Here is a 283443-nt window from a genome sequence, read left to right as displayed (position 1 = left end):
AGCTACCCTAAGAAAAGAAATCCACAGTAAATCCCAAGGGCATCTTCTTTTATCAAGAGGGTGGATACGTCGGTATTCAATGTTCCGTTCAAAAGCGTTAATGTATCTCTTGACAAACCCTAAGTACTTTCAAGAGGATATAGAAAGGAGTAGATTGCTTTCAATTTGTTATGCGTGAATATAAAAGTCTTTCATTGCTTCCATCCATTATTGTGATGGGAGAAGAAGACGCCAAGGGCATTATACACTTATAGACGAACTTTTGTACTATAGAAAGCAGACAAATCATTCAACTCGATTTCTTTAAATCGAGGAACCTTTCGGTTCTTTACGTCTTTATATATGTTTTTTCACGGATCATTTCCTTGACAGCAAAAAGATAAAAAGAAAATGATCTAGACATATTACATTAGAAAAAAGTTTTCCTCGTTCTGAAATCGATGAATTGAGTTGGCGCTTCCGATATCATATCTGCCTACGCAAGTAATTATGCGTATTGTCACAAAAATGTTGATATTTCAAACTTCAGGTCTTTTATTTATTGTTCCATATTCCCCATTTCATACAATACCTTACATTAAATTTTAATTTCTAGGAAGAAATATAACGCAATTAGTCAATTTGAGAAGGAAAAAATACACAAATGCATGTAATATGAGGGACCTGCTAAAAAGTTGGAGCTTATGGAATGTAAGCTCCGAAGAATTCGTTTTGAAGAGCTTGCTAGAGCATATCAACAACGAAAATTTACGAGCATATACGAGAAACAGTTGATATTGTAATAATAATAATAATAATAATAATAATAATAATAATAAAAAGACATTTATATTGCGCAGCTACTATAATGATATACTCTACTGCGCATTACAAAATGACATGCATACAAGAAATTCAAACAGAAAATACACTACTTCAAGAGATGACTTTTTAACCTGGTCTTAAACTCATCAATTGTAACTGCTTGTCTTACAAACAAAGGGAGTTTATTCCATAATTTTGGTGCAGCGTACAAAAATGCCCTGTCACCAAGAGTAACTTTTGATTTCCCCGATGGATATTTCAATAATGTTTGATCCCGTGAACTTCGAAGATGATAAAATGTTTGAAATGATGTTTTTAACTCTACAAGTTCCTGTATGTACACTGGTGCTGTACCATGAATAGCTCTATATACAATTAGCAGAGTTTTAAATATGATTCTCTGCTTTACAGGCAACCAATGTAATGCACGCAGTAATGGACGACAATGAGAAAAACGAGGAGAATTACAAACTAATCTAGCACATGCATTTTGCACCCTTTGTAGTTTACCTAACTGATTATGAGGTAAACCATAAAATAAACTGTTACAATAATCCAATCTGCTTGTGACAAACGCATGGATGATTTTTTCAGTACTTTCCCGTGTCAAATGCTTCCGAATATGTACCATATTAAACAAATGATAACATGAATTTTTACATACTTCAGAGATATGTCTGTCAAAAGCTAGGCGTGAATCAAACCACACTCCCAGATTCCGTGCAGAATCAACAGGATAAATATCAACATCAATCACTTTCAGGCTTTCAGTGCGTAATTTTGAAACTTGCTGTTGAGTGCCACATATTACAAATTCGGTTTTCTTATCATTGAGTAGAAGATTGTTGGATAATAACCAATTGTGAAGATGCACAATACATCGCTCTATAATAGACATTCAGTCAAAAAGAGCAAAAATGAACTAACGTAGTGCACAAAACAATGCAAAAAATATCACAGTCTTCATGACGAAACCTATGGTAACATAGCTCAGCAACTATTTTGGTCAAACAAATTGTTAAGGGTACAAGAGTAACAGCTGTAAAAGTTAATCAAATATCTTTACACGTGTTTGCCTAACAAAAATAAAATCTTCGGTATTTTGGATTAAAACTTTGAACTAAACAGGAAAAATGTTCACGCGAAATTTGTTTTTTTTTTCATAAATCACATACGCCCATTATTCATATTCTAATGTTGATGAGAGGTACTAATACCACGAATATGAAAACATATCTCCCGATTCTTGGAATTCTTCAGACTACGTATTGTTCTGTTCAACTCATTCCTGTATTAGACAGTCAGTTTGTCTGTATATTGGGTGAATTAGTGATTTCCCTTTAATGTTTCACATTTTTCCACTTGTAAAGTTAGTTTATATCCATTCATACTTTAAATTCTGTTGTTAACATTTCAGGGTAATTAACATTTTAAATTTTCTACTTATATGAAATATCCTGAACACTCTAGGAATCGTTCAATTTGATGGAATCTATGGCAAGTATAAAAGCAGACATTCTAGTTTGCGACCAAAATGTGAATTTAGATGTCAGTGTCTTGACCGAACTACTGGGTTTGTGCTGATTTATTGATATAAATTCATTTCCCCTAGTGTTTACAAAAACAAAGAGACGTTCATAAGGTCAATTATTACTGTTAGTCTGTTACAATACAATGACATTTTGTTTTCCATGACGTAAATGATAGTCAAAACATATCCATCGTAGAAAGAAAAAAAAAAGCTAATGCAAAACAAAAATTATTTAGAACGAAAGTAAGGGTACCTAAATTGAAAGCACAGCTATTTTTTCTTCGTCCCCCAAATATAGGCCTACATGACGTGTAGTTACATTAACTAGTGTTTCAGTTTTTCACACTATCAATCTAGGAAAAATAGGTTCAGCTTTGCACCTTTCAGACCAGTGTCGCAATGGGAGCAAGGTGCATTGTGCCCACTTTCTGGTTTGAAAAGTGCGCAGGTGCACCCGTAAAGGTGCTCCCAGTGTGCCAGTGGTAAAGATTCAAACTTGAACCTATTTTTTTTTTTTTTTCTATAGAGGGTACTTTTTCTGTTTGTTAAAGGGATGGTGCAGTTTCGGTTGAGATTAGGCTTCTGGTTCAAACTTTTTTGATGATTCTTTGAGATAATGCGAAACCTCCTATAAAGTATGAATGAACATACCTATGAAAAAATCAAAGTTTATTACTTAATGGAAATTGGGTTTGGAATGACAGAGATATCCAAATCAATGCAATCCTAATAAAAGGTGGTACCCACCTTTTATTAGGGTGGTTTTGTCTTATCTTGTTTTGTTTTGTGGTGTGTTTTTTTTTTTTGGATATCTCAGCCCTTTTAAGGCAGATGTTTCATCAAACATGTCAAATAAACTGTGAATTCCTCTTGAATAAGACTGTATGCTTCTTAATTTTTCAGAAAGGGATATGTAATTATTTTACAAAAAAAAGTTAAAAGCTGAATCCTCACCTCAACCATGGACCTACAACAAATAGGAGTGTTTACGTCCCCATGCAAAGTGTATGTGTGTGTGTGTGTGGATGTGTGTGTGCGTGCGTGTGTTCTGTCACTCAACGTCTCTGCGCATGCGGAGTTGCGTGTGTGTGTGTGTGTGTGTGTGTGTGTGTATGTGTGTGTGTGTGAGAGAGAGAGAGAGAGAGAGAGTCCGTATTCGCAAGAGTTTGTAAAGTACACCTGTTTGCTGTTCAACGTTTAAGGGCTTTTTACACTTGTAAATTTTCGCTTAGTCCCGTACCAACGGTGGGGCTAAGGGGGGGGGGGGGGGGCCTTAGCCCACTTTCTGTTTACACTCGTTTTTGCCAAAGTGGGCTAGCCCCACCGATAGTCCGGTACTATCTGGCCCTGCAAAATAGCAGGGTTAGCACCGCAATTGCGGTGCCAAGCAAGTGAGTGTAAACAGAACGAAAAAATAATCCTGGGCTAAGCGACGGAGACGAAGTCCGACCCTCACTGACCAATCAGAAACGAGGTAATCAAGTGCTGCCGGTGCGTGCGTGTACGTGTACAGTACACAGCGTAATCATGAATATTCATGTGGCTCGGAAAGTACCGGACTAAGAAATACGAGTGTAAAAAGGTCAATTTTTCCTTAGCCCCGGACAAGAGCTTAGTACGGGACTAATTGGCGAGTGTAAAAAGCTGAAAAAATTGGTACGGGACTAACGATAGTCCTGGGTCAGAGAAAGTCCGGGGTTAAGAAACACAAGTGTAAAAAGGGCTTTACATAATAGTGTCACTGTGCGCGCGCGCGTGTGTGTGTAGGTGTGTGCGTGTGTGTGTGTGTGTGTGTGTGTGTGGTGAGAGAGTGTGTGTGTACATGCTATATACCTGTTAGAGGCTTTTCACCAGGTTAGTTATGTGTGATCATGTGGTTCGTTTTGTTCAACCAGAATATGCTATAAAACATTAGAATTATTCAATTTTGATATCAAGTAATGTTGAGATCGCCATTGGGAATAAAGCCTGTCGATCTGACTCTTGCACGGAAACTTCTATCGGTAAGAATATTGTGTTCCTAATTGCATGGCGCACATCAAAAATTAATTCTCTTTTCCTGCGAGTGTTTGCTTCGTCCCGTTGTTTTATTGAACAAATCTCTCTCAGACTGCCAGCCCACAATTCAATGGATCGTTATCCTGTAGATCTTTAACTATAACAGAGTGGGTTTTTTTTTTCGCCCTTTTAGTTCGGTCAAAGAAATAGCATCCAAGAGTAAGCTCTTCTTTCTTTAGTTTGTTAAGAGTAGAAATCTCCATTAAAGAGAAAATAGCTTGATCTTTTTTTTATACTATCACAACCTCTATTTAGGGAATTTTTTTTCAGCATAAAGGAATCAATTCCATCAAATTAACCGGCATTCAGCGCCACCGTACAAAGAAAAATCGTCGACTTTTCCCCCACAGTAAATCATGGTCTGCTTCAGTTTCTATGATCATAAGATGTATTATCATGCAACAAATTATTCAAACCATCAGAACCATGGAAGCACCAGTACTCACCACGCTCGCAAGACAATCAGACATCCTCTTTGAGAACCTTACTACCACAGTGTTTCCTCCCGAGTCAAGCGTCCCCACGCTATTCTCCACATCAGAGCTGAGTTTTGTGATCTTCACGTTAGCAGCGATCTCGCTCTGCGGCATCGTGGGGAACGTCTGTACAGTTCTTGCCGTCCTCGTATCCCCTCAACTCCAGACGACCACGAATGTGTTCGTTGTCAGCCTCAGTATCAATGACTTTCTTTCGTGCCTGACCCTACCGTTCCAGATCCTAACCATTGTGAGAGGTAAGGTTCTCCCGGATTGGTTCTGTCAGATACTTGGAGCAGTGCTGATGTCTTCGATTGGAACGAGTGCTCTCACTTTGTCTATGATTGCTATTAATCGTTGGTTCCTGATCACCAAAGGTCGACATGTGTATGCCAGAGTGTACAACAAGAAAAATACAAGCCTGATGATTGTCTTTGTCTGGTCTTACAGCTTCTTCATGTGTGCTGGTGTTTCTTATTTCGGACCTGGAAGGATGGGATATTCTAGAGTCGGATGGCCACATCTGTGTACATATTACGAAGACGGTGCTGATTCTTATTCCACGGTGATGGCAACCACCACCTTGTTCCCAGCGTTCATAATCACATCTGGATTTTATGTCGACATCTTGCGTTACGTTCGATATCATCATCGACAGCTATTGTCGATTACGAAAGACAAGTCGCCTCAGTCGGCAGCTGTTTCGGGATGCAGGGATGGACAAGTCAACACTATCTGCCGAGGTGACGGCAGTACGGCAGCTGAAAGAATGCGGGCCCAAATCAACAAGAGGGAAATTGAAGTCACCAAAAATCTCTTCATCATTTTCTGCGCCTTCTTTTGCTGTCTCATGCCAAGTTGTATCGCCTTCAGCATACAAGGTGTTCATAAGGAAGCTTTTTACATTGGCATATTTCTCTTGATAAATGGCTGCGTGAATCCGTTCATATATGCTTTCAAACATCCACAGTATAAAGCAGCCTTCAAAGCCATTATCAACTGTCGCATAAAACAACTGCAGAAAGATGGAAAATAGCCTACACTACTAATGTAGTTTAACTGGAAGGTAACATTTGCGATTGCATTTGATCTCAGATAGCAGTTGCTTGGAAGATAAATAAGTTTTTCACTATAGGTAGGCATATAGGGGTCGTTTTACAGATGAGATTCTGGTCACCTTTTGTCGGTCAAGTAACTCGTAAAATACACCAATCATCTTGTTTCATAAAACTCAATCATTTTGATTTCTCATTCTGCTGCACCCGTAAGTGTTTACATTGAATCAATTGACTTTTTTTGTTTTTGGTTCCATGTATTTTGATTTTATTTTGCTCAAAACTAGAATGCTATGAAGATTATGATGATATCCCACGAAAACATGTATCGCTCCCAACATTCCTAACAACCGATCTTATGCTAAATCTGAAATATCCATAACTTTGCTGTTTTGAAGGAGGAAAGGTACACATTCGTACCCCTTCGTTAGTTGGCTTTTAGTTCTTTTGATATCTTAGCGTACAAACGTCACGTAGGCCCGTATATAGGAGAGGTTCATCAGTGAATTTTCTGAAAACACTTCAAAGAGATCGAGAAAATGTATGTACACCCGCAGTTAATGAGTGTCCAACAAAAAGGATCAGCAGTGCAGATGAAAATGTTCGAGACTTTTCCTTTACATCAGGTGATGTTCAAAATAATTATGAATACTGCGAATTGAATTGAAAGTATAATGCTTTGGCGTTTAAAACATCAGCCAACAAAAGCAAAATAACGGGAGAGCTACAAGTATCATAAACAAGACAAAGAACTATTCTAGCTTCAGCTTCACCCATGTCACCTGTATCTATAAGGACCCGTGATTGAGTTGTGTTTGGAAATGTTTCTATCAGCAGAGAGATGCAATTGACATTACTGTCGTATAAAGTTCCAGAGCAAATATCCAAGACAGCATTCTTGACTTCTCGAAATCCAACTACATGTAATTCTTTTTTAATGCTATAAAGAAACAGGCCTTAGAGAAATGCAGGTAGACGCATTTATGATCATGTGATGCACCAGTTTTGCAAGTTTATGATTATTTCAACGTCAATTTGCAATTTGACAACTTTCACAATCCTATTTCTACTTGAAAAACTCTAATTAACAAGATGTTAACATCTATACTGATTGATAAAACTGTAACCAAACTTTGCATGTATGAACTTTAAAAATGTGAAGTCATGTCTTTTAGTATTTCAGGTAGTAAACATGGCAACTTTCATTTCACAAGGACTCATCGTAACCTTTATCAACCCGATGCGTTAGGCTGTTTTCCGAGACCAGCCATAGCTTTCAGCATGTAAATATAGACATTTGAAAGGTTTCATGGACCAATTTCCCTATCAACTGCAAAACCACCAATACTTAATTCCAAACTTAAACGGCTAACAAACACAAAAGACTCTTTTACAACATTGGAAAAATCTAATTTAACATAATTATTCTCAAGTGCAAAAATGTCAGGCAAAAATATGGTTATGGTTATGTTATAGTACAAACGCATTCACATACACACACGCACTCATAAATAAATAAATAAATAAATAAATGTATATATGTATACATACATATGTATTATATGCATGTCCCTATACATAAATATATGTGTGTATATATATATATATATATATATACATATATACATATATATATATTAATTTGTGTTCATATGTGTGTTTGATAAATAAATACATGCATACATATGACCGTATGTTGTTTAGTGGTATCTTTTTTTCGTGTGTTAAGTCTCTGAATCACATTCGGAAAAGTTGTGAGGAAAAACTGACGCGCACACCTATCCCTCGCAGCAGTTGTACACCAAACATGTGTTGTCAATTGACATTTAAATATAGGATCAGGCAAGATATAGCAATGATATATATTTGCACTTTGTGTCTGTGATGTGTTACCCTTTGTTTATTTCATAAACGTCGTAATATCGATATTCTGATAAAAACCCTAAGGATTAGAGTGTCCTATTTATCAGATATTTCGATTCATAATTCATGAAACTTTTTCACAAAGTGTGTTTTTCTAAAAAATAAACTATGATTTACTAAGCTCATAAGTCACTTTTTAAACCATACATTTTTAGTGTCATTGATAAAAATTGATGTATGTTTCCTGCGAATATGCTGAATGGTGGTAACGAAGCCTGTCTCCATTCGATGTCATATGTAGTGTAATTTGTTTTATATGTTGTTAAGATGTGTCCATAGTGCACGTGTGTTTTATGCATAACTCGGACAAATAAAGAAATGAAATGAAGGGAAAGAAAATGTATGTGAAAGGCTTGACTTGAGAAGTTATTTCTCTAAAGAAAACAGAAATAAAAATCCAGAGAACGTATTCTGCACTAGTGGCCAAACATTCGACAGTGGAGGAAAATTAACAACTTGTGCCTAATATGCCGTGAAATAGAGAAAATCAAAAAGTAATTGCTGAGATAATAATTATTACAACTTGTAGTTGAAATTCATCTAGTCATACAGTCGGGTTAGTGACAAGACCTATGAAAGTACTGTTTCCACTCGTGACAAGAAAATGATATTCATCGATTGTTATAGTGTTATTAAGCGTTTCTGGGTAATTTCAATGCACATTACTTTATCTTTCCAAGATCACAAAGCGTGTCTTGCCAGTAGCAAGCTTGCATGCCTGTTTCAAATCATGGCCAGAACTGATAGCCATGACATCATTGAAGACTTATATCAACCGTAAAATTCCATCTTACGATATGGCCGTTTATGTCTTTCATTTGTTTTTTGGTTTAATTGTACTATGTTTGTTTTTGTCTTGTGCGATTCATCCAAAGCGAACAAGTCACGCGATAATCACATGCTCAGGCTTTCTTTGTATTGGAAGGATATGGTAATATGGCATTTTATTCTCATATGTTGTGCATTGGTAAGATGCTCTGAACAGAGGTTTATCTCCAGAGAAGAGTGAAAATTCCAGAAATGTGTTTTCATTTAAAAAAAAGACAAGTAAAATACCATTCATTGCACTACCCGTACATATTTAAATTTGGGGTGTTTTTTCCGAATGCAGAGAAATCTCCAAGTGTCAATGTTACAATGACATGAAACAGATTTGTATGGACAGTGAGTGACATGAATTATTTAGATTCCTGGAGGAAAGGAAAGATATCTTTGGGGTCTACTTTTACAGTACTTCATAGAATTTCAGTTGTAAATATAATGTTGAATTGTTATGACTATTAAAGGCCTGATTAGTTTGATTTCTTCCATTGTCTACCTCGGAACCTTACGAATTCATCATAAACAAAGAAATATTTTTTTCGTTTAGAACCGATACACCTTAATATATAGATTTAATATGTAGATCAAATGCCCGGTCTTGCTCTTTTTGTCGCATTTGAATAGTCGAACTCAATGAAGACTTGTAAGCACTAATGTTTGATGTACATATTTTCATGGTATTTTCACGAGTATTGTGCAAGATGTATACAGTGTCACCGTTACTCCAAGTCGAGTTCTCCTGTACAAAGTTTGTTGGCATGATAATGTGAAACGTGAAAGCCCATAAAAAAGTTGCAGCCCTGCTTAACGTAGTGCTAAGACTGAAGTGTGTGAAAGAACATGAGAACTTATTTTTGCTTGTGGTGCTAATGATTGCTGCCTTGTATTAATCGTGCTCTATAGCATGCATTGACTTTTTTTTTGAGATGGATAACACCATGTGTTGATGACATGAGACAGTCTTTATTTGACATAGATGAGCCTTTTGAAAATACATGTAAATGTATGACGTGATTTTAAGTGTTGTAGATGTAGAATATTGGTCCTGAAGGAGGGAGCTGAGACCCATGGGAGTTTTGATACCGTTGAACTCGTAATACCTCACTGTGAGTCGTGTTGATCATCAACTTGTGAATATTATGCGTAATGGGGTTTGATAATATAAAATATTTTACTGTTTGCAGAAAATTTGGGATATTAGAATTTCATTCTGTAAAAAAAAAAAAAAAAAAAAAAATCACCAAGCAGAATGATGTTTGAAAAGAGTAACAAAAAAGCCAAACTGTTAGTACTTTGAATAGGTCAACCGTGAAAATTTTCGTTTTGCCTTTCTCTTTCTATCACAGCAAATGCGTCTTGTACAAGGCAATAAGCCACGTCTATAGGAGAAAGATCATCAATTTTTCACAATACATTATACAGTTTTGAAATGTTTTCATCACCACAAAAGTAAATTTGTTTCGAATACTAGCGCTTTAAGGAAAACGTATCTGAGAAAAGAGAAAGGTGGTATGCTTTTGTTTTAGTATCTTAGAATATTCTCTTTGATGCGAAATATTTCACAATTCTAGTTCACTTCGCTCCAGGATTACTCAAACTATGTTAAATCAGAGGTGATTCGCTTTTCTTGTAAGTAAAATAACAACTAGCAGACAGAAAGACGTTTCTGCCAAACATTGAAAGCGTGCAGAGTAAAATGAGAACCCATGACATAAATTTGACATAATTTTCACCGCAATGACATATTAAGGCAATTATATTGGGCAATGCCTTACAAATAATACTGGTTTGTAATTACGGATGATGTATTTTGATCGATGATGTGCACCTTCAGTGCAAAAGTTAGCATTACTGAATTCTGCAACGATTTGACGCTACGGGAATTAGATAATGCTGATTATTTGGGGTGCTGTTCGTTATTCCGAAGGTTAGCTATTCCGAAGGTTCGTTATTCCGAAGGTTCGTTAATCCGAAACACGCAAATTCCCTATACCTAGAGGTTCGTTAATCCGAAAATGAAAAAGGGTTCGTTAATCCGAACATTTGTGGCGTTATTCTGAAGGTTCGTTATTCCGGAGATTCCTTAATCCGAAAATGAAATTCGAAATAACGAACCTTCGGAATAACAAGCTGTAACCATTATTTCACTATGAAGAACTAACCTAATCAATATTTTCGTGTATATCTGGGGAACATTAATTTTTAAGAGATGAAATCATACCCTCGATTATGCTTTTATGACCAATATTTTCAGTGTAAGTTCAGCTCTTAGTTCAACTTCAAATGGCAGAAACATTATGGACCTTTTTCCCTATTGAGATGTAAACGCGCGGAGTGATGTACCTGTAACACTTCAACATCTCTGTCACATGAAGACAGCGTGTGTAGACGTGTACTGGGCGAACTGTCGTTGACTGTCAATGCGTGTTTGATATACTCCTGGCTGCTGTTCAGGCTGTTGCAGGACGGTTCACATCGGAAACTGGCATAAGATATTTATATTTTAGTTGTGCCTCTGCCGCCATTCGTGATGATCCTCGAGAAGATGTTTAATTTTTAAGAACAGTGCGGTAGACTAATATGATTACATTGTATATATTATTACACGATACCTAGACTAGCATTCATGCGGAATTCTTCGATTTCCAGCTGTTATCGGAAATTAACTCATTGTACTGATATCAGTGTTTGAAAGACACAAGTACAGGTGTATTGAGTATTTCTGTTTCGCTACAACTGTACATAATTATTGCTTTCCTTTTCATGCTATAAAGCGCCATATAAATGCAATGACCACTCAATTACTGTTATTGTTATTTGTTATTATTATTATTATTATTATTATTATTATTATTATTATTATTATCATTAATGATAATAATAATAATAAAAATAATAATAATAATAATACAATAATTTCATTTTAGAAACAACTTCTGCATGGAAAAATATAATCTATCAACAATAAGGGAAAAAATTAAAACTTCAGTGAATTTTATGCACAAGGTAAATGGAAGGTGAGCTACCATGTTACATTGTGGAGTTGTCAATTTCTATTTGATTTGTCAAACCGTCAAAATTTAATAACTTTCTCGCATTTAATCGTAACTTGGTCAAACTTTTATCATCCAGTTCCAATATTCGATTCAAACTTATTCTTAAAGTGGACTCCCCCTTTAAGCATCATTAATCCATTCGGAATTAACCTGTATTCTATTCTATACATTTACTTGATTTACACAGAGTAGTAGTTGTATATAACATGCTCTATTTTCCAAAAAAGAGTAGATAAAGACCGTAGCTAACAAGCAAATTTCAAATCTGTGTATAAATAACGGTGAAACAGCAATGAATAACCTCGTGTACATACGATAAGAAATAAAAATGTACATAAATGCATTGCGCATAGATTGCTGTGGGTATTATAAGCTACACCAGTCCATCACAACGCGTACTAGGTGTTTCCGTGGTATAGTGTTAGCAAATAAAAGTTGATTACCATGCATATCATGAAAATAATTATCTAATTACTATATAATACATGTAACATCATCAATAACAATCACCACATTATCATTATTATTGTCGTTATTATGATCACGGTAATTCTTTAGAATCATCACTTTCAAAACGGACATGCTGGAAACACAATGTACGATTGTATGATATACAGTAGGTCCTACAATCTTAGTAACGTTACCTATGGTCTTCCCTATGACCAAGAAATAAAAAAAGGGAAAGATTATACTATATAGGTAAGAAAATCAAATAATATATATAGGCCCTAGCGATAATTGATATTGTTGACTTCTCGTTGGCGTAGACTAACACCTGCGTATACCCGGGGACTGCGATAAGCCGTTCTTGTTAAGGCCGCTAAAATATTAAATGCCGCTTTATACGTGCGTTTCTAAGCGCACTGGTGGTATTTACGTGAGAAAACTAGTAAACACGATAGCATGAGGACAATGCAAAACCAAAAAAAAAATAAAATAAAGAATACATAAAATTTGATACAATAATTAATAACTAACGGTGTGCGCCTCAAAAAAATACAACTGACTAAAAAGATAAGGTTTTGAGAAGAATTTGAATGATTCAATACTTGAGACGTTCTGAATATAAAGAGGGAGTTGTATTTCAAAGGGTGGGGCAATTAAAGGTACATGTATGATTGGAAATTTACTTGATGGGAAACTTTGTATATTTTTATAGTGAGGGCTTACAGAGCAAATAGGGAATGAGATCGCGTGTGACATCACGAAATTTCCAATTTTTATTTCATTGATCATAACTTGAAAAGATCATAACTTTCTTAGTTTAGATCAGAATTTGCTGAAAGTTTGACTGTCCAATTCCTGCGGTTTATTTTGTTTTGTTTTGTGTTTTGCTGCTATTCACACAAACTTATTTTCAGGGTGGACTTCCCCTGTAAGGACTTTATGAAGAAAGTCTCGAATGATTACCTGGAGCTGCAAATTACCTTTCACTGGTTATACCGGAAATAAATTCATTTTTCCCCTCTTGTGCAGAATATATTTGGCTGTCATTGAATGCGACTGTGACTCTTTGTGAATTGCGATTTTATTATTATTATTATTATTATTATCATTATTATCATCATTATTGTATACATGTAAGTTCAATTTGATGTTCGGCAGTCTGCTGTGTATTGTGGTGTTTTATTTTGTGTTTAGAAATAAAAGTGAATAGTTGTAATCTCTGAAAATAGAGAAAACAAGAGAGTTATCTTCTGGATTTTGTTTTCCAAACAAGACATGTTGTATTTGTGTATATGTGTTTACATTCTATGTTATGTTGGTATACATCTATATACATGTATATATATATATATATATATATATATATATATATATACATATATATAAATGTATGAATATATACATATATATACTAGTATTCAATTATTCATAAACGTGTGTGCGTGTGTGTGTGCGTGTAAAAACTGATACCGTAAGAATGGTCCGTTTCAGGCACGTTTGTTTACATTCGGGTTACATGCGCATAATATCTGTGTTGGCGTGAGTGGTGAGGAGTGTTTCTGTTCACCTTTTCTATCTGACCAAGGGGGTTTTATACATTGGAGTTCCAATTGGCTATGATTATTCAAACAGTTGTCATATTTCTATAGAAGTACAAAGGAATTCCACAGGTGCACTTGTGCCTTTGATAATCGATGTTCCTTGCCACCGTCTTGCTCAGCATTCTGAAGATTAATTTTGAACGTTATCATAATTTTGGCCATATTTTGCTTATATATTTATCAAATGAAATGAAAATTCAATTAATGATAAAGCATGTAAAACAAAAGACATTTCCGTCCAGAAATTTGCGCAAAAGTGTAAATCTGAGCTGTATCATGTGAAAATATTTAAAACTGTACCATCCTGGAAAGCTGGTTTTATCACTTTTCTGCTTAGTTTCCACAAACGAAACTAATATGGAATAATCTTCAAGTATAATTCTTTATTGATAGATATATCAGATTAGTGCCCGCATGTGCCCAGTCGAGTAATTTTCATCTTCATTTTATCATTTTTTGCTCAATTTCTATTCGCGCATCCTCATGTCTGTACCACCTACCTTTTATAAGAAGGGATAGCGAAAAGTAATTACCATCACAAAGAAATATCTTCCTTTGAAAGTGGCTAGTGATTATGCAATGACACACGAGTCAATTGTCTTCCTATCTGCGCGGCAGATCCTGTTTTGCACATGCTTTAAATATTTTTGAGCGGCGGCTTCAAGACGGTTGTGACTCCATTCTCTAGAACCTCCTTGATCGGACACTGCTCGAATGTGTGTGCGTAAATTTGAGCTGCGTGCCCCATCGGTCTTCAGAGCTAAACATAGCGATGGATAGAAAGTATACAAGCAGACAGGGCATCACATTCCACTACATGCAATGACATGTAACTACATTCACATTGGCGCAGAAGGTTGATGAATCTCGTACAGTGGACTCCCGTTATATTGAAGTCATCGGGACCAGCAGTTTTCATTCGTTATATCGAAATTTCGTTATAACCGAACAAATAAATAAGGAAAACACATACAGCGAATGATTTTGCGGCCTGAATATTTACTTCGTTTTAACCCGAATTTCGTTATAACCGTTTTCGTTATAATGGGAGTGCACTGTATATGACTAATTAAGATTGGACAATGTGAATTAGCACCCTTTGAAAACAAAGGCCCGCAGGGGTAATGCGATGATTCGTGTTAAAAATGCTTAGCGTACGATTGAAATCGATGAAAGGTTAAACTATATAAAGCGTAGAAATTCTTGATATTTTGGGTCTGTGAAAGAATATTCTTGAATGGAAAAAGACAAAACTAGATAGTTTGAGAATTTATGATCCTGGAAACGACGACGCAGCTATTTTCAACGAATATTAATCAAGATTGTTATATTAACTCATTGACTGACCTTGAGCGTATAGGCCTACTTCGGAAAGATATCCAATTTAATGCATCGAAAAGAGAACATTTACCGAAAATGTCATTTTACCTCTAGTTTTCATGAAATAAAGAAGACAAAGCGCCATATCAATGATTACTTTACCATGTCCCTCTGATAGCATAACATGAACATGTATTTTCTTCATTGTAAGTTTTCCCATAAGAAAATGTTCGACAATAGTCGTGTGTGTACATTTGTGTATAATGCTTTGTTTACATTTTGTGAAATACAATCTCGCCTAGGTCTTATCCAAAGAAAATCATTCGACTTACGTGAATTTCGACTTACACAATATAATTTACACAAACTAAGTATTTGTCTCTATTACACTTTGGATAGAATTTATCTTCGACTAAGCAAATTTTACGAATTATACGATCTCTCAGGCGAAGTTGACTAGATCTTTATATTTTACCCTGCATATCTTGTTCAGGTGAATGAGCCTAATGGATACTCTTATAAACACAGTTTTCCTTATTTCCATTCTTGTACAAGCTTTGCATTAACGGTACTGTTTACCTTTGGGAGCAGTGATTTAAGAAGTGTTCAAGAAATCACATTTGATACATGTGTGTAGGTCAGTTGTATCACAAAACATCCTACCATATAAAAATTTTGCAATAAAGCCTAAAATATAAGGAGATATCACTGTTTTTCTCAATAAACCATTACTGTAGACGGTTACTTTAGTCTGGAAACGTTTTTGTTATAACTATGGTTCACATTTTGTATATTCAACAATACTTAACATCGATTATACTGATTCAAATTTTTACATTGGTTGTTTCTATCCCTAACTCACACATAAGAACTATTTTGAAGCACTGACACTGGGTTTTTGTTTCATATGCAAATGATAAATTATGCCTTTAATGTCATGAATACTCCTATTTCATCATAATAACCACTTCTACCAAAGAATAAAAAGAAAACCCCTCTATTAGTATCCATCATCCTAACCCACACTATTTCCGCTTTCATCAGTCACCTCATTATCCCGACCTCCCTGATATTAATACGACAGTCCTCAATCCTCCACGGAGAATCGTAGTCATCTCTCGTCAGAAGTCATGTTTCAATATGAACTTGAAGCTGTACAGTCTGACACAAGAATAAGTCTTGAATATAAAAGGCAATTACATGTATTGATTTAACAAGTTTTGTTGGCAATACACAAGGTGACGGAGACTAAATTATATATACTGTCACTTCTCAGCGACTATGCTCTAACAAACGCCTTATATTCTGAGAAGTATGTTTTGTCACATGTATGTTTGCATGTATGCACGTATGTACACTCGAGAGGTCCATAATCAATTGATTTACTAATCATATTCTCGTGTTTGGATCACACAATGTCACATAGTTCTATAAGAGGAAAAAGTCACGAGTAATAATGCTACGTATTCAATCACTTTCAATTGCCCTTAAAAGTAAAGATTCTTTACAAAAGTGTATCCATGTGCTAATAAAATGTTACATAGGTTGTCGTGGTATAAACAAACAGAATGATGTACTCACACGCCATCACACAAAACAAATCACAAGCCCATACAAATTCATGAAAGCAACGTCATTCTTTGCGTAATGTTACCAGTCCATGTATAGCACAATAATTCCACGCCCAGACAACCTCCAACGTTTGGTCACGAGATCTTATCAAGTTACAAGACCACGTGGAAGCACAAAACATCATCAATGACGTCTGTCAACCTTAAAGAGGACTCGATAGCCAAGCGACGTATAGGTATGACAACTTAGATCTGTAAGATCCACGGTCAGCAGATATAGAGTACAGCCAACGTCATTTCTTGTCATCTCGCTTATGCCAACTTGAATCTATCGACAACACAAACAAACATTATAAAACACACTCAACACCAATGAACACAACAGGCGAGAGTGTGCACTAAATTTGCGTACTTGAAAAAGGTCATAAGCTAAGCCAGTAGTGTTATACTCCACCGTCTCACCAACTTTCAAAGAACTTTGCATTATTCCAAACGATTAGCTTTGTCTGTCTACCTGACTACCGGAGATGACCGTTTTTTCTTCTTCCTACAATTCAAGTCGATTTCTATGACAACCCAGTTGCTCATGATCTTTAGCAGAGGAAGGCCTTTCTATCATGAATCTCCGCCTTTTGAGCGACAATTTGAATAGACGTGGAGACATTGAAAACACGTCATTATGTAGGCATCACACGCTAAGAAAAGAAGTTCACATGAAATCGCAAGAGCACCTTTTTTTATCAAGAAGGTGGAGGTACTTAATGTGACATTCAAAAGTGTGAATGTATCTCTTTACAAACCTTAAGTGCTTTCAAGTCGATCATGGAAAGGAGTAGATTGCTTTCAAATGAAGTAATTGTGCGTGAATGCAAGTCTGTCAGTCAGTCCGTGCTTCCCTCTATTATTGTCAAGGGAGAAGAAGAGGCCGAGGTTATCACACTTTTAGACGATCTTCCGTATTATAGAAAGCAGACAAATCATTCGACTCGTTTTCTTTCAGTGATCGAGGAACCTCGCAGTTGTTTGCGTCTCTATTTTTTCATGTTTTTTATCATTTCCCTTAAAGCTAAAGAAGAAAATTGATCTAGACATAGTAAGAAAAGAGTTTTACTCCGTTTTGATATGGATTATTTGAGTCGGTGTTTCCGGTATTTCTCTACTTACGCAGGTAATCATTTGTTATTGTAATTTTGTCACAAGAATGTTGTTGATTCAAACTTCATATTCTTAAAGGGATCGTATAGTTTTGGTTGAGACCTAATTTCAGGTTTCTAAAATTGTTTTGGTGAGATAATGAAAAACGGTACCTCTTATGAAATATGAAAGAGCATGTAATTCTATGAGGAATTCAACGTTGGTTTTGAAATGGCTGAAATATCCAAGTAAGAGCGATTCTAATTAAGTGTGGGACCCACACTTTTTTTACGATCGCTTTGTTTTACTTTGTTTTTTTATGTCTCAGCCAATCCAAACCCGATTTTCATCAAATAAACTTTGGATTCCTCTTAAAATGGTATGCTCTGTACTATATCATAAGTGTTTTCTTGGTATCTCACAAAAAGTTAAAAGCCCAATTCTCACCTCCACCAATACTGTACCATCCCTTTAAAGTTTTGTTCCATACTTCACATTTTAAGTAATTTTGCATTACATTTGATTTCTAGGGAGAAATACAACACAAAATAGTCAATTTGAGAAGGAAAAACGCATAAGCATGAATATGAATAATGTGGAATATGAGGAGCCTACTATGAAGGAGAAACTTGTGGAATGTAGGCTCCAAGGTAGTGACTTTCAAGACTTTGCTACAACCTATTACTGACGGAAAGTGACAAAATAGAAGAGAAACAGAATGTCAGGAAAGTGATAAATTACGTACTGCACTAAAACACAGTTTTACAAAGTTATACTTCAAAGCGCTGTTGTCAATATTGCACAAAGTCATAGCATACTTTAATTCTCCATTTTATTTGATAAATCCCGAACACACTGTAAGAATCGTTCAATTTGACGGAATCAATTGCAAGTAAAGCAGACATTCTCATTAATTTGCAGCCAAAAAGTCAATTAAGATATTGCCAGGGTCTTGATGGAGGCGTTTGTACACTATGTATATACTGATTGATTGATTTTCAATGTTGTTCTTCTGTGTTCACAAAAACAAAAAGACAAATACAACTGAATTACACTAGCTGTTACAAAGGACATTCATGACGTACATGATACTAGTATAGTCAATATGAACACTATCGGAGAAACAAGAATAAAAATGGTAACATAAGACAGTAAAAGGAGCAAAAGCGGGGGTACCTACATTAAAAACACTGCTTGTATTACTGAGGCCCCACGAAGTATATAGCCCTTAATAATTGTTTACAAGTGCACAATAGTATTCGAATTTTTCACACTTTTTTACACTTTATTTCACACACTGTTGTGCATTGACATGGTTTTAAAGGCGGTGTCACACCATTCCGGGCAAGCTACGCGGGCTTGTGGCGAGGAGGTAGTTTCCAGCACGTAGAAGATTTTCAGCGGGCGAACAAGAATGTTTGCAATTTTCATTCATGCCTTGTCATACCGTAGGGGGGAACTTCTGCGGCTTGACTTGCGGGGAAACAAATTTACTCCCCGGAGCTCTCCGCAGTTGGTCCGCACCTGACAGTATCTAGCGCGTAGTTGCCCGGAGGTGCTCACGCAAGTCCGATTTAACCGCAGCCAAGTTTTGAGCATGACCAACACGTTTTCCGGGTGAGTCGCGGGAATGCCCGTAGAGGTCCACGCAGAACGCCAGTAGGAAACCCTTAGCGGCAGTACTTCCCAGGCAGTTCCCACGCAGGTACTTCGCAGTCCCGTATGCAGACAAGATAATGAAATTCTGTGAGATTTCAGCCATTCCATTAAAAGGAATTCCTTCACTGAGTTGTCAGCCCCCACGCGACTGGTACAAAGGTCACACAGTATACTCGCAAGTATAACGCGTCCAGCAAGTAAGACACATGCGCTGACTCGCACAAATCCTTTTCCGCCCTCAGGAATGTCCGGTATGCTAGAAAATCCCTACACGTAACAAGCCCGAATAGTTTACCCGGAAAGGTGTGACAGGGCCTAAACACGGTTGCGGGTAAAAAAATATGCGTGCGCACCTCCGGGCGACTACTTTTGAGATACATGCTAGGTACTGTCATGTGCGGATCATCTACGGGGACCTCCGGGTAGTCAAAATTGTTCTTTGCAAGTCGCACGCAAGGCTGATGTGACACGGCCTTTAGTGGTCCTCCCGCAAAATATTTGTTTGTGTGTGCGTGCGTGTGTGTGCGTGTGTGCTTATTTTCTCGTACTCAATGTCTCTGCGCGTGCTGTTTTTTTTTTTGTTTTTTTTTTTGGGGGGGGGTATCTGTGTGTGCGTAGGTGTGTGTAAATGCATCTGTTCACTGTGCATCAGTGTTGCATATTACACAGTGTCACTGTGTGTATGTGTGTGTGTGTGTGTGTGTGTGTGTGTGTGTGTATGTACACTCTGGCTGTTAGAAGCTTTCATCAGATGAATTACATTTGGTCATGTGACTCGTTAATTGTTCAACCAGAATATGCTATAAAACGCTAAAATTATTCAATTATCAAGTAATATTGAGATCGCCATAGGAAAATAAGCGTGTCGGCCTGGTTCTTGCACGGAGATTGCAATCGGTGAGAATATTGTGTTCTTAATTTGGCGCTAATCAAAGTTTAATGTTCTTTTCTTTCACTGCTGTTGTTTGACTGAATAAAACTCTCCAAAAAGTTCCCGTCGATGATTACAAGATTCGTTAGCCACATTAGACATTTAACTATAGTCTTTTTGTCTTTAGTTCACTCAAAGAAATAGCATTCAATTGTAAACTCTCTTGGCTTTAGCTTAACGGAGAAGAACATCTCTTTTTGCTGTCACAACCTGTAGGTCCTATTTACGGGAAAACATTGCTTCCCAACTTTAGATATAAAAGGAATTAATTCCATCAAATAAGCCGACATTCAATAATTGAACGATTGTCATACCACCCTCAAAAAAAATCGTTGCTCTTTTTATTTTCAAAGTAAATCATGATCTGTTTCAATTTCCATGATCATGAGACGTATTCATATCATCGTATTTTTGTTTTGTTATATATTGTTTTTCTTTGGTTCTCAAACATGCGGAAGAACAGCTATGGTTGAAGCTTGTGCATTGATGAAATAAAAATAAATGAATGAATGAATAAATGAAGACGTATTTTCATGTAATATTCAAACCATCAGAAACATGGCAGCATCAGTATTCACCACACTCCAAGGAGAATATGATATCTTCTTCGAAAATCTTACAACCAGCGTGGTTCCTCTTGAGTCAAGCGTCCTAATACCATTCTCCCAATCAGAGCTGATATTTGTTTACTTCGCGTTCGCAGCGATCTCGCTCTGCGGCATCGTGGGGAACGTCCTCACAGCTCTCGCCGTCCTCGTTTCTCCCCTGCTCCAGACGACCACGAACGTGTTCGTTGTCAGCCTCAGCATCAATGACTTTCTTTCGTGCCTGACGCTACCGTTCCAGATAATAACCACAATGCGAGGCAAGGTTCTCCCGGATTGGTTCTGCCAGATACTCGGGGCGATGTTGATGTCTTCGGTTGGTACGAGTGCTCTCACTTTGTCTATGATCGCTATTAATCGTTGGTTCCTGATCACCAAAGGTCGACATGTGTATGCCAGAATATACAACAAGAAGAATACAAGCCTGATGATTGTCTTTGTCTGGTCTTACAGCTTCTTCATGTGTGCTGGTGTTTCTTATTTCGGACCTGGAAAGATCGGATATTCTCACTGGCCACATATGTGTGCATATTACGAAGACGGCACATCGGCTGATTCTTATTCCACAGTGATGGCAACCACGACCTTGTTTCCGGCGTTCATAATCACATCTGGATTTTATGTCGACATCTTGCGTTACGTTCGACATCATCATCGACAGCTATTGTCGATTACGAAAGACAAGTCGCCTCAGTCGGCAGCTGTTTCGGGATGCAGGGATGGACCAGTCAACACTATCAGCCAAGGTGACGGCAGCACGGCAGCTGAGAGAATGCGTGCCCAGATCAACAGGAGGGAAATTGAAGTCACCAAAAATCTCTTCATCATCTTCTGCGCCTTCTTTTGCTTCCTCATGCCAAGTTGTATCGCCTTCAGCATACAAGGTGTTCATAAGGAAGCGTTTTACTCCGGCATATTTCTCTTGATAAATGGCTGCGTGAATCCATTCATATATGCTTTCAAGCATCCACAATACAAGGCAGCCTTCAAAGCTATTATCAACTGTCGCATAAAACTACTACAGAAAGATGTAAAATAGCCTATAGAACTCCACAAAAGCAGTTTAACTGGAAGGTAACATTTGCGATTGCATTTGAATTCAAATAGCTTGGAAGATAAATAAGTTTTTCACTATAGGGAGGCCTATAGGGGTCGTTTTACAGATGAAATTCTGGTCACCTTTTGTTGGTCAAGTAACTCGTAAAATACACCAATCATCTTGTTTCATAAAACTCAATCATTTTGATTTCTCATTCTGCTGCACACGTAAGTGTTTACACTAAATCAATTGACTTTTTTAGTTTTGGTTTCATGTATTTTTATTTTATTTTGCTCAAAACTTAAATGCTATGAAGATTATGATGATAACCCACGAATACATATATCGCTCCCAATATTCCTAACAACCGATCTTATGTTAAAATCTGAAATATCCATAACTTTGCTGTCTTGAAGGAAATGTACACATTCGTACCTCTTACTTTTTTGGATTTTAGTTCTTTTGATATCTTAGCGTATAGACGTCACATATTATAGGCCCGTATATAGGAGAGGTTCATCAGTGGATTTTCTGAAAACATTTCAGAGAGTTTCGAGAAAATTAATGTACACCCGCAATTAATTAGTGTCCAAAAAAAAGGGTCAGCAGTGCAGATGAAAATGTTCGAGGCTTTTCCTTTACATCAGGTGATGTTCCAAATAATTATGAATACTGCAAATTGAATTGAAAGTATAATGCTTTGGCGTTTAAAACATCAGCCAACAAAAGCAAAAGAACGGGAGAGCTACAAGTATCATAAACAAGACAAAGAACTATTCTAGCTTCAGCTTGACCCATGTCACCTGTATCTATAAGTACCCGTGATTGAGTTGTGTTTGGAAATGTTTCTATCAGCAGAGAGATGCAACTGACATTACTGTCGTATAAAGCTCCAGAGCAAATATCCAAGAGAACATTCTTGACTTCTCGAAATCCAACTAATTTTTTTTTAATGCTATAAAGAAACAGGCTTTAGAGAAATGCAGGTAGACGCATTAATGATCATGTGATGCACCAGCTTTGCAAGTTTATGATTATGTCAACGTCAATTTGCAATTTGCAATTTGCAACTTTCACAATGCTATTTCTACTTGTCCTACTTGAAAAACTCTAATTAACAAGATGTTAACATCTATACTGATTGATAAAACCGTAACCAAACTTTGCATGTATGAACTTTAAAAATGTGAAGTCATGTCTTTTAGTATTTCAGGCGTTAAACATGGCAACTTTCATTTCACACAGACTCTTCGTAACCTTTATCAACCCGATGCGTGAGGCTGTTTTCCGAGACCAGCCATAGCTTTCAGCATGTAAATATAGACACTTGAAGGATTTCATGGACCAATTTCCCTATCAACTGCAAAACCACCAATACTTCATTCCAAACTTAAACGGCAAACAAATACGAAAGATTCTTTCAGAACATTGGAAAAATCCAATTTAGCATAATCATTCTCAAGTGCAAAAATGTCAGGCAAAAGTATGATTATGGTAATGTTATAGTACAAACGCACACACACAAACACACACACACATAAATAAATAAATATATATACTATGTATTATATACATGTCCCTATATACATAAATATATATATATATATATATATACATATATATATATATATATATATATTCATTTGTGTTCATATATATATATATGTGTGTGTGTTTGATGAATAAATACATGCATAAATATGACCGTATGTTGTTTAGTGGGTTTGTTTTTTTCGTGTGAAGTCTATAAATTTGGGAAAAGTCGTCAGGAAAAACTGACGCACACACCTATCCCTCGCAGCAGTTGTACACCAAATTTATCGGAAATTACACATGTGTTGTTAATTGACATTTAAATATAGGATCAGTTAAAGATATAGCAAGGATAAACTGCAGTGATGTGATGTGTTACCCTTTGTTTATTTCCTAAACGTCGTAATATCGATATTCTGATAAAAACCCTAAGGATTAGAGTGTCCTTTTTATCAGACATTTCGATTCATAAAACATGAAACATTTTCACAAAGTGTGTTTCTAAAAAATTAGATATGATTTACTATAGGCTCATAGGTCACTTAATAAACCATACATTTTCAGTGTCTTTAATGAAAATTAATGTATGTTTCCTGCGAATATGCTGAACGGTGATAACGCAGCCTGTATCCATTCGATGTCATAAGTAATGTAATTTGTTTTGCTTCATATGTTGTTATGATATGTCCATAGTGAACGTGTGACAAAACCAAATCTCCATACCATGTTTTTATACATAACTCGGACAAATAAATAAATGAAGTGAAAAGAAAGAAAATGCATGTGAAAGGCTTGACTTGAGAAGTTATTTCTCTGAGGAAAACAGAAATAAAAATCCAGAGAACGTATTCTGCACTAGTGGCCAAACATTCGACAGTGGTGGAAAATTAAAAACTTGTGCCTATATAAGATGCAGTGAAATGGAGAAAATCAAAAAGTAATTACTGAGAAATTATTACAACTTAATAGTTGAAATTCATCTAGTCATACAATAGGGTTAGTGACAAGACCTATGAAAGTACTGTGTCCACTCGTGACAAGAAAATGATATTCATCGATTGTAATAGTGTTATTAAGCGTTTCTGGGTAATTTTAATGCACATTACTCTATCTTTCCAAGATCACAGCGCGTGTCTTGCCAGTAGCAAGCTTGCATGCCTGTTTCAAATCATGGCCAGAACTGATATCCATTCATCATTGAACACTAACACATCAACCGTAAAATTCCATCTTACGATATGGCCATTTATGTTTTTCATTTGGTTTTTGGTTTAATTGTACAATATTTGTTTTTGTTTTGTGCGATTCATCCAAAGCGAACAAGTCACACGATAATCACGTGCTCAGGCTTTTTATAAAACAAAGCATTATACCATATTTGAATTTTCTGATGCCTCGCCATACAATGAAGGAGAATATAAAGTAAAAGAAACAAACAAACAAAACAAAACAAAACAAAACAAAACATATCCATTATCTTTTCAATATCCAATAAAATTCACGCGATTCGAATATTACATGCCACCACAATTATACTGTCAGAAAGGTGCCCAAGCTGCCTAGCTATTCAACTTTACTCAAAGAGTGTATTTCTCTGTAAAAAAAGAGAATGAAACACGAGGAGCGAATCTCTAGCACCACCATCGCTACTGAGACCATCTCCAACAATATCAGTTCTACCACGTGACCATCACTAACCAACATTAACATGATGCCATCAAAGATGACAATACCAAACTGGAAGCGTTATAAAAATATATGTATATATGTATATTTTTTGTAAATATATATTTCATTTCAAATCAATAGAAATGTTCTGATAAAAATAACAACCAATTCTGACAGTGCAAGGTATTTGTCATTGTCCTATTAATGTCACTTTTCATGATAACCGATGACGAATAGGAAACCTCATTTACAATTTGCGTTCACTCAAATATAAGGGACATCCTTAATATGCAAAAAAAAAAAAGGTCGTCATATTTTGTTTGCAGAAACGAAAATTGTGCTCCAGTCGAGTCTCACTTTATGACTGTGTTCGATATTTTGAGAAGTGAAAATTTCTTATGTTCTTATGTAATCTTTGTGCCGAAGAATGAAGGTACCAAAAATACAATTTATGCAAGAAGTAATGACTGTTAAAACAAGCCTCCTTCGCATTGTTTGTCCCTTGGCAATATAAGTAACTAATTTCCTTATCATTCCCTGCTTACACTTACGTTTCCCTTTTACCTGTTAGGAAGAATGACAATTATAACTCAACGCGTCACATAATCGCGATACTAAATAAACTTGCTGTTCATTCTTATGCAATGTATACGCCTACACCAAGAAGACAAACAAGTATTTCGTTGACACTGGATTAATATGTTTTTCCTAGGATTGTCCTCGCTCAAGAAGATTTCTTGACACGCTCTTTCTATGGTTTGGTTGTTTGGTTTTGCTTTGTCTCCCGTAGTTTAGTGCTAGCAGCGTGTAATGCCTCTATGCCGTGTTACGTTTGACATCATCATCGACATCTGCTGTTGATTGTGAATGTGAAGTTCCCCGAATTAACAATAATCATTGCTCTTAAAATTGATACGGAAGGCTATAAGGATCCGGTGCTGGCTGCTATAACAAAGGCCTCCAACCAGGGTGAGAACGATTCCGTCATTCTATGTAGAGCACCAGGGGACAGTGTCAAAAAAAAAAAGCAGAAAGAGAGTGAAAATTTACATGAAATACAAATGTGTACGGAAAAAACAAATCTTTATGGCCAATTCAAAACATTTATGTAATAGTAAAGATATTCATTATCTTTATGAAAGTTATATTGAGTATTTCTTACAAGAAATGCGTTTTTTTTAAATTGTATATGTGGTACTTCAAACTAGGTGAAATATGGCTAAATAAAGGCTGAATGAAATATATATATTTTTTCGCTTTGGAGGGAGGGGGCGCCCGGTTTGCCCCCTGGATCCGCCACTGGTAGTCAGGGGTGTCGGTTAATGTTCATGATTGGGGGAGGTATAGCCAGCGAGGGGGCGTCGAAGTGACCAAGCGGGAGAAGGATGTCCAAAATCTGCACTTTATGTAGAGCATCCCCTAATTGTCTGTGTTTGTGAGTGTGTGTGTTTCATATAGATGGAACAAGTTAGGAAATAGCCAAGGTCAAGTCTTATTATTGGCAATGCAAGGCATTTTAATATAGACTACTATGTAAAGCAACACTGCAAAATCAATGATCTAGCTTTGATAGCAAATGTGTACAACCTACATCACATTGCGCAACATTGCAGCGACTCTTTTTGCCGTTCCGATGTTCTGAGTACACTGCGCACATCCTGCTCATATTCAAAATGCCAACCAGGAATCAAGTTGAATCACAATCTTTTGTCGTCTCCGGGCTTTTTGAACAATGTTTCACTATAACCTCTTTAGTTATATGGTTAAAAGAAATCTTAGAAAAATATTTGTTTTCTTGATCGCCCTTTCATGTCGATTTCAAAAGCAGTTTATACTAACCCTTAAATTACCATTTTGGCACATAGGTTTTGTTTTTTGTTTTTGTTTTTGTTTTTGTTTTTTTTTTTTTTTTTTTACCAGCGGATGGGGGGGGGGGGGGGGGAACGTGCCCTCCCATGCCCCCCCCCCCCCCCCCCGTAGTTACGCCACTGACAGGAACCAATGATTGTGTATGTGAGTGTGTGCTTACAATGGCCCTGAACAATAGACATGAATACCACCCGTTCAGAGCTCTGCTGACTAGGCTTCTGGTCTTTTGCTCCAAGCCACATGAATGTTTTATTGATAATTCATGATGGATTGCCCTGGGCACTCATGGTAAAGGGTGAAATGCATGCACATGAAAAAAAGTAAGCACAGGTTTCCATGTGCTTGTATACACTACATTTCAGTATGAATAAAGACTAGCCATAAGAGTGGAATTCTTCATGAATAAATAATAAAGCATTCAAGCCTTGGCCATTGTCTGGGTGTTAACCACGCACTCCCATACACATCAATTGACCGCTGTGAAAAGTTTAAGTTTTGCACAGAGGGTTGAAAATAGAAGAAAATCTGAACCCTAATTTGAATATTAATATTGAATTTAATGAAACTGATTCATGCTTTCATTATTGAATTACCTTCAACAAAATTGTGCACTATTCACCTTTTGCTCATATTAATGTCGGTATTCTCTGATGTATACTTTTAGAACTATTAAGGATCAAAAGTAGGAAATGTATTTGCAACACCTAGTGCGTGTGTGTGTGTGTGTGTGTGTGTGTGTGTGTGTGTGTGTCTCGCAATTATAACCGGTCCAAGCACATTGATGATGTTTTGTGTTTAATAATAAACTGATGCGTTTGCGTGCGCATTGAAGGCGCATGTGTGATTGCGTAGGTGCGTGTGAGCGTATGTGTTTGTGCGTGTTAATATGTGTTCGTCTGTGTGTTTGTGATTGTGCGTGTCGGTATGTATGTCAGTGTGTGTGTGTGTGTGTGTTACGCCTTTACAGGAACTCGATAAAAGTATTGTTATGAGCAGGGTGTGAAGCATCTTGTAGTAAAGTCGCTGAAATCTGTTCACTTCAGAACCCCACACACTGTCCTCAGGTGAAGAAGGCTTAGGGTTGGTTACACGACTCGCTCTACGTTCAACCACAATCTGCTATAAAACGTACAAGATCGCAAATTCCACATCGATCAAGTAATTCTGGGATAGTAACCAAAGCTGGAAGAGTCGTTATACGCCTACCTGAGTTTTTGTCTCCGAAATTTGTATTTGGTAAGAATGATACATGTTTATTTTATTTGTATTACATGTATACTCTCATAAGTCGCGAGAGTGTAAGTTTGTCCAGGGAGGTGGAAAGAGACCTGGTTTGTCGTTTCAGTTATGTTTCATACACACACACACACACAACCACATACACGCACACACACACACACACATATATATATGTATTATATGTATTTATATATATGTATTAGCATCAGGATCTATATGATACAGACAAACAAAGTGAAAAATGTGTCATTTGTCATTTTGTTTGTCTGTATCATATAGATCCTGATGAAGGCCGACACGGCCGAAAGCTCGAACACAAAATAAAGGAAATAAGAAGAACAAGCTACGTCTCCCGTGGAATACTATAATATACTGTCTTACGCCTATATAATGTCTCCACGACCTCAAGTTTAAACGTTGGCACATTTCTTGCATCTATATATATATATATATATATATATATATATATATATATATGTATATATAAATCTGTTCTTACACTATTATAAGACTATAAGACTAGATCAAAATTCAATTCCAGATTTTTTTTTTCAAGAATGCGTGTCTTACCCCTATTTTTTTACACTTCCTACATATACTACGATAAGAAAAGAATAAGAAAACGTACACTCAATGTGTGTTCCATTTTCAAGCACACCCAAATACGCACATTAGTTTATTTGCATGGCTGCAAATATCCAGTTAACTGTATGAATAAGACAATGATAATCATATCGAAGAGATATACTGAGCAACCTAAGGATTATAGAGCCGTGCCGATCCAGCATGTAACAATGCTTGCTAAAAGCAGGGCGGTAGTCTCTCTTCCACCTCCCTGCTGAAAGTTCTACGTCATACACGATGGGAGAGTATTCAAGTTATGCAATATTTTCGCAAGGAATCTTAACGCTGATTCTGTCCCTTTTACCAGTTTTACTAGCATGTAGGCCTAATGACTACTGGTAGTTATTTGATAATTATGAACTTTACAGAATTCAGGAAAACTTGATGATCTGTTGTTATGAAATTGATGGTACTCACCATGTAAGTAACGGTTGGAATAAGTCTAGGACTACTAACCGTAAAGACATTTCTTTTAGTTTTATTTTATATCATCTAACCTTGCTTGGGTGCTATCAAAGTCATGTCAATCCTTAAAAAAAAGAAACATCTGTGTATACTTATAGGGCACTAAATGGGGACGCTCCAGAGTACCTGTCACTCTTGTTTCAGAGAGTTTGTAATACACACAACTACCAGACTAGATCAGCAGTCTCTGACGGGCTAATAGTAACTAGAGCTCGAACTAATACACCGGCGCACTCGAATGGAACAGTTTACCAATAAACTTAAGGCATGCTCCATCTAAACATTCTTTCTCAGCCCAATTTTGGAGGGCACTCCACTGTGCCCAAGTGTAGTTCAGTTGTTGTCGTTTTTTTTTTTGTCTGTTTGTTTTTTTCTTTCTGAGGTAGGGGAAATTTAAGGATATGAGGATGTAATGTGTTGCATAATATTTGTTAAATCTTGAGTTTAATATATATCAGTATACAGTATATTAAGATATATACAGATTTGATACTGCAAATTTGATTTTGATGTTGGTATTGTATGATTATCATACATTTTTGTGTTTATTTGTATGTATGTGTTCATGCAGGGCCTCCAAGAACAACAGTGTTTAACCCACTGACGGACCCACCCTGTGAAAATAAAACATATAAATAAATAGATAAATAAATAAATACTTAGAAAGCCGTCATCCACCTCAAGTTTAATGTTTATGAGATGTATTTTCATTTGATATTCAAACCACCAGAACCATGGCAGCATCAGCATTCACCACACTCCAAGGAGAATATGATATCTTCTGCGAAAATCTTACAACCAGCGTGTTTACTCTTGAGTCAAGCGTCTCCACGCTATTCTCCACGTCAGAGGTGATTTTTGTTATCTTCTCGCTTTCAGCGATCTCGTTCTGCGGCATCGTAGGAAACGTTCTCACAGTTCTTGCCGTCCTCGTTTCTCCCCAGCTCCAGACGTCCACGAACGTGTTCGTTGTCAGCCTCAGCATCAATGACTTTCTTTCGTGCTTGACCCTACCGTTCCAGATCCTAACCATTGTGAGAGGCAAGGTTCTCCGGGATTGGTTTTGCCAAATACTCGGGGCGATGCTGATGTCTTCGATTGGAACGAGTGCTCTTACTTTGTCAATGATAGCTATCAATCGCTGGTTCTTGATCACCAAAGGTCGACATGTATTTGCCAGAGTGTACAACAAGAAAAACATAAGCCTCATGATTTTCTTTGTCTGGTCTTACAGCTTGTTCATGTGTGCTGGTGTTTCTTATTTCGGACCTGGAAAGATCGGGTATTCCAGCTGGCCACATATGTGTGCATATTATGACGACGGTACAATAGCCGATTCTTATTCAACAGTGATGGCAACCACGACCTTATTACCAGCATTTACAGTCACATCTTTATTGTATGCCGACATCTTGCGTTACGTTCGACATCATCATCGACAGCTATTGTCGATTACGAAAGACAAGTCGCCTCAATCATCGACCGGTCATGCCGGTCGTGGACACAGGGATGGACCAGTCAACACTATCAACCAAGGTGACGGCAGCACGGCAGCTGAGAAAATTCGCGCCCAGATCAACAGGAGGGAAATTGAATTCACCAAAAATCTCTTCATCATTTTCTGCGCCTTCTTTTGCTGCTTCATACCAAGTTCTGTCGCTTTCAGTCTACAGAGTGGTCATAGAGCCGTTCTTTTCACCGGTATATTGCTCCTGGTGAATAGTTGTCTGAATCCATTCGTGTATGCTTTCAAGCATCCACAGTACAAGAGAGCCTTCAACGCCATAATTACATGTAGGGTTAATCAGTTACAGAAAGCAGTAAAATGCACCACGAAAACAACCTGATTATAAGAAGATTTGAGTGCTTGTATTTGCTTTCAAATGAAAGTTGCTCGATAAGTAAGTTTATTCGTTAAATGGGTTATAGATAGCTAGACTCTAGTCATTTATTTTGTTCTATAGAAAATATGTCATTAAAACTAGAGGAGTCATTTCTTTGCATTAACTTTAAGGAACCATTTGGGATGCCCATCCTGGTTTATACCCGTTAGTACTTAACATATCAAATGACTTTGTAAAGTTTCATAAAATTATTTCCATTGTATTTCTTCAAGAGAAAAATTATGACAATGGTAACGATATATAGTTTTTTTAATTCACATGCCCAGTGCATCCTAAGTTGGTTACTGCTTAAAATGATAATAATAATGATAATACAATGTACTTATAATAACAATAACAATAACATAACATAAAAGGTTCATTATGGGCTTAGCCTAACATAAAAAGCAACTGAAGTTTACTGCTTGCTGTCTTTTACAAGGTTTGTAGGACATCGTAACTTAACATTTTACATGGTAAACATATATATATATATATATATATATATATATATATAATGGTATTATGGTATTATTTCCGCGTGTTGGAATAAGAGCATGAAGACGATGAAGGCAAACAAGTTGACATAATGCATTAGATTCCAACTTCATTTATTTGTAAACCACATTTTCGACCCTTGCACGGATCTTCCTCAAGGTAACAGTGATATTTGTATTTGAAGCTCAGCACAGAGCTTCAAATACAAATATCACTGTTACCCTGAGGAAGACCCGTGCAAGGGTCGAAAATGTGGTTTACAAATAAATGAAGTTGGAATCTAATGCATTATGTCAACTTGTTTGCCTTCATCGTCTTATATATATATATATATATATATATATATACAGTATATATATATATATATATATATATATATATATATATATATACAGTATATATATATATATATATATATATATATATATAAAACCTGAATTCAATTTGACACTTTGCAGTGTTTAAATCAGCCTGTATTCTAGAATCAACCGAAGCTTTTACCATTCAAACAGACATTTAAAAAATGTCACAGAACACTTCAGTTATAAATTGCAACAAAGCGTTACCTTATCGAAATCTTTATAAAAAATTAAAACAATCATATTCTCTCCTTGAAAATATCACAAAGGGGTGGAGGACTGCAAATGAAACAAAAAACCCTCAGTGTCATGTTGGATTTATATTTCCGTGCTTATTTCAAAAGAGAAAAGTACTTCTTTGCTTTTTTGTTGTTGTGTTAGTAATAAACACTATATAGTGCTAACACGTCGCCCTGTTGTTGCCCGGTTTCACTTTTCTGAAGATGATATTTGTTGGGTTGTTTAAACAGGGAACAACATGTAGTTTGTCCGCGGCTGTCCGGGTTTTTATAACAGAAGAGAAAATTAGATTTACTTTACAGTAACATCCCAAGATGTCCTTCCTTTCAAACTATCAGGCATGTCAGGTGACTCAAATTAATATCCTGTTATATTACACGTGATTTCAGTTCTTCAACGAGAATCTCCACTAAGATATACAGTATGTCCCCCCCCCCCAAAAAAAAAAAAAACCACACAAACAAACAAACAAACAAACAAACAACAACAACAACAACAACAACAAGCAATCAAAAACCAAGAAAATGCAATCGGGTTTTCGCATTGATAACTTTCAAAATGATTAAAAGATCTGAATGCTTTATCAGGGCATTAACTATAACTTCCTACCTACATGTTGCAGAAAACCCCATTTAGTTTTAGTGGTCACAGAGAAATGTGGATCGTTGTAAAAGCACGTCATGGGTTTGTTTCTTCGAAGTTCAGCACTTGGATGCTCTTGGAACTGTGAACACAATAAACAAAACTTGAAGGGAAGGGATTTCTGACATGCTCCACAAAGATCCTAATTTCTTTTTGACCACTGAAGCAAATCGGAAGGGATATTCTGTAAGATGTGGGGAATAAGTTATAGTTTCATACCCTGAAATTGTATTTGAATTGATTCACTTTTTTAAGTTAGCGTTGTGGAGGGTACCGTTCTATTTTTTTTTTCCTGGGGGGGGGGGGGGACATACGGTATTTACTTGTGCATTTTATAGAAAATGCCTTCATATGGATCATTTCTTAGCTTTGATCGAACAAGTTCATCTCGGACACTTCGGACGTGCGAGTCTATCAAAGGAGTTTAATGCTTCCCAGGTTAGCGTGCCTGGTCAGTGACGGGGCATTAATCTGCACATTACTTAAATATGAGACCGTTCTGAAGCAAATAATTTTCACACAACAGTAGATATATAATGTACTCTTAAATGAATCCCACAAGGATTGGAACAATCATCCCTCAGCATTCCCACTGATTCCCACTGATCGGTTCCTAGCCATCTCCTTTAAAGAAATCCGCAGTATAAGAGGAAAAAATGAAAGCAATGGTATTTGTCACTACTTCCCGATGTATTACAATTGCATTTCCAACACTGAAGATGAGTGCTAAGCGCTACCTGTATACTCTTTGGAACTAATCATAAAAAACAACAACATCAAAACAGACAATTTCTGCAGCAACATGACAGTGTCAATGAGGCAGTGTTATAGTAAAGACGCATTAATGGTTCCCTGAAATACAAATGCATGTTGATTTGTATTGATTAATGATACCCTCAACATCACTTTTGCGGTGAAACAAATATCTAGAAACATTTAAAGGACAAGTCCACCTTCATATACATAAAGATTGAGAGAATGCAGCAAAATTAGTAGAACACATCAGTGAAAGTTTGAGGAAAATCGGACAATCCGTTCGAAAGTTATGATTTTTTTAAAAGTATCTGCGCACTCACTGATGGATGAGAAGACTACTACAGTGTGTGATGTCACATGCGCACAACGATATAACGAAAATAAAAAGAGAATCTCACAAAACTTTACTTTTTTGAATAAAGTGCACATTTCTTCACTTTGTTACTGACGTATGTTAAGGGTAATATTATTCGCCTTGCCTTCTGAAAGAGAGAAGTCGAGTGTTCTTTTGTTATGTGAGAAAAATGGAAATATGTTGAGTTTTCTTTATTCTTTCTATATATCGTTGTACACATGTGACATCACAAGCTACAGTAGTCTTTTCATCCAGCCGTGACTGAGCAGAAACTTCAAAAATTCATAACTTTTGAATGGATTGTCCGATTTTCCTCAAACTCTCACTGATGTCTTCTACTATTACTGCTGCATTCTCTCAACCCACATGTCTATGAAGGTGAACTTGTCCTTTAATATATTCTTAACTAAGTTTTCTACTATTTTTCTTCAGATTACTTGGATACGCCCACAAAAAAATCCTTCCAAACCAGTATTCCTGCTGTGACCCCATCTGTCTATCATTGCTAAAGTAATGATATGTTTAACAATAGACATTGGAATGCACCTTCCCCTCGACTCAGCATAACTTGCATGGTTCTGTGATATCAATGTGACTAACAAAAGACATGGCGAGACAACATGCAAGTTATGCTGATTGCGTTTAAAATGTATTTGTGGTACTATACAAATAGTCCATGGGCCAGGCCAGATATTGGTACCATCTGAGGTGGCAAAACCTTTTTGGTGTCATTTTGTTTGTCGGGCATAGATATGCTTATCAAGCTATGATAGCATTTCCAAATGAGTATATAGCTTAGTCATAGTAAATGAATTTTTAACCAATTTGGTCTCGTTGTTATATCCCTATACTTCTGAATCGAAACTAACCGCCATACAAAGAAGAGCGCTGTCTTCTGTATGTTCCATAGAGCTGTAAAATGCAGCTCTATGGTATGTTCACAGGTGTTCTGTTGTAAACGCGGTGCGCTTAGTCTTTATTCAAGGCAGCGAAGGGAATATCCAAAGGTTATGATGTCCACAGCGCTTAGTCTATATTCTAGACGGCGAAGGGAATATCCAAAGCGTATGATACAGTGTATATCCTTTTATCTAAAAACAACAACAGCAACAAAAGCAATTCCTAATGAATTTTACCGTATTTTTCAATCATTTATCATTTTCCGGTGAAAACGCTACGGTGGAAACGCTAATATCACGCCAATGTCGCTTTATTTCCCTCCAACAATATAAGATAATGCAAAAACAATGTACCGGTACACTACGATACATTATAATGAATGATATTGTAAATGAACAGAGTGATTTTTGTTTAAAACTGATGTATTTGTTGATAGGGTAGTATAAAAACAGTATAGATAATCCCTTTTATGAGGAACTTTAGATATGATAACGGTACATTGGTCTAGATAAAGAACTAAGCGCACCGCGTGACAGCTGTGGACATCATAACCCTTTGGATATTCCCTTCGCTGCCTTGAATAAAGAATAAGCGCACCGCGTTTACAACAGAACACCTGTGGACATACAGAAGGCAGTGCTCTTCTTTGTATAGCGGTTTAGTTTCGATTCAGAAGTATAGGAATATAAATACGAGACCAAATTGGTTAAAAATGTATTTATTATGACTAAGCTACTCATTTGGAAATGCTGTCATAGCTTGATAAGCATATCTATGCCCGACAAACAAAATGACACCAACAAGATTGTGCCACCTCAGATGGTACCAACAACCCATTTTTCGGGTCTTGGCCCATGGACTAAAATTTGGGGGAAACGATTATAGGCTGAATGAAAAAAAAAAAGAATTAAAGCTAAGGAAACCCCAGAAATTTGACGATGCGTGGTACTGAATTTTGACATTTTGAAATCCACGAGTGTTTTTGCATTTTTTTTTTTTTTTAGTTTCCTATAAAAATGAAATATCTACACGACAAGGCAGACGTTAGATACTAATTCATTGGTAAAAGAAATATATCCACTTTAGATTATTTTCTTTTACTTCACCAGCACCGGAAACACTGCGTGGTGTAAATTTAATTCAACAAATGGATTTAATCATCAGGCCCCGACGACAGAAAGTACACTTTTACTACTTGTACACAAATATTTTACCAAAAAACAAACAAACAAACAAACAAACACTTTATTGTCGCTAGTTAAACGACTTCTGTTCACAAGCGTCATTAGCTTAAGAGTATTTTTTACTGATCTCTGTGAAAATAATAATCTGATATTTTCATGATAGGGATAATTGGTATTTCTTGAATGTATTTGTGTGTTGCTTTGTGCGTGTGAGTTGCAATTAAAGGCATTAGTGCATTAAAATAGTTCTAAAATGTGAGTTAGGGATAAAAACAACCACTGTAAAAAGTGGAATCCGTATATTAAACACTCAAAATATGAATAGTTAAAAAAAAAAAAAATGTTTCCAGACTTAACCGTCAACAGTTACGGTTTATTGAGAAAAACGCTGATATATCCTTGTATTTTAGGCTGTATCGCAAAGATTGATATGGTAGGATGTTTTGTGATACAACAGACCTACACATATGCAAATGCAAATGTGATATCCTGAATATTTTTGAAATCACTGCTCCCATAGGTAAGCAGGACCTTTAAAACCACGGAGCGAGCACATTAATGATGTTTTGTGTTACGATGCGTTTGCGTGCGCATTGAAATCGTATGTTTGCTTGCGTGCGTGTGTGTGTGTGTTAGTATGTGTGTGTTTGTGTGTGTTTGTATGTGTGTGTTTGTGTGTGTTTTGTGAGCGTCAGTATGTGTGATATGTCTTTATTATAGGAACTCTTAATTGTTATGAGTAGGGTGTGAAGCATCTTGTAGTAAAGTCGCTGAAATCTGTTCACTTCAGAAATACACTGTCCTCAGGTGAAGAAGGCTGATGCTTGGTCGCTCGACTCGTTGGACGTTCAACCAATCTGCACTAATACGTATAATAAAGTCGAGAAGGTTACATCGATCACTGTTTTTTTGGATAGTAACCAAAGCTGGACGAGCCGTTATTATACCCGAATTTTGTCTACGAGGTTTGTATTTGGTAAGAATTCTTCAATTCTTAATACAGAAAGAACATGCACATGTGTATTCTATTTGTTTTTGATCATACTCTCAGGAGAATGTGAATTTGCTGTTTTAGTTATTTATCATGCACACACACATATACTAGGTGTTACAAAAACATTTTCCACTTTTTAGTTCAAAAACTATAATAATATATCAGATAACACTGACATTGATATGAACAATAGCTGAATAGCGTACAATTTTATTGGAGGTAATTTAAAAGTAATAGCATAAATCAGTTTCATTAAATTTAAGATTTATTTCTAAGTTAGGTTTCAGATTTTGCTCAGTTTTCAACCCTTTGTACAACATTTTAAATTTGCTCAGGGGTCATTGGTGTGTATGGGAGTGTGTGGTTAACACCCTGACAATGGTCCTGAACAGTGGCCAGAATTGGAATGCGCTATTACATATTCATGAGAAATTCCACTATCACAGCTAGTCTTTATTCATCCTGAAATAATGCGTATGCAAGCATATGCAAACATGGCTTATTATTTCATGTGCATGCATTTTACCTTTACCATGAATTCAGACTAGCAGTGCCCAGGGCAATTTATCTTGAATTACAATTGTATTAATAAAACATTCATTTGTCGCCTTGGAGCAAGAGTCCAAAAGCCTAGTCAGCAGAGCTCTGAAAAGGTGGTATTCGTGGTATTGATGTCTATTGATCAGGGTCATTGTAAGCACACACTCGCATACACATCAATGGTTCTTGTGCAAAGTTCAATTTTGTACAGAGGGTTAAATTTGACCAAAATCTGGAACTTAACTTTAAAATCAATCATGGATTTAACAAAACTGATTCATGCTCTGATATTCAAATCCCCTCGAACTAAATTGTACACTATTCAGCTATTACTCATATCAATGACAGTGTTATCTGATACATAGTTTTCGAACTATCACGGATCAAAAGTGGGAAATGTGTTTTTGTAACACCTAGTATATTATGCATTTATATAATCCTACGTATGATAACGATATATATATTATACATATTTCCAGTCTTGAGGGGAAATGCCTAAAAATAGTACAGCTTCAAGGAATTTCGACTGAAAAAGAAAAACATAACTTGGTCTGACATGTTCTTACATTAAGACTAGATCAATATCCAGTTCATTGCATGAATGAGACATTGATAATGATACTTCACACATTAAAGGATCAAATAAGGGGACCTCCGGATGATTTTCAGACTTACATTTGAACAACTATGAATTAGTTAAACTGAGAATGGAGTTTCAGAATTCATAGTGATTGGGATGAGGAATGAGAATGTTTTCAAAATTTCAAACAAATTGAAATGAACAAGGATGATGACATGGCAGCCTCGCCATGGTTTCAGTTCATTGGTTTCTCTGCTCAAGGACAACAATAGATTCCACGTCGATTTATGTACTACATGATATGAAATTATAAAAATCGTCTTGAATGCCTCTTTAAAGAGCCATGCTAATAAAAAATGTAACAATGCTTGCTGAAAGTTTGACGTCATATATGATGGGAGGATAAAGTTGTGTAATAGTTTCACAAGAAACCTTACCGCTGAACCTATCCCTTTTAGCAGGGGCTTTAGTCGATTGGTGATTATTCCACAATAAATGAACTTTACAGAATTTACGAAAATTTGATGATCTGCCGTAATTGGATTATATACTTATAAGTATGTAAATAAAACGGTGGCATGAATGACCATAAAGACACCGACATTCACCTAATTTTGCTGCGGTCACAACTCAGGGCGGCGTCCGACTGATTTGTAAAGCTGCTCGGTCGCCACTGGAATTTATGCATCGTCCAACGATTTTTGGAGAAGTCGAGCAGGCTGTAAAGCCCGAGCGATGCCCGAGGGATGTCCTGCCGATTTATCGTCGGTCACCCGTCGATTTCATGTCAAAACTTGGGGAAATAGGGGAATAGGGGGGCAGCCACCGATTGATGACCATATTGGTAACTTGGAAAATGTCCATATACTGCCACCGACTGATCATTAAAGGGGAAATCGAGTCCAAAAATAAAAAAGTAAAATCTTACGAATGCAATGATAAAAATTTGACAGAAATCGGATAAAAACTAAGGAAGTTATGAAATTTTGAAGTTTTGCTCATTTTTGCGAAACAGTTCTTGTACACTGGATGTGAATATGCAAATGAGTGAACTGACCATGTCATAACCTCACAATTTTCCATTGATCGTGTACAAAAAAAGATTATGAAAATTCAATATTTCTGTCATTGAAGTGTAACGCATGATGTTATTCCTGGTTCAATAACTTCAGAATAGTGGTATGTTAGATATATCAGGATTTGAGCCTCGGGCATAATTGCGTTTCAATGAAAAAAATGGAAATTCCAAAATTTAAAATTATGTACAAACTATATATGGCAAGTCGTGAGGGTATGACATGCTCACATTCCATTTGCATATTGATATTGGCCGTTCAAGAACTGTTTCCTGAAAAAATTAGCGAAGTACAAAATGCCAAAACTTCCTTATTTTTCACCCGATTTCTATCAAAACTGTACCGTTGAACTCGTAATATTTCGCTCTTTCTTATCAGACTAACTTATATTTGGACTGGAATTGCGGCGGTTGGCGGTGATGGTGGGAACATCCGCCGGTGTCCCTTAGGCGTACTGATGGCGGCCGGCCATGCCGACCGGTCTCTGCCGGCAATTTCTCACGAGCTACCTGGTTAGGGCCTATTAATTATGACTGTCCCTCGGCCATCATCATCACCAGCATCATCAACAACAATAGCAACAACAACAACAACAACAACAACAACAACAACAACAATTTTGGTTTCCATATTAGAAGACAACGGGGTCTATGATTTCCCTATTTCTACCTCAACGACTATGACAGTATAAAGGTTCATCAGCCCAACACTTTTGTGAAAACATGCTGAATACAATCATGAAAGCCTGTATGTGAATTAACAAATAGCTTTCCTTCTACCTGTTTCTTCTCAAATTTGAGTTTGATTCGTCATTTTTATAAAGATAAAATAGGAAGTAAAAAATAAAAAAACAATAAAATTAAAAATTAAATCATCAGCTATCAACCTCAGTTGTGAAACCAAAGATAAATAACAGACAGATAATGGGAAAGCAAACACAAAGAAAGGCGAAACAATGATGACAAATCCTACCACAAGATTCTAGTGTTCCAAAACATCTTTGCTTCCCGCTCTATTTTTACATCATTTTCCATTTTCTATTTGCTTTAATATTTTTTCCACATTTCTTTTCATTCAATAAGCTTAGATAGATAAAAAAAAAATCATACATAATTTCTATGTCAAAATAACAATCAAAGCTTTTAGTTTTCCTTTCTCCCGCTCCGAAATGGCTGTCCATGTCTTCCCTGTCCCAGATGTTGCTAGCCCAGTCCTCTTCTGCGTAGGCAACCTCTGAGTGTCTGGCATATTATGTTTCTTCTTTCAGGGGGAGAAGTTGGTGGGGTTTGGTGGGGGAGGCCCTCCCCTGTCGCTTTCCAGATAGCCCTGGCTCCTCTTCCACCTCCAGTCCATTGGTTTTCTTCTGTAACTTTGTAATTTTGACTTTAAAAAAAAAATCTTTATTCCCTAAATCGATTGAGACAGACCGCTCGATTAGGTCGGTGCCCAGGCGGTTGCCGTCCAGACACGGAACATATTTTGGGCGGCGAGTGAAAAGTGGGCAGTCGCCGCCGAAATTCTAACTCCGTTGTAAAACTTCAGCGGCGACCGACTGATGCCCTAAAAAATCATTACTGTCCGGTCGGTCGCTGGTCGGTGCCAAGATGAAAGTTGGTAGAAACTCTCCTCTCCTCCAACTCTCCTCTCCTCCAACTCTCCTCTCCTCCTCTCCTCCAAACCGAAAGTTGCTAGAAACTCTCCTTTCGGTAGCCGAACAGAGCGATATTTGGGGTTGTGACAGCAACCTTTGATCAGGGGAGCATTTCATGAAGCTTTTTGTCAGACATTTCACCCGAAAAACTGTTAAAAGCTACTGAATTCCTTGCATCTGATTGGCTGAGAGCAATTTTGTCCGACAAAGTTGTTGGATAAAATGCTTCATGAAATGCCCCCAGATTGTATCACATGCTAATCCTAAAAAAGGAATATTTGTGTGTATGGCTAGAAGGCCATCATCCACTCCAAGTTTCATGATTATGAGATTTTATTTTTTACGTAATATTCAAACCATCAGAACCATGGCAGCACCAGTATTCATCACAGTCCTAAGAGAATATGACATCTTCTTCGAAAATCTTACAACCACCTTGGTTCCTCTCGAGTCAAGCGTCTCCACGCTATTCTCCACATCAGAGGTGATTTTTGTTATCTTCGCGTTAGCAGCGATCTCGTTCTGCGGCATCGTGGGGAACGTCTGTACAGTTCTTGCCGTCCTCGTTTCTCCTCAGCTCCAGACGACCACGAACGTGTTCGTTGTCAGCCTCAGCATCAATGACTTTCTTTCGTGCCTGACCCTACCGTTCCAGATCCTAACCACTGTGAGAGGCAAGGTTCTCCCGGATTGGTTCTGTCAGATACTCGGGGCGATGCTGATGTCTTCGATTGGGACGAGTGCTCTAACTTTGTCAATGATAGCTATCAATCGCTGGTTCCTGATCACCAAAGGTCGACATGTGTATGCCAGAGTGTACAACAAGAAAAACGCAAGCCTAATGATTCTCTTCGTCTGGTCTTACAGCTACTTCATGTGTGCTGGTGTTTCTTATTTCGGACCTGGAAAGATCGGCTATTCTAACTGGCCATATGTGTGTACATACAACGACGACGGTACAATTGCCGATTCTTATTCCACAGTGATGGCAACCACGACCTTGTTTCCGGCGTTCATAATCACATCTGGATTTTATGTCGACATCTTGCGTTACGTTCGACATCATCATCGACAGCTATTGTCGATTACGAAAGACAAGTCGCCTCAGTCGGCAGCTGTTTCGGGATGCAGGGATGGACCAGTCAACACTATCAGCCAAGGTGACGGCAGCACGGCAGCTGAGAGAATGCGTGCCCAGATCAACAAGAGGGAAATTGAAGTCACCAAAAATCTCTTCATCATCTTCTGCGCTTTCTTTTGCTGCCTCATGCCAAGTTGTATTGCCTTCAGCATACAAAGTAGCCATAAAACAGATCTTTACACCGGTATAGTCATTTTAATAAATGGTTGCGTGAATCCATTCATATATGCTTTCAAGCATCCCCAGTACAAGACAGCCTTCAAAGCTATTATCAACTGTCGGATAAAACAACTACAGAAAGACGTGAAATACACCACAAAAACAGTGTGATTGTAACAAGAATTGAGTGATTGCACTAGTCGCAATATAGGCAGTGGTCAGAGGATATGTAGGTAATTTGTTGAAGGGTTTTAAAGTGATATTGTTGTCACCTGTTCAAACAAATATTAAAAAAAAAAGTTCAGGAATCATTTTGCTTCATAAAGTGTAAGGAATAATTTGGTATGTCCATCCAAATTGTTATAAATCATTATTTTTTTTTCATTTATTGTCTTCAGCTAATTTCATATCAGTTCCATTCTATTTTATTTAAGAGCAAAAAGATACTATACTATATTATATCCCTCATGTAAAGTCTTTTGCCATAGGATTACACAGAGCACGAACATGGTGTAGTTTTACTAGCTAGCTACGAGCAGCTGGATGCGGTGCAATTGGTTACTAGCCAGCGTGATATAGTACTTTTGGGAATCCACGATCTGCACCCATCGTGATCGTGTGATCGATATCTACATTTCTCACTTAAGAATGTACGCAGTGCGCGTAGTAGCGATACTTTTGAGCGACAGTCCTGTGGCTTGTAGCTAGTCTAGCGCTAGGAGCAGCGCGGTGCGCGACAGCATTACAGAAATCTGTGGTGCGATGGCGTGTGTGTGTGTGTAACGTTAATGTGATCAATGCATTCAGCTCAATTGACAAAGTGACTGCTTCAAGTAACGGAGGAATGATCGCAGGAGGACACCATATCAGGTGCGAATTAGGAATAAACTAAAACCGATTTTGGAGATGATCTGGGTAACGAAGCCGCTTTAGGCCTACTTCTAACGTAGTCCTGGACCTCCTCGATCTTTCGGAGTTTTGCACGCTGTAGTGTAGCTCGTGTGTAGGAATCAACGTTGTTTACTCGGTGGCCTATACAGTACAGCGCAGCGGTGTCGTTCGCTACGCGCTGCACGCACTGCTGCTGCACTGCTACGGCCAACAAATCGTTCAGGAAACCTGCACATTTTTCCAAAAGGGAACCGTCATCACTCTAGTAAAATGCTCGAGAGGGATATAAAACAAATATCGACTGCTTTCTTTCGGGCCATGGTAAAACTATTTGACCTCGGTGATTTCTCAACAGTGCTATGTCCCTCGACTTCGTCTCGGGACATAGCACTGTTGAGAAATCACCTCGGTGCAAATAGTTTTACCATCTCCCTCTGCAGCAGTCGATATTTGTATACTATACTTTACTATATTATACTATACTATAATAATGACAATTCCGTATCATTCCTCATACCGAGTGTAACCAACCTTGATGAACTTTTAACCATTGTTTTTTTACTCGGATGAAATTACACATTCACACTGTTCCATGTGTATTTTCAACTATTTTGATACGCTGGAGCAACTACTGCTTTAAATCACCAGTTATTTGTATTTTCTATGAAAGTGCAGGTTGAGAAAGCATTATCTCCACAGTCTCACTCTGAGGTATGCATGTGTCCAACTGAAAGAACACGATTTGTAGAGAACAACGAATTCACAAGATCGGGGAAATCCTCAGATAGACAGTATGTACTAATCTATTCATGTCTCTACAATATGTTCTCTCGGCCATTCTAGTGTTAGGAAATACGCTGTTACAATTTGTTATTCCCGAGGTTCGTTCATCCGAGTATGGAAATAAGAATCGTTATTTCGAAGGTTCGTTAATCCGAAAACGAAATAAAGTTCGTGAACTCGAAGGTTCGCTCGTGTGCACCTTCTTTTCATTTTCGCAGTAGCGAACTTCAGTTCATTTTGGGGATAATGAACCTTCAGAATAACGAACATCACCCCAAAATGCCAGTCTTTGTATTTAAGCTCTGAAATGATAGCCCTCACTTTCCTGAAGACATCTGTGATGTTATTCACGATTGGTTTTTTGTCCCGATAAAGTTGTTGTTTCCCATTTTTGTTATACGTCATGAGTAGCATAACACTCATCAAAACTCTTTTCGCGTAAGGTTATTAAGAAAATATTGTTCTATGTTATTATCTTACTCATTCACGAGGGATTCAACATTTGACAAGATGTCTTTACTTTAGGGATTGAGAAAAAGAATGGAATATAAGCTTCGTCAAAATATCAAATTTTAGAGTAAGACACCAAAGACTATAAATCTAAGACCATAAATTATTATGTATTATATGGAAATATCTCTTACAAGTTTAGCGATACAAATTACTATTCATTTGTCATAATGATTATTATGATATGTGCACATACTATGTAAAATCATCTGAAAATGAGTCACATTGAATGGATGTATGTAAATATCTTTCTGTGGTGTAAATCTGCAATTTGGTATTCTACTTAGGACCTATATATCAAATTCATTCAAAATTGATCTTTATTAGTTAAAATCTTGATATCAATATTCTAAATGAATTACGAATCTTCACCACCATCACCATTGCCCAGTCGACAATCGTCAAGATTACTTCTATCACACCATCATCCCTGCTAATTAACATCAACATCAACACAGTCCAGGATGATGATACCAACCTAGCTGTCTCCTATAGCATAAAGAAATGAAAGCGTAATAAGAAAGTGATTTTAAAGTGTTTTCTTTCAGATCAAGAGGAACATCCAGTGAAGGAGACAGTACTGTGACAATAAAATATATTGATTACCGTATCTGTGATGTGTCTGTCATGGTTCAATAATATTTCCTTTTGTGAGCTGCAAACGAAATAAATTGTCTCGTATGAGTCCATTGTGTAAAGAAATAAAGGGCCCCTTCTATCCTATAGACATGCGAAACCTACTTACCACCAGGGACGCATTGAGATCTGTCTCCATGGAAACCTGGAAAGCTGTTATCAAATCTTACTGGTAGTTCGTTCATGCCAGTCGCTGCTGCTTGTGATGGTATTTGGCTTATTTTTAATATGAAAAGAAATCAAAGTTATCTTTAATGGTGTATGTAGAACGATCCAAAAGAAAACCTCATTTACAATTTACATTGAATCAAAATATTGGCATCCGTGGTATGCAGAAACGTTTTGTTATTCTGTTTGTAGAAGCAATTATTGTGTTCTTGTTGAGTTTAAGGGCCTTTTTACACGTACCGAGTTGCTTATCACAAACTTTATTTGAGTTTGTTTAATTACAATTTTTTTTTTCAAATTAAGCAATCTAGATACGTGTGAATGCCCAGTGAGCATAATTATGACTGTATTTGGTATATTGAAAAGTGAGAATTTCTTTTGTTTTTATGTTGGCACGAGAGATTAAAAAGAGAACAATTAAAGAAAAAATGAATGTATATAAATACATAATACATATTGAATCCAGGATTCAGCTTTTAACTTTTTGAGATAACGAGATAATTAGAAAGCACTTATAAAATGTTAAGAGCATACAATTATAAGAATAATTCAAGATTCACTGGATGAAAATTGGTTTTGAAATGGTTTAGATATCCAAAAACAAAGTAAAACAAAGCGATCCTAACAAAAGGTGGGTCCCACATTCTATTACGATCATTTTGTTTGGATATCTCAGTAAAAAAAAAATATCAAAACCAATTTTTATCAAATAAACTTTGAATTCATCTTAAAATTATATCCTCTTTCATTTCATAAGAGGTTTCTTTTTACGCAATATAATATATATGTATATAATCATCCAACTCTTTTGCTAAAACAAAGGAAAACAAAAGAAATTGAAAAGTGAATAACGCTAGAACGCCCAACTCACACACGCACACACACACACACACACACACACACACACACACATATATATATATATATATATATATATATATATATATACACACACACACTATACAAAATGATCCGACCCCTGATTGCTATATGGCATTCACTTCAACATCGGAGGGTTTTATCAGACATTATCACCGACAACTGATGTAAAATCAAGAAAGAAAATTGGCTCTAGCTGTCGTGGTCCGTATTTAGGTCTATGCTTGAACATCGATGAGTGTGTGTGTGTGTGTGTGTATGTGTGCTCATTTTATGTCTTCTGTTCAAACACCTTAAGGCACATTGTCCTTTTTTCCTTTCTTTTTTAGAGGGAGGGATGGGGACATCTTTGGTGAATCAATCAGTCAATAATGTTCCATCTCTAACGGCATAATTTCCAGTGGATTGACATACTGTATTCACAAATGGCATCAATAACAACACACAACGATAGCTCGACTAATCATGATTGTATTCCAATAACAATGAAAACTAAAATATTACGTAGTATATATATATATATATATATATATATATATATATATATATATCACGAATCAACTTTAGCTGTAAACCGGGGGTGGGGGTTGAAGGGGGATGTGGGATCCAACGCAACTGATGGCTACAATATGGAAATACTTTAGAGCAATGTTTCACAGCGGTAAGTTATTCACTTAATCGCGTCATTATCGCCCGGCATCATACCTTTCGTTCTGATGATTGAATTCAAAATAACAATGATAGCAATATTATACTCTCTAAAGAAATCCAGTGAAAATATTCACTCTTGAAGGAGTGAATACAAAAAAAAGAGTGAATTTAGAGTGAAATTGGAGTGAATTTTGAGTGAAAATGTTCATTTTCACTCGTTTTAGAGTGACATCAGGGATCACTCCAAAATTTTCGAGTGATCCCTGAGGTCTCTCCAAAATGAGTGAAAATGAACATTTTCACTTAAAATTCACTCCAATTTCACTCTAAATTCACTCTTTTTTGTATTTACTCCTTCAAGAGTGAATATTTTCACTCGATTTTTTTAGAAAGATACTGATGATAATCACAATAACATTGATAATAATAACAATAATAATAATAATCATCATCATCATCATAATGGCAACAATAATAATGATACTAATGAAAGCAATTATAACAATAATAATTATAATAACGATAGTGATATTGATAATGATAATGATGATAATAATAATAATATTTGTAATCAAATCCAATCCATCAAGATAGTCATAAAATATTATGTTAATGGACCCTGAAGAGTCTCATACATTCATTAATCATTCTGGAGTCAAACTCTTGCCAGAGAACAGACCATGGTTCAGAAATTCTGGGCTCAGAAGATTTTGTGATGACAGTGATTATTTTTAGATGTGAAGATGCTTTATCTGCTAAGTTTCTGTACAGAAATCTGAAACACTATATAAGACACACGAAGACTCCAATGTCACGTTACTGTGCCATGTGCAATATACGATCATAGGAATGTAAATTTTAATGGTGAAAAGATCCGATTTTCTAAAATCTGTTTCACTGTATTTTATGTGCATTCAGGATAAATCAGAGCGCTTTCAAATTATCCAACTGAATGTGAAAGCCTACGCCTGAATGAGCCGATTGATCTATTGTGTAAAGTAGAGCGCATCAAGTCACATCAATGTATTTTGCATCAAGACGCCGATCGCGAGTGAATAAGTTTCCATGAAAACCAATTTCTTTATTCATACAATACCAAGACTTTTTGTACCAAACAGTTCCCTCTAAGTAAAATAATAAACAAGAAAAAAAATTGTATTCGAAGTTACTTCAATTGATAGAAAATAAGTGCTTGTAAGGGTTTGTAAGTGCATGCGTCTGGCTTTATTCACCATTAGACATTAGACGTCGTCTATCACTATGAATACGTCCTCAAATAACGATCTAAAAGAGATCGTTAGCGAACCATTCATCTAAAGCAAATTGATCTCATACCACATAGGGAAGTGCTTCTTATCAACTTTACAGTGATTCATACATTTTTTTTTTTTGGGGGGGGGCAGTTTTATTACAGCCTCTATCTTTTTGTTTGTCCTTACTATACCGCTTACCCAAATTTTCAAATCCTGGTAATCTGTGCATCTTAAAATCTCCACGAACTATCACTGACTGTTTCAAGAAAAGTTATGTCACGTGATTGATCAATGCAGCCTGTATCTACTATAAAAGCTGAGATGTTTCCCATTCCGCGGTGTAGCAGATTTGAAATCCAGAGTATTTTCTAATTTTTTCGTTTAGTTTCGTATAAAAATCAAGTATTTACACAACAAGGCAGATGTTAGATACGATACTAATCAATTGGTAAAAATCATCCACTTTAAATTATTTTCTTTTACTTTATAAGCACTGGAAACCCTGAGTGGTGTAAATTTAATATAACAAAATAATGGTTCTAATCGTCGGGCCCGATGACTGAAAGTACATTTCTAATACTCGCACACAAATATTTTACAAAAAAAAAGAGACCTTTATCGTAGCTGGTAAAACGACTTCTGTTTATAGGCGTCGTTAGCTTACGTATTTCTCTCTGATCTCTGTGGAAATGATCATCTTATATTTCCAGAGGGGTCAGTGGTATTTCTCGAATGTATTTGTGTGTTGCTTTGTGTGTGTGAGTTGCAATAGCCGCGGGCCGAGCACATTGATGATGTCTTGTGTTACGATGCGTTTGCGCGCGCATTGAATCCGTATGCTTGCCTCTGTGTGTGTGAGTGTGTGAGTGCGTGAGTGTGTTTGTGTGTGTGTGTGTGTGTGTGTGTGTGTGTGTGTTTGTGCGTGTGTGTGTTTGTGCCCGTCAGTGTGGGTGTTATGCCTTTATCTGTTTATATAGTATACAACGATATCGTTATAAGCAGGGTGTGAAGCATCTTGTAGTAAAGTCGCTGAAATCTGTTCACTTCAGAGCACATCACACTGTCCTCAGGTAAAGAAGGCTGATGGTTGGTCGCTCGACTCCCTGGACGTTCAACCGCAATCTGCAATAATACGTGTAGTAAAGTCAAGAAGCCCACATCAATCCAAGCAATTTTCGGATAGTAACCAAAGCTGTACGAGTCGTTATACCCGAATTTTGTCTCCGAGATTTGTATCTGGTAAGAATGCTACCGTTCTTAAAATACCAAAATTACATTTACTTGAGTATTTTTCAATTCAAATTCAATTCAATTCAAATTGAAAATTCAACATCACACACACACACACACACACACACACATATACATATATGTGTATATATATATATATATATGTATATGTATATGTATATGTATATGTATATGTATATGTATAATTATGTATTATCACATAACTTACACTCTTGTGATTTGTTAGTAGACTACAAATGACAATTTGAATTGAATTGAATTGAATTTGAATATATAATGTATATATATATATTGTAGACTTGTAGGCTTGTCCACGTCCGTGATTGGGGCTGCATTGTTTAAAGGGGATGGCGAGTAACTGATCAGTGGGAATTAGTGGAAATGTTGGGGGATGATTGTTCAAATCCTTGTGGGATTCATTTAAGAGTACATATCTATTGCTATGTGAAAATTATTTGCCACAGAATGGTCTCATATTCAAGTAATGTGCAGTAATGTTCCCCGTTACTGTTCAGGCACGCTAACCTGGAAACATTAAACTGCACATTACTTGAATATGAAACCCTTCTGAAGTAAATTATTTTCACACAACAATAGATATGTAATGTACTCTTAAATGAATCCCACTAGGATTGGAACAATCATCCCTCAGCATTCACACTGATTCCCACTGATCAGTTACTAGCCATCCCCTATAAGTATTGTAACGAAGGAAGAGCAAGCAGACGTTAACAGTATCACTACTTCACTTATTGCGTTTATTGATGCCATTCAAACTTTTCACCCTTTTGGAAGGTTTTCGTCAGGGGTTTGTGTACCTGTGTGGTATCCGGTGTCTGTGGAGTCTCACTCCACAGTGAAAAGTGGGCAGTCGCCGCCGAAAGTTTAACTCCGCTGTAAATCTTCAGCGGCGACCGAGTGATGTCCTAAAAATCAGTGGTGTGTCCAGTCGGTCGCCGGTCGGTACCAATCCGAAAATGGCTATAAGCAATCCACCCGGCCGCCGAGCAGGAAGATTTGGGGGTTGTAACTGTGGCCTTTAATAAAATGGTATCACATATCAATCCTAAAAAAGGAACATCTGTGTGTATACTTAGAAAGCCGTCATCCACCTCAAGTTTAATGATAATGATATGTATTTTCATTTAATATTCAAACCATCAGAACCATGGCAGCACCAACATTCACCACGCTCCAAGGAGAATATGATATCTTCTGTGAAAATCTTACAACCAGCGTGTTTCCTCTTGAGTCAAGCGTCTCCACGCTATTCTCCACGTCAGAGGTGATTTTTGTTATCTTCGCGTTTGCAGCGATCTCGCTCTGCGGCATCGTGGGGAACGTCCTCACAGTTCTCGCCGTCCTCGTTTCTCCCCTGCTCCAGACGTCCACGAACGTGTTCGTTATCAGCCTCAGCATCAATGACTTTCTTTCGTGCCTGACCCTACCGTTACAGAACCTTACCCTTGTGAAAGGTAAAGTTCTCCCGGATTGGTTCTGTCAGATACTCGGGGCGATGCTGATGTCTTAGATTGGGACGAGTGCTCTCACTTTGTCTATGATAGCTACAATCGCTGGTTCCTGATCACCAAAGGTCGACATGTGTATGAAAGAGTGTACAACAAGAAAAACGCAATCCCGATGATTCTCTTTGTCCGGTCTTACAGCTACTTCATGTGTGCTGGTGTTTCTTATTTCGGACCTGGAAAGATTGGGTATTCTAGCTGGCCACATCTATGTGCATATTACGAAGACGGTACAATAGCCGATTCTTATTCCACGGTGATGGCAACCACGACCTTGTTTCCGGCGTTCATAATCACATCTGGATTTTATGTCGACATCTTGCGTTACGTTCGACATCATCATCGACAGCTATTGTCGATTACGAAAGACAATTAAGTCGCCTCAGTCGGCAGCTGTTTCGGGATGCAGGGATGGATTAGTCAACACTATCAGCCAAGGTGACGGCAGCACGGCAGCTGAGAGAATGCGTGCCCAGATCAACAGGAGGGAAATTGAAGTCACCAAAAAGCTCTTCATCATCTTCTGCGCTTTCTTTTGCTGCCTCATGCCAAGTTGTATTGCCTTCAGCTTGCAAAGTGGTCATAAAGCAGATCTTTACACCGGTATAGTCATTTTAATGAATGGTTGCGTGAATCCATTCATATATGCTTTCAAGCATCCACAATACAAGGCAGCCTTCAAAGCTATTATCAACTGTTGAATAAAACAACTACAGAAAGACGTGAAATACACCACAAAAACAGTGTGATTGTAACAAGAATTGAGTGATTGCATTGCTCTCAAAATTGACAGTGGTCTGAGAATATGTAAATTTATTTGTTGAAGGGTTTTACAGCGATATTGTTGTCACCTCTTAATCCAAACTAAATATTTCGGGAAATAAACCTTGTTCCGGAATCATTTCGCTTCAGAAATTGTAAAGATGTTCCACTGTTCCATGTGGATTTTCAATGATTTTGATACGCTCGAGCAGCTACCACTTTACATCATCAGTTAGTCGTATTTTCTAAGAAACTACAGGTACTCTTAAGAAAGCATTGTCTCCACAATCTGAAGTATATGTATTTTGTCCAACTGAAATAACACGGGTTTGCAGAGAGTATTCACAAGATCAGTAAGACCTGTAGACAGACAGTATGTACAAATCTTATCATGTATGTACAATTTATTTTCTCAGCAATTTTTGCGGTTAAGGAAAAGCTGTTACAATAATTATTAGTTACTCCGGAGGTTCTTTCATCCGAGTATAGAAATAAGGTTCGTTATTTCAAAGGTTCGTTAATCTGAAAATGAAATAAAATTCGTAAATCCGAAGGTTTGCTCGTATGCACCTTCTGTTCATTTTCGGAGTAACGAACTTCAGTACGTTTTTAGGGTAACAAACCTTCAGAACAACAAATATCACCAAAAATGCCAGTCTTTGCATTGCCACTCTAAAATAGTTGTCCTCACTTTCTTGAAGACATCTGTGGTGTTATTCACGACTGTTTTTGTTTCCTATAAAGTTGATCATCATTGTGTAGCTTAACACTCAAAACTCTTTTCGCGTAAGGTTATGAAGAAAATATAGTTCTATACATTCACAAGGAAATCAAATAAACTAGCCTCCTTTACTGTAGGGATTGAGAAAAAGGATGGAATTATAAGATTCGTCGAAAATATCAAATTTAAAGTTAGACACCAAAGACTATAATATACACGACCATGAATTATTATATGCAGTAATTTGAGTATCGTTACAGGAGATCTTCGACATCGACCGTACCGGTAATACTGTAACATGGTAACGTATAGAATAGCAAAAACAATTTAGATGCATATGAGAAAAATACATTCACTTCTTGATATACACTTTTCACTGTTTGAACTAATAGAAATTTACCCGTATTCTAGAATCAGCTGACACAGTATGCAGGGCTCGACACTAACGGTGGCCCAGTAGCCCGGGGCCACCAAAAACGCACGTCGGGCCACCCAAATTTCAGAAATGAAGATTTTGGTGGCCCGATTGGGCCACCAAAAAAAAGTCGGATGTTTGCCTTTACTTTTGGAAATGGACAGCGGTAACAATCGGCTCCGTAAGATGGTAAAATAAATGTCAGATGTTTGCTTTTAGTTTTGGAAATGACTAATGGTAATATTCGACTCCATATGATACTAAAATAAATGTCGGATGATTGCTTATACTTTTGGAAATGAATAACGGTAAGATTCCGCTCCGTATGGTGCTAAAATTAATGTCAGATATTTGATTTTGTGTTCGGAAATGAATAAGAATAACATTCGGCTCCGGAAGATGCTGAAATAAATGTCGAATGTTTGCTTTGACGTTCGAAAATGAGTACTATTAATATTCAACTCCATACGATGATGAAATAAATGCCGGATGTTCGCTTTCACGTTCGAAAGTAAATAGCAATAACATTCAGCTCCGGAAGATACTAAAATAAATGTGGAATGGTCCCTTTGACGTTCGGAAATGTACAGTATGTCCCAAAAAAAAAAATTACAACGGGGCCCTCCGCAATGATATCTTTAAAAACAGTGAATCAATCTAAATACAAATTCAGGGTATGAAACTATAACTCATTGCCCACATCTTACAGAAAACCCCATTCGATTTGCTTCAGTGGTCAAAGAGAAATACGGAATTTTTGTAGAGGATGTCGGGAATCTCTTCTGTCCAAGTTCTGTCTATTGTTCACACACAAGATCATCGAAATGCTAAACTCGGAAGAATCTGATTCATGACATGCTTTACAACAATCCACATTTCTCTGTGACCGCTTAACCAAATCGAATGGGGATTTCTGTAAAATAGAGCTAAAATGTTATATTTCAAGACCCTGAAGTAGCATAATTTTTTGGGGGACATACTGCAGTAAGTCGCCCCAAAAATTACAATCAGATTTTCGAATTGATAACACCTATTATGATCAACCTGTGTACGTGCTACTTCAGACTCTTAAGGTATAACATCTTAGCTCTATTTTGCAGAAAACCCCATTCAATTTGGTTAAGCGGTCACAGAGAAATGTGGATTGTTGTAAAGCATGTCATGAATCGGATTCTTCCGAGTTTAGCATTTCGATGATCTTGTGTGTGAACAATAGACAGAACTTGGACAGAAGAGATTCCCGATATCCTCTACAAAATTCCGTATTTCTCTTTGACCACTGAAGCAAATCGAATGGGGTTTTCTGTAAGATGTGGGCAATGAGTTATAGTCTCATACCCTGAATTTTTATTAAGATTCATTCACTATTTTTAAAGATATCATTGCGGAAGGCCGCGTTGTAATTTTTTTCGGGACATACTGTATAACAATAATATTCAACTCCGTACGATGATCAAATAAATGTCGGATGTTTGCTATTACATTTCGAAATGAATTACAGTAACATTCAGCTGCGTTTGATGGTAAAGTAAATGTCTGATGTCTACCTTGACGTTCAAAAATGAAAAACAGTAACATTCGGCTCCGTGCGATGCTAAAATAATTGTCAGATGATTCTTTTCACTTTCGGATGTGGACAGCAATAACATTCGGCTCCGTACGATAATAAAATAAATGTCGGTTGTTTGCTTTTAAATTTGAATTTGAATAACGGTAATATTCTTGTCCGTAAGATGCTAGAATAGATATCAGATTGTTGCTTTTACATTTGAAAATGATTTACAGTATCAATCGGCTCAGTTAGATACTAAAATAATTAGCGGATGTTTGCTTTCACGTTCGGAAATGAATGAGGATAACATTCAGCTCCGTAAGAAGCTAAAATGAATGTCAGTTGTTCGCTTTTACATTTGAAAATGATTAACGGTAACATTCGGCTCCGCAAGGTTTTAAAATACTAGTAAATGTTGGATGATTGCTTCTACAATTAGAAATGAATAACAGTAACTTTCGGCTCTTTGCAATTCCAAAACAAATGTCGGATGTTTATAAATGTCTGCAAATGATCCCACTTTATCATTTCAAATGTAAGTTTTTGACCACCTAAATAGGCATCAACTTTTATAATAATCTATAAACCTATTTGCTAAATCTTAGAACTCAGAATAGCGGTAAGATGATTGAATTTTCTATTCATTTATTTTAGACATGGGTATCTGTATCTCTTCAGTAATACTTAATATTTATATTTTTCTATGTTTAGTAGGAATGATTTAGTCTTTCTTATGTTTTTCTTCATTTTTTTCGGGCCACCAAAAAATAAAAATCAATGATTTTGGTGGCCCGATCGGCCCACCAAAAATTAAAGTTAGTGTGGAGCCCTGCTTTAAGGCCATGAATGGCCTTTATCCGGTGGAACAAACACCTTTGCTGAAACAATAAAGGAAAAACAAACGAAATCGAAAAATGAATACCACTAGAACGCCCAACACACACACACACACACACATACACACACATACACACACGCACACTATACAAAACGCTCCGCGGCCCCTGATTACTAATAGCAATCACTTCAATTCAATTCACTTCAGGGTTTTATCCGACACTATACATCACCGACAACTGATGAAGAATCAAGGAAGAAAATTGCCTCTCACGGTCGTGGTCCGCATGTAGGTCTATGCTGGAACACGTGTGTGTGTGTGTGTGTGTGTGTGTGTGTGCTCATTTTATGTCTTTTGTTAAAGTACCTTAAGGCACATTCTCCTTTTTTCCCCTTTCTTTTTTTATGGGGGAGGGGGTGGGGACACCTCAGGTGAATTAATGTTCCGTCTCTGACGGCACAATTTCCAGTGGAATGTATCATCAAATTACAAATAGCACCACCAACAACAAACAATGATAGCCCGACTAATCAGGATAGTATTCCGATAACGATGAAAAAAACACACACACACGAATCAACTTTAGCTGTCAGCGGGGGGGGGGGGGGGGGGGGGGTGAAGGAGGATGGGGAGAATGTGGAATCCAACGCAACCGATGGCTATGAATGGAAATGCTATGGATCAATGTCTCACAACGGTAAGTTATTCACTTGATCGCATCATCATCTCCTGGCATCATCCCTTTCGTTCTGGTGATTAAATGCAAAATGATGATGATGATGATGATAATGATAATAATGATAATGATAATAATAATGATAATAATGATAATAATAATGATAATAATGATACTACTACTAATAATGATAATAATAATGAGAATAATGATACTACTACTAATAATGATAATAATAATAATAATGATAATAATGATATACTACTACTAATAATGATAATAATAATAATAATGATAATGATAGCAACAACAATGATAACAATACAAATAATAATGATATTGATAATGGTAATGATGATGGCATAGCAATAATATTTGTAATCAAATCCAATCCATCAAGATAGTCATAAGAGATTATCTTAATGAACCCTGAGGAGTCTCATGCATCCATTACGTTCTTGAGTCAAACTCTTGCCAGAGAACAGAATGGATCATGGTTTAGAAATTCTGAGCTCAGAAGATTTGGTGATATAAATGATCATTACATTTTAGATGTAAAGATACTTTATCTGCTAAGTTTGTGTATAGAAATCTGAAACAATAAGACACACGAAGACTGCAATGTCACGTTACTGTGCCATGTACAATTCGTTCATATAGGAACGTGCATTTTAATAGTGACAATATTTGATGTTTTTTGGTAATTTGTTTCACCGCATTTTATGTGCATTCGGGGTAGATCAAAGCGCTTTCAAATTATCCAACTGAATGTGAAAGCATACGCTTGAATAAGCTAATTGATCTTTTGTGTAGAGTACAGCGCATCAAGTCACATCAATATATTTTGCATCAAGACGCCGATCGCGAGTGAATAAGTTTCCATGAAAACCAATTTCTTTATTCATACAATACCAAGACTTTTTGTACCAAACAGTTTCCCTCTAAGTAAATGAAAAAACAAGACAAAAACAATTGTATTCGAGTTACTTCTGATAGAAAATAAGTGCTTGTAAGGGTTTGTAAGTGCATGCGTCTGGCTTTATTCACCATTAGACATTAGACGTCAGCTATCACTATGAATACGTCTTCAAATAATGATCTAAAAGAAATAGTTAGCGAACCATTCATCTAAAGCAAATTGATCTCATACCACACAGGGAAGTGCTTCTGATCAACTTTACAATGATTTATACATTCTTTGCAGTTTTATTACAGCCTCTATCTTTTTTGCTTGTTCGTACTATACCGCTTGCCAGAATTTTCAAATCCTGGTAATCTGTGCATCTCAAAATCCCCACAAAATGTCACTGACTGTTTCAAGAAAAGTTATATCACGTGATTGATCAACGGAGCCTGTATCTACTATAAAAGCGGAGATGCTTCCAATTTCGCGGTGTAGCAGAGTTAGTCACCTTATACCAGGGTACCATAATTATACTCACTAACAAGGAGCCAATGTGTTGTATACGTGGTGCTGAAACTCGAAATTTTCATTCGGTAAGCACATTCTTATTTGTAGCACATTGTATCTAGATTGTACTTCGTCATTTCTAGACCTTTCTTCTTGTTTTCCATGTGGTAATCGAGAATAGTTGTAGACGACGAAAAACGGCTCGTGTCTTTTGGTGAACACAAGCATTAGAACGAATGTTATGATTGCAGTAAAAGGTAACTTTAGATATACTCGAGTGATGTTTAGCAATCTAACAAATCGTTGTATTGAAAGGCATATCTTTACAGTTTAAAACCTAAAACTCTTTACTGTTAAAGTTGCATATAGTATCCTATTGTATTAATTCATCATTCAATTCTTTTCATTTCTTCGGCGAATAGGGACATACATAATAATATGCGTGGTGTGCTCTGAGCGTCATTGTAATTCATCAGCAATATTTTTCTTAAGTATAAGAGGTTTTGTGTGAATGTGTATAGTTTCTCGCTCCTTTGAAAACGTGTAAATGCATAATTGTAAAGTGTAAAAAATATATATCAAAGAACATGTCGGGATATAAAGATATACGCTTGTTCGAGTAAGTCATTCTTGAATATTTAGTCAATACAAATAAACTTAAGAGAAAAAATACTTGTAGAATGATGTTAGCAACATTCCGCAGGTCTTCTCTGCTTCGTTAGATTAGGGATGGAATGATATTGATCACCACTGATGCTCAAATCTTGCGTTTATTTTCTCGAAGATAATCATTCCACTTTGTAAATCCATCTAGATTCAACAGAACCTTGGAAGTGACAGAATTCATCATGGTCGACAGAAGATCGAACACCATTTTTGAAAACATTTCAACCACGGCTGTGCTCTTATTTGAGCCAGCATTCCCCAAGTTGTTTTCCTCCAACGAGCTCCTGTTCGTGTCAGCCGCGTTCTCCACAATATCTCTCTGCGGCATCGTGGGAAACTTTCTTGTTGCACTTGCCGTGGTCGTTTCTCCCCAACTGAAGACGAAAACGAATGTTTTCGTTGTCAGCCTCAGCATCAACGACCTACTGTCATGTTCGACACTACCGTTCCAGGCCCTCGTAACGCTGAGAGGTAAAGTTCTCCCGAATTGGGTTTGCCAGATAATTGGGGGTACAATGATGTCTTCGATAGGAACAAGCGCTCTTACTCTGTCGATGATCGCGATCAATCGCTGGTTTCTGATCACGAAAGCTCGGCATGTGTATGCTAGAGTGTACAGCAGAGAAAACGTCTTTGTGATGATTCTCGTCGTTTGGTTCTACAGCATCTTTACGTGTGTGGCTGTGCCTTACTTCGGGCCTGGAAAGATTGGATACACTACTCCACCACTTCTATGTGCATTTTACGAAGATGGTACACTTCCTGATTCTTATTCTACGGTGATGTCAACCACGACCTTACTGCCAGCCTTCACTGTAACATCAGCATGTTATATCGACATCTTTCGTTACGTCCGACAGCATCATAGACAACTCTTGTTGATCACGAAAGATAAATCGCCCGCATTAGCAACTACCGATCCTCCTAAGCGGGGTAAACAGGAGCAAGGGTCCAGTGCACTGACGATTACATCTTTCCGCCAGGGTGATACCGCTGCTGAGAGAATGCGTGTTAAGATCAACAGGCGGGAAATTAAGGTCACCAAAAATCTCTTCGTCATTTTTTGCGCCTTCTTTTGTTGCGTTCTGCCAGCTGCGATTGCCTTCAGCCTGCAGACTGACATAAAGGCTGCCTTCTACTCGGGTGTTCTACTCCTGGTGAATGGATGTGTGAATCCTCTCGTTTATGCCTTCAAACACCCGCAATATAAAACAGCATTCAAAGCCATACTTTCGTGTAAGTTAGCACGACTTCAAAGAGATTCAAAGTCGTCTACAAAACAGTCTTAAAGTCATATAAATGTTACAGAAATATGAATTCAAGTATTGATGATTTCTGGTACATTCTATTCAGGATAATATAATTAAGAATGGAAAATTCACTGCTATACTGATAGGGAACCCGGTTGGTTGATTATGTTGTTTTCTCGATGTAAGTATGGTTAGTGAAACATCTTTGAGACAGAGTACAAGTCATGATTTCAGTTCATTTATAAAACATTTACCGTTATAGGATATACTCAAACTGATACTATGTATAGTCAATGGGGTACATCTCTGTTTCACCAGACATATACACATGTTTACACCTGTAAACTGAGTTATCACAAAGATTGAAGGCAGTTCACGAAGTTATGCAATATTTCTGGAATTAAATATATTGCATATGATATTGATATACCTCGATCTATATTCATATTTACAGTCTAACAAGAATGTAACCAAGAAATTACTTGATTAGAGTAAGATGAACGGAAGTCCACTTGCCTCCTGAAGAAGGCAGGGATCTTTGATGTCTATAAACATGTCAAGTGTTCTGTATAGTGTGCTAGAAAATTATAATAACGTTGGATCCTCTCTGTTGTACAATTTGTTATAGGCATATCGTTGCTTATACTGTGACATAACGAATCTTCTTATAGCGACAAAATTAATAACTTTAAACCTATTGTCCGATTTCACTCAAACATTATACTGCTGTATACAATAGTAATTATTATTGCTTTCACTGAATCCACATACTGTAAAACAAAACAAAAACAGAAAACAAAACCAAAAACAAAACAAAGCATGCAATTTATGCGCATTGGAGCCGACGACCTTTTCGGGGCATGAAATTTTCGCAAATTGCCACCGGCATTCGTACTATTATGCATGTGTAGTGTAGACGAGAGCTTTCGTGTGCATTTTAATTTCGAGAACCTTGGCTCAGCGAAAATTTCGTGCATGCGATAATTTCTGGTTTTGCAGCATATAACACGTTCATATTTGGGCGTAAATTTCCCTTTTATGGAATCAGTAATGATTGGAATGATCATGAACACTGTCGGTGATCGCATCATTCTCTGGTTTCTAACTCTTGACATGAAACCGGTATGTTAACCACTTCATGTAAACCATCTCTCATGATGTGTTACATTTTGCATAATATTCAAAATTCAAAACCATGCACCGATCATGAAAGATAATTTTCGTCACTTCTGCCTGTGTAGTTATGTTGTGATATTTGCAGCCTAGATGATTAAAGGCAGAACGTTTCGTTTATTTTTTTTTAATTCTAATAGAATAGGTAGGCCCTATACTTAGAAACATTTATTTTGTAAAAGCAGACGGAGATCATTTAACTTTGTAGTGTATTGTGCATCTTTGTCCGTTGTGAGTACGTGATGTGTGAATGTGTGCGTGTGTGTGTGTACTTGTGTGCGACTACTTAATATATAATTATGTGTGTGTGTGTAAGTGCATTACAAAATTGATATTATATAGGCCCTTTGTATTTGGAGGCCTATGATATAAACCATTCAATGATTTGAATGAAATCAAATAAAAATCACGGGAAGTGTGTTTGTGCTATATTGAATAGTGTTGTATTACACCATGTGACCTGTTACAATCCAATCTAGCCAGCAGCTATTATTTTGGTAGGCCCTAGTTCAAAAGTTCAAATACATTTATTCCATTCAGATCATATCAATCGCAAAGACAAATTCTATATGGAATACAATAGCTATATACGGAGATCTGATGATGAGAACATGACCCGAGAAGTTGCACTATATACCAGGTAAGATGCAGTAAAACAATTTGAATTCAATTGATTACACAAAAATATTATTTACAAACACACACAAACACGCAAAAAGAAGAATAAGCATGGTACAGGTTCACAGACATTACAATGTAAGAAAACAACAATAATAATATACATGTATGCTCGTTCACCAACTCTGGGCACTGTTTTGTGAATTGATTTATAAAGTTGATTAATCTATTTTTAGATAAGTTTGTTTATGGCAGCCTGTGTGGTAAGGAAGTTTCTAATCGATTTTATCTTGAGATAAAACGGGACCCTGGACCAACAATTCTGTCAGATCTTACTTTCTACAGTGTATTGAATACTATTGATAACAGATATTTCTTGAATCTGCTTTTAAATACATTCATAGATGAGGCACTGGTGATATGCAAGTGAGTTCTTCAGTTTTTGGTCCAGTAAAACGAATGTTTGTACTATGACATTGATCTATATCTTGCAGTGTATAGACATGCCGATGCTTGTGTGCTGTAGTTATGGAAACTCTTTACTGAGGGGAAAAGGTCTCTAAAACAGGATGCCATGGTTTTGTTAATAGTTTTGAACACGAAAGCACCCTGTTGAAAAAGTAATATTGTATCATGGGTTGTCATAAATTTCATTTCATGATGATATTTTTCAGAATTAAGGGGATGCATCAACTATTATTCAGACAAACTTATTTTGAAGACTTTTTTGTTTTGTTTTGATTTGCTTTGTTTTGTTTGTTTGTTTGTTGTTTTTTTTTAGGTGCGACTGGCATGTTTTTGTCCATACCAAATTGCAGTAAGAGAAATAGCGAGGATGAATGTAGAATACAACATTCGCAAGATACTTTCACACAAAATGTGCCGGAGTCTCAAAAAGAAAAAGAAGAAAATATGTAGGCCCACCAATGTTTTTCGATACCTTTTCTCAACTTCCCTCACGTGATACACAACCCCAAGAAACTCGGTGTTGGTCTATATTCGGCTATTTACTCTCTACATACTAGTACAACTAATTTCCTTTTTATTTCGAAACTCCGCACTCTACATGAACGTAAACCTTGAATGAAACTCTAGCGTCATAGCATGGCTCAAAACGAGTCATCATTTTCACTAACAACCTTTTTTTTTTCTTCTAAAGCCACCAAAAATAAAAGAAATTAAACAACAACAACAGTATTCCCGAAGCCTCGGGTTTTTTTTTCGCTGTTCTCCATTCTCTCTGCACTATAACGTAGTGCCTACGTAAAACTGAGGCAAAGTGCAATCATCTCATAAACCCTTGCGACCCAGTAAACATGGCTTCCGACACTGAGGTAAAGTAATTTTCCGTGAAATTTCATAATTTTCAGTTGATTTGTGAAAAATATTAGAATTCAGTTATTGTTGTACATTAAGATATTACGTCTGCTATTATTGTGATTGTTTTCCATCGTTTATTCGAGATTAGGCTACTTTCAGCTCAGCAAACTGCCGTACACGGCACCGCTGTCCCTCGTTGCCGCTGCTATGTAGTCCTGCTGCAGTGTGCTGCAGCGGCAACTGTGCAGTTGTGACGCCGTAGATCTCGGCTCAGTGAGGGCACAAAAGCCACACTAACACCTGTCCTGTACTGTGCCTGCGATATGGATTTGCATGCAATAGCCAATGTGTGTAGGATTTTATAGTGCAAGTTACGCGTTAATACAGACTGTAGTGTAGCTGTGGCAGGCAGGCTATTTCCACATTTTAGTCGGTGATATTCAGCATTATTTTCATTTGTGTCTTTATTCTGCTTGCCAGCGCCAGCAATTGTTGTCTCTTGCCTTGACCATTGCCATTGGCATTGCGCATTGTTGACAAATGCAAATCACATTCACAATCAACACGATCAAGCCACTCGCACTCAAGGTCCAAAACTCAGTCTGATTCTGTTCCTCCCCCCTTTTTTTTGTTACCAATCAAGTGCCAAGTGGTCTTGCGGTCTACATGTTGTGGTCTGGTCTACATGTTGTCTGAACTTAAACGTCTTTACCTTTAAGTTAGATTGTTTTTAGAATTTAAAATTCATGTTCTGTTAAAAAAAGGGATCGTACAGTTTTGGTTGAGACCTAATTTCAGTTTTCTAACATTTTTGGTGAGATAATGAGAAACCTCTTATGAAATATGAAAGAGCATGTAATTTCATGAGGAATTCAACGTTAATTTGATGAAAATTTGTTTTGAAATGGCTGAGATATGGAAAACAGAGCGATTCTAAAAAGTGTGGGACCCACATTTTATTACGATCGCTTTGTTTTACTTTGTTTTTGAATATTTCAGTCATTCCAAACCCGATTTTCATCAAATAAACTTTGAATTCCTCTTCAAATGGCATGCTCTGTACTACTATTTCATAAGTGTTTTCTTGGTATCTCGTAAAAAGTTAAAAGCCCAATTCTTATCTCCACCAATACTGTACTATCCCGTACTGTACTATCCATTGCGTTAAGAATGGACTGATTTTGTTTGCTACAGTCACAGACACCTGCTGAGTATTCTCAGGACTTGTCTTGAACGGGTTTGATACTAGGATTGAAGGAAAAATGCCTAGAAACCTATTTTGAATACAATTAAATGCTCTAGTATCTAGGTGACTGGTTCAGTTGATATCTAGTACTACTTTTCACTGTTCTATGTGTATGCTGATCATTTTTCATAAATTTGTGTGATTAACTAAATTTCAACAGCAAAAATCCCAAAATATATTTGTTCTTCCTGCTGTCAGATGTGATGGCAACTCTTTGCCAGTCTTAAGTACCTTTAATCAGGCAGTGTTTAACATGTCTAATTTCCCATAATTACACTCCCGAATGCCATATATCAAAAGCAATTTAAGTTCATACTTTCTCAAAAAAGGTACTGGTATAGTGGTACTGTAAACTTACTTGAAATATAAATTAACCTTCGCATTTGCTTCTCCAAATCTCTGGAATGAAATCAAGTCATACAGTTTTCATTCTGGTATGTTCCTTTTCCACTACAACATTTATATTTGAATTAAACCTGTCTTCAAGACAGACTTCTGATAATAGTATTAAAGTTCTATCTACCATACTCGTATCTATATGTAGAACTCTGAAGAAGTGCTGAAGCATCTACACCAACCTTATTTGTTCTTGTGTTCTTCATAGGACAGTACTCTCCGCGTAATTGGGTATCGCATAAACGGGTACTCCGTTTAATTGGGTAGTAATGTCAAAATCAGTTCCAATGCACATTAAAATTACCTGATAATCGGGTTACCTCTCCGCATAAATGGGTAAATAATTTTTCTTATCTAATTTCTACCCACATTTTATCGCAGATACAACACTTTAAGAAAACGTGAATGTCAAATTTTTCACGGCTAATCGCATCCTCTGCTTAATTTGCAAAGAAGACTGATCATTTGGGGAGTGATTAAACATGAAAACACATGTATAGGCCTATACCAATACCGACTTGCCACAAGTAAACAAACATTACACATGTAGCTGGCACTCACAACTGCATAGGCAGACACGAGTTGAACACGCTTGCGCTCCTCCCTTGCTCCACAACAACATTCACAATACGAGAAGTTTACAACGAAAATTGGGCCATTCACCGGCTCCATAATTTTACTTTTCCCCAGTCATATCTCGAAAAGTAACCTGACGTTCTACGTGACTAATGCACGCAAAGAGAAGTGGTCATTTCGGAAAACGCCTGCCTGTTAATAGCGAGGAGTCAAGTCAAATGACAAAGTTTTCTGAAGACATATTTGTCCATAAAAAAGAGTGTAAATTATTGCTCCTGACTGAGCAAGTGTAAGGTATATGTGCCGTGCAAGCAGACGTGTTATTGGCATACAGTGTAGGTGTTTTGTGCATTGTACAATGCATGTACATACACAATGTGTGTGTCAATTGTGAATGAGACGTGTTCTTCTGTTAATCGGGTACTCCGCTTAATCGGGTAAGAAATACCCTGTCCGAGCCTACCCGATTATGCGGAGAGTACTGTACAACATTTAAGGCATAGTAATTGTGCAAAGTAATTGACTGTAAATATATTGTGAGTAATTGCAGCTTTCCCATTGCTTGTGCTATTACTTCTTCATTCATGATTAATGTCATTTGTTTCATTGTATAGGATCTTGAACTGGAATCCCTGAGATCTGCTGTATTGGCATCTTTGAAATCGGTAAGTGTTTTTAAAACATCAATGTAGTGCTGACTGCATTACATAAAATGCCTAGGATATGCATTCAAATGTGCAGCAGAAACAAGTGTGTTATTTTTATTCTATTTCATTTATTCTTCATGCAGTTGTGTAAACTGTATGCTGATTTAGTGCCCAGTATCACTAATCAGTTGAAAATACCCTGTTGGTGTATACCAAAAATGTGTCCATATCATTGAGCAATGTCATATTGGAATATATTTGTGTGGTTCACATGTCCTGATGGGCCAACTCATTTTCATTACAAGACTACCCAAATGTATCAATTTGTACTGTTTGTAGAACTTGCTGTACTTTGTTATAAAGATTTTCATTTTTTCAAACCAGAGGGGCAAGAGTTCTATTGCCAACAAGATGTTGGTTTCTCATGTAAAGTGAGAGCCGTGCATGTACATGTGTATACTCATTTTACCAGTGGATTTGTGCTAGGAGGATCTCCTACAATTGTATGTATCCGGCATGTTTTTACAAGCATGGCAGTGATGTACATCCAAGGCCCTACGGTGGAAAATTGAAGATTGAGAGAATTTTGCTACCATTATGTGTCAAAAGCATGAAGTGTGCCACCCAAGTGTGCTTACACTTGAAATTCCCAGTAACTTTGCATTTGTGCAAATTATTCCAAATAATACATGTCTGTTCGGTTGTGCTGATTGTCGAACAAAGCATCTTGCTTAATGACCTTCTTTACTTATCTAATTTTTAAGGACTCCGAGTCACATGTACTTATTTTTGTTTCTTTTTGTAACTCATACAAGTAGATAGTATATTCGTCTTTTGGCACAAACTAGTGAATTATCGTTCATTTGAGATCACAGGGTGTTTACAACTTCGCTGCACTCAAATTATCAGACAATTTTATCATGTTTGTATTGTGTTTGATGAAAGTATGCAGTAATCTTACATTTGGTACATGCAAGTCAAGTATACATGAAGAGTTTGTTCGCAAAAACCGATAAGTCCATTTTTGAAGATTTTGAAGTATGGTCTCTGTCATAAAGTACAAAATGATACCTTTTAAATGATATATTGGTCACTACATGTAAAGGTACATTTTTGAAGTTATGGTCAAAAGAAGCAAAAAATGTCTTATTATTCTCTTTATTTTTGTTGACCTTTAATCGCAAATATCTCCATTTGGCAAATATGGACTTATCGGTTTTTGCAAACAAACTCTTCACATATTCTCCATGTTATGTTGTGTGTTTGATAGGGACGATCTACACAGAATCAATCATTCTAAAATGCACTGAGTGTACAAGTGCTTCCTGTGGTTTGTTGTTGGTATGTTGTTTCTATATGTATCAGCCCCAAACTGGCTTTGATTGATTGATTGATTGACCGAGAGCATTGGACTCTCTTTTATTTCTTTCTACCTTTACAGTATATACAGTTAAAAAAGACGAAATATAACATAGTTCACAATACAATTCACAAAGGGATGACATAGGTCATCATGCAATAAACTGTAGTACCAAGTCAGACTTTTGAAAAGGTCAGACTTAAAAAAAAGAAGAACAAGAACAAGAGGGGAGAAGTGAAGTAAAGTGAAAGAAAAAGGTGTCCCGTAAAAGCCTCAAGGGCTTGCAGTGATGGGATCACCTGACTATAAGGATATATATTCGCTAACTTTCAAAGACCCTTGTCAATCATCCAATTCTAAGTTTAACTTCTTGTTTTGTGCACATTGCAAATAATTGTTAGTGTACAGTTGTACCTTCCAAGAAAGGAAAGATGTTGGACATTCAACAAGTTAGCGATTATACATGGAATCTTCCATTGTCAGATTTGTTCTTACTACATATTCAATCATGGTAAACTTTGGTTTTCATACATGCGAGGATTGAAGATTTCAAAGAGCCTGACAAGACATTGCCACATGACTGATGAGTATTTGAATGTGTTAACCCGTCTAATGTGTTAACCCATCCTTTCAATTTGCCGATGCGATCTTAGAAACCCAGCGGTGCGGGTGATAAAGCAGACTCTACAGCATCTCCCAAGGTGGAGGATGAGGAAGAAGAGGAGGAGGACTTGCTTGCTCTCCGTCTGGCCGCCCTGAAGAGTAAACGAGAGGGTGGCTCCACCAGTGTGAGTCATGTACGTCCTGTCCAAAATTCTTGACAGGTTTCAGAAACATTAAAGAAGGAAGAAAGGGAATCTCTGCAGCACAGTTTTATACCCCATCTTACCTGTACTGTATGTTCCCCAAAAAATTACAACGGGACCCTCCACAACGATAACTTTAAAGCTATTGAATCAATCCAAATACAAGGATATGAAACTAGATAACTTATTACCCACATCTTAGAGAAAACACCATCCGATTTGGTTCAGTGGTCAAAGAGATTTGAGGATTTTTGTAGAGCATGTCAGGAATCCCTTCCCTCCAAGTTCTCTCCATTGTGATCACACATTAATATGAAGTTCCAAGAGCATCCAGTTGCTAGACTTGGAAGAATAAGACCCATGACATGCTATACAACAATCCACATTTCTCTGTGACCACTTAACCAAATTGAATGGGGTTTTCTGTGAAAGATAGCTAAGATGTTACTTACCTTAAGATGCTGAAATACCATTCAGACAGTTTAATCATATTGGAAGTTATCAATGTACAAATCTGATTGTATTTTTTTTTTTTTGTGGGGGGGGGGGGGGGGTGGGGGGACATACTGTATGTAGCAAATCAAGTGAAGTGATTTCAGTTGTTGTGTATTGTAGTGAATCCTGGCTTTTTAAGAGTAATGATGCTGACCTCAACCCATCCAAACAGAAAATCCATCACCTTGTACTTACATCATTGGCCGTATTCTTGTTACAATTAGCACATCATATTGCGTGCTAGACAGTAAGTAGCAGTAATTGTGATCTAATCACACAACCAAGATAGCCTGTTGAATGACACGCCTTGTATTCTGATACCCAATCATTCTTTCTATTTTCTTTTGTTTTGATTGTGCTAGAAATTTCTCTAATGTGTTACCCACATTTTACTGCCTTTTTGCAAAGAACATATCTTTCAGTAATTTTTCTCAGTGTTATACAACAAAGTCACAGCATCATTATCAAGATTTTAGTACACAATTAGTTTAGTCAGTTATACTGGAGTATTTTCTCAAAATTGAAGGTGAAAAAGCACTGTCTGCCCAGAAATTTTAGCTACTGTGTATACAGGCACGTTTTGATTCTTTTCTTTGAATTGGATAAGTTTACAGTAAGTCATTCAAGGTGTTGTTAGTATGGTGTGATGCAGAGTGCGATATTACTCTGTAGGTTCACTCCATCTTGTCAAATAACATTGGCAACAATAAAATATCTGGTAGACTGTAGGTGTGAACGTTGGGTTACCACAACCATTCCTATCTAGATCTCCCACAGTGCAAGTACCGTCAAACTCTTTTATGTGGCCATGTATTTGTAATGGTCAATTGCTTCATGTACGCACCACAATCTACCCCAGAGAGGTTGTACTCAGTAGCTCATATTCAGTGGCTACCTAAAACTTGTCTCCCATAAACAATATTCTGATCTGATTTGTAGCCACAGACTCCAGACAAAGTCCAGCGCATTGGTGTATATGAATTACTTTTCTGTCTGCAATATTTTCTGCTTCTCACAAAGTGGCCAAATTTGTGGTCACCCAAATTGTAAGATGGTAGTAAAGAACATCTACAGCACTATATTTTTTTTATATCACTTATTTGTGTCAGATATTAATCAATATGGTAAGTAATACCTCTGTTGTTTTGCCTTCATTTGTAAAGGAGACACAGCTGTATGATGTCTTTATAATCTTGATATCATTCAACTACCGTGATATAGTGTGTTTTCCCAGCTGTAGTATCCCAGCAATGATGGCACATAGTTTTGACCAAAACTGTGAAAAATCGTAACTTCGTAACATATTGTCTGATTTTCCTCAACTGCCACTGATATATTTGACTAAAATTTCTGCAGTCACTAAACCCACATATATGTTTGAAGCAGAATATCCTTTAACATAAAGTGTAAATGAAGGGCCATTACTTGTGGCAGATACAATGATGGCATGAGAAGTGGAGACATCCCAGTGCACTTAATAGTCGGTATGCTCTGGTAATGCTTCCCTTGAGTGGTGGCTGTGGGCAGGCTTTAGAAATTCCATGCAATATTGCACCAGTACTTTGTGGTAGACAGGGGATGGATAGATAGATATCTACATGTTCATCTGCCTGTCCCTGTATTTTGTTCCAGGTATCAACTCCAGTTTCCGGTTCTCCAGCTCACCAACCTAATCCACAAGTCCAACTTCTACCACAACCCCAACCACCACCATTACCACAACCCCTTCCCAGAAACCGGGTTGAGACTCATGGAAATCTGATCACAATACCACTGCAAGACTTTTCCCAACCTCCCAAGCCACCTGTTAACACTACAACCCGTCTTGGTACTGGGAATAATTCTGATACTGGTGATGTTGCAAAGGAAGAGCGAAGCACGAAGTTTAGCCGCTTTGAGAGCTCAGACTCTGAATCAGATGGTGACTTGGACGATTTCCTTCCAGAATCCGTCAAGAGCGATTCCAGGCACAATTCGGATGATTCTGAAGCAAGTGACAGTGAACGTTCGGCTAGTGCAAACTCAGACAGTGCTGATGAGAACGATAATTCTTCTGAATCAGAAGCAGAAAGTGAGAAGCAGTCTTCTGCAAGTGAAGAGAGTGAAGGAGGAGATGATGACAAAAGCGCCAAAAGTCTTGCTGAGAATCGTGGGGATGTGCCAAGTGAGAGAGGAGATAATGTAAAACAGAGTTCTGGTGAAGAAAACCGGAAGGTGTCTGAAAGAACGGATAAACGAGGTGATGCTAATGAAAGCCATAGGCAGAGGACATCAGACAGTAGGAGACATGATAGGAAGCAAAGATCAGAAGCATCACATCACAGAAGTGATGACAGTTACCATGGAGACAGGAGGCGGGAGAGAAACATGCATGGGATGAGGGACAGGCGAGATGATGGGTACAGGAGAGACCGTGTTAGGGAAAGACAGAGGCATGACCTCCGCAGAGAACTCGAGATGGGCCGCAAAGAGAGACTGCCGTCTCCAGAGTACCGTTCCAAAGATAAGTCTGACCGGCGGAAGAGAGATGAGAGGGAGAAGCCAAGTGTTGATAGCAAGACTTTTGAAGCAAGGCAGCGTAAATTTGCCTCTGGAGCTAGCCTAAACATCAAAGATAGGACCTTAACATTGAAAGCTAGCCAGGACATCAAAGATAGGACCTTAACACCGAAAGATGTCAAGAGGTCAGAAGTAGACAATGGCAGTAGGAGCAAAGATCACGCAGTGTCAGACACCAAGCGAGACAGTGAGCCTAATGGGGAAATAGAGAAAAGTGCACCTGCTCCAGATAGTGAAAGTGATATCTCGCTATCTAGTGAGGAAACTGAGGACGAGACAGACAAGTCTGATCAGGTTGAGGAAGACGAAAAGGTTGAGACTTCCCACGCCATGGAAAGTGACTCTGACTCTGAGAGTGAAACATCTCGCTTTAAACACAACTCCACTAGTGACACCAAACCTACCGTAACCCTCCCCGAGTCGCGCCTCATCACTTCCATGAAATTCCCCAAGGAGGGGTATTCAGATGGCCCACCACGGCGGAGACCTAATGGGGGTGACCGCACACGAGAACTAAGAGTGCCATCCAACAGAGACTCACATAGAGGTCGGGATGATCGTGGTTTGGAACGTGAGCGACCACGCCGCGCCCATCTGCCTAGACATCTTGATCGGCAGGAGCGCAGCTCCAGTCGAGATAGACCAAGACTTAGCGAACGTGAACCCCGGAGACATCCGAGAGATGCTGCTGCAAACGATCGTCCAGAGAGGAAGCCTGGAACCGATGTAGATAATCCTGCTGTTGAAAGAAAGCTGCCTTCCAAACATGATTTTGTGTCTGAAAGTTCCGAGTCTGAAAGTGAAGGTGTCAATCAGGGTTTGCGCAGCATTGTTCAGACGGATAAACACAAGGAGCAAAGGGATAGTAAACGCTCTCGCGATAAAAGAAATCGATCACAAAAAGAGCAAACTGTGGACTCTGACCGGAGGGACAGGGATCAGAAAAGGGAAAAGAAGTCAAAGCATAGGAGAGACTTGAAGGAGAGGATAGGGAGGAAGAGGGATGAAGAGGACAGGATGGTGTCGGATGATGGCACTGAAGAGACTGTTCCAGAGGTACGCAGAGTGACCCTTGCTGAAGGTAAGCTGTGTCAATGATCTTTCATCCGTTGAGGACAGTCTGATTTTGCTAAAACACGCATTTCCCATAGACACCTGCCCGAGTATACTCGGGACTTGTCTTCAACGTTAAACTTTTGCTCTCTTGTATATTGCAAACGGAACTACATGTACATTTGTATTATGTTTTTGGTGTACACTCATTTCTACTTGCCTGTTTGTATGTGTATGTGGATTACTTGTGTATATCAGACTTCACTGAGATGAGATTGACTGCCAGCAGAGTGAACTGTCATTTAAAGAAAAGTGTTAAATACCTGTTTGTGTTAGTTTTGGGAAGTATAGTTCAAATACATAAGTTTTTTACCACTTAATCAGTGCTAAAATTCATCTTACTACTTTCATAGACAGTAGCATGTGACAATAATATTCTTGTTTGTAACTGATACATGTAGCTGGATAGTTTTATTCTTGAGACCTCTTTGGAGTTTGGTAAGAAAGAGCATAAGTGATATTTCAAATGATACTTAAAACTTTTATTCATGTTATGAGTACATTTCCATTGATTTCCTGAGTATATGAATATTCTGTGTATACATGCGTAGTTCACCAAGTATATTTTTTAATTTGCTGAAGGAAATGTAATTAAATGCAAATGCAACGACATTGCAAATACTGAAAAAAGTATCATCTTCAACATACTTTAGTTCAGAATTTATGGGAGTGATGATTTTTAAAATTTTGAATTTGCCATACTTTTGGAGAAATCCTCAGGAAAACTTATCCACTGATGCTAAAGAGGAGCAAAATCAGGCAGGATGACTGTGTAGTACATTAGATTGTGATAAAAATCATCAGTAGTCATCCAATTTGTTTCTTCAAGTCGTCAGTCGTCACTGACCTACATGTGTATTGACATAAACTTATCTGTTTGTCACACCTCTGACATTTTGCCAGAATTTATCGCAACTGATTGACAAATTCCCTACATCGATGTTCATTAATACATCCTTTGGCAGGATTCAAATCTACAGCCGGTGCTGATTTTAATCCTTAAAGCTTAATTTGAATATATACACAGTCCTGCTCCATGCTATAAGGATTCTAAAAAACCAGCACTGGCCGTTGGGTGGAAGCTTGGTGGTCGAGTGGATAAGATGCCTGTCCAGTGATCAGGAGGTCGTAGGTTAAAATCCTGACCGAGTGTGTATGCCATGGTATTTATCGTGGCTACAACACTGATTAATTTGGTGCTTATTTACAATGTGTGTCGATGTAGGGCAATTTGTCATTCAATGGAGATTAAAAAAACAACTCCATGCAAGAGTTTCATTAATCTACCAGAATTTGTTCAACAATAATGGTTCTATGTCTGAATTAATGACTGCAATGGCTTGTTTTCCCCTGTCGTGTTAGATGACGCCCAGCAGAAGAAAATTTCTGTGATGGACAGACTCGGTGCTACCACATCCCCAGAACGCCTGCGTGGGTCTGTGAAGTCGCGCCTTGGGCCCGTGAAGGTCGACGCATCCAAACCGTCCATGGAACTCGACGCCATCGATCCTGTCGACGACTTTCCGCACCATGACCAGCTTGGCCCCCACGGTGACAACTTGAAAAGGAGACACATTGAGATACATGATGGTGGCGATGAGAGAACCAGAAAGCGCACAAGGCTAAAACACGGTGATGGGAGAGAAAGAGATGCAGGTGAGATGGAGAAGGAAGCGAGAAGCGAGATATTCACCGCTGCTGAGCCCCCGGTGAAGCGCAAACAGCTGAGTAAGTCGTTGCTGAGTCGGCTGAGTGACAGGCCGTCCACTCCCGTAGAGTTGGAGACCCTGGCGGGACGGCTCAGCCCGAGCCTGGAAGAAGAGCAGGAGCGGCGGCGCGTCAAGTCCAGAGATGCGGATCGGCCATCAGCGAGGGACAAGGAGCGTGAACGCAAGACTCGGATGAGGGATGTGTGGTCATCTTCTAAGAGGAAAACGGTTGCCCTGGAGAGGTCAGAGAGGTCACCGGAGCCTGAGCACAGAGGGTCACGGGACAAGGCTTTGGATGAGAAAATCAAGAAGATCATGAAGCAAAATGCAGCCATCCTTCAGAGGCAGCAGGAAATAGAGGAGGAGAAAAAATTATTTTGTAGTGGGAGATAGCCTCTCGAGAGTCTAGTGTACCAAATAAACCCAGAATATTAAGGATAATCATTTTGTGATTGCAGTGATACTGAATTACAAACACTTGAAGGCACCTTTGACACAGGGATCCTGTGTAATGAGGGTGGTTGAACATCAAATTTTTCCACTGCTGACAATTAAAAAAAAAAATCCAAAGTGCTAATCAGTGTGATGTAGAATTGTGTTAAAACAGCTTACATTGTTTTTATGCATACCAGTCCAAAGCATGTGCACAGATACAGTTACATCCATTAAACAAAGCAATCCTGTGCAACTTGTCTATTTCATAAAGAGTCATGAAATGAGTGATACTAATTCAGAGATTACCATAATTTCGAACTTATTCCAAACCCAAACAGATGAAAAGGATAATTTTCATTCCAACATTGTAGGCAATAAATTAAAGTTTCTCTTAAAATCAGTTTCATTTTCAAATTTACTCACAGCTGATGATTGGAAAAATCCAGAAAAGAGAACAGAAATCTGCTTCTTACATTTACACATCACTTTCGAATTATGACTTATTAACCAAATTCTACTTTAAGCTGTTAATAGGATGATGAAAGTACAGACTTGCGCATACTGAGCATCCTCCAGGCACTCGGCTGGTCAGCAAAATAGATTTTACCCCATTCAGGACGAGCTGATTTTCCTTTTTCATCGACACCTGCTCGAATATACTCGGGACTGGTCTTCAACAGGTTAAAGTTGTCACTTGATATTAGAATAAAAAGCTGAGAAAGTGAAGTTAAACTACCCAATCATCACCTTGAAAGCTCTAATACATTATTGTCCTCTTTTTCTGTGAATGCTTTGCTGTCATCCCTTTTTAATCAGCTCTTGTCACTTTATAGAATGATGCATTGCAATGGCCTTATTTCAAGATGGGCCCATCTTTATGTATAGGAATCCTCACAATACATATTCAGTATATGCTATTGTACTACCTTTCAGCCAGTTACTGCTAAATTAAGAAGTTGCAATCTACCTATTCTACAAATCAGGGGAATACATAATGGTAGGAAAATGTTTGTATACAACTGTGTTTAGATAAATTGATGTACAGTGTATTTGCCAATGTGCAATACAGTGAAACAACTTTGTGGCTTGCTAACCTACAGGTTTGGTTGATTACAGATGTGTGAACTGCCTTATAACAAGACAACACACACACACACACACACACACACACACACACACACACACACACACACACACACACATACTTAGTGGCGGATCCAGAGGGGGGCACAACTGGCGCATGCACCCCTTTATTTTTCGTTAAAAACAAAAGAAATAAAAAGAAAAAAAATGAAATGAAACCTGGAAGTGGCACCAGAAATATTAGTTGCAATGCACAGACTCACATAAAATCTGATAAGATGTACTGAATGCTGTTTAGGGGACCAAGCAGTGACTGAACTGATCTACATGTGTAACAATGAGAAAGAATACAGGCTGCATTTCACCACAGTCCCTCTCTTATACTTTGATGTTTGCTAAGTTACCCACAGTAATGCAATGACATTCAGTGTAAGTGCACATGGATTTATGGAACTGCCTCTTTTGGATGCCATCTTTGCCCCATTGCTGCAAAAACTAATAATGATAATCAAGCTTGTAAAATGGAATTCTGATACTAGTGTACAGGAAATTAAACGGGATTGATTATGGTGAAATGGCACAGGGGATATCAAAACTTACCCTCTTGAACATCAGTATAATTATGTGTGGCATTCCTTTGCTGAAGATTAGAGAGGTTTTAGTATATATCGTTATTTTTGACTCATCGTTATTCGTATTTGTTTTGTCATTTTAGTATATATTCAATGTGACACAAGTGTGAGACATGAATGACATTCCAGTAATATTGCACATGGATTTGTTGCATGTAAGTGGCACATGCTGTATAATATATGTACTTATTATACCCCAGCCAAACAGAGTTTGAAGGGTTTCTTTTAGGAATCAGAATATGGTAAGTCGGGCGTCCTTGAAACGCTGCTGCTACGATGTTTCTGATTTAAACCGATCCCTCTCTGGTTTTGCCGTTCTCCGCCGCTGTCCGCCGATCTGATAGATTGAGATAGATTGGGGTCCAGATGGTTATACTAGTGGAACAGGGGCTTAAAGTTGAGACGCATACCCTGGTATTTCAATGGTAGGAGAATTGTGTTGCCATGGTAACATCACATCATGGCCCCAAAATGAGGTACATGAAAAAGGCTTGTTATTACTTGTACTTCTTCAGTTTTTCAGCAATTCACAAGAAATTTGGCACACATGAAAAACTCAAAGTAAAGTTGTGCAAAACATATTTTTCTTGAGGACATGTACACGTATTTGAAATTGCCTTGACATGCTAACAATGCATTTTTACCCCCAAATCAGGAAAAAGCCTTACAGATTGAAATTATTCTTCAGTTTTTTTTACACAGGTCAAAAGAAATTTGGGGCATTAATCATCTTCAGTGATATTTCAAATTTTGATATGGTTCACATATCAAATTAAAACAAGAGGAAACTTCTCTAGGTCGAAATTTCCTTTGATCCTGAAGAAGAAAATATTCAAGAAAACTTATTACAAAAAGAAGAAGATAATTTTGCTTGTAAATTCTATGTTGTTCTCCTTGCTGAGTGTTCCTCTCTTATATATATGTGGCACACTGGAATTCCTGATTGTACATTGTGTGTGAGTATGTCAAGTGTTGGCTGATTTAAAAGGAGACAATTAAAGCAACAGTTCAATATGATATTATTGATGCTAGGCATTTTGCAGACTACTTGGTCATGTGTGAGTCAACTTCTCATCTGGGGTTTTGAAGCCGTACTTCACTGATGATAAACCTTACATGAATTAGAGACATTTCCTTGCCCAAATGAGGATACACTTGTAGTTCATGCAAAGTTTGCTGCAGCTGAACCATCAGGAAACATTCATAATGCAAGAGAATAGCATTGGTATGATGATATTTTAATGACGCTGTGATGTGAACCTAGCTCAGTTTCATTATTGGGTCTGTACCTATAGTAGTGTACATTTCACAAGTCTAGAATTGGATGATTGTGTGTACTCATTTCATTATGTTTCATAATTTTTGTTATTTCTTAAAACAGAGGCCAAGTAATCCATGTAAAAAATTGGAATTTTAGAGTAAGAATGATATACTGTATACGCCATATATTTCGCGAGTCTAAATTTTCGCGAATCGGGAATTCCCGACGACATCACGAGTGGTTAAATTCGCGATCGTGGAGTCCCGTACTGAACGGAGTAGAGTACGTCACATTTACATCGGGATCAGAGTCAATATTTTCGCATGTCTTTAATTTCGCGAAAAAAACCCAACTCGTGAAATTCGCGAAAATAAAAACCTTGCAAAATATTTGGCGTATACAGTACATTGTGTAAAGATTTTGGAAAAGAAAACCAGCAACAGTGAGTGATGTTGTATTGTATACAGTATATTAGCGACCCTAAGTTTTCATGAAATGGAACTTCCCGACAATCTTGCGAGTATTTAAATTTACAATCAAGGAGACAGTACAGAAATGAAGGGAAAGTGTTTGCTTCCGTGTCATATTTGTGTCGGGATCAGAATTAATATTTTTTGCGTGTTTTTAAATCAAAAAACACCTCCTGACTCGCAAAATTTGCTAATAAAAAAAACTAGCAAAATATGGTGTACATACAGTATATTGCAGAGCAAGTTAGCACAGGTTTTGAACAAACAGTTCCTCCTGTTTTTTGTTTTCTTTCTTTATTTTTTATTCTTTATTAATTTATTCTTTTTTATGGGTGGGGAGATACAAATGTGGCAAAGCATATCTTTTCAATCATGGCAGTTGTGACATTCTATCTTGAGTGAAATGACTGTAACTCATCCATTGTCCCTCTTGATGCTGTGTAGGTGTTAATGTATGGCTGCTCAAAGTGGAACTGAGCTTCAGTGCTATGAACAAACAGAGTACAGCTGTACGTGGGTATTTCACTCAGTTTTTAAGAAAACGAAAATGTTTTTTGTTTAATCCATTTCAAACCAACCTTGCTTTTCTTATCCTATTCCCCCTCTCCCCTCCTTGATATGAATACTTAGAATGTAAAAGGAAAGAAAATTGTGACACTCGTACTGATTTTTGTTGTTCTAATTCAAATTCTTTTGTACAGTAATTCACTTTTTTTGTGAAAGAAAATTGTCGTGACATGAAGTGCAGGGTGCGAGGACCAACCTTTGTCTGTTGTCATATGCGTGTCATTAATGCCTTCGAATTGTCAAAGGTTTTTCTTGCACATACATTGATTCATTAGAACTTCACTAGAAGTGTGACTCAGATTTTTTTTTTGTTGACACACGTCACAGTGCGTGCAAAAAATTACACTTTATGACTGTCACTTGGTAGTATTTTTGTGATATTCATTCTGTATGTTGTCGAATCTTCGTTGGTATGATATATGCCAGATATTATTGTCTGTATGTTATTTAAATCTTTTGTGGTACGACATATGGCATATTTTTTTTTATTGTAAAATGATACACGATGAAAGGAACATGTATTGTATAACATGTAAAGATTTCTATTGCCATGTTGTCATGTTTCCATTTCACAGGTGTACAGTGTTTCTCCAGTCTGAATATGAGCTGGTGAGGATGTGTGAATGCAAGTTTGTTGTTTGAATTATTGATGTGTATCAGGGATGGATCACGCCATGTGGATATTTTTGTAAGGTTATCAGAGTGTTCTATTCATGATTACACAAATAAATGTACATATAATTTGATTTGTGGTACAGAGTACCGTTGGAAAGTGAATTCTCTCTCTTCATTTGTTCATGTGTATGTTCGCTTGCCCAGTAGTTCTGTAGCCTTGTAACAAGACACCTCTACACCTTTCTGCATGACACTCTTGCTTACAAGATGATTTATGGGATCTCTGCATCATCAAACCTTACACCCTTCAGGCATTTGATAAGGACTTGTCCTGTTGCTTTTATCCTGTTGCTCTTCTTTTTCAATTTTATTACATCCTTAAAAAAATGAAGTGATGTTATTTTCAGACAAATATTACGTCACATGCATTTCTTCTTATTGAATCATATATAGTGTACAAATTAATGAATTAGTAATATTATCAACTACTTCCTCACAAACATATCATCTCCTCCATGTCTTATGCATGGCAGCAATAAAGAAACTGAACATACAATGATTCATATTTGTATACGACTATCTCCATATATTTCATCAATAGTAAACAATTCATTGACATGACAACATCAAACAGTTGCTCTTCGAGTTAAGTATCTTGTGATTGTTTTAAGACACTCCAAAAGCTACCGATCAGGATACAGTGTAAAATGGAACAGACCAAGCACAAAAAAAAAAAAGCTTTTGGAAATGACCCTCGGAGCAGCACAAAATATCCTACTCGTACATGACAAAGTAACGACGTGAAAGAGAACAGAAAGATGAACAATTTACTGTTTCATCAGTACGTCAACAAAATTTCACAACATACAGTGGTTTAAGCCACCACGATATGACTATAAAAGAAAAGCATTTTCAGAACACCCACTACACAATTTATGTCTCCCTGCCTACAGATCTTGCAAAGCAACTAAAATCCTCATTCTGCTCTTCCTGCGTTGTTTTTGGGTAATGAAAGTGACGGAAGGTTTAGGTAACTTCCTCACTATCCAGTCAAATATATTTAAAAAAAAAATATTTCAGAGCGAAGTTATAATAGCGGTGCTCATTAATGCATGATAATGTCCAGTTGTGTCTTTTTAAATACAAATACAGTATGCGTGAACGGTAAGGATCATACAGGGAAACCCCCATTAAACACGTAATGAGCTCACTTACGACAAGGTACTGCTTCTAGTGAGGTGAATTTGGCAGTCCCGATTTTCCATTACCGATACAGTGCACTCCCGTTACAACGAACATGGTTATAATGAAATTCCGGTTACAACGAAATAAAAATCCAGGGGCCCGTTGCATAAAAGTTATATTATGGTTACTTTGCCATCCAATGGTAACTTTCACGGAATTCTTGATTTTGATTGGCTGTTTGTTGCCATGGTAGTTACCATCGGATGGCAAAGTTACCATAATAGTACCTTTTATGCAACAGGCCCCTGGTCGCAAAATTATCAGCTCAATGTTATTTATTGTTTATTTGTTCAGTAATAACAAAATTTCGATGTAATGAAAGAAAACCGCCAGTCCCGAAGGACTTGGTTATAACGGGAGTCAACTGTACTCTTATTAGCTGGTCTTTTTAGTACGGTCACGAGGAGGTACAGGTTATAACAAGGTAAAATCGCCAATCCCGGTTCTCCTGTATTTGTGAACATGTGCATCCAAACCTCAAGGAATGTAGGGATCAGCAGATTCTTAACTGGCATGTCTATTCTGAGGATTTCTTGATACCTGCAGCAAATAAACCCTTTAAGACAAATGCTTGCCAATTTCATCAGTGTTATGTGATGCTCAGTGAACAATAAAAGCTGACGGATTGAATAACAGACACCATTCCCTTCGTTTGTCGGCAGTGCTGTAACCAGTGGGTGATTACAATCTTTCACTCAAAGTCCATGGTATCTAAAAAGCATCAAGCTAGCATGGTACAGTTCAATATCACAGCATGTCATGTTGTCCAGTCTGTTAAATATAGTGTGGCTACCTGAGGCAAACAAAATGCATACAAGATATATTTTCCCTACTTATCTGTGTCTGAGAGTGAACTACTACGTGTACAAACTTATTTCTCTATGCTGATCTCAATGTTTCTGACTAAAGCTGTAAGAGACTCCACAACAACCTCTATGAAGTGGCTCCAAGTATTTGGAATGTTTAAAAAAGAAAAGAAAACAAACACAAAATCAGCTCATTTTGTACACCGTCATGTAATGGCTGTGACGGAAGATTAAAATCTTCAGAGAACGGATATGAAACAAACAAGTCATCCTCGAGAGACAGAGCTAGTATGATGAGAAGGAATCATTTCCCTTCAATACTGGATTCAAGCTTCTTCTTTTTTTATGACCGTGCATGTACAAAACAAAGTACCACATACTGTACACACTGAAAACTTTGTATGGCGAATTCCAAATAGGCCACCGATTGTGAAAATAACAACACACAAAAATATTGACCAAAGTGAAAACAAAAATTTGCCCCGCATGTAAGTTACACTGGCCATGGCAAGTCTCGTCTTGTGCTGGCATGCATGCACATGCTGAAGCTGAATGCTAATTGTTGTCGGGTCTCCCTGCTTAAATCCTTGGAATACTAGTACTTTTGTTTCTGAGAGATTTGATCTCATTTCAAACAATGCTTTAACAAAATGGTTTGTTTGAGAAGTGACACTTTCTTCTGAACATTGAGTCTTGATTTGTTTTTTGTTTTTTAGCAATCTCAGAATGAGACGACCACAAAGAACAAAATTAACTTGAGAAAATGTCTGATGAAATGCCATGCACAAAAATATCTGAATGCGAAAATATCAGCGGATACACTGCCCTAAAAGTATGAGAGCTGCATTGTCCGTCGATTCTTTTTTTTTTCTTTTATATGTTCTAACGTAAAGGTCAAAATTGAGAAAAAGCATAGAAGTTGATTCTAAACATGGTGCCTTGTGCCTCCTACATGTACACAGGATTTTACTTTCATTTATAATTCCCTTGGCAAGTGGAAATATCACACCATATGTCGCAGAGAGGGTAAGAATTAAAAGAATAGCAAGCTTACACATCATTGTGTACAAGTCTGTTTCACTGGTGGCACTTTCAATCCCTCTCTTAGAACCATCAACATGTATCATGACTTTGACATCAACTTTCAATCTTGCATTGGCTTGAATTAGGTTTTGGCAAACTGACTCTCTCATCAATGACCCCTTGGCCTGTAAGGAGTGATGTCTGAATTAGTGTTGCATGCTAAACAATGAGTATGTTTTTTTTTCAAAAATTTGTCATTGTCCCTTTCCATACAATAGAAATGTGTTAGAATGATAAGCAAACAATAAATAACTTTAATATGCACTAAAATCATAATTAATGATGCATTCAGTCAATGGCTTATTTTCCTTCCTGTGACTGCTTCAGCTTTGAAGCTAAACATTCCTACATTGCAACATTAGAGGCAGTCTGAGGAAGGTATGTAATTTCTGATGCTCGTTTTCCTACAACAGGACATTCTTGGACTTGGCTTGCAATCACTTGTCAAAGACATCACAAAGATCAAGCTGAATTGTGAACACTGTCGTTAAATGCCTATAATCTCCTGCCATTAGCCAGACGCAACACACAACAATATTCAGATTGGATTGCACTGCGGAATACAAGATGAGAGTCATCTACACTCTTTGAGTGGTGCATGGTGAAGATGTGTCTTCATCATTTCCTGTGATCTGTGGTAACAGTAGGGAAAAAGCTCGAACAACACAAGTGTGCTTCGTTCTTTTCTGTACACTTTCCAACAAATATATCGGTCTAAAACGTACAGCAATAAATAGCATACCCTCACCTGATCAAACCAAATTTAGGTAACTTTGGTTTATCAGCTGTAACAAGAACTTTTCATCATCATGCCGTGATTGTGAGCTGCAGACGGCCTTACACACTGCAGCACGAGCTCTGAGTGCTGCAATGGTCGTGGCATGTAGCAAGCATATCATCCTTCTTTCTTGTTTTGTGTGATCCAAACTAAACTTGTCTTCACTGGCGCCTGCACGTCCCAATGATCTCGACACATTACACATGTGAATGACTCGTGTAGAATCCATGCAGAGTGGGCCACAACCGCATGGACTTCAAGGTCAATTTATTCCTCACATGAATGGCTGCTCAGCCTGAACTCACTGATCACAAGACAACATGAGGTATTACAACAGAGCGTTAAATTTTTTTTTTTTTAGTCTAACTGATGTTACACATTTGTGAAGACAAAACAAAGTACCGGGTAACCACACATCTTGTGACGGGAAGGGAAACTCTCATTCATATATCATGCAGTCTGTTCATGTAAGAAACAATGTAAAAATACTGTGATGCAAATTCGATTGAAAATAAGAATGGCAGTCTAATGTATTCCACATCATTCCAATATCTATTTTGTTTTAAAAAAAAGAAGAAGGAGGAAACTGGTATGCTTGGATATCGTTGAACAAAAAAATACTAAAATATTCTACAGTATTAGTCTGTCTTTAATACATCTGAAAAAAATATTCTTAATCACTATGATTGCAAGTTCCATCTACTCTCTTTGTCCCACGCAAATGATCTCAAATATCATCACAAGTCCATTTGAATGAATGCAGTTGCAGAATTCATCACATATCTCCACTATCATAGATAGGTGTCTTCGTTGAGTTGGTGCAGATTTTTTTTTTCCTATCATGCCTCCCCTTCCTCCTCGTCATCATCCTCGTAGTCCTCATCATCGTCGTCATCATCCTCTGCACCATCTAGCTCGTTATCAGAGACCTGGACAAAAAAAAAGTAGCACATTGGTACAAAAATCCCATGTATGAAATTATAGGGAATAAGCGTAGCATTTCCTGTGAGTCAATCATTTATTGGTTTTTAACTGGGTGCAATCATGTGTTTACACATTCAAATATTATCAAATGATAGAAACATTAACAACAAGGAAAAGTAGAAATTACGCGGTGCGTAATATATGTCCCCGCCGGAAGTAGCATTTAGTAGCAAAATGTACAATATAGGTAAAAAGATGAAGGTCAAAGGTCAAAGAAGTCAAAGGTCAAAATTCTATGTAGAAGTTTTGAAGCCCTCACCTAGTGCCATCACATAAAGCATACGGAATCAAAATCGGGTTAGAAATGGCGAAGGAGTAGCATTTTGTAGCCAATGTACAATATAGGTTAAAAAATCAAGGTCAAAGGTCAAAGAAGTCAAAGGTCAAAATTCTGTGTAGAAGTTTTGAAGCCCTCACCTAGTGCCATCACATAAAGCAAACGGAATCAAAATCGGGTTAGAAATGGCGAAGGAGTAGCATTTTGTAGCAAAATGTACAATATAGGTCAAAAATCAAGGTCAAAGGTCAAAGAAGTCAAAGGTCAAAATTCTGTGTAGAAGTTTTGAAGCCCTCACCTAGTGCCATCATATAAAGCAAACGGAATCAAAATCGGGTTAGAAATGGCGAAGGAGTAGCATTTTGAAGCAAAATGTACAATATAGGTCAAAGGTCAAGGTCAAAGGTCACAACTGAAATTCTGTATAGAAGTTTCAAAGCTCCCATGTAGTGCTATCATATAAAGCAAACAGAGTCAAAATCGGGTTAGAAATGGCGAAGGAGTAGCATTTTGAACATTTTGATCACACACGGACGCACACACGGACGGACACACGGACACACGGACACACGGACGGACGGACACACGGACACACACACGTACGGAGCCCGTTTCATAGTCCCCTGCTCGAACTCGTTCGGCGGGGACAAAAAATACTTCACAGTTGTCATGGCTACCCTAGACAATTTTAGACCATATCCTTTATGACTTCATAGTTGCCACGGTAACTGCATGGCTCACCTCTTGCTGGAGGTCCTTGAGTCGCTGCTTGTAGGTAGACTTCTTCTCGTCTGTCTCAGTTAGGAGCACTAGGAGGTCTTCCTGCTCCTTCTGGACCCGCTCCATCTCTCCCTTTAACCTCTTCACCTCCACACTCAGCTCATCTTTCTCTTGCTGTGTGTCGAGAGTTTCAATAAGGAATACAGAGTGATGGAGACTGGTCCTAAAAAACTTTGGATCTATTTCCACAACATTTGATGTCAAATTCTGAGAGTATATGTGAACAACTGGTATTCTTGGGAAATGTTACACACTAGACAATGAAACCACAAACCTACATTTCATACCACAGAAAAAATTCAACATTTTGGTTACATTTACTTCAGAAGCAAGAGTTGTCTCAGAAAGCAACAAATCTGAGAACTTTCTTCCTTCTCATTTCTTTTCTGGCGAGTGTTCTGATTTCGATCACTTGACTTGATCCAACTCACACAACATCAATGGTTAGTACATAAATGCATGTTTGTTTCCTACTACAAGTGCACATGTTCACTTCATTTTTTATGTTTGCACACCGTGACATACTCATGACATGGCTCCGGCATATGGCTCATAGTAACTCCTGCTGAAAAACCAGTTTCAGTTACTCACTATCCACTAAACCATCTTGTGCACACTGTACACTAATCAATCTAGCCTGAAACAATTAAATTTCAGTAATTTGTACCTTACGAGTGAAAATGTAATTTAGTGAGATATTTAACTGAAACTGTCACGTACATGACTATGCTACATTATTATCAAAATTTGACCAAAACTTTTGACTCTTACCCTTGTGCATTTTGCCAGAAACAGCTGTGGTATTTAAAACTGTCCTCTAAAAGTTTTCAATGAAAAGATGGCTTTAATGATTTTTTTGTTTTGAAGATTCTCTACCACAGAGTGAAACTACGGACAAATAAACAAAGTGATGCACAGACTGAGAAAGTGAGGATACATACAAAAAATTCTGGAACCTATGACCACTGAACACAGTCAGAAATCCCCTGCCTTAATAACTTTACCTGAACCCTTTGTAGTGCTATTGCAATCTCTGGATTTGCTGCCTTCGCTGATGCCTCCCTCAGCTGAGATTCCAGTGTTTCTTTGGCAACAGAGAGTTCTCTGTTCTCGCCTGCCAGTTTCTCCCTGTCTCCCTCTGTCTTGGCTAGCCGCATCTCAAGCTCGGTCATCCTGGTAGACATGGCAGCTTTCTCAGCAAGGAGGGCGCTGTTGTCATTGGCACTGCCACCCTGTCGATGGACGCAAGAAGTGAGTACAACTATCACTGATGTACTTACCGCAAAAGCTTTCTGACAGAGCTTACATGATCTCCATATGGGATTCCTCACCATGTTTCTCATCAATGAACAAATACTGACAAACTCCACTACAAAAGTTTTCCTACAATACTTATTCAGTTTTCATATGGGACTCCTCAGCGTTGTTCTTACCAAACCAAAGTGAGCAATTGCATCAATGCGCATTACATTGCAGCATCACAGTAACTGTGAAATGCCTCTTGAGTCACAGGGATGCTTGAAGTCATTTCCGTTGTGGGCTGCATCTAGCACGTAGTATGACGTACTCATGTTGTACTCCATCACCCTGAATTAACACACCAGAAAGGAGGGCAAATTGGCAAGATATGTGACAACTTCTTTTTGGTGCACATTATGCCTCCTGAGCCATACCACTGTGAGCTTTCCATTTTGCTCATTTGTAAGACATTCCACTACAAATATCCACACAGTGGATTGCCATATGTGACCCGCTACAACAAAAGGATTCGAAAGTCGGTGGAAGTAGATCTTCTGAAAATGACATGACATTATTCCCTTACTCTTCCGCTTTAATTTCATATATAACATGACTCATAAAGTACTCGGATGCGGAGATATCAATGATTTTATGTGAGTATGTCCAGTGGTCTAGGAAATCAGCGTTTCGAGAAAACCGCCTTCTGAGTTTTCCTTCCGACGCAATTGTGATCACGGGGAGGTAAGACAGTTTTCACCTCTTGACAATAGAAGGTATACTCCTAGCAACCCTGTGATGTTCATTCAAGCTTAGCGCCAGCAGTCTACACACGACCAATCAGAAACCAGGATGCCACGCACTAACCAATAAGAGCACTCCCTCGTTGCTAGGGGCGGAGTCTGTCTGCGGCACTAAATCCAAATTTTCAGACATGTTTCTGTTCTGTTGAAAGTCGGAAAATCATGGCCCAGATGTTTGATCATTTAGCTTCAAAATTTCGGCAGATGATAGACGAAACATCAGACTACAAAATTATGTCAAAAACAGAAATTTGATGGTTTTGACCGATTTTGATGGCCTGACTTCAAACTTGCTTTTCTCGGCTCAGCCGTTCGTGACTTTTGGATCCTTTTGTCATGGCGGGTCACATATACACTAATACCCACACACTGTATCTACAGGCTTTGCTCACGCTACTCACCTGTTGTTGTTGCTGCTGTAAGAGTTTGTTCAGCTCTTCGTTCTGCAACCTGTACTTCTCAGCTAGTTCAGTCTGCTGTGTAACAGACCTCCTGAGGTCCTCCAACTCTGCAGTCTGCCTGGCCAGCTGGGACTGCATGCCACTCTGGGAATCCTGTGAGGTCTCCTCGGAGCCGAGAACAGCCTTGGCGTCTGCTATTGTCAGGTCGTTTCTCTGCGTGGATGGGTGAGGCAAGATACTGTGCAATCACACGTGACATGTAGACACCCTACAAGCAATCCATTTCTCCACAAATATTCATACAAAAACTTTGCTTGTCTCTAATATGTCAAGATGTACCAGAAATGTACCACTGTTTTCAAAACATACTACACCACACTAGTAAAGTACATGCTTTACGCAGATTCTTCATTACTTGCAATGAAACCCTTAATATTGCTTTCTACTGATTTCTGGTAGATTATAGAACAATCTGTAATGTTCCTGAAGGCATCCACAAAGATTACCAAAATACCACTGGTTACGCATAAGCAGCAACAGTAGATTTTGTAGAAGATTGTCACTGCAAGCCAGCAATTACTTTACAACCTTTTTATGAGCCCTGAGAACAAATACTACGCATATTCACGACAATCACTCACCACTTTCTCCAGCTCCCTGTCCTTATCTTGAAGCTGTTGTGTGAGTGTCTCCACCTGACGCTGGAGATCTACTGCAGCTTGCGATGACTCCCCGTCCAATGGGGCTTGGTTCTCCACCCCCTCTGCCCCTTCTCCCTGTCCACCCTGGGTGCCTACCATTCAGTTTGTTAGGCACAGAGTGGGCACAAAATAGGCAGATACTGTAAACAATGCCCACTGAACTAGAAGCTGTGTGCTGGATTTATGGTACATGGATGATATATATTTATTCTTTTTTTTTCCAACTCACATCACTAATATATTTTTCTTTTCTGATGATGTCCTTGTTGTTAAATGATATTAAAGTACAATGTATAGCAAATTTATCCTACCTCAACATGTTCTAGGCCTAGATACATGAGCTGTATCTGAGATCAACTACATGCCATCGTGCTTAACACTACTCTCCATCAAGAACCCAATTTCACTGTTCCATTTCTAAAGAGCCTCCAGCACATTAGGAACCCCTTGACACCCAGATACTTCTTCAATAAACAAATCAAATCAGAAGACCCTAAAACGGTAAGAAATTTGGATTCTACTTTATTCTTATTTGTTTCTGTGGTTGTTCAGAGAGTAAAGAATGCTTTTCAGCAAGTAACCAAAGAACAATCAGCTTTAAGTCCCCTACAAAGAATTATGGAAGGGAGATAAAATGCCCTGTGTAAGGTTAAACCCACTGCTGCATGGGGACTTGAACCAAGGACTTCAGGACTGACACTTCATAATCTTACCCACGGAGCCCAAAAATAACTTCACAAATTAATATATAAAACCATTTTTTCAGGCTATAATACAGGTAATTGTTGTTGCTGTCGTCATTTAAGTGCAAAAGAGAAGCATTACCAGTTCACTGTGCATTGCTGATAATGTACACAAACTTTGTTTTCTACATAGTGACTTTTTAGGGTCTTATGTATGATTAACTGTCACTGAGCTCAAGGTTACTTAACCCTCATCCCCACACCCCTCTCACCATGCTGGGCCTTGAGTACAATGTACTGATCCCTCAGCTGCTGGATCTGACAGGACTGCTCTGATAGCTGAGCCTCTGCCCTCTTGTATTCCCGTGTCAACTCTTCATGCTTCTTCCTCAGCTCTCCAAGTTGGTTGTCCTATGAATGATGTTGATGAAATGCCAGTTATATTGAAGAATAACTTAGGCAATGACCTTCACATACACTGGAAGTTTAACAGAAATTCTGTTCCATTTTCTGTTTAGAATGGCAATGTTGAAGTACAGTACAATCTAAACAACAGTATATGCAAATCTATTAGAGTGGTAGTGATGTGAAGATAACATGTATTTTCCTCTTGAAGCCCCATGATGAAACAACAACTCAGAACTGGAGAAGGACATACAAGTTTTTATTCTCAAATCTGTGTCAATGAGCTTCATAATGCAGTCATGCATACACCCAATTCTGCATACAAAATGCAACTTGCAAGCTAAATATGAAGTCAGCATGATTAAGAAGTGATTAGATTGTTGCGTTGAAGCAGAAGTTCCTGCATCCTTCACCCACCTTTACGTCATGATATCACATACAGTCTTACACCAACACACAGACACTCTTACAGTTGATTCTTCAAGAGATTGTTTGGAAAGGAGACCTGACTTCCTCACTCTATTTCATCTCACCTGATCTCTGATGATGTCTTTGTATTGGGTGACAATTGAATTGTGATCCTCCACTGTCTTCTTGGCATCAACGTCATCCCCTGCCTCGATGGCTTTGATGACTGTGCCTGAAAGGAAAGGTTTGGAGAAATCACAGTCTCAGTTTAAAAATAGTCCATATAAGTGATAAAACTGACTGAACCTGACACTAGACTTTTAACAAGAAATTCCTTGTAGCATGAATGGTGGGCATCAAAAGATATATGTACCAGTAAGTATGCACAGGAGTACATTGCTAGTAATCCATGGTTATATGGTAAAGAATCTTTCCAAGCAGAATACTTTTGTGTGAGTTCACACCTATTTTAATCAAGAAAATATGACTTAACAAACTGACATCTGAAAGTAATATCTTTGCTAAATAATAAAAAAAAAATAAAAATCAGGAGACCACTGCTACAAAGTGGCCCCGAGAGTAGGCTTCTTACTTTCTAGCTGCTTGAAGAGCGTCGTGAACTCGTAGTCAAAGAGGACCTTCTCCGGAGCATCAAATCTCAACTGTGGTTTCTGTGCTGCCAGGGTGTAACTCTCATGTTTGGACACGACCTCAAGCTTCTCGATGAAAGATTCAACCCCGATCCTCTTGGCAATGATTTGATGCAAACTCTCCCTGTAGGGACCATTACATGCAATGACAACCACAAGGTTTAGAGCTTGCATATTTGCAAAACATCTCATTATTCAGTCTCTTGGCAGCTTGGGAAGCATATGACAAATTAAGGTATGCTCTCACAAAAATGCTTTGCACTACCATTAAATATTCAACAGGTGTTTGTTTACCATGTCCTATCACCATTATCATTATCATCATCGTAACATCTGTCTGTGCAAGTTCTGTTTCGATCTTCATCATCATTGTCAAATCTAGTGATGATGAATGTCTTTCTAAAAACATCATAATCAGTACTGTCAATACAGCAATATAAATGGCGCAGTCACTGTAAAAGTGAAAACTTTCAGTGCGACTAACATTTTGCAATGGGCTAATTGCAGAAAATTTGATTGTGTATGATTTTATGAATGAGTACTTCCTTCACACAGTTCCAAAGATATTCACTTGCCCTTGTTTTTGCACTAATATAGTGGAACACTGAATACAGCAAAAAAAATCCACTTTTACAGTTCTCACATTAACACGGTCACCATCTCCTTCAAATAAACACTGGGCATCATGCTAATTGTTCGCATCCCAGCAAATAGGTCTTTGAATGACAATGAGTAAAGAATATTGTCTTTGCTCACTTTTATTCATATCAGATACAAGTATATTTCTGATTAGTTCCCCCATGTGTATGAATTTATCAAATAATTCTCTAGTAAGCAGGAAGGTGACTCACTTTGTGAAGCTGTTGTTCGAGTTGTCATTAAACTGGGTGCAGATACCAAGGAGGAATGCACAGAGGCCTTGGACAAGAGCCTCCTGCTCATCAGCATTCTCTGCTACTTGAGCTGTCAGCTGATGTAGACATGCAAGTCAAGAACCACACACTAAACTCCTGAATATACAAGACTATCATGTACCTACACTGCAAACAATAAAGCATATCTCTACAAACATACAATAGTAACATAAATTCCTAGTTTCCCTCCATATCTACACTTGTTCCAGACAAAAATTTACGGGCATTCACAAGAACACCGATGTGACAAAACCTTGACATCAAAACTCAAAATGATTTCTCATGTATCACTGCAGCTTACCCGGCACTAGGTCAAAAGTTATAAATGTCATGAAATGACAACAATTATGCAGAATGGTGAGAAGGAGTTTGGGGGTAAGAGTGATGTTGATGTGTTCTCTTCATTCTTGAATTCTACTCTCCAAGTAAACATCCTCTCTAGTAACCTTTTTAAGTTCATGATTTAGTGATTCTATACAACAGAGTCTTTGATGTATCGAAGGGGAGGGGAGGGACGGAAGGATTGGGCTTGTGGCAAATGAAGAGCACGTTACTTTTGCTTGAAAATAATTCTTTTCATTTCCAGTCTGCTTTCATAAAGAAATAGACATACAAGGTATTTCATGTCAATACTCTGCTAGTAGGTTTTGGTAAAATTTTTATCAAAACATCACATAAATATGATATACTGTATACTAAAATATTTCGCGAGCTTTTTATTTTCGTGAATTTCATGAGTCGGGTGCTATTCGCGAAATTGAAGACACATGAAAATATTGACTCTGATCCTGATGTGAATGCTACATACGCGTGTACATTTCTCCATTCAGTACAGGACTCTACGATCGCAAATCTAACCACTCGCGAAATCGTCGGTAATTCCCGATTCGCGAAAATTTAGACTCGCGAAATATATGGCGTATACAGTATATAAACATATGTCAATCTCCAATAAAAGGATACAAATGGGACGTTTCCAGGACTTCCCAGGAAGTGTGAGACGGCAAGAGATGACTGAGCCATCCAGGAGCTGAGTAGGATCAGTAATCCAAGTCTGGTCTGGAACTTTACTGATGGCTATTTGTGATATAGAGGAAACAGAATGGATAAGAAGGAATTGAGTCACATTATCATCTCCAATAAAATACCTTTCATTAGGATGTCAAACATAATTTTGAACAAGCATAAAACTGGCAAATTACAATATAAAATAAATCATTCAAAACATTGCATTATATTTGTCTATTTCTTTTGCTAAAAAGTGGCTTAACTTTGGTTCATTTGATTCAGATTTAAGCAACCTTATAATATTGAGAACTACTATGGAGTTATCATCGCAGAAAATAAGAAACTGACTTTCCACAAATAATGTTGCTTCCTTTGAGGATTCATGGGACAGGCATTGTCAACTTCCATTCATTAATGGTTACTTCTGTAGTTGAAAGAAGTCTTCAAAGTGTTGAATTGCATAGTGTACACATTCTACGACTATATGTGAACAAAAGTCAAGACACATCATAACTGATTTCCCTAATCTGGGCAATCACTTCTTATGCAAACTAACTTAAGAAATGGTTATCAGTTTAGAGAAGAGTTGATGCATATAGATCAGTTTGGTCATAATACTACACAGACTTTGACAGGAAAACTGTCAGCGCTGCTTTATACAACTAGAAACTGATAAGTGTTGCTTGAAAGTTTGCATGGTGATGTAAATAAGGAAGAGAGGATTGTGGTAACATCATGTGTATGTAGTCCTTGAAAGGACTGTTGTTTGGTAAAAGAAGGACCTAGAGAAAGGAGAGTGGAGGAGGGAAGCGACAATGGGAGAGTAAAATGAAGGCAAATAGAGGCAGTCAAAGGGCAGAGATAAGCTGGAAGTTGAGGTTGCACTAATGGAGACTGGAGAATAGGAGACAAGGACAGTTGTAAGGAAAATTATATAAAGATTTCGACAGTAGGTGGGAGGAGAAAGATGAACCACAAAGGAGGAAGGAGAGGGGGAGGAGGTTGGAAAAAATGGAGACGAGAGACAGAAGTGAAAATGATGTGAAACTGATAACAGAGTGAATATCGCAGGATTATGAGAGGAATGGGATTTTTCTGCCTGAAGTGGAAGTGGGAAACATGTTATGAACAGCAGGACTGAGGAAGGTGGGACTAGGAAAGTGAACAATTATGGTCTGACCTGAGAGAGGAGGTTTGTGCACTGCTGCAGGAGGGAGACAGGGGGATTCCCCAGACCAGTAGCCAGCTGTACCCTCAGTAGCTGCTCCTTCTGAGTAGGGTTGTCCTTGAGGGCGTGAGCCAGAGCGATGGCTGCACACCAGTTGGAGAGTGGGTCTTGGCTGAAGAGACCGCCACACAGCAGCTGACCAGCTGTCACTGCAGAGACTGGTGTTTGCCAAACATTTAGAGGATGGAATGTGGAGAAAAATTATGCATGTTCATTTAGCTACATTGCACTACAGCACAGACAGAGCTTTGGGCCTATGGCATGCTATTGTATAATTAGAGCAGACATGTTAAGTAACAAGATACATTAATAGTTCTTATATACATGGCATTCCTCAACTACTGATAGAAGACATGGCAAGTGCAAACAGAAAGTAACAATGAAAATGTTTACATGAAAGAAAAGTATAACATCTGTAAATGCTCCATCTTGTCAATGTTTTCCTGTGTCATGTCTGAGCACTGAAAAAATATGAAAGGACAGATAAAGTTCTAGGCAGTCTGTTCATTTTTTGATGCAAAAATTCAACAAAACCTAAGTGTTCCACTTAACACTGGAATTGTTTATGATTATTTGTATATCTTATGTTATCACTATTATCATCTTTTTTTTTTTTTTGAGCAGTCATTAACAGAACATTTTCAGTCACAATGAAACCAACAGAAGCAGCGATCATTATCCAACTTCAAGAGTAACTTTACTACTGGTGCAACCAAGTCTGTCAATGCCGAGTCTTACCATCGGCTGTGGCTGGCAAGAGGGTGGAGATGATCTGCTCCTGGCCAATCTCATTCTTGTAGAGGAAGCACTGAAAGCAGTAGAGCACGGCGCAGCGAAGGAAGAACGGCTGCTTCTCATTCACCATGGACATGAGAAGAACCACGATGGCTGGCCGGGGTGGGGTCGATGGGGCATTCACCGCTGCAAAGAAGTCCTGGTTGACTCGACAACCACGGATGACCTCAGATACTGCGTTGATTGTCTGAGGGGAGGAGACCAGGCAGTAATAAACAGAAATTGAATTTCAATCATTTTTTCTTTGACCATCATTCATTAAGCATTACACTGTAATATATACAGATTGATATTATTCAAAGATCTAAAATTCATGCATCATGCCCTACATTACAAATTCGCATCCTTGAAATCCAGACACAGCAGACTCATGGCTGATATGGAGTTACAGCCCTAATCTTACAAAAACGAAAGCATATGTCCTGTATCATCTCTGTGTGGGCTTGTGTAACCTAGTAAAATTTCCATACAAAGTAATATCTATTACATGAAATAAAGGGGGGGGGGGGTGGCAGAAACTACTTAAGTTTTTTTTTTCTTTCAATGTCAATTGAATACAATCAAGCAGAAACAATCACATGAATCATAACATACATACAATGTTTAAACACAGCAACAATATGTGAAGTAAAAGACTTATGCTTCAAAAGCAGAGCATAATTATTATTACTTTTTTTTTAGTATCAAAATTGATTCTCCACTCATAGAAATGAAGAACTAGTGTATCTCTGGTTTTAGTTGAATAACTACTTTAACTTCAAACAAGATCAGAATTTTGCCCTCACTTGATTTTGTGCAATGACCATACTGAACATAATGTCAGTCACAATGACAAGCTACATGTCATAAACTCACCTCAGTCAAGATGTCAGCTGGTACCCCACTGGCCATCAGAACATCACACAAGAGTTTGAGCAGCCCACACTGATGGACAACCTTCTGGCAGGCACCTGTGGCTTGTGCTGGGTTGCTAGGGGAAACCAAGATGCGTACAATCTGGCAGGAAAGAAGAAATTAATACTGATCATGTAAATCAAACTCTTACAATGAAACTACGATGCTAAAGACTAAGGATGGTGTGTGCAACTCTTCAGGTTTTTCGTGCCAATCAGCTCTCACAGCACACAAAGGATTAAATATCTCTGAGTTGGGTTCTGAAACTCTTGTGAGAATCTTGTCAATGTTTGTTTGCTTGGTTTTTGTTTTTTCTACACGTTCTGAGATGTTAAATTTGTAAAAAAAGAAATAGCAAACAGAACCGTACCTGCAGCATGAGGTGAATGTTGTTCACTTTCTGAGCAGACCATGAAGCATCCTGGCCTTCTGCTTTCTGGATGTTGAAGAAAGGCGTCAGTCGCTGTATAAGCCTGCAAGAGAATTGATTGACATGATGATATCATAGTAATTATTATTAAAGGTGATATCATTGCAAATCATACATTGTCCAGTCAGTCTGTAGCACCAATATCATGCAGGAACAACTCTTCGACCGTCACACACCTAGGTGTGGTAGGGCTTCATTTCCACAAACACAAGATACAAGCTTTCCTCAGTGCAGCAACATAGGGTCTTGGCAATTCTTAATCAATATGACTTTGCAAAGTTTACGAAATGTAGCAGAGTTGCAATTATGTTCTTTGTCATTAAAAGGGATGAAATCCACAGAATGACATACCAAATTTATAAATGACATTTTTTTTTTCTTCAAGGGAGTGGTATGTCACTTGATTCTCTGTTTTGACAACTTTTGTATCTTTTGGATAGGTCAATCATCCTGCATCATCCTACAACAAAAGCCTTGGCATAGAGGGCCATATGTTTCTTAAAAGCTTTGACTGGATAGCAACTCATTACAGGGTTGCTATGCATATTTTGACACTATAATATACTTCAATATGCTTTTGTCTTTTCGCTGTAAAAATATCTCCTTTCCATACGTAAAGTCCCCTTTCAAAACTTGGCAATTATGCGAACTTAGCATTCCCTTTCGGTTAAAACATTGCAAGAACCGTAAAAAACAGCCATTGTGATACAACAGTGACAAGAGCGATAAATCAGTTTCTAGTCATAGACACATTACAGTGTCCAGACATCCGTGGTAATTGGTAGATGGAGTACACCAAGGGCTGCACCTACCCTCCCTCCTTGAAGAAAGACTGGTTGGAGCTGTTCTTCTTCAGGAGGTTGATGAGGAGGAGGAGGCAATCCTCCACCACGATCCCACCATCACTGCCCCCTTCCTCAGCCATGATCTCCAGCAGGCGCTCAAAGGCATTCTCAAAGGCCACAATCTTCTGGATGTTGGCATTGCCTTTAGTCAGCTGTATGAGTAGTAGTAGACCCTGGTATGCCAAAAATAAACCACACAATACAACTTGAATACACATCACTTATTCCACAGAAAATACATATCAAATCATCAGTGCTGTTGCTCAAGTTAAGGCAATTATTTGGGAGATAAAACCAGTACCAGCACTAGCTACTGTGGAAAAGTGTACATAACTCCGATCATATCACCCATGAATGATATTTCTTCATGAATATGAAAACTTTGACAATAACTTCAATGCACATCTTCCATTTCTATTCAATATCTTTCATAATGATCCTCATCAAACAATATCTCTCTCTATGAAAGGAATGCTGAACTGAAACTCACACTACTGTAAACGTAAATATTTTCGCGCGATTAATTTTTCGCGCTGAGCGGCTCGAAAACGTATTCGCGGGTTCTTAAATTCGCGCTCCGCAGCAGGTTACTTTGCTGTAGTACACATTTACTGCTTTCATCCAAAGCCTCTGCTACATAGCTTGCTATGCCAGCGTACGACAAGCGACGTAGCGAGCTGCTCGACTGCGAGTACAAGCACTCAAATACGTAGTACAGCTGTGACTGTAGTACCGCAGTCACGGGGGAATGTAGCATCGGTGCGTGCGGTGCGTGCGATACTAGTTATACAGTATCGTCTCTTCGCACAGTAGCGTAAACATGCCTGTACATTGTACTACGTAGCAGTATCATCGATGAAGCGCACACAATTCATCCCGTTCAAAATGTGCATAGAAAATTGTGAAGATATATTCGCGCGTTTTTGAATTCGCGCTAGCCGAACGTAGCGCGAAATCCGTGAAAATTAATGTACCGCGAAAATTTCCACGTTTACAGTAATTCTCTCAAATCTGATTCACTGCATCATTTTAGGCAATGTTATGAACTTGCATTTTACCTATCCTCATTTGTTGAGAATGGAAACCTTCTGTTCATTATTAGTCATTTCTACTCTATTAGAAAAAGAATGGCTACATATTTAAAAGTTTTATCTCATTCTCATAGGAATAAACCAAGATGGGGCACAGTAAAAAGGTAGAAAAGGGTGATATTTCATACAGAAATAATCATCACTTACTGTCAGAAGAATTCCCTAAATGTTAATCGACAGCAGCATCATTGGAAGTGGCCAAGTATTGAAGTTACCCCTAATAGTTCTCTTCTACGCTTATACATATACTGTCTGTAGTTGTATTTGAATATTAAAAGTAACACAATAAAAATCTATAGTACCTCTGAGTGTAATTTGACATAGTATGGGGCTATCACACAGAGAGTCAAATCAGAAGCAAGTACTGAATAGTTAGAAAAAACTAGAATATCAGAGACTCAAGGTGTTTGTTACATCACACGGTCCTGTGAAATTTGGAGGATGAGGAAGGGACAGGAAGTGGTCAAAGAGGATGGGGTTGGAGGAAGATGAAGTCTGCTCACATCGTTGCGGATGACCTCTCGGCTGTCCGAGAGAAGGTCCATCATCTTAGACACACCCATGGGGCTGCCCAGGACATACTGTTGGACTTGTCCAGCCTGGTGGGAGAGGAGGGCGGTCAGCAACCTGATGGCCGGCCAGCGCACACGGAACTCATAGTCCTGTCAATCAGGAAGGAAGGAAGGATGGATGAGAGCAATACCAACTCTACTTGTCATTGCAGGTCTGGTTTTGAATACCTGGTATGGCCCTGACTTATATTTTTAAAAGAATAGCTTTCCAAATGAAGTTGCTTACTAACATGTGCATGAAGTATAAAATGACACAGATGATTGTTACTTTTTATGCTACATCACTTGAGTTGTGATTATCTATTTACACAATGTAAAGTGTTACTTGTTAATGAAATATAAAGAGTACAAGGAAATATATTCAGACATGTCTGGTGACAGAAAATCAGTCAACTTATAATCATAAAATCAAATGTAGATTGCAAAAAAAAACAACAACAACAACATAAACATTAATTTGGAAGCACCACAAATTCATTTGGCCAAATATGCAACACAATAGGACCATTTTGCAGAGGTTTGAGGAACTGCTTGGAAATTGCCAATGTTAATATCTCAGTGACTAAAAGACAGTTCTAGTCTTTTTGTTGTTGTTGTTTTTTTAATCAAAGTTTAAAGCTGCCTATGGATGCTGTGAAACCACATTTCATGATTGAGCAATATACATTCATGAAGGCATTACCTCAAGCAGACTGAGAACAAGTGGAACATTGTTGGGATTCTTGATGAAGATTTCTGCAAACTGTGCGGCAAGTTGCATCTCCTCTGCATCCCTCCCATCTCCGTTGGGAAGCTCCTCAGCTAAAACAAAATTACAACAGTAGATTCTGCAACATTAAACTGTATACCATACTTTCAAATGTCACATTCCCACAACAAAACAATGAAGCCATTCCAATCCAAGCTAGTCACACCTACTTTTCCTCAATACTTCAATACCAATACTTCACTACTTTCAAAGCAAAACCAATATTGATAATGAAAGTGGTAGTCATTCATCACAATACAAAGTGAATATTATGGACTAACTCAACCTATTGATTTTTTTTCAATAACTTGATGAAAGAGAATAGTAAGCTCTAAGTAAACCATTTCTTTGAGTGAAAACTGCAATACCCAACTGCAGGTGAATCACAGCAGACATGAATGCTCTTTGACAGCTTAACTTTATTTTGTGTTTCGGTCTAACATCATGTAAACACCCCTACATGTATGTGAATCTTTAAACATGGAAGCTACTATTCTAAATGCAAGGTGTCAAGAGTTTAAAGGTGAATGAACTTACTAGATTCCTCCTCCTCTGGGTGAAGAGAGAGGATGTTATGTAAGGTGTCCAAGGCATAGCCAATGATCTCTGCATCACTGCGGTCAGTCTCCAAGACATGGACCAGCAACTCCATGGCCTGAGTGCCAACGTCCAGTCTGAATTTCTACAAAGGGAAAATTGTGTCACATCGAGAGCTACACTGTAAGACCAGTTCACGTATTTGCCTTTATGATATTATCAGTACCAATATCTCACCACAACATTTTGCAATTGATGAATTGTGAGTTTGACACACAACTTACATGGTGAAGTTAAGTTACAAAAGTCTGAGTTTGTTTTTATTTATTTTTCAGAGTCCTCCCCTTGCTGTCAAACCACCTAAATATCAAAACTGAGTGATTTCAAAATGTTAAATTTGTGTGTATTCCATGCCACAGTATGCATAATGCCATGATATTCCAAGGAAAATATACATCTTTTAAACAATAACTCCAATGCCTCTATTACTATCATCTATTATTTTTCTTTTAGTATACAGCAATTCAAATACATATCACTTGTACTGTAAAAATAAATGTGATGTGACACCAATGAAGTTCTGCAGTCTGCAACAAAAACTGGTCTGTTACAAAATTTGTAGTTTTGGTCCCACACAAATACACATGTTGTAGGGTTCATGAAGTGTAAATAAACTACAGTTTGATAAGTTAGGAACTGATATCAAGGCAATCAAATCACATTTAGAAGTGTAGAGGCTCACTCTCACAGGGATATTGCACACCTGAGCACTTTCATTGCACTGCTTCCTGCTAAACCTGGCAGAACACATTCTGCATATCAGTTTTATCTAAAGCTGACCGATTAGTGAGATAGTGAAGAGGTCATTGAAACACAAAATGAGAGAACTTCACTGTGACAAGGTCAGATACAACCTAATATCTTATTAAGACATGGGCATTGGCTTTGTCCCATTTTATGGTATGCTGTTCTTTGGAAAAGAGAGATATACAGTAGAATATGCAAATATATAGATATACAAATAGTGCATTTCCTTACAGTGAATGGAATGAATGCACACATGATGGCATGGTACATTATCTACTTATCTGAACCTCCTACTCTTTCACTGATTTTAAATAAATGAGAAGTTGAGATGATAGATAAGGGCAGGACTAGAGCCATGCATTGTTACATACACCATGTGTACCTCTCTATAGAAAGTGTGGTACTTATAGAGAAGACTGTATTTATCGATGTGTTTGGTATGTTTATAAAGCTAATTAACTAAATGAGCATTTGTTATTCAAATGTGAAAATTTTAAGCTAAAGATCATGTACTATACCACTCTTGCACAGCGCATACACGTAAGAAAACAGACAAAAACAGGTAGCAGCCAGAGCAAATTGACTGTTTTACAACAAACTACTAATACTATTGTCCACATTACATGGCAATGAAATCAAGACAGTTCAGGGCTTTAGAGCACTGCAAAGCAATGGGTAAAAGAAAAAAAAAAAACTTAACCAATGCTTGCATACTGAGGGCAACGTTTCATCAGTGATTATTTACAGACCAACATGTTTCATTAGTCGATATGAATATTTCATTAACTTCAATTTATATTGTTTGTTGGTTCATGCTTTCCTCAGCATTTCACCTTTTTGTAATAGCATCTCCTGACTTGACAAAATAGAATGGTGAAACTAAGGTTACCTTTGACAGAGCTTTGAGCGCTCGGACAGCATCTCTTCTGTCATCCAGAAGGGTTGAGGACTGCACACGATCACATAGCTTGGCAATCTGGAGGGAAAGACAAATGGCCAAAAATCAATCAATGTCTCAAAAGGCTTGCTCCACAGCCATAGTGGCATACCATGCATGGATTCATTAATCAACTAAAAGATTGATTTAACCATCATGACATCACTTGACAGACAGACAAATATTAACGATTACACTGTTTATAAGCATCCTTGAGATTGATGCTCTGGGCTATTCCACGGTTACTCACGTTACACTTGGAGAAACCTTCACTCATTCCTGGAGCTGCAACTCCCTTATTATAGATATAAACCAAACAACTTTTTATCACAACAAAGTATACAGTCTGACTATCCTTTGTATAAAAACAAAACTTGAGAAATTGCGATATGCTCCTGGCAAAACTTTAAAATGTGTCGGTTACTCACGTTACACGATTTGGACATGCATAAAATGAAAAGTCGACAAAAGTGAAAAGTGTCCTCATACCAAGCCTTTATGAAAGTTGATTATATCCATTTCAAAGAAGTACAGTAGGGAGACAAACTTTGTATATAGTATGAAAAATAATGAATGCATGGTTTTTTCTTGGGGTGCAGATAAGGTGGTTACTCACGTTACGGTTACTCGCGTTACATTTTGTCCATGTATGGTCCTCAATATAAACGTCACAAAAAAATTAATAATGTGTGTAGCATTCAAGTTTCTTTTTCGAAATAATGTGTGTAGGATGTCAGAGACTAGTTTATGTTTAAAGATAACATTCTGAGTAGGTTTCCTTTTTCTCTTTTACTAAATTGGACAGTATGCTATTTATGTATTTACTATACTGTATGAGATCTGGCATGGGCTTTGCAAATGAAAAAACTTGAAAACAAATGCATTCAATTTAATTTCTTGCCTCAGCATCAATTAAAAAAGAACAGCAGTAAGTATAAAAAAATAGACAAACATAATTAAATACTCTTCAGATTGGCTATACAATAGACCCTAGACATAGACTCAAAATCCAAATCAAATGTTCACATTGAACTCTCCTTTCTTGATACTGTCCATGTTATTTAACCTGCATTTTGACTATACTATCCAGCTGATATGTGTTTGCATTGAAAGTTAAAGTGTCAACAATTATTGTCAATATTGATAGCTGGTGCATCTACAGTAGTTTTTTTGATTAAACATCTTCTATTTCATGTAAAAGATTACAAGGGTTGGGCCATTTCCAATACATCCCAACTTGCTCCATTACAGATACACTGTACAATATACTTGATATGTAGTTATTCTCTTGGCCAACAGCAATTATACTTCTCCAGGATACATTCTTCTGTCTTACTCCACTGTATACTGTAAACGTGGAAATTTTCGCGGTACATTAATTTTCGCGGATTTCGCCTGGTGACGCTTGTTATGTTGGAGGAACTGAGGCACCAAACTACAGTATGTTGTAATCGACTTGGTCATGTGTGGTGCTCTCCTCAACATCTTTCATTTATCGTTGTCTTCTGTGCACAGTTTTCCAAATGTACTGCTGGGTACCAGCACTGTCAGAGTTCATGATTCTTATGAATCTCCACCATCCTTGCACAAATTGCACTCATTCATCCAGCATGCTCACTTACATTGTACATGTAGGTGTAGGTTAGTACATGAATCTCTAAATCTCTGGGAGCTCATGCAGAATGGGACATGGTGATGATACTTTGTGAAGAGCACTAATTTCCATGATGAAGTTCTCGTGATATTTACGTATCTTAAAAACAAAAACTGTGGGGAAGCTTGTTTGAAAGTTGGACATGATCGAGACAAAGTTCAGTAAGTTTTACTTATACATTGTACTTTCCCACTTTGACATCTGGGAACACCTTGTAGAAAAGAGCATGCGTTTCCAAAATTGACAATGCCATGTACCAAGCTGATATTTATTTATTTATTTGTTTATTTTTGATGAGGAAAGAGTCATATCAGAGAGGGGTACTCTCATTTCACTTTTAATTAACCAAAAATAACTTCAAAGCTTACCACGTGACTTAAGATTTGCCATCCCACAGTAAATGTTACCTAACTTCATAATTTTTGCTGGTTACTCACGTTACAAAATGGTTACTCACGTTACAAGGTTACTCACGTTACAGTTTTTCTTCATCATTTTTATAAAGATTAGTATTTTGTTGTGATTTTGATAGTCATCACCTTGTCAAAGTTTGTTTGAAGGAAGAGAATTTCAAATCCCACCAATTTAATGTGAAGAATTTTTCTCTCAGAAAACAAAGTCAGTTTTTTTGGTTACTCACGTTACATCGCCTTAGTGGGTTACAATATTTATTTTTGAACGAGTTCTACAAATTTCCTTGAAAAGCTGTTGTGTATTTTAGGTAATTTGAGTCTTCTCAAATTCAGAAATGAATAAACTGGTATGATGTTGCAATAATGAAATGGTAATATGTCATATTCCATTTTTCACTATTTTTCTAGTATTTTGGTACAGAATGAAAGTCACAACTTTCAACCATTTGTTCACAAAGTAAACATATGAAAATTAACTTTTTATTTTTGGTTCCTGAAAATATCATGTATGAAGGACTAAAAATGAAAATAACACAGAAAAATATTGAATCTGAATTTTTGAGCTCATGTCCACCAACCTGTGGAATAGCCCATCTGATCTTTCTCTGAGTAAAAAAAAAGAAAACAACAAACTTACTACAAAGATACTACTTATCATATCATTTTATGTGGAGCTGCTTACTTCAATCAGTTATCTATTTTTAATGTCACTTTATGAGTGTGTGCACAAAGAAATTTAAACAAGAATGCAAAGCAAAAATAAATGTTTCATATTCACATCATTAAATTGGCAAAAATTCTTCACTTTCAGGGAGGCTGCTGAAACAGACAATCCAACAACATAGCAAGAGCCATAAAATATTGCATGCATGGAAGACAAATGAGTTCTTGTCTTACTAGTATGGTTGGGTGTTCATAATACCGGACACCTAACGTTTTTCTATCAATAGAAACGTGAAAAATCTCACAATTTGCCTGAAATTTTACTCACGTGTGGAGAAAATACTCCGGATTCACAAGCGCGCACTGAAAAGGCGATCTGAGGTACGCACTCTTAGATGGCGGCTTCGAACGCGTGGGGTGTCATTTTTTCCGCACTCAGTTGCCCTGCTCATTTCTACCGACCACCCTGACAATACGTATAAAGGGCACTTAAATGCGTTTTTTCGACAGGCCGCTGTTTTTTTTCTAGCCGTCATTTTTTCCCCAATAATATTTGAATATATTTTGAATCCTTCGATATTACTTTTGAAGGACTGTTTGATGAATTTGACTTGATTTTCATTAGGAAACTTTTCATCGTAATTGAAATAAATTAGATGAGTCGGTTTGTTTTTTTCACATTCATTTCTCGTTTCTGCATCAACTCGTACGGTCGTAGCAGGCGACAAAATGTTTGTCATGTGTATGTGTAACGTGTGTGCACGATCGTACAAGCGGCGGTGACAATTTTGCGGTCAAAATCGTCAAATTTATTACAGAAGGATACTCTACATCTAACAACGAGTCAGCAAAGGTAGGCCTAGTCGATTTTGCTAAATTTCGGTAATTTAGAGGGAATACTTAGTTGTTTTCGCCACATTTTACTCGGTAGCGTAGCCCAGTGAAGAATCGAACACCGTTGCGCGTAGTCCCATGCGTACATTTTCTGTCTGTACGCGCAATGCCATTATAATGCGCGGTCGGTCGTTATGGACCCGGTCGGTGGGTTGAACACCTACCATACATGTAGATCTATATGTATGCCTTTTATATGATGTACATCACCATGTTGACATACACTGTTTACCACTACCAGTCCATGCTAACGTTACAACTGTACCTTGCTTTTGTCCCAGCATATTGTAAATTTATATACGTTAGTTAAGCACCCACAAACAAATCCATCGCATATTAATATTGGTTAGGTTTTGTGTAGGATGTACATAGTCATAGAATCAGCATCATACAGTCAGTATCATAAATGGTATTCAACACATTTTTTTTTCTTTTTTACATTTTGGTTGCAAGTTAAACTTCAAGATACAAACACGTTGTAGTCTTCTTCTTCAATAGCCCCTCCCCCTTCTTGATGATCTTTTTTTCATTTTTTTTTCTTTTTAAAACGAGCTTCTGCCAGTATGCCAGAGGCGAGAACAGAGGCAGAGCAAAATGAAAATCAGACTGCGCTCACTCAGTATTGTGGAAATATTTGAATTATAGGGTAATTAAAATGACCGAGAAACAGCATAATTGGAAATATCTATCACAATCACTTACTAGAATGATGTTAGGCGAAATTCCCTTCCCGAATGACACATGTCTCAACGTAAACTCTTCTTATGAGTCAATATGACATTCATCAGAGTAGAGTGGGTCACATATTATGTAGTATGTGGGACTGATCTTATGATGTTTGAACAGCTTTTTACCGTTCTACACTGGAGATTGGGGTAGACATTGTTTGGGCTTCTAAGAAGCTAATTTCTACAGTAAAAGATCGACTTACCGTATCAGCCCCCGACTGTTGCTGTGCTGGGGTATTACCCCCTAAAACTCGACTAAAGAAGCTCATTTCCTTCAATCTGTTTTCCGGTAATAGGTATGCGGCCAAGCGTGTGTGCGAGTGTGTCACAGATAGAACACGTAGCACAACAAGTCTGCCGATGTATTTCTGTAGAGGGCGCGGTGTATCGTATTCTGCAGTATGCAATCAATGCAATGCTGTGCTGTCTGTAGTCTGATAAGCTGTACAAGAATTCGTGAATTTGGTGTTTAGGAAGCCGATACATCTTAATATCCGTGCAGAGAAAGCAGAAGTTTATTGCTTAATGTTTACAGGTTAGTTTCTCATTTCGGTTCATGTCATCCTGTAGTAATTCAGGTGAACTATGCTGCTCAAAGTTGTTAGGAAACGTAACAGCCCCACGTATTAAATTTCATGTTTGTACGATGTCGTGTGAATTAAAAATTATGCAATCCTGGGTTTTAGAGGGAGCTACTACCAAGTAAATTATTTTAGGCTTCTAGCTTCAGCACAGCCATATGTAATTTACCTCCACTAAAACTGAATAAGAATTTATGTGTATCAAAGTAATAATTTTACGTTATAGATTAAATTTAGAATCTACGATTACGGTAGACTGAATTTGATATAAGATTGAATTTAGGTGGCTTTTTAGAGTTATAGGTTAGGCCAGGGCTGTGCTGAAGTTAGAAGCCTAAAAAAATTTATCCCCCTAAAACCTAGGATAGCCAAAAATTATACTGAATCTGGGATGGGAACATGTTAGACTCGAGGAGTCTAGCACCACTCTTCGTGTTTGATTGTCAAACGTTTGTAGTGGAATGGGATCTGGGCATATTTGTGGCATTTTAAGAGAAATGGAAGGAATAGGGCCTTTCACAAAAGCAAGGAATTGGTGGATCACGGGATTGGTCAACTTCATTTCATGTGTCACTTTAAATTTACTCAGTTTTACTTTCAGCATGGAGCTATCTAAGTTTGAATAATTGCTAGTAATTACAGTTGTAGTCTAGCTAAGTACTACAACTTAGCTTTATGCTTTTAGAATCTACATGACTTTTAAAAAGTTTGTGTCATCTGAATCGAATAATAAGAAGTGTCGATTTCGGTTTGGGTAGGAAATGTTGTCGCTCAAGTACGATAAGAAGTGTTTGCAGTTAGTTGAAATGCTGCTATACTAACACTACAGCTACTGGTCTGTAATGTCCTGTTTCAATCAATCATGACCATGCGGTAATATTGAGCAAAATTGCCAAATGTTCACATCAAATTCAGCTCTTCCCATAGAATCTGATGTGCTTCAAATTCACTTGAGTGATTTGATGTAAGTTGGAAAAATTATTTTGTGCAATTTTGACATACTTTGATGCTGTGAAATGTAAGTTATCTACTTGGATATAAAACTGGATTGATTAGCATCATATTTGCTTCGTATATAACGTACTGACTCTTGCATGTGTACTTTCAAGTTTCTATATGGGAATAAAACCTTTACATGTACTTTTTACTCTTAATTGTTGACATCTGAACATACGGTTATAATTGTATGATTCTTTTGTTCATTTAACAACATAAACATAGTCTTCCACCAATCGTTGATTTGATTTTGCAGCAAGGGCATTTAGATTAGTCCAACGGGTGCACTTGGGGCCCTTGAAGCAGGGCAAACCCACACTGGTGAAGACTAGTGAACTTGCCAACAGGAATGGGAGATTGAGCTTCGTTTATACCAGTGCTCACTACAACAGCAGGAGGGCAATGGCAGGAGAAGGTGGAGGACCCATTGAGGTTGCCATCAAGGAAAAGCTGATGGCTCAGTTTCAGGTGAGGTACACTCATTTCTCTTGAATTGACTGAGCAAAACAACCACAACAAAAAACAAACAAACAAAGAAAAAACAAACAAACAAACAAATGTACAAATTTATAACAAATATAATTGTAGACCAAGTACATATATAATGTACTTCTGGAAATTACTCCAGATGTACATGTCAGCTGAAATTTGTTCTGTTAATCAAATCATTTTTACTGATTATAAATTGAAGGCTAATGGCTTTTTATTATTACTATTTGTTGTTGCTGTTATGGATTCCCCTTGACAATCCTGGATGAGGATGCTTTCTTGTTTATAAAGCAAGGCAAAAAAATATTTTGCCTGTTTTTAGCACTTTCAAGACAATGTCAAAGTAGAATGATTGTAAATTAAGAATCTTTGAATTTTGTTCTGCTTAATTTTCTTGTGACAGCTGAACAATTACTATTTAAACTTTGATATGAATTTCCAGTGGTGATTTACTCTCTTATTTTCAAGTGACAAACAGTGATTTCAGACAAGATCTATGTTGTTATGTCAAGTGTGTTTCTGGTCAAATCAGATTTTATCCCTGAGCTTTGTTGATCTAGCAAAATTTGTAGCAGTATCACTTACAAAGATAGGCAGCAATCAGATATATATTTTTGAGCGACTATATTTTCTCATCTGAAAAGCACAATATTTGGACAAAAAACTTAGAAAAGTCTGCACACACATTTTCATCTGAAATGAGGAGAAAAAAAACCCCTTATGAATATCAATGAAATGATTTCTTTCATTAAATTTCCACCCTTAGCCATCCCACCTGGAGGTAATCAATGAGAGTTACATGCACAACGTTCCCCGGGGCTCGGAGACCCACTTCAAAGTTGTTGTAATCTCTCAAGCCTTTGAGAACGAGAGCCTGATCAAACGTCATCGCCTGGTGAATGCTGCCCTGCAAGCAGAACTAGATGGCCCAGTGCATGCTTTATCTATACAGGTAAGGCTAGTTGACATGAACAAAAATGAAAAGTCTCAAATGAAAAAAAAAAATGATGTAGAAAAAAGAAGAAGAGAGTATACAAAATGATAACTGATATGTTTCTAGGAATATTGCCATTCAAACACAGTTATGACTGTTTAAAAGTTCATTTTGGAGGCTCATGCACATAATTTACTAATACGTGGAGGCCACAATATTTCTTGTAATTTGTGATGATGAGTGTTATACCACCTCTACTTTAAAAAAAAAAAATCTCAATGGATTAATAATGGAATATCGGAAAGGGTTACTATGTGAACCAGTTACATCTCTTTATTCCAGCTGTGTGAGCAAGTGTTTGATGACATGTGCATTACTTCTGGTCATGCAATATTCACTGATATGGCAAACTTGTGGGAACTCTGAGGTTTGTAAGTTCTTTAAAGCCAGCACTATGTGAAGACCTTGCTAGTCAGATATCAGCAAATGTTTAGATTTCTCTGGGCATACCATGGTGAGCCTTCAGATCACACTGGGTTCAGTGCAAAGGGATTCTGACTGCTTTCCAAATGCTGATGACTATGGATTTAGACACACAAATGTACAAGGCCACAGATGCACACGCACATCTTTTGAGACCTGTTGGCCCCTTACAACGAATCATGCCCAGACATTTGTATCTTCTCCATTTCTCATACACCCCTCCCCCTCCACCCGACTCGCCTTTCCAGGCTAAGACTCCATCCCAGTGGGCAGGGAACTCAACCATCACCAAGTCTCCCCCATGTCTCGGAGGAATGGCCCGAGAACAGCGAGAACAGCAGAAGACTTGATGATTCTACAGAGCCTGGACTACTTCCTACGGAACTGCAGTAATATGAAGGGCAGCAATATGAGAAGAACTGATGTACAATGTTACAGCAGAGAGATGGAGAAAATGGCATTGTGGCATTGCGGATGTACAAACTTGTTGCATGTGTCTGATTAACTGTTTTTTTATGATTGATTTAAACTTTATGCCTGTTTCTCTACCAGAGGATACACACAACAACCTTCCAGCTTTGATTTTTCAAGCCTAGAAACCATCAATATTTTGAGTCTGCATAGTTTCTGTCAAGATGTGATGTGGCATGAGATATCCATCAACTTGCTTGGTAACTTACCATGGCAAGAAAATGGCCTGTGGGTGAATATTTACAGAAACTCAGAAACAGGATTTTTGTTGCTCAGGCTTGTTTGTTTGTTTGTTTGTTTGTTTGTTTTTCTGTCTGTTCTGTGTTTGTGTGTGCGTGTGTGTGTGTGTGTGTGTGTGTGTGTGCGCATGTAATTTTCATGCCAGATGTACACTGATACTGGCCTGTTTGTTGAGGACTGTACCTATAATGCAGCAGACCTAATAATTACACCTACCAAGTTTTGAGAGCCAGTCTCTCTGGAGTGTTCTGCTGCTGACAAAGTGGTAGAAGGTTTAACAACACAATACAGATGAACCCATCATAATGAGAATCGGGACCGCAATAATCTTGTCATTATAACAAAATGCTGTTGAAACAGATGAAGTAAATTAGGGAAATACTGACAATTTTATCGATAAAATCTTCTTGTTCTAATTAAATCTTGATGCCTCTGTGTTCGCTACTTGACTACCAGCTTGCTGGATCAATGGTTATTTGCAAATTGGCATCTGGAAGGTGTGAACAACAATAAAAACAAAACAAGTAGAACGAACATCACTTTCACACACTACAGACCCAATAAACATGTGCAATATTGAATTTGAAAAAAGAAAAGAAAAAGAAAATTGATTTACAGCAAAACCTGTTAGAGGAAAAATTGGAGTTGGGATGTATTATTATTTTTTTTTTTCAGTCAGTAATGCACATGCACAATTTGAGAGCAAACTTGAGATAGTCTGGATGTCAGAGGCTGAACCTTGTTCTACAGTCTGTACAATGTTTTTTGATGGTTTACCCTATTTTAAAGGTGCTAAATCTGAATCTGGATGATGCAACTCTTGCATCCTTGAGGGTTGTGAGATATTCAAGATGGCCGCCAGTGTGGCTGCCAAAATCTGAAACAAGGATAACAAGGTAAAATAAGGTTCAGCCCAAAAATCTCACTTTGACACCCAGACTAAGAATTTGACTTCCTTTCATTATCCCATGGAGTGTAATATGAACTTCATGGATGAGGCATATGTGACACTGAACCTGATGGGCATAAATCAGCCTGCTACTTATGATGATTATTCAAATGACAAAGTGATTATTACTACACCATTTGAATATCAAATTGCTCAAATTTCACTTAGAATATTAATTTCACTTAGTTATTGATTTGTAATGTGTGTCTGTTTCTTGTAAATCTTGGAGATATAAATGTGAAATAAAGATGATTCTGTATGGTCTGTCTTTCCTTTTTCTAATTCAAGTGCATGATGTTAGACCAACCCTTCATTTGGGATAATTAATCATTGCTCCATTCCTCACTTAAAAATCATTTATTAACAAGATGTTTGTACCAAGGCAAAATTATGGTATTACAGTGTACTATTTTGTTTTACAAACTCGGTTATGTTCTAGTTTTTTGGGATAGCAATATTAAAAGAAAAAGTTACATAATTTCTGAAGACCACAAACCCATCAATGTACCAAGATGAGTATTGGTCATGAAAATTAACCCACTATACTAAATATTTGTAATATCATCACATCGAGACAAAAACGGTTGCAAAATTTTGATTTCAACAAACTTGAAGGGGAAGTTTCCCCAAGTAGACATGTACATGCAGATTGAATGAATGCAGCAATATTAGTAGACCACATCAGTGAAGGTTTAGGAAAATCAGACTATCCATTCAAAAGATTTGAATTTCTAAAGTTATGGTGCTGCCACCGCAGTGTGAGAAAACTACTACAATGTACATTGTACATTCATTACATCACTACAGAACAATGATATAAAGAAAAAGAGGAATTCAATATACCTGTATATTCATTTTTCTTCTTGCAAAATGAAAGATCATCTGACTTCCCTCTTGTAGAAAGCAAAAGAAACAAGGAAAAGTAGAAATTACGCGGTGCGTAACATATGTCCCCGCCGGAAGTAGCATTTTGTAACAAAATGTGCAATATAGGTAAAAAATCAAGGTCAAAGGTCAAAGAAGTCAAAGGTCAAAATTCTGTGTAGAAGTTTTGAAGCCCTCACCTAGTGCCATCACATAAAGCAAATGGAATCGAAATTGGGTTAGAAATGGCGAAGGAGTAGCATTTTGTAGCCAATGTACAATATAGGTCAAAAATCAAGGTCAAAGGTCAAAGAAGACAAAGGTCAAAATTCTGTGTAGAAGTTTTGAAGCCCTCACCTAGTGCTATCACATAAAGCAAACGGAATCGAAATCGGGTTAGAAATGGTGCAGGAGTAGCATTCTGTAGCAAAATGCACAATATAGGTCAAAAATCAAGGTCAAAGGTCAAAGAAGTCAAAGGTCAAAATTCTGTGTAGAAGTTTTGAAGCCCTCAACTAGTGCCATCATATAAAGCAAACGGAATCGAAATCGGGTTAAAAATGGCGAAGGAGTAGCATTTCGTAGCAAAATGTACAATATAGGTCAAAAATCAAGGTCAAAGGTCAAAGAAGTCAAAGGTCAAAATTCTGTGTAGAAGTTTTGAAGCCCTCACCTAGTGCCATCACATAAAGCAAACGGAATCGAAATCGGGTTAGAAATGGCGAAGGAGTAGCATTTTGTAGCAAAATGTACAATATAGGTCAAAAAATCAAGGTCAAAGGTCAAAGAAGTCAAAGGTCAAAATTCTGTGTAGAAGTTTTGAAGCCCTCACCTAGTGCCATCACATAAAGCAAACGGAATCGAAATCGGGTTAGAAATGGCGAAGGAGTAGCATTTTGTAGCAAAATGTACAATATAGGTCAAAGGTCAAGGTCAAAGGTCACGACTGAAATTCTGTGTAGAAGTTTCAAAGCTCCCATGTAGTGCTATCATATAAAGCAAACAGAATCGAAATTGGCTCATAAATGACAGAGAAGTAGCAAATTGAAGATTTTGATCACACACGGACGCACACACGGACACACGGACGGACACACGGACGGACGGACACACGGACACACACACGTACGGAGCCCGTTTCATAGTCCCCTGCTCGAACTCGTTCGGCGGGGACAATAATACCAATGTATATGTCAATAATGAGTCAAAGGACTGTGTCCTTCATAAATAATTAAATTTTGTAGAATTCTCTGTATATGTTTGTTATATGCTTGTTCTGCAGTGACATGACAAACTCTTTGTCTTCTTATCTAGAGATGGTGTCACCAAGACTAGAAAAAAGAATTATTTAATCAGTATTTTGTGTCCTGTCTCCATTACAAGATGAATTCACAGTGGTATTTGTTTCCTGGAACCTGCAGTAACCATCTTTGCCTTTGCCGTTCCTTCATATTTCACATCTTATTGAGAAAAGTCTTTTATGCAGATCTCGTACTCTGATACACTTTCTCGTCATGATCCACTGTATATTTCATTTTGTATCTTGTTTGTCTTTTTGTCTTTTTTTTTGTTTAGTATATGTATAGCGTCAATATTAAGTGAAACATGAAAGTAAATGTGCTGGAACTGTCCACTAAGCCTTGAATGTAAGAGCGGTGAAGTTTCAGTAATTCAATTAAAAATGAAGCAGAATGTCTTGATTTTCCTCAAACTCTTACTATTGTGTTGCAATATTGCTGCATTCACTCAATCCATGTGTATATTTAGGGAAACTTTCTCTTTGACTTGGCTTAAACTTGTTCATTACCATCATGTGTGTATATGTGTGTGTGTGTGTGTGTATGTGTGTGTGTTTGTGTGCATGCATGTGTGTGCATGTGTGTGTGTGTGTGTAATAACCTGTGTGTAGTGGTACTGGTGAACCATGTCAGACACGTGTGTATTGTATTACCGGTAAGTACAGTGTAACTCCTATCCAGGGCTGATACTATATCAGCTATCTACAGCAGAGACGGAAGTAGGAAGCAATTAATGCCTACCTAATTCTCATCAGCCTATACATGGTGAAGTTTATAGACTGTATAGCAGATATTTGTCCTTGTCTATGACAGGCCTATAATCACACTGTCTGTTTTTATTTTCAGGGATGCAAGTTTAACATAACACAATTGTTTTCCTATTTCAGGCTATATATGGTAATCCAGTGAGTTACAATTCAACTGAAATTTATGTGATAAGAGAAACGCTGGGGCACTATACTACTGCAGTAATCCTCACTCTAGTGAATTTCTAGAAATTCAGTGTAAGCTGTGGCCTCATACAAGCCCTTGCTGTGCTGTACCAGTATAAACTGTAAATGATTATTTGCATTATGATTCATTAGAATATGATATGATGAAGTCAAGGTATACTGTGTAAACAGATATGGACTTTTGGTGCTGACTTTATTCCTTGTTGTTTTTGTGATGTCAGTTTTAACTTAAAAGCCCAATATACAGACATTCTGTACTTACTGTGTGGATGACGACCTCCCATGTAAATACTCTGTTCATTCTCATACTTTCATTCATCAAATACATTTTAAGTACACAGATTTTCCTCTCACTTTCAACAGACCCTATTACTATTGTATATGCATGCACATCATGAGTACACACACACATTCACACACACACACATGCATGCACGCATTCAACCAATCCAATTCTTCCTATTGCCACTTTTTTTTCATCCTCACACGCAAACAATCTAATTTTCTTTCCTCACTCTTCCCTCTTACAATAATAATGTAACAAACTCTACACAGTATCTTTGCTTGTGCTGTATTCTCTTGCTGTTGATTTATTTACATGTCCAATCAAATATATCACAAGTCACAATATCATCAAGTGGATAGACGTATTTTCACATAATTTTTGTCTTTTTTTACACAATGTATTTTACAATGAAGAAACCAGGTTTCTTCAGGTTTTAGCCCAGTTTGTGCCATGGCTCGACTGCGTGGATGTATCATCCACAGAACAGTCAAAGATGACGGAATACAACATTCTTACACTGCGTACAAACGATATATACAACTTTGTACATCTGTACAAACACTCTTAAAATATAGAGTTTAAAAAGGAAATTTGCTGATAAACAGTATGTTTTATAGATTTTATATTTAATCTCAATAAATACAACTGAATAATGCTATTACACTTCAGCGGCAGTTATCTTCCACTCGTGTGGGTGAAATTCTGAAATGAAAGTGTGTTTTTTATCCTTTCTGACCGGAATGAAAATTTTACTTTACTTCATACTGATACAGCAGCCTCCAAGAAAGGAAAATTGCCACTGTTGAGCATAATGCCAAAATACTGTCGTGTTGGAAAAGTATACGTCAACGAAAAGATGAAATATCCGTTGCATTTTTCTGCAATTTGAAGTTAAATAATGCTAATCAGTTAATGTCTTGTCACATTCATTCATGTTCTGTTTCCTCACACGAAGCCTGCCTGTCTGAACACAGTGTAGTAACATTTCATTCTAACATACATCTATCAGCAAATATGGCACATTTCACTAGGCCCTCACAAATCTATGCACTGATCGCTAGATCTGTCTCTAAAAATTCAGCCTTTGGAAAAAAACAGAAAAGACCATGTGATATAAATAAGACTCTCTCTAGCTACTGACTCTATGTACATGTATGATTTTCCCGACATGTGGATTAAGACTTTAACGTGGAGATCCCACGGTCCTGGAGTCAGGTTCACTGACCAAGACAAACAACATCAAAACAAAAAGAACAACACTTCAACACCTAAAACAAAACATGAATGGCAAAATTACCGTTTGGTCAACTCCCACTGGATCTACATGTACAATGTATGTCTCACAGAAACAACTGATAAAGGCTGAGGATTATAGGTAAGGACTGCAGACAAGCGTGATGTATTAGGACCAAGTGTTTGGAGTTAGATTTCAGATTGGGTAAAATTTATGGCGGGAGGAAACGTCCTGACAAAGTTGGTTTACTGGACAAGTGGGGGGGGGGGGGGGGGGTGGGGGCGGTAAACAGTGAGACTAGATTAAGTGGCAATCATTTGATATCTTTTTATATGTTAATATTTTTTTTCTCATAGAATCATCAGATAATTCTGGAATGTACTACACAAGTCCCACTGACTGAAGTTTTTGAGCAGTAAAGTTGGATACATTGAGAGGGGGTGGATCAAACAGCAGAAAAACACAAAAGCATTGGAGTGCAGACCTAGAAACATGCTTACACCCTCAAATTGTGTGTGTATGTGTGTGTGTATATATGTGTGCGTGTGCTACTTTTTTCTATCATAACCTTTACAAGCAACCATAGTGATGATAGGGTTCTCCCATCTTCATAATGGCATTGCATTTCAGCCTTCTTTTCAGTATGCCACATGCATATGTTTGGTGGCTAAATATTGAAGGAGATGATTGTTTGAAATGCCCACAAGCTATATAATCAACTTATGCTCATTTCATCACCTACACAAGAACTTTATACACAACACATTTCAGAGTCACAGGTCAGTGCCACCATGAGCACAAAACGAGGAAAAATTACTTCCAGATGGGAGGAAAAAAATTGTGGGTAAAAACATAGTATCAATATTTGACCTATTCATCATGACTGCTTTTCATACAAGTCACATTCTTTCATTTTGCACATTGCTAAAAAAGGAAACAGAAAATAAATAAGATAACTGTACTTTTAAAAGGTAAATTCCTGACAAGGTGAAGAGGCAAGAAAGTGAAAGATGAATTTACTCCACACAACTTGGGAGGTTATACTATAACGACCATCCATGTGATCAAAGTTTTGTACACCCAAATTAAAAAGGAAACATTCAGGGTGTTCCATGGTAAAGCAAGGACATCACTTGATGATGCAATAAATTAGTAAAAATATGAAGGTCTGCAATTGTTGTTGTTGTTGGAGTTTTGTTTGGGAACATTTCTAGAAATCCCAGGAGTGTGCTTTTTAATACCACATGTTATCATCTATCGAAGGAATTCTTGGATACTGTGAATGTGACTTTTTTTCCCCCTCACTTTATGCAGTTTGGTTTCATGAAAATCCAACTTGCTACCAGGACAAGTTGAAAGGTTGATTTATGAAATTTAGTTAAATCTGTTTGTTTTTTCCCTTTACATTTCAACATTCATATGAAACTATGAAAATTATGATTTGTAGGAATGAAAACATTACTGCTGAAATACTGCTCATTGATAATTTCCCTATGTGAATCTACTTCCCTTTTTTACTCTATGACTTACTGGGAGATGTAATTTTTGTTCAGAGTGTAAGTATGTCAGCGAGGAATGTTACAAATTGATTCACATTTAAAAACTATAACAGGATATAAATCACGTCTGCTTTAGTTGAAAAAAAAATCATGAGACAGGGCAGCTGTAAGTACCGGTAATAAATGGGCAACAGGAAGGAGTGATACCAAAACATATGGGCAGTGAAGGAATTCATGAACAATGTAATGTAAGGAAAGAATGCATTTTTTTCCGACAATAACACGCTTTCCACGTCATCAGACAGGACACAAATAGTGACATGCACAGCAAATAGGATTCCAGAGTTTATTGAGTACAGTGAATGCTAGCTGGCCTCTGCAGTCGGCAGTGCTTGCAGCTCAGAGTGCTGGCAAAGGGCTCCTCACAAAAACGCGTGAGTCCACTGGGTGCACCATCAACTTGAGGCAGGCTATTCACATCCATTGCTGCTGCACGCTACGGTTCTAAAGCTCCATGAATACACTGTGGGGAGAAGCATCACTGCATGCGGACTGAAGCTCCCTCGACTGCGCGTCTCACATGAAAGAAGAGCAGTTCCGCTAGGCAGCTCCAAAAAGTTTTTTCTTTTTCCTTTTTTCTGGAAAAATCAGTGTCCTCGATCATCACGAAATATGATGACGGCAGTTTGAGTCATTTCTCAGCACATCGCTTCCATTGTGAATTGCTTTTGCACAATCAAATGTTCCTGGAAACCACATGTTACCTCCAGTCCATGACTCATGAATGTGCTTCAGCAGATTCTGTACCCTCACAGGATCCAGTCTTTACTTTGGCGTTGTTGATGTGCACTGCAATCTACAGAAAGACAAAGAAAACAAACATAATGAACAGACGGATCTTTCAAATCTGTGACATTTTATTTCTGGCTGCTACATACCCATCTAGTACTTCTACACATTTATAGGCTACATGAGGATGATTACTCCTTGCAGAATATAAAGGAGAGATCATATTCATTGAACATCACAGTACCATGAATAAATGCCAAGTAACCTTGTCTAAAAGTGCAATCAAATGGCTCATTGAAATCAAGATCAGATGCTTTGAACAAGCTATACTATACATGCTTTTCATGAACAGTGAGGACAAAGAGACGAAAGCAAGACACAAATTCTATGATAGCACAAAGTGCTCATGAAACTTGTTGAGCTTTTTTCTATCACATTAAGTTTTTTGTTTGATACAAAGAAAAAACAGCTACATGTAAAGCACTATTATATGCAATCCTGTTTCATACTCACTTGAGTGACTTGTACTGTTCTTTCTCAAAGTCTGTCTCTGGACTTTCACTTTCATACGAGGCAAGATTGAGAGCTGCAGACAAAGAAAAAACATGAATATATTACTAGATGTAGACAGAATAAAACAACAACAACAACTATAAAGCTCATGGAAGAAAGAATAATGCACAAAATTATGCAATGAGAAAGTTCTCACATGTCTTTACTCTGGCTTTTTGAAGACTTTCATAAAAATTAAGCATTAACTTCTATAAAAACAAACATTGAACACAGTATAACAGCAAAAAGACAAAATCATTACATTATCAAGAACTCAAACTATCAAAAAGGTAAATGGTAAATGAGTTGATGGCCATGATATGAAACTGAAAAAAACAAACAAACTAAGAAATGATCCCCTCTTCTTAACTTACAATTCTCTGAGAATACTGGAGCAGTGAGAAGGTAGTTGAGGGCCTGGCGGTCCCTGGGGTAGGGGCATTCCACCGACCTCCACGTCATGAACTCTGTCACCTGCTTCGCCAGCTGCCAGAATTTCTGTCACAAGCATCAATCATATGAAATCTACCATCAGAACGAGTATGCACAGCTTTAACATTGATATGGACGCTTTTGTTGACAAAAGCTCTATGAGCAGGTTTCAACAATGAAATGTTATGATAACACTTCTGAAAATTCCCTTCACTTCTTCTCAAATCAAAGCAGCATGAATGTCAGGGCAATGATTTGCTGAAATAGAACTGCCATTCTGATATGACTTTAATTGAATAAACTTGAAAATTACATAGTTTATTTACTAATACTGTCATGATCAGACACAGTGCAAAACTTTTGCAAAACTACCAAAGTGTTATTGCTACCTTCAGTTAAGAAATGTGGAAACAAAATAGCCATGTACATAGATCTTTTGATGCATGTAAGATACTTGTAATAGCGGGGAAACTAGTCTGAGGCTCGCCAATCGCTCACCTGGAAGTTGAGGTACCCATTGGGCAGCTTGTTGGAGCAGCCTTCATTGAGGAAGTAGAGGTCCTTGACCAGGAGACTGAAGAATGGGATGACGATCTTGTCACAGGCGCCCTCCTGAGCACTCAGCGCCCGCTGCATTGCTGCCTTCAGGGACTGGCGATACGTGGAAAAGTTCTGGGTGGGGTCCATTTGGTGCTGGGGAGAGAGAAATCCACAAACGAGTCCATGAAATTTAGTAAAGAACCGACATCTCTTTGATATCTCAAAAGTGGAGATAGATTAACACTATTCAACACTTTTTACTGAATTTTATCAATTGCCACTTCATACTTTCATCTCTTCATCGTGATTTTTTTAATACCAGCTTGAGAAATTAAGCAAGCAAAATTGAGAACCTTTAAATACCACTAAGCAGAATTTCATCATTTTGTAGCAAGTACAGAACATTTAGGATAGACACTCATCTGAATACAATTTCTGCACAGTGAGGTAAAAAAAGGAAAAAAAAAATCGAAGACTCATTGATTCATTATACAATGTCGATTTAATACCATCTAGTCTTGTGCCCTTACCTCTAAGACGACGAACTTGTCTGTGTTGATTTTGTTCCATGTCTTCTTTAATCTTGCCACGGGACTCATGTTCAGGCCGGCTGTTGGAAATAGAAACAGGAGAATTTATCAGATTAACAGATTACAATGATAAATGCAATCAGACTTGTCAGCTTGGCAAATTAGCTCTCCTAGATACGATTACTAGCCCATTAACACATGCTTAACCCGTTGAAGACGAATCCTGAGAATTCTCGGGCAGGTGTCTATGGGAAATGCATGTTATAGCAAAATCAGTCCGTCCTCAACAGGATAAGGCCTTGTTTTTCTTTTCTCTTGGGTTTTATACACTGATACTACAGCTCGTACACAGTGGGTCAAAAAGCAGGCAGCGACTTTAATGATAAACGGTAGAACTTTAACACCTGGGACAAAACTATAAACAGCTAATACACTGAAGCATCCAAACTCTAGCAATGTACATGAGTCACATTGACAAGAAAACAGACATACATACAATTGTACATACATACAGACAGACAGACAGACTGGAAGGAAGAGAGGCAGACAAAGAGAAAAATAGACAAAGTGCACACTGAGGAGAAAGTTCACTTACACATGATGGCCATGAGTGAGTTGAAGTTGCCAATGTTGAAGCACTCCCTGGCGACGTCGGTGAAGTACTCGATGAGGCGGGCCCGGTGCTTCTTCTTGATGTGCATGCAGACTTCGGTGGCAACGAGAAAGCTGAGCCGGTTGAACCACTCCACATAGGCCTCGAGGTTCTTGGTCCTCTTCAGGTCCTGGAACTTCAGCTGCTGATCAAGAGAGCCATATACATTTAAGATTAGCAATGGCTAAAGGAAATGTCTCTTTAATGATACAATTGCATAGGGGACCTTTATGGTTCGTTGTGTGAAATCTTGCATAAATGAGTGGAATACCCATGACGAGTTGTATATGCCCATTAATGTTCATAACTATACTGACCTGAGAAGTGTTTCAAGTCTTATTTATTGGAGACTTTGTGCACAGACAAACACAATAGCGTATAATGAACAATTTTGCAAAAATAAGACAAGACAAATATTTATGCACCTAGAACTGGAAAATGACCCCAATAATGAAACAAATAACAAATACAGTCTTCTTTTCAGAGGTCTTACTAAGTGAAAGTGTTTGAGAAAGGCATTGCCACAAAAATCAACACTCACCGTACTGTCTGAGTCGCCTTGCTTGATGAACGATTGCACAAACTCCTCTGGCCCAATATTCGTTAATCTCTCCTGTAAGAGAAAACCAAGGCATTCATGTCACTTGAGGCATAAAAGAAATGACACTAAATACAGCAGAATGCAAATATATCAAATGCATGATAACACACAACTTTTTATATGTAGCATTCCCTACATAATACATTGGTAAAGTAATAGAAAACTTCAAAAGTTCTTTTTTTCTTCTGTCAGACCACACAAAATAGATGCTACAGGATATACATGTATGCTTGGCATCAAAACAACAACTTAAATTATTCATTTTATCAAGCAGAGATCTTCATGTCATTAATTTGAAATCATCTGTTTCTCTTTAACTTGTTTAATTACTCTATATCTTGTCTTTCTGAGCAAAACAGGGCAGAAAAAGAAGGGAGAAAGAAACAAAGAGTGACAAACAAAGTGATACTGGAAAACAAGTAGTAAAGAATGAAAGCATGCAAATAAGAGAGTGAATGAATTGTGTCATATATGAGAGCTTGTGTCTTACCAGTTCTATGTGGGTGAGTTGCTGTGCTAACACATGAGGATGGGGACAGACGTCCATGACGTTCATCTGAAAGGAGGCAGGGTTCGCTCTCAAGGCGTGCATGCGCTCCGCTGCTGCTGTGCTCACCCGTGCCAAGACATCCTCATACTTCTCCAATGTGGCAAGCTAGAGAGATGCAATCATGTAAGGAAAAAAAAATAATCATGAAGAAGCTTGCACTGGTTTGTTTCATGTAACAACGGTGTCATCATGTTTCAAACTTAAGAAATACCTGAATTACATGCTTCTTACAGTCAGCAAAACCTTTGAAAGAACATTTTTGTTATTTTCAGCGAACCTTGGTATAATTTTTTTACAACCTCACACATTACACCTCCCTTTAAAAAAAAAAAAAAATCGATAATTACCCCCAATGAACTTCTTAAGAACCATACATATCATACCAATAGGTAGGCACTACGATGCAAGGGAAGTTCATGATAACCCCACTTATCTAGATAACCCCACTTATCTAGGACAGGCACCTGACAGTAATTATTCATTAGACGCCAAACATGACGAACTACCTGTACCCCCACCTGCGCCAAAATGATCCCCAGACATAAACCCCCTCCCCTGGCACTCACCCTTCTGATTAACCCCTGCATGAGCTGTCCTGCATTCTTCCGGAGGGTGGGGTCAATGGCGATGCACTTTTGGGTGATATCCTTCAGGTGTCTCATCATGCGCTCGTCCCTGAAGTCGTAGGGGAAAGTCTCTGTCCACTCACTGAAAAGAAAGTCGTACAAACTTTTTAGATTCTGTTTTTGTTTACTCAATAATGCATCGCAATCAAAGCAAAAAGTAAATTAGAATCAAATAGAGCAGGAACAATATCAGGATCATTACACACAGGAAGAAAGAGAGAAATTGGCACCATTGTGTCTTGTTCTACAGCTCCATCCTACTAATTGACCTGGATATGTTGGCAGGAGACACCTATTTAGTGCTGATACAAAAGTGTTGTCTGTGCACAAACAACAACAGACCAGGTTTGAAAATCATGTCCCACATTTTTTTTTCACATTCTTTTTTTTTAAAGAATTACAAATTTCTATACATCAACAAAATGTATCAAAAAGAACAAACTGAAAAGTGATGACCTTTATATCCAACTCCCATTCCTATCACTGGTTTCCTACAAATAAGGTCACATGGCGCTGCAAGGTTGGGCCCTGTCGGACACATGAAGGTCAGACTTAACAGAGACAAAAAAAAATCCACCCCAGGGGGAAATGGTATAAACTGGTTGGAGGTCCTCATCAGTCCACAGGAAGAACCGTGCAACTATGCTGCCAGTTGACAGTATGACAGTTATATACTGATAAAAATTGCTGGAGAGTCTGAATAGATTAACTTTTATCCTCAATATTTTCCCCATAATGTGGCATCACAGACATGGAATTTACAGACATAATGAGGGAATATCACTTTTATTGGAACGTGATTCGGGGAAAACTTCAAAGGGATAGTGGTATTTTACAAAGTAGAGTAGTCAGTCCACAGCATGGCACTAAACCAAGATTAGCTCCATACAGAATTAATCACTTGACTTGTAGAGACAACTCATTTAGCATTGATTGAATGGAAAATACTCTGCATTAGCTGTTACAAACTTACCTGAGGAGTTGCATAAGATTTGGACCAAACTTTCTGATCGCCTCTTGATCAAAGTCCTTGGATGTCAACCGCTGTTGTCTGATGCATACCTGCAATGGAGAAGCATGGACGATAAACAATGAGACATGTGACTGCAGTCCACAATGCTGCTGTATACATTCATCCAGATCTGGTCTCACACATTGCGCTTTGAGTGGAATGGTGTCTGTTTTATAGCACACTGTTTAAACTGTCTCAAAGACAGCCCCTACCTTGGATCACACAGACAAAAATAGCGCATGTGATAGGACATTTTGTGTCAATCTCATACCAATGATGACATCCTTTTGAGAAAAATCCCAGAAATTGTAAAATCAGTTCCATTTCCATAGAAACTTACCAAAGGGTAGACAATGGATAATGTACCAACAGTTCAATAATTGCCTATCTGGAAAGATATGTTCAAATGACTGCTGACTGAGAAAACAGCACCAATTTATAGTCGTGGAAAACAGAATCTATGATGTCAAATGTGTCCATGGAAACAATAGCACCATAGCCACTTGTGCAAACAGTAATTTACGTAAAACTGCATGCATCAGGTAAGAAAAGCAGAAAAACATCACCACAGTTCGGTTGAAATGAAACCACAACTGCTAGTCAGTCCCACACAAATATTGACATAGTCGGCCTCTTGGATATGAAAGAGTAAGCAAGAAGGAAGGAAGCTATGGCCGTGACGCCAAACCACTGCTGTTATTGCAAAAACAAGTATCTTGCAGTAATATTAATAATCTAAATCACATTTTCTGCCTGAAATTCTTTTTGACGTTTATGATGCCATGTGTGACGAATAAAAGCAAATTTCATGCTTTTTCCATCGGTCATACCTGGGGATGTGATGGCCTGCTGGAATTGATTTCTTTCCATGCAAAACACACTCCAACTTAGGTGGGAAAAGGAATCTTGTGTCTCTATATGTGCACTTGGCAAGCATTTAATTTTTTTGATAGTTGTTGTTGATATTGTTACGTGAAGTGGAAGTCACGGAAATCAAACCAAAAAGTTTCCTCTGCCGTTTAATGATCAGGATACCCGTCCGTGACAACCATGGCAACTCAATGGCTTATGGATGCCTACAGAGGAACCGGTGGCGGTAATTCAGTCAATAATGGTGTTTTTTTCCTCCTTCTTTCTCAGAGGGACGGGGGCGGGGGGTGGAATGGGGAAAGCAGTGAGTTTGGGTGTTACTTCTTACCTGGCATACATCATTCAGGAGCTGATGTGGCTTGATGAAAAGCCTCGATGTAAGAAGGAAGGCAAACAGGTACGTCCTCTGTCCAACACAAGAGAGATTCAGAGGGAAGAAGTAACAAAACATTAGTCATCGTCATATATACACAATGTTTCCTATTAAATGCCTAGCTGTTACACATTATGACTTTCAATACTATGCCTCAAGTGCATAGGGAGCCTAGAGGCTGAAAAACACTACACTACACTGCGCACAACAATCACAGAGAAAAAAAAATGAAGCTATATGTGGGCGTTTGTGTACACAAAAACTTTTTGTGTTCTACATTCAAAGGGCTGCAAAAGTCTCCGTGGGAAATAGATTGTTTCCATAGTATTAAATACACGTATCTCCACGAGCACAAATATCCAAATATGTACAGGTGTAATACATACACATATCCCAAGAGGAAAATGCATTTTACACAAGATACTCTTACTGGTAGCAAAAATTTCACAGAATAAGAGCAGATTTGACAATCGTGATCAAATAGTGTATCCATTACATAAGAGGAATCATTCCTGTTGATCAGTGTAGAAGCTATCACTATTGAACTCATAAGAAATCTTAAGAATAACACCAGGTGGGACTGAAGACTAAATTTTGGAACTTATGACACATGTTTTGTGTGCTAGCAAAGGTCATTTACTTTGATGCAGCCAACAATATCTCCCCAAATGTGGCATTAAAAAAAATAGAAGGACAAAAAGATGATGGGAATCAGAACTTGATGCTGTGTTTGCTTTGTCTTCATTTACAGAAAGGTGTGTGCTTCCCACGTTGAAACTCCTGTTTTCTGTGTTCAAGCATGCATGAAGTATCATGTCATGCACACACCAATATTCCTCCCTCTCAGCCACATTGTCCTTCTGAACAAGTTTAGACTGAAACAAACACCATTTCCATAGAAACCTATGCCAGTAATATGCACCTTCCTTTTGGCCCAAGTAGCCCCTGTGACGTTGATTGTGGTCACACTGAATTAAACCACACGGGGACTATAATTGAAGGCTAAATTTCCGGATGTGAAACACGACACTGAGCCGCAACGTCCTCTTCCGCTCTGGACAAACCCAGTAACTTGCTACTGTGCACACCTTTCACATAATTATTTTCAGGGCAGGTTAGTTCACACTGGAACTGATTGGAACAGCAATGGCACAAGCTTTAGGCCTACATTTGGCCAGTGTGAAGAATGAAGGATTCAGAGGTTTAAAGAATTGCAAGATAAAGTCTATCACTTTCTTTTCCCATTAACATTCTGTAGAATCCTTCTGCAAATTGGAAAGACTACTGTACAGCGTGTATATGCCACATAAGGAAGTGTATGTCCCTGTGCGGTTCATTGATATGAACGCAAAGCTCTTGTGTCATGGGAAGTTCTGAAGAAGTTTGAACCAGATGTGAAATGAGCTGGATGCCTTGAAGTAAGAGAGTGATCGGAACTGGAAAAGGGAAAGTGAAAAAAGGTTGGGGGGGGGGGGGAGGGGCTGGTGGCAGGAACCCCTCAGGGATTCCCCAGGGAAGTGGGCAGTGACATCATCACTGTGTCTTGAATCAAATCAAATACCAAGCTTGACAAGATCACAATCATACAGTTGGTTGTAAAGGCCATGCAGATTGCTTTCAAGTATGGGTATCTCTCCACAACATCAAAGAGCTGAGAAGGGTAGATGATGATAATAATCAACCAACCCTTGTGAACTACACTTGTTGTTCTAGAGGCAAGTTCAGCAGCCCCTTCCATGCACATATTACCTCTTTCAGTCAGTTTCATTTCTCAACATCTTGATATTAATCACATAATCAGGACAGGGCGGTAAGAAGCGTGCCGGAGTGAGACACACGTGGCCTAACACGGACAGACGGAGGAGGGTGTATTGTGGGGAGTATGAAAGGAGGCACAATGGCTGCACACAACCAGGAGTGCTTGCCACATCTGCCACTTCAGATTTGATGAATGACAAGGGCAGAAGTCTTACCCCACCCTCTCCAAGTGATCCTACACAGGGCAAACTTATCACATCATTTGTAGGCAAACAGGCCAAACAATTAATACCAGTTTTGCAGGAATAAACATTTTATATTTTATTTTCATCCAATTTTCACAGGTTTTGAATAGTATACTATTCATTTCTAGGTCTGATACATAATCAGTCCTGTGTTGTAAAAGAGGAAGCTAGGTTTGCGGCAACACCATAATTGGGCCATAGATTCAGTTTTAGGGTGTCTTGAGCTACCCCATGCTGCAGTATAAAAACTGACTCCTGCAGTGCTATTCCAGGTCTGGATATTTTGAACGGGTGGCAGGGTAACAAGTGTGACAATAAAATCTCTGATGTTTTTGCCACTACTAAAGACTATAATTATTTGACCAAATTCATCATTAGTTGACAGCATCAATAATTCTATATGTCTCTTTGAACAACCACTTTAATAGCAACCATATTTGTTGTTGTTCGCTCTATTGGTCGTTTGTTATGGGGTCCCTCCCTAACCATACACGATTGCTCAGGTCCAACCACCGACACAATCAACGGAGGTTGGACATCATAGTCTTGCTTGGCTGCACCAATAATGCAGCCCGAAGGCCTCAAAATAGAAACGCAACTCAACTGAGAAAAACAAAAAATAAAAACACACATACTTCATGGATGCAGCATGCCATAGCCATGACTGATCACAGCTACAGCAATGTAGTCACATCACTGAGAAAATTCTTCCCCATTTTCTTTTTTTATACATGTATATATCTATATATAAGCAAAACATATGCATTTATTGAAAAAAGCCTGTAGGCCTGACTTGATTTCCATCAAAATATAAGGGGAAAATTTTGTATCAAAATATTAATCAATCACTGATTTCATTTTGACAATTTTTTTTCTTTCTTTCTTTTCTGGCTGTTGCTGCTGCAGCAAATTTGTCTTGTGGTCTCAGGCTTGAGATGGATAGGAATAATCTTCTTCTACTCACATCAGGATAGTACGTTGCCGTAGGAACAAGGTGTTGTACAAAGGCCTCCAGCGTACCAGACACCAGGATGCCATCTTGGTAGACCAACGCCTGGAGAAGAGATAAAAAGCAATAGAGACATATCAATGAAAGTGCTGAAAGTATTTAAAAAAAAGATGAATGGTAAGTTGCAGAACAGTCAATGCGAGACTCACTAATCGACGGTTGATTTTGGGGACAATCAACGCAGAAAGCTGTGCCATGCCATGAGAAGAACGAGGCCTCTGAAATGGTGTACCAGTGGTATCCTTCATCACAAAGCAGCAGTCAGCACACTACCAGCCTAAAAACCTCCAACCAGCCCGCTACTCCCCACGAGTGCACAATCAAATCTGTCAGCGTCCACAAACCCACGTCTGAGCTCGCTGACAAATTTCTTGCAAGTTGTGTGTTTCTCTGTGGTTTTCCACCAAATTTTGCAGAAAATTCAACAAACATCTGTAACCCTTTTGTTGACAGGCCATACAGAAATTTTTCCTACTTGAACATGATTTTGTAAATGCAGTCTGGCGTTTGGAGACACGCATGATTGATTACATTGTTAAGCAGAAGCGATGGATACATGTACAATAAAAGTCAAGGCTGTAAAAGGCTGATCTGACTCAAACAAATAGGGAGTTGTTTTTACAACCTCAAGATTTACAACATAATCCAGGCCCCAGAAGAGAAGGGGTCAAATGCAGATTTGGAGGGAGACTGAATCAACACATTCCAGAAATGTCTTGACAGGAGGAATTCACCCACATTCTTGACCTCGCCTGACCTTCCTCTCAAGTTTGTTGTCATAGCAACCGGTGCAGGCACTGAGCCATCTTGATGAGGGATGCCAGGAGATGATGGTCCAAGTGGGAGATGGTTGTTTTGGAGAATCACATACTACAAGGATGCTACTGGCTGGTTGTGGCTTCAGACTTCAGAAATAATAATGATAATAAAAGAAAAAGCTGAAGATGCATTTCTTTGGTACCAGATGGTATATAAAAAGTTAAAAGTTAACAAATGCCAAAAGAGAGAGAGAGAGAGAGATTGAAGAAAAAGGAGGAGATATACAGTGTAAGTGTACTCTGCTCTTCAGTAAAAAGATGTCTAAAAGGAAAAAATTGGTTTGGAGACTATTTGCGAGGAGGGCATCATAAGTTCTTTGATGCCCAAGATTAGTCACAGCTGAGAGAGAGAAAAAAAAAGAAAGGGGGCACTGAAACAAAGACTTCAATTGCACAATATTACTCTACTGTTTGTGCATTCACTGTGATAACAGATCAAGAGGAATACTACGTTTCTATGAACTTCACAGCCTGAGACAATGGCACCATTACGATCCTTTGTCAATTGTCTGGATGAATCTTTGTGATTCTAACAAACAGGAACTACACAGGTGAACCTCACACTAACAAATCCATATGCCATTAGGTTAGCCAAACAACGAGTGCGAGAGACATAGGCCTACAACAAGAGAGAAGAAAATAGGAAAACCAAAATGCTTTGTTTTTAGGAATCGGTCATCTCAAGTATCATATGCCCTAAATATGGTGGAAGTCATATGTTGGGTTCAGTTCCTGACCCGAGAGACCTACATGTAGGTATTGCTCATCACTATTATCAGAATCTCAACAAACCACAATTACTGCACGTTACAAATAAACACAAGAGTCATTAAGCACTTCCATTATGACATCATGACAATATGAGAACTAGGCCATTGGTCAAGTTTTCATTTTTCCTAAACTCCCCTGAGATTCAAACTCAAGACCACAAAGCTGACACTTTCCCTTACTACAACCCATGCCCCCACACTGTATGATATGTCAGTGTGGAAAGCGAGAAGGATTCCAATTCAAAGCTGTGGTTGATTACCGATATATCAACACCAGACCTGGATCAGCAATTATCAGCGTACAAAACTGGCACCAAATCTAGCAGCCAAAGCATGGTACGACAATTAAATCACCAAAGGACAGGATATTGATGGCTATGTAGAGAAAATAGAAAGTCAATCAAGCCATGGCAGACACTGTACTTTATTAATAGGGTATAGAGAAGACCAGCAGTGCAGCTGAATATAGGTAACTTTATACACAATGGGCCAAGGTTCTTTGCACTCAATTCCAATAGAGTTCTGGTGCTGGAAATGGTTCACACACGTGTGCATGCACACGATTGTTGACCATACAGGAGGGCAACCAGCTATTACTATTAATATTAATCTCACTGACCTTGAAAATTTAATTCCCCAACACCTGTGGTTGATTAGAATATTTATAGGGCTTGAAAGTGCCATAATTTGGGCCCTGAGCCACAACGACAACACGAACCAATTTAACCTGTATGCCTCAACACGTTGTACAGAGATGCACAGCCACTAGAATAATCTTTGATAAAAACATGATCACAACTTCATGAAGCTTGCTTGAACACTCCTGAATCTTGAGGCATACCTTGATGTCACGGAAGGACATGGTGTTTGAAAGTGACCCCACTGATTGCGATTTGACCAAGTAATGAGAGAGAACAGAGACCAGACTACAAACATACCTTGCTCTGCTGGATGAGTAATCCCCGCATCTTGTGCTCGCGGCTCAAAGCTGCCAATTCCTTCATGTTTTTTAATGAGTGTATGTTCGCAAGACAATAAGAATAAGACACAGCTTCCAAAAGAATCTTGGCTTCTCTTATCTTGATCAAATCACCATAAGGAGTGCAAACTGCAATGTTTTCAAAACCAGTCTGCCAAGCTTACAAGTTCCGTTTCTCCGTCCCGCTCAAAGTTGTTCACAGACAATGTCACGATGTATCTTTCGCAAGACCTTTTTATATCCTGGAGTGTTGCAAAATGGTTAACGTCCATTAAAGAATACTACGTATGTCATCTGATCATCTCCAAGTGACTGCTTTCAATTTCGAACACCAATCTACGTGATGTTCAGCATGGCAGGCAGCCAATACTAACTCTCGCACCAGAGTGTGAAGTCAATATTTCTGACGTAGCGATCAGCGATACTAGCAGGCCCATCAAAACCAGATGAATAAGAATAACCTATCGGAGCCCAGATATTTCAATGAGCCTCCCACTTCCGACTCTACACTTCCGCTTCTGACTGCGAGACGTCACAAAACTACTTCCCCCTTGCAATTATTTTTGGTCACTAAACTATACACCACCAGGAAATTATCGTGTTGCTATTTTAGTACTATAGATGAGGATACTTAGCACTTGTGTATGCATAATTAAGGATCTATATGGTCACAGCGGCAAGAGAATGAAAGAAGGGTCAAAATGAAAACAATACTGTTTGTTTAGAGTGGAGTGTTGTGAGTGGGTGTTTGTTATAGGGAAAAAAAGGGGGATTTTGATAATCATGGGGGACATGCTAGAATTGAATACAATGTCAACAGAAGAAAAGATGACTCCTGGAGAGTAATAACACACAAGATGTTGACACGAAACATGACAAAATCCTGAGCACGTTGACGAATGCCACTATGGGCATTTGAGTTTCAGTCAATCAAGCTGGGAACAATTACAAAAAGAAGAAAGGAGCTAGATAACGTACAGTAACAGAGAGAACAGGACAGAGATGGGGATGAGCACACAAACAGGTGGTACTTGACAGGAAGAGGGATCAGGGGGGCGTTTCATCAACGAGTTCGTCGGAGGTTTTCACCGACAAATTTGCTATCAGCCAATCAGACGCAAGGATTTCAGTAGCTTTTAACAGTTGTCAGTGTAAATCACTGACAAAACGGTCCCCAGAACACACAGGAAACAAGGAATGACACTAAAAGTAGATAGTCACCAATCCTTAAAATTTTCCAACAGCACCAGTACCAACACCTCCAGTACCTCCTCCTCCTCCTCGCCTCCTCCTCCTCGCCTCCTCCTCTTCCAACTCTCCACCACCTCTTCTCCCCCCTCCTCCTCCTCCTCTTCTTATCCTAATTCTTCATCATTTTCTTCTTTTTTGTTCATCTTCTTCTTTTCTCCTCTTTATCTTCCACCTTAAATTATTTTCCCTCTCCACATCTTTCAGATGACGAACTTCTTCTCCTACATTTGAGTTTCAGTTATGACAGGGAGGTGAGCGTGATAAACAATCTACTTGAGAGTATTGCTAGTAAAGAGCACACTGATAACGCTGAGATAAGAATATGAAACAATGTGCGCACTCACTTTCGATGTTGACGAGGCACATTTTGGTAATTGATGCAAAATTTTATTAATAGATTCATGGTAATATGAAAGCAAAACTTGAATGTGTTAATATTCATGGTGATCATGTGATACATGATGAACACTTGCATGCACAAAATCATACCCACAGAAAAATGTACTGATTTGTTTTTCCGCGCTAATCTATAAAGTTTTCATCAAAAATGCCTGTTTTTATGTGATTCTGTATGTTGCACAAATTTAACAAGAGACCCGCGGGTCTAGCGCTCACCTGAGTATCGCAAGTTCACCTTTCACGCAGTCACTAATCTAAATTATTCACAGCTCTACCAAAATTTGACCAGGCACTCTCAAGTAGAAGATGAAAATGTACAATAAGGTCCCATTTTTTTAAAGATTCCTTAATTTGGGGGGATTGGGGCCCCCTGGGGCCCTCTGGGTGGGGCATGGTGCTCATTTTGATAAATTGTGATCCTGATCCCCTAGGGATGCTACTTGCCAAGTTTGACGAAAATCCATCATGAGGTTTTCAGGAAGAAGATGAAAATGTACAATTTAGGCCCCCATTTGGACCTTCCCAACCACCCCCCCCCCCACTCCCCGAGGGGCACCCCTGGATCTCCTATGAACAAACTTGAAACTACAGTCATTAATGTACTCACTCATAGTATTATCTTAGCTCTATAACTTCTGATACTAGAGAAGATTTTAAAAGATTCCTTCATTTTGGGGGTGTGGGCCCCCCGGGGGCCCCCTGGGTGGGGCATGGTGCCCATTTTAACAAATTGAGATCCTAACCCCTTAGGGATGCTACCTGCCAAGTTTGGTGAAAATGGGTCATGGGGTTCTCAAGAAGATAAAAATGTACAATTTAGGCCCCATTAGGATCCCTCCTCACCCCCCTCCCCTGGGTCCCAAGGGGGGCACCCCTGATTCTGCCATGAACAAACTTGAAACTACAGTCATTAATGTACAAACTCATAGTATTAACTTAGCTCTATCACTTATGGTTCTAGAGAAGAAGATTTTTACAGATTCCTTAATTTTGGGGGATTTGGGCCCCCTGGGGCCCCCTGGGTGGGGCATGGTGCCCATTTTAACAAATTGGGTTCCTAACCCCCTAGGGATGCTAGCTGCCAAGTTTGGTGAAAATGGGTCATGGGATTCTTAAGAAGAAGATGAAAATGTACAATATAGGCCCCATTAGAACCCCTCCCCACCCCCCTCCCCTGGGTCCCAAGGGGGGCACCCCTGATTCTGCCATGAACAAACTTGAAACTACAGTCATCAATGTACTAACTCATAGTATTAACTTAGCTCTATCACTTATGGTTCTAGAGAAGAAGATTTTTACAGATTCCTTAATTTTGGGGGGTTTGGGCCCCCTGGGGCCCCCTGGGTGGGGCATGGTGCCCATTTTAACAAATTGGGTTCCTAACCCCCTAGGGATGCTAGCTGCCAAGTTTGGTGAAAATGGGTCATGGGATTCTTAAGAAGAAGATGAAAATGTACAATATAGGCCCCATTAGAACCCCTCCCCACCCCCCTCCCCTGGGTCCCAAGGGGGGCACCCCTGATTCTGCCATGAACAAACTTGAAACTACAGTCATCAATGTACTAACTCATAGTATTAACTTAGCTCTATCACTTCTGGTTCTAGAGAAGAAGATTTTTACAGATTCCTTAATTTTGGGGGGTTTGGGCCCCCCTGGGGGCCCCCTGGGTGGGGCATGGTGCCCATTTTAACAAATTGAGTTCCTAACCCCCTAGGGATGCTACCTGCCAAGTTTGATGAAAATCGGTCTTGGGGTTTTCAAGAAGAAGATGAAAATGTAAAAAGTTTACGCACGACGCACGACGGACGACGCACGACGGACGACGGACGACGGACGACGGACGACGGACGACGCACGACGCACGACGCACGACGCACGACGGACGCCGGACGAAGGGCGATCGCAATAGCTCACTTGAGCCTTTGGCTCAGGTGAGCTAAAAAGCATGTAAAAAGGAGAATTTCTTAAATTGAATAATAAATTGATTGCACTGAGTTTGATGGAATCAAATGATTTGAATTAATTGGAGCAAAAACCCCTCAGACAGGTATGCAATGTACAACATACAATGTATGATACAAGTGCCTGGAAATAAGGTTACACATGTCATGTTGTACGTATGCATACCATATGACCATTACATCATAGTGCCCTTGTTTACTTTACAATTTCGTATTGGGTTGATCTTAACCAATCAGATCTCTCACTTTCTCCATACAGCTATATGTTTGCACTTACATAAATAAATAATATAAACCTACAAACTGTATATCACACATGTGACATAGACATTATTTTCAGATCATGTTGCACACATTCTTCTGCTCGGCAATTATAGAAACACTTGAACTCGAAAGGAAAACACTTGAAGTGGTATGACACAAATAGAGCCGTTTCTGGAGTACGTCAGGATAAGAATCGCGTCACATGGTAGAAATCTGAGAAGCATACACCAGACTGATCTGTGTCATGTGAGCACTGAGGTGTCAGCTGACAAAAGAGAGAGAATCCTGTTTGAGTGAAAGACAACGTTGAGGGGTTTCACACTTGCCAAAGAACTCGTTTGAGGCCACCCACATCTCTGAAGTGCATTTTAAATCATGTTCAGATAATGGAAAATGACTTTCCATACACAAAAACACTGTTCCCTGTTACTCAATATGCAACTCTCTGTATGCTGGACACCACATACATGGACATGAATAGGGCCTCTCCCTATTTTGCAAACAAATCGGGACTTGCAAGTGTTCAAATTCCAGATTGAGAAGCACAGCAATGAATAAGAAGTAGGCCTAAGTATTATTCCTTAATACTAGGAAAGAATTTAGTGACTTTCCACCTAGGAAATGACATATAGGGGACCTAAGGCATTTATGTAATGGATGGTAAGAATTTTCTTTAATTGTTAATTTGTGACTATCACTTGACTTGCATAATTTTCAAAGAAAAAACACCGTAAAATATCATGTGGAAGAGTGAGCACACACCATAATAGACATGAACTAAAGGGCATATTATTAGCCCCCCCCCCCCATAATGTTGAAAGTTATACAAAAAGAGGCCAAACCATTCAGATTACAAATGAGAACCAGAAAAAAAAAACCCAAGGTATTTTAACACCTCCTTGGCCCAAGATTGGTCAAACATGACACGAGAAATGTTTTTCAGAGAAATATGGCTCAAGTTTGACTTCAGAAAGAAAAAGAAAGAGCAGACTCAATTAGCGGGAAAAGTTTTTCTCAACATAGGCCTACTTATGAACAAGTTCTCTGTAAATGTGAAAGCATGATTGTCCTACAGTTACAAACCCGGACATTGCATCCCAGGGCACTCTGTTCTGTGTACATCAAGTAATGATACAGCAGACAAGGAAAGAAAGAAATTACTCTTCAATGGATCATTCTGAATTAGGCAATCAGTTTTCCCTTCTCTAGAGAGGCAAAGGTCCCATGGTGATGGGAATTTAACAGGATGTTTGCTCATTCCCAAGTGTTTTGCACAATGCAGCTCTGGATCCTGGTTTGAAGTCAGGACTCTTCAAATGAAAGAAATGTGATATTTGTTGCAGCTCAATTTCTTGTTGCCGCATAATCATTACTACAGCTATTATGTGAGCATCATCATTTTCAATCACAACCAAGCATATCCTACAAGATCTGTTTTTCTTTTTGTACCTTTCCAGGCAGGGCTGCCAACTCTCATGCCATTAGTTTGAGGCTCACGCCGTTCACCAAATTTTAACTGTCTCACTCTGATGAAAGAATTCTCAAACTGAACCCCCAAAAACGGAAAGTAAAAAAAAAAAAGAAATATCCCCCAAATTCCTAATTTGATATGCCCAAACCCAAACTTTCGAGATTTCCCACAGGCCACTGTCTCTATGCATGTGTTGAAATCTTGACTGAAGTATGCACAAGAGTGCATCAAAATTGTTAAAGCTACCTCCAGTGGAAAGGGGGGGGGGGGGGCGGATGGAAGACACTCTCCTTCCACACCATCCCCACCACCCTCACTTTGATCCATCGGGTTTGGTCTCTCCAAGGAGGTACTCGCTCCCTCACAGTGTCTCACCCCAAACTCTCACTGGAGTTTGGAAGCCTTGCCTTTCTCAATCCAAGGAGGTGAGAGAACACCTCCCTGCTCAATCCAACCCATAATGCACCCCCAGTGAAGTTCCCCTCCACGACCCACCTATCCACGCAATGGTATATAGATACAGACTCTGTCACTTCTGACTACCAACACTGAGGGGAATCCCCAACATTGAAGCTCTTTTCCCCATTTCACAGTGTGGACAATTTCCTGTTGTTTATCTGAAACTAAACTTTTATCTCTTTCCCTCTCTTTTTGGTGAAAACTATGAAAGATAAATATTGCAAAATTCCCTCTACAGATGACGTGGGCGAGTCTCCTTCTCAGGCAGGAAAACAAGAAATGCATACCAAAATCAAGGACAAGTGTAAAAATTACCAGAGTTGTTTGTGTCATGCTGCAACCTGAGACGTGCAGCGTGACTTTCGCTTTTCACCAGTCACATGTACTGTATACAAATAAAACAATGTCAGCAAGATAGAGAGAAACATCATGTTGAATTCCCCTAAAGCAGAAACAAAGCCCAAGTAGAAGCAATATAAAATAATATGAGTTAATTTTCTTGGCTAACAGGTCTAAAAATAAAATCTGTCCAGGCACGTGACTTGTCAATTGAAGCTTTCTTCATTGCCTTTGACTGGATACCTTTTTGTCACGACTTCTTTCTTTTTCTTCAGAACTTGTTCAGGTTAAGGGAAAGTTCTTTGCATGGTGAATAGACAGTAACTACAACATGACACCTATAAATTCTTATTGTTCGGCAGACATATTTTCATATGATTCCATATACAATGATTTACAAGTAATGACAATCCCTGTTACAATCAACATTGACACATTTATATTTAGCCCTACATCATTAGGTAGAAAAGGATAACTCATGGAACCAGGGTAAAACATCGACAGCCCAGGTAATCACCTCAAGGTGCAAATAATGCAGAACTTTCAGATCAGTGTCATATCAAAATCTACAAACTTTAAATTATGTTTGTGATGTTGATAACCACTCCTGCCTTTTACCTCAACCTCTGCTTCTACCTTTACCTTTTATCTTTAGGTTACAGCTCGTTATTCCGAAGGTTCGTTATTCTGAAGGCTCTTTAATCCGAAGATTTGTTATTCCGAAGGTTCATTTTTCCGAATTTCATTTTCGGATTAAGGAATCTTCGGAATAACGAACCTTCGGAATAACGCCACAAATGTTCGGATTAATGAACCCTTTTTCATTTTCGGATTAATGAACCTCTAGGTATAGGGAATTTGTGTGTTTCTGATTAACAACCCTTCGGAATAACGAACCTTCGGAATAGCGAGCCTTCAGAATAACGAACAGCACCCTTATCTTTACCCCATCCACATCCTATATGGCCCTACCTCTATCCCTATGGCCCTACCCCATCCTCTGCTTAAATTCTTGCCCCCATCCTCTGCTTCAATTCTTGCCCCCATCCTTACCCAAGTCTACCCCTACCCCCATCTTCTGCCAACATTCTCTGCCACAATCCCTATCCCAATATACATGTACATGTACTTGCCCCCATCCTTATCTCACCCTTACCTTATCCTTGCTCCCATTCTTTACCCCCATCCTCTGTTCCAATCCTCTCCCCCACCCTGACCCCATTCTCTGTCTTCATCCTTACCCTTCCCTCCGCCCTAATCCTTATCCCATCCTTTGTCTTACTCCTTACCTTTTTTTCTACCCCTACCCCTAACTAATTCTCTGGTCTTATCCTTTCCCAGATTGATTTTTTTTTTTTTACTTTAGTCCAAGCTTCCATCTCTCAGAAAGTGTATTTTTCAGTTGAAAATTATTCACTCACAGGTGGGTGGGAAAAGTGAAAGGGAGGCGGAGCTAGCAGTATAAGTACCAAGTCTTAAAACATGAAAGAGCGTTCGCTTTCACAGTGCTTCTAAACCCACTACGTGGAACTTTGTACTTCATTATTTCATGATAATGTTGAGACATGAAATCTCTGAGACTGGAAGGCTAAGGGCCCTTCATGCCTTACACTGGGCATTTCCCTGTTTGGAGAAATGGAACAGAAACCTCCTACGCAATCCTGTTGGGCAACGATGAATGTCTGGGTTTATTGACGAAGTGGGTCATTACATTTTTGTCATGGGTGGTGAAACCGAGAACTCTAGTGACTTAAAGTGACATTCCATATGCTTACCACAATAAAGTACACCTCATTGAACAGAATCAATCACATAAACGAAAGTGGTAAACATTTCATTACAATCAGATATAGGGCCTAGAGTTTGAAATATATTGACTTTTTATTTAAATTTTCCCATATAATGGATGCTTTCTTGAAATATGATATATACACACTTGATGAGGTGTTGATGTAAGAACCTCACAAGTACTCCACTGTCTTCCACACAAATCTTCATCAAATACATATACATATGTTAAATATAATCATAAGAAATATATCAAAATCTCATTTAATTTACTTAACGACTTCCACAGGGCGAGCTCGCAGGTTCTTGTCTATCAATCAAAATATGATCTCAGGCTACTTTTCAAAATAAAGACCAGTAAGAAACTTACGGGGTGATGATATTACCTCACATAATTTGCCAACATATGGTTGCCACCAACATCAGTCTTACAAGAACATGTCTAACTTTGAAATTCTAAAATGTATCTTCTAAAAATGCCTACCATTCTGAATATCAAATCTTACTTGAGTCACTTTATTATAAAGTCAACTTGAACATTGGAGTGGATTTTCCCTTTAAAATGTTTTCAATGATCTACTCCTCAGCACGGCTGAAGAAAACAAGATCATCATTGTCAACCCATCTGACAGTGAGTCATTGACCGTTAAAATACTGATTATCTCATTACTCCAGGTTCATAGGATCATATCTCTATGATATCTTTTCTCCTTTTCTCTCTCTCTTTTTTTTTTTTTGGGGGGGGGAGGGGGTTGGGTTGGGGAGCAGGATGGTGGGTCTATGGAGTTCAATGCCTACCCCACCCATAACAACCTCAAAAAAATATTGATTCTCCCTTTTATGTACATGTATGATTCCACATATGTTTCTTCTCTTACATTTCAAAAAAATAACGTACTTTAGTCTGCAAAAACAACAATAACAACCTCATTCTCACACCTATAGAGACAACTATAGAAGAAGATATCCAGTGGAAACAGGGAGGTAATCACGAAGTACATTGATTAGAGGTGGTCTTTGCACAAAGGTCCAAAAAGGTGACAGAGTCAAGTCAGCTCCAGAAGATTTGACTGTACATTGTAGACTGGCAACACGCCCAGAAGTGAAGTTTGAGTACTGAATTACAAAGCACCTTTATGTCAAGGTAGAAACTGAATAGAACTACAATGTACTTCTTCTGAAGAGATGATGCATTCTCAGAATTTGTGAATCCTGTTTAACAAGATTTTTTTTTCCAAGAAATTGCGCTACATGTATGTCCAGTCAAGATCTCACGCCAAAATTGTATCCACTGGATATTCATTATATTGCTATATAGTATGTCACCTTTCACTGAAATGTACCATTTGTGAAGGGACAGTCAAATTTCACTACAGAGTTTGCTCCTGGCATGAGCTTGGCAATCAAAATTTCTCTAACTGCATGGGAATATTCTTTTCAAAGGTACTGTACTTGCCCTTTCAGGCACATACATTCGTACAATATCTTTGAAAGAACTTATTTTACAGAAACATGTACAGTACTGTAAAACATGATATATTCGCGGCATGAAATTTTCGCGAATTGGAGCCGATGGCCTATTTTGGCAGCATGAAATTTTCGCGAATTGGAGCCGATGGCCTATTTTGGCAGCATGAAATTTTCGCGAATTGGAGCCGATGGCCTATTTTGGCAGCATGAAATTTTCGCGACTTGCCACTGGCATTCAATGCATATAGTGTAGACAAGAAATTTTGCGTGCATTTTAATTTCGCGAATCTTGGCACTTGCAAAATTCATGAAATTAAAATGCACACGAACATTCCTTCTTTTACAGTATATCACATCAAAGCTTGTGATAAAAACCATCAATGGAATATATTACATTAGTGGTCAGGAATTCTATGTTGTGGTACATTATTCACATTAAACTTTCACTTCTTGAAGCAGTAGACAAACTTCATTCTACCACATGTTTGCTTAAACAACAGTGACCACACTACATGTATGCTTCTGCTTTCCGTCTGCACGAACATCCTTTTCTGAAGAAATACAACTTTAATTTCCATAGATAATGGCCATGAATAGCACGCATGTTTGACATGTGCCCACTCACACTAGTTTATGAGGGAAGGTATAGTCAGGGTCGATCTTTTCCTGAATTTCAGCCGAGGGTCATTCTGGGTTTTTTTTTTTTTTTTTTCAAAACATAAAGTTTGGCTATTATTAGCAAAAGACACACTGTAATAAGAAATTCCAAGCCATTTAAATCACTTCTCAAAAACATGAACCAAGGTTGATTGACAGTCAGTGTTTGATTATTGCTGGTGATGACTCAAGTGGTTGAAGATCCAATCAGTTTATTGAACATGATTCCTGCTTGCCTCTTTCTACAAGGAAGGGTTTTGTTATCTCTTTGTCTTCCTGCTTTTGAAAAACCTTTCCTCTTATTGTCACTCACGAGGTGCAGTAACATTTACGGTAAAATACTGCTGTATTTCGCGCAGTGCTTTGCAAAGTGAATGCAAATACAGTACACCACGAAATGCATTGCAAAATACTGCGTTATTTGGGATGGTAATTCAAACTTTGCACAAAGTGTGCGTGCAAGATTTGAGTGTGAATTGCATCATGAAATACCATCGATCTTTACAGCAGTGTATTTTTCACCTGACTTGGCCCACTTCCTGTCTTCTCTCTGTAGAAATTATGCACATGCACAAGGCTTACCAGAAATACCATGATATTTTGTGAATGAGAAGAGTACCAAATGAATTACTGCTGTATTACCATGGTATTACGCCAATGAAAATGGAATCAAGAAATTACAAAAATATCAATTTCCATGTATATGCATCTATCTCATCAGATTTAATGATTTTGAAAAATTTGAAATGTACAAATCTATAGCATACAGCTGTAGGAATGCTTTAAGCCAATATTGTGTAAGTGCAGTGTAGGTAAAAACATTTTCTTTCTCTGAAGAGGCAAGCCTGCTAACTTTTCATCACTTGGGAAAAAAAATGCAAAGAATAAACCGCAATACAATGAACTGGTAGTGTTAGGGCCTATCTACTATCACTCATAACCTCTTGGCCCCAAGTTCTGGGCCAAATGTCCTGATAATTTTGAACACATCAGGAAATTCCTGTTCACATTCCTGTCTGACGCCCCGAAAAGTAGACTTACCTACAGACTATAGTCAGTCTAAAAGTCGTTTCTTTCTCAGACATAATGAATCAATAAAGAGAGTCGAACTTTAAAAGCAAGAACACAAAAATTGTCTGACAGTCTGAGCCAAGTTCACCTGTACCTTGTTTTGGCCACCGCATTTCCTTCTTCCTTGTAAAAATATTGGAGCAAAAGTGTTCCAGCAGGCTGAAGATGTAATATATCATGTGGCAGGACCACAGTATCATAAAGTAGATTAAACTTCAAAGGGTTTGAAATCAGAGGGATTTTTTTTTTTTTTGTATTCATAGGTGTATGCTGAAAGTGAAATTGTTTTATTCGCCACACCATTTTGGCAAAGTAGGGTATGCATCTATTGCTTTATCGAAAGTTAATAAATCATAAGAAGACAGGTAATAAAAAGTGCCAATTGGTGAGTGAAAATGCTTCTGCTTCAAACTGCTACTGAGCTAAAGGTAGACCTTTATCTGTACAGCTCGAGGCTGTGTTACATGGAATGGCATACTGCCAACAGATATGAAGAACAAAAAAAAAAACAGTATGTACATGTATGTACATCAAACTCTTCCATGTATACTTGCTGATTAAAAACTTACACAAATGTCTGATAAAGAAGGGTGGTGCACCGTGGGAACCAACAAATCACACAGAAGTTTGAATAATATTGATGACTGCTTCATTAAACTGAAAATCTTACAACAAAAAAACACTTTGAACCCTGCTTTCATGCTGCCTGGACTTGTGAGAAATATTCGTTGTCTTGCAAACTGTTTTCAGTTGGATACTTTTACAACTGTGGGAAACATCAGATATTGGACATGGATAAACCAAATAATGCCTGTCAAGCATATTATTATTGCAAGCGTAACTTTTCAGCACACTTCTACATTTTCCCATCTATCTAGACCTATTTATCAATCTGTTCCATTAATTTTTTCCAAGGGAAAGTAGCTATGTCTACATGCCTTTGCTGAGTCAGGACATAGATGAGTGATCATGCAGAGCTCTGTGACGCCAACCACGGCTGGTTCCCAAGACTTTCAGTCAAAGATCTATACTCAGTGCAACCCAAAAGCTGCTTGACAACTTCTTTACATCAATTTCATGGAAGCATGCTTGCGCAATAAAATGGAGGCAGAAAGAGATGTGAATACAGACAGACAGACAGACAGACAGACAGACAGACAGACAGACAGACAGACAGTTAGATAGATAGATAGATAGATAGATAGATAGATAGATAGATGAATAAATAGAGTAGATGGATGGACAAGCAGATGGATAGACAGATCAGTGTAAGGATGATTTGAATGGTGCACAATTAGGCAGATAATTATACAAGTTGATAATAAGACAAGATAGGAAGATGTACACATTGGAAATAGATAGATTATACAAATAGATAAATGGAAGGATGCATAGAAGGGTAAACAAATTTACACAAAGATGGCTATAGAGAAGTATAAAGGTATAATTATATATAGAGAGAGTGCCTGAACAAAGAAATATCAAGTGATTGAATTCAGTATGAAAAATGTGGAGTGAAAGGAAAGGAGAAAAGAACAATAGGAAAAAGGATCAGTCACTCCTGGCTGGTTTCCAATGAGAGAAATCAAGAGCAAAGGAAACTGCTGATTCTTTTTTTTTTTTCAGATGACCTGCTCACATAATTACAAGTCCAAATAATTAATATCAGCTGTCTCTATTATCTGCTTTCATCAATATGATTTCTTCCATATTTTATGTTTATTGCTTGTGTTCATGTAATTGCCATTGCTTTGTAGTTCCAAGTTTTTGCTTGGCCGTTTATAATAATAATAGATGTTTTCTTCTTTCAAACGATCACATACAGCCTTCTGTCTTCTTCCTGTGAACAACATAACAGAATGTTTGCCAAACTAATTACAGGACCCTAAAAAAAGTAAAAAACCATCAAGGTCTAAAAATTGGCCTTGTCCTCATCTAGGGTTTTGCAGTTTTTGTTTTTGTTTCTTTTTTCTTTACATAGCTTTGCTGATATCAGTGTATTGTAAAAGCCATGAATAATGAATGCACTTTCCTTATCTCACATAGATCAGTTGAAGCTGTAGTGTGCATACTGCTGAAAAAAGGGGCAGATATACATCTGTATTGCAGCTTGCTTTGGCAGCATTTTGGTGTTTGTATAACTGACAACTGCGTGCTAAAACACAGCCTCTTTTCCATTTGCTTCACGCCAACGGTTTTCCAAATCTCTCGGCAAAATCTGCATAGAAATACATACCATCCCTTCAACCATGTCGTATCTCAAAATGCTGTGAAATTCATTAACAATCATCCAATGGAATCTTTTGCATTTCATCAACTAATGAAGCAATGGTTTTGGGCTGATTAGCATAACGCTAAATAATAACCACAGAAATAGTCTGCAATTGTACTGAAGATCTGAAGCAGCCTTGTTGTAGTTGAGATCAATGCACAAAACCTACATTTTGTTTTCTATGCATGCCCCATGCATCACCTTTTATGAATGTCACATTGAATTGGACTGAACAAGAGTGAAAATGATCTATTTCAGCCACACCAGTTTGCGAGTGGTGAGGTAGAAAATGATGTGACCCGACTTTTACAAAATGAACAAAAGATACTGCTCCATAACACAAGACATGGAATTTACTTCATATCAGTTGCACCAGGGCAAAGCTCTGTATCAAAATAAAATCTACATGAACACATAAAATTTATAAAGTGTGGTAAGTAGGCCCAGCAGTACACGGCAGACAAGGATATACTGATGTTGGGTCTAACGTGGATAAGGTAACACAGTTTGCCTCCAGTCAAGGGCAAAGAGATTTAAATTAATTCAAACAAATTTGCGACTGCACCTCTTTTTCCACTCGCACAAATAAGCAAGAAACTTTCTTTGTACAGTGTGGGGTGTGTTCTTGTCTGCCTCCATCTTACCACTACAGCACCCTTGGCTGCTGGTAGCCATGAAGAGTCAATATTAGTTTTTCTACTTGACCTGTCTCACAGAAATCTCAGGGTGTTGTAACTGTAGGATTCCATCCTATGCACTACGACACATCAGAGAAGTCAAAAGAGTCATACACCAGATATCTCCTGAGAAGTGAATATTAATGTGTAGGCTGGGTTCAAAGGGAAAAAAAAAACCCACAATGAATAAAAAGTTTTCTTCCTTGAAGTGCAAAGATCCTGTTTATATCATGAATGTGCGATGCAACAAATCTTTAGAAAAAAATCAAATCTTTAGAAAAAAAACCTCTGAAATCTACAGTCCTTTAACATGTGTCATTATTCAACCAGCAAACATAGCATCATGCACTGTAGTGCTTTAATTACCTACATCTCCATGGCCAAACTACATTGCATTATTAGGCTTTTCAAGTAATGCCTCTATATATTTCCACATTCTATTTTCAAAACGAAACATACTATTCATAGGGAGCTACTTTCTTCCTTTTTAAATCCTTGCCAACAGACTCTAAGTGCTAAAAAAAAAGACAAAATGGTGTAAAGTTCAGAGCACATACACACAATGACATACAGATAGATATATGCACACTCAGGATACACACGAAAGTAAGTACATGTAGCAGAAAAAAAAATGATCGGGGTAAAGATTTGGGGGGGGGGGGGCTCCTCAAAAGAGGAGGTTGAACACCCAATGCTATTACATAGCAAACATTTCAGTGCCAATAAACTCATTTTGTTTGCGCATAAGCTTGCATTTATCAAATAAATGTAACCCCTGAGGGTTTCCTCTGATTACATTTGGCTCCCTTACACACAAATTCCTTTTTCTCAAGAAGGACATGTTTTGTGTGTATGGGTATTTTCTGACATATGGAAGGTGTGACCACACACACATGGATTACTAAGGTTTTCTAGGAGGAGAGGATTTCTGCCCTGTTTAGTATCAGGACAATGTACCCTGGGTCGAAGCAGACTGTCTCAGAATGGTTGGGCACAATGGGAGTAGACAGCATGAAATGGAAATCATGTGGTGTGCCTAAAGGATTGTGTGTGTGATTATGGTTACAAGATCAACCAAAGTGAGAAGTTATTTGGAGAGAAAAAATACTGAGAAACTACCAAAGAAAAGATAGAAGTTAAGGCAACAAGAAAGAAAGAAATTATGTGGAAAGAAAAACAACAGTGAAGAGAGAGGGAGCGTGTGTATGTGTGTGCATGTGTGCAAGTGAAAAGCACTTGCAAAGGAATAAGCTGGTTGTTAAAACAAAATCCATCTATGAAGAAAAAGAGAAAACGTCAAATCAGGAAAAAATAAACTGTATCGGTACCTGAACTTCTGCTGATAATACAGAGCACCATGTAATTCAAAACCCCAGGAATGATAGGACTACTTTTGTCAATGTGTTAACCTTTTGCATAATCTGCAACTTGTTTGAAGTTGGCCAAATCAAATGCTATCCAATGTACATTACAATCACCTCAAAATTTGTGCTGATGCTCATATATTCTAGCTAAAGGCCAATGTAAGAATTCAGCCTATGTCAAAAATCAAGTATCATTCTAATGGCATAGACACTCCTCTTATTTCTTTTGATGGTTTTTCTTTTCAAGTAACTGATATTGAAAACCTCTACTTGTGTTGAGTAATCAGATGCTTTATATTGAACTTCTTTGTTATCATATTACTTCATTCCAGGGCAATTCTTGGTGAAGCTGTTTCCACTCTATCTCAATCCATGTACTACCACTACTCTCACTCTGTCTGCTCGATGATAAACTGAAGTAGCTCACACTCAGGTTGCAACATGCAGACATACTTGAAAATAAACACCAGTGGCTGTCCAGGGGAAAGTTTTATACCACTTTTATTGCAGGAAGTTCATGTTGATGTTTCTGGTCCATGATTTTGAGGAATTCCCTTTTTAGATCATTTTTGGCATTGATAGGTTCTTCACTCTAGATCTTGAAGGCCATGGGGAAGAGATAGCTGGTCATAAGAAGGCGTGATATTATTGACTTTATCTAATGTCATCTTTAATAGCGACATTTACAGCTTCTAACTGGTTCTGGGGATATCTGCATCTCTTCCTGTGTGAAGAAATATTATCTAGACATCTAGCAAGGGCAGTTCAAGTTATAAAGTTCTGGGAAAGACTTCCCTGGTTAAAATATACCTAAGGGAATTAGGGGTCTACACTAATCACCTCTCTCACATGCCCATTCCTTTGACTTGCCCTGTCTGTGAGTCTACGTTGCCAGGGGCCAGCATTCAAGTGGCTTTGGAGCATACTCTGGCTAGATCTGCAGCCTAGTAGCATGCACGTTGGAGGAGGGGCCAGATTTGGTAAACATTTCTCTGAACTCACTCACTCAAATATCAGATGTTAAAGGACAAGTTCACCTTCATAAACATAAGGATTGAGAGAATGCAACAATATTGGTAGAACACATCAGTGAAAGTTTGAGGAAAATTGGACAATCGATGCAAAAGTTATGAATTTTTAAAATTTTTGTGTTGGAACCACTGGATGAGGAGACTACTACAGCTTGTGAGTCATATGCGTACAACAGTATAAAGAAAATGTAAAGAAAATTCAACATAATTTCACTTTCTTCGCATAATAATAGAGCACTTGACTTGCCTCTTTCTAAAGGCAGGGGGAATAATATTACCCATAACATTTGTCGGTAACGAGTCGGGGGAATGTGTACTTTTTTCAAAAGATGAAATTGTGTGAAATTCTCTTTATATTTTCTTTGTATTGTTGTACGCATGTGACATCTAAGTTATTCACACACTGCAGTAGTCTTCTCATCCAGCGGTTACTGCACAAAAACTTCAAAAATTCATAACTTTTGAACGGATTGTCCAATTTTCCTCAAACTTTCAATGATGTGTTCTACTAATTTTGCTACATTCTCTCAATCCTAATGTTTATGAAGGTGAACTTGTCCTTTAAGGTGGTACAAAATGTGACTTGTCAATAATAATGTGACCTCTTGTTACATTTCATTTCTTTGGTTGATGAGCATAAGGGAGGCCCAATCAACATGGCAGGGCTATTGACGAGATTGACCTGCGAATGTGTTTCTTGGTATTAAGGCAGAAATCTCCACCTGTCTTTCCACCTAGAGCCCTTTCCACCTGTTTCATAGTGCCCTCTCTTGTCAGTGTTGAGTGAAGGATGATGTTTGGAAAAGAATCCCCATTATTCCTCTGGACCCCTCCATTAAAAAAAGTAACAGTGGCTCTGGAACAAGACTAACAGAAGAAATATGATTGGCCTTGCTCATCTCCCAACCTATGCTTTCTCCTGTCCTCTTTTTTAATTAAATAATCAGTCACTGTCACTCTGTGAAATGAGGTTTAACTACATGTATGATAACAAACTGTATTACTCCAACCAGCATGGTACCAGGAGACTGTTATGTACAATTTGTAGCCACCTGCCTGCTATTACGTAGGGTCTACACATAGGACAAAAGAGAGATTTGATTTTTGAACAGCAGCCATTCATAATGTTCGCTTGGAGCATTACAAGCCAAGTCCTAATTAGTACATGATGGAAAGGTCTTCATACTTCCTGTACATAATTACTTTCGGGCAAGTGTCCAGATTAGATCCACTATTTATTCAGACGCACACACACATATATACACACACCCATGCTTTCAAATGCGTACAGTACATCAGGGCCTACACCGATGACACAAATGCCTCATTGTAAAGGCACTGTATTTATGATGGTTTGGGTCTGTTTTACTTTAGGCTAAGAAACATATAGCCTAAAAGTTTCCTCACCCTGTGTTTGTAGCATACCCGACAACCACATACTGTAAAACATGATATATTCGCGGCATGAATTTTTCGCGAATTGGAGCCGACAGCCTTTTTCGTGGCATGAAATTATCGCGAAGTGCCACTGGCGTTCAATGCATATAGTGTACTGTAAACAAGGACTTTCGCGTGCATTTTAATTTCGCGAATCTTGGCGCTCGCGAAATTCGCAAAATTAAAGTGCACACGAAAATTCCTCGTTTTACAGTATTTGCAAAGATATGTTGACATAACCTATTCTAACCTGTACATTATCCCATCTGCAAAAGGATAAATTCCAAATATCGGAGAAGAAAACTGTTACTATTTTAACACCTGAATATAACTTTACTCTGACAATCTGATACCAAAAGTGAATCTTTTGAATATAGCACAACATCACTCGTATGAGCATAATTGAATATGAACTGAAAGCAGAAGCTAAACGGATTGCGTCACTCAAACCCAACACTGCATTGGACTCTTGAGACTGAGCTGAAGGAGGCTCTTCAGGTTGGTCAATGAAAAGTGACCTTATTTGTGTATTCTACGAGAGCATGAGCTAAAGTAGGAGCTAAAGGAGAGACATTAGACAAAACAGAAAAAGATAAATACAGTGAGAGGAAGGACATAGGGATGGCTAATGAAATTATCAGGGGTATACTCAAAGAGAACACTAACATTTTCACAGGGTCAAAGTACAGCTTCCCTCAAGAAACTTAACAAAATAATTACTTTATTAGCGATAGCATGTTTGGGAGCCAATTTTATCAGGTCAAAGAGCCACAGTTAGTTCATGAGAATCAAGTTAGAAGCATTTGTGTTTGCACACCTGCCAGACAATACCTAATATGAGGAATGTCAAAATTACAGCACTAAGATTTTTCTTCTGAATCTGAGGTTTATTCCTTAACATAAAGCATGGTTCCATCAAAGGCACACTACAGTGGATGAAACAGCTTTCACTGCCCACAACAGTACGTAGTAGTAGTCATTAATTCTCCTGTACATTACAACATTTCGTAACCTTTTCAAAACAAATCTCTTCTAATAAAGCATACAGAAGAAACATAATGAACTATGGGATTTCAGTCATGACTTCTCACATCCATATCAACAAAGACTTCAGCACAGGCTCACAATTTTAAACAGCTCATTCCTAAATAGCCCATATCAGAGAACTGGTGATTGTTTGAGAAAAATCATCACAGGAGATAATATTGAATGGACACACTCTAAAGACCAAAGCATTGTTCCTTATCACTCAGGGCTGAACCCAATTTTGTGTAAAATTCCATTCCGCTGAGGTTGAAGGTTGTGTCAATATACACTTGTTTGACCCTGCACGCTCCCTTGGGTTTATCTTCAGCACCATGCACTCTTTTTGAGATCTAACAAAAAAGGCAGGCGATGTGTTGTTGGAAGGGGCAAACTTTCCTCTCTGCTCAATCATGGAATTTGAAACGCCTTCCCTAACCAAGCCAGGGGGTAATTTGCAGCACCAAGCATATTCATCTGATTGCTGAACCCTGATAGCCTAATCATAAACACCACATCCCCACTGTACATATTGCTCACTTGTGTGAGGGATTGAATACATACACAATTCTCATCATATATTTTGAGGGTAATACCAATTGGCGGTACAGAGGACTAGGGCTAACTCAGCTTCATGTTGAAATCATGCCCAAACAAAATAATTATACATTATGGAATTAGACTTTTCTTTAAAAATTATATTAGTCTCGTGATAAGTTATAGTTGAGTGTGTAGGCCCTACATAGTGTTGTTTGCTGTGCCTTTGAATAAAACCACCAGTAACATTGCTTGATTCTTTTTTTCTGTATTTGAGGGGGAAAAAAAGTCCATTGGAAGAGGTCCTATACTGTTTACCATGCTGACTTATTCACCTTGCCTTGTATTTTTTTTTTTCATTTCTCCTGATGCTACTACCATTATAGTGGAAATTCTACTTCAAAACAAGAGCTTCTTGTGAACAAAAATGGGGAAAATCAGGGCACTGGAGTCTCAAAAGTTGAAGAAACTTATGTAGGCCTACATGTAGGCCTATTGTACTGGACAATAATTTCTGTAAGGATTGTTATTTGAATCTCAGAACTTGGAGGCTACTTGGAATAAAACTATCAAAGGAGGTCCCTAAACAGCAATCTTGGTACAATGTATCATGACAATGGCACTACTACCATAAGATTTAGCTTTCTTTTTCAGACAGAACTTCAGAAGATGAAAACATTTTCCCCCTTCTTGTCGGTCCAAACATAAAATAGACAATGCAAAGCAGTGTTAATGCCCTTTAAGATGTGTCAACATTTTATTTTATTTTTTGAAAGACTACTATGAATACCCATTCACATGAATTTAACTCCTAATGTGACACAGGATATTCCAACTTCAGATAAACATCCTGCTAGTGCTACTACCAGTTATGTGTTAGGCCCTACATGTGTAGAATTCTCCATTAGCCATTAGTTAGCATATCACGAAGTCATTTCTTGTGAAATGTCAAACTTTGAGAACACTTCACACACGTGAGAATGAATTCATGGACTGCACTTCCCTAGTATGGTGGACCTGAAGGTATTGATACTAAACTAAATATGTACCATGCTTATCTCGTCCTTCTTTTGAGTACTTCCTTTCCCATCACCCTCACATGTTAGCCTTCTGATAAAGGTCTCCCCTATGTTTACTTTGAAGGGCACCAAGGCAGGCTTACACACATTCTTTTGTACATCACTGCTGTATTACGTACAGTCTCATAGCTCAGACACGATTCCAAAGGCTTACTTTTCCAATGCTGAGAAAATGGAGGGACCAAAAAGGATGTCATGTATGATGTGTAGAGCCTATATGACAAAAAGAATTTCCTCATACTGTGAGATCATTAAGAAATGTTTGACAACTTAATGAAAAAGAATTTGTAATATGAAATTTGGAGCACAGAAAAAGAAAATGTTATAATTGCAAAATTGTGAATGATGGGGTCTGTTTCCCATTACCAAAGCAGTTCTATCATACAACTTAGGAAGTAAAACTTATAGTATACTAAATATCTAAAGCTTACATGCTAAACTACAACAAATGTCCTGACGTATAACATGGGAAAATTATTGTGTTTGAGTTGTTATAAATACCACAAGTTATCAGCCATTTCCTCAATTCTCAAGGATATTACAAATGTTTTCTGTTCAGATGCTGTCTGGGATTTCAAGACTATGTGAATTTCAACTCCGCTCAAACAAGATCCCCCTCTTTTCATGGATCTGTACATAAACTCAAGCCGACAAGAAATGTGCAACCATAATTGGGTAGCTAGAGTGGGTGGGCACACATTTCTAAAATCAGGATTGTTTATACTCCAAACACATAGACACTGGAAGTTTTCTGCCTCCTTTCTGTTGACCTGTGGGTTATGTTCTGCCTCAGCGGTGGTTAAGACCTTCTCTTTACTCCACGAATCCTGACACAATGGATCCTTTCAGCATTCTCAAGACCCGCAAATGGATGAAAACATGAAAGGGAATGAAGATGTATCAGAGGGTGCGGTAGGAGACAAGTCAAGAACCCATTAACCCACTGAATGGCTGCCTATTTTAGCTTTTATAATGGCAGAAAATACTCTTTTGCTACTTCATCAGCAGTTACTGGGTTAACAGAAGGGAGTAAAAAAGAGGGATGCAGGCACGCGGCTGGGAGCGAGGGCAGAAGGATACAGGTTGTGGCATAACTGGAACAGAAGTAATGAGGCAAAGAGCAGACAAACGTGGCAGAAATAGCTTCTTTGAGGCACAGAGAAGTGGATCAAGGGGAAAAAATATCTATACTGTATAGGCCTACCTGGTACACTGAATAAACACACATAGAGGAAAACAGTATAAAGAAGAGATGAGAAGTGCAATCATATCAAGTCGAAAGGAAATATAGAATATAAAAGAATAAGTCGGTAATGCTAGAGACCTAGAATGACTCCAACAAAAGAAAGAGAATGCCAAGACAGTGGACATTGCTGCAAATGGCAGCAGAGCATACAAATTGAAATTCATCCATCTTTCGGGACAAATTAAGAAAAGCACAGAAGGGAAGATGGATAGGACACAAAAAGAACAGAGACATTGTTATATGTAGTGACATCAAGGAATATGGTTGCCATAGCAACCCTCCAGCTTCCCAAAGTAAGCATCATTCCCATAAAAAAATGATGACTACTTTTATCATATATCATCCAAGTATTCCAGTGTAAACACAACCTCTCTTACTTTTGAGGAGCAAGCTAAAACTATAGCAACTCCTTTGATCTCATAAACCATTATTAGTCACCAAGTAATTCATGCATTTTTTGTAGAAATGACCAACTTTCATATTGCCGTATATATTGTAAACAATATCAGTGTATGTATCCCTTCAATATATTTGTACTTTTAATAAGGGCCTATATAGCACTCTCTGCCGCTGTAGAATCCTGAGATAATTTTGGAAAAAAGGATTACAACTTGCTAGGCATGGGATCGATGATGAGTACCAATGCACTGCCATTCTGAAAGTTGTATCCTCAACCAGAAGACAAGTTTAGTCTATTACCTATCAGGTTGAGGTCGGAAATAATGACTTTTGGGGCAACTCTTTCAGCTGTTTCTAGAACGTTCTATAAGTTACAAGCCTGTGTGTTGTCTGAACTCTGAAGCAGGGCAAAAACCTTCAGCAATCACAGGAGACTCTTGTGGGCAGAGAAGAAGCTTGCTTATTGTTTGAAAAGTGAAGTCCAGCTAGATCCAGATGACTTGTCCCAAATCCTCCCAAAAGGGAACTAAGAGCTTTTAGACCAAAGGTGATTATAAGGAGCAAACTAAAAGGACTAAGCCTGGCTAAGCCTCTCACACCCACAGATCTTATGCAACCAGCTACAAAGTTCAGACCCCCAAGTACGAGTCTTGATCAGAGAGGCACAGATCAAAACTGATGGGAGAAGATCAGACCAATCCTCCACCATTTCCCTCAAATTAATATCAATTCCGGGACATTGCACATAAATTTTGTGCCACGATGAATGGTAAAGAAGATTCAAACAAAGTGATAGTTAGAATGCAGATGTTTGAACTTGTGTGGTGAGTTACAAACATCACAACTGATGCCAGAAAAACGGGTACTCCTCATTTATGCATTTTCATTTTGTCATATTGCCATAATTATGCCATGAACACAGTTCATCTCTCACACTCATGAATAAGGATTGAGTTTTCTCAATGGATAAATGAAAAGAAGAATGTAATTATCATTTGGTCAATTCCATTGTGACTTATGGGACAAAGTGACAATTTTTGGCAATTTCAAACCAGTATTTTGAGAAAGTAGTTGCATCAAATGCATTTTTCTCAGTTCATGGTTAGATCCATCATATCACAGTTTATGAAAACACCATACTTAGTTTGCAAAGTATCATTGCATTACGTACAGCAACAAAAAATTGCTGTCGTGACTTATGGGACATCTGAGGACCAACGTTTTTCATTTGGGAAAGTAAGTTCTGAAATATTCTTACGCACAGAGACTCTGGAAAGATATTTTCTTTCCTGAATGTAGCAAAGGGTTGGTGCTTACCCTGAGCCAAGTGGTATAAATATGTGATATCTACTCATTGGTACAGTAGCAGGATAGGGAAAACCAGTGTGACTGATGGGACACAAAAACGTGACTTATGGGACGCTATCAACTACCACATTTTGAGATTGAGAGAATAATATTTACTGATGCCGGAACAAGTTCTAGAACATCATAAAACCAATCTATGACCAAAGAACATTCAGAAAATAAGCCATCTGAGAATTACACAAGCTGTATTATTGTCATAATAGTGTATCAGAAATGATACATAAATTCTGCAAAAATTGGCAATTTTCATGAAAAATGAAGGTTTTTCGGACATAACTCCACTCCACGTTCACCGATGTTCACAAATGAGGTATCAAAATATCCGCTGTGAAAGGCTGCTTTGAGTAAACAATACCAGATCATCTAATTAAGCTTCATTAATCATCTATACTCAATAGTTTGATTATCATAAAATGCAACCTTTCCGTGGAATTGACCATTTCAGATTAATCAATTTCAGAGTCCTGACGATGCAGTATCCATGAAGGGAGCATGAACAAGAAGTTTGTGGGTGGTGGTATTGTAGCACCTTGGTTACTGTAAAACATGATATATTCGCGGCATGAAATTTTCGCGAATTGGAACCGACAGCCTTTTTCGTGGCATGAAATTTTCGCGAATTGCCACTGGCGTTCAATGCATGTAGTGTAGACAAAAACTTTCACGTGCATTTTAATTTCGCGAATTTCGGCGCTCGCGAAATTTGTGAAATTAAAATGCACGCGAAAATTCCTCGTTTTACAGTATATCAACGTCATTAGAGAATCCATGCTCTGGAAGAGAGTACAGTTGACCTTCACAATTGTGGTGTGTGTGTAGGTGTGTGTGCATGTAGGCCAAGGTGGTCTGTTTCATTCAGAAATCATAAATGGGTCTGCTGGGAGAAACCGTTACTGAGGGGCATTCCTTATTCATCACAAAACTGGCACCAACTAATGGCTAATTATCATACTCTCACAACGAGCATTTTGAAAAGCCATAGTCCATCTAAGCCTATATGTAACTGTAATGCCACTAGTAACGGCAAATTTAATTGGCTCATCATATCTTCAATGACTGGCTCTTACAGTATATACTCGGGTATTGTAACTCCTATGAAACCACCAATGGATGTATGGTTTGTAGTTGTATAGGGCCTACTCAATAATACAAGGAAATTAAATGGTAGCATAAAATACGAAATATGCCTTGGTGTATGCAATTATAATGAAGTAGTAGACCTTTTATCTTATCACAATATCAGGAATCTTCTAAAGATGTCAGTAAAAGATACAGCAATTCATTCTACTAAAAGAAGTTTCACTGTGATAATATATGATTTTCTTTTGATGTACATATGTAAATATAGTTTCATCTAAGATATTCATTGTTACAATGCATTTTGTTGCAGACTAATATTGTGGCTTTGTGGCTTTGAAAGTAAAGTTTGATAAACAGTATATAAGAATACTGGAAATCAATGTGACACATGTTCTTGCATTCCAATTTCATCTGGAATTCACAGAAGTTTTGACAAGTTTTTTGTTTCATTTCCTGGTTTGTTTGCTCATTGAAGTCTGGTGCCTCTAAATCATTAATGCATACTGATGCACACCTAGACTGTCTGCAGTGAATAATTCAACTTTTATATCACCCTGTGCTTTTTACAGCTCTACTGAAATTAAATCAGAAATCTTGCAAGCAATTTCCATCTTCATCTCCATTCATTCTACCCTGAAAGGCCTCACTGGTACATTTAGTCCTTTGACACTCCGATGTAGAAATGACAGAATACAGTTGTGCAATTTACATCGTCCTTCGACATAATTTCTGGCCATCAGCGCGGCGCGGCCCATAATGGGGAGAGGTGGAATTAACCTTCGGGGGTAGCAGCATCGATTTCCTTGATTGCACAGCACAAATTACCGAGACCTTGGGATGCAGTCCGAGGGATGGAGAGGGAGAGAGGGGGGAGACGGAGCGAGTCTCATCTCAAAAAGCTTGTCCCTGTCTCGCTGCATTCCACCATCTCACTCACTCCAGCGCCTGACACATGATGCACGGAATCGTAATTGACTTCTCTAACAAATCCCCTCGCCCTCACAAGACATCAGACGTCACTTCGCCCATCATTCAGCATTTCACCCCGTTCACTGTACTCCCCACGATCAAACTTGACCCATCTAGCTTGGTCTCTTCTATCTGCAACCATCATCATCATCTTTGCTTTGATCTTCTTCTAAAGTAACATTTGCAAAAACTCTAATAATTTACTTGCAAAACTAATTTTAAAGAAACCTTTATGAATGTCAAAAAACATTGGGATTTCATTCAGTACATTTGTATGCACGAAACAGATACATGTAGATGTCACTCTTATATCTACTTCTCAAATTCTAAAACTGTCACCTGTACAAGAGACAAATGTAAAAGTTATTTAAAGAATTCTGTAAATACCAAGTGGTTAATTTCCATGACTGGTCAAGTCTGAAATCCCAGCCTTCGACCTGATTGATGTTCAAAAAAGACTTGTCTGATTAGGAAATGTGACATAATGTTGACAGTTCCGTTTTATCCTTTTACTTACATCTTTATGTTACAGAACAATCAAAGGCAAAAGAACACGGTGCATTAGTAACACAGCAATGCACATCACACAAGAGGTACATTGTAGTTGGAATAAGATTACGTAATGAATACAGGGTGAAGATGGGCAAGAGAGGTTTTTATATTCTCAGTTTCCTCCAACGAAAAGCAAAAATTTTTCCTCTTTTTTTTTTTTTTTTTTTTTGCTGAGCCCGAGATTCTCTATAAAGCAACCCCAAAACACTATATTTGATATACATTTGTGTATTATCTGAAGACTCCTCAACCTACATAAAAATCAGAAAAATTACCTGGTATTTATACACAAGATAGGCTCTTAATTAAGGGAAGATATTATACTTGTACGTTGTATATTAAGATCTCTTAATGATGAAGACTTACATCCAAATGCATTTGCTTCACATTCATTAGCACAACCGCAAAGAGATGCTGTGACTAAACATTTATCCATGGTAAATATCGATGGGAAATATCATTCATGTCCACTCAACCTCAGACAACGACACAAAGATAACTGCAATTCTATCAGCTTGTTATGATCACAAACATAGCCATCAAAATCAAAATGTGGCACTGTGTATTTGTTCAGTATTTGTTCAGCAAATAATCTGCAGGCTGAAGCATGAATCAATAATCTGAATAAACACACACACACACCCGCTCTGAGTTTGCCGCTGATATCTAATTGGCCTTGAGGGTGGGGGGAATAGCAGGGGGAACACACCTGCACAAAGAGGGCACAATGCTACCCATTTCTTTCTCTAGTGTTAGCTTGAGAGGTGGGCATCTCTCTCCACATCCCACACTCATAACCGGTGAACCAGAGGGACACTTTTGATAAGAATAATGGCATAACAATGATGATGATGATGATGATGATGATGATGATGATGATGATGATAATGATGATGATGATGATGATGATGATGATGAATAATGATGATAATGATGATGAATAATGATGATGATAATAATAATAATAATAATAATAATAATAATAATAATAATAATAATAATAATAATAATAATAATAATAATAATAATAATAATAATAATAATAATGATAATAATATAATAACAATAATTATGATAATGAATTGATAATAATAATAGAAGAAAAGGAAAAAAAATTATGCAATGAATATCAGTGTATCACTCTAAATGTGAAATGCTCTCAGTTGCTATGTAGGAATATCAGCTCACTCCCCCCCCCCCCCCCTTTAATACTGCATGTTGAATGCATGCTGCACTCAACGTGACATCCATACTGTAGGTGGTTGCCATAGCGGCTGTCGCCACAAAATTGACTGAAGCTAAGCAGCCTCAAGGCAGAGACAAGCCATGTTAATTAACGTGGCGACAAAATTTACTCATTCCGTAAGAACCAGCCCCACACTAATGAGAAGACACGTTTGGTGTAGACTCTAAATCAGCAAGGTTCCTCCAGTACTACCGAGAATGACGGTAGCAATCATGATAAATTGTAAGTGTGCCTCTTTATACTAACTATAGCTTAAACTGATTTTTACTAAAGCAAAACGTACTCAAATCTCAAATCAAACACCAATCATGAATATTAAATTCTGTGCTTGTATTTGGGACTGCCCAGCACCGTTTGCTTTGCATGCTCTATAAGCAATAACTGATTGTAGCAGCTATACCATCTGCATTTTTTTATAATATAAAACTGACTAAAAGCCAAGGGCAAGTCAAAAACATGTTAGAATTCTCATGTCTTTAATGCAGCTGTAGCCATAGCATCAAATACTGAGCTGTCTGGTAGGCTATATCATAGATTTTATTGTGTTCCTTGGTGAAGGATTTAAAGAGACTGCACTGTAAACAGTCAAATTCAAAATAAACAACTGCAACCATTAGGCCTAGTATATGAAAAAAAATATATATAGTTGTGTGGTATATTACACAATTCACTGCTGATGAATTTTACGTGCATACCACAGACACTGTAAACTGTCAAAATACAAAACTAACAACAAAAGAAAACTTTTTTCTTTGTAAAGTTCTATGATCATCGTGTATTAAATATTTAAAAAAATCAAATTGTCTATTTATACACATGAATTCAGACATTCCATATTGGCATTACTTTTCTGTTTAAGAGTGAACACATGAAACAGCTTCAACTTACCTCATCATAATTTTGATTGAGATCCACATAGAAAGTCCTTCCAAGCGATCCACCATTTGTTATCGATACTCCATTTTGGTGAACTGGTGACCCCTTCAGCTTGGGGCTGGAATTCTTACTCACGAATTTCAACATGCCTGTTCTTGTTCGTGTCAGTGTGTACGGGTCTATTCCAACTGTCTACAGATATCTTTTACACAAAATTACCAGTTATAACAGGTCACAATATTCCTCAAGAAGTGTTGAACAAACGAAGGCATTACACTTTCAATCCTTTGTTCGTGTTGTCACACATCACTTGTTGAGGAGAAAAATGGGGAGGAACATGTGGATCCAATGCTTCATCCATCTTGACTTTGTCTTTACGTGTGAGTCTGTGATGTTCAAAATATGAGGAGCATAAAAAATTTCCCGCCAAGAAAGAAAAAGGGGGGTCTCACCAATGGCAGAGCTGTGCAGACGGTGTTTTGGAGTTGTTTGGTCTAGCAATTGAATTCTGTCTGGTATATTTCAATTGTTGGAGGCTTTGGAGAGAAATAAGATGCCACCACGCTCTAAACGTGTTCGTCTACAAAGGAGCCCAGAGTCACGTTCTGGATACTCGCTTCAGGTTTCGAATTCCAACATCAGTGGAGGGCAGAACGCATCATTGACAATCAACATGGCAGTAAATTTCTTTGAAATCACCTCAAGAGTTACAAGGGAAATCATGCATTCTTGGCTTTTCTGAACTTAAAAAAAGAATAAGAAATACAGGATGATCAAGATGCTGGATAATTGAATGATCCTTTTTTTTTCAGACCAAAGTCAATGCAGGTAGCCAGCCTCCTTCAGAACGCAACCAAATTCAGAAATGTGTTTCTCCGGCAAACAAAAGGACAAAAACAAAACAAAACAAAAATACAGTGCAGAAGCACTATTAAAGGAATATGTTGGTCAGTAGCCACTTCAATGTCCTTCAAGTCTGTTTCTAAAGACGTGGCCACATTTGACCACTACTTCCTCAGGGAGAGATTTCCATGACAACGAGTGACCACAGAACTTGTAATTACTTCCTTAACACCAAGAAGGCAAGATGTGCTTCACATAAGAGTTACTGGCAGCTGAGAGATTCCATAGTAGTGCAAGAAATCAAACAAACAAAACTTCCTGGATCCTCCACTCTTGATGACGTAAAAACAATTTCCTCAAGTGCAATCACAACTTCCTTGAGATGATGCCTGGCTTGTTTGTCCTGTTTGGATATTTTACACCGACATCACCATATATCACATCACTGTGAACATCCAACAGAGAAAAACAAAATACAGAAATCAACGATGAGTTGTGATATTGCAGACTGCACAAAAGCAGCACACGACTTTCTCCCGCAAGCAAAATTCCAAAAGAGCTTGGGTACAAGACCCCCCTTCTACCCCTCATCCACTCCAGCCAAGCATGATGTGCCGCGATACTTCCTCCACAAATTCCTTTCCTACCAGTCAGATGAGATGCCTCCACTTGTCGATGCGGATTTACAGGGGAAACACATAGGCACATGAAACTGTTTCTGGAATTAGATCTCAAATGTCACTTATCGCACAAACTTAAAGAGTAGTATTGGCATGAGTCACTTCATGATCCGTATTTCTCATATCTAGCATTCCATTTCCAGTGATTGATGCAGGCTGCTTTAAATTCTTCGTACTATGTCCTTTTTTACCCAAGCAAATATCTACGGAATTCAATACCAACTTTGGACACTTTTGAAAAATATTTATTATCATCAATGTTTGCTATGAAATGGCAGAACATCTTTGGTGGAATCAATAAGTATAGAATCCTTTTCAGATTTCAGCCACAAGAGGGTAGTGGTCAAATCTTTCACATAGGGCCCCAATTCCTTCCTTTTGTGCCTTCTACAAAATGAGGCACAAATAAGTGTTTTGCTCTTGAAGCTTCTGTAGCTTGAAGCATGTGCATTCCACTCCTGAAATTGTGGCTTGCAGTCCAAAAGGGACACAATGTTTCACTTCTCCTGCTTTGTGCTCTGCTTTGCAAGTCAAGCATTGGCCTAATCTGGGTAAAAATGATCCCAAAGTTTGTGATGCTGCGGGCAAATATTCAAGTGATGTAATGCAGGGATGACAGATTCACACTATCTTCATGACACTGTTTTCATTGCTGTTCCAATTCACTGATTGACTTCAAATAATGCCTCAGCTTGCACATGGAAAGTCAAAATAAAGTTGAAATGAACATAGATCACAAAACTTTGCTCTAGAAAGTATAAAATCACAGGCAAGAAGATATCCCAGTATATCAATGGTATAAATTCCAGAGACCAGAAACTGGTGAGAGGGCCCACGAGGATGATAACTGGTATCTCCTTATTTCCCTGTCATCCAGTTGAGATCCAACCTGCCTCCAGTGCACTGATGCTGTAAATGAGTACCAAATGGATGTGGGGCGGAGACCAGGGGGGTTTGAGATGATTACAGTCTCTCCACGCACGCAGCCCTTGCAACAGGCAGCAGCTTCATCCAATATCACTCCAGCGGGAGAGGGGGCGATAGGGTGAAGTGGAGGGGGGTAAATGTAAATCCAGGAATTGGAGAATTGGGCACAAATCCCTCCTCGAATCCACCAGGGTGGTAATATGGTCCTCTCTAATGAGAAACAGGAGTAACTGGTCCACACACAGGACCAACTAGCATCTACTTTGCTTCCCTTTTTCCTCTCTCTTCGGTTCCCACACTCACTTGTGAGTAAAACTACCGCGACCTCCCAAAATCTCCCGCGGCTAGTGTCTACCAGAAGTCCTGTGACACCACAGACTGCCCAATGAGAGAGAATAAAAGAACCCTAGTACACACTACAATTCAATAGTAAGCCCTACAACTCTTTTTCCCCCTTTCTTTTCTCAAGGCTCCATTCTGGATTTGCTCAAGTGCCCATTTACCCAGCAATGTGGTATGCAGTGCAGGTGTTTTGTTATAGGTGAAATACAAATTGAAGTGGGTGAGACCATAAGAAAGAGACTAGTCTGATGTTCTCTCCTGGGCTTTTTCTTTGCTCAGCGAAGCAGCGTTTGTGTGTGTAGATTTTAGCTCAGATTGCATGTGTATCTGGCTAGAGCAGTGTATGTTTGTGCATGTGTGTGTATAGTGTGTATAGCTGATGTGCATTGAACCTATGCCTAAGAGATGCTTTGTGTGAAGTTTGCCAATCCACCTGTGTGTGTCTGCACTGCAGGCTGGTCTCTTGGTACAATACCAGTGTGGTCTGATGCATTCACTCCTCCACCCTACCCATATTAGTCTAGCATTTTAGACTCTTTATTACAAAAAAAACCCCCCAGCATCACCCATGCTTGTTTGTACACTATGAGGGGTGAAGAACACATTTTAATGACAGGATGAAATTAGGTAACAGGTCCATGTTAATTTTGTGGTATACTGCAAGAATGGAATAAAGCATCACTGAGAGTAGGTAAACATTTTTACAGGAAAGTATTACGAGCAGACAGTCTGTTGCATTAGATTGACTACACCATTAGTCATCGTGGGAGGATTGTGTCATTGGGAGGAGGGACAACACCCACTCAAAAAACATCTCACCATGCAACTCCACCTTTTCCCTCCCATTCGTATCCTTGATGAAATTATTCCTGGTGTCGGGTATGATTATATTCATCAGATATTTCCCCTCTCAATTTCTTGTTGGTGATGCAAACAACCACCTCACTAAGATATTCTCATCCTATATTTTTCTCCCCCTGTACCCCCACTTCCATCACACTTTCTTGAGAAGTATTTCATGAAGTCAAGAGTTCAGACCACTATCCAAATATCTCCTTTATTTCTCCCAGTTGCCGCAGAGCATACAAACCCCTGCCACCTCCCCATACTATTCTAAAGGGAGGGGGACGTATTGTTTTCTCTGGATAAGGTTATCACTAGGGGTTAATATAACACCTCGGGCCGACTTTGATAGAACGGAATGGAAGAAACACAAGATGGAGAATAACTGTTTGAGATGTGGAAGAATATTATATTGAGAATGCAATCATGACTCTACTCTTGGTGGCCAAAAATAGTGAAACAAATGTATTTATTTGACCTGCCAGTCGACAATAATTGATATCTAAAAACTTTATTCTTTCTTCATCCCTTATCATTCAAAACTAAACTTCTCTGGTAAAATTAAAACCCTCTTGGACCACCGGGGCATCTTGGCAACCGATAATTCTGATGGTGCCAGATTTGCCTCAAACACACTTCAAGGGGGCATTGTTTACAACACCCTTATTCAGATGAAGTTCTCAACTTGTAGGATGTACCATTCAGTACAGCATATGTGAAAATGAGTATGAGAACATGGACAAAAACAAAAAACCAGTTGTGCACCGAAGACAAAAACAGCTGGTTCAATGTTATAATGCTTTCAGTGCTTTTTTCACATTTTATTTGCAATGCAGCATTAATTTACAGCAGAAATGGGAAATTCAGATATGTGAAGTTTTGAATTATTAGTATAAAGATGAATGTTTAAGTTATGCTTGCAGGTGTATGATGTCTGTGTTGCAGCAATTTGTAACTGGTCTGAAGAAAAGGCACTTTACAAAAATACTAATGCTATGTTACATTGTGAATGCAACAGGGACACTCTCTTTTTAAAGGGATTTACAACTGCTGCAAGATGCAAGAATTGTGGTTGAGATAACAACTTTCATGTTTGCTGCTTTACAGTTGTTGCCTGGCTGTTACAGTAGTAACTAAAATCATTGCAAGTTAAAATTGTCATGTTCGTATCCAGTTTAATCAATTGCAGAAAATATTTGAAATTTTTCCTCCAGCTGGAAGCTGGTCTGGGTTACAATCATTGATTTTGTGGTTTGGACAATTGTTGCTATCTTGAGTTCTTCCATGCAGTTTGCAGTGGCCCAAATCAATGGCTGAAAGAGAAGAAGCAATCAAGGAATGCTGTTGGTCCAACTATCACCTGGTAGTTTTATTGATTGTTGGTTTAGGGATAAAAGGGACCAAAGCTGAGGACAGGTTGCTTGGGGGATAATGACAATTTAAGGAATGCCAATTACAAGATCCTGGTATGCGATTCAGTTGTCTTTGTACAGTGAAAGAAAGTCAAACCGTGCCAGAAAAGGAACTGGAATGCCTCTTCCTCATATACCACTTTCTCAATAGCTTCACTGATCCTAGTATAAGTTGTGAAATTAGCACTCCAAAATGCATCTAACAATGAAAACATGACATTTTTTCCCAAGAACAGACACATACCAGCATGCAACTTAGGCTAAATGTATCGATAGTAGAATACCTGACTTTATTTTCAATTCTATTATTTCACCATGATTAGAAAAACAACCCAAAAAGTTTAAGATCTTGAAGAAATTCAATACAACATTCCTTTCAAACCTACTTATTAGCAAAAAACTCTATATGCCACTATTGCCTGAGTTTTTTGCTAATGAGTAGGTTTGAAAGGAATGTTGTATTGAATTTCTATGGAAGATCTTAAACTTTTTGGGTTGTTTTTCTAACCATATATTGTCTTCTAGTATAGGCAGGAAAGCCTTATAATGTGTATATTCAAAATTGTTCTATTCTAGCTCCATTCAGAGGATACATCTGTCTACATGTAGAATGATATGAAGTTCTACCATCCACATCCAGTGGAATAATCACATCAGGCATTCATTTCTTGCTATGTCAAGCGATTCTAAGAAAGACTTGAGGGTTGCCATGGTAGATATATTCTTAGTTTCTTGTACTTAGACAAGATAACTACAATCAGAAAAGATCAAGAAAGTTGTCAACGAGTCTACCGCACAAAGTGTTATAAAGATGACAGGTGGGTAATGCAAAGAGACATAAATCAAATGACAGTAAGACTGAAGCAAATATTTGACTTTCAGCACCAAATGGAAGCCCCGCCTTTAATATCCACTATGAAATCAATAAATCATACAGCATCCTATCCTAATGCAATCCTTTACATCTGCCACCAGTACAGACATAACCAGTAAACATGGCTCAAACAGGATCAATATGATTACATAGTCATTGCCGCCCACTGCAACTGGTGGAACGGTGTTTACATCTTTTGCCCTGTTCCTGTTCACTGGTTCACATGTAAACAGAGATGGCAATAATATCTCCTATGATTTGGCCTTCAACATTGTGACAAATTGTGTGGTCAAATTAAGTTTACGTTGTTTTTTTTTCCTAACCTAAATTTGTTTATCAATGTCCATGACACATATCAGACATGCAGACTTGCTGATGTATTGCAAGGCCTTTACAAGGGTCATTTGTGGTCAATGCCAGTAACTTTATAGGTCAGTGTCCGAAGTGTTCTGCATGTCATGAATCATTTGGTAGCTATGACTAAAATATGACAGTGGATCATGCTCTCTGGATATGATCTCATGTACAGTTGAACAAAACTGCTTGTAACAGGAGAATTTGTGAGTTCTTTATGGTGCATCTTTAATTCACCTGACGTCAAAGCCTTCTCCTAAATATGTGCTGAGCGGCTCTAAAACATATTCACAGGTTCTTGAATTTGTGCTACCCAATTGTATACCTATTCAAAATGTGCAGAGAAAATTGTGAAGATATTTGCACAGGCTTTAGAATTCGCACTAGACAAAGCAGCATGAAATACATGAAAATCAATGTACCATGAACATTTCTGCATTTACAGTACTGCAATCAGTAGTGTATTATAGAGATTGATTTATATAACAAGTACCTGGTGCATTCATTTTTTGTTGTTGTTGTTGATAAGAATGGAATAGTGAAGTACTGATGATCAACATCATCATTACATAAATGACATTATTTTGACTACCAAAGAACATCATCATGATGGTTGAAGTTCTAGATTACTTGCAATACTGTTTAATAATAATAATTCACAACATTTATATAGCGCGTTATTACATAAAATGTCTCTAAGCGCTAAATGGATGTGATATAAGAACTTTACCATGAGATGAGAGATACATACCACAGGTATGACATCAGACATAGCCACTTTTCAAGGCAAGATGCTTAATTTCCTACATTTTCATTTGATCTGATTTGAGGCAAATCAGGTGATAATCTTTCAATTTGTAAAAGGATCACACCACATACTAAGTCTTACAGAAGTACACATTAAATAACATGAGAAATGCATGCAATACAGGACTGCTTGTTTGCTAGGATAAATGATGAAGATCACAAATCAATAACATGATCATCAATCCGGATAGGGCAAATTCCACTGTGCCATTCATGTGCCCCTTATGCTAACACCTGCTCACCACTAATTCATTGATGTTTTATAAGCCATCTGCCACCTAGCGTTGGGTGGGAGGGTTACCTCCATTAGTCTTTTATGATGAATAAATAGAGCCATTACATGACACAATGGGAAGAAAAACTCCATGTTCTAATTGGATAAATTCATGAGCTTGTATTGATATACCTCCCAACAGTCCTAGCAAAGGAGTTTTTCAATCTTTCTGTTCCGATAAATGGATTCGGATACATAAACAAAAAACGACCGAAAAAAGCTTCTATGAATTAGTTGTTATAGCCATTAAGTCCTGAACATGTTAATAGGCCTATATGGTTGCCAGGAGCAACATTGATCATACAGCTATGTACTAGCATGAGCATGTTGGTAAAGCTGCCTTCTGATAAAGATGAACCAGGCGACGTGACCCCTTAGGGCTTACATACACCTGTCCCACGCTGGCCCTACATGCTCGCCCCAGGCTAGGACCCTGTAGGATCAATCGATGACAACATTCCCGCTTTTACCAGGGAGGACAAAGCCCCAAATAGCTCGAAAATATTTCCCTTGATTCAGAGGGGATCATTTCATACCTGGACAATACAACAATACTTCCCTCCTTGAGGAACATTTGGCGCCACGTACACCTGCCGTCTCTGTTGAATTTAAGCCGATCAATTCATTGATTACCGCTCCAAAACGGTAACAAACAATGCCATTCAAGGTCTTTGTTCTTTTCTCTTTTTTCTTTCTTTCACTTGAAGGGGGGGGGGCATTTCTTTTTGCAATCAGAAGTCAAGATTTGTTCTTCATGGCGGCAAGGCTGTAGATCGATGTGTGTCTGTGAAGATGTGGATCTGTTTGTAAACGTGAGAAAACATGTCATGGAGAAAATACTGCACGACACTGCATGACTATGATAAATGTGATATTATTGGATTACACACCCCTAGTTCAAATAAAGAGCTCATCAACTTATCTACCCCCCCCCCCCATGTTCAAATCACACATAGCATTGAACAGTACTTGATCAGCTGCTTGTTCTTACTCTATTGCATATGCATTTGTTGTATACCATATCCTTTCTTGTCCAAATGTTGTTTCATTTTCAAATAAACAAAAATATGCCGGGTATTTTTTGTTTGGGGAACCCCCCCCCCCTCAAAAAAACCCCCCCAAAACTCACTTAATATATTCAAAGAAATAATCACATTTGAATTCAGCACAAGCGCAACACCTACAGGCAGTCTTGGATTAAAGGGTGTGTACAGTTCTGGTCGAGGTGAAGATTTAGCTTTTAACGTTTTGTGAGATATTCAGAAACCACTCTATGAGATGTCAAAGAGCATGCAGTTCTAAGGGGTATCAAAAGTTTGTTCGATGAAAATCGGTTTTGAAATGGCTGAGATATCCAAAAACAAGGTGAAACAAAGAGATACTAATAAAGTTGGGGCATGTCGCCTTTTATTATTAGCACTTATTTGGATATCTCAGCCATTTGAAAACCAATTTTCATCAAATAAACGTTGAATCCTTCTTAAAATTACATGCTCTTTCATATTTCATAAGAGGCTTTTCATTATCTCACTTAGGAATGTTCAAAACATGAATCCCTACCTCAACCAGTACTGTACAGTCCCTTTAATGCTGGTATTTTCAAAATATGTAAATACTGTCCAGCAAAAAAAAAAAAATCACTGGCAATGTTACCAGCAGTTTCACTGCTGGTGAATTATGGTACATTTTCAAGACGTTCTCATGACAAATATAACTATCATGATAGTTATTCCTAAGGTTTTCTTGAATCAAGGCTAATTGGCAGCTTACAGTCAAGTCAAGGAAGTTTAACATTCCTGGAGTGTCTGCTATTTATCCATTTTCATTGTACATGTGATTTGCTTTTCAAATACACTATTGGAATGCCGGTCCAGTGTGTGAAACAATAGCAAAGCCATGCCAAGAATGTGAGCTCAAAACACTAGGTAAGAATAGGCTAGAAATGCAGCATACACATCAACCAGTAGTTTGAAATCACATGATTACAATGCTGGCTTTCTTTGCATTTTTAATAACACACACAAAAAAGTGTAACAGTCTATATTTAGTCTGTTCTTCTAGCCATTGTCCATTGTATCTCCCACTATCACAGGTCATGTTGCACAATCTCCTAGAAAAAAAGAAGAAAAAAACATGACACACTTTTTTTCAAATCTTTAATAACTAAAAAAGTTCGCAAAAGATAATACTAAAATTGATATGGGCTATTACTGTTAGTGTATTATTTTGTTGAAGGGGGTTTGGATATGATGCAACAAATTTTTGTTTTGTGAAATTCATGTTTATTTCTGAAGTTAAGTTTCAGATTTTGCAAAATTTTCAGCTTGATGTTCTTTAAGAAATCTTTGAGAGACAACACAGTCTTTAGAATTTCATGTCAAAGAGTTGAAGTGAAACTTTGTGTCAGGGTCAAAGGGAAACTTTTAAAGTGATGACATCATCACATTTGTCCATTGTTTTGTGAAAACATATTCTTATTTTAGGCCTGATATCAAAGAAACCACTACCATTCCTGTTTTATCTGATTTTGCCACTATTCATTAACAGCAAATTGAACATACTGTGGATTGTACATTAACTTTTGTGATCTCTTATAGCAGACATTGTCCATTGTGTTGCGTAGACTGAGAGAGAGATCTGATAATAGGGAAATTGTGGAATCACTAATAGGTTTCCAAAAACCACAAATATGCATTCATGATACCCTAGATACCTGACAAAGATGTAGGCACAAACAATCTTTCCAATCAGGCATCACGAATCATGTTTTCGGCACATCTTTCAATTGTGTGCAGACATTATTACTAACTTCCATATTTTTTTCTTTAGTCAAGTTCATTATAGGGCAGATTTGATTCTAGAGTGATGTAGGTTCTTCAGACACAAAGCCCATACATGTAGATTCCAAAAGATTTCTTTATCATCCTTCTAGCCAGTAATAAGAACAAAAATGAGATTGATAAAGACACGTCAAACCTTTCATCTAGACATACCAAATATTTTATCTCTTTTCTATTCTGTTATTACTGTTTTTCTTTCTATTTTGTTTTGTTTTTGTTTTTGTTGTTGTACTTTTTACTTGATGAGTTGTAATTCATTAATTCATGTACTGTGTTTGTTGTTGTTATTGTTGCTGTTTTGTGTGTAGTGGCATTTTCCATTCTCTTTACAATGTTTATGCCAAACACTGCTCCATAAATTTATTTTCCTTTTCTTATTTTTTCTCTTTTTTTTCACACAAAAAGGTAAATATTGTAATGAGAGCCCTTGGTCAGCTGTCGGTAGTCTATTTGCCTGCTTAAATTTGTTTGTTTGTTGTTGTTGTTATTCTAATTTTAGGCGTGTATCATTCAGTGATGAATATTTTTTTTTTGTATCTTTCATGTAGCCTACTTTCCAGACTTATTTATGAGAAAATTGAGCTACTGTTCAAAGTCTGAAAACTAAGAATGAACCAGAGCACTGCCTGTTGGCTTGGTGTTTCTTCAAATATTGAGAGAGTTGTGACCACTAACCACAAGCCACTATCCCAACAGTCTCTTCTTGTTCCCCTCTTCAATGTACCCCCTTGTATCTCACTGTCTACCACTGGTACCGGTTTCAGAGAATTACCATCATTCAAACACAACCCCTCTTTGATCTGTACACCAGTGAAGCTCCTTGGTAACACCCACTTTTGATAAATTTCACACAAAACATGGGAAGCCCAAACACTGACACAGGCTGCTTCACAAAAAAAAACAAAAAAAGAACAAAATGTAGAACAGGTGTTGCTTTTCATGATTTCTCAGCAAGCTAATAGTGAATGTGATCACATTGTCAGATATTTTCTGAATAATTTGGTGGATGCCCTTCCTGCTACAGACAAGAAAACATCATAACAATGAATATAGTCAAAACTCATAAAAATATGATTTGTAAGACTTGCAGTAGACACAAAAAAGCTCTTTCCAGTAATGAATGGTTGATAGTACAAATATCTTCTTTTTTTTTCAAAACTCATTGTAATCCCTATAACATTCTCGCACAAGTATTAGTGCTACACATTCTAATAGGAGTAGTGCAGATGCATACATAATATATTGGCAAGTTTGTATTCTTGCCCAGTTGGGGTGAATTGCAAGAAATATTGTTCAGTTGTTCATAGTGAGGTATTTTCTACACAGAGAAAAATATTCACAATCCTATCCACCTCCAATAATAAATGTTTCACTGTTGAACAAATCTATCTTTATTCTTTCATCCAGAATGAATCTGTATGGCAACACAAAGATGATCTCATGACTTTAACATACTCTTACATGTCTTTGATGACAAAACAGGGGAAATGTTACGGCTGCTTGTGAAAATGGAAAGAAAGGTCAAACTGACTAATATAGAGTTTTACCTCTGATTCCATACAGGACTTCAAATATTGGGAGAATATTACAAGCTTGGTATTTCATGGGAAGTGCAGCTAGAGACTCTGCAAAATGAAGAGCACGCAGAGTTCCTGTTTATCAAAAACAAATCTGAAATAAAAAAAAGATTTGTGTGTGTGTGCGTGTGATGCTCTATAGACACTAGGGAGCCTTTTATTCTCCACAAAATGTTTGGAATCACATTCTTTCCTTTCCCCCACATTCTCTTCAGAAAAAGGTCCTTTTCTTAACCTTACCGTTATCTCTCACAGTCACAGACCATCTCCAGAGAATTCATATGCTTCGCTGAAAGGCTCACTTTAAAGAAAGAAAAGGCACATGCATTCAAGCCCAGATGTGAAATACTGATTTATGAAGGACCGAAATTGAAAATTGGGCCATACATCACGGAACTCTACAGAACACGTTACCTGTCACCGGAGCACAGTATGATAGGCATCTTTGTGAATGGGAGGTGAACTTTCACATCGAGTGATCTGTCCTAATTTCAGGTCATCAATGTCGGATATACAATTCATCATAAATCTCGATTCAATGCATCCTCCATTGGGGCAAGATTTGTCTCAATGCAGGACTGCCTCTATACATTTCCATTCCTGTTCTGATGAAATATTCAAACGGTGATTCATGCACATACTTTACGACAAAGCAAGTCATGAATCTCGATACATCACATCCTGTATGGGCACAACACATTAATTCTTATTCATTACCGTAAACCCTATATCTCGCATGATTCCCACATGCTTTCTTACACAGCAATCAATATATCATGTCATCACCAGAGGAAGGATATTTCATCATCTTTCTGTGCTAAATCATATCTGAGTCCAGCCATAAACTAACTCAATGATTTGTTTCAATCAAGAAAGAACTTGTTTTAGAGTTGGGGTTGTATTTCATTACAATTACAATTAAGCAATCAGAACAATACATTGCATCTTACTCCATCAATTTTGAGGAAGGACACTTGCAAAAAGAGATCTTAACAAAATATGATGAACTATAGCCTGCATTTTATTTTTTCCAAAGCAAAAATATTGCTCTATAGTGGTAAAGACAAACAAATTTTCCTACATACATCTCATAGGGAATATATTGTTTATAAACTGAAACATCCCTTTTTAAGAAATTTACCCTTTGGTGAAATTTTGTGATCCTGGACATACTTCTGAGATATTGGTTTCTTTACCTTGGATATGGATTTGTTTTACCAATAAAAATTAATTGTAAACTTATTTCACTTAACCATATGAAGAGTTTGTTTGCAAAAACCGATAAGTCCATATTTGTCAAATGGAGATATTTGCGATTAAAGGTCAAGAAAAATAAAGAGAATAATAAGAAAATTTTTGCTTCTTTTGACCACAACTTCAAAAATGTACCTTTATATGTAGTGACCAATATATCATTTAAAAGGTATTATTTTTTACTTTATGACAGAGACCGTACTTCAAAATCTTCAAAAATGGACTTATCGGTTTTTGCAAACAAACTCTTCATATCTTGTCACAGAAAAGCTATTTGTAAAAAAAAAAAGGGGGGAAAGGTAGGCAGGTCTGAAAACAATGAGTTTTTCTCACAAGTTGTATTCATCCACACTTACTGAACTTTTTCCAACTTGCATGACTTAAAGAAAAATACAAAGAAAATATAAGGATATAATATACTGCACACTGAAGTTTTGACAATGGCAAACTCAGAATTTCTCAAAGCCTGAGTTTTCTCGGCAGTTGATGCTTCCCAGGTTGGGCTGTATCTATAATCATAAATGATGTTCAACTCATAACAGAGTTCAAAAGAAATGACAGAAAGTGTACCTTCTCCAGGAGAAAATTGCCATCAGTTTTTAGATCACCTGTTTTTTGTTTGGGTTTTTTTGAAATCTTCATGAGATGTCAAAACATGATATTTTCTATATACTTATAATTGAGCATCAAAAGGTTGAAGTTGTTTGTTTCGTTTTTGTTGTTGTTGTTGTTCTTCTTCTTAGTATCCCTTCATGTCCCCCATCTCTCCCTCTCCTAACCTTGTGTTAATACTCTGGTATGACATCATCCCTTGAAGATGAGTCAGAAAGGATGACATCACAAACAGGGTCGTCTCTGGGCCACTTGACACCAGTGAGCTCAATGATCTTGATACATACCAGCCAAAAGCTTTGGAAAATGGGACTGTTGGCATTTACACCAAATAAGATCATGCCCTAATGCATTCATAAATGTTAGAATTTGTTGATATATACACTATACAACCACAAATCACAGCTCTTATTTCATAAAATGTTTGGCCCTTTGAAGGAGATGAACAATATACACCGAAACAGTCTTTTATCACAATTATTTGTGTTATGCTGGTGTGTCTAAAATTCCAGAACATTTTACACTGGATTACAGAAGGCGTGTCTTCATCAGCCCGAAGTTCAAACTAGCGGGACATTTTGCGGTCTTAGAAAATAGCCCGATACAGCGAATGTGCGTCTTCATCAGCTCGAACAGCCTGCTTCGGGAAATTAGTCCGAAAATTGACGCATGCGCACTTTACAATATTACTCTGCCTGGCTCGCGCTTCGAAAGTGGATTTCCCCGCTCAAAATCTCCTATATCACCGTTCTACAACCAGGGAGGTGAGCAGTACGGCAAATTCTCTCCAAAGGGATGTTAATAACGCTACTCTTTCTTCTGTCCAGTGAGGCATCTTATATGAAATTAACGAACTGCAATGTTTAAACAAATCCAAAATGCACACAATCTGCAAGAATCTTTAGCTAAGGTAGAGTGGACCAGAAGAAGAAGTTTACAAAAAAAAAAAAAAAAAAAAAAAAACAGCTAGCATGCACGGCACTGAGTTTTAATAGGGAGGTGAGAGAAATCACCTCCCTGGTTTTAAAGATGACAACAACAGTAGGCCTATAGTACACACATGTGATCCTTGAATACACCGTGCGTGTATTTACACAATCACTAGCTGCTTGTACATGCGCTTTCCATTGCCAGCTGGCTAACCAGAAGCGTGGAGGGATCGAGAAAATTTCGGGCTGATGGAGACGCACCCAAGATAGCGCGCTATTTCACGAATTAGCGCTCTAGTTGACGAACTAGACCAAGATTTTGGGGGAAATTTTCCCGATCAAATAGCGCGCTATCTGCGTCTTCACTACACAGATAGCGCGCTATTTTGACATCGGACTAGTTTGGTAACCGCAAGATAGCGCGCTATTTTGAAACTTCGGGCTGATGAAGACACGCCTAGAGTGAATTAGAACAGTATGGTGGGGGCAGGGGGGATCTTTTTCAGAAAGCAAATGTATTGACTGGGGCATTCCTTATCTTACAAAATCTTGGTTTCAGCACAATGGTGCCTGCCGTTGCTATGGTTACCAAATCTCCCGGTGTGGTAACATCCTTGCGAGTGAGAGTAATGGATGCTTTTAACAAGACGTACTTCGCGTTCAGAACAAAGTCACTCATGATGGATGATGCTTGTATAATTAATGAGCTAGTCTCGTTTCTAGACATAGTTTTCCTTTATTCACACCCCGTGGTTTGGATCTGGTGGTGAGTCTAACACCACTAACACACCTGTCACTCTCATGGTAGGTTCCTGGCAATGGTGGAAACATGGTAGTCTTGAACTAAGACTACAAGGGAACCTGCATGGTCAGGAAGCTTACAGCAAACTGAAGGGGCCAAAGAAATATGGGATAATAAGATAAGTCACTTGAGAATTTATGCAACCCACGAAACATCTTCATCTAACACCTAACTGAGGTGAGGTGGACTCTCTCTAATCTACAGGAGGCAAATTTTCAGTGGGCTACGATGGCTGGTCATCAGCCATCGTATTACTCATCCCAATAGGCTTTACCAAGCCCCAATTAATATGCGCAATTAATTGTGGATTCTTTCATTCCACTGCTACCACAAGAGACCATATCTCACTGATGAATGCCCCTCATTAAGTCCAAACTGCTCCCTGGACGATGTCAAGACGCCATGACAAATCATGACTCACAGTGAGTACAACAGTCAGTCCATTGGTTGCCACACAAACACTGCCCCCAAAGTCCTCATGCTGGATGGTTATGGGTCTACAAATTGTAGGCTGCCCTCATGTGACAAAAGACAGAATGACTGTCAGCATTACGCTTGGTAAATTTTACCTGTGTAATCAACTTATGTATACAGTGCTAAATAAAAATAGTTATTTCATTAGGAAAGGAAATAGTTCAAATATTCATCATTAATTAAGATGTGAGTTTAATGGAATATGAAACAATTACACTGTATTCCTTTTTTGTATAGCATTTGCTAGGGAGGGGTACAATTATTACGTCCGCCAAGGGAAGAGGTTATGTTTTCGTTACCGTTGGTTTGTTTGTTTGTTTGTTTGTTTTTTTGTTCGTTAGTTAGTTAGTTAGTTAGTTTGTTTGTTTGTCCGTGTGCAAAATAACTCAAAAAGTAGTTCACGGATTTGGATGAAACTTGCAGGAAAGGTTTAGAATGACACAAGTAACAAAAGATTAACTTTTGGTAGTGATCCGAGAATTTTGGGGGAATTTATGAAGGATTTTTGATATTTTGGTAGGTAGGGTCATTGAACTTGGGAGTTCAGGTTGTGCGTATTTGAGGTTTGCATGCGCGCACTAAAGTGCGTGCTCTAGTTTGTGCTAGGGCTAGGCGCACCGTGCAGCGGAGGCTGAGGCTTCTATATTGGGAAATGGAGCGACTTTCAGCACACAATGCTGTAAGTACGTATGGGTGGAAATCACTGATATCTCTATGGAAGAACAAGATCAGTGGTGAAAAGGAGCTGCATGCTTGGCAGAGGTCTGCGCTCTCAGAGTGCTTTTCTAGTTATTATCATTATCATTTTAGTAGTTTTCAGCATCAGTGGCAGGATCCTAGCTTATTTTGTGCATAGACAATGTCTATTAATGTATTTAACTTGGTAGCATAAAAACTAAAAATCGTGAGACTGAAATTTATGTTCGTGATTTGCACTACATAAAAACGGTTTATCATTAATACTTCTATTATCATTATCGAGTCTCTTAAAGGATGTGGAATCTTGGCACATATGAAATTTTTGCACTCTTAGAAGTGAACTCGAGAGAGAGTGAATGGTATTGAGTGAGAAGGGTGTGCCTGCTGACTGGAACGCTGTGAAAATGAAACGCATCCCCCACAATGCACTTGGGGGCAGCCCGAGGGCTTCTAGGTGGGGAAGGGGATGGGGAGCTGAGAGGGGAGAGGATGGGGTTGGGTGGAGGGATCAAGGGATCGCCAACCACCTGTGAAGAGGATACCACCTCACTCAGCGGGACGTGCAGGCTGTGGGGCGATAATCTTACGCCTGTCACAGAATCAGAACAGGTTGGTCTTGCCCCTAGCAATGCGCCCTTGCATGATAGAGTTCACGCTGCACTCCATGCCGTAATTATTTCCACTCTCTTTTCCGAAATAATAGGCCCTATATCCTGGCAAATAGATGTATTTGGAAAGATATGATTTGAGGGTGAAAAATATATGATTGCAATCGAAAACATTTCCAAGGTTAACAACATCAATACCCTGCTGCTTCTAACCTGATGAGAAATCAAACTGAATGCTGATATAATACTATTTGAAGAATGTGGGCATCCTTTATAATCAGTGTTCCGAATATATTCAATTTTATTTCTATACGAAGTAATAATGTAAAACAGGTCAGCTGCTTACTTTGAGTATTTTTCTTTCACTTGCTTTAGTTGTCCAGGCTTTGAGAATTCTCACTAGCATATTTCATATCATAAATTTTAAAAGGATGATAAAAAAAAAATGACTGTAAAAAGAATAAGTGCTTAAAAGCTTATTATTTGGTAGTGATAGAATATACAGATGAAAAAAAAATGAGGCAAAGGAAACACAAATTGAAGAACAAATTTGAGAAAAATCGAAAGAGTTGTCCTCATGCACTTTCCTGACCACAAGTTGTCCCCTTTGAGATCCAATGGTCTTGAATGACTGAATTAACTTGATATAAAGAGCAATGGGGAGAGAACCAGGTAATGAGATTTGCAGATCCTGGGCGGAAAGAAAAAGAGAGAAGAAAATTGTGATATTCATGAGAAAATAGAGGGGTTGGGGTTGGGAGGAGAGTGAGAAAGAAGGGGGGGGGGGGGGGTATTCTGGCTGAACTCCTATTAATGAGCCCTGGGTCAGAGCACAAAATGAGAACAGTGAGGTCAGTGACAAGGTCAGCGGATCAAGTCCCCTGCTGGATCCAGGGTAGCTAGCATGTGGTATACCTAGTCTCCTGCTGCAAAGACCAGGGAATTATTATCGTCATTATGATATTTTTTTTTCTCGTATCTGGTGTGGCTGACAGACCCTACAACTTATCATGCAACAAGATTGTGGGGTGGGCTGAATTCAGAGAAAACTTCCATTTAAAGACCATCTACAGTCTGCAGACAAATGTCTAATCTCTTAAAAGGTGAACAAGTAGAAACTTCGGAAGCATGAAACATAATATATCTGGCAAGTCTATGTTTGACAGTTTGTACATTTAGTGTCCCTATGAAATATGTACCCGTTCACTCCCTTTTTTGACCAATAAACGACTTTGATGTCATACTGTAATATGATTGACCTATCTTTCTAATGTAGGAACAGGTCAATAACGGAGAGCACTGTACAAAGCCATTTGTGAGAACTTCAAACTCTCATGAATGTTACCTTTTGTGGTACATTACCTCCTTATATGGGTCTATTTTGACCTGCTAGAATCTAGTACCTATGTGTTTGCGAGGAATAGTGGACTGATATTCTTAGATTTCAGTGGCATCATTTGAGGTAAAAGCATTTTCCCAGTGTAAAAACATTCTCTCCCTGCTCTACAACCCCATAAATAAAATCAATGAACATTTACAGTCTGAAATTCTGCGGTTTGGCCACAGAATTGTGCCTCTTCAGCTCTTATCTATCTCCGTCCAGCCTCCCACTTCCACTTGTTTTTCCTTCATCATTGAAAGTACAAAGAGAGGGTGGGGTGGGGTGGGGTGGGGCGGTAGGAGAGGCACCTCTGCAGACAAATTTGATTTACTCTCCAAGTTCACCGAGAACCAGAAATTAGCGATAATGCCCTACCCATGCAAAGCAGGCCACGTTGTGGATTGAAAAGTTAGTCAATGCTGCAGGGACACCTGAAAGAGGGAATTGCGACACCTGTGAATTTCTTGTTCAAACAAATCCTACACCCTACTTCTCCTTCCTTTTCATTCTCTGGTCAACTGACCTCAACAAATGAGCCGTGGGGTCAGCCTGTGTGAAAGAAAACATATCCCCCTCTCCACTGATCCAACAAAAAATAGATTAGGAACTAACAATTATCACCCCATTGGCATTTTCACCACTTACACATTTAGCACTACATCTTCTTTGTAACACAACTCAAGCTGTAGTTCTCAGGGACTTGCTTCCCTTTTCCTCCTGATGTTGAAAAAGTCTGAAAAATGTTTAAATTTCACCTCTATTTTTTCTGGGTAGAAGAGAATGGAATCTCAGAATTAGTGGTGACTGACTGATTGAGTCTTTTTAAGGATGTTGATTACAACTTTACCGACTACTCTTTCCTTGATTGCCAAACATCCATTGAAACAGGAAGCTGTCCCAAACTAATTAGGCTGTCGGTGACAGAAACTCACTAACTCTACCATGTCTGAAAGGTAATTTCAAGAGGTAATTTCATCCGTTATCATCCAGAAATGAATTACATAACCACAAATTGCCATCATTTCAGAGAATGCGATTATTTGTAATTGGAATTAATGAATGCTGTCAAGGCAAAACCTATTGAAAGCTTGGCCAATGCGACAGACTTACTACAATCTTTCCTCTCTGACTTCAATCAATTTCCACACGGACTGTCGAAAACGATCAACAACCTTGATTTCTTTCATAAACCACAAATCATATCTATCCTATACATCCACATTAACAAGCTCATCGTAAGTTTTCAACTGACCTGCACACACAGGTAGACACGTGATTAGGTTTGCTATAAACTTGCTAGCTGTGACAGTAAAAAACAAGAGAAAGACACGATTATTAATATGCACTTTTATTACATACTTGGACAATCAAATTCAAGGAAACTCAAAATATTGATTTGATGCCAGTGCTTCTTTATGTCCAAACACAATGTTCAATATTAGATTGTAAAGCCTTTTTATACTCAGGTTGACTATGATAAATACAGAAAGAACAATTAAAGCACATCAAGTGAAGTGTTATAAAAAAGAGAACACATAAATGGAAAGTTGTACACATTTAGAGTTTCACAGGTTTCTGCAAAACATATGCAAATTAGGTTGGGTGTTGGGCTTATAAGACTTTGATTGAACTGTGCACAAACTTAACAAATTTCCTTTGTTTTTGTCATGAAATAAATACAGAATAAATAACATCCATCACATCAAATGATTGCAGAGAGAGAGAGAGAGAGAAAGGAAAAAAAAGAACAATGTCTAACGTCAATGTATCTGGCTGGGCATGAATCCAAAACAAGTCAATGAAAGCCACATTTGCAGTGTGACGTCGGTATCGAACAGATTAAGTGCCTTGACCGACCATCTCTCCGTGGGTATTGGCATAGATAACCAACAAAGTTTATTGCAACATAGGATGCTTCATGAACGGTGCATGGAAGGAGATTTCAGCCTAAATCAGCCACATCCAGGCTTGTGAAAACACTGGAGTCATTGCCCTAGAAGTCAGAAGAAACAATCCACTCAAGAGGGAGCCCCCCCCCCCCAAAAAAAAAAGAAAAAAAAAAGAGAAAAAAAAAAAAAGAGTAATTGCTTGCCCCATGAGCCAAAGAGGGCAGTCTTCATATCCGGCCTTTCATCACACAGGTGATTGACTTTAGAAGTCATTCACCAGTACATGACATTCCCTTGACTGATCTCTGTCAGTGAATCATCAGAACATTTTATGACCAAAATGCCCCTTTTTTCACTGGTGCATTTCATTTTGTTATCAAACCTACCACAACAAGCTAGTTCCACATCCTTAACACATTATTCACAGAAAATCTATTTTTGATTAACAGTAAACATAGTCTTATGAATAAGGGCATTCTTGGATTCTTGACTTTTTTCTTTACAGAAATGGAGTCTTTTCAATTTCTGGGTTTTTTCTTTTCTTGTCTAAATTTGAGAGACTGTAAATAAAAGCAGTGACATACATGCTAAGCCTGGGCTGTAATGATAAGAGTGTGAGATGAAAACATGTCAGATTATTTCATTCACATCCATGTGCTATTTGAAAAAAATGCTCTCAAATGTTATCAATCAGCGAATAATATTCCATCAAGGTTGAGTATTTTATCAATGATCCATTAACAACATGTGCACATGCGAGAAAGGGAAACAAGTGAAGGCAAAACCAACAGAAATTGATTTCATTTCAAGAACTTGCAAACAATGATAAGAATAGCAATCATGACAATTAAGATCACTGACAAAATTTAGTTGCATAAAAATGTGACTACGGATTTCACACGCAATGCAATACTTACAACTGTACTTCAGGCACAGATACATGTAGTCAAATGATTGTACAATCAAAAAAAATATCTCCCAATAAGCCAAACCAAATTCAATACTTGTTCTCAATATATTACCTTACACCCTTTCTGAGCCAAGGACTTTGGACAGTGTGTACAATGCTATGGGGTTTACTGTGCCAATCAGCACTCAAGGCACACACTGGTTAAAACAAAAGTTCTTTTTTTACACTGCACAGTTGCTCTTGTCCTGGTTTTTAAAAAAAAAAATATGTTAAAGTCTGACTGATGTGTTGTGTCTAGTGAATCAACCTCCGATGAGTTGTGGTTGACCCAGGTCAAGGAATATGGATGACTAAGAATCAAACTTTTTACTCATCTCATCTCTTGGAATATAATGATATAGATGCCTCATTGAAGCCAAGAATAACAACGCCCCAAAAGTTGTGAATAGATAAGCCTCCTGATACTATAGAACTGACCACAAACTGACCCCTGTGTAGACTAAAAATTGTTCATTCCTGTCCAATGAACCTCTGGTTCTTGTCACAGTTGCAATGATAGTCAGAATATTACAGCATTTAGTTTTTTTATTTGATAACACTGTCTTTGTCACACTATCATTCCTTGTAATACTGTATACAGCCATAATACTTTGCAGTGGTAAGATTTCACAAAATTCTCCAAGTCAACTGATATTTCAGAAATTAAATGGCAGACAAAAAATATCGCCTCCTGTTACACAAACCTGATTGTTGTATCATCTCTAGGCTGGGCACTTGCAGACTTTGCTTTTTGAGAAGGAATAAAACTGATTTCTCATTCTGTCATCATGGTTCTCAATCATGAGTGTAACTACTCATAAATGTGACTGGCAAAATATTATGCTCTTGATAAAAACATTAAATTTTCCAGTGCATATATACTGCTCATTTCTTCATCAAAGAATATGACTGTATGGAATGACTTAGATTTATGATAAGTCGAAATCCTGGAAGTGTGTGTCCCTCCAAAGTGTGTGTATGAATAGTGCACTATTGGAAAAGAAAACCAACCCTGGATGACTCTGGAAAACATCCTGATGAATCTGCAATCCAAGAACATATCATTCTATCCCTTATCACATTGCCAAATTTGTCACTCCCACAAAAAATAGATAAATGAATAAATAAATAAATAAATGCACAATGTTGACTAATTTGCAAGAAATGGCTTTCTATGATATGTCCCCACACGTTCATACAGACAAACAATGCATTTGTAATTCATTATGTGTATCATCCTAAAATCAGGGGGGTGTTGACCTCCCCATTTCCTTCACCCCCCCCCCCCCCCCTTATAATTTTACATAAATTGACAGTGATGATGGCTGGGTGTGGTCACAAGGGCAGAATAAAAGGTATCTGACAATAACAACAACAAGGACAAACAAGGACAGGTTGAATCACAACATTAACCACATTCTATACTGCTGGGACAAACTTCTAGGAATACAAAATAAGGATGACACATTAAAGTCGACCTGGGATCCTTTCTGGCAAAATCGCAGAATAATTCATCTTCCTGGAATGTATCCAAGGCATCTTTTTGCTTTGTTTTGTTTTTGTTTTTTCTCTTTCTTTTGTCAGTCTGTCAGTTGTGCAAGTGTCAAAACAAATCCGTGTCACTTCCATATGGAATAAGATGACTCAAGAAATGCTCCATTATGGGAGGCTAAGAAACGTGAGCTGCTTCCTTAAAACTCTGCAAGCCTCTTGGTGCATCATGCGAACACGGTCCCAGGGCTTTGAAGTGAATAGAAGAATGAGGGAGGCCCCTTACATGCACACTCCACACAGCGTTGGGATGTACTGATGGGACCGAAATTCAGCAAACCTTGCCGGAAGTAGTGGCAGTATTATGTCATTATCATTGTTTAAGATTCAATATTGGCCAGCGCTCTGCACAGATGTCTTTTGTTTGGCAATCATTTGGCACTGCTTAAAGAAATATAAAAAAAAAAAAAACACAAACACAAAACAGACAAAAGCTGCACACACTGCTTCTTGTGACTGACTGATATGATAGTGTCAGCACATAGCCACAACAATAATGAAGTTACACCAATGAGAGGCATACAACAGACCACTCTATACCACATTATACAACCATCTATTCCAACCCAGTTTTCACCTTCATTAAATTATGTTAACGCACAAACATTTAGCATTAACCCATTGAAGACGAGTCCCGAGAATACTCCGGCCGGCATCTATGGGAAATGCCTGTTACAGAAAAATCAGTCCGTCCTCAACGAGTTAAAAAAAAATGATTTGACCCTGTTTTAAGTAGATGCCCTACATGTCTTTCACTGAAGGTATCGATTTGCTTCACTCAGATCCCCCCCCCCATAACATGTGACAAAGTATTCCTATTTCAATTCAGAATAGCAATTCCACCCACAGATCACTTTGTTGTTTGTATTGACAGATTTGACAAGTACCACAGCATCAGCATTGTATGCATTTTGTTTGTATCACACAAGTATTGTTCATAATTTGAACTCAACAACACAATGTGTCACATGAATCATTTCAGCTGTTTGAACAGCAGTTGAACCTGAAGCTGAAGTGAGGCAGCTGCATTCTCTACAGTCCAGCCCGCTGGTCTCGAGAACATCATGGAACCCCTGGATGTTCTCTTGTAAAGCCAACAAAGACCTGGCTTCTATGTTTACTCATGTCAGCACTGGGATGAATGCCTATACAGGACTTCGACAGGTGATGGTTGCCACGGAAACCACAAAGAGCACACCTGCTGCAGTTTGTTCAACAAGTGTCAACCTACTACTTTACCAGGCGAGGCATGTTTGTGAAATCACTAAATCCCCCTTTACACCCCAACCCTTCTATGTTTGCATCCCTAATCCCACCACTTAATCATCACATACATTACAGAAAAAAAAAAAGGCAACAAAGGAACAAGAACAGAGTCAGGTTTTTTAATGTACATATTTCATTCACAATTGGAACTTTAGCAGCATAGGTGCTTGCTTTCCATGCAGGTACTGCTTTACAGAACCCTTTGAACTGGTTGCTGGGTTCCTGTAGAACCTACCTTCATGGCACGATTGACAAATCATGAGGAGTTAAAGAGAAGGAAGAGAAAGAGAAGGAAAGACAGAAACAGACAGACTTGAGAGTAATAAAGAGAAATAAAGGGAGAGAGAGATATAGAGAAAAGAAGAAAGGGAGACAGACAGATAGACAGAAGGAATTTAAATCCTACAAATCTCACGGACAGTCTATCAAAGTGAGGTGTAGCCTAACACAATCAGTAGTCATCGTTGCAACCTCAAATTAGTGAGGCCATTTGGGCCAAATTACATGCCGCAAATCCCTACGAGTGTGAACTACTTCCTGATATCGCTTTGTAATCATGTAATCAAGCATGAAACTGAGGCCTAGTTCACATTTCAAATCTAATTCACTAATTGGTGAGTCAGCAGCGAAGAATTAAATGCATGGCTAGCAATGATTACAAACAAATTCTATATGCAGACCACCATACTCGTGAGATGATGGTTCTCATACAGTTACCCCCTGTTCAGACGCAAGCCAGTTTATACCAAAACTCGATAAAGAAACGACATATAAAGAATCATCATATAGCCGACAGACCGTTCAGATGCTAATTTCGACCGTTCTGGAAAAGGTTGTATAGATGTGCAGTTTCCCACTGCGTATGCTGTTATGGTCATGAGTGACGGCTGTGGGGTCACCTTTTGTGCGTGCTCCCATTAAGCCCCGCCCAATTATACCGTTCTATGGTCGCCATATGTTCAGACACACAATGGACATGATGGAATGCTGATTCGTTATCGAGTTCTAGTTCAAAACAATGCTCTGACCATTGTTTCGTTATATGTCGTTTCGTTATACGTTGTTTTGTTAGTCAGCGTTCAGACGTGTAAATTCATCGTATAGCTATACCGTTTTGGTAAAGCTATACCGATCTAGTATGAATTATTTGCGTCTGAACACCCTATTAGCCAGACAGCTCATACAGTTAGCCAACAGCTCCTTGACTGAAGAATCAAATGCTGTCGACACCAATCCTTACTCCTGTCAATGCCGGACAGGAAACTAACAAGCAGGGTTTATGGGGAAATTGAGTGTGGCAAAGGGGGACTTTGAATTAAATGGTATTAAATCAAATTAGGTGACTTTTCTCTTTTTCTGCTCGCAGCGTGGAAATTCAATTTGTCTCCTCCCGGTTGTGATAACAAAGATAATTGCTTCACGGTTTCATTTTAAAAAAAGGGGAACACACATATTGAGTGCAATCTATGACTACTAGTCGAGACAGTAAAGTCCAAGGAAGGCTTCTTTCACACTATGAGTGTTGACAGCATTTAATAACTTAATAACCATCTTCTACCAAAAGCAGCCAGCAACACACAAAAATAAGCTTCTTTCAGCGTCATTTTTGAAACTAAAAGCCCTTACAGAAACACACAGTGAACATTTCTCATTTCTTCTCACTCAAGCTGTATCTACGTCATTAGAGGATGCATTCGTGTAAATTTAAGCGATGTGATAGTTTTGGTCACCTTGTAAGCAAAGTGAATGATGAGTTCTGTGCAAGTAAACTCATAGTCATAGTCAAAAATCAAGATAGACATTATGTCAAGCTCACAGAGTGTATTCCTAGATGATTTCATTCACTTGCAGTGGCTTTGAAGAAAGAAATAAGTAATATGTTGAATGAAAAAAATGCACTACAACAAAACCAAACTGCCTTAACTCTAATTTGATGCAAAAGACATAGGAAAAGAAAATATGACATAGATAAAAGAACTGATATCAAGATGAACCATGACAAGGATAACTTACCGGTCCCGCCTTCTCCTCCTTTTTAATCTCCGGCTTCTCGATCGTATGATGGCCATTGCACTTTCTGCTGTCGTTGCTTACAAGTTTATCCTTGATGACAGGCTTGTGCGTCGTCGATGTCGGTGTCGTTGCGTGGTTCGTTGTTTGCTGCTGCTGCTGCTGCTGTGTCGTCGTCTGTGGCGCAGTCCTCTGCAGAAGGTAAGAGGAGTTAGCAAATGTTACGGTCACTTCCACTGACCACATTCTTTGGTACGAGCATTTGGTCACAATGGGGGGCATGGCTACTTGTGTTCCAGGTATTAAAACTACTCTTCACAAAATGTATGCTTCCAAAGTATTTAAGTGCAATGTTACGCATTTGTTCCTGTGATCACTCTGATGGCTTTTAGCAGGAAGCTGTAAAATGATGGAAGAGATCAAGATCAAGTTTTTTCCAAGAAATGTGAATTACCAATATTTCAAATGCCCATCTCACAAGAAAAGCATACACCCTCGAAGGTGCTTGCTTCAATGCCAACTTCTTGAGGTGACGTCGCAACATCTACGCTGGATCAAACCGATTCCGCAACACAACTACAACACTTGCTACGTCAGAGATGTCTGTGGGAAAAGTGGGGCCACATAGGACAATCACAAAAGGCCAAAACTGTGCAGAAAACTGTAGGGAAGAAGGAGAAATGCAGCTTTCAAAGGTGCTCCTTAACATTCATTTCAATCTTGTCAATCACTTCTGGATTCTGCGGATCACAAGACTTCCAGACAAAATAGCATCCCGAAAGTGAGTCAGAGTCACATCTGCAGGAGAATTCAGCTGAAAACACAAACGCCAAGCAGGCTCGGAAATTAGGGCAGTACAGTTAGAGTGCTTGAAGCTCACTTAGCTGCTAATTATGTCAATCACTCTCACTGATGTCTCTTACAAGTCTCACCCAAAGCTGGCACCAAGGATGTCAAACACAGGTACAGCTGTGGCAACACCAGTCTCCCTTTCAGGGAACGACACAGAAACTATTAAAGCAGCTTCCCACGATTGACAGAAACGAACAGATTTAGCCGGGACACTCACGATCACTGCCACAGAAAAATAATGAACTCCTTGTGTACGTCACACCCACAGCGCACAAGGGTGCAAACAAGGAACCCTGAGGGGTACAAATCATAGCCACGGAAGAAGGGATGGATACTTGGCCTCCAATGGGGAGTTTTATGTTTCCTCAAGGCACAGGCACAGCCAACTGCAGAGGAGCAACGTGGGAAGAGATGGAAATCTCCACTTCCTGCTACCGTTGCCGCCGATGACTCTACGCAGCCCTATCACAAAGCCCGAAAAACGTGGGTTTGACTGCCAATCCCACGGCAACTCTGATCAACTCTGCGAGAGTTTTGGTGCAGCAGAGAGGGGGAAAAGGGGGGGGGGAGCCTTGGAAACAAGTTTGTGGCACAGCCGAGACAGTGCTCTACCAGGAAAAGCCAGAGAATATGACGTCTGAGTCCCTGCTCGTGGGACGTCACTCCGAGCACGCAGGCGGAGCGGCCAATGTATTCCATGAGAATGATTCACAGTGACAGTAAAGCAGATAAGAGTTCCCAACACCAAACGTCGATTGGCACATGGGTGATTTGTGCATGCACCCCAGGCCTAGACTGCTCCTTATTGTGGTTTCATATCTGCGTAATACATCTTGCCAACTAACTTTCCTGGGATATCAAAAACCTCAAATCATGAATCAGATCTATGTATGATCAGTTCTGCTTCCAGACTATTGGAAAGATTGTCCAAAGTCATGGTGGCAATGTTATTTGATCCAGAAGCAGGGAAGGAAAGAGTCTTCAAGCATACACCTGAGATATCTCTTAACCCGTTGAGGACGGACTGACTTTGTTACAACACGCATTTCCCATAGACACCTGCCCGAGTATACTCGGGACTCGTCCCCAATGGGTTAAGATATAAAGTGCTTTGTGCTAACATTTGTCTCGGCGCTGTATTCTTGATACTATGTTACTCAAACTATTGATTACCTGTAGATTACATTGGTTTGGTTTATTACCTCTGATAAAGAGGTTATGTTTTTGTTGGCATTAGTTTGTTGATTTGTCTGTCTGTTTGCAAAATAACTCAAAAAGTTGTAAACGGATTTGGATGAAACTTATAGGAAAAGCTGACAATGATCCAAGGAAAAGATGATTAAATTTGGCAGTGATCCAGGTAACCATCTGGAACCAGGATATTTTTTCTTTAGTTTTTTTGAAGAATTATCATTGGCAAATAGGGCCAACAAATGAAGGAATTCAAGCTGTGTGCATATACGCACACTGAGTGCACACTCGAGGCACAGCGCGCAACTAGCTGCGTATGAAGTAGTCTCTGCTGAGACGTACACAACAGGAAAGGTTTCTTTATCACTGGGAAATAAAGGAGATTTTTACTATGCATGTGTGGGTGGAAATGAGCTGCTTGGGGTAGGTCTGGGCTCTCCGAGTGCTTTTCTAGTTACTGTCTGTGATGAGTTAAACTCCACTCATTGACCTGTAGAACGTTGGTAAAACAAACATAGAAGTCGCATTCACACACAGGAGTTATTAGTTTGATTTCATTTGCCAACACTTGCAAAACAGGAAAAAAAACAAATCACTCTGCTGCAAATGAAGTGTTTGAACATAAAGCAATGGATTTGAAATAAACATAGGGAGACAGAATGACTCTCAGATGATGTTTTTTGATGATCAGGTATCAGCTGGCTGGGAGGACTTGAGGCAAAATATCAGGTGACAGACAACCGTCAGATTTGACAACAGGGCAACGACAGGGCTACGCATCTGACTTCTCCTGTGCCGATTGGTCACAGTGCATAATTTGTGCTGCATATAGTCCGTATACGCCATATGTTTACTAGTCTGGATTTTTGCAAATCGGGACTTCCCGACAATTTTGCGAGTGGTTGAATTTGTAATCATGGAGTACACACTATGGATGGAGAAATGTAATGCATGCATGTCACATTCGTGTCAGGATCAGAGTTAATATTTTCGCATGTTGTTGAATTTGCAAATAGCATCCGACACACAAAATTTATGAAAATGAAAACTTAATATGAAATGAAAATAATATAATATGAATATGAATTAATAATTAATATGCATGAAAACAAAATATATGGCATATACAGTAATATGGAACATTCAATATCTACATGTCCTGACAGTTATGGCCCCGTTAGACCTCTTCATTTCCAATTGCAGATGTTGAAGAATTGTAACCAAGTTATTTTCTCAAAAGAGTGTATCTAATCTCTTGATCTCATTTATGTCAAATGTACCTGACAAAAATCTGCAATTTCTTATCAAGATGTGAATTGATCTGGTTTGTTGGATGAGCACTAAAGCATATCTGAGACTCGGTTTAAAAAAAGAAAGAGAGTGGGCCATGTACCATGAACAGCAAATAATGAGTAAAAAATTTGTGTTGAAAATACAATGTGAGAACCCTGAAAAAAATTCTTGACTTAACTGTTGGGGAAAAAGCAGCATGACTAACGGGAAATTTGTGAATTAGGGGAGATACATCCTGCTATGCTTAGCAAGTAACATCCATACTTCCAGCTCCTTAAAGCATTAAAGTCTTAATAAGAGACCCTGGTCTATACTTTCAGACTCTTGTGTCACAGCGAGGGTATTGATGAGTCAAGGGATTTTCATCGTTGACATTCAGGGCAACACCAAGGTTCAGTGGACTTGAGCAAGCATCTTCAACTGTTTCCTATTAATAGACAGGGTAAGAATCTGTAGAAGCCTCAATGAAACAAGCGCTTTCGATAAATGAACTAGAGAGGGGCCGTCAAAGGCGGCAGACCCACGCCTAAGTACAAAGTCGGGGTAAACATAATGTGCATTCGGTCATCTACCAGAATTCGGCCACTTAATTGCCAGTGTGCTTTATCACTAGCCAGTGAGTTCTACCTAAGATCGTACACTGAAGTGTACGATCTTTGGTTCTACAGTCACATCACACGCAAATCACATAATTACACATACGGTATTAACACTCATTCACGTACAGGAAAGTCCTTAAGTCTCCTCCAAAAATCCATCGAAAATCCCAAATTCCACCGTCAAAAGTGCAGAATCGGAACTTTTCCAAGCGCGCGCGAATTAAGTCCAGTTTTAAGAGTATTGTCTACGCGACGGGTCGCGGAAAAAGCGCTAAAAATCGAGAAATACGCCGTTTTCTTGCGGGATATTTTGATTATAGCAAGCCGAGAGTGTGATGATATCAAAGGTCGTATGAGTGTACGATCTTTGATGGTATCCACAAAAGCAAAAAAGAAAAACAAAATTTACGTACCCCCTAGGCAATTACCCCTATGATTAGTGTCTACGGGAATTATTCAATGCAAGGGTTGAATGCAAATGTCTACTGCACCAGTATTCGGCCACCAACGAGCGCCGCAACGTTCCCGGTGCAATTTTGCACCAACAGTGTAGAGCGCGATGCATTTTCAGCGGCCTTGCACACGCATTGACATTGAGCACGCATATCGTGCAGTGTGACTGCGACCGAGCAAAATGCTCCTCCAACGAAAAAAACAATCAATGTTAATTTGAAAAATCATCAAATATCAAAGGTCGTATGAGTGTACGATCTTTGATGGTATCCACAAAAGCAAAAAAGAAAAACAAAATTTACGTACCCCCTAGGCAATTACCCCTATGATTAGTGTCTACGGGAATTATTCAATGCAAGGGTTGAATGCAAATGTCTACTGCACCAGTATTCGGCCACCAACGAGCGCCGCAACGTCCCCGGTGCAATTTTGCACCAACAGTGTAGAGCGCGATGCATTTTCAGCGGCCTTGCACACGCATTGACATTGAGCGCGCATATCGTGCAGTGTGACTGCGACCGAGCAAAATGCTCCTCCAACGAAAAAAACAATCAATGTTGATTTGAAAAATCATCAAAATACGGGCCAGTTTGTGATGACGGAGAACGAACTTTCATAAATCTAGAAGGACATAGTCCCTCAAATAGGCCTAAACGTAAATTTCGGAATTCTTACGAACATTTGAGCAGCGAAGTCGGATCGTTGGGGAGTTTATGTGTTCGTATGGTAGCGGAAAATCGCAAAGTGAGAAACGGGAAATTTTCGGAATGGTCACTATACCATGGGGTCAAAACTTCAAGGTCACACAGAATTTGCAAGGGTCAACCGATTATCACCAAAATCTAATCGATTCTTTCCTGTCATTATCCAAACATTCCCTGAACATTTCGTGCAAATCCGTTTACCCGTTCTCTTGTTATCTTGTACACAAACAAACAAACAAACAAACAAACAAACAAACATACAAACAAACAAACAAACAAACAAACAAACAAACAAACAAAAAAACAAACAAACAAACAAACAAACAAACAAACAAACATACGGAACCCTTTACATAACCCCCTGCCGATTTTCATCGGCGTGGGTAATTATAGATTCAAAGACAGACCACGTGGGAACACGATATCTGATCAATCTTTCGATCTTTCTTTGGTATGAAACTCGAATGAGAAGCGACAGCGCTGGCTTCCATAAGAGACTATCAGGAGGGCTGTGATCACAACTCCAAGGTCAGTATGTCTAGGAGAGAGCTGGGGGAGGAGGGAAGAAGGGGGACAGACTGAAGACAAAGAGCTATTGGGAATACAGCCAAAGACATCCTTTTCAGTCGGCTTGAAATCATATCCCTCAATGAGATCACTAATCATTGCATCTTTGTCTTAAGGCACATCACTAGGCAATGTTTCCCCTCAAGAATGCGAGTCTATCAATACACGTTATGTCACCTCATATTAATCAAAACCAATGATACAGTCCCGTCTCTTTATGGCAAAGATCGTTTCTTCGAGGGCCGTCTAAATCAGACACAATAGCGATATCTCTCTCAAGGAGATAATTTCTGTCTTCCACGTGTGATGTGTTACATCACAAACACAGGTTTCCAAGAGTGATCGGGGAGAGGTGACGTGAAACACTCTTTGAGACTACTGCAATCTAATGGAATAAACTACAATACAACATCTGAATCAAAAGTATTACAAATATTGAGCTGAGCTCATGGGAGAAAATCAAACAAAAAACAAAAAAATAATGAAGTCATTGAATCAATTTGGTCGTAGGGAACATTTCATGAGAAAATGTCAAAACTTGCAAAATATAACATTTTACCCTTTCCTTATCTGTGTGGATTTTAGCACTCTGGGTTTTGGTACTGTGACTTATACGTAGATGTGTATACGTGCACCATATAAGCACACACCTGGATCTTCAAATTTATTCTGAAATACGTTAATGAACTTCCTTTCTATCCCACTTGGATGTAATATAATGTGATGTGATCACGCTGAAATGCACAGCGAGGTGCAGCTGGATGAACAGGACAGGAATAGCAGTATGTGGGATTGAGGTGAGCATACCTACCACTCCTGCTTTATATCTGGAAACATCTTCCAGGTGTGCCAGGCGCACACTCTCGGATTAAGGTTCAAAGCCACTTCAATTTGTCTGCACGTAGCTGTGCCATCTACACACCTGTTCATAACTCTTCCCGCTGCTATTCATAGCATACTGCAGCAAGCATTTATCTAGGTCTGTATGCTTTCAATACTCAATTCTGTCTCTTTAACCACTGCCAATGACTATCTGGTTTGGGCATCAGGAATTACAGATTGATGCTAATGAGCAAATTTCTCATGATTGTCTAAGGGTAATCTTTTATCGATTCATGGGCGACTGAATGCTAATGCACAAGAAAGTGAAGTTTCTATGAAAAGTGTGCATTAACCACAAATGATTAATCACAAAAGTATTATAGACCACACAATATGCTGCGTAAGACATACATGTTCAAACTAAGAAGCTAGTTATTGTGATTTTAGAAGGACTAGTCACAAAAGTATGCAAGTCTTTTGACAAACTGCCATGGTCATAAAAACCTTGGCAATGCATTTGATCTATGTGTATGGCAGAATTTATACACAGATTTGTCTCTTGGAGTACAGTAGCAGGTTACTTGCTCATGAAGGATGAGTATACAATAGTCTCAAAGTGATACCATCTAAACAGGTCAGTGTCTCTTGTTATCGCTTGATGAAGAATATTTTCTCATTCACAAAATCCCTCCCCTCCCCTCCCCTCCCCGCTGTGCCGTCTGAGCAGAGCCACATTTAAAAGGGGATCACTGACAACTTTGATTTGAGATTGGATTTTCAGGGGTTGAAATCTTCCGAAGATAGCATCTGATCTGAATGTGACGGTAGAGACAATTCAAGGATGGCTTTTAATCACATCAAGACTTTCCTCAATAATTATGCCTCTCTGCTTGCTCCGTCTCCCATCGTCTTTTGAGTGAGTACGTTCCTTAATTGACCTTTCAGTACGCACATCTGCTCTCGATCTCAACTGTACCGAGCACACACACACATACAAGATGTCTCGGGAGTATCGCTAGCCGTCACCCATGGAAAATATCCAGGACAGGAAGGACTCAGTATCTTGACCCGACATTGGACATGGGCTAGCTACCAGAGCCATCATCATCATCATCATCATCATCATCATCATCATCATCATCATCATCATCATCATCATCACCTTCACAAAACACAGCAGGAAATGTTATCAATTTGGACCTCATTTTTTTTTTTTGGCTTTATATTATAGTGGAGGGTAATACACTGTCACTTGTGAAAGGCAATATGGCAATCTTCCATCAGCCCTTGCTCTTGCTCAAGTTTCTTCGTCCATGCAAAGTTGGTCATGATCAAAGTTTCAAACGTGTCTCAGTTAACTGCAAAAGAGTGAATCAACATCCTTGGGGGTTGATTAAAATGTAGATTTGATAATCTGACATTTGTCAGCTAAAACTAAAATGCTATTGCAATTATATTGTCCAACATAAAAGTCAAGCTTGAGAAAAAGTTATGTCTCGGGAGTGTTGCCTGGAACCGGATTGCTTGGAATCAATATCATTTTTTTATCTTAGAGCTGTGACTGTGATAGAATGGTTCCAAATCATGGATAATCAGTAAACATATGAATCTATGGTATTTAGAATGGGACAGATATTTAAACACTGTAAGAGAGTTCATTGTGTGCAAAATAAGCCATCAATATATGTAATGGAAAATGAAACCAGTTGAGAAATTTTCTTGCCTATCTCAATATTCAAATTTTTATATTTTCATTTTCTATTTTGTGTAACATGTTAGTCTCTTTGACAGGTAAGAGTAGTAATGAAATGAACTGAACTGAACTGAACTGAACTGAAATGAACTGAACTGAACTGAACTGAACTGAACTGAACAGTAATAAGAATACACTGAATCTTTCATAAATTCTTGCATGGTTACATCATCATCACAAATGTCACATCAGCTTAACAGCATAAATCCTCAAAATTAACAAATACAGAGAAGATATACTGTATATAAAATATGGGGTGTAAAACTTCATTTCTTTGATTTATGTTCTCCTATAAGTCAGCTACTCTGGGGAAGGGAATGTAGTTGTGTATAACACGGCTACTTAAAACACGATATTGGGTGCACATCATATGCTGCATCGTTGTGTACAACTAACTCTGAAGGGCAACTATTTTTACACTGTAGGACTAGTTCTTCCTCAACTTAGCTTTGATCTTTGTCAAAGAGCATACTATCAAGGATGACTAATCATTCTTTCCCTGTATAAAATGTCACAATATTGCATTAAATACAACTGCCAGACAGCTGCCAGCATGCCTCATTATTGGTATTATTGAAATTTGATGGTGGAAACAGGTGATGATTTTGCACAAATTTCATCCCTGAAATCTGATAGATTCCTGAGCAATCCAAGCGGGGACCTAAATGTAACATTCTGAGGGACGAGTGGTAACATTTTCTGTGTGAACGTTCAAGGACAGATCAAGATGCTGATCTATGAATAATCACAAGGATTTTTCACTTGCAGAGTAGCTGACCAAAGACTGACATCTATTTTAAACTGAGGTTTAATTTACTGTGACTGTATTATCCCAGGGGCGGATCCAGGAATTCCGTGAAGAGGGGGTGCTTTTACAAAAATTAAAGGGGGGGGGGCACACACACCCCTCCCCCATTTTTTTTAATTTGTTTTGTTATCAAGTCTATGTTACTTGGATATGTAAAAGTCATTAAGGGAAATGTACATATTTTCTAAATGGGAAATGTATGGAGACACACAACGTAAGTCAAAGTAATGGAAGTACCTTTCATGCAGAACTCAGCATCCTCAGTATTTTTATATGAAAGTATATATTTCATTGAAAATAGAAATTTTCATTATTATATGAAAATCATAATCCCACAGTTTGTGATTAAAATATCTCTGTACTTCTCAATTGTTGATTTCAATTCGTGCTTTGGTGTAAAAAATAGTTAAGCAAAGAAACGATAAGCCTGACCAATCCCAACAATACCAACTTAAAAAAAAAAAAATGCTGTTACTACAGAGACGATCAGAATCAAAAATTAAAACTCTATAGATGCTGCTGTGTAACTGGCAGTTGTGATTGGCTTAGGGAAGTGATCATGGCACATTCTTTCAAGCATGAGGCTAAGGCTGTGTGGCAATCGTGATTACTTTAGGAAGCTATCTCGGCACATCCTGTCAAGCGTATGAGGGGGCTACGGCTGCCGAAATTGAAACACAATCTCGGCAAGAGTTACACCTTAACCGTCGGGCCACGGGGAAGTCCTCATATACTCCGTTTGACATGGAAGAGATTGGCGAGAACAAAATATCAACCTGGATACACCCATGATTCACCCCTTCCTCCACTCCTGACCAGAAGTCTGCAGGGACTACGGCCCGACTATTTGCCTGACAACTATTGCCTGACGATGCATGAGGGGGGAAGGGATGGGAATAGAAACGGTATCTCACTGCCATCAGAGCGGTTTTGGAGGCACTGCCTGTCACACATCCCGAACAAACAGGAACAGGGAGGCAGAGGAGATAATCAGAGCCAGCTTGCTGTCGATCTATACAAAGGGTATTATTTCAGAGAAAAATCTGATGCTCTGAAAAACTTTTGCATCGTAAGACTGTATCAATATTCTTGTGTGTTAACATCATGTGGTATGAATCATGACATCCGTGTGCGCACAAACGTGTGTAACACATCCACATGCACACACACACACACAGCACACAAATGTGGATATTTGTTAACTTATAAACTATTTGAACAATACGGGTCGGAAAAAATATACGATGGAATCCCAATCCACTGAAGAGGCATAGCATAAAAACTCAAGATATGATCTTGGTACTATTAACTGAAAATAAGTTCAACTGAGTGATGCCATAAAAAGCTACCATCAAGCTATAAAATAATATTCTTCCTTATACCAAACTGCAGCTATCCAAGCTATCTACTCAAAAACCTTGTGTGACTGCACTTGTAAAAAGCATTTCTTTTATGGGGTCAAATATTTATAAACTTGTTTTTGTGCAAACAAATGAAGCTCTCTGCAATGAAAGATTAATGACATTTCTGTAACTATTACTACCGATATCAATGTTATGTGGTATGTATACATATACATACATACATATATATATATACATACGTATATACAATGTATCTACCTATATATGCATATACATATAGTATACACATATACTCAGTATATTATATATGTATCTTTCCATATATGCAAACAGTCCACAGTTTATAACAAAAAATACAAATTGTTCACCATTACACCCACTCGGTTTATAAAGAAGATGCCATAATAGATAGCCGTCCCTTGATGTTTCACATTGATAATGCAATAATCCCCTCTCATCTCCAAATATCCACTTGTAATTCAATCACCTTGGCTGCTGTTGGAAGAAATGTGGATGTCTGTCAGAGAGATTCAGCTGTTTTGATGAAGATTAATTTGGTCAGCTTTTTATCAAATTTCCCCCTCCATGGGGAGATGTTCCGTTATGCCTGATTTGGGCTGTATACATCATAAACACAGTTATTGCGAGGTACTCAAAGTCAAACTGTACAAGCAATACTGTTGATTCTTATCAGTCATACATGTGTTTATATTAATCTGCTAATACACTTTTTGAAGTCATTAATCAAACTATTCCAATTTGGTACTGGGATATGAAATCACTATTTGACACATGAATGTACCTCATCATATTGTCAAAGATAAGGTAAGAAAACATATAATTATTCAAATGGTCACTGGCATCATTTCTCATGGGAAAACCTTTCTGAGACTGGTAGATAGAAACTGTGAAACAAGCCATTGCTTTTTTATTTATTCATGAGAATTATAACACAAATTTAACTTTCTATTTGTCCCTTTCTGTACTTATTCATTCAGATTGTATCTGTATATCACTGAGAATAAAATTGTTTGCATAAAATGTGTGTCATTATGAGGGGAAAAATGCTTAAAGGACAAGTTCACCTTTATAGACATGTGGATCAAGTGAATGCAGCTATATTAATGGAACACATCAGCAAGAGTTTGAGGAAAATTGGACAATCCGTTTAAAAGTTATAAATTTTTGAAGTTTTTGCTTAGTCACTGCTGGATGAGAAGACTATTACAGCTTGTGATGTCACATGTGTACAACTATATAAAGAAAGTATAAGGAAAATTCAAGATATTTTCACTTTTCTCGCATAATAAAAGAACACTTGACTTCCCTCTTTCAGAAGGCAAGGGGAATAATATTACCCTTAACATACATCAGTGACAAGTCGAGGAAACATGCGCTTTTTTCAAAAAGAAACGTTTTGTGAAATTCTCTTTATATTTTCCTTATAACGTTGTACGCATGTGACATCATACACTCTAGTAGTCTTCTCATCCAGCAGTGACTGTGCAGATACTTTAAAAATTCATAATTTTTGAACGGATTGTCCGATTTTCCCCAAACTTTCACTGATGTGTTCTACAAATATTGCTGCATTCACTCAATCCACATGTATATGAAGGTGGACTTGTCCTTTAATTGCTTCATACAAAATTGCCCATACTGAACAAGATTATTCATCTAAATGTGACCTTTTATCACTATCTTCTCCAAGTGAATTTGTTTCAAGCAGTAGTAGATTCATTTATTCTGCATGTAAAAAAAAAAACACAAGAAAAAACAACAACAACATCAAAGACATGGGAGATATGTTCCAGAGTATCCATGTGCTCTTTTAAAAGTAAGTGCTCTTATAAGAGCTCACTTGCAGCATGACATATGAGACAGATATTATTTCATACAGGATGACAAGCTGAAGCCTCCTCTATGTCTCGTCTCGTGGAGAAGCAAAATGTTATTAATTTATGGCAAGGCAATCCAGCCTATCTGACATATCAGGGGAGGGACCTGGGAAACAAGCAGAAGACTGGTACCTGGACACGACTCCAAGGCTAGAAGTATCTGGCATACACAGGCAATAACCAGGTTAACCTGGTAACATCCTAATTGAATGAATACATTGCATTATGCATTGTAACACATTGTGCTATATGGTATTCAGATAATCAGAAAACACAACAGATTCCAACTCACAGGAAGAAGAGGTTAGACTGTAATGAATAGAATCTTACTGGCTGCCTTGTACAGTCAGCTATTACTGCACTGACTCAGATACAGGAAAGCCTTCCCAGAAAGTCTATATTAAAGACTCCAAAATTTTCAGGTTAAAATCCATCTATCAGGAGATAGTTCAAGCTTGGTATTCAAATGTTATGATGACAGAACACCAATGAGATAAGGAAATTGCATTTTGTTGCTTTACGAGTACAAGATAATCATAAAGATGGAGGACCCTTATTTAAAGTTATATTTCATACAGCAGTCTCAATTCAAAGATTTTGTTAATTTTACAGTGGATAAAAGAATGATGAGCGGCTGTAAACAGCTACAACTAAAATATCTAATACTAGTATAAGACATGGCTTTATTTGTTGAGGAGTGCTGATAGCTGTTTGAGTGTGCAAGCAGGGGTATCTACCCTCAGGCTTGACAGATGATGATGGTCTGTTAACACTTCATTGGGATTTGAATATTAATCTAACAGAATTCAACATTTAAATGATATAGTTAATTCTTCTGTCATTCTGAGTTTCCAGAGACACTTGGTTTTTATAGTAATTGAAAGACAAGAAGTCATTTCAAAACTATTCATCATTACAAATTTGAAGAAAATTGAACATATCACAGTGAGTTATGACAAAAATAGTATAAATAGCAAACTTCTTAAACATGGCAGCCAAATGGCATGTCAATTTAACCAACATCACTCAATTTGTGCAAGTATGGAATCCTTTTATCTTTCAATCAGAGTGAAGGCACTGACTTCTGCTGTCCTCAAAGTCAATGCCTTAATTGAAATACAACAACAAAACATCATCGCATTTTGATCTAAGTTCTGTTTTCTTTGTCTTATGCTGTATATTCAAAATATCCTTCCCTTTCCAGCAAACATTCCTTTAAATGCCCTCCACAAAAGACAAAGCAGAATTCAGAGACTGTAGAGGATGATGAATGGCAGATCCTCCTGAATATATTCATGACGAAAATGGAGAATGGTTCCTGGTTACCATATCTCCATCGTAAAACCCTCGCTTCTGGGGCTTTCTGGGGGGAAATTCTTGTCACACACTGACACTCCAAAGAGAATTGTGAGTAGTTTGACCCGGAGGCATCACTTTTGCTCAACTATCATTTTCATCCCTGGGTACTGTCATCACGGAATATGTTGAATAAAGTGGAAGGATAGGGGGAGAGGGGGGATAGACTCACTATCGTAGAAAAATGCAAACTCTGTCATAACGCTTCACAAATAAATTGCCCTTTGAAAGAAAATGTGAATGTAAATCACGAAGCATGGCCACTCACGGTCATGGACAAATTTCACTTGTTAGTGTTTGCAGTTCTCCTACAGGTCTACTCAATGGAGCAAGCTTTGCCGAGCTTGTTTTTGTTAATGTCATCCAGGGGATCTTGAATATTTTCAAGCACCGCACATTTTTGTTACACAATCATCATTCTTACCCTAGTTGATCTCTGTGTAAATCAAGCCAGAAGCATTCAGTGCATCATATCAACTATCATAAATTGTATAATTTCTCTAATACCAGTCAAAGAGAAAGAAAAAAAAAAGAATCAGTTGAATAGGCAGACCTTCTTTTTTATAGGTACCACCTTAATCCAGGCAATCTGATATGCCTTTATAATGCAAAAATATCTCATAAACAACCTCAATATTACACACACCCTCAACTGCAAAAATATCAATGAGTGGAGTCAAGATTTTACGATGGAGTCATGTGATGATGAGGGCACGCCACAAATGAATGGTAGTAGCACTGATATCAATTTGATGGATGGCATATAAATTTACACATTCAGTCACTAGCGGTCATGTCCGTACGCTGGCTGGACGTTACGTGCAAATGAATGAGGTGATCTCACGCAAACGCACACAGTATGTGGAGCCACACTTTTGTGGTTCACTCGTGCACTTCAGGTAATGTGAATTTACTGTACAGCAGGTATGGGCAGAGTGCATTTGCGGTAGTCATATCTCATTTTCCCCTTTTTTATCATGACTAAAATATTCTCACTTCATAATAGAAATGCATTTTCAGAGCTTACAGTATGACAATTCTTTTTCCAACATATAGCAGTTACCAGGAAAACCTACAAAACTGTTGTAGTTTCAAGATAGAGAAAGTACTCTGCGTTATTCGTGTGCAATCAAATAGAGCTTGTGCTGTGAGCAGGCATTGTGTTGTTAATTCATAGTTAAGAAAATTAAATAGCTCCACCACCATTTGAGTTTTTATGGTTATATATACAATAGCGAGAATTGCATTAACCCCTTTGCATGCATTGAGTGCTGATTGACAACGAAAATCCTGTAGAGTTGTACACACTATTCAAAGTCGATGGTTCAAGAAGGGTCAAAGTGGCTAATGTGACGTCTCTTTGCAGAGTTTTACAATTAAAGAGACCATGTACAATGTATGATAAGCACTGATGCTTCCCTGTAACCAGCTGTAATGTATCCAGTGAAGGAGATTTTAACCCCCCAAGCTGAGCTATAAAGTTTGAATCCCAATACATTGCTGTAGTCCAAGTTAATGCTGCAAGTAACAATGACTGACTTCATCAATTAATATCGTTGAATTACCATCATTACACGCACATACTGGTGGAGCGACAGAACGTCTGACACATGGAAACAGCTTTTTAATAGCAATCGGGAGGTCACGCCATGTGGGAGCTATGTTGAATGGCGGCGGCCAGAAATAGCTCTCTAATAACGCTCGCCCAAACGAGAGTTAGATATCTGTTCATCGAAGCACCCCTACGCTGGCAGCACTGTGAAAGCAGCCTGAAGGAGTTTAGCAGCTGGAGCAACTCAATAAGTGTGCCTGCATTCACACTGCAGATAGACACAGCTACCAGCGATGCAAGGAGTGTATACACCCCTCACTGGAGTGTAAACACCCAAAGCAAGGAATGTCTACACCCCTTTGATGGAGTGTATAAACCCAATGCAAGAAGTGTCTACACCTACCGCTGGAGTGTATACACCCAATGCTAGAGTGTATGCACCTTTGCTTGGAGTGTATGCACCTTTGCTTGGAGTGTATACACCCTATGTCGGAGTTACTATCCTCTTCTGGCAAACAGCGAATCTTTTATTCAATCGGCTTCTCAAAAAGAATCCATTCATGTTTTCTGTCAAAACAAGTCAAAGAAGACTGTTATATCATGGTATATAGCCTGTAGTCATCGCTGATGCAGAAAAACATCAATACTGTTCTTATGAAATCACACTATCCTGATCTCATTCTGATATGAACTTTGTAGAGAGAGAAAAAATGATAGTCTCCAATTACAAGTGGAATACTTCACTGTAGATATCTGATCATTGCTGTCATATTTCCTATAAAGACAGAGACAAGTACAGAATGACCAAAAAAAAGTCTCCTTAAGTTTTCAAATGTCAAAACGTTTCACTTCACGTGTAACCAATTCTAAGGGTCTCAGTGTACTGTAGTTACGGTATTTGGAGAAAATGTTTTATATCACATTTTGCAGACTGGTCTTTAATGGGTTAGTTTTCACTGACATAATCTTTACAGGTGCCTTGTATGCATAAAACAGTATCACCGGGATGACATTTGAGGCAGCCATGGAGGTGGATGTAAAATAAAACCCTCAAGGCATTTCTGACAAATTCCCCATTTTCTGCTCGTTATTTTTCCTCCCCTTGCCAGCAGCCATCACATATGACACAAGTCAAACAAACCAGTCATCCCCAGCAGCAGCGGGGGAGACCTTGCAATACATGCCTCGCCACTTGCAAATCGAGAGAGCGGGGGAACGAGATGCATAATTTACATCTCAGTCGCCATGGAAACAGAACTGTAAAAATTCATATTGTGCAAATGTCACGAGGATTCCAACAAGATTAAGAGCTGTCCATATGTTTTCAGGCCACGGTATTCTTTACCTCCTCCTGTCTATAAGAGATATTCCTTTTAAAGCTTCTTCTTTACAAACCATTTTCTGTGCTGTTTTACCCGTTATGACTCTGTATTTCTTTTTTTTTTTTTGCTTATTCATCATTGCAAACATTTTTCCTGATGTCATAAGTGTTTTTCACTACATTGTCCAACCAAATTGATTCTCCTACAAACCCTTGGCTCAAGCATTTTGATGAAACTGTTATTAATAAATCTCTCTTTGATTCTTTACTGTGGCTCACTATTTTCCTATCCTCCTCATTCCTTTTCTTCTCTCAATTTAAATTAATCTTTCTATGATTTCCATATCTGTCTTTCCACCTACACACTCGCCATCACAATCGCTTACCTTTATATCCACCTATTCCTTCATCTTTTACCTGATCCACCTTTCCATGTGTCTCTCCCAATATCTCTCACTATATATCTATCTAACTCTATCTGTCTCTCCCTATTCAGCCTTCCATATATCTTAGACTTCCATCCCTGCCTTTGTACTCGCTTATTTGTGACAGACAAAAACATTCTAGATGTCTCATAGTGGCATCCATGCCCAAGAATATTTATATCTCAAAGAGAAAGCAGAGTATTAAGGAATTCAGGAAGTGATGAACTACTGAGAGAGAAAAGACACACCAACAAATGCACTTAAAGGTAAAAATAGTTCCCATATGACTGCAAAAACTGTCCATTTTTTGCTCTGATATGGAGACATATGCATAGGAAATGTTTGAAATGATGCTGTGATAACATGATTTCTGTTGAGTAATGATGAAAATGCGAAATATTACCTCAAAGGGTATGCTGAAGTATTGCAACCTCATAGCATTCCAAATCATGGTTTGTACAACATCTACGTAATTTTTTCCCCATCGATTACATCGATTACATTATATCGGGTCACAGCAGTATTCAATGTATGAAAGGGAATCACATTTGCAGCTTGTTACCCTCATGCCATTCAATCTGTAAGGGCATGCATTGATAATCAAGTAAAGTCACACTCTACCTGCCCACTTCTAAACCCGGAGGGTGCTTCACAAATAAAAGTTGTATGCATACGATCAAAATTATTTTACTCTTGACTTCAAAATACTCCATAATAGCTCATTATCCTGGCAAATCATGTCAGCCAGTCAAGTTTCTTGGTAGGACCTTTTGTTGATATATTGCAAGCAAATTCCAAATGGTGGAAGATGAATTTTAAGCCCTTCATGCAATGATGTTTTAGAGTTTGAGTGTCCCTTTTGCAACCGTGAAAATCAGATTCCTCTCATAAGCTGTTATATTGTGGAGGTAGGTAATTTAGACCTTTCCTCAGAATAATAAAACTGGAAACTTTCTTTATGATGGAGGAGGAAACACTACTAAAGCTTTCCAGTGAATTTATTTGGACTCCACAAAAAATCCAAGTGTTATTCTTGGTACAAAAGAGGAGCATATTCTCAGGTGACATGAGGCTAGTTTTTTATTTCTTGTTAAAATCTCTGAGGGTAATTACTGGAAGATTTCATACACAATGTTGAGTGATGTTATTCTTCATACATGCAAAATTTCATGACATTTACAAAAGGGATATACAACCTGTTGAGGCAGGGAGCTAGAGTTTGTTTAATGTGTTTTCTGCATAATAACTGGCGGCTACAGACATATCATTGTGTTCCATACATATTTTCTGGGGGTGGAATACATAGGAAACACAATACGACCTGAGATAAAGTATAAATCAGAATCTAGGATGGTCTTCTTCTTTTTTTTTTTCTTTTTTTTTTCGAGCAGGGAGCATTCTCGCTTCCAATGTTCCCTCATCTCTTTTCAAATGGCACTGCTTCATCATAAACTTTAACCAAGAGGACCTCTTCCTCAAATAATCCACTTAAAAGTGGCTTGCAGGAAATGACATTTCAGAAGGTGTGAGTTGACAAGTTTGCTTCTGTAGATTCACTTGTGAAAATTCACACTGCAGTGTAGCTCTCTATCTCTTGCTGCCACTATAAAATTACTATCTGATGCCATAAATCAAGCGTGCAACTTGTATTTCCACCATATCTGATGACTATCTGAGGCTCTTCGATCATGTTTAGTTTGAGACATTTGAAATAGCATTCCCCATTAAAAAGTTTGATATCGAACATCTACATTCACACATATTCTACAGAATGCATTCAACAGCCTCTTCATCTCCTGGTAAAGAATCATTTACTGTAGAGGAGTTCTCGTCTGTTATGGAATTAATTTCATCAGGGCTCTGCCATCTGTATTATACACTGTTCCCCATTTACCTATCACACTCTTCCCGTATTGAATCTATTTTGTGTCTATAGTCCATGGATGCTTTTTTCTTTTACATTTTTCCCTCCTATGTTTGGTCACATCTTTTGCCCTCTTTTTTATTTTTTATTTTATTTTTTTGCTTTACTTTGTGTGTTGTGCACATTAACCTATTTCTATGATGTGCCTCTACAGACCGTATGCAATTAGTCTTGATACAAAGTGACTTGTGTACACGCACAAGTAGATTAGGCCAGTGATAAGACAGCACAGTTAGAATGACGGGCCGCCTGCCCTCAGGGTCCCCCCCGGCTCTAGGGATCGATTGAGACCTTGAAAGTGTAGCTCTTCATGCTCTGTCCGCATCTTACATGCTATCTGGAAAGCGTTCTGTGTCTCGTTGCCGATGCCCAGGCACGAATAGCCTCTCGAGTTTCCTCACTGCACAAACTTGCCCATCACCAACGATCAATACGCAATCACCATTCACTCTCCAAAACCAACTCACTTTCTCGGAGCTATATTAAGTTTCCCCCAATGCCGCAAAGTCCCCCTATTCTTCGCACTCCCTCGCTGCTATGACGCAAGCACTGTCGCTTCTTTCAAGACCCCAAGAGAACCTTCTGCTGGTCTCTGCTTGATAAACATATAAGAACTACATTACATACGCACACATGGGGGGGGGGGGGAGGGGAAGCAGGTGTTGTTAAGAACTTTTCTTGATTTGCTCATTCATGAGTGCATAAATAGTAGTCTGGGGTATACTGGTCCCTTGCAGTAATACAGAAATCGTAACTCTGGCTCAGATTCCCTGGATGCGTTCTAGTTTTCTCTCAGACGAATAATTTTCTCAATATCATTTGCCTATAATCCGCAATGTCACATATTTCTATGACACACACAAGTGTTAAAAACAACACAAGTGTTAAGAACAGCACAAGATGACAAAAAAAAAACCTCTCCTTTATTTTGCATTTTGTTTCCCAAGTACATATACAAGGCGCCAGTGAGGCATGGCCTTTCTGGTCTTGCTGCAATCGCCTAAGAAGTGTCGTCGGCCACTGCAAATCCAACGTAGCAAAGTGGGGGTATATCGAGAATGATGACATCACCTGCCTGTGTGGAGAGGAGCAGACTATGCAACATTTCCTTGTCTGTCCACTTTTACCACAGCCTCGCATACAAGAAGATCTGGCAGCTCTAATGCCCTGTGCCAGGCAGTGGATTGGAAGAATCTAACATTCTTTGAGAAAAAGAACACTCTTGTCACAATAAGATGGAATAATCAGGGATATGTATCAAACCACTACATAAAAAGCCATGAGATGCTAATGTCCCTTTGACAAGAAGAAATTATTGACAAGAACTAATGTTCTCAAAACTGCACATTTTCAAAATAATCCAATTTTCCTACAAATCCAATAAGAAAAATATCACAGAATAATCAAGGAGTTAATTTCATGCCTTTATACAGAACCAAAGATTAGATATAAAAATTGATATCAAAATTAGATTCTTATATCAATAATTGCCATGACCGACAGTGGTGAGAAATTGAGATAGGCTTTTTAATACATGCATGGCAGAGAATCGCAATACCCCACTGCATCCTCGATATTATAATTTGCCATGGTTTAGTACACGACCCATCTCACTCCATCAGGTAGAGGGTTAAATCCAACGCTGATACCAAAATCCTCCTCAACTAGATCCCAGTTCAATAAATGCACCTCATCAATATTGGCACCATCACACACAGAATTCGTTACAAGGTCAGCACGTAATAAGCTTACATCCATTCAGCTGCAATTTTGCGAGCATCATGCCGCCGTCAAAGTGGGACCTGATCAGAGTCCCAACCGCCGCGTATGTGTGTCATCGGGTAGCCACCATTCATTGATTACATTAGTCGATATGAGTGCCATTGGGAGTATTAACTGCTACCGCTTTCTAATCACTTTCTAATGCGCTGTTCGTGCCACGATATGCCCCACATTCAAAGTGAAAGGCATTTCAGCTATCACTCTACCTGGAATCTATTTCCTTCACTGTTGGTCGGATTTACAATGTACATCTTACATGGTCACACTTTGTTTTGTTTTGTTTCATTTTTTCCCCGAAAATTGTCTTTACTTTGTAATAATCAAATCACACTCAACATATCCTGAAAAATATGCACAACATGCTTGAAATCAGTAAAGAAATACCACAGAGAGAAGGCTGGTTGCTGTCACTGAAATATTTGCAAAATATACATGCAAAACATTTGTTCAAACATCTTTTATAATGATATAAATTAATTGAAGGCACGATTTAGAGATGAGGAAGAATAATGCTGGTGCTCATGATTAAAATCTAAAACAGCTCCATTCTATTCATTGCAAATGATCGAGAAAGGAATCATCTCCACTGAAATTGAAGCTTCAGCCTTGTGTCCGCCTGCATGTTATCTACTGAAGATATAAAGCTGTTAATCTGCTGGCATCATTCCACATCCCACGGCAACAGTTTTACGGCCCATGTTTACATTGGATACGAGCGAATATTGACCTCACTGCCTGTCAATTTCATTAAATACTCCTGCAGAACTTACATCACATAATCAGATACTATCAGATTCATGATGCACACATGAAACATAAACATATCAGAACTTGCTACAATCATCAGGGCTGTCATATCCATTCTACTATTCTTATTGCTATCAGTGACTTTGTCAGGCTTTGAAAACCTCACCTAAAATATTTTGTCACAATCACTGAAAACAAGGATGAATTTTAAAAGAGATTGCATTTCATGCATATTTCCATGACGATGCTAAAATGAAGTCATGTGAGGAGATAGAGGAGAAGGCCATTGGCCAAGGGGGAGAGACACATCAACACTTGGTATGAAATTGAGGAATGACTAATATGTGGAGCCCGATGACTCATAGAGCAAACACATGGAATGGTGGAAGAACTTGAGAGATGGTTATGACTGTTTTTTTCCTTCTTACCGCAACGGGATTACCCAACAGAGTGGGAGAATAGCTCCAAGAGTGCACTGTGTACATGTTGGCGATAAGATCGTCCAGGCTCAACGAGTAGGAGAACTGGTTGAGTAGCGTCGGCTCTTCGTCCTCAGATTCCATCTGGGTATGCATGCGTGCGAGAGCACGGGGTTCTCAACCACCACCACCAACAGGCAGAAAAAAAAATAGATATATGATCCAAAACGATCCGTATGTCCGTCAGTATGTGCGTCCCTCGTGCACACAGCTACAAGTGTATTGAGGTAGATACATTTTGCATTTTTTTTCCTCCCAAGTGCGGTCCGCTTTGCTTCTGATTCATACGCGATTCACAAGTGTGCATTCACTGTTGATGGTGATACCAAATCCAGCTATAAAGAGAGCGAACGCTCCCCCCCCTCCCCACTCCACGCGCTGCTAGTTCAAATACCCCCACACCAATTATCATATGCTTGTGCTCACGCTTGGCTGGACACTCGTCGTAAACAGCTCTCCATTGGCAAGCCTCAGGCGTTCTATATATATATATATTTTTTTTTTAACAAGCTCGCAAGAGATGAAAGAGGGAGGGACCAGGAGAAGAGGAGGAGGAGGGAGAATAATGAAAAAGTGATAACGAGTTTGATCAGCCGGGAAACCCCTCCCCTGCATATAATCCTAAATGGCTGGTATTGATGCGGTTGCCGTGGCGATGCAGCTTGTGTTAAAAGCTTGACTCACATCGACGGATCTCAACAGCGTAGTGGACGGAGGTGGCTCAAGACTCCAAGAGCCCCCTTCTCCAGTTCTGGCTCCTGATGATACATACAAATGGATGAAGCCTGCAGCCGATGGACTGTCACTCAAGATGCTATTATCAATTCTCCACGGACTACAAAGGGATTACAAGCTTGCGGGTAATTCAAAACACGGGCGCAGAAGATCGAAGGGATGCTCATATGAATGCAGCCTAGAGCAAGTGCACTAAAAACTAATGGAACTGTCAGGGCAGATGACTTGGTCAGTGAAATTCTCATTCCAGGGGATAAATTACCATGTACAGTGCATCATGGTATAAATGAGAAATTTTGGATTAAAAATCTTCGTGATATATGATTTGCACAGTGAGATTCTATGGCCACTGGGTAAAAGCACTGTGTGTAGTGCAATGAAATACTAACAAGAGGCTGATGTAACAGAATGTAAATTAGTCATATGAAAAGCTCCCTCAGGTGTATGCATTTACAAAAGCAGAAGTGGAAGAAAAAAAAAAGAAATATCATTTATTTCAACACTGAAATCAAGTAATTTCAGCATGGCATGTGGTTTCTTAATGGATTGAAAAGTACCTTTTATAAAAGCTCATTATCAATACCATGAATTTTCATTCATGAAATAAATAGTTCTCCAAAACAAGAGATGCTTCCTTTAATAATCAAGATTTACATCACTGTAAGTCAGCAAGTGTGACAGTCTCAGACAGGAGGTAAATAATTTACCATGACCCATAAATATCCTCTATGTTACTCTTTATCAAAATGCCATTGATTGTTGCTTTCACGAGGAGCAAAGGATTGTTGTTATCCTGCGTCAGGCTTGGATCTCTCGGAATGGCAGAATTCTCGGGAGGGGTTTCCGCCGCGGCTGAAATCGAATCCCGTCATCAATGAGCGCACTGATGGGCCAGCCGCTGCCTGAGGGGAACACGGTCAGAGATGGCTCTCACAATGTTTGGATGTGATTACAAACATGTCAATTCAAAGAAGAGGGGGATGAAACAGGCAGGGGTTGTAGGTCCTGTTCGGTCAGGACAGGACTGTGGTAAACGCTGCTACCCAAATGACACCGAGTAAGGTGAAAGTTTGATTCTCCTGGTTGGGTGATTTTTTATTTTTTTCTTCACCAGTTTTTTTGATCACTCAATTCCCCCCAAATGAGTCACATACTAATGGAAACTTGAGGATGAAACTATTAAGCATTCCTGCAGTATACCTCGGCTAGATTCTGATTGTTCTGGATAGGAGGTTTACCCTTATAATGTTCTGAGAGATGTGTCGGTTTGTTCACATGGACTACATACACATTTCTCTTATCACATTATTTTTAGTCAAAGATGTTTTCATGCCACTACATAACCCTTGACAGGGAGATATATAGATTAGGCTGTCATAGCTTCCCTACACACACAATTAAGTTTCATAGCCCTACTGCAGTGATAAGATTCAGGTGTTTGCATGAAAATGATTTACAGGCCAGACACGTCCGATTTTCCTACAAAAGTGCTTTCGCTTAGATCCATGGGAATGAGCCCCCAACATGAGCTGTAAGTTCATGTAATGAAAATTGTCGGCTATTTGACTATGGGGACCGATTATCAGTGCTTCTCTCTGCTTTCTCTGTTCAAGACTTGTTGGAGTGGCGTTTTCCAGATTGTCTTCCCTTGACCTTTTCCCACCAACGACAAGCTGAACAAACCCCAACAGCTGAAGTTCAAGATCGAGGGCAGGGGGTCAAATGATCCCGCAGCTTTTTCTTGGGAAGGGGAGGGGAGGATTGGGGTAGAGGAAGAAATGAGAGGGAATTTCTCCAGATGAAAATTTTATCACATCCCAAGGCAGCACTTTCCTATTTGACTCCCCATGTTGAAATGTTATGATACAATTCTTCTGAAACTTTCACAAATTATGGGTTCACTCTTTTTTTACCAAGATTGGCACATATTTCAGTTTTGATCAAGAAAATCAAAGCTTTGAAATGTGTGAAAATTTGTTTCTAAATGCCATGTGGCTCTCAGCTGACAGGAAAGGAAAATGAAATTTCTTCAATGTTCTTGCTTTTTAGTCCACTTTAAGTGTCACATTCAATATCCCTTGTACTATTCAAAGAATATAGTCCATGTGTTTGCTTTTCTTCAAAATACTGTTGAGTTTTAGATATAATTTATCAGATTATCTGATAATTATTAGGCATGGGATTTTGAAGGCTGCACAATTAATGGAGCTGATATATTTGTGATAATGCTGTCACACAAGTCAGGAGTTTTGATGCTGATGCATGCACAGTGGATTCCTGCTTATCTAGATTCGTCAGCACGAGTGAAATATCATTCCCTTAAGAACATCCACAGTAGGTGAGGGATTCCGGACGATAGCCGAGCATGACCGTCTCCGCGCTGTCGGAACCTTCGTGGCGGAGCATGACATTCTTCCGCTATCAATGATCTCCACACATCGAGAGGGCAGCGTAATCAGGCCGAGGTATTCCAGTGGTAAACATCACAGCATCATTAGGCACCACTGATATATAGCTCGCCGTGCCTAAGCCAGCGCAGGATGTATTATGCCTCCAATTCTACCATTTTCTCGTTAAGCTGTTCCACCAGACATCATCTGCCTGAACAACACACGTGTCAATGCAATCAATATCAAAGGCTGTTGATGACAAATTTGATGCAGTTTTATACAGATCCAAGCAGCAGAGAGCAAAAGGCTCATAACAAACACAAGGCTAATCAATATCAATGCTTGTCCAAACTGCAGCAGTATACTTCCAGTGAAATTGAGTATATTCCATAGTCCAGATGGCAGCCAGAAACACAATTCTGCTCCAACACTTCACCGAGGTCCTAATATTCAATCGTTCTGTTTTTCAGACTCTACTGCATATCGACTACAGGAGAGATGTTATTCCAGAGCACTGGAATGTTGGAGAAATTGAGATGCTACACTGTGTGGAGTCAGATGACAGATGCGTTTGTTGCAAATAGTCTCCACAAATGATGAGATATAGAGTTACTTGGCCCCAAAACATACGGTCACATGACTATCATGGTGCATACCAGTACTGTGTGTGTCCCAATTACACGCATAGATTTCTGAATCTCACGACCAAATGACGGAAATGATAGTAAACATTTATGAAATCACTGAACCTGATGTATGCAACGCTTTCACTGCACAGTGCCTCCTTCACAATGAGAAGTAAATGTGCTGCAGATTTCAAAGCTATGCTTCAATACCAATGTCAGGCGAAGCTATAAATGCAGTGACACTTGATGGCACAGAAAAAAAAAAGAAACAATGAGGGAGTAATGAGGGCATCGAGCACAGCGCTGGTTATGATTTGTTTTCTCTGACAAGAACGAAAGTTTATCCAAAGACAAACTACTGTTCCAGCATGTCGCAGTGCTAAAGGTGGAAGTCAGCTGAATAGGGAGTATCCGAGAGCAGACTTCCTCACGTTGGAGTCAGAAAGCTGTAAGGTTTTCCCTCCACTTTGTGTGACAGCACGCAGTCTCCGCTCTGGCGTTTGCGAAGTGTCAGAAATTGTGCACAGGTAAACATCCCTCAGCTGAGAACTACCAGCAATCTTCAATCTGACCGGATAAACAGTACGGCGCTACCGCACCAGCTTCATTCACGACATCAACACGCTTTCTCTCTCCTCTTTTTCTGATGGTTGGCACGAAGGTAGTGATGTTCGCAACCGGCCAAGGGGTGGTGGTGGTGGTGGTAGGGGGGGGGGGCGGGGTGGGAAGAGAGGTAACGACAGCAGCAAAATCAATCTCTCACTTCTGGTGATGCTGGGATCCTCTGGTCCTGTGTGGTTGCTGTCTGACTGACTGGTGTGATGCCAGCCGGTGATGCGGGGCTGGGGTAGAGTTTCCTCAGCTGTCTTGCGGCTCGATAAATGAGGATGGCACAGGAGAAGATGGGGGTGGGGTCTGAGAGGCTTGGGGGTAGTGGAAGCTAATGGGAAGGCATCCAGTGTAGTCTACACAACACATCCTGGTAGACACTCATATCTGTTGTTCATGTCCTACCTTAGAATCTATGGCCATCTTCATCAGCAGACAGACATTTACCAATAACCTCATTTATCATGCACAGAGAAAGATGAAAATATATGATTTCCTTTACTCTGTTTGAATGATTCTACTCATCATTACAGGACAAGTTCACCTTTATAGACATGTGGGTAGAGTGAATGCAGCAATATTAGTAGAACACATCAGTGAGAGTTTGAGGAAAATCGGACAAGCCCTTCAAAAGTTATGAATTTTAGAAGTATCTGCTCAGTCACGGCTGGATGAAAAGACTAAGTAAGCTTGTGATGTCACATGAGTACAACGATATAAATAAAGAATAAAGAAAATTCAACATATTTCCATTTTTCTCACATAACAAAAAGAACACTTGACTTCTCTCTTTCAGAAGGCAGGGGGAATAATATCACCCTTAAAGATAATATAAAGTTTTGGTACCTCAAAAGTTTCCCTGAATTTCCTTGTCTTAGTTTGTGTTTCAGGTTAAAGTACCTTTCATATAATAAACACTGTGAGACTTACTCGCCCCTAAGTGCTCTCATGTCTTAGTAATCATGCAATTAACTGCGACCAGCAGGCCCATACGCATAGCGTAATGGGGCATCGCATTGTAGCATTCAGGATCATGACAGATTTAGTATTGCGGGTAAATATCAACTTAAAATCCAAAAATTTCTTCAATTTGAAGACTTACCAATTAAGTTGAAGTATTGAAAACAGGCTTCGGGCAACGTTTGGTTCTGCCAATAGTCCCTTTCTGTTCGAATTGATGACTGAATATGACTCTGTCGAGAGGACCTTGGGAGAGCTACATACACTGAATACTACGGCCAGCGCATGCGCACACATCATATGCGCACAAATTTCAAATCCATGAACGGATAAGATGTCTGTGTGCGCATGCGCTGGTCGACAATTCAGTGTAGCTCCTCCAAGGTCCTCTCGACCGAGTCACATTCAGTCATCAATTCGAACAGAAAGGGAATATTGGCAAAACCAAACGTTGCCTGAAGCCTGTTTTCAATACTTCAACTTAACTGGTAAGTCTTCAAATTGAAGAAATTCCTGGATTTTAAGTTGATATTTACCCGCGATACTAAATCTGTCATGATCCTAAATGCTACAATGTGAAGCCCCATTTAGCTATGCGTATGGGGCTGCTGGTCGCAGTTATCACGCAATAATGGTTTCGTAAAATATGTGTACTACCTCGCCGCCGTACGGCGTCGCATACTAGTAAACGGATCTGGTACGAAACCATTATTGCATGATTACTAAGACATGAGAGCACTTTGGGGCGAGTAAGTCTCACAGTATTAGTTATATGAAAGGTACTTTAACCTGAAACACAAACTAAGACTAGGAAATTCAGGGAAACTTTTGAGGTACCAAAACTTTATATTATCTTTAACATACGTCAGTAGAAATGTGCACTTTATTCAAAAAGTAAAGTTTTGTGAAATTCTCTTTTTATTTTCCTTATCTAGTTGTATGCATGTGACATCATACACTGTAGGAGTCTTCTCATCCAGCAGTGACTGCACAGATACTCAAAATATTCATAACTTTTGAATGGATTGTCCGATTTTCCTCAAACTTTCACTGATGTGTTCTACTAATATTGCTGCATTCTCTCAATCCTAATGTATATGAAGGTGGACTTGTCCTTTATGGACACTGAGGAAAACATACCTTATACTTTGAGCATGTCAAGTAAAAAAGGAAACATTCAGTCCTCAATGTGACATAAGTGGTATTATATATAGGAAGCTAAAGAAACAGGACATACCTTGTATGACTCCAGCCAAATATATGGCCTAGATGACATGATATAAAAAGACCAAATGAATTTCAAGCATTGTTTTTAATACCTTTTTTGATTTTTTTTTTCCTTAGGTCATTGAAAAGGTCAGTTTTTTTCCCTTCTCTCAGGACTTCTGCTTGATGTAAACTACTTTCCTTCATTATTTTTCACTCACATCTACACAATGTTTGCAGCTAGATATCTAGTATCTTAGAACTCATTGAAGATTACTGGATACATTGGTATTCTATACTTTTTTCTCTTAATTTTGGTGTAATTGATTAATGGATTTCACCCCCCCAAAAAAAAAAAAAAATGTCAAAGTTACTCTTCACCCTTTGCTAATGGGAGCTGTGTCTGCAAAATATGCAATCTAATGCACATAAAATGTATCATAGGCAACTAGATACAAAGAAGATGATAATATATTACATAGGTATTTCTCATCAATATACATTGAGTTTTAGAAATACACAAGGGATATGATTGCAGTATCGTCCTCACTACTGATAGCATGAATGTGACAGTTGTCGAAATCACATTGGTGAAATCAGAGCACATGATAAGCAAAGTTTTCAGTATGAAGAAACCAAAATGAAGAAATCTATAGCAGCTTGACTGTCAGGAAGTTATCCAAGATACTGTAGCTCCTCTGGGCACTAATCTTGATCATGTGGTTGTGATAGCATAGAAATCTTCATTTTCTTCATACATTTCCTATGGACCGTCAGGAGACATCTTCTATAGGAACCAACTGACTCACACATCACCACATAGCTTTATCTAGTTGTTGGGGATCCACGGAGAGAGAAATTTGAAAATTAGCTACCAGTTTATTTCATAAGGATGGAGCACTCTTTGTGGACTCAACCCTGGGAAGATACAGGACTCATTAGAACATCTTAAAATTACCTTTAAAGAAAACATCAACAACAAAAACAAAAACAACAATAACAACAACAACAACAACAACATCAACAGCAATAGTCACTTCTTTCAAGTTTAATTTCAACCTCAAAGTGAAGACGACAACGTCATAATCTACCAGGAAAGCACAGGAGTAAAAGTCATGGGCATACCCAGACATTGAGCATTTACAATCACAAAAGAATAGAATGTATACAACACGTAAAACATGACTGTGAAACCAATCTGGCATCCCAAGATATTTACAAGAGAGACCAGTGGAAAAAAACAAAAAATAAACTTGCCCTTAGCACGCAACAGTTATCAACCATCAACAAAATTTATTGCTTGTTCAGTTCTAAATATAAAGTTGGTGCTCTGAAGCCACAGCTTACGCAGGTCACGTAAATTTAGCTGTGGTGGAACAAAAAGGGAAAGATTGGGAATACGCCTATTATTAGTCTTTGATTCTCCATTGAACACATGGGTGAACCACACAAACCAGGAACACACGACGCTGCCAGTGGGGAAAAATCACACTGGTATGAACGTACCTGCACGCAAAAGTGAAAAGTGACTCCCTTTTTTAGTTGAATTTGATAGAATAAAATCAGTCAGACATGGCAGCAGAATTGTAATCAGAATTGGATTGTAAGGAATTGAACATTATGAAATTTCTGGTCTTACATGCTTTACTGACACAGTGATGTCAGAAGTAACTATGTAACATGCAAATTTGCTGAGGTAATAGTGTTTATGGCCTATCAACTCAAATGTGACTAAGTACTGCCACTACTTCAGAACAAACAAGTGGACCTTTAACATTTCCTACTTTTCTTGTACTTTAGTATCATGTCTGATCACCATGAAACTTCTACTATATGTATAGTCTGAACTCACCATATTCATCAAAGGCAGCTTGAAAGTAGAAAGGCGTTTCACCTTCTGAAACTGATTATCAATTTCATGGGTCCAATGCTGATTAATTCTGAGAGATTCTGAGATCTCCTGTGTAAGAGTACAGTGGGTTTCAAGCTTTAAACGGATCATGTTGCAACTTGTTTTGAATGTGATGTGAAACATGATTCAAAATGTGATTTGAAACAAGATATGCTGTGCTCAGACTCAACGATTTAGTCTCCTCATTGAATGCTATCCATATGCAAACAACAGTCAAAAAAAAAAGGCTATGTTGCAAACACCATATTCATGGCCAGCTCAATCAAACATGAAAGTCTCAATATGCTAACATACAAGGTAACATTAGTATTGTATCACAGGGCCCAACACTGGTGGTGGCCTGGTGGCCTGGGGCCACTAAAAAAAATTGACACCATATTGGGCCACCAAACTTTCTGAAGGTATACCTTTAGGTGGCCTGGGCCCGTTTTATCAAAAGATAAAATTGATTTTAAATTTCCTTACCACATAGGCTGCCATAGACTTACAGTTGAAATCGACTATATAATCAATTTTAACTCTTCATAAAACAAGGCCCAGATCGGGCAACTAACATTTGAAATAGATTGGTACAATATGTTTCCTTTCACTTAATGCCGCTATATTTCTTTTTTGGGGCCATTAACCCTTTGAGGACTAGTCCCAAGTATACTCGGGCAGGTGTCTATGGGAAACGTGTGTTATAGCAAAATCAGTTCGTCCTCAATGGGTTAACATTCAAAAATTCAATTATTCAAGTGGCCCATCCACCGCTACCAGAGAAAAGAGTTAGTATCAAGCCTTGCCTATGTGCATGCACTGTAGTGGGAGTGAATACAGAGGCAATATGAGTTCAACCTCCTCAGACCACAAACACGGCCTCACGAATAGGACAAAACTTGAATTGGAAACACGTCCAGACCACCACTGGGCAAACGTGATTGGAGAGACGCATTTGGGGGAATCGTGATTCAAGCTCCGTTTTAGACTTTCCAATTCTTAGGCAGGTTTACAAACTGTTTTTTTTTTTGACAGTCTGAAAGATTTCTATGCATTTTCATGCAATTTTGGCACTACTGCTTAGAACATTGCAGACAGTCACCAGACAAAAAAAAAAAGGACAAAGGTGTCAATACAAGGACAAAGTAAGTGTAAAACACCCTGGATTGTGTTAACACTTCACACCAAATAGTGGATGTGATTTCAGTGCATGTGATAACCTCATGCATTCACTGCATTACTACTAATAGGAATATTTACAATTGCAATCTATGTACATGAAACATACACTGAATGCTTGGTACGGATTTAATTGTGGATCACTGCATAAAGTAATACAGAGAATTATCATACAATGATTCATTTGTTGAAAGAAAGAAGAGTTTTTGGCAGAAAGCGACTGTGATATCTACATCATTTACATTATAGTGCATTTAGGCACTATAAAATGACTCACATTTTTATTTACTCATTCATTCAAAGATTTTGAATGATTTCGATTTCAGATTTGACATGCCACTTGGCCACAATCTCTCTCTCTCTCTCTCTTCATTTTTTTTTTCAAGTTTGGTAAAAATGTCCTTTATTTGAGGTTAAAGGAAAATGGCACAATACAATAAGCATCAAAGAAACAAAAGTACAATCAATGCCTTGCTAATTGGATAGCAATCATGAGTGAATAAACCACACAATGAGGAAAGTATTTACTGTATGCGTGTTGAATGTCTCACAATAAGTTATGGATAGCTTTGCACTCCAAAGGCTAAGGAGAAAAAATGTGAAAGCACTTCTTTTATCATAACATACACCAAGGACTGTAGATTGAGAGCTGGAAGGGAAAAAGGTGAACAAGCAGGTACCGTTTCTTTGACGCACTCATAATTGAACTGTATTAGTGTCAGATATGGGCTAAATTAGAACGGGGGCATGGAAAAATGCACATTTGCAGACAACTTTCACCGCGACAGTTCTGGAAAAGTGGCTCCCAAATTTAATATGTGGGCGATTAATCACCTCAAGAGTGCACTGTACAATGGCAGGGAGGTTGCGTTCACATCACCTTTCTTCGTTCAAGCTTGTAAGCATCTGAGGCTAATTCTCTCTCTAAGTCATACAATCTTTGATGGATATATTACAGAACAGTGTACCAGCTAATTTGTGATGAAATATGAGATGTCAGTGACTTGCATCAGTGTTTTAATAATAAGTTCATCCCTGCTCATAATGACATTTCTGTGTTACATTGCACAGAAACATGTAAAAGAAAAATCACCCTTTTACCAGAATGCATTAAAGAGAGCAGGTTAGCATCTACATCTTGTTCATCCCCGAAACATCACAGCAGAGATGTAATATTTTGTTTGTTCATCATTCCGAGCATCCTCAATATGTACTTCTCTGCTGTTAAAGTATCATTAAAGCTGAATGATTTACCTCAAATGTACATGTTTTTTCTTCTAAAAATAAGCACACTTTGGCATCACGACCATACAGTATCTTCATAGATCACTGTTAATTGGCAGCTGATGAAAATCATGTCCAGCTCAGACAAAGACAAGAGCTTGGGGAAATCTTAGAATGTTATGTGCAATGAATTGTGCAATTAACCAAAAAAAAAAAAAACAAAAAAAAGTAAATATCATTTTTAGATTGTATATCATATTACACAAAATATGCATAGAATCTCCAAAATAGCATTTCTGAAGCAAATAGCATATAACCCATCCAAATTGCTTGATCACAAGTATTTTAAGGCACCTTCTTGCTTATGTTCTCATTTGTTATTTGTTCTTTCAATGAAAAATAATAAAGGAGAAGGAGGAGGAGGAGAAAGAGGAGGAGGAGACGGGAGCGAGTCTTGGAAATCGTCATCAGGTTCTCAGGAGTGGAGGGTGTAATCAAGAAAGACCGAAATTCAAGCAATCATCAATCCAGTCCATCAAAAGAATATGAAATGACAAAAGCAGAAGGGGTTATGAGAAACACATGGCCCTCGTTTCCAGGGAAATCAGGCACCCTCCCTGAGGATAATTGGAGGCAAAGTTGGGTGTTCTCTGATGTCCAGCTGAGACCAGAGATGAGGAGAGGAGGGCATCATCCGCCCTCTTCACATCGATGATTAAACTACTGGGTAGAGTTTGACCAAAATTGGGAAATATGGTAAGGATGCTCCCCATTTAAGAAAACAACAACAACAACAACATGCAAAACAAGACAATGTCATGGAACATTACTGCAAAGTAATAAGTATAAATGTCTAGACTGGTTCCACATATGATTAAGTAGTTTTGCGGGGGGGGGGGGGGGGGGGGGGGGGGCATCATTTAAACCTGATAATCAAAAGTAGGTCTACTGAGGAAAAAAAAAAGCTCAAGAATTAGACATACAAATTGCTGATATACAGCTAAACCAATCTCATCTAAACTTTGGCCTTGGAGATCACAGTGTTTATCTAAAGGGATGAATTTGAATATCATGACATTTTCAAGAGCCATCATAATTCAGTCCCTGGTCTGCATATCCTCATATTGTTCCTTCACTTCAACTGGAGCACATTTTGCATATCACAAAAATACAGATATTAGCCTATTGTTATGATTATCTAAACACTTGAGATATCTGGTGTGAATAGGGCCCTGGCACGCGCGCCTTGCTCCCTCAGCCTCCATTGAGTTATTCACACCCACTATTAATGGGCGTCTCTAATTTCTGGATGAGAGCAGTAAACAACTTTATCTGATAACTCGTTGAATATCCCAACAAGGCGGGGGAATTCTTCGTGCTCTCCAACCCCTCCCATTGGCCATTTAAGGCAGTCGCCAACTGCTGTGTGGGCTGATTGTCTCCCCTAATGAAGCTTTGATAGAGGGATAGATTTAACGAGAAATATGTCGAGTGTTCCAAGTATGTTCATTTGCACCCCTCAGACTGTGACAAACGCTTGAATAGAAACATTTCTGTTTTGAAGTCTATAAACAAATGTGAAAATATTCATTAAAACTACATGTAATCAGAGTAATGAAAGCGTTAACTTAATTCTAGAACAAAGTGATCTCACTAATTGTCGTATGTAAGATTATGCCAATTACACATTGGTACACACATTACATTTAACAACAAATATCCTTACAATGTTATTTCATAATCTTATCAAATCATTGACATCAACTAATTAACAAACTTTGCCCTGTAGACAATGTAAAATGTAATTTCTGTAATCATCAGCGTGCAAGGGACCAAAACTTTTATCATAATCTTTAATACAATTTTTTTTTTCAATCAAAACAGTAATAGTACCAGTAGAAGTATCCTTGGATTTAAAACAATAGAGTTTTTATTGCTTCCTTTTTTGTCAATTACCACTGATATCTGAGCATGAAATTCACATCCCCTTTCCTATCAAATTTCCTGCCTCTATACTCAATATTGCATACACGTGCATATATCATAAATTTGTTCCAAACGTGACTGAGAAACTAAATATCAGTTTCTATGTTACCTGGTTGCCTTGTGAATGGCCAATTAACCATTTCCAAAATGATTACAATTCCCTAGCAACTTGAGACTTTTCAAACAACACCAGCGAGCTTGTAACACCAGACAATTTTGATTTGCCCCACAGTGATGTTACCGAATGATAGAGAAAGGAAATCCCAAGGCACGTGTGGATCCCATGACCTTGAAGGCACCACCGGTGGCCAAGAATATACATCCACCCCCGCAAACCAAGAAGTGAGTCTTTAACTGATTTAGCAGTCATGGGGACATCATCTATGGTTTGGCAATTTCTGATGTCCTTTGTATCCTTGCGTGCATGACATTTTCTGCATCATATTCGCAGCCACTGATCCTTCATATTTCAGCCACGTCCAGGCAGCTCTAAATCAGAAAACAGTTTCAGGTTCAAACGGTTTTCAGGTTTGAAATTATAATGAGCTGTTTGGACATCACCAAGTCCCTCACAAAATACAGAGGCAAATTATGTTGATAATTTTCTTAATCCCTTTTTTTCTAAACGAACTTTACTGAAGTCGATCACCCATCCTACATTTGTACCTTTTCTGCAGGTTGTAATGACAATTTTCATACAGAATGTAGTTGTTTTTTCTTTGATGAGCCTAGTTTCCATTTGCAACCACTTTTTCCTAATGCTAGTTTTTGGACATGGCAAAACTCTTATAATATTGCTTATAATGTCAAATTTGCAATGCAGCCTGAGAAATTCATGTGAATATGTCAGAGCCCATGCCATAAATACAGGTACCATATATTGCTCCCTGACCTGCAAGGCTGATGAAATCACCCTGTGGATTAACGACTAGCATGTCATACTCCTGACTACCTCATATTCATCCCTACCCCCCACCCCCCACCCCACACTTCTTGGAACTAAAAGAGTCTAGAGAAACTATAGTATAAGATCAAGGTTACCACCATTTTGCCTTCCTGCACTAAGTCAGACAAACAAGTCTGGAAGATTACTAAGAGTGCATTCAACTTTAAGTCCACAGCGAGTTCTGTTTCAAGGTGTCAACTCTCCCTTCTGCCAAGATGGATTATGGGAGGAACAATTGTTCCGAATGGCAACGGGGAAGAAAAGCTTCCAAAGTGTCCTGAAACACAGCCTCCGTCCCTGCATCTGGGATAGCATCATTTGAATTTCATAACTGGAGCGAGTGTCTTGACCCAGATGAAGGTGACTTCGTTTAGGAGCTGGAACATTAACCCCTTCAAGATCACTCCCTAAAAATCCAGATGTTACAGCACATGCTGGTCTTGTCCCCGGTGATGACTGGGTTTAATAATGAGATGCAGAATTTGCTGGGACAAGTTAGAGTGATTCACATGGTAAACTTGAACAGACAGCCGGCCAGTCATCTCTCGAGGACAGCGTTACAGACTGCCTGTAATCCCCCAGACGGTTGCCCCACCTGTACACGGGGTGACAGCATCACCAACATCAGACCACAAACTAATCCTCAGACTTGGATTTTTAAAGGGCAGCCCAGAGGGTATATTATTCACTATCCCTGGGCATATCGCTCACCATGCAGCTTCTTTGTTAGAAGCAGGAGAGCAAAGGCGATACAAGGTTACTTACACCTCATTACAGCAAACAAGAGCACTTGGTTGGGTTCTCAGAAACTAAAGTTTATTTTCAGCTAACCACCACCATCAAATCAACCATTATCTGTATGAATAGGGGCATATTTCGAGGAGTAAATCAACTGGCTAAAAGGGCACAGAATAAGGAACAGTATTCAACAAACTAGATCCACATCATTATTAAACAGAAAAGTTCTTCAACTTCTAATAACTCTAGAGCTTACTGGATACTTGTCTGGCCTGCCAGGATTAAGCTTATATCATGCAACACATATCTTACTCATTTCAGACATGGCAGCAGTAGCAATGTGCAACAGACCAAGGAGCAATTATCTGCTTGGGAGGTCAGGGGGCCAGCACACAAATTTTCATAGCATTTTTATAACTTCTGAAAATAGACAGATGATTATGAAAAGGAAGGTTTATAAGTAGGGTAATGTGCCTATGATGTAATGAAATGTGCTGTCATTCAAAGAATGAGCTAAAGTTAACAGACAGAATTCAGAGAACTGTGAAGCATGAATGCAACCTACACAGACTCTACTCATAGACAGATAAAACATGTACAACATGAACAAGCAATCTGGCAAGATTATTTATGGCATGCTGTCCTTTTCAATGTAATCAAGGGGATATCAGAGACATGATCAAATTATGTGTCATGTGACAATTATCTTCCCAGACCTCCCATCTGCAGCTCACCATCATTGTTCAGGTCCCTGGGCAAATATATACGCAAGCCTTTAAAATAGCAATTTTCAGGTCATGTCACTAATTGGAGCAGGTGTTCAGGCAAATGACGAGCAATCCGAAATGCTGCATGTGATTGTTGTTGTTTGTTTGTCCTCCTTGAAGGCAAGTTCTGTAGTCTTTGAAGTTCTAGCCCAAATTGATGCGGCATTCGAAAGGTCTTGTGAAGAGAAAAAAAAAGGGGGAGGGGAATATGGGGGGGGGGGGTTGAAGGGTACGGTAAGATCCTCTATTAAAGGGAAGGTCCTGTTTTGGTTGATGATGGCACGTCGGGATGAAATTTTTTGGCAAGATAATGAGAAACTACTTATGAAATATGAAAGAGCATTGAAATTTATGGGGAATTCAAAGTTTGTTCGACAAAAATTGGTCTAGAAATGGCTGAGAAATGCAAAAATACGTCGTCCGATAAAAGTGTGGGACCCACACTTTCCCCCGTGATACGACCTTACCTCCCTCTACCGTTTGAATTTGACTACATTGGGCTTGGGGCTTTTTCAACCGTTATCTTCCGCACACGCGAGCGATGTGTACCGCACGGCTTGGTCTGGGAGGTTGACCTTTTCACCTCCGTGAATTTGGGAGAGAGACGGCGCGGCGAGGGAATATTGCGTAATCATGGGGGTTCATGGCACATTTGCAGACCTGTATGCACGTCGTGTGTGCGTGCAGGGAGGTGTTCTGTCTCACCTCCCTGGTGCGTGGAGTTCTGTGATCGCACTGCGCTATCAGCCGTCGCGTCGTTCCGCTTGTTTACTTTTCCTCGGTGTGATGCTGCGTGTAGAGCTCTACGGATTCCGACTCGAGAGCAACTGAAACAGTTAGGTTTTGCAAGACGAGGTATACATACGTCTCCGACCCAGAAATCTCGCAAAAGAATATAGAATCTTTCGAAATGAGGCGTAGCTATAGGGGACAACGAAGGGATCGCGATTATTGAAACTGGACAAGATGCCTTCATCCCGTAGAAATGAACCGACGCGACACCTGGATCTACCGACCCCAGCTCGCGATGTCCTGAGTGAAAAAGTGAGTATACAGGCATTTAGTGTAGAAGTTAGTCAGTCCGACCCATCTTTATCCGTAAGTGCATGATGTGAGAGCTTGAAGTTTATCTCGTGAAGAATATCCTGTGCCTGCTAGAAAAGATGTATGTAGGATGACCCACAAAAGACTTGATTACTTTATTTTTTCACCTTGATTTTCAAGGTTTTATGCGTGTAAAAAGCTCAGAAAAATAGATTTCTGAATAATGAAATTCGCAAGGGGTAATCGGCCAAACGAGAATGAAGTAGGGTCCCTTAGTGCCGAGTGTTCGTTGATCTGAAAATGAAATAAATTTCGTTATTCTGAAGCGTCCATAGTATTCTCAAGATTATGTGTATCGATCCGAAAACGAAATAAGGCTCGTTATTCCAAAAAGGAGATTCATTAGTCAAAAATGAAAGAATATTCGTTATTAATTCTAAAAGTGAATAATATGTACCCAAAGAGAATGGGGGAAGGGGTGATCATAATTTCTGTCGAGTATAGTTTACATGAGATTTGGAAGGGGATGATCTACACTGTATACTACTAGGTAGTATCAGAAACAGGGGTACACAATGGCGCGGCAGCATTACACCCTCGTCGTGTCATTTTCTTTTCCCTACCTTTGAGTAGCCCCTATTTATAATAACCGTTCCTACATCATATTACATAGCTCATCCTTATAATGTAATTAATCTGTCATATCATAATCATAAAAATGAAGTATACAATACCTTCAACATAACGACTAACGCTGGCCGTTTGGCGGAGGTTCAGTGGTCCGATGCATCATGATAATGTGCGTGTGTTTGCGTATCATTTTCATTCAATTTTCTCTGCGTAGTATCCTATATACTTTTTTATATGTATTTTGATTTGTTTGCTTTTGTTTTCAAAGCTCTTCAATTACTGTTTGTTATTATTAAATTGACTGAGACTCTACATGTATATGCCGTAGAAGACTGTAGGTTGTTCATTCACTGTGTCAGTTTTGTCCATCTATGTAGATCGTACATATTGTACATAGATCCATCATGATGAATTGCTGTTTGCTTTGATGTGCCCTTTTCTTTGAAGTGCTGAATAATTATGAAAGTTATAATAAATGGAAATATGAAATAGATTTTGTAATTTGACAAGCTATAAGTTGATTTGCAGGTTGCATAATTCCATTTCCATTTCATAATTTGTTATCACAGTCAGTGAGAACAGCTTGATGTCAGGTTCTAAAACTTTTTAGGATGCTGTGATTATGTTCCCCGGATGAATCCCTTCTTCATCATGGGAACAATGCGTGTATATAATTTTTCATAGATTGTCGGTTATGAATGCAACCAATGTCTTTTCCTTTTACAATTTCAGTAGGCTATGGATACTCTACATCTCAAATGGCACTTTAGTGGTTTCTCGGGACCTCTGAAAATGAAATCAGACCACCAAACTTCTAAACAGTTTATATTTTGACGGTTCCATCGGAGAACTGTGTCGAAAAAAAATGTTTCCTTTCATTGGTAGGCCACGATACATTTCTTTTTTCGGGTCGTCAAAATTCGAATTGAACGTTTTTGTAAGCGATCCGAACAGGACACCAAAAATAGATGAATAAATAAAACTCAAGTTTGTCTCGGAATTAACTTGTGAAAACTCAATTGGTTCCATTAACAGGGAACGCGGGATATTGCGATGAATCATGGTAGTCAATGAGATACGTTGTAATAATGACCCGACGTTACTCTTTCAATATACGTTTACGCGTGAAAAAAGAATGAATCTCTAATTCCACTGTATCAATTTTTTTTAATAGGTCTTAGGAGCAAATCGAGAAAAGACAGGAATGCGCATTGGAAGCCAGTCAACAAAGATAATGTTATTCTAATAAATATATCAACAAACGTGACCTGTTCTTTTTCGCATTGTGTGTGTGTGTGTGTGTGTGTGCATGTGTATTTGTGTTTTTGTTTTATTTTGTTTTTTTTTTTTTTGTAGAATGTGAAAACACGTAAGGCCTATATCGGCCTATATGACGCTTATTTTTATTCCGCGAATTTCTTATTAGTCAGAATGGAAGGCATTGTGTGAATATCATTTTACTCTGGTACATAAACTACGGGATGTGCAATTGAATCGTATATTAGTTGAAGAAAATGTCTACTCATGGAACCATGGTAATGATAAAATTATATATGAAAATGTTTCTGTTTTGTTCCTTTCTTACACAGGCAGATGTGTTCAACAAAATAACAAAACCAAAACCAAAAGCACAGAGGTTCGGACATGCCGATTTTCTATTCCCGGCCACGAAGTATCGCCAGAGACAAGTCGCTTTATCCATCTGTCTTTCTCCTGAAAAGTTTCTTCCTCCACCTCTCCGAAGTTCGGCTGAGCCCCTTCACAGCCTGAACGTTCCTGGCGAAAACCATGCCCAGCCCGAGGCCTGTCATTCCATCTGGCCCGCTGCTACCACTGCCCACCTGTCTAAAGAGTTGAACATTGGGGAACGACGTTGATGGCATCACAGCGAGTATCCACGGTGGTTGTTCAAACTGTGTGAACAGTTCCTTTGGTAATCTACTCTGCTGTGGAATCGGCAGTAGACTATATCATGGTGTACTATTAGGCCGTAATTTTTTTTTAATACAGTGTACTGTACATTGTTCTAAGTTTTGCACGCAACTATATATCCCCACAAACACAAGAGCCACTATTAGGGTTCGCGCGTATGCCAAAAAGCGGGACACAAATGTCGAGATTTACATGACCATCGTAATCTCGAGATTTTTGCAAATGTGCACACAAAATCCCACTAATTTGCGCGATCAGCATCGCGACGGTACCCCCAACAAATCTTGCACTTGATTTCTGAAATAGTGCGCTGATTTGCTCCCGGTGACCGCGTAAACGGCTGACCGAAAATACTTTACTCATCTCCAGATTTTATATTCCATCATTCAAGCGAGCATCACAATAATGGTTAAATGACAACATCACGCTACTGTGTGGCAGCTGCGTAAATATTGTCGGTACATGCAAACGCGTGAAGAGGGGGAAAAATCTCGAGGTTTGGAGTTCAATCGTCATCCTGGGTCGTCATCCCGCTATGTTGTTATACGTGTGGATCCGGCTAATGGCGCGTAGATATTCTACATACTGGAAAGATAGTAAACACAATATCAAGACATGCATGATCATGAATGCGAACGATCCGGGTGAACAAGCGAATGTTGTATCATTGTACTGATAGGGTATTATGAAGGAAATTGTACGTATAAGGTCCACGAGTGTTACTTTAGTAGCCGCGTTTGTACGTACCATATAGCGGGTTACCAAGCTCCCCGAAACTCGAGTTTTTATTTTGTTTTGTTTTATTTGTTTTCTTTGTTTTTGTTGAAACCGTTAATCGACACTCTCCAAATTAATTGGTTAGTAGAGTATATCTGCGCTCGGAAACTAGAGTTTGTTGGGCTTTTTGTCTGTTTCTTTATTTGTCTGTTTTTATTTTTGCAGCCTTTCTCCCTTACAGAAATACTAGTAACTCGCTAATTGCCTATCGATAAATCGATAAAACTACAAGCATTGTTCTTGAACCTCACATACATTGTCGAGTGCACGCCGTTGTGGCGTGCGCTATGAATGATGGGATATGAAAGATTCGAGTTTTTGTGGTCGACCGTTCACACGTATCTGCGGGACAAAGATTAGCGCGCTAATAACAGCAAGATTTCTTGGGTTTAGCATTGCGCTGCTGACCGCGCTTTGTTGGGTTTTTGTCCACTCGTGCAAAGAACTCAGTTTACTAGCGGGTTACAAATTTCTCGTTTTGTTACCCAGTAATTTTTATACGTGTGAATCCCCCTATAGGCGTGTATAGATGGGTAATGAATGTCAGCGCGTTTTCACTTATTTTTCATGTTTATTTAGGCTGTATGTTTGTTTATTATTGCCCTTGTCATATTCAACAACACAAAAAATTACGATACAAAATAATAATACATGTATTATACTCAGTATACATTACGCAACAGTCACTCCAAAGATATTACCCTGAATGCCCATCCCCCGTCACATGGACGTAGGGCCTAATTTACACTGTACAGCGACGTTCAAACAGTAAAAACATTGACTCAACGATCAATCATTAGTTCACACATTGTATACACACATGTTTACATGTATGCTGGTTAATTTCTTTGGTAGTGCAATACGCTGTACAGGCCTGCTGGTAAATTCCCACAAGATGTTCGTAATCTGTCCTTTTTAGTACCTCGGATAAGCTTGATTTTCAGACATTTCCTTTTTTATGTCGAAGGTATATTTTCTCTCTTCCTTTTCTCGTATTATCCCTTTTAATTATCCCTGGATGAATTTTCTTAGCAAATATGTGGCTCGACCGTAAGTTTCTTATAGATAATCTATTACATCGGTAAGTATGTAATTTTGCTATTAACAAACAGGCAATGTTCGCACCTCTTTAAAATAATGGCAGAGAGAAGTTTAAATTTGCGCTTTCAAGCACAGCGATATGCTTGACGTGGAATTATTGTAGGTGATATATTGAATACGACTGGGAAGAACACTGTCGAACCGAAGATAATGATAATTCACATGTTACTGCTCAGTATTATCAGTGTAATTCATATTTGTATAATATTCACATTATTAGTACAGGTGTATTATGTCTCGCCATCGTTGTTGTTCCTGTTACAGGTCATTGGTCATTGGTGTTTTTTGTTTTTTGTTTTTGTATGTGTGCTATATGCCTATACCTCGCGAATCGTGAAGAGGCTAATGGCTGGGAGCCAAATGATATCAGATAATTATTGTCGATAGCATTAGCACTAACTGGAACGGATTCCACGTTCTCTGGCGTTATGAGCATCGTCAAAATAATCTTGACAAAACATATTTTCTCCTCAATCAAAACAGAGGTTCTCAGGAGTTTTGTAATGACAACTTATATAGAGAATGAAATTATTTGTGATGATGATAATAGTACAGTATTCATGATAATCATTATAAAAAACGGTATAAAAAACGGTAACAACAAAGGCAACAATTTCAAGCGGCAATACCAATTCCAGGAGTTAGCTGTTTTGTTTAGATATAACCTCGATTTGTTTTTTAATACCACGAACTGCATGTTTGTGATTGATGAAAAAAAAGTTAAGTGCATTAATTACTTCACGCAACCACATTGGCCTCATTAGCTGTTATACGAGTTGATAAGAATAATCACAGAAATATTCATTTTCAAAAGTGATTGACACTTCGTCTTGTAATTGTACTTACATTTCCCTTGAAATGTTGGTATGTACGGTCCGATATCACCATCTCCGGTTCTGTCCGAGGTCATAATGTGCTGTAATCGTGGATACTGGTTAGTTCGGTTAGCTTCAAGAGGGATAATTTTAAAGCGAGATGCCGATCCAGAGCACTTGCAAGATAAACTTTGTACACTGACGAGAAACTAACTGTAAACAATCGAGGGAACTTGATTAACCACAACTGAAATGCTCTTCCAGGGAATATAAAGCATATGAAAATATGTATGTAGGGTTCACCTTCAAGATCAACTCCTCTTGTTTTGTTCTAATTTATTTATTTTGTAATTCAATTATTTTTTAGTGTCTTTTTATTGCACTTCATTGTACTTGAATGATGGTGAATAAAACTAGACTGAACTAAACTAGAACCGAGTTTGTAATCCTTGACAAGATCAACCTTGTTTCGTTATGTTCGTCAAGTTCACAGCTTTGTCGACCTCATGTTTCAGCAAGGAACTGTGAACGGAAAGATATCCCCTCCCTCTCTCTCCCTCCCCCCCCCCCCCTCTTTCTCTCTCTCTCTCTCTTTCTGACCTTAGTTTCAGGCTTACCGTGTTGTTTTGTTTCAGTTTTTACATCAGAATTGTCGGAAAAGATTTGAATGTAATCCATGGTCGGGGAGGTGTGCTGCCGCACATTTTCAGCCCTCGTCTTACTGCATCCGATTGAAAAATTGCCTTTTATACATCGACGTTTATAAGCATTAGAAATCTGATCAGTGTTTTTGAAGTATCTTTGACAAAATAAATCATGGATGTACATAATCGAGAAGAATTCAAACCTACGACCTCCTGATCTCCGGATTTTCAGGAATATATTGACATCTTATTCCTACACAAAATTTTGGTACACTGTCTTTTACATCTATGTATCTGTGTATGCCCGAAATGAGTTGGATGTGATGTATACAATTTCTATAAAATGATACATGTATCTATAGGTCACACCAATGTCTCATCTGTATTATGGTTTGCGAATTGTCTCCATGTTGATACTTCATAGTTTTCCCCTCCAAAATAGCCCAAAAGAGTCTTGCTATTTAATTTAAAGAGAATTGCTGCAGTCTGTAGGCCTATCGTTGTATTTTTATACTATGTGAAAATTATTTACCATACTACACGCATTTTTTTAAATATTACAATGTTATTGTATATAAGATCAACAGATTTATCATTATTTATTATAAGGCTTGTTTCTTATACTACTTACCTTTCCACATCAAACAAGATACATTGTTTAGCACTGTCAAAATTGTGATTGAAAAAAAAAATTATGTGGTGTGGTTTACGTAGGTACATGTATACAAGTATTTATTATATATACAGATATTATATATATATATATATATATATATATATATATATATAATATATATATATATATATGTGTATATAAATATATATATATATATATTATATATATATATATTTATATATATATATATATATATATGTATATATATATATATTATATATATATAAATTATATATGTATTATATATATATATATATATATATATATATATATATATATATATAATATATATATATATATAAAGTAAAAGAATTAGTAGAAGAAAAACGCCGTAAAAAATAAATCATAGATCTTGAAGATCTTAAAAACGGAGCATAGCTCTCAAATACTGAAAGGCAAGGTCACACTCTTCATCAGTTCAAGAGTGTGACCTTGCCTTTCAGTATTTGAGAGCTATGCTCCGTTTTTAAGATCTTCAAGATCTATGATTTATTTATTTTACGGCGTTCTTCTTCTACTAATTCTTTTACTTATTATCATCAAGATGCCGAGCAGACCAATTTTCTTATTACATTTCTGTATATATATATATATATATATATATATATATATATATATATATATATATATATATTGGCCTCTTGTTATTACCATTTCTATTTCTGTTCAAATGCATGCAAATTGGTTGCTATTTTGCTTTTATGTTTATGTCTCATCAAGCCCTTGAAAAAGGCTGGTGAAACAGCCGAAAGCTTGGGGAATAAAGGCAAGACTGAACATCACTGCAACGTCTATACTGCAAGTTTTTCTTCCGTCACACACACACACACACACACACACACACACATATATATATATATATACTGTATATATATACGTAAAACTGTCTCGAAATTACTCAAATTTCCAGTTCTATTCTGAAGAATGGGAAAAGACACGCGAATACAAGCGGTGTTCAAAATTTACAACAAATACACATGTACACACATCTCTGTATGAACACTGTCAAACACTGTACAGTTTGTGATAATTATGATGGTCACTGCATGTTATAGATTTTGCTTGTGGAGATAGATTGACAAGAGTTTTGGCTTGACGGCATCGTCTTCCATACGGTTACAGCTCGTTATTCCGAAGGTTCGTTATCCCGAAGGCTCGTTATTCCGAGGCTCTTCAGTCCGAAGTTTCGTTATTCCGAAGGTTCGTTATTCCGAATTTCATTTTCGGATTAACAAAATCTTCGGAATAGCGAACCTTCTGAATAACGCTACAAAAATGTTCGGATTAACGAACCCTTTTTCATTTTCAGATTAACCAACCTCTAGGTATAGGGAATTTGTGTGTGTCGGATTAAGGAACCTTCGGAATAACGAACCTTCGGAATAAAGAACCTTCGGAATAACGAACCTTCGGAATAAAGAACCTTCGGAATAACGAACAGCACCATTCCATGTACAGCCAAGATTTCAACCTGCAGATGAGCCAAGACACCTTGTTTCATACGTGAGTATATAGGTATCATAAAAAGCTGTCATTGATTTGAAATTGTAACACGACATTTCCATATAGAATAATGTAAACCTAAATATAGAATCATATAAAATGTCTTTCAGGGTGTCTTACTAAAAATCGTTTGATTAAAACATTGCTGATTTCTCCGTACCGAAACTTGTATGGATCATCACATCGCCTCCAATGTATACGTTGTTTATAACAAACGCTCAGTAAGATTTGTGTAATATGAACCATGACTCCATTCTGTCAATATATTTCGAGTTTTGCAGTCGAATTTCACTGTGGGGTGTTTGAGAGATGTACATCATGATAACTGCTAGGGGGTTGAATGTTCCAGCATGATCCTGTCGAATTTACTTGTATTATAGGTATACATCGGAGCTCCGTATTGTAGCTCGATCCACTAAACATGGGCAAGTCAGTTTGCATGCTATATGCACAGTGAAATCAGTGAAATTTCGGCCACTATAATTATACTGAACAAAACATACGATCCCATCGCTGACAAAAACCTGACAATATTGATATTATAGATAGCATTCTAATTAGAAGTTTCCATGAAGTATAATACAACATAAATATGTAATCAAGTCACTGCCAGGGGGTCTTACCAAAAACAATTCTGAGTAAAATATTTTTGATTCAATGATTCATCACATCGCGTTCGGTACGTGTTTACTTATTTTGTTTACACGTGCTAAGCAGAATAAAGCAGAATGAACCATTTGTCAAGCAGGTAAGTCATATTATTCATGACGTGATTGACAATACAGACTTTGCCACAATAGTTCCGTAACGGTAAATTAACACAAAATCTATAATCATCGTTTGATGATAAGAAACCAAGTGTTGTCTTTATTATATTCCATGAATACTTCACGTATAAAACGTTGTGACACTATTACGTACGATACCTGCCCGTAATATGGATCATTCACGTAAACAAATCCCCGCTCTTATTTTTTTTTCCGGCAGTTGTAACGGGGAAGTGACTGTATGTGTATCAGACACAGCTATTAAAAAAAAGGGTGATTTCATTCATGCAAACGTGTATTATTACTATTTTGTCGCATGATTTCGGACATGAATTTCATACAGTTCAGAAGCAGCAGTGAGATTGAAATATTAACATACCTATAGAGATGACCCTTGGTTGCCAAACATACCGATTTGGCAGTCCAAATCAAGGAACCAGCCAATAAATGGTATATATTTTCCTTCTCTAATTCTGCTTTCTTTATTTCCATCTTTGAAAAGACATGATTAAGAAAAAACTTTGAATTTCAGAAACTCAAGTCCTACAGGCCTACCGGTAATTGCAGTGTCGTTGATTTTCAATTGACAATTACAAATGTATGTCGCATAACTCACATTATTATCAAACATAACTCTCTAAAAAAAAAGATCGAGTGAAAATATTCACTCTCGAAGGAGTGAATACAAAAAAAAAGTGAATTTCGAGTGAAATTGGAGTGAATTTCGAGTGAACATGTTCATTTTCACTCATTTTGGAGTGACCGCAGGGATCACTCGAAGATTTTGGACTTGATATTCCGTAACAGTAAATTAACACAAAATCTATAATCATCGTTTGATGATAAGAAACCAAGTGTTGTCTTTATCATTTTCTATAATTTATACTTCACGTATATGTTGTGATACCAAGGAGGTACTACGTACGATACCTGCCCGTAATATGGGTCATTCACGTAAACAAAAATCTCGGCCTCGAATTATACGATTGGTAACAAAAGCTATCATTGATTTGAAGTTGTAACACGTCGACATTTCCATAAAGAATAATTAATAAACCTAAATAAAATGTCTTTCAGGGGGTCTTACTAAAAATTATTTGATTAAAACATTGTTGATTCCTCCGTACCGAAACTTGTGTATGGTTCTATCACATCGCCTCCAACGTATACATTGTTTATATAACAATATAACGCTCAGTAAGACTCAATAGGCGCTTTCACATCAGCCCGATGTTTCGAAATAGCGCGCTATTTTCTGACTTGGGAAATTAAAAAACATCTCGAGCTTGGATTTTTATCGGGCTGATGTGAAAACGCCTATTGTGAACCATATAAGCATTATAACTCCATTCTGTCAATATCGCCGGTGGAGCTCTATTGTAGCTCGATCCATGGCATGGGCAAGTCAGTTTGTATGCTATGCACAGTGAAATCAGTGAAATCTCGACCACTATAATTATACTGAACAAAACATACGATCCCATCGGTGACAAAAACCCGACAATTGATAGTACAAGTATATATAGCATTCTTACTAGAAGTTTCCATGAAGTATATACAACATAAATATGTAATCAAGTCACTAGCTGCCAGGGGGTCTTACTTAAAATAATTCTGATTAAAATATTTTTGATTCAAATGATGGAACATCGCGTTCGGTACGTGTTTACTTATTTTGTTTACACGCGCTAAGCAGAATAAAGCAGAATGAACCATTTGTCAAGCAGGTAAGTCATATTATTCATGACGCGATTGACAATACAGACTTTGCCACAATAGTTCCGTAACAGTAAATTTACACTAAATCTATAATCATCGTTTGATGATAAGAAACCAAGTATTGTCTCTATTATATTCTATAAATACTTCACGTACAAAACCTTGTGATACCAAGGAAGTACTCCGTGATACCTGCCCGTAATATGGGTCATTCACGTAAACAAATCTCTGCTCGTTAGCTTTTTTTCGGCAGTTGTAACGGGAAGTGACTGTATGCGGTAAATTTTGATTAAAAAATGATAAATGACCGGACGATAGATTGCCTGAATTTCACCCCAGCATTTTTTTTCTTTTTTTTTTTGGGGGGGGGGGCTGTAACTTCACAATTATTTTCTATAAAAATGTAGTGTCTATACTAATGTATTTTGGCTCATTTGGAGGTTGAAATCTTGATGCAAACTTCTTTCGTTTCATGTGTGTGAAGCTGCAGCCTGCAATATAGGTGTAGCGTTTCAAATATTGGCGTCGTCTATCTGTTTGGATACTTTCTGAAATATCTTGACACACACAAAAAAATCGGAAGTTTCCGATCGAGTTTTTTTCCTACTTTTGGGAATTGTGAGGGTGGCTAGTCGCGATTATTCAATAGTGCCTCACATGCGCTGATCAAGCCTGTGTCAAGACAGTCATAAACATATCTCTGAGCTGGCGGTTTGAACATCAAAAATTCAATCGAAATCCATCTAGGATCTTTTTTCTGTGTGTGTGTAGTAGCTAGTACACGTGTGTCTAGTCTTCAAACTTTCATGTTCGAATAGATGATAAAATCGTTGATGCCGGTGGTTCTCAAGTACAGACATACGCGAAATATCTACAGTCGGTGCCATAATCATTCAATTACTTTCTTCGGACTCACAAAGTTTAGTACCCAATGGCACAACCTTGGATACATAGTATTCAATGGATGGAGCTGTACATTACTAGACATTCGGATCATTTCCATAACCAGGTAGGTAGGGATACTGGTATCGGCGACCCAACACATTCAATGGGGTTACGATACCGGTGTGTGTTCCACCGTACACCAAATGAAGCAAGTGGCTGGGCATTGGGTATTGTGTGTGTTTCTCTGGTGTGTGTAGGCCTGTACGGCGAGAGTTGGGAGAAGGGGAGAGAGATTCTGCCGAGAGTCCTTGGGGAGCTCGCAGAGTATAGGAAAGCCTAAAAATAGATGTGTTTCGGTCAAGGGGTCAGGAGGGCCTGTCGCTTGGTGGAATGGAAGGCGTGGAAGGTGGCTGGAGTTTGGCTCGCAAAACGCAGAGACAGTATCGTATTGCAATGGAAACGGCAGGTGGCGCTCTGTATGTAACGGTCATCCTGATAGATGTTGGAAAGATTTTGCCTTCTTGCAGCAAATTACTATGTACTAAATTCGTAATTTTCTCATCTATTTTACCCTGTAATGTGAAACGAACCATCGTGGATGTTGATACTATCCTTCCTCAACACAATTTCATCAAGTATTCTGCAAATACTAGCAAATAACATTCTGATACGCCACATAAACAGGAACAGGACCATCCCTTTAAGGGTAAAAATGGATAGGCCTAAGCATTCTTGAAATCATTAATCATTTGGGGTCTCAATGGGACTCAGTGGATAGGGAGACGGGATGACAAAAAGGAGACGCACGTGGTTTTAAAAGGCCAAGGGTACCCTTGGTATCTCCCTTGTGGTGATTGATGCAACAGAAAAAAATTGGCCAGTGACGCAGACATGTGCCTGTTTATGAGGCTAATCAAAGTCTGGAGGCATGGCTGTTTGTGGTACCATGCGCCAGAAATCAGTCAATACGTGCCACAAAAATAAGTAGTACCAGGTTGGCATGAGTACGCCCTCGCCTGGCCATAGTGTGACTGAATCCTGGCTCATGTCTCACTGGCGGTCTCACCCAAGTTTATTATTTTCCATTTCAAAAGACATAGGCCCTATTAAAAACATCACTACAAAGAATGTACAGATTCATTGCATCTCGTATTCCAATCCAAGTAACCAAATTTGTTTCACTTCAGTCCTAAAATATGCGGGGGGGGGGGGGGGGGGTTCTGTTCAAACTGTGAAAAAAAAATAAAGAAGACTTCATCACTCAAAATGTGAAATTGTTTGCTAAATTACCCCAATACACTAACATTCTCTATGAAGTTTCAAGAAAATGTAGTTTCCAAATGAGGTTCATCTTGCACAGGAACTCTCTCATAGTAACAACAACAAATTTCTTATTTATTGCTGACTTTTCATGATCCCCCCCCCCCTCATTTTGGGTTAGAGGAGTGATGATATCAAAGCCCATGAATGTATCATGTGTCATGTGTTCTGATTTCCTTGCATGGCCATATTTTACTCTACAGGATCTTCATGCAGCAAACAGAATATAAATTATCCATTAGGCTTGCTTCAAGGACATAAGAAAAGTGGAGTTGATCAGTATTCAGATTTATGTTAGTAAGAAGCAACTTCACATTGAGATTAACCATGTTATTCATCCAACGCGATGATTCTAGGTTCACGTTGCTTACTTGAATCATGTAACAAAAATATGTTGAGGTTTACCACAACATTATGAGTAAGGCTGATAACAACACAACTTCACATATACACACTGTTTATGACATTTTTGGGGTAGGTTTTTATATGTAAGATCCTTCTTTCTTTGCTGCTATTATAGCATCCATTTAACCTTTACATTGCTTTGAGGCAGGGAGGACACACTGAGTATCAAAGTGTCATGTTGTAGCCATTCATTGCCATGTAAACTGGTTCTAAACAACCTCACCTGGCCCAAATATCTGTGAACACTATTGGTGCCAAACATGTTCAAACCTGGTTCCAACCCAAGCTCTAACAAAAGACTGTGACATCATCACTTTGGTACTCTATATCAACGGGGCCTGTGAAGGCGACCCCGCATCCAAAATGGCATCTTTGGTGAATTAGGTGATTTTTGCAACCACGCTAAAGAATATATTGACTCAGATTTAGACATCTCCCTAGAGCAAGATGTATGATATTTCTCATATCTTCTGTTGCTACTCCCACATACATATTCAAAGGAAGACAAGCATTCTTGTGCATATTCTGCATTAAATATGTGACACTCATCTATATGACACCCTCAAGAAAAAGAGACTGAATACTGTCAGATTTCCTGCAATGTGATTCACAAAACCCAAGGTTTCCATCCTTCCTTCCTCATCAATTTTCACACTTTGTAAAGTTGCCATGGCAACTGAAAATATGAGTAATTGAATGGGGTAATCCCAGAAGATCGGCTGAGATCCGACTCCTGGCCTTGCGATTACAGACTACTGACTAGCCAAATCTACACAGCCGGAGCTGCTAGCGCACAACTATTGAAGGTTGGCCCTGGATAGGGAGACTAGCTATTGGCATAAGGAAGAGGGGAGGGGAGGGGGGGGGGGGAGGAGTAAGGAGAGGGGTCTAGTCTGATGATGTCATGGCTCGGACAAACTACGTCCTCAAGCCTAATTGCTTACATCACTTTTTCCTCGCCATCAGAGTTTCCTCATAAATGAATACCGCAGACAGCACAGCACATACCTACCACGGCAGGGTGTAGAGGGACACATTATGTATTATATACAGACACAGAGGCAGACAAACATACACACAAGCAAGGAAACGCAGCCAGACATACTGACAAGCTTTACAAAAAGACAGAAGACAGGAAAATGGATGGATAGGAAGATTGATGGACAAACAAACTGACAGATAGACATAGAATATGTTTGTCAAGAGACACATGAAGACAAAGACCAAGAGACTGATAGATAACTAGATTGAACACTAGATTTGAAAAGTTTTGTAATAATCAATATAAAATGATAAATAAGTGAGAAAAAATAGAAAACAACTGAAAGAAGCATTATTTCTCACATTTTACAACATATCCCAATAAGATAGCTTTTTTTTTCCAGGGAGTGCCACAAAAATGTCTATAAAGTTACAACATTGACATTTTAAGTCCAATGTTACAGTGTCCTAGAATGCACCTTGTAAAAATTTTATGTAGGTATGAGTTTACAAAAACAGCGCCCTCTTGTGATAAGACCTTTACACTTTGGATTTGGAGACACTAGCAGCAAAGTTCACCCCTGCCTAATGATGACATCACAACCAATGATGGCTGAAGTCACAGTAGATAATTGTTAATGTGTTGGACTGAAAACTGAAAGCAAGTGCCTTTGGAACCATTTCATCCTAGCTTGAAATTATATCACAATGCATTTAGTGCCAAGTTGTCAGTCAGAGGTTACAAATGCATCACTATCATCTATCTTGTGACAGGCTTACATTTTTTTTTTCATATACAGAAAAAACATGGTAGGAAAAACAAAAACATGATGAGATATGGGTAGAATGAATGGCTTGTACAAGTACATTTCACCTGTATTGGCAAGAAAGTAGAAAAGATAACAGCTACATCCTTTCATAACCATTGAGTTGTCTATTTCCCTGTATATATTTTTTTTTGTGGATATGTACAGTATTTTGATGCAAAACATTAAATCTTTGATGCCCTTCATATTTCTATGGACATCCCAGTTAGTTTGGTTGGGATTTTTAGTCATATCTGGATTTGCTCAAGTGCAAGGTCCCTAATTTGATACACAGCCATGACGCTGGGGACTTATATTGAAGGTTTTGATACGACAACAGATGGAATTCTTTTATATATAATTGCCGATAACCTCTCCATGCCTCAGAAGGTAAGGAAAGATTTGTGATTGGGAGAAGGGAAACTTTAGGCTGACAGGTGAGAATTGACTAGGGTTGTGAAACCAAAACTTTTGAGAAGTCTGAACAAGTCGTTAGTCACCACTGTAAGTAATGACACCCAGGAGGCGCGGAGTCCCAGCTGAATCACAGCATGTTGACAAGCCGACCGCACTGTAGCCATGTGTCTACTGCCCTCTTTGGCAAAGGACAGTATAGCTAGGTAACAGTGAGCTACCCACAGATTGTGTTAAAAGCCATTAAGTTACAGTTTTAAATGGCCATGACAAACACCCATTTTTAGAAGCTTGAATACCTGTTTCATAGAAAATCTGTAGGAGGGCACAAATACTAATAAATAGGAAATATCAAATCAAATTCTTCCAATTCCAACAGACAAGAGATGAGGGCAATAATAAAATATTGTCCCTGAGGTCATTTGTTAGGACACTTTCTGATTGGATTAAGTCTTCAGATTTAAGGTGATTCAGTCAATAAGTTTCAAAATACATTATCTGTGTGAATGTGTTCACAAATATGACATAATTAGATTTGAACAGCTTTAATACTCTGTGCTGGCAAAAGCAAATCAGTTTAATTGGTATGTACATTGTAACATAGTACACTGTTACATAACACACAACATTATGGTTCTCTTCCTCATGTAATCACTAATGAATGAATGCTGTGAAATAAATTTGTCAACATCTGATTTTTATGAATGCTACTTCATTTCCTAGAAAGTTAACCCTGCTCCCTAGGTCTGATCCTGAGGAATGAGCACATTTCTGGTGTCTACTCATGAATGTTACTGTAATGTAACCTCTTCAGATGTGAATGTATGTGCTACCAGAACACCACACAATTTGCCAAGGGCAATTTTCTTACTGTGGACATATCTGATAGGAGCAGCCACCTAACTTTGATAAAAAGGTCTACTGCTCATCAAAACTGGAATGATGTAAGGAACTCTTCTTACTGAACTAAGTGCAAAGATGAAGAACACATTTGGCACTGAAAAAAAAAAATTGGGAGAAATAGGGTACGTATGTAGAGGTCATTACAGCACATGGTGTGAAAGAAGCATTGCACACATGTTTGAATGTTTGTATCTAATGTCCACAGTGACTAATACAACTCAACTCAACTGTTTTACAGATTTGTCAATACTTAATGCAAAGGTGATAACGCAACCTTTCATTTTGCTGCGCTGCTAATAAACTCCTTTGCCTAAGCTTTTTCTTTTCCTAACTGGTGAAGTCTCACATAGCATCACAAATTTCGAAATATTTTTTTTTCCTTTTTTTGCCATAGAGTTAGAATATCTCCGGCCAAGTTGTAAAACAAAATGTTTACGTTTTATCAGTTTTCTGAGTATCCTTATTTTATTTCAATACATCTTTCAAGATTTTGACTGGGGCAGTTACATTTTCTTATCTTCAAATTCCTTCGGCCAGAACAATTCTCTTACAGTATCTAGGCTTTTCAATGAATGCAGTGTCTGATATCACCCTTTAAGTTTCTTCATATCAGACATATATTGATGAAATTTATGAAAAATTAAAGTTTCATATGCTTTAATCAACCAGTCACATTGGTCACAGTTCATTTCATTTCATTTCATTTTATTGCAAATGGCAATTTCATGAAGTGATGATAGTATCACCTATCTAAACAACTCTCCAACAGAAACTGATCAAAGAAATTTTACAACATTTATCACATGAAATTACAAAAACAACGAAAAACCAGTGCAGCAAAGTCTAGCACAGCATTCAAATGTTACTAAAAAGCCACTGCTGGTACGTCACAAATGAAATTTCCTGCACTCTTCAGGAGTTTGCCAAAGTAGGTGGCACTATATGTTGCCTTCCATTAACGTTAAATGTGTGAAAGGACCTCCAAAGTACATCTCTCTCTACCTGATTAAAGGTCACCCAAGCTGTTTTCAGTCTGCTACGGAAAGTCTTTGGAAAAATGGGTAGACGGCTCAGCAAATCATCAATTTCATATCAAACAGAGTGAAATCATAAATGACTCAAATTTCATGCACACGGAGGACCACTTTACCCTTTGGTGCTTGGAAAACGCCGCCAAGATAACCACAAACGATTCAATGAACTCGCAAAGACGAGAACAACAACCCTACTAGACGTAAGAGAGGACTCATAAAAATGTATTTTGAGATGGTTGTCATGAACTAGTTATCTAGAGTGTGTCAGGGTCATCTGAACAAAAAAAGAAAGAGACAGGAAAACACTGACATTCAAAGATGTCTCCGATCCACCACAGATGCGGCTTACTTCTGATGTCGACCGACTATCAAACCTGGCGTGACAACATTTTTGCGGAGCATGGCAAAAGGAGGAGACAGGAGGAGGGCAGGGAGGAAGAGGATCACTAAAAGGTTTGGATGCAGACGATGACATCGAATCCTCTGAGGCCTGGTCTCTCCTCTCATCTTTCAGCCGGTTCTATCACTTTAAAGGTAGCCGCTTCTCTTCCCACCTCACTTTAATTTCAAAGTATTCCCACAACCTCATCCCTACTTCAAATAACCATTGTTGACTAATGGTATGAAAAAAATGGCCTACATCTTTTCTTTAATCAATGCAATGTCATTAAAGCATCTCCCCATCATAATCAGGAAGGAAAATCACTTTGGTAGGCACTTGTAGCATAATGGCTCTAAACAGAATAACATGATTTAAGTAAGCCTAATTTCTTTCATGGGAATGACAGAATCATTTTGTGAAAGAGCTCTTCAACCTTGAAAAGTAGGAAACCAATTTGCAAGCCATTACACACAGACCTCTAGACCTTATTAAAACAAATCTAGACTTTGTAAATCACTTCTGGTGAGAACTTCTGGGGTTCACTTCTCAAAACATGCATATTTCATAACCCCAAGTATGATGTCATTCTTTCATCTTATCGAGATTTACTATAACGGGGATGATTGCCATTTCCAAAAAGCTTATATATTTCATGAATATTTCTCTGAGGTAAGAGTAATGACGTATTTTACCCTTTTCATAAACTCACCCTCCAATTATCCGCCTAAGAATAATGCGGACATTTCAATAAAAAATGCATTCACAAACTCTGAAAATTATCTGCATTAATTTTACGAGCGCCCGTCCTGAAAAAGGCGGATAATCGTCATGGTGACTGCACACGTCCCTCCTGTGGGAAAGACAGGTGACGTTTGACCGCACCCCGGCAATTATCCGCATTATTTGGGTTTGCGTTCATAAACTCCAAATCTGGTCCCGATGCTGCTATTATGCGGATAATAGAAGGGTCGAAAAAAAGCGGATTATTCTTTCCCCGCTCCGATTTTACGACCGAATGATGCGGATATTATCCGCATTATTGAGTTTATGAAAGGGGTATTTGAGAAAGAAAACAGGGTAGAGCAAACTGCATTCTGTACTTTGGTATCAATCATTGCATACACACATACACACAAGCACACACACACACTCAGAAATCATCACACACCCATAAGGGCTTTTTACACTTGTAGATTTTTGCTTAGTCCCGTACCAATGGTGGGGCTAAGGGGGGGCCTTAGCCCCACCGTTGGTACGGGACTATCCTTAGCCCACTTTCTGTTTACACTCGTTTTTGCCAAAGTGGGCTAGCCCCACCGATAGTCCGGTACTATCTGGCCCTGCAAAATAGCAGGGTTAGCACCGCAATTGCGGTGCCAAGCAAGTGAGAGTAAACAGAACGAAAAAATAATCCGGGGCTAAGCGACGGAGACGAAGTCTGACCCTCACTGACCAATCAGAAACAAGGTAATCAAGTGCTGCCGGCGCGTGCGTGTACGTGTACAGTACACAGCGTAATCATGAATATTCATGTGGTTTGGAAAGTACCGGACTAAGAAATACGAGTGTAATAAGGTCAATTTTCTCCTTAGCCCCGGACAAGAGATAGTACGGGACTAATTGGCCAGTGTAAAAAGCTGAAAAAATTGGTACGGGACTAATGATAGTCCTGGGTCAGAGAAAGTCAGGGGTTAAGAAACACAAGTGTAAAAAGGGCTATATTATACCAACACAAAACAGCTGAACACACAGGCACATATACATGTTATATATCCCAGCAGTCTCACGTAACATAATATCTTCAAAGGCCTTGTATCCCTTTTGCAAATGGCTTGAAATTTTGCATGGTCAAAAAAATAATGTCTCCCAACATGGTTTATGAAATCTTAGTACATGCATAATACACCTCATAGCTTTTTTTTTTTAAGAAATGAAAAAACTAACCCCATCTCATTCTAGAATAGCTCCCCTTTTGCACAGAGAATAAGGGGTGTTTTTTTTTTCCCCGGGGGGGGGGGGGGGGGGGGGGGGGTCCGAATACAAATTGTAAATTCACTGGAAACCTGTAGCATTAATTCCTTCTCCATTATAAAAAGTTTCCAGCTCTATCATGTTGAAAAAAGGTCTGATTTACCTACCTCTACATACTACCAGCTTATGCAAGGAATCCAATTTTCTGAGTTGCAAAAGCGACACACAGACTTTAAATCCTGTTTGTAATGCATACCTTTGGGCTTGTGTCATGTCTTGGTTTCTCCTTTGCCAGGGTGCCAAAGATGGTCGGCTGTGAAGGAGACAAGACAGAGTGAGACAGACAAAGTTTATCACCGTGCACAGATGCTGTTGCCATGGCAATGAAGGCATAGGAAAATGCGTAGGTAGTACATGGAAAAAAAAAGACAAAAAATCTACTCCATTCATTATAAGAAATCACAATCATAGTATTGACCCATGAATTTGTCAGTCTACTCGCTACAATCTGTCTGAAGACATGATCTCTTCATGTTGAAACGAAAACAGAATACATTGCAGGTTTTATCCAAAGTATGAACATAAAAACATTTTCCATGCAGAAACACAAGTTCTTCTTTTTTTTTCTGGTATGTCCTTTCTCATTTCACATTGCCTCCCTCATAGACTCACACCATTAGAACCAGTTGGAAACAGAACAAAACAATCAATGTTTCCATCAATCTGTTGTCTCTACAGGCATTTATAAAAGACATGCTGATCAAACAAGCACTCATCACATTTATGACAGTAAACGACACTCTTCAAAAATTATTGTTAATGTTGTTGGTTGAACGGAATGGAGAATGATATGATAACGGGCAATGAAGTTAACACACAATACTGCTGTAACATTTTTCAAACATTGTCACCATAAAAAGATATCAATATTTAAATGAGTACAGAGACAATTCATTATTCCTTTCAAATAATGAGATTTGAGACAAGTCTTCAGTGCAAAGAGAAAAGAAGATAATGACTCAAATGAAAGAAGCTACATACTGATGAGCAGCTTCCTGAACACTGAACACAATTTTGTGATGTTCTTTGTCATCCTCTAGAGGAACAAAAAGAAAAAGGAGAGAAATTGAAAAATAAGAATATATGAAGAAGAGTGACAGATCATGGAGTTGATCAAGACGAGGTTATCAATCATCAAAAGCATATCTGATCCAGACTGGACAGTCAGATTATAAATAATGATGTCACCACCTGGAGAGGGGGGGGGGGGGTAGGGGAGAGGGGGAGGGAAGAGGGGAGGGGAGGGAGATGTCACAACACCCAGCCAGTATACCTAGAAAAAAATGAACACAGAGCCTGTGGCCATGGAGAAGTGATTAATATTCAAATTAGCCCCGTCATAAAGAATCACGCTGAGAAACACTCCTGTGATTGGTCAGTCTCCTAACTTTGAAGCTGGTCAAGCTGTAAAACAAAGAAAGAAACACACACAAACGAATATATCACAACAAATACATAGATATCAAATAAAGAATATATAACTTGAGAACTAAACAACCAAATGAAGAAAAAAAAATACTATCAATATGTACAAGAAAAGTTAGAAGCCTCTGTATTAGAAGATTAAATTACACAGGTAATAGGTTTTACAGTGCAATTCGAATACTTTACTTGTTTTGTTTTTTCATTACTAAATGTAATTGTTGGTGTGAATGTACTAAAATCAAGAGTAAATTCATGTCATGAAAGCGTGCCAAAGAAGGAATACTTAATAGCTCCATTCACTCTTTGAGCTAACTCTTCCTTTTTAAAAAAAATTGTGATACCTATAACTTGCAAATCGTATCCTTATATCTACTGAACAAAAACCATACACACACACACACATAAATGTTTCAGGTGTTACCTTTACTCAAGCAATGCACAGCTGTGATTGGACACTCTATTATGCAATTGCTCATCTTTACTATAAATGACTGCAATCTGATCTGATAAGAATTAAAGTGATGCATTGTCGTAATGGGGGGGGGGGGGGAGGGATTCTACTGTCTGTATCATACTGAGCAATGACGTATGCGTGTTGTATCCGGACACAGGACATTTCGCATTGTTTTTGCATCTTAATTCATTTCCTTCCTTGTTTCCTATTAATAACACATGTGTGGCACCGCCAATGTTGTTGTAAGATGCATTTAGCTGCGCGGAACGTTGCGTCTGTGTGGCAGTGGGCAAAACGAAAACACGGTCATATGGAGCCAAGTGCACGGCATGTCATGCTAAATTAGGCAGAGTAAAAGGGAAAGTGTGAAAGTGCCAAATCACTTTCTCTATACTACCAAAGGTATACACACTATCAGTTTATGGAATAAATCTTCTCCTCTTTGCAAAGTCTTCTAAACAAATGCTAAATTATGTCTAAAGCTCTTTGTCTCTATGATATTGACTTTACACCAGGTCCTGAAGCTCTTCAAGAAATATGTTACAAAAATAGTCTCAATCACCAGTATATTTGCCAGGGGGTCACAATGCAATCTAGAGGGCTTTTTACACTTGTAAATTTTTGCTTAGTCCCGTACCAACGGTGGGGGGGGGGGCCCTTAGCCCCACCGTTGGTACGGGACGATCCTTAGCCCACTTTCTGTTTACACTCGTTTTTGCCAAAGTGGGCTAGCCCCACCGATAGTCCGGTACTATCTGGCCCTGCAAAATAGCAGGGTTAGCACCGCAATTGCGGTGCCAAGCAAGTGAGTGTAAACAGAACGAAAAAATAATCCTGGGCTAAGCGACGGAGACGAAGTCCGACCCTCACTGACCAATCAGAACCGAGGCAGTCAAGTGCTGCCGATGAGTGCGTGTACGTGTACAGTACACAGCGTAATCATGAATATTCATGTGGTTTGGAAAGTCCGGGGCTAAGAAATACGAGTGTAAAAAGGTCAGTTTTCTCCTTAGCCCCGGACAAGAGATAGTACGGGACTAATTGGCGAGTGTAAAAAGCTGAAAAAATTGGTACGGGACTAACGATAGTCCTGGGTCAGAGAAAGTCCGGAGTTAAGAAACACAAGTGTAAAAAGGGCTTTAAAGCAATGATACATTAAATGCAAAGTGGTAAGTCAAGTGCTCTGTTGTAATGCCACATAAAATGTGAATATGTTGAATTCTCTTTACATTCTGATACTTGACATGAATATTATGAAACTACACTTCTACATTCACTCCATCTCAAGTGAAATGCAACTACTGAATACTACAATATAAAAAAAAAACCAATTGCTGAACGAAAAAGACCAATAATTTTGTTTTTCATCAGGTAATGTAATTTCTTGCAGAAAATGAGCACATCTGAGTCACAGAACTATGATCTTGTTACAAAACTTTGCCAAATCATGAAATGACCTACAGTTTGAACGATATCTGAGGAAACTGAATGAGATTTTGCACCCTACTATAATTGAAAGACAATTCATTGTGCACTGCATTTCACATCTCAACAAACAGCAATACTGAAAATATTTTGATTGAAACTTGCAGAAAATTCTACTGCAATCTAATAAGCCCCAAAATGAAAAACGTTGTACAACACGATAATAAGATTTTTGATTTTGGGCTTGGAGTAAGGTCATCTTACCGTCAGGATCAATGCACTTTGGGAGTGAGAGCTGTAGCACTGGCTCATAATCTAAGAGGGAGTTCATTTCTCCCAACTTAATGGCAACAACAACCTCTTACAAAAGATTCCTTCACACTGTGGGACTCGGTTTCAATTCCATCGAGGGTTGGCTTTTGAGCTGAAAGTACAATACTGACTAACATTTCGGACATACTCACAGGCACTCTCTGTGAGAAGTAACAGTAAATTCCTTCAATCTGAAAGTGCATTGTCGGGTGCACAGGAGCATTGTAAGCGACATTGAAGAACATCTTTGGCTAACCTGTATAAGATAGACCTGAGGGTTCCGTTTTTTCCCCCCTCTGGTAAGAAAGTAATTTCACTTACAAAATTGAATGGGCCTTCTGTGTTATGCTCCAACAAAAGATGATATATTGCTGATTATGAATGAATACATCTGCCTTGATCTCTTGTGTAAAGGACTTCATTTGATGTGACAAATGTTGAAAAGTAATAACTGTTTGCAAAGAAAGACTGTAGTCTCTAAAGCCCACAATTAGTGAGAATAATACCCACATAACATGAAAAAGAGTAAAATTCATTTCCATAATACCGATCAATGATGTTGGATATCAGTAACTATGAGGATACAATAGGAAAATTATCATTGTTAAAGTAAATAATTATTCACTTCAATCAAAACTTAATGCACTACTAGAGAGTTGATTACCCATGATACCATGGTACTACAAGACCGATACCATGGCAATGTAAAAGAAACTTACATCAAAGGCTTCTCCGAACCTAAGGAGATCCTCGTGGACTAGAGTCCTGTGCAGTTGAAGGCCTTCCTGCTTGGGAGCGAAGGACCCGTCAGTGCCGATGTTAAAAGCTACCGAGCTGCAATGGCATACTTTGTCCCAAATAAAGGCCACGAGGGGTGCGGGCGAGTCCCCGTTTCCGTGCATGGTTCCCGCTTTCTCCCACTTTACATGAATTCCGTATTATCACTCCCTCACATTATAGATTAAAAATATAGTGTACTCAGCATACACGACAGAGTCAATGACACTGGCTGACTCTCCTCAGCACGTCTGCACAATGTTCTGTTGATGAAGTATCAGTTTACTCCCAGGACTATAGCTGCTTCAAGTGTCAGAATTGTAGGTAGCCTGTCCGGACAGAAAAAAAAAAAACACTATGTTTTCTATATCAACAAACGGTCTTAATCCTCCTCTGTAATATCATGGGTAAAAACAACTGAAAGGTTTATGTAGGGGCTAATATGACATCTTTAATTGGGATATCTTCCTTTCTTTATTTGTCTATATTTGCTTTCTCTTTCTTTATTTCACTATAATTTATCATTACAGAGGCAATTAGACAACATTTTAATGGCATTGTGGCTTGTAGTGTACCAGGAAATGAGTGCCCTGATGTGACACATGACATCCGGTCCAAGATATACAAGACAGAGAAATAAAATAGTTATGGTAGGAACGAAGCTTAGAAGCTACTATGGCATAGACCCTGCCTCACTGCACTATCATAAAAACTTTACGTACATCAAGAAATGGCAAAATTTTGTTCCAAAAGTCCACAAGGTACAATTTGTATGGAGCAAGTCAAAATCAGACCCAACCAGCAAGTTCTCTTCAATCCAGGGAACCAACACTATGAACGCTCTTCAGAAGTAAAAACATGTTCCCATGACAACAACAATGATGATTTTCTCGACATGGATGAAAGACATGTCTGCCTCATCATCCGTGTTTATATTCTCTTAATCACCAAGACGATGAAATTAGAAGCCATTGTGTCACACGATATCACAATCTTGCTAGCCGCTCAGGCTGGCTACATAAACACACACACACACAAAGACGCTCTGAACCCGAGTACGTTCGGACCTGTTTCGGTCTGGAGTTCCACTTCTTGAATCATGTGTCAATTTCATCTTGTACACATTTCACCTTCTCACCATGCAGAACACATTACAATTTGTACTCAAGAGTAGAAGATGATGACCATACCATACACATTCGTGAACCATGTACACTGGGCATCCAAATATAACCCCTCTGCACAGCCTGCCAATGCACGTGGAGGATATACTTGATTCTGATGATTTTTCCTGTTCTACAGGATTTCCTGGAAAAGACTCGTTCCGATGCCATGTGCTGGGAATATGAACGTATTCAGTATCAGCTGGCAGTATCAGCTAGGTTGCTTCAAAGCGATTAATGCTGCAGTATAAATGAAGTGTAACTTGATACTAACTAATACAGAAAGACGCAGAGGATTGACGAGTAAAGTGAAACTAGGCAGACAGACGATATCGAAAGAAGAATTACGCTTGCCACTGAATCGTCTCGTATGAAATTAATTAGTCACAATTTTGGATAATTTCACTGTCTGCCAAATGGTTTATGTGGTAACAATTAATGCTGACTAAACATGCTGTCTATAAAGTAAATTTATACATGGACAATGGCTTTTTGACCTGTTCTACCTTGTTTTACTCTTTAATTAGACATCAGTGAATAGATCTCCATGGGGTAATAATATAATTTTACCTCAAAGTAACATCTACTTCTGATTGAAAATGGTGTTATCAAAGCAACAGACAGGGAAAAGTTTGAGAGAACTGATCAGACTCAGAATGGGGAAAATTGAGAGAGTTTCATGTCAGAAAATCATCTGAAAATGCAGGGCATGAGGTCATCTAGATAATAATGTCATTCATCATGTGTCTGCAACATCATTTGCCCAGAAGCCTTCATTTGATGCATGAAAAAGAAAAACTACAACAGTAAAATAATGACAACAGGTGTGCTAACATTAGTAACCAGCTGTACAGTTGCCAGATAGGCCTATACATATACGTTTATTACCACATGGAAGCAGTATATCTACCCAACAGTGCTCTTTACAACAGAAAGAATATACACTTTATTTGCATTTACCCTTGATCTGAATGCATTATCTAAAGAATGGTAAGTGCTCTATATACATGTAGATGGGGGCTCTTTTATTAGGGTGTGTGCTTATGCACACTTGAATACATTTACAAATGATTTTTAAATTCAGTGGAATTACAATTGCTTCTACAGTGTACATGTATGTAAAAGATTTTTTGCAAAAAGCAATACACCCCCTCCCCACTTCAACAGTTTTTAGCAACAGTTTAGAAAATCAGGGAATGAATTGCATTTCACTTGCCATGCTTACAAGGGTCATTGACCTTCTGGGAATCACAAAGTTTACTATTTATGCACTCTTTATCTGTTGATGATCGAACACCTTACATAAATTAAAACCTGACAGAATTATTATTTTTTAATTTCTTGTTGTCATGGAATATGATCAAATATCTAAGCACCATCTTGCATGAAAATTTTTAAAATTTAGGAAAACATGTTGAAATCAACTGAGAATTAGCAGCTCCCTGTACAAGAAAATGATTTTGGTGAGGTGACCATTAATTACTTAGTTTCTCTCAAACTGATCTAGTGTGGCTCTGACTCTAGAGCAAATTTATCAAAACAAGATGTTCCCATAGACACCTTCCCAAACACATCACATGGAAACTGATGATGAAAACTCCCCACCAATGATCCTCAACACACAGGGCAAACCCATTCTCCAAATCTCATCCTGACAAGACACAGGGATGATGCTGTTTCATCCATCCTCTAATACATCCACCAGAGACGGGACAACAAACTGACTCGGCTTCACTTCTCTGGGCATCCAGACTTAGCATGCGCATCCTCATCACTGCACTCATGATGCAGATAATGTAAATCCATCCTCTGATTATTCCAACTTGCCAGATGCAAGGTTCTCCTCCTCAAGGAATTGTCACAATCTTGGAATGTTCCTATGATACCACAAACTCCTAATTCGGCGAATCACGATTCTTGGATGCTGGTGGCAATAAAGGGTGATTGCAGTGCAGTATAACACCTCAGAGAGGACGTGGGAGTGAAAAGAAAGATGGGTGTTCTCTTCACAGTCTGTTGACATCAGATTAAACCCTTCATCAAAACCTGACTTCACAAGCAAACCACAAAGGCATCTTTCTGAGTTGATCACAAAATTCACTCTCCTTTGTAAGCAACAGAAAAGGGGTAACAGTCGCAGCTGAGTGACTGTGTTTACGAGGAAATGATAAAGCACTTCAAGCTTACTATTCACACAAAGAACAGACTGAGAGGCCGACAGAGGAAATCCATCCATAAAATCACAAGAACTCAGCATCTCAGCCAACGGGACAATCACAAGAATCTGCAAGGTGGTAAAAGTAACAGGCACGGTTAATATGACGATACGTGTACCAGCCAATCTTCAATTGATGCAGATGAACACGTATAGTGATTCCAAATAGATGCTCACTCCTCCCTGCTGAATGACGTGCATGAAATCTGGCTCCTCCACTTCCATCACTGTCAGTGACCTCCGAAAAAGAAATGAAGCAAGTGTCCGCTCTTCCCGCTAACCAGTGGCGCCGGGCAAACTCGGGATGCTGGCGAAAAAATTTCCGCCTCCCAAATAGCTCGACCACTCTCTCACTTTCTTCTCACTCGGTGGCCAGCGCATTAGCGAGAGTTTCCCCCCACACAGGAATGGGGCAGAGTAAGTAGAGGGGCATTCAACCCCCCTTTCATCCCCCATTCTTACATGCCTGCTTCCTCATACTGGCAGGAGGAGGAGGAGGAGGAGGAGGAGGAGGAGGAGGTTGAGGAGGAAAAGGAGGAGTGGAGTGGAGTGGAGTGGAGCGACAATAGTGCAATATTCATCTCGATATTGGATTACTTCCTCCGGGCACCAGCCTCTATGTGGGTCTGGATCCGCTACAAAAAATGGAAGGAGGTTTTCCTTGAGTGGATTTATTCTGAAACCCAGAATACAAAAAATAAAGAGAGAGAGGGAGAGAGAAAGAGGGGAGGGGGTGGTAATATTACCTCTGATGTTTGTGGAATACAGAGCCAGCTGTAAAGATGCCCCATGATTTTTCTTTTTTTCACTATGATCTAAAAATGTAAGCTAAGTTAGTGGTCATGAAGAGAAAAAGATTTCACCGATATGTCATGTTATGAAATCATCATTTTACCTTGTTGCATACTGCCACATGCTTCCCTCAAGACTTTGTATCTGTTAATGATCCTAAATCAAGTCTTCTCCACTATTCCATTTGCAATGACTTGTGCCACAATTGAAAATAGCTTCTCTGTGCTGAAAGGCATCATGTAACGATGGTTATACCACACAAAATTGTTATTGAACTGAGATTTTTTTTTCCATCATCCGTCACCCCCTCAAAAAACAACACCAACAACAACAGAATGATGATAATGCTATACTTAAAATGGAAAAGAAATGCTTAAAATTATACCTCCCAGTCTATGATTGTATCCAGTTATTGTAACCATCCATTATCAACTACTCTTTTGTCCATTTTTGTTGCATCCAGTATTCAAAAGCAAATAAGTAACAACAACCAAACAATAGTAATGACATACCAGTAGATAAAGAGATCAGAATTAAAGAACTATCATGACGAACTGTTCCCTTGATTAGACAGACACAACTAAGCTGCTCCGTTATATCTGATTATAAAATGGGTTCAAGAATGTAGCCAATAGGAAGCGCTGAAATGAGACACACCTCCTTCCTTTACTTCAGTACAACTGCACTGCCTGTAATCCTATGGTAGATTGCCGATCGTCTGTGCGCGCGGCGGCTCCTTTGATGAATTGCATGCATACGCGTACGCGCTGTCAATCCTGTAAACAACTTCTAGTTCGGGCTGCCGGCCGGCCGGCTGTCTTCCCTTGTGCATAACATATGTGGCGTACGTACGTATACTGTACTATACGTACACTTTGTACAGTACAGTAGACCAAGCGTTATGGGACCGGACGCGTACATGGAGTCACTTTGAAGAGCAAATCCAACGATTTAGCAGGTTAATTCTCACGCCGTTTTCGGAGTATGTTGTCTAGTAGGCCTATATGAGGAGTCTATATCAAGTCTTTAAGGTAAAGGGTGCATATTCTATGTAAAATAAGTAAGTTTTCATGCGGGTGTCCGGAAACCCAACCCCCCATTATACTTATACTGTATGTGCGGGACTGCCGCGAGTGCGACGTGCGTAAAAGTTTGGGACGAACATCTTCGGACGTCTTGACCCACAAAGGTACGTGAAAAACGCTGAAAAATGATGTTAGTTTTCGAATTTTCGACCCATTTTATAAAACAAATGATGCACAGGATTATTTCGTGGCGTTAGTGTAGGCGTAGCTCACTCTCGGGTATTTACAATGTAGTGCAACATGCACTCGGCTTCGCCTCGTGCATGTTTCACAATTGTAAATACCCTCGAGTGCACTACGCCTACACTAACGCACTCTATCCTGTGCATCATTTGTATACTAGTGACAGCTGATTAGTGTAGATTCCTGTAAATTGTGAGCTACATGTAAGGAGCTGACAAAAAGTCACACAACAACATTTTCTCAGGGTTTCCCTTTAATCTCCCTAAATTTTGGTAGGCATAGACCCTAACTCTCCACACACCATCTATATTGTTGACCTCCTACAATATGGAATATGGGACGAAATCCAGATTTGTTTTTCTTTTTTTGCTACCATCAACTTTCACAAACTGACAGCTCTCCTAGCTCCACTTACTGAGAAACTCTCATTAAAATTCCAAGGTTCTCCTGGCAAGATTAATGCTCATAAGGTGATAATGGCACTGCTAGTTTTCCATTCCAATCAATCACAGGAAATTCCTGAAACCATGAAAGCAAAACTACTTGTACAAACGTACTCGGTATCAAGGAACCACTGTCTGCAACACCCCCTCCTCCCCCCCCCCCCCCAAGAAAAAAACACCAACCTTCACACGCTTTTTCATCTCTTTCCTTCTCTTGATAATTAGTTGTGACTCACATAAGTGGCATCCAATCTAATGTCAGCAAGACTTTCAGTTCTTTGAATTACATCAAATATTCATGTTTGAGGTCATTTTTACACTTGCCATTCACTTCCTCATGCATCTTCTACTCATTTCAAAATTTCCAGATAGTTTACTAAAAATCAGACATATTCAAGATCAACTATATGCTCTATTTAAGCTCATGCAAAAAGTACTACTTGTTAAAATCATCATATAGACAGTTTTTAACCCATTCAGGATGAGTCCTGAGTATGCTAGGGCGGGATTCTATGGGAAATGCGTGTTGTAGCAAAATCAGCCGTCCTCAACGGGTTAATTTTCGACAACACATCCAAAACATAGGGGATTTTGTGTGTTTGCATAACATGCAAATGATCCAAGTCAAACCATACCCTTTTGTATGTCTCAAGTTCTTTTGCAGCCTCATGAATACCCTCCAGAGAAATGGACTATCTTCAGAATTTCAGCATTGCCATGATAGCAACAAGGGTATATGGATGATCGATAAAAGATATGCACGCTGAAGATGATACTTGCCAGAGACCTGCTCATTCCCGACCATATTTCCTTCCTGAAGCCAACAAATGCTGTACCTGTACATGTGTACAATTAGGCATGTGGCTGCAGACAAAAAGATGTGTAAACACTGTGAAATCCACATACGCCGTACAACATTCCGAGCCAGCGATACCATCTACAACAACATGCGAAACTGACATGCAAGAATCCCAAAACAAGATCTGCCAATATCGGCTGTATTAGCTACGCACCTGTCGTCCGACTAATTCCAAGAGATATACCTCCATGACAAGGAACTCTTCTTTACTTCAAGTCTTCCATGCTGGTCATGTGAAGCAATCAAAATCTCCCCAAAACTGATCATCTAAAACAGAACACTCAAGCTTGCTGAGATGGTATCGATTTGAGCCAAACTCTATTGTACCTTGGATGCTCATTCCTTAGGCCCATGTTAAAAGGGAAAGAGAAAATTATTTTCATTTTCTCTCTAAATGACCAAAAAGCCCCCATGAGGAAATCCCACACTGTTATTCATGGACTCACCTCAAGTTGAAAATATCCTGCCCAGGAGGAGGCTAGGAGGAGAACTTGGCTCTCACAGACATGACAGTTTGGAAACAGATATTAGATATAGGCCTACCATTCTACAAGTATAGGAAAATGCTTGTAATAACAGGGAAATGTCGCAATGCACTCACAAAAGGAAACCAAACAGATACACAATAAGGATACGGCCGGCCGTTGTTAGGAGGCTACCGCCAAAACTGCTCGGACACTTACCATTTATCTTGGTAACGTTTCAATATCAAACTGTGTGCATTTCCCTTTGGAGGTTGTCCCTGCTTTGTATCAAGGCAGGGATTTGTATAGTCAAAGCTCTGTCAAAAAATCTCTGAAGTTGGACAACTTTTAACTTAATCAGAGAAATTTGGCTGAAGAAAATTTGGGCAAATTAAACATATAAGCCTACACTACTTTAAAGCCATTTGTGTATATTACTGAAAGGCATACAAGTTCCATAAATTCATCACAAATTAAATTTTTCTAATTATTAAAAAAAAAGACTACACCAGATATCCACCTCCTGATGTACCAACCTCAAGAAATCATTTCATATGAGGGTTATGTAATCAATGTAATGCCAAAACCACTAAGAGTCAACTGAATATGCTTGTTTCCTGTTGATATTGTTAATGATTATACAACCAGATATTCTCACAGAGATTACAGAAGTTGTAAATAAGAATCCACTGTCATTCGTGTGCTCCTGACCTTCGTTATGGTTGTCACCAAGAGTTTCCTATTCTAGAACATGCTTACGAAATTTAAAGGATATTTCTGAATATATCTGAAAGTTTGGATTATAGAAACTACACCAACCAAGCGTTTGTTGAGTTTGGCATGGTGTCACGAATTCCCCCCCCCCAAAAAAAAAAAAAAAAAGAAAAAAAAGAAAAAGAAAATGCTTTTCATCCTGTCAGATGAGATGATTACCAGAAGGTAATTATTTGTATCATATAAAAAAACCAAAATGATGGTTTCCCTTGGACGTTAAAAAAGTACAAACTGCACTGATTAAAACACTGATACTTCCTGTACTTGTATCACTTGGTAATAGCTGACTACTATGCATAGAAAAGTTTTGACATTGATTGTGTCATCTGTCCTCCTTCTCACCAGTAAGTCAAGTAAACATCACATTTTTGCCACACAACATGAGAGGTTTTGTTTCCTATTATATATAAGGAATCACAGATCTAGAGGGTCATGTAACCTCTGACAACTTTCCACCACTTGCACTTCTTTACTATGAAATGAATGTCTCCAATATTTCAGTTCTTCTTGCTGGATTCACTGTAGAGCCCATCATAAGTGTTACCTTTCTGATTTTTTTTTTGTCTCACAGATCACTACACATATCCAATCTGGCTCCCATGATGCTAATCTCATCAAACCTGAGTCATGATCCTTCAACACAGTTTCGATGCCTGGTAGAGAGTTCTCCAATTAAACTCCAGAGCAGTGAAAGTTCCCGTATACTCACAGAACAAGGTCTGTGTACACACAGACAATTACGTAACATTTTGGGGCACAAGTCCAAGTTTGTCGTGTTCTACTGCACATGGAGAACTCTTTGCTGCATGTGAAGCAGACAATGCGTGTAGGCCACACATCTGCAGCAGCAGACCAGGACGAAAAAACCACAAATATGACACCACAACCACACACTTCTCCAACCATGGACCTTCTCCGACATAAAGAAAAGAGAAGAGAGATAATAAAATAACACAATCAAAGAAAAAAAAAATCCTAGTCGGATATGTTTCCTCCTTCCGCTACATCCTGTCCTAAAAGTGGATTCCTTCCATCAGTTTTGCAGGCACAGATACCGGACCTTTCATCGGTGAATAGAGTCAGGTAGGCGTGACCTCATTTGACCCCCTTGCCTCTGGTCAGTGACTCCTCATTTCTCTCAATACTATCAAGGGTCTGGACAGTGGTGGCAATTATGGTCAAGGGCATATATTTGTACCTGGTGGATCGCCTAAAAAAGAGAAAAAAACAAACAAACCAATATTGACCGACTTCTCATTTTGGTAGTTCTGACCCAAATCCCAGGCAAAACAAAAACAAAAACAAAAACCAACCAAATAAATAAAAGACTTCTGGTATCAATGGAAATGTTTGGCGGAAGTCTGTCAGCCAACACCTGCGCACCAGTTTCAGAGAAGAGCATATATTCTGGATGTAGGCATTCGTGGGCTCACTTTTTTTTCTTCAAAGGAGAATGAACTATTTCATACACTAGAGAAGCAAAAAAGAGACCATGCCAAATTAGGGATGTCACTATCAAGAATGACACACATGTTCAGATTCTCACCAATACTCTTTTAATCTGATTACACAGTGTTTTTGCCTGTGCTGTTAGCAACTGGAATGTTTGTGATTCTCAACATTATACAGCACTGAATAATCATATTGTACTAATACTGCATGACGAGGGCTCACCTTTTTTTTTTTTTTATGATTGCTGATAAGGGCATATATCTTTTCACCTCATGCCATACGCATATGAACAAATATTCCCTCCTGTTAACCACTGTCTTAAATTCCATTGCTTTTGTGCATAATGGCCTCTCCTGTGGTTTTGATAGGGTTAACTTGCAAAGACTGAGTACATTGTCACATACATTAAAGGTGCAATCTGAGTGACTCGATCATACGGAGTGAATGACATCATATTCACGCCATCAAAAGATCAAATTATGATATTTTCTGTTATTGCACAGAATCATTCTTCCCTTGGTTCTCTTTAGCTCATTTGGATATAAACAATAGCACCCTGGCTGGAATAATGTGGTTTCCAGAATCTTATTGGCCAATATTTGTCAGGAGATAAAGTGATTGCTTAAACTGAAACCAGATGCCACATCTATTACATCTAGGATCTATTACCATGTCTCAGATGTATTTGGGTTTATGCACTGCAGCAATTATATCTATTCTCCTTGATAGTTTGTTTGTAAATCTATAGAGAATTTCATTTGCTACCACTTTCAGAAGAGTCAAATTATTATTTGAATCATAACTATCCTTAAACATCATAAATCTCAGTGTACTGATAGTAAACTCCTGGAAAGGTCTACCCAGAGAAAGATACACCAGTTCACATAATAACAAATGAAAACCGATGGTATACAATGTATAACAGTCTGGCTTCCATATCATATTGAGAAAATGGTGCCGGAATCTTCTGTAAAGATTCAGGCTGGTGATGCAAAGGATAATTGACTCCCAAATAGAAAAACAAGCGGTGTCACTGGGAGATTTCTGTTTTTTTGACAGTAAATTGATATTCAAGCGCTATCTTGCTTTATACTTGTGAGGGCGCTGTTTACCTTTTGACAACAACCTTTTAGTGTTGCCATGCATATTGCAATACAGTTGTTCCCCTTTTTGCATCTGGACGGTACAGAAGACGGTACAGCAAAGAGTTGGAAACCGTAGCATTCATTCAAATAGCATTCCTTGGATCCCTCAGAGGATATTGGTACAGTATATCTACTTTGGACAAGTTGAATATTGGTGTATCATACATGTTGTCATCCTATCAGCCATTCACAATAGCCTGCTACATAGGTCACATGTCCTTTTAAGGAGCACTCCTCATTGGCAACATTGAACAGAAATTGGATTGATGCAGATCGTTGGAGATATGCACGTGTGCAGTGCTTACCACAGAGCTGGTGTACTTTCAGGCCATAAATACCCTCGCATTTTGTGAATGAAAACATTACCAAGTAGTAGCTATAACCATGGTATTTGGCTAATGAGAATGGTGCCTACAAAGTCAATATGGTGTGAGTTTCTTCAATTTGTCTCCCTCTACAAATTAAATTTGTTAAGATTGCAACTGCTGATCTGTAAATTAACAAACATGTTGGAAAAAAGGAACCAGTGGGACTCGAACGTGTCATCTACTGCTTTCCGGGCAGCGACACTACCACCAGGCTGTCCCTGGTTGCCGGCAGTGACACTATGAATATGGAGCAGATACCCAAGCTCTAAAATTCGGACATTGTTATGTTAAGTAGTCCAATGCAGACAAGGCATATCAAATGAAAGAAAGATATTATTCAGAAGGGTGAAGGTTCAGGTGTGAGTTTCTTCAATTTGTCTCCCTCTACATATAAAATTTGTAAGATTGCAACTGCTGATCTGTAAATTAACAAACACGTTGGAAAAAAGGAACCAGTGGGACTCGAACGTGTCATCTACTGCTTTCCGGGCAGCGACACTACCACCAGGTTGTCCCTGGTTGGTCCCTATCCCAGGGACAGCCTGGTGGTCGTGTCGAAGCAGTAAATGACAGGTTCGAGTCCCACTGGTTCCTTCAGCAGTTGTGATCTTAACAAATTTAATTTGTACAGGGAGACAAATTGAAGAAACTCACACCTGAACCTTCACCCCTCTGAATAATATCTTTCTTTCAAATTCAATGAGATGGTAATTCAAATGTGAATGCATGCTAGAAAAAGATATGTAGGGGGTGGGGCCAACTACTCATAACTTCAAGCAATTCTATGGTCACATTGACCTCAAGGACACCTACCATACACACTCGTAGTTTATTTTATTACATTTATACAGTGCCAGTGTCATATTTGTCAGAGTCAATCAAATTTTCTCTGCTGATGTGACTCCGCCTTTTTTTAAAAAACTTTTCCTCTATAATAACTCTTTCTCTGGCATCTGCTAAGAAAGTAATCTTGATTTTATTGCTTGGTTCTTTGAAACGTTCAATGCTAGAAAATACGAATGATGTTACTGTTGATCATAAGAAACTTGCTCCTGACTACAAAGTGAGCTTCATTTTTTGTTTTTTAATACTTAAAAATATATCGACAAGACTCTTCAAGCTCCAAGAAACAGACAATCCTCATATCACTTAATGCATCTGATAAACATTAGTTGAGATAACATTCAAATTACAACTGAGCCCTTAAGATGGTAGGGAAAAAAAGAAACAGGGTACCTCATTATGAGACACGGAATGTCCATGTCTTCATTCACACGCCTGACATTGGTGTCAATTATCACAAATGAGGGAGGTACAGCGAGCTCGGAGACACGGAGTCACTCAGCCTGCTAGATCCATCACATCTTCCCCCGTTTGAATTGAAATCTCACTCGCCGATCGATGGTGGGTTTGACAGCTCGCGAGCTGTGCGAATTCCATGCATACCAAAACTAACATTCCGTCCTGGAAGTTCAGAGCTAGTCTGGTAGCTGTGCAGACTCAATTACATAGTCAAAGGAAAACTATTCTTCATTTCTTAGTTTAAACTTGAGTCTGGAAGAAAAGACCACCACATGCTTATGTACATTTCAAGCTTCCACAACATGGTTTACATTTAAGACAGTCATTCAATTACATAATTCCCCTAACGACTGAAGCAATGAAGATACATGTGATAAGACTACTGAGAAACTTGACATTGATATGTATTTCCTGAGCTCGGCCAAGTCTTTGATCTACTACTCCATTCTGTCTCTGTGGTAAGTGATGCTTACTCTACTGCTGGGGTCTGGAAGTCACAACTAGCATTCGTAGGAAATCTCTGATTCATGTGGATTACCATTCAACTCAGCCATTCCTGCCCTTTGCGCTGTAAATAGACCAATACGACACACATTTCAAGAGTACTCTTCCATTCCGGGCTTCCCACGACTCCACAAATTTCACACGATGCAGTGAGCATCACTTTGGATCTACATCATCCTTACACCAGAAATTATATCCCGAAAATACTTCACATCACACTGTTGAACATGTAGGAAACACTTATGCTAGTTTCATGGCCATATCTATCAGCCTATAATTGAACAAGCATCTGCCTGGTTACTTCAAATTTAGAGGTTTCATTGAGTTTCCACAGAATTGTATTCCACTGACAGTTTGATTGTGCATTATCAGTCGATTGCAAATCATAATACCATAGAAGTCCCTTTAATCAATGGCTGACGTGTGAATCACCTCATCGCTGTGTAAAGTAGATGGCCGTAGAGGGGAAATATTTACCCGTTGCCCGTGCAACGCTGGGTGCCTCGCTTTTTCTCGGATAATGGGCGTCTCCATATCACACTACAACATTCTCTGATGTAAGCTGGTCTAAACTGTTTTGCTAAACTCATATGAATGACAGCTAGACAGGCATATAGTGGTATTTTGTGATAAAGCCTCTATCTGACCAGCAAAATGTAGATTATCTAACTATCCATGTCTAATCTTTTGAGTCATCACTATGTCAGACCAATAGTGCGTATTAATAAAGGACAGAAAGTAGCTCTTCAAAGCTTAAAAAAACAATGAAGATAAAAAGATCTTCATACATCTTTTTATTGATATTGCTTATTGTCATATATTCCTCATCTTCCTCCTACTCTTCAACAATATCATCATTATCATCAATCATTCTCATCAGCACTATTATCATCATCATCTTCATCATAAATACCTCCATCATCACCTTCATCATCATTACTTTCATCATCTTCAGTTTTATCATCATCATCATCATCATCATCATTATCATAATCATCATCATTATAATCCTCATCACTGTCTCTGTGATGACTTAATCACCTTTAATTTGGCTAATTCAGAAAGCCAAATATCTTTTACAACTATTCTGGTGCCCAGCTGAGAATCACTTAGCATTGTTTCTAAAGATAATCTGTTTCAATCAGATTCATGCATTCACAAACTGACATAAGCCTGGTTTGCTACTTTGACTGTCAGGAAGGAGCTTACTAACACTATTAAGAAAATCCATTGAAAATTTGCAGCTCCACTATTGCTTTGGAGAAGTTGATGCAGACACATAAGAGATGGGGATCAGAAATATCTCAATTATATTCATGGTTTGTAGTATAATATACAAATATACCAGGCCTGAGAGGCTCTGGTTGAAACTATGCGCATGAGGTGACTTCAGTAGCACTATTTTCTGAGGGGCGCAGCCCCGAAGAAAATAGTGCTACTGAAGTCACCGAAGGCACATAGTTTCAACCGGTGCCTCGAAAAAATGGCCTGGTATATTTGTTTTATATCCCTCCCAATGAATTTAAGAGCATTCGACTGCTGGTATTCTGTAATTTACCCCCTTTTTTAGGGCATCTTGCTTTACTCTATTCAAGAAGATTGACAAGTCATTAACGCTCGGGAAAGCAGTTCAGCAGGAGGGCAGCGCGTACGCGTACTATGAAGAGACAACTGCGCGCTCAGCCGCTAAAGTGTACTCAATGCATTGCTGTACAACGTACTAGTACTGGTAAACATGCGCAAACGGCAAACTCACTACGCGCTTCATACATGCAATACGCCTACTAGTATCCGATCTGTCAACAAGTACGTTGGTGCGGCGGTGATGTGCGTGCTCGAGCTGATCAACGATGTGACTGTGAGCTGCAGTTGATTGTGTTTTCTGTCGTTTTTCTAGCTGTCTGTACATGAATATGGACTATCATTTCCTGTTAAAAATGCAAGTATACATTGTAAATTTGGGTAGCATTCAGTAACAGCGAGTCTAAGGTTAGATTAGGCACTGGAAAATTCTAGCAGTTAAAGCATCAAGTGCCACTGTAAATTCGTGAGATTCGTGTTCTAACGTAAACAGTTAACATTAGACTCTAACTCGTTAGACACTCTAAAAAATGATTATTAGGATGAGATTACGGGAACTAGGGTCTACTGTTAAACAGGTAGAAGTAACTAGATCTAACTTACGCTATTAAAACGTTAGAAATAATGGCATAAGCAGGCCTATTATCTACTGCAGTTTGTCAACATCTTTTGGGTGGGTCGCTCGAGTTAGTGAACTGCGAGATCAACTTTCAAACGGCGAAGCATGAACTCCCCAAAATTAGACAGTCCTACACTGGGATATAGGCATAGACACTACCTCAAATCTAGCATACCGTAGTTAGGGGATCATACTTTCTCATACATTGCACCAAATCCTTTGAACGATCTTCTATTGGCATATATCTCTACGAGTCACAACATGCATCTTCAAAACCAGGGCCAAATGAGGCCTAACCAACGTTAGATATTAGAATAAATCTAGGCCTACGGTACGTCGAAGAGCCCTAGCTTGCTTATTGTTGTTGTCTAATCATAGATCTACGATATCGCCTACTCTGTTGTAACGTAATACAATGCCATGATCACCTTTTAGGTAGAATGAGGGCTTTATAAGAGTCTCTCTGAGTCTCTCTATAACGATACACATATTGAGTGTATGCGTGCGTTGTGGTTCTCGCGAAGTGAAGGCGCCGCGATATACCCATTCATTTGTACATGAAATCTCTCGCGAAGCGAAGGTGCTGCGATACCCATTCATTTACACGTGAAATATTTCGCGTCGCGACGCGAAGCAAAAAAGGCGCAAAAATCACCAGCGTGGTATAGTTTTTACCATTTTCCCTAGGGAGAATAGTCATACGCGTATTTGTATGGTAGAATTATGTTTTGTTGTTTACAGTGCTCTCGACCAATCAGAGGACGAGAAGCAATTTGTGAGGGATATAATACTATATAGGTATAGAAATGATACAGATATATCATTATCTTGACAGTTTCAACCACAATCTTCAAATATGTGCTTAATGGCAAAATCATAAGTCACATACATAAATCCTCTTCAGGATTGATTTTGATGAGGCTTGATTGGAGGCTGGATTGAATTCTGACATAAAGTGAATTGCATACATATTGGAAAAGTAAGATATCTGATCTTCCTAACTGCAAATAGACTTATACAATGTGAACAAACACTACTGTAACATTAGCTTTGAATCACTGTTATCTAAAGCTACAATTATCGCAGCTGGCAATGAGGGCTACATGGGATCACAGATTTGATCTACTGGGAAATGTGCAAGTAAGCAAAAATTATTTGTACCCCTTGAAGTGTGAAGCCTGAACCTACGTGGATGAAGGTTTCAACTTAGTAGGGGAAGTTTCCGTACCCCCATCTCCTTGACTCGGTGGAAGAGTATGCTTCCTGGGAAGCTAATTAGCTCATCCTCACTCAATTACGACGATCATCGCTGTTACATCAAACCGCCATCAAAAAATTAATCTTGCGCAATTAGCACAGGTGTGCGAATGTGATTAACACCATGTGCAGCAATTTGTTTAGTATCATCTCCTGACAGTTCCTTTACCAACATCCCTACTCCCCCACCCCACTTCCATAAATTCTGGATTGATGCAGATTGTCAAGGGCTGCCAACATCCACATATCAAAATTAGGAAGATTCCAAGAAGCAATCAGAGAGATGCTTGTGGTGTGGTTTATGCATCTCAATGGACTAAAACAAATTCCTCAATCAAGGAAACTTTTTAATGTTCTCTTATCTAGACAAGCAGAGATATCAAAGTTTTCAGGAAGACTTCTGCAGGATCAGGGAGACTTGAATTTATTGTCTTGTAATAAGATGATTGCTATGGCAGGCACACTTTAAATTGAGTTAAATGGCAATAAAGTGAGACTGTATCTCAAAAAGTATGTTTTTTGTTGGAATGCATAGTCTGCATAAAGAAAAATTTGTTATAATCACACAATATTATCTATCATCCATACAACAACACACCTACTCACACACTGTCTCCCTGCCACCTTCTCTCCTCCCCCCCCCCCCCCCCCCCCAACCACCATCACCCCTCACACTCTTTTTCTTGTGGTTAGTAATGTTCATCCATCTACATTACCTAAAGCCCCAAAACATATGGCTTGGCTGAAGGTGAATGCACGGCAAACGCGAGCGCAAATTATGATGCAAGTACCTACCAGTATCACGTCCCTGCGGTCATACTCATAGGTAACACGTTCGGTTCATCGCCATGATATATGTCGACCATGAATTTTTAGACAACATTCAAATGTCAAAGTGAACACTTTGATGATAATCAAATGTCAAATTGAAGTGATTATTCATAACCATTTTCATACATATCACTATTATGCCAACAATCGGTACATATGTTAATCAAGGCTCTCAAGGGATACAGACAATCCTCCAACAAGGTATTGAGATGGGACAACTTGCAGTTTCTGTGAGTCATCTGGTTTCCTGACATAATAAAGGGCTTTTTACACTTGTGTTTCTTAACCCCGGACTTTCTCTGACCCAGGACTATCGTTAGTCCCGTACCAATTTTTTCAGCTTTTTACACTCGCCAATTAGTCCCGTACTATCTCTTGTCCGGGGCTAAGGAGAAAACTGACCTTTTTACACTCGTATTTCTTCGCCCCGGACTTTCCAAACCACATGAATATTCATAATTACGCTGTGTACTGTACACGTACACGCATGCACCGGCAGCACTTGATTACCTCGTTTCTGATTGGTCAGTGAGGGTCGGACTTCGCCTCCTTCGCTTAGCCCAGGATTATTTTTTCGTTCTGTTTACACTCACTTGCTTGGCACCGCAATTGCGGTGCTAGCACCGCAATTGCGGTGCTAACCCCTGCTAATTTGCAGGGCCAGATAGTACCGTACTATCGGTGGGGCTAGCCCACTTTGGCAAAAACGAGTGTAAACAGAAAGTGGGCTAAGGATAGTCCCGTACCAACGGTGGGGCTAAGGCCCCCCCTTAGCCCCACCGTTGGTCCGGGGCTAAGCAAAAATTTACAAGTGTAAAAAGCCCTTATCTGACAAGAATGCATCAATTTGCAGGTGAACAGGTCATTGAAAAAAATCATAGCTAGTAAAATCAGAACATAAACTTATCATATTACAGTATGTGTGATGTACCTGTCCAAAACTGCAAAAAAGGACGGAAGAACACATTTTTAAGACTGGTAATAGTGGAAAGACAGAAACAGCATTATTGCAACAATGGAACATGCATACATGAAAAATGTTCAAGAGACTGAATAAAATGAAATCATCAATCACATTGCATGAATGTTGATTTAGAAAAAGGCACATGTAAGCAATATCATGAGGTGACAAGGAATTCAAAACTGCACAATATGTAATGTCACACATACATATATAAAAAAGAATCTTGGGGGGAATAAAAGTTAATATACTGGTGAGATATGATCCATCCAGAGACCTGCTTTCCTGATAGAAATATAAACGAGGTGTAATGCATTAAGAAAATGGTGAAACAATTACACACATGATAAAAGTATGAAGAAAAAAACACTCATAATGACTGTGAATCTTTCCAGAAAATCTTACCTCGTCTGATGAAGGCTTGACAGAGTCCATCATCTCAATACCAGAATCTGATTGGCTGATGGTCTCCTCCATGTTGCCCTGTCCACCATCCTTAAACGGTTTCCGGCGGCAACCACCTTTGACCCTGAGATTTCGATTGAAGTCAAGCAGGTCCTCACTGCTGCCACTGCTCTCTGCGCTGTGATCCACAGTGTCTTCAGTGATCACTGGGTCGGATAGCATCCTGGTGTCTCCCTCACAGGCACTCCTATCCACACATAGAATGTCACTGCCATCACCATGATCACTTGAGTTCCTAGAGAAGTGCATCACTTCACTGGTAGCATCCTCCTCCTTCTCTTGCATTCCGTGAGTGACACTGTCTCCATCATCCTCTTTGATGCCACGAATAGCTCTAGTTGTGAATGTTCCGCAACTTGCCCCTGTTTTATCCCTGTCAGAGGGTTCTCCAATAGCTACATGTACTCGTCTCTCATTTTCCCGCTCATCCGCACTCCAACTTTGCTCAAGCGCTAGCTTCCACTTGCGGAGCCTCGGCGTCACCACGGTAACAACAACGCAGGAGGAATTGAAGAGAAAGATGACACAGGAGGAGAGGAGGAACCACAAGATGCAGAGCAGCAGGATCAGGGCCTCCCCTATCGCCTCCACCACCATGATGGTCAAAGTTGGGGTGGGAGATTCTGACGGGGCTTTGCTCGGTGAAGGTGGAGGGGTTGTCATGGTAATGGATGGTGGAATCTCCACTTCAGGCTCTTGAGGAGATGGATAGGGTTGACAGGGGGTGTCAGGTTTGAGGAGGTCATGAGGGAGAGGCACTGAATTGTCCTCCAGCTGATGAGATAACGTGTTGCTACGGACACAGTGCGTAAAATCAAATATTGCGAGACATTCGCATTTACGGTTTAATGCACAGCAGATGCTTTTGCTCATCTCAGCTATGACAGCTAGAGAAGTCTGACCTCAATAAATATCCCTCTCTTCATAACAAGATGAAGTGACATCATTTTCAGGGCTCACAGGTCATCAAGGATTGCTAAGCTTGATATTCTTGGACAACAGGTGCAATATGTAATGTCCACTCGTCTGCAGGCTGGTGCACTATGTAATGAAACGAATATAACATAAAATGTCTCAGCATCAAATCTTTTTCAGGTATCGATAATAAAAATGCTTCAATCCACTTGATAGTACAATGCTTTGCTTCTTTGAAATCTTTTCCCAATGTTTACATGTTTATGATAGTACACTATACTTATGCAGTCACATATCCTCAAAAAATTGCAAACAGATTAAACAGAACCATGCACATTATGTTCAACTTGACTCCTCATACAAGTGGAACTACATGAAAGCAAAACTCTCAATACTTCCTTCCTATACCACCAAGAGTAGAACCTTACTAGACCAAGTATGTCCAAGAGAAAACACCTCACAGGTAACAGCTCTGTATCATCGACACTTTAGTGCAGAAGACAAACACATGTTGTGGAAGTCGGAGAAGTCAGGACCGATCTCTCAAAGACTTGAATCCAATCCTGATACTTTGGTACAACGACTATAGTCCACAAAGAACACACAAATCTTTCTGATGTCGACAGAGAGTGTTACTGTCTGCTTCAGACTGTGAGGTGCGTTTTCAGTGATGCCTCTACTTTTGACAGCAGCTGTGAGATCACTCCAGCCTTCCTGTGTCAAAGCAGTGGTCAGCTGGTCACTCTCTTTGGTCACAACTAGGCACATGCCATGGCAAGTCAATGGACATGTGTCGCCTGCAATGTACATGTGATGACACTTGTACAGTTCCCTTTTTGAGATACCTTTTAAGTTTGGATAACCTACTGCAAGTAGCATGTACTTTAATGAACATTCAAATTTTCAGACTATTTCATAAAGTTAATCTATGTTTAAATATTTTGATGATATAAAATTGTTGAACATTAGTTTAAAAATCTGTTTGTTTCCTACCTCCTATCTTCAGCATTGTCTTCTGACCAGCAATGATTTTGAGGGCCCAAAGTTTCATCTATCCCACCAACATGCTTGATACACAGCTCACACTCTGAACATTATATTCATAGTGACAAGCCACTAGGTACTTTCATAAGATGGCTAAAACAAAATCTGAAAAAGCCCCTGAGTTTTCACATCCACTGTTCACACTACTAAAAACAAAACAAGACAAAACAAATAAAAGATTTACAATATCTACAGGATTAGCCTACCTTTATTACTTTCAGGTATAGAGGTAAGTATGGTTCTTGTGCAATGTATGTTGTTGTTGATGTTCCACGATCGGGGAATCCCCTAAAAGTTGCATGATGTAAACGATCTAGATCATTCACTAGTTGTGACAACGTGGAGAAAGTCACGTGACCAAGAACCAAAAATTTAATTGGCAAACATCTACATTGTAAACAAATGCCGGAAGACTGGTAGAATGTTCAAAAGCAACAGACTGAAGGCTTTTGTATGCTTTTCTGGGGGAACACAATGGCCCGACAGGTGCATTCTGTATAAGAAGCAGCATTTTTTAGGGAATGGTTTTGTTGACAAAGGGCTCTAGCAAAAGGCTGGAGTGTGGTCACTAATGGAAGACATTCAGCACGCTCTACAATGTTAAATCATCATTTACCTATCACACACACGAGCTCGCTTGTGGTATGATGAAAGAGAAAAATATGTTTGGAGAAAGATTTGAAAAGATAGTTTCTTAGAATCAGAAGCCGTCAATATATGCTAAAAGGTAACAGTTGAATACATCTTTATTTTGCTTATTTCCGTATTATGTATTATCACATTACCTACATAATATATGATCTATTACATTCTATTACCATGAATTCTTTATGCAACATTAACTGTGCATGAATATTTCATAGTATTTTTGGTTTGTTTTATTAGTTGTTTTCTTTGAGAGGGATACACAAATCATGGTACAGTGGACTCCCGTTATAACAAAGTCTTCGGGACCAGCAGTTTCCTTTCGTTATATCAAAATTTTGTTATAACTGAACAAGTAAACAATAAAAATACATAGAGCAGATTATGTTGCAGCCTGAATTTTTACTTCGTGGTAACCAGAACTTTGTTATAACCGTGTTCTTTATAACGGGAGTGCACTTTATATCAAATCAAAATAAAATCACAGAAATTGGGATTGCCAGATTACACATTTCTTTCACAAAACATAGCTTGTTAAAAGACAATAATTTCATTACATTCATATGAAACCTGAGACTCAACATTAATGAGCTTGAAAAAGTTTGATGTTAACTTTTGATGTGTCCATCGACATTGATAGTGTTCACTTTCCACCCCGACTGGACAAAACTGGAGAGCCAAGCAGGAGATGTGCCAAATTGCCTATTAGAAAAATTGTCAGAGTGCAACAATTTTTATATCAGAAATTCAAGTTGTCCTGTCTTCCATGTATACTAAGCAAGAAATGCCACAGTGATTACACAAATTATGCTATTATGCAGCTACGTGAGCATTTCTTGATAGCACAATTTTCTCAGAGTCCAAATACTTGACTTGAGGACAGAATATGAGTCTTGAGAAATTGATCAAAAAGTTATGAAAAATTTTCTTCACTTATATTGGTGTAGTTTACATCAAGAATAAATTGAACGATATAAAAATCAAGGCACAGCTTGTCAGATTTGAGTGTGTGAGAAACACAATTTTTCTCGGATGTCATTCAAAGAAACATATCTATTTTTATCCGTTGATGTTCCTTCCATCCTATCTTCATCCTATAAAACATGAAGCACAGTTCGAATGGCTGCAGATTATGGCACTTCATTCCACATTCATAATATTCTTATAGCAAATTCCTTCCAGTTGAACACATACAGGCAAACAAAATCCTACAAGGAAGGAAGCAAAAGATTGATTGTCATGACTATAATACACAAAAAGTATAGCTTTGATGACATCAAGAAGCAAAGATTTAATCTGAGGAACATTATGCTTCTCAACACTAGTTAGATTCTCACAAAGTTTGTAATCAACAAAAGTTTTAAACCTCAATGATTAAATTGTACTTATAAACTATGACTTGTGTCCACGTGACACCTAATCTTTAAGATTCAATCTAAGATCAAACCAAAGACCCAGAATAAATACATATACGCAGTGCTAGAATGAAACCCAATGAATGATGTTCAATGATAAAGTAGTGTACAACACATACTGGATGTTGACCGGGAAGCTAAGGGGGAATGGGGTTCACAGAGAGATCATGCTATCTTTTGAATTTATTGATTATCATGTTCACACGAAGCTAAATCCCTGGAACTCATGGATAGAGCGTCAACCCGAAGAAAGCTTGTGGTTCTAATCATCTGCTATATAACCCTTATGATTGCTAATTTTTGAGTGCATCTACATGCGGCTAAACTATGAGCTAATTATCAAATGTTAAAACTTCTGGCTAACCTTTAAAGATTAGGAACGTTGTATGAATGTAACTATTGTATGTTTCATTACACCATGGCAGAAGCCTAATCCATAGGAGGTAATGATATGTCCAATTGAGTCTCGTAACAGGCTTCAACCAGCTGTGACCATTAATTCAGTAACCATCAGTGTTGTCCTTTCTTTTGTTTCGTTACTCATCCTGCCAAACGGCGCCAAGCTTGGTAGTAATGAATATTTCCTCTTGTGTAATCTACCTGTTCTGGTTTGTCTTCATTTGGTTGATGGGAGTTACATGCTCCTGAATAGAGATTTTCAGTGACCGGAGATATATTTCTGTGTCGGAAGGAAACAAAACAAGCGTGGACAGAACACAGATGGGGAAGGTATCAATGTAGTATTTGTCTTTGAAATTTCTCATCAAAATTCAACATCACCACCTAAACAGGATTAGATAGGAGACCTTAGTTCTAAATAAACTATGGTGAATGATGACTTTTTTTTTCTTTTTCTTTCTTTTTTGCTTTGAACTGTTCAGAAAGGATTTCTTTAAAACTTCAGGAAACTCCATTGTGATAAAAAATGGATAATATGATATTTTCGTATGGGTACAGTCATATACAGAGAAACAGATTAAAAAAAAGAGAGATGGATAGATGAATTCTCACAGAAACGTGTAGAGAAAGAGAGAAATAAAAGCCCAGAAAGACAGACAGAAGGGCTAAAAGATGATGATAAAAAGAGAAAGGGAGCTCCTATCTTGTAATCTTTACATCGATCGTAATGTGAAGAGATTGAATTTAACAGAGGGCGAATGAGATGCAAAGAAAGAGACAGGTAAAAACACACAAACAAAAACAAAGCCTAACAGCCTGACAAATATGGGCAGAGACACAGATCATCACAGGTTAGAGACTTTGTCAGATACAAGGTTGGGGGATAAATAGACAAAAAAGGATGATAGTGTAGGGATGAGGAAGAGTGGGAGGAAGAAAAGGAGGAGGAGGAGGAGGAAGAGGAGAAGAAGTTGGGCATCAGATAAGAACACTTGGCACTGGAAGGAAAGCGTGTGACATGTCTCCAACCATTTAGCCACCACAGGAAAAATGACTCACATCGTTATAGGCCATTCTATGAATGCTCTTAAAGGGTCAGACTGATAAGCTCCAAGCCACAAGTGCAACAAAACACAGACAGCACTTATTATAGATAAGAACTGTCCTCGTCTATTGACCACATCCAACCTGGATTTCTATGAGACACTCAGTTACCTTATCATCATGTCCAACCTGGAAAAATGCCCAAACTATATATATTTATATACAATTGCTATCTGTGCAGGAATCAATATTTCGTAAATCACCACCCCTCCATTTCAATTGGCCTCCTTTTCATCATGTTGGGACTGGTTCCCCCCTTAAAGATGTTTCATCCCAAGTTCCTGCCCAGGGGACCCTCACCGGGCATGATCCCTACCTGGCAGGTTAATCATTAACCTACCTGAGAGTGAGAAGGCAGATTTAAAGTGGGTATAATAGACAGGCAAGGGGCTTGTACTTAATCCAGTATGCTAGCTAGTGATCAAATGGTGCGGCTGGCCTCAGATGCTATTTATACACACACCCGTTTACTTGTTTGTTATTTCTTTCTTGAACCCATGACATCAATAATTTGTGTGTGTCAGGCAGTGACGATATTGAAAGACCGATATAGCTGACCAAAAAGACAAGTTCATAGAATGTTTTATATGGGGTGTGATGAGATAGGTGTTCTGCGAGAGGATTTTGCATTCTATCTTTACTGACCTACTACTGTAAAAGCTGTTATTTTTGCGTAGAGATATATTTGCAAACGTGGATGTCACAGACATTTTTGAGAGACGTTCTTTTCGCAAATTGACATCGAGCCTATCATAAGTGCGCGAATGTCTGTCTATTCACAATATTTTTGCATGATGTTAAATTCACGACCCCAACAGTGATTTGTAAAATTCGCAAAAATTAAACCCTTGTAAAAATAACAGCTTTCACAGTACATGGACTGGAAATATTACTGCTGAACTGGCATGCTGCATTACAAAAATACTTGGTCCTTGTAGACCACATTATCTCCCCATCTCACAGTCTGCAAACAGAGCTGAAGGCATTTAGCAATTTCCTGAGGAAATGAATGTGGTATCTAGCTATGTAATAATGGAAGAACAACTCCCACCCCCCCCCCCCCCATCCTCCTCCTTAAAAAGAGACAGCTAATATTTTACCTTCATTGGTACAGGATCATAGTAGTCATTTCCACTAGCAGGGGTAAAAAGAAATAACAACAACAGATTTTTTAATAAAAAAAGCAATGAGGATGTATTTAGTTGAAAGTTTATGCAATTGTGAAGGTACTTTAAAGCTTTTCCCTTGATATTGCTTACTAAAAGCTGCATCAAAACACACCAGTTGCCACACATGCATGACTAGCATTCACACTGGCTCTGTTTATATCTGACCCTCATTCACATGATGACTAGCTGTGCTTACATTTATATATAACTCAGCCTAATATAGCATATAAGGTGTAGAACCCCCAATGAGTCACTTCGATATATTTTGTCTAAATCTGTCAAAAGAGACGAGAAAAGAACAGAGCTGAAATGACACCATCATGTCAAAACTCTCACTCAAACTGGATTCTTACTTTCCCTCTATACCAGGCAGGTGCACCTCCCTGTTCTAATTCTGAGAGAACAGTCAAAAAACTATCAGGTGAAGATGGCAATGATGTGACAACTGTGCCGAAGTACTGGGTGCATATCCATTCAAGGAGTCTTTGTCAGCTCGTGTGAGAACGACTTCTAATTTTGTCATTCAACCATGACCTACTTACATCATGAAACACTTTTCATCCCTATTATTAGATATAAAAGGTACGAAGCCTTCTTTGTTAGGTGCCATTTTGTGTACTTCCTCAATTCCGAAGCATGATTTGACTACGTTCACATTGACATCGTCAGCCCACTCCCTCCATCAGAAAGTCGTATAGAGATATCTCAGGTGAAAGTAAAGGTGTCTAAAACAACCAAAACTATTCCATAGAAATTCAACCTTGGATCTACAAGAGGAAGTTAAAAATTACTTTGAATGAAGATGATGTTGAACAAAATTCATCTTTAAAGATGAGAGAAATAAGATTGGAACATTTGTTATTTCAAATATTGCTGTACATTCCATTTCAGTCAACTCTTACATTTAGTACTTTGGTCATGTTACAGTCTGTTGGTATACAACACAATTGAGAACTAAAGCTAAGAAATATGGCCATTTGACCAGCTGGCACACTCACAAGATGCAGTAATAGATGACTCACTGACTATACAAATCATCTTAACCTTATTTTAACTCACATGGCCTAAGCGTATCATTGCTTAATTATTACTTAACTTGTTCGTATGTGAGCGCCACTGATGTCATTCCATAATTTTTTTTGTGTGTGTCTTTCTCTTTCTCATGCGATTTTCCTTCAAAGCAGCATACAGAAGTTGGCTTTGGAAACATATTTTGCAACATATTATAATTTTGCTCTAAATAATACATCAAAAGTGAATCAAATAAAACTTTGATTTGGTGTAGGTTTTTAAGCACTTCTTTTCAGATGAGTTCATATGATAACAACATCATTACACCTTTCGCTACTACAAGAATTACAAACTGCAGGATGATCAACAATACATAAGTTACTTCTGTAGGAAAAAAGTTCTGCTGTCCTAAACAGATATTACTGAGGGTAAACACCACTTACAAAACTGCTTCTCTTCACCGGCAGAAAACTTTCACAACTCCAAAGCTGCACATTTGTCCATCTTTCTCCTCCATATTATCTCATAACACTTTATAGAAAACAAAGAGTGATTCACAGCTATATATACCATCTAATCATTCCCATGAATGTTAATCCAATGCACACTGGTAATGTTATTCCAAGGAGCATTCGACATCACATCACATCACTCTGCGAACTTGATCACGACAGTGGAGTTAATTCCCCCTGAACTGGATAGCCTCTCCACGTGGACGGACCGCCAGTAGCTCCACGACACACACACACATACGAATCAGCTGATCCCAGCTGGAACCCCTCAGCGGACAAGGTAGGCGCATCACACCCCACGGCTCACTGACATGTCGCATCACCGACAGCATCAGTCGGTCTAATCTTCCACGGCAAGAATTGCCCGTCTAGACTATCAGTTTCAGGCTGTTTGTCAATAAGACCAGTGCACGATAAGACAGCAGATAGCAACAAGGAGAGAGAGAGAGAGAGACAGACAGAGAGAGACAGAGAGACAGAGAGTCAGGGAGAGAGAGAGATGAATGAGAGAAATATATCTTGTTAGATTATAATCTCTTTCTGATGTACTCTCCAGAGTCAGTATGGTGTGAATCACACTCACCCCCAATGCTGCCCAACGATCTGGCACAATAGACCAACGATTTCCCCCTGGCCCTCTCCCTCTTGGGGTACCGGTTCTAAAACGGACCTCAATGCCATATCCAAAGCCACCACAAAATATTGACTCCTTTTTAACATGAAGAAATATGGCCAGCCACAAGAATTTCTAGCGACAGGCACTTGTGACTTGCCATGTCACAATTCTATGGTAATCACGGAGGTGAATGTTTTAAAAATCTAGTCTCTTTCTCAGAGCTTCCTCCTATCAACGCAAGGCACCAATGTTCATGACTGCTCTAGGGGCCTATCATAAAAAGAAGCATGCACTTTCAATATTCAAGATGTAATGATTGTGGTAATTGTCACCACACCTTTACATACTAATAACTGATTGGTTGTTTTCTGACTGATGCAAATCTCGTCATAAAACAGGTCCCATATACCCTGGAATGGCTTGTATGCCCTATATTCAACACACAACAAATTATGATGACTGGAGACAACACACACATAAAAATACATTAGAAACCAATTATGGTAATGCAGAATATATGTGATACTTTGATTTTCTACCAGTAAAGAATAAAAGGTCTTGATGGCTTGTTTTACCTCAGTCATATTGCTAAGACTGAGTTTTAAGTGGAATAAGATATCTGGCCTGGTTATCACATAAAAGGAATACCAGCATTGTAATCTAACTCACTGATCTGTACACACAAGGATAAGGTTAAGCTTTCTTAACCTGCTGAAGACTAGTCCCCCCCCCCCCCCCCCCCCCCCCCGAGTATGTACTCAGGCAGGTGTCTATGGGAAATGTGTGTTAAATCAATGTCAGCATATCGTCAATGGGTTAACCTACTGTAAAACATCATATATTTGCGACATTAAATTTTCACGAATTGGAGCTGACGGTCTTTTTCACGGCATGAAATTTTCGCGAATTGCCAATGGCGTTCGATGCATATAGTGTTAACAAGAACTTTCGTGTGCATTTTAATTTCGCGAATCTAGGCACTCGCGAAATTTGTGAAATTAAACTGCATGTGAACATTCCTCGTTTTACAGTATTCATCATAATATGGTCACTGATGTTTGCTAAGTTCACGCTGGCATGTAAAGACCTTTTTTTTTTGTATGTGTAATCAATTTCAGACTGGTTAGTTTACATCATCTTTTGGTTTTGGGATGTTTCAGTTCTTCCACGCAAACTGAAGATAAAGGAGTGATGTATTATGAATAGATTTAAAGTGCAAGGGCCTTGATGCAAATATACAAACAAGTTTAAATGCCTCATAAATACTAAACTTGAGCCTGACGTCAGTATGCCCTTCAATGTCTCAGAGGCACAATCAGACAAGGCATGGTATCTCTTAATCATCACCAGCACAGCTAATTTTTCCAAGGGCACAAATTTGCCAGAGCAAATTGAATTCCCCTGTAGACGTCTCAATCTTCGTGTTACCTCAAGTGGAGACTGATGACTTTTTGTGGTTGTTTGAGGGGTTATAAATGACTAATGATTTTTGCATATATCCTAAGTGAAACTTCACTTCTCTCAGACATGATATCATAACCAACAACATTGTGGGTATTAGCCTTAATGCTCTATAGATTGGATTATCCCTTTTATGACAAGACTCATGTTGATTATGTTGTGATTTAACTTTATTTCTATTCAATTATTCGGAAAATGATTTTAAAAGTAATCCGACTGCAGAAAATGATCTTTGTAATGAAACATACAGACTATTGCATGAAAGGATGCACATCCAAGTAGAGAAAAAAGCAGCACAACATTGGGCATCTGCTATTCTAGTGAATGGTGTCAGTTTGTAACATGATGGAAAATGAGATGTGGACGTATTACTGTAAAACATAATATATTCGCGGCATGAATTTTTCGCGAATTGGAGCCGACGGCCTTTTTTGCGGCATGAAATTTTCGCGAACTGCCACTGGCATTCAATGCATAATAGTGTAGACAAGAACTTTCGCGTGCATTTTAATTTCGCGAATCTTGGCGGTCGCGAAATTCGCGAAATTAAAATGCACGCGAAAATTCCTCATTTTACAGTATGTCACCTTCTTGAACTTTCCTGTTTCCCCCATAATATTGCCCCCACCAGCCCATCAGCATGCGATATGGACCAGGCAATATATCGGCAGGCCCATTCACACATATTTAGACACAATTTCACAGAAATTATGTCTAGACTGTACAGTATTCCATGCACTAATATTTCAACTGGTATTTCCAACACTGGGAAAACCTCTCTATGGAGTTAGAGTTTGAACCAGGGTCCCAACATTTTGTTTTTTGTCTTTTTTAATCTAATCCCGGTTTCAACTTCAGCATGTGAACAGGCCTATCAACACTAGTGCCGACACCTCTTTAGTTTAACCTTCATATCAGACCACCAACCTTGGATGAGATCATTAGCTGGGCCTAGGATGACACCTTCACCTCTGTTCCAATTCTAAGTGAAGTACGTGAGAAAAAAATAACAAATCTTTCCCAAGAAAGTGGTGGTATTGCACTAGCAAAATAAACACGCTGTATGGAAAGCTCTTGGCTCTTTTACAAACCCCAGATTTGCAGTGAAAATTGTTATTTTTTCCATGATTGCAAATGCTCACAAGCCTTCTCTACTCCAACTTTGAATATGAATCTCGCCCCAACCATCCCATATACAGTGGAGTGCTATGAGGAGGATTAGTCAACTTCCCTTCATTCATACGTTTCCCTGCACATTTTGTGACAAAATGTGATTTATTTGTTTGCCGCAGACAAACAGTCTCCCAGCTGATTCCCTTCTAAACTGATAAAAAAATATCATGATTGAAATGTTGTCGTGTTCTCGCCGTCTTGAATGGATGCTGTATGGGGATCCAACAATGCAGACTCTCAGCCAGCCATCGGAATCGTGGGTTCCAAATACAGCACCTTTGAATGACTGAAGGAAATTCAATTTCGCTGCATCCTTTTCATTGGATTACGCTTTTTTGGCCTCAAAGGAAGGCGGCAACCATCGCCAGGAGGGCTGCTGGGAAAAGAACCCTGCATACAGCTCTGCCATGCTGATCATTCTCCTGGGGTTTTCACTATTAAATGAATTGCCGTGCTGGAAACACGCTAATTAAGTGCCGACACAACATTTCACAATCACACACAAATCAATTAATTTAGGCATTTTGATCTACCTGAAGGGGAACATAAGCACATAAGTAATACTGCCAGAGTACTAATATGATGATTTATGATATGTGACTTTAAGCCTTCTAATATTGTACCATAGGAACTAATATTGATTTGAATGAATTGGAGCAGTTCTAATTCTATTTTAACACATAATCTCTACAATTCAGATTCTTCGTAAGAAAAGGGACTGTATGACTGATTCTACAGAATTTTCATGTGATGGTTTTTGTTTTTGTCTTTTTAATCATTTCAAATAACAAGCTGAGACTAAACACTGGTCGCATTACGCCATGAGCAACTCTCATTTTAGTATACTACATTTTGCACAAAAAAACACTAGAAATAATTCTTCTATAGCATTTAACATGATAGTTTCATGAGTACTAAGCATGACAGTGGCTATCTGCTGCTGTGAGATAGGTTTGACAGTATTATAGTATTATGGGTGTTCCTGGTATCTTTTTACTGCTTATGACATGAGGTGGAAACAATAATACACTTGTTATTAGACCTCAGAGTAAATCAAAAACAAAGAATTCCCACTAATACAATTTGTAAGACACAATACAATGATTAGGTATACTTAATCCCTCATAACAAGCGACAATATGATCCCACTGTTACAAGCTACTACGATTTCATTGTTACAAGCCATTATGACTGCACATCCATGTACGTCAAAATACCCTGGAAGCTACAGTATGCAAACGTCGGAATTACTATTTTGATACATCCATGACCAGGTGAAACGGTAGTAGGATATCATATACAATCTAACTTTGAAAACTCATAGGACATACACATTCTAAGTCATAAACCCCAAGGAAACAGCGTCCATATACTTCAAATTCCAAAACACTGCAGAGAATGCACATCACTATAAAGTAAGAACCAGTTTTTAGTGCAATTCCAGTAAATATTACAGAACACACGCTGGACCAGGAGGATGAGATGCTCAGATTTCACGACTTTGTTGGCGTGCTGGGAGTTCACGAGGAAACTGTTTTCCTCTCTGCGAGCCGGAAGCAGCGGGAGTCATGAAAACTTCCTGGTAGCGGAGAGTTCCATGCGCCACCGAACACTTCTCCCCATCCTCAAATAACCACTGGATTTCGCTGCCAGAAAACGATGCGCCTATCCCCTGATCTCAGCCAAGATGATCCTTATCCAGTCGTAATCAGAGTCGCCACTTCCAGCCTTGCGAATCCTCTACTGGTTATAATTCATTCACAATATTCGGGGCTCAGATTTCAGCCCGGAGCAGAATTTCTGTCGTCATGGGGACCGCAGAACGTCTGGAAAAAGCACTTTTCACGAAGCGATGCGACATGTTACAGATTTACTTATTAGTCAAAACCTTCACCGCATCATTGTAATACCATTAGTAAGCAATATCCTTTATGTACAAAAAATGCTTCCTCTATACATCAACTCTACTAAACGAAAACACCATTTTCCATATCATGCCATGTGCAATTTTATCCCACAATTTTGATTCACATTTGACAGACAGTTTCATAAAACTTCTTACAGCATTTATCGTTGCACAATGAATCATTGATTTGATGTCTAAAGGATTTAGGAGTGAATATCTTTTTTTACAAAGGAATTGACAACTTTCAATAAAATTTGATACAAACTGGTTTGAGTGGTAAGGTTGGTTACTTCACTATATGCTGTGTGATGTTTATATCTATAGCAAAAAAGTAAATAAATAAACAAACAACCACCAGTCATAACACAGCAATTTGCTCTATTCAAACTGAAGAAAGTAGTTCGTTATAGTACCCCGGTATTTCATGCCACCTTTCCACTGTCCTAAGCAATGCTTACCCTCAGTGATCGAAAAGATGGTCTTGTAGCGATGATTATCTACGGCAGGTCCAGAGGGGGGAATGGGGGATAATCACATGGTACTATCGTGGGATGAGTCACACAGCTATGGTGCTCATTGTTCTTTTATCACCTTGGCTACAACATTCATCTCTCAAAGAATCCCAAAGAAAAAAGTTTCTGATAAAACCATGTAGCCGGTTTGCAGGGAACTGAGACCCTACAAATGCAGCACACCATTCATTCTAAGCTTGGCAGTATAATACAATATGCAGACATTGTGAAAAGGAATTGATACTCACTACCTTGGTAGATGCTGGGATAATTACCAGCTTTTATGTTCACCTTTTATTCATTCACTGTATCCTTCTCTCCCTATCTCTCCCTCTCTTTCTCTTTGTCTCTTTCTGTTTGTCTGTCTGTCTGTCTGTCTGTCTTGGTCTCTTTCGTCATACACAGGAACTAATTTGTGATCTTTACATGGACTGATTGCAAGTTGATATGTATTTTCCCTGGCTTTTGAATAACAGGGGGAAAAAAATTAGACTGAGCGATCAGGCATAATGGTACGCACAATGCAAATACACCCTACCACTATAGCAAACAATAAGACGTGAGGTGAGAAATATGGGTACATATTCCACATGAGTCACTCCCATCTCCCCCCCCCCCCCCACCCCCCAAATCCAAACCCAGTTTGCAAGCACAGCCAAAATATTCCCCCTACAGCTCCTGCTATTTGGAAATCTACTTTCTATTTGTGTATGCATGCTTTCGGTCACTGCCGTCTAAAATTGTCAAACAGGTCTGAATCATATGAAATGTCTCGCAACAGCTTTTTTTCACATGAATATGGGAGAGAGGGGAAAAAATAGGCAATTAAATCTCAGGTGAGTCACTTTCATACCCTGGGTGTAAAATTAGGGGGAAAAAGAAATCCAAGAGCCCTAGCTGTCTCCCCTGAAGAGAAACGAAAGCAGAATCAACCACATGATTTAATATCTTTTAAATGTGGGTTGGTTTTGTTGTTGTTGTTGTTGTTGTTTTTTGGTGGTTTTTTCTTTGCAATGTGACTGAGAATAATATCCTAAGGTTAACATTTTCTTTCTTGCCTCACCCACAAGTTAGTGTACTATCACACATTTTTCTCTCTGCTTTTGAATTCTTAAAAGGTTAGTAGACTCGTGATATCACACGCATCAATAATGTACAAAAACATAACATAAAGGGTGAATGATATTTACTGCATAGATACTGTGGACAATAATTGTGTCCTTGTGATGAACATTGCCAAGGTAACCACAGGAATATGTCTATTAAAGACTTTCTTACAGCTTTTAATCTCTGTGATAGTTTTCTTGAATACATGAATACCATACCAATAGCAACCACTTGTATACTGCTGGAGCATTCTGGAAAAGAAAAGCAAAAGAAACTACCCCCTCCCCCCCCCCCCCCCCAAAAAAAAAAAAAAAAAAATGCAAGTGACATGCAGGCAATACTCTTTGCCATGAAGTTCTAAGCAGAGCTTCAAATGGTAAATGCTATTTTCAAAGAAATACTGCAAAACGAGGAATGCTCATGTGCATTTTAATTTTGCGAATTTCGCGAGAACCAATATTCACAAAATTGAAATGCATGTGAAAGTTCTTGTCTACACTATAGTATACGCATTGAAGGTTAGAGGCAACTCGCCAAAATTTCATGCCGCGAAAAAGGCTGTCAGCTCCAATTCGTGAAAATTTCATGCCACGAAAATATTGTATTTTACAGTTACTTACCTAATTTCCCCTTACTCGTAAAGATCATAAAACTTGGCAGGGGCAGATATCCACACAGTTTGGCCACATGTTACAATCAAACTGACTTAAAGTTTAGTAACAATTGTAGTGTTACCTAGTTTTGTGACGATCTCAGCATTCAAAGTACGACTCTTTCAATTATTCCCACGTCCATTTCATATGACTCAAGGAGGATGATTCATTTGAAAAGTTGCTTTCAACCTGTTGAGCAAAAACTCACTCTACTTCAATCCTTGTAGATAACTCTGACAATGCCAATGCTGGGTTTCCAATGTCGTGTTACCTACTATGCATACCACTAATGGCCATTAGTAACTAATTGAGGGGTTTTTAAGTGCCTATTACAATTTATACCACAATTAAAATCATTGTCGGAATTGTGGAGTTATTGTGGTGATCGAATCAGATATCGTAAGTCGTAAGTCGTAAGTCATTCCCTCTTCCAGCAAACCAATTTTATCATTCCAAATCCCAGCCTATCTGCCCCTGTGCACTCTCAAGCACTCGCACGCACATTCACCACCTTCACACATCAGAGTTTATTTTCCCCTGCTATCCTCGCAGCAGAATTTGTATTGTTTACCAATTTACCTACCTACCTTTTCCTCGGGCCGGCCATCTTTTCAAGCAATGCTTACAATGGCGGCCCTCTGTATTATCATTTCCTAAATATAATATTGTTATTGTAATCCCAGCTGCATAGACATGCATACTGTAATATCATTAATTTCCTTTTATATCATTGTTTATGCAAGTCAAACGACTCTGTTTCAAATATACTTTGTATATTTCCCATGTTCACGATTATTCAGTTTATGTACAATGTATATTGATTTGCAGAAAATAAAGTATCTATCAAACAAATTTTCCAGATTTTGAGGTCAGTCATGGCAATCGTGTTGATCGTAGACACCTTTTGAACATCCAAAACTTTTCTACGATCATCTCGATTACCACAACTGACTTCAAGATCTGAAAAGATGTGATAAAATCTGATATGATCACCACGATTACTCCATGATTCAGACCACAATTTCAATCATATGGCACACATTGTGATAGACATAAACAAAAATTCCACAATCAACTACTAATGGCCAGTCTTGGCATGTGTAGCTGATTGCACGACAGTGGCAAACCCAGCATAAACCATTATCTGCTTCTTAGTCATCAGTTTTAAATACCACCTGATGAGACACAACTAAAGGAACTGTGGTAGTGTAAGTTACCCCCTCAAGGGGGACAGTTGTGAAACAGCCACCAAGGGGAGTCTAAAAGTAATTTGTAATGTGAGTTTGAAAATGATTGTTTTTCTGCTTTCACTCCAGGGGGCATGGTGACAAAAAAGAAAAAAATCAATAAAAGTATACAAATTCACCAAAATATCTTGAAAACTTCTATCATGTGATGTGAAAGGGACCAACGACAGCCAATGTAAAGAAAAGCCATCAAATAAGCTGTCTGGCTCACTGAGAATGCAATTCTACATAATGTTTAAGTTAACTTGTAATGATTAGAGCAGGATTAGATGACAGAATAGTGGAAATACCACTAAAATCAGATCAGGAAAGTTTACAGCTCTTGAAAATTTCACATGTCTTCAAGGAACAGTCATGGTGGCCATGACTATTATGTGATGTGTCATCATGAAAGCAATATAATGTCAGAAAAAAAATTATTAGTATTCTTTCTTTCTTCTTTATTTTTGTCAGATATGAATTTGTCAGATGGTAAGCTTTAAATTGATACATAATTTGCCCAACTTCATTACAAGGAAAATATTTATCAAAACGAGAAACGTTAGAAAACTATGCAGGTTATAGCACACTATGATATGATAAATATCATGCATATTTGTACAATCTTTCTTCTTAACTGTCATGATTACTAGGTTATTGTAACACAAAAAAATCAGTTAGAGATACAGGTTTTCCTATTTATTTCGACTTTTGCATATATCATATGTATGTTTAATTTTAAAGCTATGATACCTCTTCAGGTGACAAGTATGAATAAGTATGAAAGCAGTCTAGAACCTTGTCATCACACCTTAGAATTAGTGGGTTTCACTTTGTTTGTGGGTTGTTGTTGTTGGGTTTTTTTCCTCAGAGATTTTCTCAGTCCTTATCAGGCACCGATAGAAAAGTCTCCAAAAAGGGAAAACAACAAATGGTGACATAGGCTGCGTTTGAGCGCTCTCCTGAAGCAAACTGTACCGTACCGTACCCACGCCAGAGCCGCGCCAGAGGAGTGCTCGAACGCTCCTAAAGTGTACCGTACCGTACTGTACCGAGCCAAAAGTGGACCACTTCCCGATGTGCTCCAAAAGCGTACCAAAGCGTACCAAAAGTTCATTGTAAAGCAGGCGCGTATCATGCGCATACATCACAATGCAAAGACATCATTCTCTTTGTTCGGGACAGCTGTAAGTAGTTCAAGCGCCAGGTGGATGACATTCTTGCTATAAACAAGCGTGACCTTTTCTGAAAATAACTGGTGAGGTACACTTTCTCGACAGAGCGCTCGAACGCTCCAAAACTGGCACAGTTCGGTACGGTATGCTTTGGTTCAGTTCGCTTTGGTTCGCTTTAGAGCACTCGAATGCACCCATATACAGGAGACAGATATCTTAATGTGCTTGACCCTACAACAGATGCCAACTGCAAAAATATATCAATCGAAAGGTCAAGAAATAGAAAAAAAAATGGGAGCATTTAGGGTCTAAGGAAACCATGTGATAGAGAGATGCCAGTCTTTCATTGCATTCTTACCATATGTGGTTCTAATCCAAACATAGCTCTGATGGTGCAGACCCATATACACCATTGGCACAACCACACTTGTTCATGTCACTCATACCAGTCATAAAGTTACAATTATCATGTATCAGATGCCTTTAATAGCAGATTACCATGATGTATGACAGCTTATAGTCTGTTTTCCACTCTGGAAGACCTCAGTGCTCCAACTTTTGTAAAAAATGGTTGTAAATAATTATAATGACTAAAAAAATAGAGTTCTGAACTCTAACTTATGCTCACCTGCAAAAAGAAAGCTATTTCTTGTGTTTGACTGTAAATTGAATTTTCCCAGATGATTAACTCTCTGGGAATGTCTTGATTTAACTGAAGAAAAAAACAGGAAAACATCAAATTCATGGGCAAGCTAGAATCATTTTACTAGGACTAAGAAGGTAGAATATGGGGGGGGGGGGGAGACATCTGGCACATTGCAGGCGCGGCTGCAATCTACGACGTACAAACAAAACCTTTACTTGACTGCAAAGTAACAGAAATTTTGAATGAATACGGTATCTGCAAAATGCATGTGAAAAATGAAAAAAGAGATAATCTATCCAATAACAGCCAGTTAAATCTTTCAAGAGATCCTACAGTATCATTTTATTATCATTTCAGGTAAAAACACAATCAAAATTAAATGTACCTGCAAAAACCTGAAATATTGCCT

At 38.5% G+C, this 283443-nt stretch overlaps 6 protein-coding genes across 6 annotated transcripts; 4 read left to right on the top strand and 2 right to left on the bottom strand.

Annotated features, from left to right (window-relative positions):
* The first annotated feature begins 20946 nt into the window (after window positions 1-20946).
* Window positions 20947-22032, top strand: LOC139731373 (G-protein coupled receptor moody-like). Its single transcript, XM_071642265.1, has one exon. It carries the CDS (start codon window positions 20947-20949, stop codon window positions 22030-22032), a length of 1086 nt encoding a protein of 361 aa, XP_071498366.1.
* A 19423-nt stretch (window positions 22033-41455) lies between these two features.
* Window positions 41456-42559, top strand: LOC139731372 (G-protein coupled receptor moody-like). Its single transcript, XM_071642263.1, has one exon. It carries the CDS (start codon window positions 41456-41458, stop codon window positions 42557-42559), a length of 1104 nt encoding a protein of 367 aa, XP_071498364.1.
* Window positions 42560-62322: 19763 nt separating this feature from the next.
* LOC139731299 (uncharacterized) lies at window positions 62323-74228 on the top strand. Its single transcript, XM_071642186.1, has 5 exons — window positions 62323-62352; window positions 65171-65221; window positions 67217-67360; window positions 69497-71504; window positions 72899-74228. Exons 1-5 carry the CDS (start codon window positions 62335-62337, stop codon window positions 73636-73638), a joined length of 2961 nt encoding a protein of 986 aa, XP_071498287.1. The 5' UTR covers window positions 62323-62334; the 3' UTR covers window positions 73639-74228.
* A 7986-nt stretch (window positions 74229-82214) lies between these two features.
* On the bottom strand, window positions 82215-105038 carry LOC139731298 (general vesicular transport factor p115-like). The gene is made up of 20 exons (XM_071642185.1): window positions 104910-105038; window positions 100307-100393; window positions 98611-98755; window positions 98008-98126; window positions 97257-97415; window positions 95630-95835; window positions 94758-94860; window positions 94349-94489; window positions 93437-93680; window positions 92651-92856; window positions 91426-91539; window positions 90400-90518; window positions 89491-89672; window positions 89024-89130; window positions 88358-88496; window positions 87343-87494; window positions 86702-86914; window positions 85266-85493; window positions 84223-84375; window positions 82215-83149 (listed from the first exon to the last, which is right to left on the bottom strand). The coding sequence occupies exons 1-20, from the start codon at window positions 104973-104975 to the stop codon at window positions 83060-83062; spliced, it is 2973 nt and encodes a 990-aa protein (XP_071498286.1). The 5' UTR covers window positions 104976-105038; the 3' UTR covers window positions 82215-83059.
* Window positions 105039-105114: 76 nt separating this feature from the next.
* On the top strand, window positions 105115-108685 carry LOC139731297 (bolA-like protein DDB_G0274169). The gene is made up of 4 exons (XM_071642184.1): window positions 105115-105241; window positions 106540-106751; window positions 107539-107724; window positions 108438-108685. Exons 1-4 carry the CDS (start codon window positions 105232-105234, stop codon window positions 108537-108539), a joined length of 510 nt encoding a protein of 169 aa, XP_071498285.1. The 5' UTR covers window positions 105115-105231; the 3' UTR covers window positions 108540-108685.
* Window positions 108686-117281: 8596 nt separating this feature from the next.
* LOC139731325 (ras-GEF domain-containing family member 1B-like) lies at window positions 117282-246132 on the bottom strand. The gene is made up of 14 exons (XM_071642214.1): window positions 245825-246132; window positions 241686-241742; window positions 183577-183765; window positions 126478-126567; window positions 123466-123543; window positions 122229-122317; window positions 121196-121337; window positions 120570-120734; window positions 120020-120091; window positions 119422-119620; window positions 118827-118906; window positions 118255-118449; window positions 117699-117822; window positions 117282-117358 (listed from the first exon to the last, which is right to left on the bottom strand). The coding sequence occupies exons 1-14, from the start codon at window positions 246005-246007 to the stop codon at window positions 117282-117284; spliced, it is 1740 nt and encodes a 579-aa protein (XP_071498315.1). The 5' UTR covers window positions 246008-246132.
* Between the last annotated feature and the right edge of the window lie 37311 nt (window positions 246133-283443).

This window comes from Diadema antillarum, unplaced genomic scaffold (assembly GCF_040938485.1).
Source record: "Diadema antillarum isolate AM-2024a unplaced genomic scaffold, OU_Dant_1.0 seq00000368_RagTag, whole genome shotgun sequence".
NCBI lineage: Eukaryota > Metazoa > Echinodermata > Echinoidea > Diadematoida > Diadematidae > Diadema > Diadema antillarum.
The sequence above is the reverse complement of the archived record's forward strand: the minus strand, read 5'-3'. Positions and strand labels throughout refer to the sequence as shown.

What these genes read in the sequence shown, in the direction of transcription:
- LOC139731373 (XM_071642265.1), top strand. Translation starts at nt 20,947, where the DNA reads ATGGCAGCATCAGTATTCACCACACTCCAAGGAGAATATGATATCTTC.
- LOC139731372 (XM_071642263.1), top strand. Translation starts at nt 41,456, where the DNA reads ATGGCAGCACCAGTATTCATCACAGTCCTAAGAGAATATGACATCTTC.
- LOC139731299 (XM_071642186.1), top strand. An exon ending in GCTCCACCAGTGTGAGTCAT is followed by an intron (nt 67,361 to 69,496) that starts GTACGTCCTGTC and finishes ATTTTGTTCCAG; the next exon opens with GTATCAACTCCAGTTTCCGG. An exon ending in CAGAGTGACCCTTGCTGAAG is followed by an intron (nt 71,505 to 72,898) that starts GTAAGCTGTGTC and finishes CTGTCGTGTTAG; the next exon opens with ATGACGCCCAGCAGAAGAAA.
- LOC139731298 (XM_071642185.1), bottom strand. Translation starts at nt 104,975, where the DNA reads ATGAGCTTCTTTAGTCGAGTTTTAGGGGGTAATACCCCAGCACAGCAA. An exon ending in CGCTCAAAGCTCTGTCAAAG is followed by an intron (nt 98,756 to 100,306) that starts GTAACCTTAGTT and finishes TTCCCTTTGTAG; the next exon opens with AAATTCAGACTGGACGTTGG. An exon ending in TGTACTCAAGGCCCAGCATG is followed by an intron (nt 87,495 to 88,357) that starts GTGAGAGGGGTG and finishes ACTGAATGGTAG; the next exon opens with GCACCCAGGGTGGACAGGGA.
- LOC139731297 (XM_071642184.1), top strand. An exon ending in AGCTGATGGCTCAGTTTCAG is followed by an intron (nt 106,752 to 107,538) that starts GTGAGGTACACT and finishes TTCCACCCTTAG; the next exon opens with CCATCCCACCTGGAGGTAAT. An exon ending in TGCATGCTTTATCTATACAG is followed by an intron (nt 107,725 to 108,437) that starts GTAAGGCTAGTT and finishes TCGCCTTTCCAG; the next exon opens with GCTAAGACTCCATCCCAGTG.
- LOC139731325 (XM_071642214.1), bottom strand. Translation starts at nt 246,007, where the DNA reads ATGCACGGAAACGGGGACTCGCCCGCACCCCTCGTGGCCTTTATTTGG. An exon ending in GGTTCGGAGAAGCCTTTGAT is followed by an intron (nt 241,743 to 245,824) that starts GTAAGTTTCTTT and finishes TCTCCTTCACAG; the next exon opens with CCGACCATCTTTGGCACCCT. An exon ending in AGGAGGAGAAGGCGGGACCG is followed by an intron (nt 126,568 to 183,576) that starts GTAAGTTATCCT and finishes TCTCTTCTCCAG; the next exon opens with GCGTTGGTCTACCAAGATGG.